Genomic DNA, 234,708 nt, shown 5'->3' with positions numbered 1-234,708 from the left:
TAATGCCGTGCAGCGTCAGTCTTTCGGATACTTCGAACGCCTCGGAATATTGAATGGATTTCGGTTCCAGTAGGAGAAAACGTCTCTTAACAAGTTCTCCACTAGGTCACGTCCGTTTTCTAGTGTTAATGTATTTTTCAATCTCTGACTGAAGAAGATGAACATTGTATTTCAAACATCTGGTTTAACTAAGTATAATTCTGGAAAGCTATACGAGAAATTTTGGGATATGATTACAAAGAATCCACAGGAAGGAAGTTAGATTAATTCAATGAGGTCAGCATGAGTGTTTTAAGGAAAAACTTTTCCAAATAAATTTAATGTTCTAATTGCTTAAAAACTTTTTTGTCGCTTATGAAAATTAACAAAATTTATTGTATCATTTGACATCAAATGTTACTTTCATAATCATGTTTAAATACCAATAAACTGTGATTTTGAATGCGATGGATTAGGATCACAATTCAGGCAAAATACACTTCGTCCACTCAATTCAAGGAAGTATTTTGTTTTGATCGAATTTCGAGTCCTGCCCAAATTTAAATATCCATATATCGCATATGGATGAGAATGCATTTCAATGATTTGGTGTGTACTTAAGTAACCGTTCCAGATTGCTTGACTTGGTGGATATCAAGCAGTTCCATGTTCCGAAAAATTTAAATACGATGCGGAAAATATATTCAAATTCCAACGACCTCTGCATTGAAACAAGTTTGGACTATTTGGACTAAATAAATTATATTAACTCGCCTTTTTGCTTCTGGATAGATAGTATTTAACACTAGGTCTTGGAAAATTTAGGCAGGATCACCTATTTTGGGCACTTGCTGCTATAACTCAGTCAATTCCAAACCGATTGACTTGAATTGTTGCACATAGCTAGATACTATGCGTATCTGATCGTGTCTCAAAAATCAAGTCAAATTGACTGAGTCATAGACACAAGTGCCCAAAATAGGTGATCCTGTCCAAATGGCTCCAGACCCTATGCCGCTGGAACTTATAAAGCAATTTTACAATCGTGGAGGACATTATTGAGGCTCTAATTAAGATTGGAAATATTTTACTACATGACAAATTCAATTAATTTCAAAAAAGTGTCTTCAATGGTAATACCCCAACATACACATTCTGTATTGTGAAACTAACTAGAATGTGATGAAAACAACAGTGCTTGTACGATTACTACTCGGATTACTAATAGTAAATGGAGAATGTTCTCATTTTTGGCTTGCATTTTTTTAGGGTTGTATTGTTTTGAACAGTCGTGAACTTAAACCATGTTTTCTGCGCAATGCCAGTATCAATTCATTGTATTGAAATAGGTTTGTTTTATTCATTAAAGTTATCAATTTTACCACCTTGGTGTGGCAAGGAGGTTCTTCGAAACATTAAGTGAATATAGACAACCCACGAAAACACTGGACACGTTTTTTTTTTGTACTGATCGTAAAATATAAATGTATTAGATTTTATTTTTATTTTTACACAGGCTTACCACGTTAGTAATTTGAAAAATCGACCGGATTTTCTTCTGGAAAATTAGAATTCAATTATTAAGATCATAAGGGTAGCATTTCGAAGTCAAATCAAAGTAAAATAGTTATTTTGTTACGATTAGATAAGGATAGGGGCTTGCTTTTTGTGATTCAATTAAGAGAAAACTTCAAGGATTTGTATTATATAAGTCATATTTGATTCTTCCCGGATGAGTATCAATGAAATGTAATGTCGTAATAGACTAAAATTTTGACTAGTTATTTATCAAAGTTACTTCTCAGATCTGTGAAAATTTCAGCGGTGCACAAAATTTCACATTTCAAAGATATTGCATTTCAAAAGTGTTTATGATGATTTCTAAAGCTCGTGTCAAACCTTCAAAAATGAATAAAATTCAAACTCATTTCAAAAAGTTTCCAGGGGGGCTCCAACAGATTTGAAAATGACATTTTTCTACATTTTCCATGCGCTTTTATGCCCTACTAATGGGGTCTCTGATCACGGCAAAAGTTTTTTTTTTGTCGAACAGTGTTATAGTACTGCTGAATGGTCAGAAGAGTCCTCTTGACATTTTTAACGATATCGTTCATATACACTTGTTTTATTTCCATTTCTATTGATATCACTCTTCAGTTGCTCCGTTAAAGTTCAGATTATCGATATTTATCTGAATTTCACAGAAATTTAGCTTTACCGAAGTTCGGTGAGGTAAGTTTTCTTATTGAAGTTTGGTATTTTTTGGTGACTTTTAGTGTTTCTTTTTTATATATATTTAAACTGCTGAAACTGAGAAAATGCTAACTGCAAGTAACAACTTGAACTTTTTTTTACCAAAACACAAATAAAATCTAAAATTTTACCCTAATCTTAAAATTCCGATTGAAAACTCATAGTTTTAGAATCAATTTCACTAGGCAGACAGAAGTTTCAATATTAAATATACTCCAGATAAAACTTACAATACAAAATGTTGAATACAACTAAGGAGAAACCGAAATTCTAGAAATAACTCTTCTAGAAATGAATTCTTCAGGAAGTATTTGAAAATTGAAAATGGCTAATAATATTATTCGACATAAGTTAATAAAAAGTTCGCGACCCACCGAAAATCAGCCCGCGACCCACCAGTGGGTCGCGACCCACAGTTTGAGGAACGCTGCCTTAAGGAGCTCTAAACAGCATGGCTGATGGGAAGGACGAGATCCCGGTCGAACTTCTTAAGTACAGAAGGGAGCAGCTATCAGGGATGGGATCATTCATTAGCAAAGAATTACATTCACTTGCTACTATCTCAGTTCAGAAGCATGCTGTCAAAAAATAATGTATGGATGAATTTAACCTTGTAGTTTTATCTGAAAGTTTGCCGAATGACATTAGGGTCGCACACGCATACCAAAATCATGAGCGATCTGTGAAGGCAACTCTCCACGTCGTGAATGTAAATTACATTCACGACGTGGAGAGTTGCGTTTGCTGCCTTGTGTTGACTTAATTATTGATGCTACGCTAGTACATTGTTCTACAAAGTTTTAGGTAAAACAAAAATGAAATGTGTTTCATACACTGATTTTTGCTACGATGTTTCTGAAGCGAGTTAACAGCAAGTGAATGTAACTGATTGCAAATGTATGATCCCATCCTTGGCAGCTATATCAATCAATCCACAAGATTATTGTAAAGATTTGGGAGGATGAAGAATTGCCTACCAGCTGGTTGGATGGCCTCATTTGCCCAATCTACAAGAAAGGGTATAGACTAGAATGTGCCAATTACAGAGCGATTACCCTTTTGAATTCGGCATATAAGATACTGTGGCGTGTCCTGTTAACAAACTGCCCAAGTAACACATATGTTATATAAAAGTTACTTACTATATTGACGACGACTGTTTTGAAGACTTTCGAATAGTTTTGGCGTTTCAGTCTTTTCGGGGTCAAAAACAACTAAATGTTTTCTTCTTCCAACGTTTCGATCCAATAAGGATCGAAACGTTGGAAGAAGAAAACATTTAGTTGTTTTTGACCCCGAAAAGACTGAAACGCCAAAACTATTCGGAAATATAAAAGTTACGACAGCGCAAGTTTTGGTTGTATATAAGTTTATTTTACATTATTTCAACACAATGTTAGAATTACGTAAAATAAACTTCTATACAACCAAAACTTGCACTGTCGTTACTCTATTATAACATGTGTGTTGCTTGGGTGAGATCTTTTGAGGAGTCCATCGTCAGCAAATACCAGGCTGGTTTTCGTGAGGGGCGATCAACGACGGATTAAATGTTTAACCTGCGGATGATCCTAGATAAATTTTGGGAATATAATGTACACTGGGAAAAAATCTTCATTCCTTCTATGTGTCCGGGACATGGATTTTTGCAATGGGGGTAAACAAATGTTTTCCATTAGTGCGACTCATACTTTTGATGAGGCACCATACAGCAGCGACTCATACAATTTAGAGCACATACTATTCATGTGCTAATTTGCCTGCGTAATCGGGTATTGGTTGCATATACTTTGGATGTGGTTTGACACATGGATATTTGCCATTAAGTATGAGGCAATTTTTCTGAGTGTAGATTAACCATCTGTTCATTGATTTTAGCAGCGAAAAGTAATGAGCTTTGGCAAGTAATGTCAGAATAGGTTTTCCGGTGAAAATAATAAGGCTGATACGGGCAACGCTAGACAGCATAGCATACCGTACACACAGTGCTGCAATTTTTCGACAGGCCTTTATGATAGCGATATTTTGCTTTTTTCATTTTCTCCGTTTTGGTTTTCCTGTCAAAGTTGCTTTCCGATCAGCAACACGGGAGCGAAATGAAATAGGTACTCACACTCGCACGCAGCGTGCTGAAAGCGAGAGCTGACAGGGCTAAATTTCCATTCAATTTTCTGTAGTTGAATGTTTTCACCCGTGCTAACGTATAGGGCACTCATTCTCACAAGCCAGCGCTTGAGACGAATGGCCTTTCAGCATGAGTGGTGTGTGGATGATTGGGAATTGATCGTGTTGGGTCGCTCACGAATGGAGCTCTCGGACTCTGTCAGTTCTCACATCGAGGAACTGAAAACGACCGCCGCAGTCATTCATTTTCAGCTGAAAAACAGGCACTGAGACAGATATTTTGCAAGACTGCGTACACATCCTGGGGTGGCTGTTAATAGAGATGTTAAATGCGCCATAAAAGTTGCCTGGGACTTGACAAGCCTTTAACTGAACGACCTCTTTGTTTTACACCTGGCCAGGTCCTTACAATCAGCGGGGATGGGGAGGAAATGTTGATTAGATATCTACTCAGAATATGTCCAAGAACTTGGGCCACTTCATAGATATCTGGAGTTGGAAGTTGGATGGGTTTTTATGGGATGCTTTCCTTGTTGAAAAAGTGTATGGCAAATGGTTATAAATTGGATTTAATTTACCTGGTTATCGCTGAAAGAGTAAACATTAGTAGTACATAGATACGATAATTTAACCTTTATAATACAATAAGATAATTGAATTCAACTGAATACTTTAAAATACAGTTGATTTTTGTGAGAAATAGGTCCGCAGCTTCCGAGTGAGAGCTCCTCAGTCAATCGTACGATTGTCAGCCACGTCTGTTGGGCCCGGTGTACAGCCAAAAACAGAGCGCCATGCGACCAGAACTGCATTCCGTACTGATATTATACGAATCAAAATAAAATCTACTTTCGCGACTACTTTTACCCGCAGTCAGAGATACGCGCGAGACAGTCGCCTAAGAAAACAGATCTGTTTTCAAATTTTCCATCATAGCGCTCTTTGATATTTTTTTAAAAAAAAGGTCGCCACATGGCCGGGTGATATGATGACTGCTACGACTGCACGTGGCATTTGCATTGCGATTAAATTTTGTCCATCATTGAAAACCTTGGAAAGTAGTCGCCATAATTGTGTTTTTCTTGCAACGCACAATAATACGATCACCCAATACTACGACGCAAAACTGAGATCGACCGATATATGATAATCGAAACAACAAGCACTTACATACTACCTAGCATACTATACGACCCAATACACACGCGAAACAACGACGACTGGTGCAATGCAATCGTTGTGGGCTGGGCAATCTTTTCTACTAGTATGCGAACAGCATACTCGTAGAGACACTCGCGATACAACGGCTAACACCCTCAGAAACATGCAACTTCTATTCAAATATGGGGCTGTCCATAAACCACGTGGTCATTAGGGGGGGGGGGTCGGTCAATGACCATTTTGTATGGACTAATAAAATTTTTTGTATGGACTAATGACCACGCGGGGGGGGGGGGGTTGAAAAGTCCAAAAAAAATGACCACGTGGTTTATGGACAGCCCCTATCTGTAATCCGGTTGGCGTAGGGCCAGCCGAATCGCGAAAAATTTCACACGAAAAAATGCTGTCAAACGCAAAAAAAAACACTTCCACTCGCGGTCACAGTCTACTTCGACCTCCGGCTGATACGCGCAACGCCAGATGGAACAAAATTAAGTACCGGGTAGAAACAAAGGTAGGCTTAGTGCTGAGGTAGTAATTGATGGGGATGTGTTTGAAGTTGTTGAAGAATTTGTTTATCTTGGGCCTTTTGTGACATGTGACAATAACGTTTTCCGTGGAGTGAAAAGGCGTATTGCAGCTGCGAAATGAACCTTTTACGGATTGCATAACCAGCTTAGGACCCATAACTTGCAAACGCAAACGAAATTCGCTCTATATAAGACGCTGTTTCTTCCGGTTTCCCCCTACGGTTAACTACGCCTCTTACAACCAACTGCGCCAAATCTAGTAAAACGCCAGTAAAGGGCAATATGTACAGGGGATGGCCAAAATGTTTGGGATAGGCAACTTTTTTTTCTCTCACAAAAAAGTTAAACATGTTATAACTTTTCATAGAGCGAATCAAAAAATTTCAAATTTTGACTGTTAGTCAACCTGTTATATGTGCATCATTGGTATAAATTTGGGCTCGATTGATTAATATTTCGCAAAGTTAGAACCGTTCTGATAAAACACCTTTTTTCAGACAACTCATTTTTGAGCTGTCATATCTCGGAAACCAGTAAACCGAATTTTATGAAATTTTGAACGTACACTAACAATATGTAAATGCTTCACAAACTTTTAAAACATAGGTACTTTTTAAACGTTGAAAAAAGTTATCATGGATTGACACTTTTTGGACTTTTCTCGAAAAAATGTATTTTTTTACATCAGTGTCAATAAATGTTAGTGTTGATATCCAAAGATTTCCCACTTCTGTTCTCAAATTATCTCTAATCAGATATATTAGAGCCTATTTAGATTGAAGGAAGAACATATTTAATGATTTTTGTGTGGTATTGTAAATTTTACTTATTTTCCTCTATATGGGTAAAAATTTCAACCCGATATAACTTAATTCGCCGTGAGAAAATATTACATTTTATAACGTCGTATTAAGTATCAATATATTGCTGATGAACGTTAAAAAATTCATTCAATTCGGTTCACTGGTTTCCGTGATATGACAGTTCAAAAAGTAGTTGTCAAAAAAAATAGTGTTTTACGCGAACGGTTCTAACTTCGCGAAAAATTAATCAATTTGTACCAATGATGCACACATAAAAGGTTGACAAACAGTCAAAATTTGAGATTTTTTGATGCACTCTATGAAAAGTTACAGCATGTTGAATTTTATGTGGGAGAAAAAAAGTTGCCTATCCCAAACATTTTGGCCATCCCCTGTATCATTGTACCCCTGCTTGTGTCGCATGACACAGTTGGTCGTTAAAGCGTGCGACCGCGCCGAGCTCTCGACGCATAGGGTCTGTGACCATTTGAGCAGGAGGACCTATTTGGGGCACTTGCTGCTATAACTATAATTTTTATCTAATTGACTTCAATTTTTGTTCATGGCTAGATATTGCATGTATCTTATCGTGTCCCAAAAATCAAGTCAATCTGTTAAAAGTTGACTGATTTATAGCAGCAAGTGCCCAAAATAGGTTTTCCTGCTGAAATGGTCCAGGACCCTACTAGCTAAAAAGACACCAGCAAAAACAAACTGCTTGATGGCTAGGTATACGGAGTGCGAGAGTAAGTCTTGGCTTCATAAAAACAATTTGTTCTCACTTGTAGTTAGTGGGCACAAACGCGAGTGTGGAGTGGATTAGCATCTAAGCCGAAAGAGAGATGGGTTTGTGAAAAAGGAGTGCTCACGGTGTAGCTTCGAGGTCAGTTTGGCTTTCTATTTTGCAGTGTCTTTACCTGTTCTGTGGCGTAGTTAGTTAAAGCGCCAGTCTAGCAAATACGGAGTCGTGGGTTCAAATCCCACCAGAACGCGATGTTTTTCCAAGTTTTATCTCTCAATTTGTCAATTAGAAACATTTCGTGCCTTATAATTACAAATTTTTGCAGTATGTTTTAGACTCGCCAGCAAATCTGGTAAAATGTCAGTAAAGGACAATATGTATCAATGGACATTTTTCACCACAAATCATTTTTTTTTCTTGAAATAGGTTAAAATCACGAATTTTTGCTTATAAGAAATTTCTTCATACAAAATACGATTCAAATTTGTTACAAATCGAAAAAATCAGTTGGTATACAATCATAAATATATGAGAACTGACTGACCTCAGATAACTTTTTTTTTAAATTTCATCGCGAAATTTTGAATTCTGGTACATAGTGCCGTAGAAGCATGACGTAGGAACTTGTGATGACCCGAGCTGTGTTGAACGCTCCTTGTCGTTTCACCTTCTTCTTCTTCTCCTTCTTCTTCTTCTTCTTTATGGCTCTACGTCCTCACTGGGACTTGGCCTGCTTCGCTTCAACTTAGTATTCTTTTGAGCACTTCCACAGTTATTAATCGAAGGGCTTTCTTTGCCTGCCATTGCATGAATTTGTACATTGTGAGGCAAGTACAATGATACTCTATGCCCAAGGAGTCGAGAAAATTTTCCCAACCGGAACGGGAATCGAACCCGCCGTCTCCGGATTGGCGATCCTTAGCCTTAACCAGTAGGCTAACTGGAGACCCGTTTCACCATATTGCAGCCCAAAATAGTCAAACGATTCCAACTGTTTCTTCTCATTTTTATTTTTCATTGATTTTCAGAACAATATTCAAATTCTACATTACAATTTCCAATGACAAAACCATACGTATTTTTTATACCTTCAACTATACTTAAGTTACAGCGAAATTAAAAAATCAAAAAATTAAGAAAAAAAAATACTTGCTTTAAGTATCATACATTATTGATCGATTTCTCTACGTCAATTTTCCCTTCGTATTGTTCCGGGAAATACCACCAGTATTTGCATGATCTCTCGGTGTGTTTCGGGAAAGGATGACAACAAATATGCCGTCTAAGTTATTGACCAAATAGAAAACCGATGAAGAGGATTCGATCATTGTAGATACGCCAGTATGATACTAAGCGTGGGATTTGAAACTTATTAAATGTTATTCTAGACGGTCTGAAAATTCACATAGCCAAGAAAAACTGAGTTTTTTTTTATTTTTAACCACTTAACCTAATTTACAGCTCTTTTGTCCACTAGGGCACTACGTGAGCAATTTCAGTTGGCTGCGGCATTTCCACTTTTTGTACAATGCCTAAATACATTCGACTATTTTTCTATATCGAACTGATTGAATAAAAACAGTTAAACAGTATAATAATCTCGAATAACAAGCTTCCATAGGTTTTTCTAATTTTATTTATTTTTTTTATTTTCTTAATTTGCTGTTACTTAAGTATGGTTGGACGTAGGAAAAATACATGCATCGTTTTTTCACTGGAACTTGTAAGTAGATCATGTTTTTTTATATCAAAAATCACAAAAATCCCAAAAACTGTAGTCTTTTAGTTGTTATAAAATTGGAGTCTCCAGTTTGCCTAGTGGTTAAGGTTATGGATCGCCAAACCAGAGACGGCGAATCCGATTCCCGTTCCAGTCGGGAAAATTTTTTTCGGTTTTTTTTTACGCGGGGGATACGTACCGCATAAAAAAACTCAGTTCAAAATTCGAAAAACCTCGTAAAAAAGTCTCACCATTTCTCGAAAAATCATGAAAAAATAAGACGATGATTTTTTTGTATGGAGTTTTCATTTACACGGCCGCGTAAATGAAAACCGCGTAAAAAAAGACCTGACTGTATAATTGTACTTGCCTCACAATATACAAATTCATGCAATGGCAGGCAAAGAAAGTTTTTCAGTTCGTAACTGTGGAAGTGATCAAAGAACACTAAGGTGAAGAGAGACAGACCAAGTTTCAATGAGAACGTCGAGCCAGAAAGAAAAAAAGTACTATAAAACGATGAAAATAAAAATTTGAGAAATCTCATTTCATTTGACTATCATTTACCGATATAAAGAATGATCTGAAACAGCTTCAGTTTCAATACCGTGAACCGGGGTCAAATTATTCTTCGGGTCTAAAAAGAAAAGGATAAAAGATCAGTCGTTTAATCGATAGATAAAGCATACTTTAAATATTTTCTTCACAAATATCGTATAGTATGTATCAGATTCCAACAGTACAATACTTGCAAGGACACTATTTAAAGTATGCTTTATCTAACGGAAAATCGTCTAATCAATTTTGATCCGAAGATCAATTTACGGTTACGGTTTACGGCTTGGTTTACGGTACCCGCAATTATTAAAATCTTACTGTTTTCAAAGAGATATTCCACTGCGTATAAAGCATTTCCATTCGTTTTCGCTCCATAACATATGCTTAGCTCTTTCGAATGATCTTATTTTTTTCGACAAAACGATGATTGGTAATTTTTCGGCCATGTTCTCCATCCAAACCAGCTGCATTAATGTTTGTTGCGGAGCTTTTGGATGAGTAAGAGAAACATGAATAAGCAACTCAGATGTACAAATTTGTCAACAGAGGCATATACCCTATGGAGGAGGGACAACATGTTCTGTAAACACATAACATGTCTTCCACACTGTTTGCTTGTAGCATTTGAAGACCAGTTCAAAGCAGCACAAGTTATGCTAATTTAAGGCAACTATGCATCCGCACTGTCCTAATAAGCCAATACCATACACGGACCGTAATGTAGACGGATCAACAATACTGTTCGAATTGTATCTCGAATGGATGGTTAAGCACGTCTTATGGTTATCGTTCATGTGGGTGCTTACCCAGTCAACACACGATCGCATATGATGTTGAATAGGATGCTAAAGTCAAGGCGATATACACACACTTTACACGCGGAAATGGAAGCAGATACGCATATGGCCTCCACTTTAGCATCCTATTCAACATCATATATGACTTTGTGTTACATAGTTGGGTATGCAAGGTAGCAAACAGTAAATGCTTCATACGGTCTTAAGTACGGCTTATTCATGTGCCAAGTGGTTACCTAGGTTTTCTCGAGTTCTGAACCACGCTCAGGAGTGACTGTTTGTTTATTTAAAAACAATGTCAACATTTTCATTCCGCATGGGTATTAATATTTACGCAATATCAAAGGTCGCCGTGGGAGTTGAAACCTCCTTATCAAACGATTTCAAAATAAAAATAAGTTGACTCACCATGCACCATAGACTGCCTACTACCAAGTCTGGGGTCATAAAAATCAATTTACGCCAGACATGTGGAATTAACATCCAATCCTCTAGCCGACCGTTACCATCGACAGTTCCCCTGTGCCATAACATCCAGTTCATAACCAGCACCAGTAGATATCGAAGCTTATCGTTATGATACCGTCATAATTATGGTAATCATACGAGTCCTAGTCCGATGTTATGTGATATCTAAGAATTCTCGGGACTTTCCCTTGAATTGCAACATTATGGCACAGGGTGTAAACGTTTTAAATTTTCACTATACAGCAGGACCATCCGACGCTGATTGTTGCTAATAGCGAATTTTGATCTACGTTGCACTGTTTTTTAAATAAACGTAAAATCAATCGTTAAACACCAAATTTCAAGATGATGCTGTATAGCTGAGGCATCATGTTCTGTAATGCAGCAAATATGAAAGTATTTATGAACAGGGTCAGGAAAAATATTGAAAAATGCTTTGAAAAACAGTTGTGATTACTTAAAATTTACCTCACTTGTTATTATAAAAGAACAATTAAGAGGCCCCACAAATCTCCTCTTTTTCAGAGTGTCGAACATTAACGACCAGTCTAGTTCATTCCAGATTCTCCGGCAATCGCATGCATTCACATGGATTGCTCCTGTCAAAGTCAATCCAACCTAATGAAATCTTATCGGGCCGTGAGCCATTGATGGATTTATGGACCACCTGTCCCGAAAAGTACGCCAGATAATGATAAAGCAAAATCAAACACCATGTTCCCGATAATTATCGGATCGGAACCGACCGATTGTTATATTTATATAGTTCTTTGTCGTCTTATAATGTTAACGGAAACACTCATCGCACACAAGCATGCAGAACGGTAATATCTGGTTGTCTATCTCTACAGTATAGTACGAATTGCACCGGGACGGGCGGCCCTCTAATGAATACAGGTCGGCAGATTCACCTTGAAGAATACGTTCAGCTCGATCAGACTGGACACAGTCAGGAACGCTATGTACATCGACGTACACGTCAAGCCGACCTTCCAGTCGAGCTTGAACTTATTGGACCAGAAGGCAATGTATAGCCCACAGAGTGTCGATAGCAGGGATATCGCCGAGTAGGTTAGACCAGTGGAGTTTAACGCGACCTGCAAATTTAGGTATCGAGGTTAGATGAGATATAAGATTAGCCTAGCTCATTCACTTACCCAATTGTTGCCTGGAACCGCTGGGAATGCCAGAGCCTTAATTAGCCATGGCAACCCCAGACAGAGTAGAATATCGAAGGTGTTCGACCCGATGGAGTTACTGATGCCCATTTCACCATGACCCTGGTTGGTGACAATAATACTGGAAACCGCTTCCGGGACACTCGTACCGGCGGCCAGGAACGTTAGACCCATCACAGAATCGGGAATATCCATGGTGTCACCTGTGGAAGAATTGGAGGTACAGTTGTTCCCTCAATTTTTGCAAACAGATAATCAACAACCAGCTTACCTACAACGGTGATAAGGAAGGCTACAAAGTAGGATGTTATGCCAATCCAGAAGATGCACACGAAGAATGTTACCAAGCGCAACTTAGGATACCGACGGCAGTCGGGAATGGTAGCCCACAAGAAGAACGTAATCGGCCAACGACAGATGTAGGCAAAGGTGTTTTCATCCCGTCGATTCCACGGAGTTGATGCTAGTTCTGCGCGAAAAAAATCACAGAGAATGATAATCCGGTACACGTGCATCTCTACGCTGAATACTCACCGAAATCTTGGAAGCTGTCTTCGCTGGCTTCACTGTCGCATGTGTGCCCATTGTGGCCGTTCTGGCTTCCCTTGGACGCTCCGTTGTTGTGTCCGTTCGACAGGAGGGGCGCAATTTCCGTCACTTCGGTGTATGGGCGGACGCAGGACTTTCGGCGGAACGTTCGGGACATGAAGCGGTTAATACTGTCGTTGCAAATCATTGCTGAAAATAAAAAAAAAATAACAGATCATTACGGTACAATTTAGTTTCAGTACTCAACGAACCCTTAATATAAAGAAGGACGGATGGAAGTTGGAGGGAAAAAAGGCATTGCAGAGAGTTTCTGAGGATTTTCCACGGGTTTTGGAGGCGCTAACGGAAACAAATCTCCGAAGAAGTTCCAAAACATATCCAGAAAGAATTTCTATATGAATCTCGGAAAGAATACCTAATAATACCGTAAGGTGTCCCGGTAGAAATGTCTAAAAGAGTTTCGGAAGAAATCAATAAAAAAAATATCTAAATGAATCTTGGAAGAAATCTCTTGAAGGAATCCGGTTAAAATAAATGATGAAATCTCGGAAGGTATCAATGAAGGAATTCAGGGAGGAACTCCAGAAGGAAGCCCAGAAGAAATTCCGGAAAGAATTCCGGGAGAAATACCTTCAAGAACCCTCGGCGGAAACCCAGGAAGCACTCTGGAGGAATCCCTGATGCTATCGCGGTAACAATCCGAAAGAGAATCCCGGAAGAAATCCCACAAAAATCACGGGAAGAATTGATGAAGGAGTCCCTGATGGAATATCAGAATATTTCCCTGAAGGAATCCTGGATAACAATGAATAAATTTCTAGAGGAATCCCCACGAAATTCCAGAAAAAAGTCACGAAGAAGTCCTTAACAAAATCCAGGAGTAATCTCTAAAGCACTTGAAGGAGAAATCCCTTGAGGAAACCCGGAATCAACCAATGAAGGAATCCCGAAAAGAATCCCGAAAAGGATCCCGAGGGAAATCATTGAAGCAATCGCGGGGAAAATACCGAAAGAAATCCCTGAAAAATCCTGGGAGAAATCCAGGAAAGAATCCTTAAAGGAATCCCAAGAAGAGTCCTTGATGGGAACCCTGGAGATATTTTTACAAAAATCCCTCTAAAGGAATCCCGTGATCAATCAATGAAAGATCCCTCGTAGGATCCTTGAAAGAATTCTGGTAGAACCCCTGGATGAATCCTGGGAGAAATTCCTGATACAATCCTTAAAAGAATACTTGAAGGGACCCCATAAGAAATCCTGAGTGGAATACCGGGAGGTATTCGAAAAAAAAAAATGCAAGATGAAATCTGGAAGAAAACCAAGCATGAATCTTCGGAGAACTATTGGGAGGATATGCTGAATGTATTCACAAATACACTGCACTGGAACCTCTTTTTATGCTTAATTAAGTTGAGATTACAATGAGGAAACATAGTTCGCGAGAACAGGTCTTGCTGCTGAGCGTTTGAGATGGGGCCAAGGGGGCTTCCCAGAAGATTCGAGAGAGTTCAAAAAAGAGAGTTGCAAGCTGCTTCAGGGGCATTTAAGGGGGTTGTTTCGGGGATTTCATGAGCTTCATGAGGGCGTTCCGTCAAGTTTTGTTGGCGTATTAATGGGAATACGGGGATTTCAGAGGCGTCAATACATAAGAGTTCCTGGGATGTTCCAAGGAACTTTAAGGGCGATTTAGAAGGGGTATCATGAGCCTTGAAAAGGTATTATTGTGTGCGTTCAAGATGCAAACGGGGCCCAAAAACGCGGAAACACTGTGTCACCAAAGGCAATTTAGCAACCTTAGTCAATGTCACCGCCAATCTAAGATTCAAAAGCTCCAGCTGACATCGGGTTACTTGATAGAACATCTTATCGCATTTGGTGTTCCCGCATTTGTTATTTGCTTTTTGAATGCACACAGCATTACAAGGGGTTTCAGGAGCGTTTCATTACAAGGCATTTCAGAGGCAGTTTAGAAGCATTTCTCTCGGGGGGGAAGGGGTGGTTTTCAGGAAGGTTTTCGGAGATTTCTAAAGGCGTTCCAAGGGGTTTCAGGGGCATTTTTAATTAACATGACTTCAATGAAGTTTCAATGGGATTACGGAGGTTTCAGGAGCGTTTCGACGTTTTTCAGGTTAGGGTCGTATCATGCGGGGTTTCAGGAACACCCTTAAATCGAAGAGGTTTTCAGAGGCATTTCAAATACGAAGATTTAAAAGGCATATCAATGAGATTATGGATGTTCCAGGGGTATTTCAAGGCACTTCATGGGCGTTTCAAAGGATTTAGAGGGTTTTTGTGAAGGTGTCTTTAAAAATCCTCTTAAAATATCCTGAAATGCTTCTAAAATCCCCCTCAAAAACCGCCTAAAACGTCGTCGTAACGCCTCCGTAACGCATCTGCAACCTACTGACAAACCTCTAAAATCTCCTGAAATGTTTCCAAAATCCTCCTAAAACTCCCTCGGACCCCATATAACGCACCTGAGGCCCTCCATAGCCACCGAAAACGGCTCCGTAACGCTTAGAAACCCGCTGAATATCCTCTGAATGTGTCTAAAACTTCATCGGACTCTATGTAGCGCATCTGGGACCATCCAAAACACCCATAAACGTCTTTGTAACGCCTCTGTAACGCTTTTGTAAACTGGGTATTTGGGTATTTCTTTCAGGCTTCCTTCATTGGTTCTTATCGGTTTTCTTTTTGAAATTTATTACAGTATTCATACGGGATTCCTCCCCAGATTCTTTTAACCCTTTAATACCCTTACTTACCTTACCGGTCAGGCTAAGGCCGGGGTGGCCTCTGCTGTACATAGGAGCCGCCTCCATTCCACTCGGTCCATGGATGTTTGTCTCCAGTTCCGCACTCTGCGTAGGGTCCGCAGATCGTCCTCCACTTGGTCGACCCACCTAGCTCGCTGCGCTCCACGTCTTCTTGTACCGGTCGGATGACTCTCGAGAACCATTTTAGTCGGGTTGCTATCCGACATCCTGATGACGTGACCCGCCCACCGTAGCCTCCCGATTTTCGCGGTATGGACGATGGTTGGTTCTCTCAGCAGCTGATGCAGCTCGTGGTTCATTCGCCTTCTCCAAGTCCCGTCTTCCATCTGCACTCCGCCGTAGATGGTACGCAACACCTTCCGTTCGAAAACTCCAAGGGCGCGTTGGTCCTCTGCACGTAGGGTCCATGTTTCGTGCCCATAGAGGACGACCGGTCTAATCAACGTTTTGTAGATGGTTAACTTCGTGTTACGGCGAACTTTATTCGATCGTAGAGTTCTGCGGAGTCCAAAGTAGGCACGATTTCCTGCCACAATGCGCCTCTGAATTTCTCTGCTGGTGTCGTTGTCGTCGGTCACCAGTGAGCCCAAGTACACGAATTCTTCAACCGCCTCGATTTCATCACCGTCGATATGAATTCGGGGTGGCGGGCGCGGTGATTCCTCCCTGGAGCCCTTCGCCATCATGTACTTTGTCTTCGACACATTAATGACTAATCCGATTCGCCTGGCTTCACTCTTTAGTCGGATGTACGTTTCCGCCATCGTCTCAAATTTACGAGCAATAATATCAATATCGTCGGCGAAACCAAGCAGCTGAACGGACTTCGTGAAAATCGTCCCACTCGTGTTTATCCCCGCTCTTCTTATTACACCCTCCAAAGCAATGTTGAACAGCAAGCACGAAAGACCATCACCTTGCCGTAGCCCTCTGCGAGATTCGAAGGGACTCGAGAGTGTCCCTGATACTCGAACTACGCACATCACTCGATCCATCGTCGCCTTGATCAACCGTATCAGTTTATCCGGGAATCCGTATTCGTGCATAATCTGCCATAGCTGTTCTCGATCGATTGTATCATACGCCGATTTGAAATCGATGAACAAGTGATGTGTGGGCACGTTGTATTCGCGGCATTTCTGCAACACCTGGCGGATGGCGAACATCTGGTCCGTTGTAGCGCGTTCACCCATAAATCCAGCCTGATATTGCCCCACGAACTCTCTTGCAATCGGTGATAGACGGCGGCATAAAATTTGAGAGAGTATTTTGTAGGCAGCGCTCAGTAGTGTGATCGCGCGGTAGTTCCCGCAATCCAACTTGTCGCCCTTTTTGTAGATGGGACACACGATACCTTCCATCCATTCCTCCGGTAATACTTCCTCCTCCCAAATCTTGGTAATGACCCAGTGTAGTGCTCTCACCAGTGTTTCTCCACCGTATTTTAGAAGCTCGCTTGGTAGTTGATCTGCTCCAGCGGCTTTGTTGTTTTTCAACCGGCCAACCTCCTCCTCAATCTCTTGAAGGTCAGGGGCCGGAAGTCTTTCGTCGTGTGCACGTACTCCTAGATCTGTTACCACGCCACCTTCGGTACTTGCAACGTCGCCATTGAGGTGCTCATCGTAATGCTGCCGCCACCTCTCGACCACCTCACGCTCGCTCGTGAGAATATTCCCGTGATTATCTCGGCACATGTCGGCTTGTGGCACAAAGCCTCTGCGCGAGCGGTTCAGCTTCTCGTAGAACTTTCGTGTTTCCTTAGCGCGGTACAGCTCTTCCATCGCTTCGCGATCTCGTTCTTCCTGCTGGCGCTTCTTCATCCGGAAGACTGAGTTCTGCCTGTTCCGCGCCTGTTTGTAACGTGCCTCATTCGCTCTCGTACGGTGTTGCAGCATTCTCGCCCATGCTGCATTCTTCTCGTTTTTCAACTGTTCACATTCGCCGTCGTACCAGTCGTTTCTGTGATTCGGAGTCGCGAAACCTAGTGCTGTAGCCGAGGTACTACCTATGGCGGATCGGATGTCCCTCCAGCCATCTTCAAGTGTAGCTGCGCCAAGCTGCTCTTCCGTTGGTAGGACCACTGCTAACTGCTGCGCGTAGTCTTGAGCCACTTCTACGTTACGAAGTTGCTCGATGTTGAGCCGCGGCGTTCGACTTCGACGCGTGGTGATAACTGTCGAAAGTTTTGAGCGCATGCATACAGCGACTAAGTAGTGATCCGAATCTATATTCGCACTGCGGTATGTGCGGACGTTGGTTATATCTGAGAAGAATTTACCGTCGATTAGAACGTGGTCGATTTGGTTTTCTGTTTGATGGTCGGGTGATCTCCAGGTGGCTTTGTGGATATCTTTGCGGGGGAAGAAGGTGCTTCGGACTACCATACCACGGGAGGCTGCAAAGTTTACGCATCGCTGGCCGTTATCATTCGATACGGCGTGCAGGCTGTTTCGCCCGATTACCGGTCTGTACATTTCCTCCCTTCCTACCTGCGCGTTCATGTCGCCGACAACGATTTTCACGTCACGCGGCGAGCAACCATCGTATGTTTGCTCTAACTGCGCGTAGAACGCTTCTTTCTCGTCATCGGGTCTCCCTTCGTGTGGGCAGTGGACGTTGATGATGCTGTAGTTGAAGAAACGGCCCTTAACTCTCAACATGCACATCCTTGCGTTGATCGGCTGCCACCCGATCACACGTTGTCGCATCTTGCCCAACACTATAAATCCTGTTCCCAGTTCATTGGTGGTGCCACAGCTTTGGTAGAAGGTAGCCGCTCGATGCCCGCTTTTCCACACTTTCTGTCCAGTCCAACAAAGTTCCTGCAACGCCACGATGTCGAAGTTGCGGGGATGTAGTTCGTCGTAGATTATCCTGTCACATCCTGCGAAACCTAGTGACTTGCAATTCCATGTTCCAAGTTTCCAATCGTAGTCCTTATTTCGTCGCGTGGGTCTTTGTCGATTGTATCGAGTCGTATTTTCTCCTATGTTATTCGCAATGGGGGTTTTTACGGGTGGCTTATTGGGCCTACGCCAACACTCCTGTCTCGCCGGAGGGCCATCGTGCCAGTTCTGTTTAACGTCCCAACCAACACTGGGACGACCACGCTGATGGGGCTACCACCTTGGATCTAGCTGGGCGTGGTGCAGCGTTTCTTACTCAGCCGCTGGATGCCAGAACAGACGCTGTTTGAGCCGCACCTCCTTGGTGAACAGACACTCGGATCGTACCTCCTCAATCTAGCTGAAGTCAGAAGGACAACAGTGCCCAGGCTGCACTACCAGCTAAGCACACAACTCTTAGCTGGCGGTCTTTGTCATCGCTTGACCCGTGGAAGCATGAGGTAGGAACTTGTGAGGACCCTTTAATACCCAACCCTGCCTTTAGACGGGTATAGTCTGATCATTTTTATATTCTTTCTTTCTTGGGTAATTGAAACTTTTATATTTTTGGCTGATATTTCTGATACTTCTGTACATCTCAAAATGGTTTTTGGTTGCTTTTGAAGCATATTTACCTTTTTTTTTTAAATCATTGAAAAAATATTGTTTTGGTACCGTAAAACGGGGTAACTTTGATAGTTTTTCAGCAAATTTTCTTAATATTATACCAAGTAAGAGTATTTCCCCTAGTTTTATATTTTTAAAACAAGTACTGGGGTATCAGTTATCAATTGCAATTGAAAGGTCCGACAATTTTAATTATATCAGGTGGCTTTAAATTTTTCATATGCGCGAGAATCACATTTTCATTTTGGGGTAACTTTGATAGTGCCCTGAAAAACACATCAAATCCTAAAATTTCATCACAGCTTGCAATCTTAGAAGAATGAACATGATGAAAGAAGCAATGTGGAGCATATTGGATTGATTTTTTACGATAAAATATGATTTTTTCACAAAATTCATTTTATAGAAATGAGTTTGTTAAGTACTGACTGAAAAATACAGTGAGTTTAGCTATCAAAAATCATGATCTTTGTAAAAATACATTTTTTACGGTACACTAACATATGATTACATGCTATTCATGGTGAATTCTCTTTTTCTGGATTGTTTCTGAATGTTTTATAAACAAATTTCGAACAAAGTTTGATTAATTACATGAAATTACAAGGGCATTGCATACTTTTAGGCGTTTATTGATGTATGGAGGTTCATGCCCTAATTTACAAAAAAGATTCCAGTTTTTAAAAACGCACTTTGTTAAGAGATTCAAGGACAGATTTGGAATCTACTACGATGGATCTACCGAGAATAAAAGGCCATTCATTGAAAAAATAGTTGAAACAAAGTCATACAGTAGATTGTTTGAAGGGGTTGACAAATGACAAAAATATCAATAATTTTTATTTTTGGCCCAAAAATTTAAATATAAACTCGGTTTCCATGAAAATACGTTTAAGATGGACTTTCATATGTATAGTTTTGATCTACGTTTGCCGTTTTCTTAACTGATTGAAGGAATCATAGTTATGAGATAAACTATACCATACCTGTCGCAATATCAAAGTTACCCGCGTTATCAAAGATACCCCATTTTACGGTAATCTTTTAGATGGCATTGATTCTTTTGTATTAATAGCAACAATCAACAAATTTTGGATTTTTCTTTTTCCTTTTATCATAGAGGCGTACCTCAAGAGTACGTACCCTCGATAGTACGTATACATTATCGAGGCACATAAAAATTTAGTAATTTTTTGATTTTCAAAAATTAGTTCGGATCTACACCCGAACCTACCTCGTAACGTGGGTAGTTCACCTTAGAATGGTGCGTTGCGGTGTAAGATCTACCAAATCAAATTTTGATCTTGATATTTACCGTATTTTTAAATATTCCAAGATCAAAGTTTGATGCTCTTTTCCTTGTGTTTTGTAGTATTTGTGTTTCAATGTACTGCTAATTAACATTTTATTTCAGCAGGATTCAGGTAAATGTATCGTACGATATAAATAAAATTTTAAAAATATGTAACTGTGGCGAGCGTATCACTAATATGTAGCTTATTTGACGTACGATGTTAATATTATTTTATATTTCAGATTATCAACCGAAGAATCTAGTAATTCAACCAAATGCCAACAAGATGACGAGGACACCAGGATGAATTAGGCAGACAACTGATTTGAAGCAGTCTAACAATGGTGTAACTGAACGTTAACCAAGCGTATACTTTGGAGATTACCCTTCCACAAACAACACCCAATTCCCGTGACACCTAGGCCTGAGAGATCGTAGAGTTGTCTACATTTTTCATAGGTGTCCAAAACTAAGCATCATTTTCCATTCCTCAGCAGTCGCAAGGACGTGGCCAGGACAGTGCTCGACCATTGGAGGATTGCGTCAGTCTTGTCTAAGAGTTAAAGATAAGTCCCAAATCTTTGTGCGTTGGTTCGGACGAGAAGGAGGCAACCCTCATAACAGCGGTCTAGGACTGTACCACCTACGAATTTGTGCGACTCGCTCAATGCTAATGCTAATGCTAATTAGTTCGGATCTACACCCGAACCTCCATTTAGGTAACGAGTTGGGACTGCCTAAATAGGTATTTCACCGAAATGGATTCAGTTCATTACCTAAATGGATTTCAAGGTTGCAAAGAAGTTTGAGATGGGCAAGTGGCTTGCAGATGCAAAGAGGAGGAGGAGTTCAAGGCTTTCAGATGTGAGGATGGTCAGAAGGATTTCAAGAGAGTTTTAAGGGGGGGTTCAGAGGCGTTTCAGGGTGTTTCAGGAGGTTTCAGAGGGCTTTTAGGGGGAACCAGAGGCCCTAAGATGAATTTCACGTAGGTTTTAAAGGGGTTTTAGAGGCGTTCCAAAGCGTTCCAAGGCGTTTCATGGCGTTTTAATGCATTTCAGGGCGTTTCAGGAGGATTAAGGAGTCTTAAGGGGGCTTCAGAGGCTCGCAGGTGAATTTCATGGATGTTTCATAGGGGTTTCATAGGCGTTTCAAGGCGTTTCAAAGCGTTTCAAGATGGTTAAGGGGACCTCAGAGGCTCAGAGGTTTCATGGGTGTTTTGGAGGCGTTTCAAGGCGTTTCGATGCGGTTCAGGACATTTCAGGAGGTTTCAGAGGGGTTTCAGGAGGTTCAGAGGCTCTCAGGTAAATTTCATGAAGATTTTATGGGGCCTCTAGAACGGCGCTTCAAAGCGTTTCAAGGCATCTCAATGGTCTTCAGAGCGATTTCAGGGGAATATAGGAGCTTATTTAAGTTTTCCTCTATTGCGTAAATCTCTTAGAGACAACCAAATACGTTAGTAGTTCCGATGACCTTGACTCAAAAAAGTTCTTGGAGATCCTCATACTGACAATGAACTCACCACTTGATAGCACATAGCTGCATGTGTTTTAAAATAATTCAATAAGACCTAGAATGTGTCAGTTGAATCAACGTTAAATAAAGAAATAAAGAAATGAAGAAATATAGAAATAAAGAAATAAAGAAATAGAGAAATAAACAAATAAACAAATAAAGAAATAAAGAAGTTCCCTCTGGGATTCTTCCAGGAGTTTTTCCTGATATTCCTGAAGAGGTTTCATCTAGGACTCCTTCAGGTGTTATTTCTGGAGCTCCTCTAAGAACTCTTTCCGGGATTGATTTTGAGATTGCTTTCAAGATTCCTTCAGAAATTTGTTACGAGATTTCTCCAGGAATTCATCATGTGATTCCTCAGGGGGCTATTTCTGAGATTTTTCCAGGGGTTTCTTCTGTGATTCCTATAGACTGTTTCAGAAATTATAAATACACTTTGTTTATTAAATAAAATGAACTGTTCTAATGATTTTTACTAACTTCTTTCAGAATATAGCATATTGTACTCCATATTGTTGTATTTCCTTTCAATTGTCTTGATATTTTGAAGAACGGTCGAGTTCTCTAACAATTAACTTCATTCTCCAAATTAGAATTTGCACAAAGGTTTTTTGAATGTTTCAATATTATTTATCACTAAACACCAAAAATTATCTAAATTTTTATCACATTCGCTTCCTTAACAAGTTTTCTAAGGAATGCCTTGATGTAAATCCTTGAAAAGTCGATAAAGGCATTTCCACAACATTTTTTCTGAGATCATGTTTCTTATTTTTTAAGGTTTTCTACGGAATATAAGAACTACCACACAGTTTCTAAGCTTTCCTGAACGCATTTAATTGAAACAAATTTATTTTTTCAGCTCATTCGATCCTCCAGATGGCAAAGTTTGTTATGCCATAAAAACGAATGCAACAAACAATGATTAAGTCATTCGTTTACTCAGCGTTAGTTGCTACTGGTGTTGTTGAGAAATTTGAAACAAAAACTTTTGCATTGAGAAGGTTCGTAATGATGGTTCTTGATCACATATTCCAGTGAAAATTACCCTTACCAATTGAGAAACATCTTTTCTTATCGATACAGTAATTTTTATTATGTTTGGAAATTAAATATTTTATTTGTGAGATTTTTTTCTTTTCTACTATGCTACAGTTTTTGACCACTTTGTGCAACTTAACATTTTAATCATCTAGTTTACAGAGCCCTGTTTTTGAACTGTTAAAAGAAACATCAACAAAATTGGTATTATTTACTTCGTTCGTATGTTTGCTATAAGAGCTAGAAGAAACTTTTTCGGATATTGTGCTCAAATTGAAATGGCAGTCAATCTTTAGTGTATTTATAATTTCTGAAACAGGATCTCTTTAAGAGAATCTTTTGTAACTTCTCAAAGAAATCCTTCTGAAATGCTTCCAGGATTTTCAGGAATTTATAGTTTCTTCATGAATTTCATCCTAGAATTTCGTTCCGGGATTCCTCCATAAATTAGTTCTTTCTAAGGTTCATAAAGTCAATTTCCTTGGGTTTTTTTTTTCAAAATATCACGGCAATAAATATTGCAGAAGAAAATATATCTAAGATGCTTCTTAACAAGATATAACTGATCTAGTGGGGTCTCCAGTTAGCCTAGTGGTTAAGGCTATAGATCGCCAATCCGGAGATGGCGGGTTAAATTCCCGTTCCGGTCGGGAAAATTTTCTCGACTCCCTGGGCATAGTGCATCATTGTGCTTGCCTCAAAATATACAAATTCATGCAATGGCAGGCAAAAAAAGCCCTTCAAATAATAATTGTGGAAGTGCTCAGGTTGAAACAAGGCAGGCCAAGTCCCAGTGGGGACGGGGACGTCGAGTCATAAAGAAGAAGAAGAAGAACTGATCTAGTTTGATTTCATTAAATCTAGATCAGTTTAAATGATGATAAAAGATAACTCTAATAAAATCAATATAACTTCCTTGAGACGAGATGCTTATATGAAGCATACCCACTACCCAACGCACTTAAAGATTTTTCCAAGAAAGATGTAATCATAAACAAGCAAAATAAAGTAATTAATAAACGAACCCTTACGCCATATGTTGTTTTCTAGTAATTCTGACGTTCCAGAAATACAGGGGATACTCAAAATAACTGGGACAGGTAAAATTTTCACTTTTCAAAAAATGTTCAACTCGCTGTAACTTTTCGAAAAGGGCATCAAATATTCTCAAAATTTTACTGTAATTTCATCAACTAGTTGTGTATCAGTGGTCAAAATTTTGAAAAGATCGGGCTATTCTACACGAAGTTATAAAGGTTCTAGAAAAAGGTATAATTATCCGATAGCCAACTTTGAGTTGTTATATCTCCAGATTCAATGAACCGAATGCAATGAAATTTTGATCATTTATGACTAATATAATGAGCTATAAAAAACTTTTCACAAAACTTGAAATTCTTTACACGATAGAAAATTATAACGATTAGATAATTTTTCAAATATAACACCAATTTATCCAAAACTTCATCATCGTTTCAAAATTTGAGATAGTAATTATAGTTCATTTAAATTCCCTCTAATTGACTTGAATGTATTTATGTTTCAAAAGAAAGCAACGAAATAGCCGCCAATCAATTGAAAAAGTAATGGGATGCGTATGAAAAAAAGATAAATTTACTAAAAAAACATAGAATAAATGAAATCGCTATAACTTTTTTTCTTAATAATAATTTTAAATTAAGTCAACTGCTTTACAAAGTTCATTATATTAGTCATAAATGATCAAAATTTCATTGCATTCGGTTCATTGAATCCGGAGATATAACAGCTCAAAGTTGACTTTCGGAAAATCATACCTTTTTTTAGAATCTTTATAATCTTGTGTATAATGGCCCGATCTTTTCCAAATTTTGACCACTGATACACAACTAGTTGATGAACTTACAGTAAAAATTTCAGAATATTTGATGCCCTTTTCGAAAAGTTACAGCGAGTTGAACATTTTTTGAAAAGTGAAAATTCTACCTGTCCCAGTTATTTTGAGTATCCCCTGTACTTCTTGATTTAAAAGTGATATTTTAAATAAAAAATTTTAATTCGATAGTACGGACACCAAACGAAGCGGTGGTGTACGAACTATCAAGGTATGCCTGTACTGGCTAATGTCAATGTTATGTTTTTCTTAGTAACTAATTCGGTTACAATAGTGCATCCAGCAAACCACACAGCGCCTTCACGTTTGTGGCCCTATGGTATCCAACGACCACCAAGCAAGCATAATTGCACCATCAATAAAAGATGTTTATGCCAACTTTTCAGAAACTTTCTAAACGCATGTGATAAGTGTCTCAAAACCAACTTTATTTATTATGCAAACAATTGTCATCGTGTCTTACATAGCAACAATCGTTTCTGTGAATACCGGGCAACTCACTGGAACAATCCGTTCCCAGCCATCTTAGAAAACTGCAGTAGAATCACTTGGCATAATACGGAACCTCACGGTGACGGCGACTTGCTCCGCCAACAGTCCACTCGTCAATGAGGCAGCATCACACTGACGACGACCCCGTCATGGTGCTGGCTGTCACTGATGCTTGCTAGGGGAAATACACGCATGGGAAATGCTACTCAGCTTTGTTCATACCCCACATTCTCCCTCTTCTCCGAAAAAAAAAGTTTTCTTACTAGCAGGCTTGTTATTTTTACGCTCAATCCCTCAATTTCGTTCTCTTCATCCTTATGGCACCAATGCAACAAGATATACTTCAAGATACAAGAATTAAGACGAATGGCCAAATTTACTTTATTGTTTAGTAAACGCACTTTTGTTAATATCGAACCTATATCATTTGATTGATAGCTTGCAATGCTAACCGATCATCTATGGGGTTTTGCCGAGCTCCAATAAAAATTACTACAACACACGCAGTTGGGTGATGCGTCTTCTCTCCTTCAAGCGCACGTCTCGTTATGTAGCCGGCCCTGTTTTTCTCTCACTCAAATCAATCGTTATTCACGATTGCGAAAAAAAAACAAGAGATTAACGAATTTGAGATTTATCAGACTAAAGATTCCGTATATCATACAACTCCACTTTCAATGCTTCAATGTGATGGTACAGATGGACCATATATAACACACAAATGTCCTTCATTATACGAAAATAGATTCTACAAAACGAGTTCGAAAGAGGTTCTACAACATATTTTCAGTAGATGTTTTCATTGCGTACTTCGAATTTTAAACTGTTTTACGATATGCAATTTTTATGGGCGGTTTTCATTACACGTCCCTGCATTTTCCTCACGCACAGCTTTCGGCAGTTATCATGCAACGCCATTTCCTTAGACGGGTTTCTTTACACATCGCTGCATTTTCTTTATGCAGAATAATTTTCAGCGGTTATCCAAAAAATGCCGTTTCCTTGGACGGTTTTCATTGCACGTCCCTGCATTTTCCTTATGCAGAAAAATTGTCGGCGGTTATCCAACAACGCCTTTACCTTGGACGGTTTTCACTACACGTCCCTGCATTTTCTTTATGCAGAATAATTTTCGGCGGTTATCCAAAAATGCCGTTTCCTTGGACGGTTTTCATTGCACGTCTCTGCATTTTCCTTATGCAGAAAAATTGTCGGCGGTTATCCAACAACGCCTTTACCTTGGACGGTTTTCACTACACGTCCCTGCATTTTCTTTATGCAGAATAACTTTCGGCGGTTATCTAAAAATGCCGTTTCTTTGGACGGTTTTCATTACACGTCCCTGCATTTTCCTTATGCAGAAAAATTTTCGGCGGTTCGACACGCCATTAATTTGCCCAACCAAAAACCCGAGCAAAAAACCAACCCAACCAACCAATGCCGCGAGTATTTTACGGCAACATTCACAATAGTAAAACACCTCTACCATCATGCACATCAACCTGTTTGCATTTACCGTTCAACCGAGCGACAACACGAGCATGTACGATCCGAGGAATCAACGAAAGCGCGACCATCCATGCCGAGCAAGAACATGAAGAAACATGCATGCAATCATCGACCGACCACCTATCCACAGCGTGCTACCAGTCGACAACAAAAATCAACCACGTCACCACGCCTTTGTTCATATGTTTGTGCTAGAACCAAGGCTAAAACAGAACGCGGTTGGAAAAACAAAAACTTTCCGCGCTCTAGCTTTCGTCAGGAACCGCAGAATTGCAACACCCACTTCACTGTGTTTGCAGCACCACCACACACTTCACACACCAAAACGATTTGTTTTCTTTCACTGTTTTTATGCCAAGTGATTCTACCTATTTTATGATTAACTTGTTATTGATTATGATGCACTCCTGGCAGGATCGCCAATGTGAATACCGGGCAACTCACTGGAACAATCCGTTCCCAGCCATCTTAGCAAACTGCAGTAGAATCACTTGGCATAATACGGAACCTCACGGTGACGGTGACTTGCTCCGCCAACAGTCCACTCGTCAATGAGGCAGCATCACACTGACGACGACCCCGTCATGGTGCTGGCTGTCACTGATGCTTGCTAGGGGAAATACACGCATGGGAAATGCTACTCAGCTTTGTTCATACCCCACAGTTTCCATTGCATAGATTTGATTTTCGAAAATCCATACCAATCCTCCATATCAAAAAGCACAACAGAGATAAAATTTTGCAAGAAAAAAAGTGGAACTGCGGTCGCACGCCAAGTTCATTGTCACCTGGCAATTTCCGAAAGCAGCTATCAAAATGCCCCCTTGCTGTACCCGACTACAATGTAAACCACAGCAAACGAACCATTTTGGACTAGACATTATAATTCATTCAAAGTGTGAAGTATGAACTCATTCCGAAATAATAAATTAATAAACCGTCTACTGCACACGTCCTGACTCGGGACAATATTTGCACAAAATGCAAGTTGGCTGATAACGATAGCATGCAGCGGGCATTTGTCCCACCATCATCATTACAGAATGGCCGCCATCTGGCCGTGATAACGTTACAATGCATTGTCCATCAGGGGAAGGAATTTCACCGGTTTATTACTTCGCAAAGCTTGAGGCGTGGTATTTCATTGTGCAAACCGGGCGCATTTCTCGGAGACACACAAATACCGGGAATAGTTGGAAACGTGACCGGAAGCTAAAGCCCACCGTAAATTCCATCGCTTTGATTGGAGCAGATCCGGTTTGATTCTAGGAGGCCGTTACGAGTACCGCACGTGGATTACGAGGAAGCTTACCTGTGATATATAAGACGTAGGCTGACACCAGTATTGTGGCTTCGTACCACATTACTTTGCCATCGCTGAGGACGGTAATCAGTCCGATGACGGCCATGCCGTACATCATCGAGTCTCGTGTGACGGGCCACCATCGTAGTTGAACGACCTAGAACAGAAGAAAAATGAAAATTTGATAAATGATGTAAATTGAGGATTTCATTTCCGGTAAATCAGGGCAAATTGGGGTACAATGGACAGCTGTTTGTACCATTCCGAGAGTGATTCTAGTGTTATTCGATAAACAGTATTTGTATAGGGTAAGTGTTCCAAATATGGCTATAGTACCAATTATTCGCCATAGTTGATTTTCATTCTTTTTCGATGTAAATCAACAAGAACAATTTTATGAACAACGGATTACATAGCATAGCATAGCATAGCATAGCATGAATACTTGCACAAATCTTGGATGGAGTTGCAAAGTTGAATATTTCCATTGACATTGCTGATGTCGCTACTATCTACAATGTCATAGATTCACTCAGCTCCACACACCTGGCCAAGTCCTTGCAAGCATTTATAAATCCCTTCATCAACTTAGAAAGAGCCCAGAACTGAAGCATCTTCCAATAGATGAAAGGATGTTGAAAATAGCGAATTTTCAACTTATATGCAGTTATAAAGTAAATATACTGAAGTAGAATTATTTATAAATAAATAATATTGGAAAGATCTCACCAATTGTTGTGGGGTTTTTGTGGTTCAATGTCGATCATCTCATTGTCTTGATTGATGTTCTACTCTGTAAAGAACAACACAATACTCCGCAAAGAACAACACAATACTGAACACTTAACACCCGCGCATCTATTGTTTTGATTTTCATTCGAGACAATAGCGAACGCGATCGATTATGCTGCCATACTCACCCCTACAGGAGTGATGCATGCACAGCCAAGAAAAACACAATCAATTTTATGAACAACGGATTACGTTCACAAAAGATGGTTGCACTCATTTTTGGACTGGAAGTTCCCTTAATGATAACACAACATTTTGTTTTAGGATATTCTCTAACAATTATTGAAATGTCAAAGACATCAAAAAATCTTTTTTAAAATAAAAGCTTTCTAGGACATTCCAAAGCTATAGTAAGAAATTTCCTTCAAAAATTGTCTAAAATTGATTCCATGGATTTAGCGAAAAAATATTTCGCTTGTTTTACGGCTCTTTCAGTCTATATTAAGCAGCTAAAACGCCTTTCGCATCTACTGTCCTACGTTTCGGTGTGTATTTCACAAACGTAGGACAGTAGATGCGAAAGGCGTTTTAGCTGCTTAATATAGACTGAAAGAGCCGTAAAACAAGCGAAATACTCGTCAATACAGTCGTTAGCAGTCAGTCAAATTTAGCAAAAAAAAATACCATGAATGTATTTATATTTCACCAAAATATTGTTAACGATAATCCATACTTTTCTGGTATTGCATTGAATGCGTTGGAATACTTGTTATCAGGTATCAGTAGGTCAGCTCCAGAGGCACGTTCTCCTCCATTTGGGAAATTTGTGCCATCGCCATGAACACGAGCCTATTCATCATTTACCTAACGGAGAAGAGAAGGCAAAAAGGGCAGGACAGGGGAAAGGACAGGTAAGAGAATAGGATCGTCATACACGCATAAGCGTACCACAATGGGTTCAAACAGCGCCCTGAAAAGGGCACTGTGATACCGCATAAAGCGTAAAGAGAGCCTATAACTCTTTACCACAGCGGATCAAGAACAACAGAACGTCCTGAAGATTAAGGGTTCTGAAGTCAGTTTCACTTAATAAGTGTTTACCGAGTACTCGGAAACGCAGTTGCGCCAAAACTGGACTTAAATGATACGAAGTTCCTTAATCGGGTTCACAGCTATCACATGCAAATGAATCAGCTTGCTGAACCTGTTCGACCTGCGATCAGTGTAACATACGATGCCGTCTGAAATACGTCTCTCCAGATATCCAGATGTCCGCTCTTCCCGGGATGGTAATTTGTGGAAAATGGCCTACATGGAAAATTACAAGTTATTGTAAGATCACTTGGAGCAAGGACAACTTTGTCCCAATTCACCAAAAGTGGAAACTACGAGGTGTGTGTTGAACTACAGTTTACAGAAGTTTCCTCTAATAAACCGAGTACCCATAGACGGTAAGTGCAAGAAAGTGCTTCTTGTTTGAGATGAATGTGTAGTGGAGCAACGTCAAAGAGAGCTTCAAGCGCTGTCGTGGGAGTTGAAGAGAACGCTGCAGACATCGCCATTAAGCACATCCTTGAGAGATGGCCTAACTTTGATTGGACCGTTCTCACTTCGCCTTTTAACCACACAAGACATCCATAAGACAATATTGGACGAACAACAGTCGTTTAAATCCATTTGATATACTTGGATTTAAGACTCCAAGTTGTACCAAAGGTTCGCCGGCATTGCCCGAAGGCCATACAAGCTTTCTTGATTCTGAACTCAACATAAGGTGTCCAGGAAAACGTGGAATCAAGAATAACTCCAACGTACTTCACCTGTTCAGTCACATCGATTTCAGAATCAAAGAGACGCAAAGGTCGAACGATATCACGGTTTCGCCTTTCCGTAAAAAAGAACAATAGATGTTTAACTCGGATTTACCGATAGGCCATATTGGCGACACCAACCCTCAACTACCTGAAGGGCGTTTTGCATCAGGTCGAAAAGGGTGCTGATGCACATACCAACTAACAATGCTAGGTAGTCGTCGGCAAAACCATAAGTAGGAAAACCACTATTATTGAGTTGCCTCAATAGCGTATCTGCTACGAGATTCCACAAAAGTGGTGATAAAACTCCCCCTTGGGGGCATCCACAAACACTCAATTTCCTAATCGCCGCTTGACGCAATGTCGCGAACAGATGTCGGTTTTTGAGCATTTGGTGAATCCAATTGGAAATCATTGGAGGTATACTGTTGAGGCTCCGCAGTGCCTCAAACGGGGATTTTCTTTCCGCAGAAAGAAAACACAGGTTTATACTTGAAAACACTTTATTCACTTTCACTTCTTACACTTTACTTGGCGTTGTTCAAGCCACGCCAACGCTTGTAAGTATACTTCACTTAGCACTTCACTTAACACTTGACCGTTAGCCGGGTCAGAATGATACTATTTCGCTGTTCGGTGGTGGAGCTCTCCTTATATAGCACCCAGGAGTGCATCTAGAACGTTCTATTAGATTCTCGAATAAAACATTCTAGACCATTCCACAAATCTGGCTGCACTGTCTGAAGGAAGCCTCTCACCGGTCGCTCACGAGCGGCATGCACAAGCTCGTCCAACTGGGTGCCGCCGCGATGACGCGCGCTCGCACACAGCTGTCATCATCAATCATCATCGCAATCATCGTTGGTGGTGAGTGGTCCCGCGCTGTCGCCGTGTTTACATTTGTGGGAGCTGGAGTGACGCTGTTCATTCTAATAGGGGAAAGAGGGGCACATTTTCCACCGGAGCGCTCGATGGGCGCGAACATACTGCCCCCGGGCTGGAAGCATTCCTGTTGATGCAACGGCATTGGATGCCGGTTGGCTTCTCTGCAATCGAGTTGAAGCGGTGGTCGACTCGTCGGAATGTTTCCCTGTTGTCTTCGTCGTGGCGGTTGGTGGCGACACTTGGTGGGCACTTTCACACAAGATATCTCCATCAGTTTGGATAATCCAGCGTGTCCTTCCTTGGATGGGCTGAGTTGCTCGACAATCATCTCAGAGCAAACTTCCGCACTGATAAACTCGCCCACCAGAGCAGGCGTCGAAGCATTCGCAGAAGTCCTTGGTGGTGGTTTCGATGGCTTGGTGTGCCACTTCTTCGTGGCCTGCAGTCTTTGAAGGTCATGGAACCTTCCCTTCTCGCTGTTACTGTCAAAAACCGTGACACGTACAGCAGTGTCCAGAGCCAGCATCACGCTGACTACTGTAACAGTTCCACACTCCATGGTCTCTGAGCCCTTGGGAAACACCACTGGCTTTACCGATGTCTTCACATACGACGGCTTAAAGGGCTCCACCTGAGCGGATTCCACTTGGTGGAAAACTAGGTCGAGGACTGTCACAGGTGAGAGCTCTTCGTGTGACAGCAGACGCGGTTCGTCCAGAACGATCTCCCATTGAGTTACAGCTGTTGCACCACACAATGGCTTTACGTGAGACAACTCATCCTGAGCGATCCCCACGTGCCTCGGGTTCTCTGCAGTGGAATCTGGCAGATCATCACTGCACAGCTTGCAATAATCCTTGTAAGCGGACTCGGGTTCCACGGCGGATGTCGCAGTGCGCAGAGGGTATTCTACGCAGAACAAATCAGAGAGCTCCTCCTGAGCGGCCTCTGACTCTTCCGTGCTTGCCGTGGACTCGATTGTACATGAGGCGAGGTTCGTCAGCTCCAGTACGGACGATCTAGTCTGCATTCTCTGGGGGAAGTCGGATTCTTCAACGAAAGTTGCAGTGTGAACGGGCTGTTCCACACTGGACGGACCAGAGAGCTTCTCCTGAGCAAGCTCTGGGCACTTCACGGCTGCCACTGTCACTGGCCTTATGCTGGACTCCACATGACGTAGCTGCTGCTCGATACTGGTTGGCTTGGAATGCTCCTTCTGAGCGGATTCCAGATGCTCAACGGATCTCGTAGAACGGACGATTGGATGTGGTTCCACACTTGATTGCCAGGAGTACTTCTTCTGAGAGTGCTCCGAGCGGTGCTGATGATCAACTTCATGCAGTAGACCAGGAGCTGCTGATCCATCAGATTCAGCGGTGTCACTTGGTAAACCGGAGTGCTCCCCCCGAGCAGACTCCGACTGGTGATGGTTTCGGACACTTACCGGCTTGCAGTGCTCCTTCTGAGCATTCTTCGGTTGGTGATATGATCGCACTCTCTGAGTCGATGGCACTACCCTGGGCGCGTCGGAGAGCTCCTCGCGACCACACTGCGATTGGTGGCGAATCATCAATCTTCCTGAAGTTCTCCAATCCTTGCTGACCGATGGGATTACCTGGACGGGGATCGCAGTGGCACTCGATAGCTGCACACAGGACTGGCTGGATAGCTTCGTCGGTGTGAACTCTGTCCGGAAGGAAGTCCGCTTCCAATCCGCGCCTTGTCGATCTTCAGTGCTTGGCACGTCACATCTCGTTGTGTGACGCGGTTCCTTCGTACAGGACGACCTATCGTGTTCTCTGTGAACGTTGTTCGGTTGGTCCTTGGACGTCTCAGAGTTTGCCGGCGGCTCTAGACTGGATGAGTCGTAGAGTTCTTCTGAGACGGACTTCAACTGATGCCGATTATGGAGGCTAGCTCGGCACTTTCTCGGTTGCGGCATGGCTGGTTTCTGGGTAGGTGTCACAGTGTGATTAGCTGGCGTCACACTGGACCGATTTGAACACTCTCCTTGGGCGGATTCCACGTTGCTGACGTTCGTCGCAACGTGATGCGACGGTACCACGTGGGACTTGTCAGATTGCTCCTTTTGAGCAGGTTCTGACCACTGCCTGCTTTGGAAGCTTTCCAAACCAAGGCGCTCACTCTTGCTGAGTTCGTACTCACCAGCCAAGCTCGCGGATAGCTGCTCTACCCTTAGCAGCGCTTCGGTGTGCAGCCGGTAGAAGTCCATCTCCAGGTCACCCTGATCCTCGAACTCCGATGCTGGGATGCGATCCAAGATCTCCTGGTGCAGCTTGGCGTACTCCTGGTAGTACGTGCCTAGCTTCTTCTCGTACACCCGCAGGAGCGATGATCTTATCTTCGACGGGTCGTGCTCTGCCTCCACCAGGTTTCCCAAAATGTGCCGGGTCTTCCGCGAGACCTGTTCACGGAGATGGATGAGCAGCTGTATCTCATGCATGGCGGGTGCTTCAAATTCCGGTGTGTGGTGTCTCATCTTCACTTGTACGGACGGTGGTTGGTCGATAAGTCCTTTTTTCGGTGCTCACACAAGAATTTACCGACGGTGCCGATCTCCTTTGACCGGCGGAAATCCTCGACTGGTCACCTCGTTGACCAGGGGAACGACTTTGTTAGGACCGAACACCTCACTGATCGGCGGACGATCTTGTCCTTGGTGACTAGCACGGGCTGTCCTGCTTCCACTGATACCACCTTGATCAGCAGAAGGCTTTTACGGTACCGATAGCAAGGCTCGCTGATCGGTATAAAATTGTCTCCTTGGTTGTCTTGCCGGCGGCAAGAATGACACATCCAGTGCCGATCGTCCACTGACCGGCGGTAATTCCTCTCGCCCGTTGACCAGGGAAGCACTTCTTCTGGGGCCGATGACCTCGTTGATCAGCAGGAAATCTTCTCGTTGGTGACGTCTTTACCGGCGGCAAAGATGTCACCTTTGATGCTCGTCGTACACTGACCGACAGGATTCCTCTTCGATGCGCTGGTGTCCTCACCGGCGGTAAGGACCGTTGATACCGATCTCTCGTTGACCGGTACGAAACTCCTCGGCTGGTCTCCTCGATGACCAGCTGGACGCCTTGCTAGGACCGACCGACTCGTCGATCGGGGGGATTCCTACGACGGGATAGTGTCTTTGCCGGCGGCAAAGCAGTCACCGTTGGTGCCGATCGTCCACAGACCGGCAGGGATTCCTCGACTGGTCGCCTCGTTGACCAGGGGAACAACTCGCTGGTGCCGATCTCCTCGCTGACCAGCGTAAAATCCTCCAGGGGAAAGGATCTCGGTTCCACTGATCTTTCCTCGACCAGCAGATATCTTCGTTGGGACCGACCGACTCGTCGATCGGTAGAAATCCTTCGATGGATGGTGTCTTTGCCGGCGGCAAAGATGTCACCGTTGGTGCCGATCGTCTACAGACCGGCAGGGATTCCTCGACTGGTCGCCTCGATGACCAGCAGGACGCTTCGGCGGTGAACCGGGGACTGTAGGCCGGTTCCACTCCACAGGTACGGTATCCGGTTCGGACGGACCAAATGTTGAGGCTCCGCAGTGCCTCAAACGGGGATTTTCTTTCCGCAGAAAGAAAACACAGGTTTATACTTGAAAACACTTTATTCACTTTCACTTCTTACACTTTACTTGGCGTTGTTCAAGCCACGCCAACGCTTGTAAGTATACTTCACTTAGCACTTCACTTAACACTTGACCGTTAGCCGGGTCAGAATGATACTATTTCGCTGTTCGGTGGTGGAGCTCTCCTTATATAGCACCCAGGAGTGCATCTAGAACGTTCTATTAGATTCTCGAATAAAACATTCTAGACCATTCCACAAATCTGGCTGCACTGTCTGAAGGAAGCCTCTCACCGGTCGCTCACGAGCGGCATGCACAAGCTCGTCCAACTGGGTGCCGCCGCGATGACGCGCGCTCGCACACAGCTGTCATCATCAATCATCATCGCAATCATCGTTGGTGGTGAGTGGTCCCGCGCTGTCGCCGTGTTTACATTTGTGGGAGCTGGAGTGACGCTGTTCATTCTAATAGGGGAAAGAGGGGCACATTTTCCACCGGAGCGCTCGATGGGCGCGAACATATACCATGACCCCGTGCGGCTTCCAATATGGCATCAAAAGGCACCTTGCTTGTCAAAGGAACCCTCGATATCTAAGAAAACACACCAGCAGGATTGCTTTTCAGCGAATGCCTTCTCGATATCATAAACAACTTTGTGTAAAAGAGTCACAGTGGACTTTCCAGATTGGTAAGCATGTTGGTTCACACGAAGAGGCACATTGGCCAGATGAACATCACGGATGTGATGATCGACAATGCGTTCTAAGCATTTCAGAAGAAAAGAGGTCAAACTGACTTCATATGACGCACGACCCGCACGGTACAAACATTACAGTTATATCCCGCCAGGATTTGGGAATATACCCTGTAGCAAAACTGCAAACAAGTAGTTGTTTCAAAACATGTTTGAAATAATCAAATCCCTTCTGAAGCAAAGTAGGATAAATCCCTTCCGCCTCAGGAGATTTGAAAGGAGCAAAGCTATTTAGTGCCCATTCAATTGATTCTAGAGTTATAATACTCCAAACCGAAGCTAAAATATCATACCTACAAGGAAATACATCAGGTTCATCCGAAGATGTAATATCCACACATCCGGGGAAGTACGTACTGAATAAACATTCCAAAAATTCCTCATCAGAGGAAGTGAAATCAGGTATCAGAAGGCCGGCTCCAGAGGCACGTTATCCTCCATTTGGGACATTTGTGCCATCGCCATACATATAAGCCAATTTCATCATTTACCTGAGGGAATGGGACAAGAGATGGAATAGGATTAGGAAAGGGAAAGGTGATGAAATAGGAAGGGGTGCCCTTGAAGAGGGAATGAACGCATAAGCGCAATGAGAGCTCATAGCCCATACCACAACGGGTTTAATCAGTGCCCTGAAAAAGGACATTATAAAACGCATAAGCGTAAAGAGAGCCTATAGCTCATTAGAGGTAGCTTGTGACGTCATGCCTCTTTCAATATGACATTGAAAGGCACGTCATCGAAAGCATCCTCAATATTCAAGAAATCACCCAAGCAAAAACTACGTTTGAGCGAGTACTTTCTTGAAAACGTATACAACTTTGTGTAAAAGAGTCACTGTGGACATCCCAAATTTGGAAGCATGTGAGTTCACATGAAAAGGCATGTCAGCCAGACGAACATCACAGATGTGTTAATCGACAATGCGTTTCTAGCATTTCAGAAAGAACGAGGTAACCAGATGAATCTGGAATTCATTCCTTCTTTATACAACGCACGCACCCTTCCGGGATAAAACTATAAAGTAATTTCAAGCCATGAAAATACCCAATAGCAAACTGCAAGAGTTCAAAACATGTTTGAAATACTCAAATCCCTTTGAAGAAATATAGGACAAACCCCCATTTGCACCTGGAGATTTGAAGTAAGCAGAGCTTTTTAGGGCCCACTAAGTCGATTGTATAGCTATAATTCTCAAGCGGAGCTAGAGATTCGTAACTGTACAAAAGAATTGTTTATCCGAAGATATTTTGAACTTGAACAGATCAGAGTTCCATTCAGGAATACCTCTTACGGTCCGCACAGACCGCAGAGGACAAGCTTCTTTCAAAGCCATAGTTATGGTATACCACAATGGAGGGCGTTGTAGGTACAAAACCACAATGAAACTCTCTTGGAGTAGCTATGGAAGCGAATTATCCATAAAATGTGGTCGCAACCAATTAGTACAGGTTCCCTACCCAAGAAACAGAACTAGCTGAATAACAGTTTCTTAAGCTAAAGTTTGCTTAAAAGTAGTTTGTTCCTCTCTTGTACAGCAAATATGTTTGTTGGGTAGTTTGTTGAGCAGGATCACCTGAATACGCAAATTTTGCGAAGGCACACTAAAAAGTGCAAAGAAGGTCAAATGGAGACTCCTCATCTGACACATGCCAATCAGTTAACTCATGAGTTGGGTTAGGTGCAATTCTATGTTAAGTTATCCATGAACTGTACTACCTAAGTAATCCATCCAGCTGAAGCATCTCAAATTAATGTTTGAGCTACTGCAGATGATGTAATCATCGTAGCAATACCGCCAAATACTTGCTTGAAGGCATGCATAAGGAAATGTTGAAACATACTGTCAACGTTATTCTAAGATATAGCATGCTCGAGGCACGACACTTCATTTATAATGAAACAAGCAAACTGGGTTCACAAGGTAACCTATACAGAAGTTACCCTACGAAAATGAACTTTTCGAAGTAGAGCCACTTGGGCTACGCACGCTTCTTACGCTGAAAATTGATCTGAGGTTTCCTAGCCGTAGCCACTACCCAAACTAGACAGGATTACACTCTTCACAATCACAGCACAAAAAGGAAACATCAACGACAAACCAAATCGGTGTCAATTGAAAAACGCCAATGGCGAAAACGCATTAAGCGAAACCATAAAGGTAGTTATGTTAGCTAATGTACAACATTTGAAAAATCCTGCCCTGATTTAGCCTCAAATTTGAGACTTAAGAAGGGCAACTGATCTCGGAGAAACACAAGGTCCACTGCACTATTGCTCCGGTTAGTGCAGTAACTCCGTTTTTGGTTAGGTTTTTATTAGACCCCCAACCATTCATTCCTTGGCACGGTAAGCATAAAGCCGCATAACACCATGAATTAGGTTTCACCCGTTTAGTGGACTCTTATCACTGGATCAGGCGGTCCATAGTGTTATTCTTAGCCAATTGAGACAACCGCTACCGACACTACACAGCTTTCTAGGCTGATCGGGAAAAGAAGTTAACATTGATGGTTAACTTCCAAATGAGCCCGAACAGCCCGAAAAACAAAAAAGGTCAAACTGATAGGTCTGAAACTCTTTGCTTCTTCATACGACGCACTTTACAGTAATATCCCGCCAGGATTTGGGAATATACCCTGTACCAAAACTGCAAACAAGTAGTTGTTTCAAAACATGTTTGAAATGATCCAATCCCTTCTGAAGCAAAATAGGATAAATACCATCTGCCCTAGGAGATTTGAAAGGAGCAAAGCTATTAAATGCCCATTCAATCGATGCTAAAATTATGATACTCCGAGCCGAAGCTAAGGAATCATAACTACAAGAAAATACATCAGGTTCATCCGAAGTGTAATATCCACACATCCGGAGAAGTGTGTAATAAATAAACATTCCAAAATATCCTCATCAACCATTCGGCAAACGAAGTTCGTTCACTTGAAGATCCTTAGATTTTGCAAGGATTTTGTTTAACCGACTGGCTTCACTCAAACTAAAAACATTTGTACAAAAGTTTTTCCAGCTGGATCGTTCAGCAGACCGAAGAGCTTTCTGGTAGGTCTTGCGAGCCGACCTGAAAACCTCCGATCCAATCGAACGTGTTCTGTTCCAACTCTTTCCATATTGTTTCCTGAGCATAGCCAGATCAGGGTTCCACCAAGGGGTTCCTCTTGTGGTCTTCACAGACCGCAGAGGGCAAGCTTTCTCAGAAGCTTCCATGATGAAGGTCGTTGTAGTATCAACGGCATCATCTAAATCACTTGGAGTGTCAATGGATGGTGAGTTTCCATGAAATTGGGCTGCAACCAAATCAGTAAAAAGATCCCAGTTTGTTGACTGGGGGTTCCTGAAACGCAATATTTGCGAAGTAACACTTAAATGTTCAAAAAAGATGTAGCGATGGTCAGATAAAGATTCATCATCTGACACATGCCAATTGGTCAGCTCGTGACTAATTCTGCTCGAGCAAAGCGTTATGTTTAACACTTCTTCTCTAGCAGATACCATGAAAGTTGGGTGGTTCCCTATGTTAAGTAATCCAAAATTTGTACTACTTAAGTATTCCATCAAACTGGAGCCTCTCAAATTAATGTCTGAGCTGCCCCAGATGATATGGTGAACATTACCATCACTGCCAACAATTAGCGGAAGGCCTTTTGAAGTGCAGTGTGCAATGACTTGCTTGAAAGCATCCGTAGGGGATGGTTCATCATGCGATAAATAAACCTAACCATAAACGTATTTCCTGTTGAGATTTCCAACAGATACATCGATTGTGATAGCACATACATCTCTAGGGGTTAGTTCAGAGATGAGTGTAGCAACGATTGCGTTGTTGACAAGTACACATGCTCGAGGCATGGCACGCAAGTTTGCCGTTTCATTTTTACTGAAAGTAGCATTTACCGGGTTCACAAGGTTTCCTAGATAGAAATTCCCCTTACGGAAGTAAGGTTCTTGGACCAAGGCCACTTGGGCTGAACCATTTTGCATAAGTCTGCAAAGATTGATTGTTGCTGGAGATTGATTTGAGCTATCCTAACCGTAGACACTACCCAAATTAGGCAAGATTAAACACTGAACAATCACAGGACAAAAAAGAACAGCAACAATAAAGCCAGATCGGTATCGATTTGAGTGCGCCAAAGGCAAGGATGCACAGATTACACTGTGTAAAACGCATAATGCGAAACCATATAGGTGAAAATTTAAACTAATTTATAAAATCTTCATAATCCCGCCCTTATTCAGCCTCAAGTATGAGATTGAAGAAGGGCAGCTGATTGTCTCGGAGAAACACAAGGTCCACCGCGCTATTACTCCGGTTAGAACAGTAAGTACAAATACTGTGGCGGGTGCCCTGATACTCCACAGGCACCGTATGCGATTAGGTTTTTGTAAGACCCCCCTAACCATTCATTCCTAGGCACGGTAAGCGTAAAGCCGCATAACACCATGAATTAGGGGTCACCTGATTAGTGGAATTCTACCACTGGAACAGGCGGTCCGTAGTGCTATTCTTAGCCAGTTGAACCAACCGCTACCGACACTACACAGCTATCTAGGGTGATCGGGAAAAGAAGTTAATATTGGTGATCAACTTCATACGGGTGTCCTATGTGCATGGCAAATATGTATTATCTGTATTAAAAGAGGTTTGAGTGGACTCCCTGTCTGACGAAGGGGGAAAACACGCCACGACCGGCGATATCCACCTTCTCTATAGTATACTCACAATGTTCACATATTCGAAGACCGGTAGAGTACAGTGCTTAATTCCCCAGTGATGATCAATTGACGTGAATGATCAATCATCTAAATGCGTGGATGCATTTGGCATAAAAAGATCTAAGACATACGACCATTTACGCTTGTAGATCTGAGACTAAGAGCGTTTTTTTTCAGGAAATTCTTTGATATATCCTGAAGACCGGTAAGGTTCAAGCACAGTTATATTCTACAAGTATATACGAGTACTCTGCCGTGAATCGCATATCAGTCCCATCTTTTCTGGGTTTCCTATGCAAATGGGACATATATGCGATTCACGGCAGTACTGTATTAAGAAATTTTAGATTGATAATAAAGGCTCTTATTTCGAGGATTTTATGGGATAGCCGATAGAGCTCAGTACTCAAAAAGTTCATGCAATATTCTTTGTATTAATATATAAAGTAATAATTTTCCTTCACGTATAAATATTACCCTAGATTGATGTATCATCATACTATACTGCCCCCACTCGCATGACAGTCCCATCTTTGCTGTGTTTCCTGGGAGGCAGTATAGGGGTAAACCAGACGCTTAAAAGTTTTCATGATTTGTTAAAGTTGATCTAAAGTTTAGCTATTATCTCAAATATTTTGTAGAGATTTTGAATAAAAGTATTATTGGTGCTGTCTATAAACTACGTCGACCACATTTTGGAAACTTCATCCACCTTGCTCCTTTTTAGTCTACGTAGTGTATGGAAGAGCCCTTACAGAATAATTGTTATATTTTTGAAATAATCTGCCCATCATCAAACTTCTCCTATGTGCTTTCACTCACCTGTCCTCCGAATAATCCACAAACAGCTGGAACAGCAAGTATGTTGAACACAGCCGAGCCAACCACAGCTCCCACTCCAATATCGCCCTTTGTGACAAAGGTTCCCACGCAGTTGATGAACAGCTCAGGACTTGATGAGGCTGCTGCCATAAACGTTGCACCCGCAATATCTTCCTTCACCTGCAGCTCTGAAAGTTATGGGTGCGATATAAAAGATGAACGGAAATGTTAGACTTCTAAGAGTCTCAAATGTCCTACTTTTGCACATCAACTCGATTGCCGGCACGAAATAGTCATCGCATACTATGGCCAACAACCAGAAGCAGTAGCATGCGATCAGCAGATGCACCGTAATCCATCCGTGTTTCCGGTCTTCACGGGTAAATCCATCCGATGGAAACTCGAAGATTGCAGCAGGAGTACAATTTCTTTCGTGAAGTACACTTGCTTCTGTTGTCTCCTCTAGTGGGAATTCGGTATAATTTTCCGGTTCCACCACAATCGGTTCAAACACTTCCACCTGATCTTGCAAAATTTGCAGAATGTGTCGTCTGGGACGGGACTTTGTTGCTACGCTTTCGCCATTGAATGGGCCGAAAAATGCGTTGAGCACCGAAATAGAACCTAAGCTTAGCACAAACAACACTCGCACAATGAACGCAATCTTCGCTCTACGACTTTTGATTCCACAGAACGTCCCAGGTTTTACCATCTCCAGGAAAATTACTTCTTCTCAGTGCTCACTACTAAGGCCTCACACGAAACACCGTTCACCGCGCGCTGTTGTTTGGGACACTTCTCCAACCGTCAAGGATCCCGGTCTAAAAGAAAGTTGATTTTCATAGTCCTCTTGACTTTTATAGCACCTCTCGTGTCTTCTACTACCGACAAACCGTGTTGAACTAGCTGACTCAATGATGGTGGTAATGGTGCGCACATACAGCAGCCAACCTGCAGATGCACTTTATCTCAGGAGAAATAAGAATCTTGTCACCCAACTCAAAGTCGTAAATAACGATGCATGAAGAGCGCGCCTACACATCAGCAGCACCGAAACCAGCCGCGCCAGAGATAACGTTCACTAGAGGTGCACGGCACAGATCATCCACTAACAACTAGGTACTCATGCGTCGCATTTCTACTGTCAAAATATTTACTAATCATTGTATACTCTCTAAGCGCACGTACAGCTCATTTGACTCATCCTGATTGAGCCCCCTCCTAAGTCCTGCCTAACTGCTATAATTCCTCGAAAACAACTCGAAAAAATTCCATACCAACCATTCTCGTAAAGACAATGAACCGCGCCGTACATGTCACTCAAGCTGCCCGCACCTTTCTTCCACCTTCGACCGAACCGGAGCCAGCTCCGTAAACAGAAGCTGATAATCCCATGTCCATCCGTCTGTTGTTTCTATATTTGTTGAACTTCACGAAAGCCCCGGCAAAGTGTACCACAGACGCAAAGAATACCTGGTTCCTTATTGGTGGCACAGATAGCCAGAGTGTTATACACACCTTCGTCGGCCAACACGGATACACAAGGAGTTCAAGTTCCGGGAGTGTGTTGAGGCCGTCAAAACGTACAAACCTCAGTACGATAATCAGTTGGCATAGTAATTTGCAGATGCTGTCACGATGATCTGTAAACGGTCGTTGTATGATAACGCTACCCCCGATAGCTACAATGTTGTTCTAGATGGGTAGGTAGTGATCGAATGGCGCGCTCACTCGTGCCTGGACCAACGAAAGAGATGGTGCTCGCGATACTGCCTAACCTACTGAAGGTGGTGGCGGTGAGAACCGATGTCCGCAAACAAAAGCCGACAAAAATAAAAGTGTGATAATAATCAATGACGAACCATATGTACAGTTAGTAAACAAATCGATTCTCACTTTTTTGGCTTCTTCTTCGGGGATGTTCAATGCTGGATCGCCGTTCAATTTTATATACCTAAATATGTACATATGCTGAATCGAATGCATAAATATAACACAAAAACGACTTTTCCAATAGTTGGCAGTAAAATTGAACAAATTGATTTGTTCTGATCTAAAGTAATGATTCAAACTTTCAGGAGCTTTAATTTCCATGTTTTTATTTTTCTTCCGTCATTTGGTGATTTGGTTGAAAATGTCTGTTTCAAACTTCCGATTTTAATGCAAAACTGTTTCATATTGAGGGCATTTGATGAGGCTAGAGTAACAAAATAACTAGTTACGACTGTAAAATATTTTCGAAGTTAATGCCTTCTCGGCATTTTCTGCGATTTTAAACGTGAAATCGAAAACAGTTTGGTGTAAATGCTATGCCAGTGCGTGTTGGCATCAACAACCAAGCTTCTCCATTTGTCTCTCTATCTCCTTGGAAGGTAGGTAACAAATCATCATACAATCTTGCGAGCAAGCAAGGAATGTTAGAAATTAATGAATCATACTGTTGAAAATGCTTTGACATCCATGTGCTCGATGAACAAATTGAGATTTGAATTATGTAAAGAATGAAGTAAATCAATTAAATTAAAAATGTGAGGGAATTTTGTGCATAAATTTAGTCAGGGCTCAAATGAGGGAATCTTGTTCGCAGGAATAGGTCTTGCTTCTGGTCATTTGAGATAGGACAACCAGGATCTCGTCGATTACGATGAGGAACAGTAGCGGTGATAGTACCTATACATCCTTGCCTTACTCCAGCAACGACCCGGATGGGATCGGATCGGACAAAACACCATTGTCCAGTACTCTGCACGAAAATGCTCTGTACTGTGCTTCAATGAGGCCGATGATTTTGAGGTGTAATCAAAGCCGATTGGAGTTTCATGCAGCTACCGGTGAAAACCAGGCGAATACATGTGTTTCACATTTCTAACTTCTGGTTTCGTTTTGCTCCCATTTTGGTTATGAGTGCCATGTCTTTGTAACAAGTGCTCTCGGAACCTCGACACGATAGCAACATTCTGTCTTCGGCAAAGTTGTTCAGAACAACAACCACTTCCTGGTTCCGAATTTCCCCACCACGTGACGCTAGTGTATATATTGACTTCCGGTACGACTTTGGTGGGATATAGCCCGAGATTGAAGCCAGACAGGAAGGTACGATCTTCGTTGTTCAGGACTACGAGTACTTCCAGGTCATGAGAAGCATAGTTTTAAATTTCACAACCACGTGGCGCTAGCGTACAGAGTGATTTCCGGCACGACTTTTGTGGGCTATAGCGTAAGATTTAAGCCAGATAGAAAGGTGCGATCTTCGGCAAAGTTGTTCAGAGCTACGAGTCCTTCTAGGCTATGAAGAGCATAGTTTTAAATTTCACCACCACGTGGCGCTAGTGTAGATGTTTACTACCGGTATGACTTTGGTGGGATATAGCATGAGATTGAAGCCAGATAGAAAGGTACGATCTTCGGCAAAGTTGTTCAGGACTACGAGCACTTCCAGATCATGAAGAACATAGTTCCAAATTTCACCACCACGTGGCGCTAGTGAACATAGCTACTTCCGGTACGACTTTGGTGGGATATAGCACGAGATTGAAGTCGGATAGAAAGGTACGAAGGGGGTGGAAGCTTAGGTAAAATATTATCTTCTGGGCGCCCATTAAAAACTCCACCCCCGGCGAAGACTAGTGCTTGAGCCTAGCTATTTAGCACTGTAGTTGGAGGAAATGCCAATGCCGAACCCGTAGCTTCCGGGAAGGTAAGCCCAGCTCCCTGGGTTAGTGGGTTGGTGTCAGGCCCTGCGAGCAAGCCGTAAAAAAGGCTAGCACCGGAAAATCAACAAGAGAAGAATGCGAACCGATACCAATGGCGACGACCACAGCGATGAAAAAAGACTTGCGATTGAAAGCTCGGTACGTGGAACTGCAGATCTCTCAACTTCATCGGGAGCACCCGCATACTCGCCGATATACTGAAGGACCGCGGGTTCGGAATCGTAGTGTTGCAGGAGGTGTGTTGGATAGGATCTATGGTGCGAACGTTTAGAGGTAATCATACTATTTACCAGAGCTGCGGTAACACACGCGAGCTGGGAACAGCTCATGCATGGTGATATGCAGAGGCGCGTAATCGGTTGGTGGCCGATCGACGGAAGAATGTGCAGGTTAAGGATCAAGGGCCGATTCTTCAACTTCAGCATAACAAACGTGGACAGCCCAAACTCCGGAAGTACTGATGATGACAAGGACGCATTTTACGCGAAGCTCAAACGCGAGTACGATCGCTGCCTAAGCCACGACGTCAAGATCATCATAGGAGATTTGAACGCTCTGGTAGGCCAGGAGGAGGAATTCAGACCGACGATTGGTAACCCAGCCAGCAATTTGGTTGCTATATCGAAATTGCAACTGAAATAGTCACACATATATAGCACCAAAGAAATCGTATTCAATGCACGAAACAGGCATATACATACTAAAGTGGAAGCCATATCGAAACATATATACGGTTACTGCGATTCCATCCAACATAATTTACGATTTCTCGAAAAATTTCTACGCCGATTTTATCCATCTAAATATACGATAATGCATGATCTTATTACGATTGAGAGTACCAATATACGACTCAAGATTTTCAAATAAAAAAAACAATTGATGTTCAGTGGAAATCGAACATAGGTCCTTTGATTGAGAACTGCGCGTTATCTCTATTGGCTATATTGCCAAGTTGAAAACAGAAAGTTCAAAGTGAATGGCATGAAACGAATAAAAAATAGCATGATACGTTGCGAGACTTGTGCTGCGAGCGTTGTTGTTGTGCATTGAGTGGCACCAATAGTGGTGCCGTGCAAGAGACCCGAAATTCACATCGTTGTTGGAATCTATACATCACTTAAGTCATCTGCTAGTATGAAAACCTATATATTTGGTTGAAATTATTGCTACCATGGTTGGAATGTGTAAACAACAACAGAAATACAAATTTGTGATGAATACCATTTTTTCTTTTTTTCCATCATACAAATATGTAAACAAAACCATTAACGATTTCCGAGATTAAGATTCGACTATTTAAAGTGCAGTAACAATCATATGCGACTGTAAACATGAATATACGAATTCTACAATTTCATTCACTTCGTATACGACGCAAGTGTGACGCAAACGATCAATATACAACATTGTTATAGTTGTATACGATTTCACCGATTTTCATCATACCTTTAGGTAGCAAGCTCGATTTAGCAGATTCATATACGATGTGAAGCGACGATTTCCACGATTCAAAGAAATCATATATACAATGCTAGCGAACTTGCAGCTTGACACTAAGAATGTATGTTTTTTTTTCACGATTCTATCCGATTCTGTGCGATCCTACCGATAGTATCTCGCACCTTTTATGATCGGAGACGATTATATGAAACAAAATCGCAATTGAAATTTAATTTGGCATGAAATGCGATTTACCGCAATCATTGTCAACAAATATACATATTATTATACAATTCTGATTCAATATATGAAAATATACGATTTTTTCCACACAATGATTAACGATATGTGGTTGGCTGGGAAGTTCAGCGCAGCAGGCGAACGAAAACGGCCTACGACTCATTGATTTCGCCGCCTCCAAAAATATGGCCATACATAGCACCTTTTTCCAACACAGCCTTATCGTTACACCTGGAGATCACCACAGCAGACGGAATCTCAAATCGACCACGTTCTGATTGACGGACGGCACTTCTCAACATTATCGACGTCAGGACCTATCGTGGCGTCAACATCGACTCCGATCACTATCTGGTGATGGTCAAACTGCGCCCAAAACTCTCCGTCATCAACAATGTACGGTACCGGCGACCGCCACGGTACAACCTAGAGCGACTGAAGCAACCGGATGTCGCCTCAGCATACGCGCAGAATCTCGAAGTCGCGTTGCCAGACGAGGGCGAGCTCGATGAGGCCCCTCTAGAGGACTGCTGGAGTACAGTGAAAGCAGCCATCAACGACGCAGCAGAGAGCATCATCGGGTACGTGGAACGATATCGACGGAACGAATGGTTCGACGAAGAGTGCAGAACGGTTTTGGAGGAGAAGAACGCAGCGAGGGCGGTAATACTGCAGCAAAGGACTCGACAGAACGTGGAACGTTACGAACAGAAGCGGAAACAACAGACCCGCCTCTTTCGGGAGAAAAAGCGCCGCCTGGAAGAAGCGGGGTGTGAAGAAATGGAACTGCTGTGCCGTTCCCAAGAGACACGGAAGTTCTATCAGAAGCTCAACGCATCTCGCAACGGCTTCGTGCCGCGAGCCGAAATATGCAGGGATAAAGACGGAGGCATCTTGACGGACGGACGTGAGGTGATCGAAAGATGGAAGCAGCACTTCGATCAGCACCTGAACGGCGTGGAGAACGTAGGCACGGGAGCCCACGGCAACGGAAGAAACGACGACGCCAGTGCAGCGGAGGACGGAAATGAACCAACTCCCACGCTGAGGGAGGTTAAGGATGCCATTCACCAGCTCAAACCCAACAAAGCAGCTGGTAAGGGTGGTATCGCAGCTGAACTCATCAATATGGGCCCAGAAAAGTTGGCCACCTGTCTGCATCGGCTGATAGTCAGGATCTGGGAAACCGAACAGCTACCGGAGGAGTGGAAGGAAGGGGTAATCTGCCCATTCACAAGAAAGGCGACTATTTGGAATGTGAGAACTTCAGGCTGATCACTATTTTGAATGCTGCCTGCAAAGTGCCATCCAAGATCATTCGTCCGTCGTCTGTCACCTAAAACAAATGAGTTCGTGGGAAGTTATCAAGCCGGCTTCATCGACGGCCGGTCGACAACGGACCAGATCTTTACCGTAAGGCAAATCCTCCAGAAATGCCGTGAATACCAGGTGCCAACGCATCACCTGTTCATCGACTTCAAAGCGGCATACGACAGTATTGACCGCGCAGAGCTATGGAGAATCATGGACGAAAACGGCTTTCCTGGGAAGCTGACTAGACTGATTAAAGCAACGATGGACGGTGTGCAAAACTGCGTAAGGGTTTCGGGTGAGCTATCCAGTTCATTCACATCTCGCCGGGGACTGCGACAAGGTAACGGACTCTCATGCCTACTCTTCAACATCGCTCTGGAAGGTGTGATGCGACGAGCCGGGCTCAACAGCCGGGGAACGATTTTCACAAAATCCGGTCAATTTGTGTGCTTTGCGGACGACATGGACATTATAGCTAGAACATTTGGAACGGTGGCAGAGCTGTACACCCGCCTGAAACGCGAAGCAGCAAAGGTCGGACTGGTGGTGAATGCCTCAAAAACAAAGTACATGCTGGCAGGCGGAACCGAACACGACCGGATCCGTCTGGGTAGTAACGTTACGATAGATGGGGATACTTTCAAGGTGGTGGAGGAATTCGTCTACCTCGGATCCTTACTGATGGCTGACAACAACGTGAGCCGTGAAATTCGGAGGCGCATCATCAGCGGAAGTTGGGCCTACTACGGGCTCCAGAACAAACTGCGGTCGAAAAAGATTCACCCACGCACCAAATGAACCATGTATAAAACGCTAATAAGACCGGTGATCCTCTACGGGCACGAGACATGGACCATTGGGGACTACGAAGCAAATAACCACAGTTGATCATGTGCGTGAAGCGCCGATTTTTTAACATGGGGAAGCATAGGAAGTCAACTTTAAAATGCTTCTAAAAAATTCAAAACATTATTTAATTAAAAACGGATTGATGTACGGGATAAGAATCTTCGTTTTCTACACAATCCGTACCTAATCTGGGAAAAAACTTTTTAATCAAAATTATATGCTAACACGTTTGCTAATTGAATTTCTCATCGCGTACACCAACCCGCTTTTAATTAAGTATTGTTTTGAATTTTTTAGAAGCATTTGAAAACTTCCCCATGCTAAAAAATCGGTCCTTCACGCATACAGTAAACTTTTTCCAGGTGGCAGTAGCGTACCTTCGAACTCTCGAATGCTCGAGGAGGACCTGCGAGCACTCGGGGTTTTCGAGCGACGCGTGCTAAGGACGATCTTCGGCGGTGTGTAGGGGAGCAGTGTGTGGCGGAGAAGGATGAACCACGAGCTCGCTGCACTTTACGGCGAACCCAGCATCCAGAAGGTGGCCAAAGCCGGAAGGATACGGTGGGCAGGGCATGTTGCAAGAATGCCGGACAACAACCCTGCAAAGCTGGTGTTTGCAACTGATCCGGTTGGCACAAGAAGGCGTGTAGCGCAGAGAGCACGATGGGCGTACCAGGTGGAACGTGACTTGGCGAGCATTGGGCGCGACCGAGGATGGAGAGCGGCAGCCACAAGCCGAGTATTGTGGCATACCAATGAGAGTATATTACAGGTGGGGAAGAAGAAGAGATGGCTATGTATTAGTAAGCAAAGAAAAATGTAAACACAAATAGTGACGTCACTATTTGACACGCGTTCTTATGGGAGCTCGCTTTGCTTGTAGTAGTGACATGTTTTGCACCAGACACGGATCTCACGCACACGAAGTATCGTCTTCCCCACCTCTATTAGACTCTCATTGGTGGCATACTATTGTTGATTATGTGCTGTCTTAATGATGTTGAACAAATAAATGTATGTATGTATGTATGTATGTTTTACTAGAACTCCTCACGGACACCCTTCAGGGATCCCTCCAGAGGATCCAACCAGTGCTTGAATTTGAGTGAATATGAATGGTACGATCAGTCATCAGCGCCAACCATCACTACGAACGAACACGCACAGGGAGCAAAGAGAAACCAAACCAACCACGACCACTATTCCTCATCGATCGGTTGACTGGTGAAGCATACTGACTGGAAACCATTAATTCTCGCTTGCTGCGGTGAGTCTGAAGATGCGTAAATGATTCAGTGGATTTATTTTTTGCTCAAAACTTGTAAAAATAATCAATTTATCCATAAGAGAATGATGGACGTGACTATTATGATAGATTTATTAATTCGAGTTTATATCATTTGAGGGGCCAAGAATCAAAGGGGTGTAAGTGACCATTTTGTCGATTTTGAGCTGAGCATATCATAAAATTCTTCAGATTTCAAGCTTTCAGGAACTTTTTTAAGATTGTTTCTACGATGATTGGAAAAATTACAATAAATCAGAGAAAATTGGGTTAATTTTGAAGCTCCATACATTTTGTATGGGATAAAAAATTGGTAAAAAAAAACTTTAAACCTCGTTTACTCGAAAGTGAGTTTTTGTCACTTACACCCCTTTGCTTCTGACCCCCTCATTTGCACTGTAATAACGAGATAAAAATCAAGTATATTCATTGCCGTATACACCGGCGATTCAGAGAGCCACACGGCGCTGAATCGTCGTCCCTCACTCTCACTCATATTTTTATTGCTCCCGCTCTCACTTGTTTCTGAAGCATGTTAGCCAATTAAGGCTTATTGCTACCGCTTTGGGTTGAAAAACGCCAGTCAAAGAAGAGCTAATTTTGATTCGTCTAAGGTAAAACGCTTCAATTTTCAAGCGCTGGTTCCAACTGAATTTCTTCCAGTAAGGGAATTGCTTCTGGAATTTCTCCAGGGTATCCTAGGACGAAAATGGCTTTATTGGGAAGCTGACTAGACTGATCAAAGCAATAAAATACGATGTGAAAAACTGCGTAAGGGTCTTGGTTGAATTACCCAGCTCATTCGAATCTTGCCGGGGACTGCGACAAGTGGCGGACACTCATGCCCACTCTTCAACTCCGCTCTGGAAGGTGTAATGCGACAGCCAAGGTATGATTTTCTCAATATCCGGTCAATTTGTGTGCTTTGCGGACGTCATGGCGTAAGGATGTTTTCGATCACTTGGCAACCGTTTGACTCATTTGTCCACAACTCAGTTCAGAAGCATAATATTGAAATGTGGTGGTGGGCAAACTTGTAGATTAGTGTTTTTCCTTTAATTATCATCAAGGACGCCATATTCTAACTCTTACGTATACGCTGTGAAAGCGCTAGTACCACCTACTCATACTAAACGATCGAAAAATGCGATTGTTTAGTATGGGTCGGTGGTACTAACAGTTTTACGCCGTAACCCAGTCAACCAGTAATCGTATATAATATTGAATAAGATGTTAAAGTGGAGGCAATATGCGTACATTTTACATGCGCCTAAATGGAGGCGTGTACGCATATGGCCTCCACATTATCATCTTATGCAACATCATATACGATTACTGGTTGTCTGGGAAATATTAGAGTTAGAATATTGCGTCCTTGATGATAATTGTAGGAAAAACAATAATCTACAAGTTTGCCGAACAGCACATTTCAATATTATGCCTCTGAACTGAGTTGTAGACATATGAGTCAAATGCTTGCAAGGTGATCGAAAACATCCTTGGTCATGGGCATTGTCGCCAGAGCTTTACATCCACATGAAACGTAAAACAGCAAAGGTCGGACTCGGAATGAATAAGTCAAAAATAAAGAGTATGCTGATAGGCAGAACAGAACAGAACCGGATCCGTCGTGGTGGAAAAATTCGTCTACCACGGATCCTTACTAACGGCTGACCACAATGCTAGTTGTGAATTTCGATGGCGCATCATCAGTAGAAGTCCTGTCTTCATACTACAGCCTGTTAGCTGCGGTCTAAAGAGATTCATCCCCGCACCAAATGTACAATACGCTTACTTATTGTTCGGATTAGAACAATCGGAAAAAAAACCTCCTTGAAGCAGTTTGTTGGTAACGCGCTCAAAGCTAGAAGAAATATATTCGTGTACATAAATGCGTATAATTAAGATAATTTGCTTACAATTTTAGTTTAATCCTTCAGAGAAATAATCCCCACAAATGATTTGGCAACCCTGGCATAGCCAATCTTGCTCCGAATATGTGCCCTTATGTTTCGACCTAGTTCATAGAGCAGTTCAGTTAATATAGTTTTTGGTATCATCCTAGTCTAGTCTAGTCTAGTCTACACATACACAGCCATTCATTGAAAGAATCCTGGAAAATGGTAGAATCGACTACTTCTACAATTTTTCTTGTCATTATTAATGTTTGCAGTACATCGGAAATGCATTACAAACATTAAAGCGGCCAGGCCTACTGTGCAGTGTTATTGATATTACGATAAAGCTATTGAGGGGGACATCTCGTACCAACCACTCAGCTTTTTATTAAGCAAAACACGTGAAATCGATGGGGGTGACGATGCTAAGAAGGTTAATGTCACCCCTTGGTCCTATGCTTCCTGGGATGGAACACAGGTATTTACTCTGTATCCTGGCCCTTATACCTAGGCTTAAGCGCCTTTACTCGCTCTCTGAAATGAAACAAAATAAAGATTTCTGGCGGTGGGGGTTAGTGACTTTACGAAAAATGATTTTAATGGTTATTGAACACCTCCGCAAGAGTAAAAAATAGAATGTAGTCTGAAACGATCTCACCAAATTATACGCTGCAGTCTCTCAGTAATCATGAAAACTCCTCCTATGCGCTCTAACATTATCCGAAAGGTTTCCCACGCGAGGTCGCATCTTTCATCGTTGGAAAATACTTGCTGCCCTTCCGCTACATTCCCGAAAGTCCCCCACAAGAACGCATCTAGATTCATCGCGTTTTCTTATTCATCTTTTCTGAAACTGCGACAGGAACGTCGCACGATTTTCCTCACTGGCTGCTCTTCGTTCTTTTGCAGTTCATCCTATCTGTAGAAAAGGCACCGAATGCAGCACTTCACTTATATTTTTCTTGCCCTCTTTTCGGTGGCATCCGACGAACGCTCAAAGAACTTTCGTATAAATTTCACCACCTCTCAAAATGTTACTTTTTCCAACCACAACGCACTCGCCGCGGCCGCGGCCGTACTATCCGCCAAAATATTGCACAAAGCTCAACAACACACACGATACAGCCACATTCAATACGAGCGAGGTAGCACTCGAAATACCGCTGTAATCAAACAAATCTCGAAGAAACAATTCTCACTAAGGAAAACTAACACAATAAGGGATTCGCAAGAGATGAACTTAAACAAGCGGAAAACTTTCCGGATTACGTAATACCGAACGATCCACCAGCGGAATTTTTTTTTTTCGGGAACGCGAAGAAAAACGTGACAAGCGATTGAAAACACAACCGATCGCGGTGATGCCTACTACGATCTCCTTAATATAGTTTTTGGTGTCATCCTTACAATAAACTTACAAATGCAACGATATTACAGTGAACAAAATCGTCACATACGATGTAAGTCGGCGTACAAATAAAGGTCTTATAATGCGGATCCTATAACCTACGAAATCGAGTTAATGGTTATTCATTTACTCCGCAACAAGCTTTTCCAACATACAAATTCAATAGTTTAATGTTTAGTTTCCACTCATTTCAATTAACTTCAAATTTGCCGCATACTCTAATTATAATTCACGTATAAATCACTTGAGAAAGAAATCATATTCACGCCATCACCTAATCGACCATAAGGATGTCTTTTTCATTGTATTCCACAGTATGTTCAATTATAAATGTCCACTTGACTATGACATCAGCTACCTATTGTGCTATAGCATATATATAGTTAGATATACCTAACTGTGCTAACATTTAAACGAGGGGTTTGATGCAGTGGTCTCACAGTGGTTCGAACACGGATTACTTATTATGGTAACTTTACTTGCAGAGCTCATGGTGCTTGAATCTCGGAAGCGATAGACGCGTAGAGTTGAAAGAGCTTTGGAACGTTGGGAAATGATTTCGGATATTATTAAAAACAGTTCCGTACAGTAATACAAAATTACATAAACTTTTATTCATCCTATCAACTACCATAGACTCATTTGAAGACACGCAAATATGTACAATAGAGAGGAAGAAATGGTTTGTTACTTATAATAGGTTTCAAAAACGTTTTCTGTTTCAAATTGTTCTTTGTTACATAGTGAGTAGCTAGAAATCCAGCAATCTCACCTGACTTCGTACATGTAAAAGAGAATATTCGAGATTCTAGCCACCATCATCAATATCATTATAATGCGCTCTTCGTGACAAGTACATGTAACAACCAATAGTGCTTGCATCCTAGTACGGTAGGTCTTAGTTTTTTTTTTATTATGCTCTATTTTTTGTCTTATCTTGGTTTCGGTGCTGAGTTTTCACTTGGCATTAAGTCAAATACAGCTAATATTTGGTTCATTTGTAAACTTTTCTTTCAATCGTTCATTGAAATATATCTCTTCGCGGATGCTTTGCTCCGCCCTAAAATTTTACTTGTCTTCTTCTTTATCAACACACACTCACTCCTTAACTGTAATCAGCGGGGCGTCGTCCAATTACGAGTTGCACCAACAGTATCAATATCAACAATAACAACATCAACAAAACCGAATGATTACCCCCGACCGAGTTTGTCACGCGACTACCATGTGACACCAGCAGGTTGAAAATCAATTCGAAGTGGGCACCACCCAGCGCCAGATTTGCAGATAAAAAAAACCGTTTATTTTATCGACACAACTCACAAAGCTCCCTGCAACTCACTCACCGCACACAAGTCGGGAGATTCACTGGGAAGAATACGTTCAACTCAATCAAACTTGCCAGAATCAAAAAGACTGCGTACATAATGAGGCACGCGTACCCAACTCTTCGATCTAGCCTAAACTTATTCAACCAGAAGGCAATATACAGCATCAGTAACGTCGACAGCAGCGAGATGGCCGAGTACTCCAGCCCAGCTGAGTTGATTCCTACCCAGTGATGACCCTTTTCAATAGGCGAGAAGGCTGCCTTTATGAACCATGGCAATCCGAGGCACAGCAAAATGTCGAAAGTGTTGGATCCAATTGAGTTACTGATTCCCATCGAACCATAACCTGAGAACAAAGAAGATATTGTAAGAACCCAACGAAATAAAAGATCACTTATCAAACAATCCCTGTCAATGTGGTCTTTATGAGTTTACCTTGCTTTGCGACGATTACGCTGGACACGGCCTCCGGCACGCTGGTACCTGCTGCCAAAAATGTGATCCCCATCACCGAATCGGGTATCTTAAGCGTATCCCCTGGAAAACAAATAAGGCATGGAATCACTAGGAAATTCAATTTCTACTGTCCTTATCAGCCGTGTATGATTAGCCATGACCGTGGATTAAGTCGCAATTTTCGATAAACGGGTTTCGCTACACAGTCTGCGCTGCGGTCATCTTGGTATCGTAAAACAAAAGTTCGGTATCAGTTCAATTCAATTTGCTGAGCAAAGTTCGTGGTGTGACGTAGTTGGTTGGATATAATCAGCGATACGATATGCAGGTGATGCGATGAAAACGCTTTGGTGCCTTGGGAAAGGAAGATTCTCAGATAATTGTTACAACTATATGAAATAATTTAAGTCAAATAGAAAAATCAAATTGAAACCGGAGCTGGGAGTGGTCAGAACCTTTCTCACTACACATAATTCAGTGAGCATCCTCATGGCGACGTTGCAAGCACCGAAGATGGTGTGGTAACAGATCTAGGAGTATGTGCGCAGGACGAAAGATTTCCAGCCCCTAACCTCCAAGAGATTGAGGAGGATGTTGGCCGATTGAAAAACAACAGTCGCTGGAGCAGATCAACTACCAAGCGAGTCACTAAAATACGGTGGAGAAGCACTGGCAAGAGCACTACACTGTGTCGTTACCAAGATTTGGGACGAGGAAGTATTACCGGAGGAATGGATGGAAGGTATCGTGTGTCCCATCTACAAAAAGGGCGACAACTATCGCGCGATCACAATACTAAGCGCTACCTATAAGATACTCTCTCAAATTTTATGCCGCCGTCTATCACCGATTGCAAGAGAGTTCGTAGGGCAATATCAGGCTGAATTCATGTGTGAACGCACTACAACGGGCCAGATGTTCGCCATCCGCCAGGTGTTGCAGAAATTCCGCAAATACAACGTGCCCACAAATCACTTGTTCATAGATTGCAAATCGGCGCATGATACAATCCATCAAGACCAGCTATGGCAGATTAAGTACGAATACGGATTCCCGGAAAAACTGATACGATTGATCAAGGCGACGATGGATCGAGTGCTGTGCGAAGTTCGAGTATCAGGGACATTACAGCAAGGTAATGATATAGGGAATCGCGCCACTTGGGCGGTGGTTCTATATTCGTCTGTTTTCCACTATAACTCAGTCAAATTTAAACCAATTGGCACAACTTTTGGAATGTGGTGAGATAGGTATAGTATCTACCCGTGTACAACATTTCAAGTCAATTGGTTCAAAATTGACTGAGTTATAGTGGCAAACAGACGAATATAGAACCACCGCCCAAGTGGCGCGATACCCTATCGTGCTTGCTATTCAACATTGCTTTAGAGGATATTATAAGGAGAGCGAGGATAAACGCGAGTGGAAAGATTTTCACGAAGTCCGTTCAGCTGCTTGGTTTCGCTGATGATATGGATATCGAAGCTCGGAAATTTGAGACGATGGCGAAAACGTACATCCGGCTGAAGAATGAAGCCTGCCGAATCAGATTAGTCATTAATGTGTCGAAGTCAAAGTGCATGATGGCAAAAGGCTCCAGAGAAGAATCACCGCGCTGGCCACTCCGAATTTCTATCGACGGTGATGATATCAAGGCGGTTGAAGAATTCGTGTACTTGGGCTCACTGGTAGTCACCGACAACGACAACAGCAGAGAAATTCAGAGACGCATTGTGACAGGAAATCGAGCTTAGTTTTGACTCCGCAGAACTCTACGATCGAACAAAGTTTGCCGTAACACGAAGTTAACTATCTACTAAACGCTGATTAGACCGGTAGCCCTCTATGGGCACGAAGCATTGACTCTACGTGCAGAGGACCAACGCGCCCTTGAAGTTTTCGAACAGAAGGTGTTGCGTACCATCTACGGCGGAGTGCAGATGGAAGACGGGACTTGGAGAAGGCGAATGAACCACGAGTTGCAGAGAGAACCAACCATCGTCCATACCGCGAAAATCGGGAGGCTACGGTGGGCGGATCACGTCATCAGGATGTCGGATAGCAACTTGACCAAAATGGTTCTTGAGAGTCATCCACCCGGTACAAGAAGACGTGGTGCGCAGTTAGGTGGTTCGATCAAGTTGAGGATGGACCGAGTAGACTATTGACGACTCCTACGTACAGCAGAGGACACTCAGGCCTAAGTCCAACCAATAAGGTAAGTAAATCATTTTCGAGTTATAATATTTTGAAGAGCCCCTTTCAGTAAGGAAACAAAGATATGCGAAGCAAAAGTAAATGATTAACGATGTCCAGTGCATGAAAAAAATCTCTTTTAAATTGAAAAAAAATATCAAGTCAAACATAGCGTATTTTTTCGTGTTTTGGGCTGGGAATTCTCTATACGGATGCAAAAATGAGCAGTAGGCAAAGACAACTCTCAGCTGCTATTACAATGAAAGCTGTTACAATGTGTAGAACTGCGAGAGTGCCCATAAAGCAGAAAAGGTAAGTTTACGAATGAAAATATTCAAGAGCTTGCATTGTAGTACAGTTTTATTTATTTTCAATGAACAATATGTACAAATACACTCACATTAAATGAAACCCCTGTATAACGAACCTCTGATATCACTAAATGAACATAACGGTTGCACGTTCTCAATGCGAACACTTGGAGCAGAGTTGCAGAGATTTTTGCAGATGTCTCGCACTGCCATCATTGGCCGTATTCTTTTAAAAGCCACCAGCTGACGATTATCCGGTCCGGCCGTATACAACTTGTTGCGATGCTCTGCCGTATTTCCGAAGAAGTCAATATATTCGTCGATTGGAACCAGTTCATTAAATGCGTAGCTTTCCAAAAGCAGTCGAAACGGTAGATTTCCTTGCGCCAGCTCCGGTTGCAATCCCAAACGTCCATACAGGTTGTGGTATATGATCTTCGCTTCGTTGGTTACCTTCACTGCATCCTCGTAGGAATTCAGCATCAGGAGATAAAATGCGTAGTCCTCCAATGTCTCTGCATATATTCTGCTTGTCGATCCAAACTTATGCCATGCCCAACTCACTGCTTGAGTGATCATTAGCTTCGCCTGGACCGGTCTTCTCTTAGCCAGACAGCTTTTGCTTAGTTGACGAAATATTCCAACGATTGTCTCGTAACAGGAAGCTCCATCATCCAGTTGTTCCAGCGCCCGTAGTCCTTGATGGTAGCTGTCGGTGAACTGGCATGTTTCGAAGTATCCTACTGCTAGAGAACAGTACACGTTTGCTAGAAAACTTTTTGGAATCAACAATTCCTTGGCTACAAGCCTACGAATTTCCCTTATAGCGAGGGACGCCTTTTCTTCCCGGTTTGATTTAGACAAGGCTACAACCAAAACTTTCAACACCCGTAACATCTTTAAAGGGCGTCGTTGAGCTTGAGTCTTGGCATGGTTGAGCAGTATGATTGCTTCAGCATGCCATCCTGATTCCATTAAGAATGTTGCTACATTCAATAAAGAGTGGAATCCCAGCAGATGCTCGTTCGGACATTGTCTGTGTAGGTTGAAGGTATCACGCATCTTTTTCACCATCGTCCAAACGAAGTCCTTTGTATACTTTTCCAGCCATTGCAAGTAGATCGTCAGCTTGATTTTGGCCGCCGGCTCGTCTCGTAGAATTTCGCAAAAAACTTTCGGATCAGACAACAGCTGGCGCTGATGCTGAAGAAATTCCCGATCGTGACACATCCTGTCCAACTGGTCAACAATGGCTAGAGCCTGGGGCTGATTTTTTGCATCCGCTGCAACGCTTCCTTTCGATCCTGGTGACCCAGAACTGTGCTGTTTTGAGTTACTCGAAGAAATTTCCATTGTATGAATGGCTGTTTTTTTAACGACGATATGAAGCAAACAACTGGCTTTACGTATGTTAAACTACTGATACTGTTCGGTCACTGCTTTGAGCTTATTATATGATTTAGGCTAATTTTCAGATGTGTACCTAGGTCACTAAAAGACGTTGAACAGTGGTAAACGTGATTTATATAGCTAGGCAATAGGTACCTACGAACGGAGCATCTGCTTATTTTTATACCTGATAACAGCACTTTTGAACTTGCTAAGATGATGACCATTTTTAGTGCAGATGTATACCCTGATTCCAAATACGCGATGGAAAAATTCCGTAGGGCACACATTCCCTGAATACTAGGTTCCAACGCAACAGGGTATTGATCGATTTCAAGGCAGCCACCGAGCTATAGAAAATGATGGACAATGCGAGGATGACCGGTATACACAACTGTGTAAGGGTTTCGCTTTTATCCGGATTCCGGATCAATAAATGGCGCGCCCAATGCACAATGGTCCGAATTCACGCTTTAGCTACCCCTCAATTTGAAAGTAGTAGGTCAAATTTTTAAGAATATTATCGATCTGATTTCCTAGCAAAAAACACAGCATGTACCCCTTAGAATCAAATTCTAAATTTTAAGCTTTACAAAAACGTGTACGAGAAACTTATAGATACAGTGTATCAAACAATTATCCGCACAGCATTTTTTTTGTCAAAATAATTTTGATTCAAATGTTTATTACTATTTTATACGTCAATCAAATCAGCATTGAAATTTTGAACAATCATGAATCATATATTAATGCTCCATTGGTAAAATTTTGAGCGAGATCGAATAAGTTTTCTGGAAGTTATAGAACTTTTGATATGTAAACCTTATAAGATTTTTGAACACATTTTTTGAACATTATATCTCAATATGTACTCGATGAAACTTTTTGATTTTTTTTGCGTTACAAATTAAACCTAAGGCTTTTATATGCAGCTATGTTTGAGGTTTTATATTCACTACAAAAAATATGAAAAAATTGCTTATGTAGTTATTTAAAAAATTACCATATTTTGCACATATAATCTGCCAAACGTTTTCCACCATAAAAGTGCATTGACTGAATGAAAAATACATAGGACCTACTCTTCATATATAGAGTAGGTCCTGTATACAAATATTACATTAGGAGAGTTTAAAAAAGTTGAAAACACTTGGCACTTTTATTGATCAAAATATGATAAATTTCCAAATAATACTCTGAACATATACAGATTTTTCAATTTTTTTTAGTGAATATAAAACCTCAAATGAAGCTGCATATGAAAGCCTTAGGTATAAGCTATATCACAAAAAAGATTGAGAAAGTTTCATCGACTACATATTCAGATATAATGTGTTAAAAATGTGTTCAAAAATCTTATAAGTTTCACTAAAAGCTCTATAACTTTCAGAAAACTTATTCGATCCCGCTCAAAATTTTACCAATTGATCTTCAATATATGGTTTATGATTGGTCAAAATCTCAGCTTTTTTGAATGACGTATAAAAAAGCTATAAATATTTGAATGAAAAATTATTTTGACCCAAAAATTGTTGTACGGACAATTGTTTGATACACTGTATGGTAAAAACCTATTTTTTTTCGAAGATAGTTTGACTGTATCTTTAAAATTATATGATTTAAATGTAGTTTATCATATTTTTAACGGGATTTGTTAGTCGATTTATTTCAATTTTGAATATAAATGTCATTTATGCACCAAATTTAACTTTATATATGACCTTCCGAATGCCGCTTACAGATAAGCATTTCAAGACATCGTTGTTTTTAAGTCAAAATTGCCTACAACATTTGAATGACAAGACCTAGCAACATGAAATGTTCAGAACAAATATGCTCTCATTACTTGCTCTTTATATGCTCCAAAGCTCAAATCTTCAAAAACAAAATCACATAATAATGTTATTGTAAAAAAATAAAGTTTTTGAAAGGATCACTTTAAGTCAAAACTTAAAATTAATTAACTACAGTCGAGTCTTTTACTAAACGAATTCCTATTGAACGGACTCTTATTAAACGAACTCCTACTAGACAGGGGTGAGCGTTATAGGAGACTAAGAGCTTATGGGATTTTGGCTGTGGCCTATTATCTTGGGTGTGTTCTTAAGAGTTAGCGCAATACTTTCTTCGGCAAAGTTTTAGGGCTTGATAAGATCTACCATTTAGAACTTTGGTTCATATGATTAGTTGGCAACTTGGCCGCTAGAGGGACCATTAACAGTTTGATGCTAAATTGCAATTTTCAGCCAAAAACATTGATATTTGCCAAAGTTACAGCAGGATCAACATGACGGATTTTGAGAGAAAAATTCAGCTCGGCTTTTTTTGCTACTGAGTGTAGGTTTATTGCGGAAATCATAAAAGTAAACTTGCTTTCGTTCGATAACTAAATGTTTAATAGCTCATATTTACTGCACATTTTACAAGGAGTCTGAATATGCAAAAACATGTGAGTTTTAAGAGTTATTGTGGAAAATCTGACCAACATGTGTCACGGTAGAATGTGTCAAAGAATCACAAACAATGAAAAGTGATAAACTTCATTCGAAATGAGGGTAAAACAAAAAAAACAATATAATTTCATATCAATATACAAACTAAAAGCTTTAAACACAAATTTCGAGCATTACTACCAGCATGAAAGACAGGTAAAAGTTGAAATACATTTATTAATCGGTAGAAAAGATTCTTAGAAACGCCATAACCTACCTGGTATCACTGTTCTCTATCTACCGATCGACTAGGTACATATTTGAATGCATTTTTTAATTATATTTAAGCAAGAAGAATTGACTTCAGCAGTATCAGTCGTTCGTTTCATATTTTCGGAATATAGTCGAAAACCCAATTCAAAAATGTATCGTTCATCAAAAATTCAGTCAAACTACTCGTGTAGTAGCAGCTCGTCGTCATCCCAGGATACTCATCACAGAGGAGAGTGCAACTTGGACATATCGCAAGGAAGCTTAGCCGTAAAATTGCAGAACCATCCAATTTCATTCATGGTGAGCGTTCTCGATGAGACCTGCAACAAACCGGATCAGATCAAACTACAGCGGCACCTGTTGTCTAATCCATTCAACGTTTGCAAAATTCTTCGAGAGGATCCCAGTGCCAACGTCAAGCTAACTACCTATTTCCAATGGTTGGAAAAATCAACCAAAAACTTCGTTTGGACAATGGTGGTCAACATCAGTAACATCGTCAACCAATGCAGTGATTTGCATGACGAGCACCTGCTAGGATTCCGTTCTTTGCTCAACCTGGGAACCTTCTTGATGGAATCAGGATGGCATGCCGAAGCAATCGTACTGCTCAACATCGCCAAGGTTCAAACCCATGGATACCCGATGAAGATGCTGCAAGTTATGAAGATAATGGTTCTAGCTTTAGCGCTATCCAATCGGGAAGAAGCTGTATCCATCGCCTTAGAGGAACTTCACACTCTGATAGGAATGACAGCAGCGTCGATCCCAACAGATTTATTGGCAGGGGCACACTGTTCTCTAGCAGTCAGCAACTTCGAAATATGTGAGTTCGACTACAGCTACCAACAAGAATTTCTGGCGCTACAACTGTTGGAAGATGAAGTTTGCTCTTTCGAGACGATCATCGGAACGTTCCGCCAACTAGGCAAAAGCTGCCTGGTCGAGAGAAGCCCGCGCCAAGCGAAGCTTTTAATAACCCAAGCAGTGAGTTGGGCATGCTACAAGTTTGGATCAACCAGCAGAATATATGCAGAGACGCTAGAGGACTACGCATTTTATCTCCTGATGCTGAATGCCTACGATGATGCAGTGAAAGTAACCAATGAAGCGATGAAAATATACCACAACCTGTATGGACGTTTGGGCAGGGTTGCAAAAAAATGAAAGCATGCAACGAATGTGAGTTTTTGTTTTTGTCTTTTCACCACACCGCTTCTGACGTAAAAGTCTCTTTCCTTCACGGAGGCGGGTGAGAAGAGAATAAAAATTCTCTCGTCACTCACATCGTGGCGACGGCGAGATTCAATAACAACATTTTCCCTGTCATTGGCACTCAAAAGAGAAAATTCACCACGCTTGCTTATGGGCCAGTCGCATTCATGCGGCCGTTGTTGACATGAAGCATCCATCAGCGCAGAGCGTGTGTTGATGATGGTGGAGTCATTACGTCCACAAAGTAGTTGAGTTTTTCTGTGTTCACTTTCAAGTATCTCACAGTGGAGCTGAAAATGAATGCCTAAAGCATTCAGTTCAGCAAAATGTCATTCAATTGAATTTGATTTTTTCAACCCTGCGTTTGGGTCTGCAACCGGAGCTGGCGCAAGGGAATCTACCATTTCGACTGTTCTTAGAAAGCCACGCATTCAACGATCTAGGGCCCATCGACGAATATATTGATTTCCTAGGTAGCCATGAAGATGATCGACAGAAGTTGGAAATTACTAGATCAGATGATCAACAGCTAGTGGCTCTTGAAAGAATACGGCCCATGATGGCAGTACGGGACATTTGCCAAGGGCTATGTCACGATTGTCTAAGTATTGGCATTGAGAGCGTGAAGTTAACAGTCTCTGATGTTAGAAATCTATTTTTCCAATATTATGAATAATATGTGTTTGTATTTGCTTATTTTGTATATAGTACTTGCGACAGTAATAAAAACAATCATTCATAATTAAAACAAAAACTTTTGTTTCCTTTTAAACACAAATTAACGCAAGCACAACGTCCAAATTTCTATTTTTTGCAAACTTGAATTGGTTTTAATTGGCTGACACATCTATTAATGGGAGAGACGAACCAGCCAGGGGCTGAAAGTCTCTTTAATAAAGACAAATCAATCAATCAATCTATTAATTGCATTTTAATTTCAGTTCATTATATTGAGGTTTAATACAAAACATGTACAGGAACTGTTCGATAAACCGTTCAAATAAAATTATACAAATAATAGCGTAACATAATTTCTATAACCATAACATGGATTATTAAACCAAATCAATGGGAGGTAGGAAAAATCTCTGCTCTTCTGAAAAAAAAATCACGGAAATCAACGGAACCTGAGAATAATTGTACATTAAAAATCGTCATCTCATTAACTTACCTACGAGTACAAAAATGCTGTTGTTAGGTATAAAAATCAGCACCTATTACCTAGCTATACAAATCACGTTTATGACTGTTCTTCGTCTTTCTGTGACCTAGGTACATATTCGAATACCAGTGCATATCATATATAAGCTCAGTAGTGACCGAAGCAGTCTCAGTTGTTGACTTCATATCGACGAAAACTCATCCATACAATGGATAATTCTTCGAATAACTCGAACCATAGCGGCTCTGGGTCACCAGGATCAAAAGAAAGTGTTATAGCGGATTCGCAAAACCAGCCGCAGACTCTAGCCATTGTTGACCAGTTGGACAGGATGTGCCATGATCCGGAATTTCTTCAGCTTCAAAGCCGTCTGGTATCTGATCCGAAAATCTTCTGCGAAATACTTCGAGACGAGCCGGCGGCCAAAGTCAAGCTGACGATCTACTTGCAATGGCTGGAAAAGTCTACAAAGAACTTCGTTTGGACCATGGTGGAAAATATGCTTGATACCTTCATGTTACACAGAGAAGTTCCCAATGAACATCTGCTGGGATTCCGCTCTGTATTGAATGTAGCAACATTTTTATTGGAATCAGGATGGCATGCCGAAGCAATCGTACTGCTCAACTACGCCAAGGCTGAAGCCGAACGACGCCCGTTGATGATGTTGCGGGTTTTGAAGGTTTTGGTTCTAGCCTTGTCTAAATCAAACCGGAAAAACGAGGCGTCCATCGCCATGAAGGAAATTCACTCTCTTGTAGGCATGGAAATATCGATCCCAAAAGAATTTCAAACAAAGGTGTACTGTTCTTTAGCAGTGAGTTTGTTCGAAACGGGTAAGTTCAACGACAGTTACCACCAAGGAGTACGTGCGCTAAATTTGCTGGAAGATGAAGCTTTTTGTTACGAGACGACCATCGGAATATTCCGTCAACTAGGCAAAAGCTGTCTGGCTAAGCGAAGACCGACGCAGGCGAAGCTACTGATCACCCAAGCAGTGAGTTGGGCATGGCACAAGTTTGGATCGGCGAGCAGGGTATACGCAGAGACGTTAGAGGACTACGCATTTTATCTCCTGATGCTGAATGCCTACGGGGACGCAGTGAAATTAACCAACGAAGCGATGAAAATATACTACAACCTGTATGGCCGTTTGGGGTTGCAGCCGGAGTTTGCGCAAGGAAATCTACCGTTTCGACTGTTTTTGGAAAGCTACACATTTAACGAACTGGGGCCAATAGACGGATACATTGATTTCTTTGGGAAAAATGCAAATAATCGACAGGAGTTGCAAATAACCGGAACGGATGATCGTCACCTGGTGGCGTTCGAAAGAATAAGGCCAATGATGGTAGTGCGCGACATCTGCAAGGATCTCTGTTATTCTGTTCCTAATGTTGCCATTGAGAACGTGCAACCACAATGCACAGTTATTGATGTCAGATATTCGTTTTGGTGCAGGGTAAAGACGTCCGAGTCACAAGAACTTTATGACATTTTTTCTCATGACATAACGTCCACACCTGCAGATGCGTCACAAGGTCTAAGGAAAGAAGGCACTTAGAATGTTTGACTCATCCAATCTTTTGGGCGTTATTTCCCATAAAACACGTTATTAGGACTGGGACATTATGGGTCCGTTATGACCCATTTATTATAATGACAATAAAGAAAAACTATAAAATGCTCATTCACGAAAATATTCTTTATGCAATTCAGTATCATAATTTACATTTTATATAACTCATTTTGGTATCATAATGGCCGATTTTTTCGATTTGGCCCATTATACAACTGCAATGAGTTGCATAATGAAAAACAGTTGTATAAAGTTCATAATGCAACTCATTTGAGTTGCATTATGAACATTATGCAACTTAAATGGGTTGCATTATGAAGAAATCATTGCATAAAATTTTGTATGGAACTCGTTGCAAAACTGGATTTTTTCAGCACTTTTCTTATTTATCCAACTCGGCAAGCCTCGTTGGATAAATGTACGACTCGTGCTGAAAAAATCAACTTTTTGCAACTCGTTACATAAATAACTATTTATACACCGAGCCCAATAAGTTCTCATACAAAATCAAATTGAATTCATTTCACATCTGTAATTAGGATTTTCAAAGCAAATATATTTACTGGAAGGCTATGCAATACTGATCAAATACAGCATATGTTTTGGAATTATCTGTCCTTTATTCTTCTCTGCTTATCGCTTATGTGTCGCAAGTCCATTTCATCGAGTTATGATTTCAAGTTGAAACAAATTAGGTTCCTGTCCTATCCATTGCTAGTATCAACTATGATGATAAGAGAAAACATATACAGCAGTACTGCTGAAGTGCAACTTCATGTTATTTTGTACAAATGAGAACAAAAATTAAACAAACGAGATTTGTTGTGTTAAAGCATGGCTGCATCCTATCTTGTTGATTCACAATACTATCACTTCGTAAACATGCTTGTACATTTATTATGATAAATATTGTCCAAAATTAACGTTTTATGATGTTTATTTTTATTTATTATTTATTTATTATTTATTTAAGTTCATCGGACCTTAAGGTCTACATAAACTGTTAAAATACATAAAACACACATTTACTTAACTTAATCTTAAACATAAACAACACTTGTCACGTTACAGTACTTACAGTACACAACCAATCTAATATTAAAGTAAACCAGATCGTCGAATTCTGTTTGCAAAACGATTGGACGGCTCGTCAAACTCGAACAGATCTTCCACAATGCTAAATGTCCGAATACATGCGGCGATGGGCTCATTGTAGCCATACAAGGTTCTGTGGAATCTGTGCACAAGCAGGGTTGAGTATCGCAGCTCTCTACTAGGAATCCGGAAGTTGATCATCGCTCGCAGCTCTGGAGAATCAATTTCCCCATTAATAAGTTTTGCGATAAACACAGCCTGCTGAATTTTTCGCCGACGTTCTAGTGTGTCCAAACCAAGCAATTGACATCTCGCCGGATATGGCGGTAGGTTAACTGGATCTCGCCATGGCAAACTTCGCAACGCCATTCGAACAAAACGTTTCTGAACTCTTTCTATCCGCAAACACCATGAAACCTCATGCAGAAACCATACAATAGAGGCATTTTCAAGAATTGGACGTACAAGCGAGCAATATAACGTCTTGAGACAATGTGGGTCGTTAAAATCTTTGGCAATTTTGAGGATAAAGCCAAAACGTTGCGTGGCTTTTGAAACAATCATGGATCGTTGGCAATCGAACGCTAGTTTTGCATCTAGTTGGACGCCCAAATCACAAATTTCAGCAGTTCTTTTCAGAATAGTTCCATTAATATTATAGCCAAACAAAACTGGACTATCGAGGCGATTAAACGAGATTACGTGACACTTTGCTACGCTGATGCCTAATTTATTTTTATGGCACCAATCAACAAACAGTTGAAGTCGATTTTGCAGACGCAAACAATCATCAACAGATCGCACCTCAAGAAACAGTTTGAAGTCATCAGCATAAACTAGCTTACAACCGTCATCAAAAAGCAACGAGACGTCATTAAAAAACAAAACAAACAATAATGGCCCTAGATTACTTCCTTGTGGAACTCCTGATTTGTTTGAGAAGGGTGACGAAATAATGTTGTTAAGCCTCACACGTAGAATTCGTTCTGTAAGGTATGAACTCAGCCATGTAACCAGTCTCAAGGAAAACCCAAGTCGAGAAAGTTTATAGAGGAGGATCTGCTGATCAATTTTATCAAATGCGGCTTTCAAATCTGTATATACAACATCCACTTGTGCTTTGGCTTCCATGGAAGCTAAGCATTTGGAAGTGAAATTCAACAAGTTTGATGTCACGGAACTTCCTGGCATGAAACCATGCTGGTCAAAGGAAATATAATTCTTTGCACGATCTAACATAGCTCCACTTACGATTATCTCAAAAATCTTCGAAGATGCGGATAAACTTGTTATTCCACGGTAGTTTGCAACATTACGTTGGTCACCATTTTTGAATATTGGGCACATAAATGATTGCTTCCATAAATTAGGAAACTTCGCCTGCTCAAACGATCGATTAAAAATAACGCTCAATGGCTCAGCCAAAACATGGATGCAACGGCGAAGGACGACTGAAGGAACACCATCCATTTTTAATATAACTGTCATTTGCAAAGGAATCAGCCTAAGTAGAGCTTACTTGAGTTTTTTGCCTTTCTCGTATACCAAAGTGTACTGGAAGGCTAAATATTCACTCAAAAAACGAGTTTTCGATAGAAGGCTCGGAGAGTCAAGTCACATAAGGAGTGTATCGGAAAGTAGTTGAAAATGTTCAGGATAGTCTATCTCGAAGCTGGGTTGGTCTTTTCATTTCGGTTCTTCTATGAAATCTTCACAATATAGTAAAGTTTAGAACAGCTAGGAAAAAAATTGAAAATGTTTGGTATTTTTGAAAATATGGTCAAATGAATACACCTCACAAAATAAAAATCTGCACAAAATGCAATTTTGTTAAAAATTTTCAACATTTCAAAAATCTGTAGCGTTTTATTCGCTACATTGTATTGTACGATAAAAAAAATCTGAAAATATTGATGCTTGTTAATAGTTATGTACACATAACAAATCATTCAACACCGACTTTCAAAATTCATATTTGCGATAGATAAATCTCCTATATCTACAAAATGGTCCACTCCAAAAACGTCTATTTTTTTGTCAAACTTTGAAGTTCTGCTTTTAATATCTTAAAAGGTTATAAAATTCTATTTTTTGCTCTAACTAACTCGTCCATAAACCTAAAAAAAACCCTATTTAAAAAATGCGAAATTTTCATTTTATGTATTTTTTATTTGCGTAAACATGATTTGGAGGAGCATAGAAAAAGGGGTTCGTCAAAAATAGCCTTTTTCATTTTTAAGAATTGCGCTTAAATGCAATGGAGATTTTTCTTGAAATAAACAATTTGCCTATATCATGAGGATTCTGGAGCTTATTATATTTGCACAAAAAAGTTAACAATTTTCGAACATTATTGAACTTTTTTTCGCAATTTCAATTTTTTAGATGGTGTGCAAAAATTTAAAAACACGTGTTCAGTAATCTAGGCTAAAAACCCAGTTAAAAGAACATTTTTAGAAAATCAAAAAAATCCATTTATTTTTTTCAAGGATTTATACAGTATCTCCAAAAATAAAATTACTTAAAAGTTGTATTTAACTGTTTTTGAGGCTATTGTAAACATTTTCAACTACTTTACGATACACTCCTTATATTCATCAACTCAGGTCGACGAATAGAGATGATGTCTGTATGTGTGTATGTATGTCTGTGCGCAAAAAAATTCACTCACTTTTAATGCACTTCCCGTTGGCCGGATTACGGATTATAGCTTTAATCGAACCGGAATTGTACCGCAAGGAGTTCCGGAGTTATGGCCATTTTAGAGATCCGGACCGCAGCACCGGCGAACTGGTAATATATAAAACTGAGCCAAATTCTATCATGCGACATTTGTAAATTTTAGCATGGTTGCCGAATGCGGAAATGCAGAAATCATCAATGTAAACCACAAAACCACGATGTTGGCCAAAAAACCAAGATGGCGGCCCACAACTAGAAGAGGCGGCTGTTTTAAGGAATTTAAGGCTCTAAAACCACGCAATTTGGGTATACTTGGAATGAAGAAGGTGTCCGGAGTCCAAAAATGGGAACCAGAATATTCAATATGGCGGCCAAAATCCAAGATGGTGGCCCAAAATTAAAAATGGAGGTTGTTTTATGGTGTTTTAGACTCTTAAGCCATGCAATATGGGTATATTTTTCAATCTATATTAGCCTCCAAAACAACTGTGCAAAATTTGGGAGCTATTGGTTGCGCATTATGATTGAAATTTGTACGGAAGCTAGTATGGGAAAACGTGCTTTTTGCATTTTACTCATAAGTTGAATTCTTTTGTCCAATACCATGTAACTAATGACGTTAAAGTATAACTACGTTACGTTAAATATGCCGAAAAACTTTGCCAAAGACCGCAAAGTGATCCGCCGCTTGTGAAACAAGTTATTTGCCTTATAGCTTAGGCCAAAAATTGAGATTTTACTATTGATGTTATTCCTTTGCATGTTAAATGTTAAGCACGACCGGGCAATCTGTATGTTATAACTTTTTTCACAAGTGTTCACTTTGCGGTCTTCGGCAAAGTTTTTCGGCATATCCTAGACTATACTTTAACGTCATTAGTTACATCGCTTTAGACGAAAAATTTCAATTTATGAGAAAAATGCAAAAAAAGCACGTTATTCCATATCAAATTTTATACATATTTCAATCGCAATGCGGAATACGGGGAAGCAACCAATCGCTCACAAATTTTGCACAGTTGCTTTGAAAATTTATCGAAAAATCTTTATTCCGAAAAATCGACTTTGTTGACCCAGTCCAATGGGTATATTTGGTATAGAGAAGATGTCCGGAGTCCAAAAATGGCAGCCCAAAATCCAAGATGGGTGCCCAAAATTCGAGATGGCAGCTAAATCCATGCAATATGGGTTTTTAATATTCCAAAACCATTCAATATATTTGACATAGAGCAGATGTCCGGAGTACAAAAATGGCGACCACAATATACAAGATGTCCATGCAACAAAGGTATATTTGGTATGATCAAGAGGCCAGATATGGAGACCAGAATATTCAAGCTAGCGGTTCAAAACCAATAATGACAGCCCACAATTCGAGATGGCATCTATTTTATGGAGTTTTGAGCTCAAAACCATGCAATGTGGGTATATTTGGTAGAGAAAATATGTCCGGAGTTCAAAAATGGCGAAAAAAAAACTTTATCATTCCGCGCGTCGTTTCATATAGACAAATTTTTGGTGCCTGTGATAAAAGTTAAAAAATATCAACGAAAAAAGGAACCAGTTAACACACATGATTTCTTGTTTGAACAGGTTTTTTTGTCAAATCGACAAAAGTGCGATAGGAGAAAGACAAAATGATCGGGATATGAAAATTGTTTACTTTTCAAAAAATGGTCAAAAAGCTGTAAACATTTTGAAAAGTGCATCGAAAAATCTATTTTTTACAAATAACTTATACTATTTGTTGTTAAAATGATTAATAAAAAACACAAATTTACATTACAGATTACCTGAACTTTTATTATCAAAAAAAAAATTCAACACACAGATACAGCACAAAGTTTCATATATAAAAACACACTTTATATGAAATCAATGAAAAACAGCCATCTGACATCACTTACTGAATACAGCGGTTGCACGTTCTCAATGCAAACATTGGGAACAGAATTACAGAGTCCTTTGCAGATGTCTCGTACTGCCATCATTGGGCGTATTCTTTCGATAGCCACCAGCTGACGATCATCTGGTCCGGTAATTTCCAGTTGCCGTCGATTATCTGCATGATTTCCCAAGAAATCAATGTATCCATCGATTGGCCCCAAATCGTTGAATTCGTGGCTTTCCAAAAACAGCCGAAATGGTAGATTCCCTTGCGCTAGCTCCGGTTGCAACCCCAAACGTCCATACAGATTGTGGTATATGCTTTTTGCTTCGTTGGTTATCTTCACTGCTTCCTCGTAGGCATTCAGCATCAGGAGATAAAATGCGTAGTCCTCCAACGTCTCTGCGTATATTCTGCTCGTCGGTCCACACCTATGCCAAGCCCAACTCACTGCTTGGGTGATCAGTAGTTTCGCCTGTGTCGATCTTCTCTTAGCCAGACAGCTTTTGCCTAGTTGGCGGAACGTTTCGATGATCGCCTCGAAAGAGCAAACTCCATCTCCCAACAGTTGTAGTGCTCGCAGTCCTTGTTGATAGCTTGCGTTGAACTCACATGTTTCGTAGTAACTGGCTGCCAGGGAACAGTGTATCTCTGCCTTTAATCCTTGTGGCATCGATATTGTTGATAAACCAACGAGAGTGTGAACTTCCGATATGACGATAAACGCTGCATCTTCCCGGTTGGATAGCGCTAAGGCTAGAACCATTACCTTCAGCACCTGCAACATCATCAACGGGCGTCCTTCGGCTTGATTTTTGGCGAGGTTAAGTAGTATGACTGATTCAGCACGCCATCCCGATTCCATCAAAAATGTTCCTAAATTCAGTATGGAGCGAAATCCCAGCAGATGTTCGTACGGCCAATCACTACGCTGGCTAACGGAATAACGTACATTTTCCACCATGGTCCAAACAAAGTTTTTTGTAGATTTCTCTAGCCACTGCAAGTAGATCGTCAGCTTCCTTTTGGCTCCGGGCTCGTCTCGAAGAATTTTGCAAACGTTGAATGGATTGGACAACAGATGGCGTTGGTGCTGTACAAAACCCGGATCATGGCACATCTCGTCCAAGACGTTAGCCATGAATGGAATCGGCTGTATCTGCAAATCCGCTGCGATAGTTCCTTTTGGTACTTTGTAGTCAGAGGTGTGGACATCTTGGGATGACCCAGAGCTGCTATGATTTGAGTTACTCGACGGATATTCCATATTAATAACTGATATTATGCACTGTTAATCAACGATACGAAGGAAACGACTGATACTACTTTGATCTATTCTATGAGCTTAAATAGGATATACGCTGGTATTCAAATATGTACCTGAGCCCATGAAAAATGTAGTACACTGCTGTGGCAAATTTCATAGGTATGATTTGCGCGGCTACCTAGTTATGTACCTTATAAGCATCGTGTTTTGACATATACCTGGGTTGAGAAATTTCATTCTGGTAGCAAAACTCGTTGAATTTAATTAACTCTACTAGTTTGAAGATTCAGTTGCAACTATTATATTGTATTTTTGTAAACATATTGATAAATGAGAACGACTGGGATAAGCAAAATTACTTGAAATTCAACACCGAATTTGGCATAAGAACCCTTTAAAAACTTATCCGTTAAAACTAAATGGGTTTGGTGTCAATAGGTTAATGTCAACACTCACAATATGTAGTGTTGTTTAAAACAAAAAATGATCACTGATCACATTAATTCGGAATCACTTTTTGTTTGGAGAACAACCTTCTTAGGGGCGATTTCTTCACCCTGGCTTAAGCGTTAAGCCAGGTTTAACTGTATGGGTAAGCCTGGCTTACCGATTAAGCCGAGGTGAAGAAATCGGCCCATAACCTTAAACTTCTTCGTGCATTACCTTGCGACGTTCTAGTGCACGTTTAGGGGTCATAATGACCTCAGTATGCGACGAAGGTTAACAATATTAAAATTAATAGAAAGCAAATTCTTTTAAAGACAACATTGTCATGGAAAAGATGATGACTTCTATTTATTTTGCATAACATCAGCTAATTGGATGTTGAATCAGCTACTGGTGCCAATAGTCAAAAATAGTTCCGATCAAAATTACGATGGTTCGAATGAAGATTTAAAATCACGTTGGCGAATTATCGAATTTATTGAGCAAATGTAAAGCGAATACAAGCTTTTGTCATTTCGCCGAAGGAAAAACTTGTGGATTTCATGTTTATAAGGTTTCAAACTGTAATTATGTCCATGAGGCAGAAAAAAATCACTTTGATTACCGTTAATGGTGTGATGGTTAAAGCACGTGACTGACACGCCGAGGACCTGGGGTCAAATCCCACTCTCGAAAAACTCACCAAATGTAAGTTCCATCGTAAGGGAAGTAAAACCTAGGTCCCGAGATGCACAGCACCAGGTTAAAAACTCGTTAATAAAGATACAAAAAAAAAACATTCAAAACTTATACTTTTCGGAAATCCTAGATTAAGTATAACAAGTCCTATCGCCTGCAGCCCTGCCCGGTCTCCGTTCCTATCCTGTCTTTCCCTAGATCAACTGTCGATGACTATGTGTCGAAGTCCTATTCTGTCACTGTTCATCAAGCCAACTGCATGCCTGGTCCAGTATCAGATGCTGTCGATCCGGCGGTCATCTATGGGTTACTTGACGGAAATAAAGTCCTCTCCAGTTGCTGGTCGTCAAGCTTTGCCGTTCTATCCGGCCTCGAATCCTGTCTATCTTGTGTTCGACGAGTCTGCCGACCGCCAGGTTTACGATACTTATAAGTTGCCGCCGGGTCGACAGCGACGGAGACCAGAGCTGATGGAACATGAACACTGACTTGTAGTTTTTATGATGGGTAAAATGCATAGTATATCATGACAAATTTTAGTAAATTCAAAAATTCAGTATTAAAAACTTACCTTCTATCATTTGCCGGGTGACCCCCAAGCTTTTTGGCTATGTGCAATTTTGAGACACCCTAATAGGCGATACATACAACCAAATAGTAGTACTTCGAATATTCAGATTAAGAGTTTAGAATACATGTTTCGAACATTACTACCTACCAACATAAAAATCCGTAAGTCATGTATAAGTTAAAACACATTCATAAATAGGTACGAAAGATTCTTCATATCTTCGCCAAACCTACCTACAAGTACCACTGTTCTCTATCTACCGTTCGACTAGGTATATATTTGAATGCATTTTAGAATTATATTTAAACAGGAAGAATTGACCCAAGCAGTATCAGTCGTTCTATTCATATTGTCTGAAAATAGTCAAAACCCCAATTTTGAAAATGGATCATTCATCAGACTTTCAGTCGAACTACTCGTGTAGTAGCAGCTCGTCGTCATCCCAGGATACTCATCACAGAGGAGAGTGCAACTTAAACATATCACAAGGAAGTTTAGCCGTAAAATTGCAGAACCATCCAATTTCATTCATGGTGAACGTTCTGGATGAGACCTGCAACGAACCGGATCAGATCGAACTACAGCGGCACCTGTTGTCTAATCCATTCAACGTTTGCAAAATTCTTCGAGAGGATCCCAGTGCCAGTGTCAAGTTAACAACATATTTCCAATGGCTGGAAAAATCATTCAAAAACTTCGTTTGGACCATGGTGGTCAATATTAGTAACATCGTCAACCAGTGCAATGGTTTGCCGAACGGACACCTGCTAGGATTCCGTTCTTTGCTCAACCTAGGAACCTTTCTGATGGAATCGGGATGGCATGCCGAAGCCATCATCCTGCTCAACATCGCCAAGACTCAAACCCAAGGATACCCGATGAAGATGTTACAAGTTTTGAAGGCAATTGTTCTAGCTTTAGCGTTATCTAATCGGGAAGAAGCTACATCCATCGCCATAGCGGAACTACACACTTTTGTAGAAATGACAACAGCGTCGATCCCAACAGGTTTAATGGCAGAGGTGCATTATTCTCTAGCAGTGAGTTCTTTCGAAACATGTCAGTTCAACGACAGCTACCAACAAGGAATACTGGCGCTATATCTGTTGGAGGATGGAGTTTGCTCGTTCGAGACGATCATCGGAACGTTTCGCCAACTAGGCAAAAATTGCCTAGCCCTGAAAAGACCGTACCAAGCGAAGCTTTTGATCACCCAGGCAGTGAGTTGGGCATGGCACAAGTTTGGATCGACGAGCAGAATATACGCAGAGACGTTGGAGGACTACGCATTTTATCTCCTGATGCTGAATGCCTACCAGGATGCAGTGAAAGTAACCAACGAAGCGATGAACATCTACTACGATATGTACGGACGTTTGGGCTTGCAACCGGAGCTGGCCCAAGGGAATCTATCATTTCGACTGTTCTTGGAAAGCCACGCATTCAACGATCTAGGGCCCATCGATGAATATATTGATTTCCTGGGTAGTCCTGCAGAAGATCGACAGAAGTTGGAAATTACTAGATCAGATGATCGACAGCTAGTGGCTCTTGAAAGAATACGGCCAATGATGGTAATACGGGACGTATGTCATGGACTATGTCACGACTTGTCATATGTTGGCATTGAGAGCGTGCAACCGCAATTGACAGTCCATGATGTTAGAAATCTATTTTTCCAATGTTTTGAATCATATGTGTTTGTGTCTTGCTGTACGACGTGAATGGCTTGTTTTGTATATAGTATTTATGATAGTAATAAATGAAAATCTAAAATTGAAAAATATGAACTTTTGTTTTCTTTCAAACACTAACTAGCGTAGGCTAGTTAATTGTGGAAGTGCTCAATGACCACTAAGCTCCTGTGGAAACATAAAACCAGACAGAAGAAGAATATTACGTCTGAAATTTCACCGCAAGACAAAATACAAAAGCATCAGAAAAATAATGAACAAAACTAGACACAAAGGATGAAAATTTCAGAAAAAAGTAGCTTTCCAAAAATGGTTATGAGGGAACTTTTTTTTATATTCATCTAAATCCACCAAAAGAGAAATTTGTGACATGGAATCTTAAGGCGAAACTGGAAGCATTTCCTCATTTTTTTAGTTCCAGGACTCCAAAAATTATGAAATTTTTGATTTCGACTAATTTTTGGGCGGAGAATCCGATTATGAAATAATCTGGATACCCCTAAGGAACCCAATTGTCCATTATGCCAAATGTTAGCGAACATTTGGCATAATGGACAATTGGCATAATAAAGAAGGGTGCATTCCGAATATGCCAAATGTCTTTATGCCAAGTGACGTTATACCAAACGACCTTATGCCAAATGTCCCGCTCCCGGTTAAATGGCAGCTTTTTTTTCTGAAATTTTCATCCTTTGTGTCTAGTTTTGTTCATTATTTTTCTGATGCTTTCTATTTTGTCTTGCGGTGAAACTTCAGACGTAATAATCTTCTTTTGTCTGGTTTTATGTTTCCACAGGAGCTTAGTGGTCTTCGAGCACTTCCACAGTTAATATTTTCAGTACTTTCTCGTATGAATATTTATATTGTTTGGTAAGTACAATGATACGCTATGCTCTGGGATTGGGTTTCAGTTCGATGTTCAGTTGTGAAAAATCTCGCCATATCATGATAAACCCATCCAATTTACTCATGAACGTAAACCTTCAAATTTCTGAGTAATCTGAAATAACTTTTTTCACTTTTTAACTCGTTGAACGAAAAGTGATGAAATTTTGATCATCAAATGGGGACTGCTATCAACAATTATGATAGTAATCATTTGGAGTGTTACAATAAAATATACAACGCGTATGGATTAGACATGAGCAACTCACTCGCGAATCGACTCGAAGAATCGATTCGCGAAACCGAGGGAGTGAACCATGATTCTTTTCAAAAGAGTTACGATTCACTGAAGTGCATTACAAGTCCAACAATTTGCCGATAAGAGTTGACTGACTGCGCACTTTCATAATAATTAGACGCAGAACATCGCAATCTTTGCCAATAAATCATTTATTTGTTAGTTTGTGTGGCTGGCTCTCATCAGTGATTCGGTTCTTTAGTGAAAGGAACTTAAATCTGTCTATCTAGCATTTCATCATGTCATGCTAAGACCAAGTCCGTACCAAGAGAGCGGATTTTCTCGAAGTCCGTACCAAGAGAAAGGATTCGGCTCGAAAAAACGACATTTTTCATCAAATTCCGGAAATGAGTTACTGAGTCGATCAAAAGAGTCGACTCTTTTTGAGAGTGAATCGGGAGCGATTCGCTCTCAAAATTGAATTCGTTTTCCCATCTCTAGTATGGATTCTAAGTGATTATTGTTTTACAAAAGATAACGAAAATGTGTAAAATTGATGGTCGCGAAGAGGTTTAACAGTCGACTTGTTTTTATCCTATCGATGATATCCATATCGATGGCAAAGCACACAAATTGATCGGATTTCGTGACCATTCGCTGTCTCGAGATCATGGGCTTATGTAAAGGTGATATCCGATTGTTTCAGAAAGTGACCAATATATCGGGTCAACAAACAATTCAGACGTTATGCCTAAGCTAGTTGGTGTTTGAAAGAAAACAAAAGTTCATATTTTTCAATTTTAGATTTTCATTTATTACTATCATAAATACTATATACAAAACAAGCCATTCACGTCGTACAGCAAGACACAAACACATATTATTCAAAACATTGGAAAAATAGATTTCTAACATCATGGACTGTCAATTGCGGTTTCACGCTCTCAATGCCAACATATGACAAGTCGTGACATAGTCCATGACATACGTCCCGTATTACCATCATTGGCCGTATTCTTTCAAGAGCCACCAGCTGTCGATCATCTGATCTAGTAATTTCCAACTTCTGTCGATCTTCTGCAGGACTACCCAGGAAATCAATATATTCATCGATGGGCCCTAGATCGTTGAATGCGTGGCTTTCCAAGAACAGTCGAAATGATAGATTCCCTTGGGCCAGCTCCGGTTGCAAGCCCAAACGTCCGTACATATCGTAGTAGATGTTCATCGCTTCGTTGGTTACTTTCACTGCATCCTGGTAGGCATTCAGCATCAGGAGATAAAATGCGTAGTCCTCCAACGTCTCTGCGTATATTCTGCTCGTCGATCCAAACTTGTGCCATGCCCAACTCACTGCTTGGGTGATCAAAAGCTTCGCTTGGTACGGTCTTTTCAGGGCTAGGCAATTTTTGCCTAGTTGGCGAAACGTTCCGATGATCGTCTCGAACGAGCAAACTCCATCCTCCAACAGATATAGTGCCAGTATTCCTTGTTGGTAGCTGTCGTTGAACTGACATGTTTCGAAAGAACTCACTGCTAGAGAATAATGCACCTCTGCCATTAAACCTGTTGGGATCGACGCTGTTGCATTTCTACAAAAGTGTGTAGTTCCGCTATGGCGATGGATGTAGTTTCTTCCCGATTAGATAACGCTAAAGCTAGAACAATTGCCTTCAAAACTTGTAACATCTTCATCGGGTATCCTTGGGTTTGAGTCTTGGCGATGTTGAGCAGGATGATTGCTTCGGCATGCCATCTCGATTCCATCAGAAAGGTTCCTAGGTTGAGCAAAGAACGGAATCCTAGCAGGTGTCCGTTCGGCAAACCATTGCACTGGTTGACGATGTTACTGATATTGACCACCATTGTCCAAACAAAGTTTTTGTTTGATTTTTCCAGCCATTGGAAATCCCTTATCCCTTATCTGTAGAGCCTTTGAGCCACTGCTTCCATTATGTAGGAATATTGTGGCATGACCCATGTTTGCTTTAGTGCTTATCAAATATCCTGTCACAATTGAGATGCGATGGACATTGGTTGATGTAGCACTTGATCCCAACTAGGCTCAACTCGTTTTATGAAGTCGATTACCCTGTTCGGATTAAATTGCCAAATTTCCAAGGGCTCTAATAACCCTTTCCCTAATATTGACGACCTTAAATTATATAGTACTCCACATTTGCATAGAATGTGTTCAGCAGTTTCGTTTTCCGTTTGACAAAAACGACATTCAGAAGATTGAATTTTACCAATCTTATTTAAGTGATATCTGCTTGTGCCCAGTCATCAGACCGGTTATTACCCTAAGATATTTTTTGTTCAGATTTAATATGGCCTTGGCTTTTGCTGCACTGGGTCTTATAAATCTTTTAGCTTGTCTACAAGTATCCGTGGCATTCCAATTAGATTCTACCATAGAGCCCCGTAACGTGGGTAGATCACCTTATAATGGTGCGTTACGGTGTAAGATCTACCATAACAAATTCTGATCTTGTAATTTTTTAGCTTTGTCAATTTAAATGCAAAAAAAAAATTCCAAGATCATAATTTGTTCTACTTTTTTTTTTTTGTATTATGTTTTTTTTATTGCTAATAAACCATTTGTTTCAGGAGGATTCAGGTAATTTTTGTCTATGTAAAGAGAGATTTATTTTCGAAAATTATGTAACTGTTGTGAGCCTATCACCTTTTAATACTATTTTCTATTTCAGATGTACAAGCGGGCAACCCTGCAGTCGGGACGACGAAACATCCTTCTTATTTTTTTAAGGGTCAAGATCGCCATATCATTCGGTGGCGGGTAGACCACGTTATCCGCGTCGTTTTTCTTCGAGCCGAGTGTCGTAATGTCGCGGGTGTGGACGCGTTTTTTTTTTTTTTTTTTTAGAAAAATTTATTTTTTTTTTCGGATTGCCAACCATGGTTTTTTTTTACTCGTTTCACGCGATCTTGTTTTATTTATTTTTTTTAGATAAATTGAGATGTTTTTTGTTGTTGTGTAACGCGATTTTTTAAATTTTTTTTTTCTTTTATTTTGTTATTTTTCGAGTCACCAATTTTTTTTCCTTGCGTTTTAAACATTTATTGCAAAGTTCCGATGACCCTGGAGGGATCGGTTCTGCTTGTTCCTCTCACTGAGCCGAAACATACTTGTTTATACAATAAATAGGAAAAATATCTTTTGATTTTATTTTCTTCAACTCGTTTTACGTTTTTTTTAATAAATTGAGATGTTTTTTTTTCGTTGTTTTCGCGTTTTTTTTTATATAATTGAGTTTTTTTTCCGGATCGCCAAATTTGTTTTTTTTTTCACGCGTTTCAAACATTTACTGTGATGTTCCGATGACCCTGGAGGGATCGGTTCTGCTTGGGCCTCTTACTGAGCAGGAACATAATTATTTAAACAATAAATAGAAAAAAATCTCTTTTGATTGCCGGCTTTCAAAAGATTAAATTTTAACCAACTAAACAACCAATGCCGTGGGTCCATCGCCAGCTTTTCAGGCGAATCCTTGACCTACATAATACATCTCCCAACCACCCACTCCGTAGTACTTATGGGAGTGTCACTGAGTCGGAGGCCTCTTATATAAGTGCTACATCAACATTTCCTTCCCCTATCCCAAGTTACGGTAAAGATGGGCGTGGCCGGGAATAATGACATTTGTGCTTTTGGTATTCTTGTATAAGATTGGAGCGAAGTTAACTCCCCAGCCTTGTTCCGAAAAGCAATCCATGCAAGATTAGCAGAAGGTACATGAATGTTGTTAGTATCCAATCTACGAAGTATACCGTAACTACGCTAACGCTATTCCAATTAGATTCTACCATAGACATTTCCCAGGTTTTAAGTTTCATTCTAAGAGTACACTCCGGAACTCCACAAAATGGTTCAGGACCAACAAAACACGATGCTGCACCGTGTCTTGCTAATTTGTCGGCTTTTTCATTTCCTTGAATTCAGTGTGTGGATTTTTATCGCGAACCACTGAATGGTCCATGCTCAGCAAGTGATACATTCGCGAATGTAACATTTCATGAACCAACATGATCGGGAACGCTCCCCGAAATGCTGTTCATTCTCTTGCCCGGTTCGATACGAGAGCGCAATCAAGAGAGAAGATGCTCGATGACGCTAATGAAAGCGATGCATTCGGTAAGAATATTTTATTGCCATAATTATTTTTTTATTGTGACTACACAACCTGCAACGTCATGAATACAGTTAAATTAAATAGTATTTCACGTTTTTAAAGCGAAAACGCATTAAATACTGATGAAAATAACGATTATTCACAGAGGCCCCAAGCCAACGATGAGCGATCATCGGTAAGTGTTACACTTAGCGATGCCCGCTCATCGCCGCAGCTTGTTTATATCGGAGTATCCTCTTTGTGTTCCTTCGTGAACCATGCGACTCGACGAGAGAACATACACCGCTTGGTAATTGAAACAGAACCAACAGAAGGGAAGAAAAACTGCCGAGTGGTTCACTGATCACTTTTTCGTCCAAACACTGCTTGAATTCCACAATGACCAGGAACCCAATATAGTATAACCTCGTTCCTAATGGCCAATTGCTTCAGAGAAAGAATGCATTCCCACACCAGCTTAGATTGGCACGTGAATGCCTTTAGCGCATTTAGAGCAGCTTGACTATCTGAGAAGATACAGATTTTGGCAAACCTGTAGTTTCTCTTGAGGCATGTATAAGCACACTCCAAAATTGCTTGAATTTCTGCTTGAAACACAGTGGGACTGTATCCCATTGGTATAGCTTTATTGATGTCAGGGCCTACAATTCCAGCCCCTGTATTTTCACCCATTTTGGAACCGTCAGTATAAAATACAATAGAACCTGGACGTAAACTTGGCCCACCAGAATCCCAAACATAGCGGCTTGGTTTCACCACTTTAAAGGGAACATCATAGTTGGTCTTCGTAATCATCCAATCTTCCACTGTTTTTATACTTGAGTTCAGATCGAAGTCTAATGATCTTCAGATGACCCACAAGATCCCCGTCCATTGTTTTGTTGAAACGAATAAATTGCAGGGCACTTTTTGCCGCTTGCATTTGCACAAATTGATGCAATGGTAGTAGATTGAGAAGGGCATCTAAAGCAGCTGATGGTGTACTTTTCATTGCCCCTGTTATTGATATGCAAGCAAGCCTTTGAAGCTTGCTTAATTTCCTTTGAGCGGTTACCTCATTTGTTTTGGGCCACCAGACAAGTGAAGCATATGTTATTTTCGGCCGGACTATTGCTGAATAAATCCAGTATACCATATTTGGTCGAAGTCCCCAGGTTTTACCTAGGGCTTTACTGCAGACCCAAAGAGCATTTGTACCCTTTGTAATAACCTTGTTCAGATGAGAATTCCAGTTCAGTTTCTTGTCCAAAGTAACGCCAAGATGTTTGACTTCTTCTGAGAAGTGAATTCGAACTCCGTCTAAATAAGGCTGCATAAGACTTAATTTCTTCCTTCTAGTGAAAGGAACTATAGTGGTTTTTGAGGGGTTTACGTTTAAGCCCTCTTTCCTACACCATTCTAGCGTAATATTGAGCGCAAATTGTAGCCGATTAGAGATCGTGGCATCGAATTTCCCACGTACAATAATGGTCACATCAAATGCATATCCAATGATCTCAAAACCTTGATCAGCTAGCTTTTTAAGGAGTTCGTCTACTACCAAAGACCATAGCAAGGGCGATAATACTCCGCCTTGAGGACAGCCCTTCATAGATCTAACAGATAGTTGCGCACCTCCAAGATCAGCAGAAATCTCCCGATCTTTCAGCATAGCCATTATCCATTCTATTATGCATTCATCCAAGCCTCTAGCTTCCAATGCTGAACGCATTGAGCTGTAGGATGCATTATCAAATGCTCCTTCGATATCGAGAAAGGCAGCCACGGCAATTTCCTTGGCTTGAAGCGATTTCTCAATTTTATTTACTAGCGACTGAAGCGCTGTTATTGTAGATTTACCTGCTTGATACGCAAATTGAAATTTGCTAAGAGGTATCTCTACTAAGCTGGTTGACTTGATAAAGTCATCCAATACCTTTTCCATTGTTTTCAATAGAACTGAGGAAAGGCTTATCGGTCTGAAAGCTTTTGGAGTTGTTTTATCCCTTTTGCCAGCTTTCGGAATAAACACAACTCGAACCTTCCTCCATGCTTTAGGTATGTAGCCCAGAGTGACGCTAGCCTTGAACATTTCAGTTATAAGCGAACAAAGCACTTCTTTACCTTGTTGAAGTAGCGCTGGGAAGATTTCATCTTTCCCAGCTGATTTGAAAGGTTGAAAAGAACTCAATGCCCATTCGACCCTAGATCACGTGAAGATTTTACAAGCTTTTTGATAGGCATTTGTCGACCATACATGTCTTGCCATTGGAAATAGGTTGTCAGCTTTACACTGGCACTGGGATCCTCTCGAAGAATTTTGCAAACGTTGAGTGGATTAGACAACAGGTGCCGCTGTAGTTCGATCTGATCCGGTTCGTTGCAGGTCTCATCCAGTACGTTCACCATGAATGAAATTGGATGGTTCTGCAATTTTACGGCTAAACTTCCTTGCGATATGTCCAAGTTGCACTCTCCTCTGTGATAAGTATCCTGGGATGACGACGAGCTGCTACTACACGAGTAGTTCGACTGAAAGTCTAATGAATGATCCATTTTCAAAATTGAGGTTTTGACTATTTTCAGACAATATGAATAGAACGACTGATAATGCTGGGGTCAATTCTTCCTGTTTAAATATAATTCCAAAATGCATTCAAATATATACCTAATCGAACGGTAGATAGAGAACAGTGGTACTTGTAGGTAGGTTTGGCGAAAATATGAAGAATCTTTCGTACCTATTTATGAATGAGTTTTAACTTATACATGACTTACGAGTTTTTATGTTGGTAGGTAGTAATGTTCGAAACATGTATTCTAAACTCTTAATCTGAATATTCGAAGCACTACTATTTGGTTGTATGTATCGCCCATTGGGGTGTTCCAAAATTGCACATAGTCAAAAAGCTTGGAAGCTCACCCGGCAAATGATAGCAGGTAAGTTTTTAATACTAAATTTTGGAATTTACTAAAATTTGTCATATTTTGATGTACTATGCATCATTGAAACTACAAGTCAGTGTTCAAGTTCCATCAGCTCTGGTCTCCGTCGCTGTCGACCCGGCGGCTACTTATAAGTATCGTAAACCTGGCGGTCGGCAGACTCGTCGAACACAAGATAGACAGGGTTCGAGGCCGGATAGAACGGCAATGCTTGACGACCAGCAACTGGAGAGGACTTTATTTCCGTCAAGTAACCCATAGATGACCGCCGGATCGACAGCATCTGATACTGGACCGGGCATGCAGTTGGCTTGATGAACAGTGACAGAATAGGACTTCGACACATCGTCATCGACAGTTTATCTAGGGAAAGACAGGATAGGAACGGAGACCGGGCAGGGCAGCAGGCGATAGGACTTGTTACACTTAACTGAGGCTTTCCGAAAAGTAGAAGTTTTGAATGATTTTTTTGTATCTTTATTAACGAGTTTTTAACCTGGTGCTGTGCATCTCGGGACCTAGGTTTTACTTCCCTTACGATGGAACTTACATTTGGTGAGACAGTCACGTGCTTTAACCATCACACCATTAACGGTAATCAAAGTGTTTTTTTCTGCTTCATAGATATAATTACAGTTTGAAATCTTATAAACATGAAATCCACAGGTTTTTCCTTCGGCGACATGACAAAAGCTTGTATTTGCTTTACATTTCTTTAATAAATTCGATAATTCGCCAACGTGATTTTTAATCTTTATTCGAATCATCGTAATTTTGATCGGAACTATTTTTGACTATTGGCGCCAGTAGCTGATTCAACATCCAATTAGCTGATGTTATGCAAAATAAATAGAAATCATCACCTTTTCCATGACAATATTGTCTATAAAAGAATTTGCTTTCTATTAATTTTGATATTATCAACCTTCGTCGCGTACTGGGGTCATTATGGCCCCTAAACGTGCACTAGAACGTCGCAAGATAATGCACGAAGAAGTTTAAGGTTAAGAAGGTTGTTTCCCAAACAAAAAGTGATTCCGAATTGATGTGATCAGTGATCATTTTTTGTTTTAAACAACACTACATATTGTGAGTGTTGACCTTAACCTATTGACACCAAACCCATTTAGTTTTAACGGATAAGTTTTTGAACGTTCTTATGCCAAATTCGGTGCTGAATTTCAAGTAATTTTGCTTATCCCAGTCGTTCTCATTTATCAATATGTTTACAGAAACTAGTAGAGTTAATTAAATTCATCGAGTTTTGCTACCAGAATGAAATTTCTCAACCCAGGTATATGTCAAAACACGATGCTTATAAGGTATATAAGTAGGTAGCCGCGCAAATCATACCTATGAAATTTGCCACAGCAGTGTACTACATTTTTCATGGGCTCAGGTACATATTTGAATACCAGCGTATATCCTATTTAAGCTCATAGAAGAGATCAAAACAGTATCAGTCGTTTCCTTCATATCGTTGATAAACAGTGCATAATATCAGTTATTAATATGGAATATCCGTCGAGTAACTCAAATCATAGCAGCTCTGGGTCATCCCAAGATGTCCACACCTCTGACTACAAAGTACCAAAAGGAACTATCGCAGCGGATTTGCAGATACAGCCGATTCCATTCATGGCTAACGTCTTGGACGAGATGTGCCATGATCCGGGTTTTGTACAGCACCAACGCCATCTGTTGTCCAATCCATTCAACGTTTGCAAAATTCTTCGAGACGAGCCCGGAGCCAAAAGGAAGCTGACGATCTACTTGCAGTGGCTAGAGAAATCTACAAAAAACTTTGTTTGGACCATGGTGGAAAATGTACGTTATTCCGTTAGCCAGCGTAGTGATTGGCCGTACGAACATCTGCTGGGATTTCGCTCCATACTGAATTTAGGAACATTTTTGATGGAATCGGGATGGCGTGCTGAATCAGTCATACTACTTAACCTCGCCAAAAATCAAGCCGAAGGACGCCCATTGATGATGTTGCAGGTGCTGAAGGTAATGGTTCTTGCATTAGCGCTATCCAACCGGGAAGATGCAGCGTTTATCGTCATATCGGAAGTTCACACTCTCGTTGGTTTATCAACAATATCGATCCCACAAGGATTAAAGGCAGAGATACACTGTTCTCTGGCAGTCAGTTACTACGAAACATGTGAGTTCAACGCAAGCTATCAACAAGGACTGCGAGCGCTACAACTGTTGGGAGATGGAGTTTGCTCTTTCGAGGCGATCATCGAAACGTTCCGCCAACTAGGCAAAAGTTGTCTGGCTAAGAGAAGATCGACGCAGGCGAAGCTACTGATCACCCAAGCAGTGAGTTGGGCTTGGCATAGGTGTGGACCGACGAGCAGAATATACGCAGAGACGTTGGAGGACTACGCATTTTATCTCCTGATGCTGAATGCTTACGAGGAAGCAGTGAAGGTAACCAACGAAGCAAAAAGCATATACCACAATCTGTATGGACGTTTGGGGTTGCAACCGGAGCTAGCGCAAGGGAATCTACCATTTCGGCTGTTTTTGGAAAGCCACGAATTCAACGATTTGGGGCCAATCGATGGATACATTGATTTCTTGGGAAATCATGCAGATAATCGACGGCAGCTGGAAATCACCGGATCAGATGATCGTCAGCTGGTGGCTCTCGAAAGAATACGGCCAATGATGGCAGTACGTGATATATGCAAAGGTCTCTGTGATTATGTTCCAAATGTTTGCATTGATAACGTGCAACCGATATATTCATTAAGTGATGTAAGATGGCTGTTTTTCATTGATTTCATATAAATTGTGTTTGTATATATGAAACTTTGTGTTGTATCTGTTGTGTATTGAATATAAACGATGATAATAAAAGATAAAAATATGTAATATAAATTGTTTTTTTTTTTTTATTTGAATAACAAATAGCATAAGTTATTTGGAAGAAATGATGCTTCATTTCAGTGAATAGGAGTACACTTGAATTTTAAATGAGACAACTAACCAGCCAAATGTTTGCTCAAGCTTTAGAAATAAGTCCAGGTGAAGGTTGTGTGAGAGTGGGAAGCGTTCGAGAAGTTGCGATCAAAGAAGCTAAAAATAGATTTCTAGGAAAGTAGAAATCCGCACAGGTAGGAGAGAGTAAAATGAGAGTTTTGATAATGTGAAGTGAATATCCGAGTAGAAATATAAGCCGAGTAGAATAAAAGTTATTAGAAGTTTTGGTGTTTCTCTAAATGTTTGCAAGTTATTATATTAGTTCAAGTGTCATGTTATTGATACACTGATTGTAGGATAGTTTTCACGTTTCGTTCTTTAGTTGTTGTAGTCTGCTTGGGCTACTGATGCCTCCCTTTCTGTCCAGAAGCGTGTAGCTAATTGTGGTCGAGACGGACTTGGCCTGTGATGAGACCAGTCGTCCACGTGCCTTCAGTATCGGTAGGAAGTCGCGTTTCCGGCTATTATTTGAGTCGGTCAGGCAATGCTATTGCGAGCAACTTTGCCGAAAACACCTTTTATGTAGCTCCTAGTTTGAACTTGGTAGGTCAATTTAAAGTTTTGACTTAGAGTGGTCCCTCCAAAAACGGGGTTTTCACAATAATTTTTTGTTTGATTTTTTTTTTCGAAGATGTAATTTTGAAGTTTTTCTTTGAGAATTCCCCTCTGCTATGGCTGTTCTTTTGAAGTTATAGTTATTGCAATGAAAGCTATAGGATAAAATCTACTTCTTCATATGCGCTTATTTCCGTCAACCCAGAGCGGGACATTTGGTATATAGCCATTTGGCATAAAGACATTTGGCATGATAGACATTTTGCATAATCGAAATAAACCCTTCTTTATTATGCCAAATGATCGTTATGCCAAGTGACCCCAGTCAACCAGTGGTCGTATAAGTTGTTAAAGTGGAGGCGATATGCATACATTTTACATGCGCCTAAATGGAGACATGCACGCATGTGGCCTCCACTTTATCATCTTATGCAATATATTATACGATTACTGGGTTGTCTGGGACGTTATGTCAAATGACTTTATGCCAAATGACATAGACCCCATTTAACCGCGTGTAAAGTGTACGCATATCCCCTTCCTTCTAACATCCTATTCAACAGCATATGCGATCCTGTGTTGACTAGGCTGTCCATTTAACCCAGTTATCTACCTAACCCCCACATTCTCTACCACCTATGGGATTGAAATTGTAGAAAGTACCTGAGTCGAGTCAAGTACAAGACATTGAGGACGACCTTACAGTTGAGGTCGAAATACGTATCTGTCAAAGGATGCAAATTCTTAGAAAGTACCTGTTAAATTACTACCGCTATTCTGATGACAATAGTTTGTTGGTAGAAAACCGCTTTTACATGGGTTTTTCATATGATTTGCTAAGTAAACATTCCATTCGATCACATACAAAGATGCTTTCCATATAATAGGTAGGTATGTCATAATTGCATATTAGGCCGGAACAAATCTCATTTTCTTCTTTTGTCACTTTGCTCGTTAACTCGTCAAGGGAGGGGATAATAAATAATAAATGTATTTGATGAAAAATTACCCAAACAATTAGGCAAAATCGTAAAACTCATCGGATTTGTTAAGAAATTTTCTCGACATTTCTAATTTCAGTTCATTTTTTTTTTTTAATTTTTGAATAATTTATTTGTGTCCCCCCTCAAAATGTCGAATTCCGACCAAAATTTTCCGGGGGGGGGTTTGACATTAGAGAAAATCGAAATTTGTGTCAGCCTTACTGGAATCAAGGATAAAAGCGGAATACCAAAACTGCAAGCGAGGTAAATAATAAATGTAGGGGGATTAGGGGCATAATGGACACCCGGGGCGAAATGGACCCCCCTGTTTTTGCCGAAACCGTTGATTTTTATGTAAAATTTTTAATGCATAAGTGTAAAGGAACAAGTCATTGTTCTTTTTTCCAAAAGTACCATTTATATTCCTTTAAAATAACCAAAATATCATAGAAATTGAGGCATGTTTTTCATATGGTGGTTTTCTTATAATTTTGAAGCAGCAGCTAATAAGGTATTACGAGTGTTTGAGTGTGTCCACCATACAAACAAGTGAATTGTAAGCTTATCTACATGTATAAGCAGATTTAGCAATGGATGAAGTATTATATTTTTGATCATACGGTACATCTAACGATTCCCCCAATCATGCATCGAAAAAAAAATTCCACAAAATCTAATGAACCAAAGTTTATTTTTTTACAATATTTTGTGTCCCAATGTTCAAACAATTTTGTCAAAAATCAATTTAAAACGACATAAAACCGAATTTGGCGAAAATTTTAGTGAAATTTTCAAGCTATGTGCTACAGGTCGGACTCGATTTTCCGGGATTCGATTATCCGGAATTTTAGACTCGATTATCCGGAGTACCTAAATTGCGATATTTTTTTATTTATTATAATTTTTCCATATGTTTCTTCATGAATTCCTACAAAATTTCTTGCATGGATTTATTCAGAAATTCTTCCAGATGTTCCTCAAAATTCTGCAGGTTGATCATGGATTTCTCTTGGGATTTCCCACAAGATTTTTAATAATTACAGTGATTTCTCTAATGATTCATTAAGGGACTCCTCTAGGGCTTCCTGCAGTAATTATTTGAGTGAATTTTATAAGTGTACCCTCTAGCAAGATTGTGATATGATTGTGCTTTTGAGGTATTGGCATCATCACTCCCAGTATCTTGTGTGTCATAGACGCACGGAAGAGGTTGTTTCTGAATTAGAACACTTTGAAATTTAACGCCAAATTTTGTTGGCTAAACGGGCTCGTTTAGAAGTTAATCATCAATGTTAACTTCTTTTCCCGATCAGCCTAGATAGCTGTGTAGTGTCGGTAACGGTTGTCTCAATCGGCTAAGAATAACACTAAGGACCATCTGTTCCGGGAGTAAAAGTCCACCAAACAGGGAACCCCAATCCAAGGTGTCAGGCGACCCGTGCTGATGGATGAATGGTTGAGGGGGTTTAAAATATGCTCGATCTTTAACGGAGCCCGTAACGTAGGTAGATCGCCTTATGTGTTGCGTTACGGTTCAAGATCTACCAAACCGAACCCTAGTGACATCCGGTTTGTCAAGTTGGAGTAACGCGTATTACCAAAACGTACCGAAGCATTCATGGTACAAAGTCCTTGTTACTGGTGACAGTTTCTAAAATTGCATTTATTCTGCCTTACTGATAGTTAAAGAATCGGACTTTGACCACCCGAGACTACCCTTGACGTTAGGAAAACAAACATGCTTTACGTATCTAACTGCGTACTAAACTGTTGTTCTGGTAATTCAAGGACTCACGTGCATTCTTAAAGCCTGTATCCGCAATAATCGGGACACAGAAATACAGCTGTAAATATGTGATAGATACAATAAAATTACTCAAATTTGGCCTAATAACATCTTAAGATATGCTCATTTCACCGCCAAAATTTCATGTGAATCGGTGCAGTACTTTTTGTTGTAGCAATGAAAGAGTAGAATGTGCTCCATTGAATTTTGTACGGCCCCTAGTTTTGCTTGCCAGCGCTGCAACTTATGAATTTGGCAAAGGAAATGGCTGAAATTTTGAAGACAAACCCCTCAATCTACATTCGTTACATAGGCAAAATTTCAAAAAAATCGATGCACTATCAACCATTTTATAGTCAAAACATGTATTGGGACTGAACGTGATTTTAGCCCCTCAGACAGCAATTAGTCAGCACCCTTTATTGTTTCGATTGCACTATTGAAAGTACTATACCAATAATCATCAAATTTTGCAGACATAAAAAAACACATAATCAACTACCTTCTGTGAAAATTTCACGAAAATTGGCAGAGAAATTCAAAAATTATGAATAGGCAAACATCGCATATGAAAACCCCGAAAAATTTTCACTAACACTTACCTCTATCAACACCAGTAGCTTTCAAACCAATTGATAAAAGTTGATGAAATTTTGCTAGAAAGTGTCTCTATAAATATCATAACTGCTAATGAAATTTCATAATTATCGTCACAGAACTATGAACTGTAGCGTAAAAGAACCATCTACCATGCGAATGAAAATTGGTCATGATTGTACAAAATGCTTAAAAGCACGTCTGTTTGTTTTTCATCCACAGATAAAAGTAATGCACCGATTTTCATGATATTTGGCACAAATAATAAACATACACCAACGAGTTCTCAGTCAATTATTTGACCAATTTTACCGATTCACTACAGAGCTACAGCCGTACTTCTGTGTCCCGATTATTGCGGATACAGGCTTTATTGTAGAACACATTCTCTAATTTGACAGAGTTTTGCAACTAGCCTAAAGTCCCGGGGTTTTCTTTATTGTCCTGGGACTAAACTAAAAGCAAGACATGGATGGGGCTAGAGTTCCGATGCATGGATAAATATCAGTACCACCGTTTTGTTTTTCTCAGAATTCAAATAGATTGTGTTTGATTAGGGGCGCTCTTTCACTGGGATTTAAATCTCTATGATAACGGTACCTTTTCATCGCATTCGATTTCTTGCACCTCTGGGATAACAAAACAGGAACTGTACAGAAATCGATGTTTCATTGCCTCTCAATGACAATGAAGTAGTACGACATGCACTAAATACCAAGGATACGGGCAGTGTTGGTAAAATCACACTCAAAGCAGACTCATGAACCGCTCCTGCGTGAGCAAACTCGTGTGCGATTCTGAATCATTTCACGCGCGAGATTTTCATGCAAAATCTCGCTCTCACGAGTCAAGCGCCAAAATCTCATTCGCTTGTAAAACGAATCCAAATCAATTTGAACAGCATTCAATGTTATTATACGCTAGATTTGCTTTTTTTCTATCATATAATCCTAAAAACTTTGATGTAAATAAGGCATCGTACACAAATTACGTAACGCTATAGGGGGAGGGGGGGAGTCTAGCTTAGCGTTACGAGCCATACATAATATTTTTGGTTTTCATACAAAAAGCGTTACAAGGGGGAGGGGGGGGTCTGAAATCGCCGATTTTAGCGTTACGTAATTTGTGTACCATGCCTAATAAGAACACCAAGAAATAAAGCAATGAGTGAAATCGCGAGTCAACTTGTGCATGATTTTTGCAGCGGTGAGTTTGGTGAGTCAAGAATTGCGCATGAAGCAACTCAACCATGAGATTTGAGAATTTGAGTTTTTACCAACACTGGATACGGGTAATGCCACAAAAGATCTAAATACTGGCCGCAGTGGCTCACCCGAACAGAAAAAAAAACGCCAAATTTTTCATACAACAACATTATTCACCTCATTTTTCATTTTTTTTATCTCGTCCCTCGACACTCTCTCCAATTTTCATAAGCCACTCCCCTTTCCCTCAACCATACCTCCTTTACTGTTTTTGCTTTGTTTTACGAACCCAAAACTTTGTTTTTTGAGTCCAAAAAAGTACCCCGATTTCATCAACCTACAGTACTATTAAGACTTTACTGTATACAGCATGCTAAGGGAACGCCCATAAATTACGTCACGATTTAAGAGGGGTGGGGGATTCAGCAAATTGTGATGATCCATAAAACAGAGGTCTTATACAAAAAGTGTGTCTAGGGGAAAAGGGATTTTTTGAGTGACGTGATTTATGGACGTTCCCTTATTCGAATTTCTGGCTACGCGACTGCTTCATGAAAATAAAATAACAAAATCATATATTTCCATACATTTTTGAATTTTGTTTTTATTTTTTTATATGTGATTCGATTGCAAAATGGTCATTGGCAGAGGAAGCTCTCAGTTAATAACTGTGGAAGTGCTCATAGAACACTAAGCTGAGAAGCAGGCTTTGTCCCAGTGAGGACGTTACGCCAAGAAGAGGAGGAGAGGAGAGGATGTGATTCGATTATCCGGAGTGAAATAAAAATCAATACTCCGGATAATCGAGCCCGACCTGTATAGAAAAACAATTGCTACTGCTAAATCCCGTAAATGTCTCCCGACAAAATGAGTTGATTTTAGGCATGTTCTGTTATCGTTAGGGTGTTTTAAAACTTTGTATAAAAAATTACAGAAATTAACTTATTGGATATAATTACGCTTCCCAAGTAGCACTTGTAACATAGGAAATATTTTAGAAAAATATTAAAGATTGCATAGCCGTTTCACTTCAGACTAATGGTAACAATTCTGTTTTTGCAGTACACATTCTGGTTGCTCAGACATCGCAATGCAACCTTAATCTTGCAGAAGCTACATTAATGTCACACAGTGGCTTTAGTGAAACCTGCTCTTGAACTGTCAAATTCAAAAAGTTGCATTCTTGACATCATCCTGTTACATTGAAACTAAAAACCAAAACAAATGACCAGACCAGTTGCTGCGAAGTCAATGTTTGGTTACCATGTATCATGTAACCGAAAGCCGTTTCCAAATGACGACAGTGTAACTTTTTGTTGTTACATATGAGACGCACAAAAACGTTCGATTACTTGATCACAAATGTGCAACTTACCAGTTACTAACAGGTTGAGTTCAACACTGCAGGGCGAAAGTATTAAGTAATCAGATATGTTTGTATGCTAAAACTTAACAGATACGATGTTTAGAACTTATTATTTTAAAGAAGCTCACGGAAAATCCGAACTACCTTTATTTTTGGGTGCATTTTACCAAAAAAATGAGTATATCGAAAAGTAGTTTCCCAAAAAAAAACAAATAGATATGCATCGACCCAAGGGGGGGATCATGAGGAGAACTCAAGTATGACGATTCCGTGAATTAAAAAAATGCTTTCTAGCTTTTAGTTGGGAATTCTGTATGAAGTAATGTTTGATGTGAATATTAATATCTTCAGACATCCAACCGGCAATGTAGGTTCTACGGTAGAACTTCTACCCAATAATCACAATGGCGATTAGTTGTACCAGTTACAAAAAACTGACATAATATATCTTTCAATTATGACTGTGGAGTTCTAAGCGAACAGAATAGAAAAGAAAACTTATCAGAAGTAATAAATTAATTGGCCTAACAAGCCTAGTACCCTTTTTCCGGTTCAAAAATCGTACAACGAATCAGTGCGATGTGCAAATGTTTATGCTAAAATTGTTGAATTTTGCAAGCGCACGAGTTTTTCGATAGTAAAATTGACAATTTCACCAGAAAAATACAATTGCCAGTCAATTTTATGACGGTGTCCCGATGAAACACATTTCCATTTTACTAGAAAGATACTTATTTCCAATCGCCATTGCCATGTTTATCATTTTCCATAATTGTTATGACGAAACAAGCAATGTAACTTTGAGTTTATTTTTCTATTGCAGTGCAAATAAACTATATTACACATTGGTTACCATCTAAGCTCTTATGCGACGAACGACATATGTTGCACAGGCTCCACCTCCTGCGCTTTTTCGGTGACATAGCTGTAGAAATCGACGTTGCAGTCTTTTAAAATCGATTTTTGAATTTGTCGCGTAGAAATTACCGTGATTTAGTTGTAACGAAGTGTGCTGCTTGGGTTGAAAAACAAAGCATATTATTAATCGTTCTTGTGAGAGAATCTACTATTATATATAATATAATATAATACTATTATATATGAATATATTAAAACAAATAATTTCAAGCTGCATGTTTCTCTGGTTCTGGGATGTCAAATTCATCTGTAAAAATGTTATTTAAATTGAATTCTATTGATTCTTTATTAGGAATATTACTTGAAACGAGTCTTTTAACATCATTGACTCGTGAAATCAGTCGTGGTATTTGCTTCACAGCATTGTGTACGGTAATATAACTGCCGGAACCCAAACAATGAAAAGAGTTTATAGCTCATTCAATATGACGATAATACAAACATTAGGTTCAACTTAATCATGTTATACCAATAATCAAACCAAGCGTATTGAAAACATGTTTCGTGCAATACTTCCAGCATGAAAATTCTTCAGTCAGGTATAATTTAAAATACCTACATTCATTAGGGGTAGGAAATATTAATCTTTTATAAACGCCAAACCTACCTACCTAACTAACTTTCATTCGAATAGGTACATATTTGAATGCACTGTTGAATTATATTTAAACAAGAAGAATTGACCCCAGAAGTATCAGTTGTTTTTTGAATATTGTCGGAAAATAGTCGAAACGCAGATTTAAAACATGGATCTTTCACCAGACCATCAATCAAGCAACTCGTATAGTAGCAGCTCGTCATCATCCCAGGATGTTCATCACAGAGGAGAGTGCAACTTGGACATATCGCAAGGAAGCTTAGCCGTGAAATTGCAGAACCATCCAATTTCATTCATGGTGAACGTTTTGGATGAGACCTGCAACGAACCGGATCGGATCGAACTACAGCGGCACCTGTTGTCTAATCCATTCAACGTTTGCAAAATTCTTCGAGAGGATCCCAGTGCCAGTGTGAAGCTGACAACTTATTTCCAATGGCTGGAAAAATCAATCAAAAACTTCGTTTGGACAATGGTGGTCAATATCAGTAACATCGTCAACCAGTGCAATGGTTTGCCGAACGAGCACCTGCTAGGATTCCGTTCTTTGCTCAACTTAGGAACCTTCCTGGTGGAATCAGGATGGCATGCCGAGGCAATCGTACTGCTCAACATTGCCAAGGCTCAAACCTTTGGATACCCGATGAAGATGCTGCAAGTTTTAAAGGTTATGGTTCTCGCTTTAGCGCTATCCAACCGGGAAGAAGCTGCATCGTTCGCCATAGAGGAACTTCACACTTTTGTAGGAATGACAGCAGCGTCGATCCCAACTGGTTTAATGGTAGAGTTGCACTGTTCTCTAGCAGTGAGCTACTTTGAAACATGTCAGTTCCACGACAGCTGCGAACAGGGATTACTGGCACTACAACTGCTGGAAGATGAAGTTTGCTCGTTCGAGACGATCATCGGAACATTCCGCCAACTAGGCAAAAGTTGCCTGGCCATGAAAAGATCGTACCAAGCGAAACTTTTGATCACCCAAGCAATGAGTTGGGCATGGCACAAGTTTGGATCGACGAGCAGGATATACGCAGAGACGTTGGAGGACTACGCATTTTATCTCCTGATGCTGAATGCCTACCAGGATGCAGTGAAAGTAACCAACGAAGCGATGAACATATACTACGATCTGTACGGACGTTTGGGCTTGCAACCGGAGCTGGCCCAAGGGAATCTACCGTTCCGACTGTTTTTGGAAAGCTACGCATTCAACGATCTAGGGCCCATCGATGAATATATTGATTTTCTGGGTAGTCCTGAAGCTGATCTACAGAAGTTCGAAATTACTGGATCAGATGATCGACAGCTGGTGGCTCTTGAAAGAATACGGCCAATGATGGTAATACGGGACGTATGTCATGGACTATGTCACGATTTGTCATATGTTGGCATTGAAAGCGTGCAACCACAATTGACAGTCCATGATGTTAGAAATCTATTTTCCCAATGTTTTGAATAATATGTGTTTGGGTCTTGCTGTACGACGTGAATGGTTTGTTTTGTATATAGTATTAATGATAGTAATAAATAAAAATCTAAAATTGAAAAATATGAACTTTTGTTTTCTCTCAAACACCAACTAGCGTAGGCATAACGTCCGAATTATTTATTGTCGGAACATCATAAACTCGTAAATAATTATTCTTGCATTTTGTACAATTATTGGATATATTGGTCGCTCTCTGAAGCAATTGGACATTACCTCTGCATAAGCCCATAATTTCGAGGCAGCGAATGGTCACGAAACCCGGTGTTTTGCCGTCGATATGGATATCATCGATAGGATAAAAACAAGTCAACTGTTGAACTTTTCCCTCTTCGCGACTATTTATTTTACACATTTTCGTATCTTTTTTCGAATGCGTATTGAAAAACTAAAATTATACGCGTTGTGTTTTTTATTGTGACACTCCAAATGATTACTATCATAGCTTTTGATAGCAGATTTCTCATAGAGTAGTCCCCATTTGAAGATCATAATTTCATCACTTTTCGTTCAACGAGTTAAAAAATAAAAAAAGTTATTTCAGATTGTTCAGAAATTTGAAGTTGTATGTTCATGAATAAATTGGATAGGTTTATCATGATGTGGCAAGATTTTTCACAACTGAACATCGAACTGAATCCCAATCCCAGAGCGTATCATTGTACTTGCCAAACAATACACACATTCATACGGGAAAGTACTGCAAATATTATACGACCCAACATTTTTTTACCTCAAGAGTGTGCCTTTGACAGATTTTAGGCCGCTGAATCCGAATCCGGGCTCAGATTTGCTCCAGCACGTCACAATATTGAGCTATACCTCAATTTAAAGGGTAAAATAAGCGATTTTTGGCTTTTTCTATTGCAAGCCATTAAACATGGAAATATTTTTTTGACATCGAAGGGTAAATTGGTCAATGAAAATTTAAATTAACGACTCATGCAAAATATTTCGTTTAACCAAATCAAATTTGAAGGATTTAAGCATTTTATGTTAGTAAGTAAACTTGCATGCATCTGTTGGAGGGTGACTTGTAGATATGGGAAATATCGTACCAAACATAAATCGTTCAAAACTATCAAATTCAATTTTGAGGCAAACCAATAGTTACTTTTTGTTTCGCTGTGTTAATTGTGGAAGTGCTCAATGATCAATAAGCTCCTGAGGAAACATATAACCAGACAGAAGAAGAATATGACGTTTTAAATTTCACCGCAATACGAAATACGAAAGTATCTGGAAAATAATAAACAATAATAGACACAAAAGATGAAAATCTCAGAAAAAAGTAGCTTTTTAGAAAATGGTAATGAGGGATCTTTAACGAGAAAGATATTCACAAGTGCAAGCCCATTTGTGCACACTTAAAAAATATTCGCGGGCTCGGCTTTCCGCGCACAGCCGACTACTCAGTAAACTCAAAAACTGATATCTCAGTTAAAACTGCATCTGTTAGCTGATTCTCAGCAAAACAGTTGCCGAACCTCAGTAATGAACTGTCAAAGTTGCTGAGATCTCGGTTATATTGTTGTTTGCCGAGCGCTCGGCTGTGCGGATCTCGGCGAAAGTTTGAGAAAATGCTGAGATCCCGGCATTTCAAATTAAGTGTGTGATCTGTAAAGATTTAGTCTGATTTGGTGATCAGCCACGTAAGCTGCAGATCTTCAGTAGTAACATTATTATTGGATAGTGTTTATCATCGATGAAAATACCCCAATTTACCAAAACATTCATATTCGTCTAATTCCGCCACAAGAGAGATATGTGACATGGAATCTTAAGCAAACTGTTAGAAAGGCTCAATACACTGCGCAAATGATTAAATTATAGAACAAACATGTACTTAAGGAGAAACATCAGAGGATACAAATATGGGTACCACAACGGCCGACCCATGTTGTCAAGAGCACCAATCTTGAAAATTTGTAAACAAATGCACACAATTTGGAAAAGCTGACCCTTTTTTTGCAAGTGAGCAAAGGCAGGATAAACAAGCGCGGCTTGGTTCAATGCCTCGTTCGTCAGATTTGTGCCTCTTAAGTTTGTATGCTAAATGCAATGGGATTTCTTAAATTAATTGGGATTGTGCAACTTTCAAATAATAAAGAGGACAAGTACGACGGCATTCTTGTTTAGATACAGGTGGCTTGTACGCACGGACTTTAAGCGGGCAGCACAATGTTGTGCTAAGGACAGATAAAAAAAAAAACAACTTGACCAGTTGTATACAAAATTTGAAGTGTTTAAATTGAAAGTTCAGCCAAAGTATAATGATTCACGCTATGACATAATCTGCAATCGTTAAAAAAAATTCTAAACACAATAGGGTCTTGTACCATTTGGGCAGGTGTGCCTATTTTGGGCACTTTCCGCTATAACTAAGTCAATTTAAAACCGATTGATTTCAGTTTTTGTATATAGTGAGGTACTGTACGTGCCTAGCTTTATACAAAAATTCAAATCAATCCGTTTGAAATTGACTTAGTTATAGAGGTAAGTGCCCAAAATAGGTACACTTGCCCAAATGGTACAAGACCCTAATTGCAGGCAAACAACACTTTCCCAGCCAACATGATGTAGAATAGGATGCTAAAGTGGAGGTAATATACAGGGGATAGACAAAATGATCGGGACAGGCAAAACTTTTACTTTTCAAAAAAATTTCAAATTGCTGTAACTTTTCGAAAAGTTCATCAAATATTTTCAAATTCTCACTGTAAGATGATCAACTAGTTGTGTATCAGTGGTCCAATTTTAGAAATGATCAGGCTATTCTGCACGAAGTTATTAAGATTCTAGAAAAAGTTATTATTATCCTATAGCCAACTTTGAGCTGTTATATCTCCGGATTCAATGAACCGAAGGCAATGAAATTTTGACCATTTATGACTTATATAATGAGCTCTGAAAAACGTTCGATACAATTTGAAATTTTAAATAAGCGAAAAAGTTATAGCGATTTGATTTATTTTATGATTTTTTAGTAAATTGGTCTATTTTTAATATGCATCTTATTACTTTTTTAATTTTTTGCCGGCTATGTTTATATTTTTCTTCAGAACATATTTATATTCAACTCATTTAGAGGGAATTTGAATGAACTATAAATAGTATCTTGAATTTTGAAACGATATGAAATTTTGGATAGTTTTGTGTTTAAAAAAAAAAAAAATAATCTAATCGTTATAATTTTCTTTGGCGTTGAGAATTCTATGTTTAGTCAAAGGTTTTTCAGGGCTTATTATATAAGTCATATTTGGTCAAAATTTCATTACATTCGGTTCATTGAATCCGGAGATATAACAGCTTAAAGTTGGCTATCGGATAATTATACATTTTTCTAAAATCTTTATAACTTTGTGCAGATCAGCCCGATCTTTCCCAAAATTGAACCACTGATACACAATTAGTTGATCATTTTACAGTAAAAATTTGAGAATATTTTATGCACTTTTCGAAAAGTTACATCAATTTGAAAATTTTTTGAGAAGTGAAAATTTCGCCTGTCCCGATCATTTTGTCTATCCCCTGTATGAACATGTTGACATTTAACCGCGTGTATAGTGTACCCATATCGCCTCCATTGCAGCTTCCTTTTCAACAGCATATGCGATCCTGTGTTGACTGGGCTATTCATATACTCCATATGTCCACCTAACCCCCACATCCCTTGCTACCTGTGGAATTGCAATTGTAGAAAGTACCTTTTACATTACTGATAGATGCTACCGCTATTCTGAAGACAGTGGTTTGTTGGTAGGGAACCGCTATTGCATGGGTTCTTTCATTTGATTAGCTAGATAAACTTTCCATTTGATCACCTACAAAGATGCTTTCCATACAATAGGTAGGTATGTCATATTTGCAGATTACTAGAAACAATAATAAAAGCAGAATAGTACCTACAGGAAAAAATGAACGAGTTTTATACAAGAACTGCACTGCCCATAACTGCATAATTGTAACATTCGCATTTTTTGCTGGTTTTGAGTTAATATCGGGAATCATCATCAAATCACAAGTACTTCCGATTACCTGAATAAAAATTTCAAGTTTCAAAAATAGACTGGCTTTGAAGCGTGTTATCAATCATAATCAGGTCCAATTTTTTTTTCTAACTATTCGTCTAGCATATAAGATGTGCTGTAGAAAAATTTATTACAAAACGATTGATTACGAATTTATGAGAAGTTTTTAAAATTTAGGTTCATTTTCATATTGTTGAAAGTTGAATCTTTGGGCACCATTTTCTCCAATGCCTACTTTTGTCGAATGTTACTCTTATGCGATTATGGGCAGTGCAAGCAAGGTAAATTTTATTATCATTAGCCTTAATAACGAGACTGATTTTAGGGTGAGGTAAATAATAAGTGTATACGGCATATCTAACGATTCCCCCAATCATGAAATTAAATGAATCAAGCTTCATCGAAATGAAGCTCTACAAAATCAAATGAACCAAAATTGATTTTTTTTTACAATATTTTGTATCCCGTTTTTTTAGAAACAATTTTGTCAAAAATCAATTTAAAACGACATAATACCGACTTTGGCGAAAATTTTAGTGAAGTTTTCAAGCTATGTACTATAGGGAGCTTCCATCAATGGCTAGCTTTTTAAGCGATTTTTAGCACCTCCCTCCCTCTCGTAGCATTTCCTAGTTCCTTCTAAGACTCCTCCAAAAGTTCCTTTTGAGATTCTGAGATTTTGAGATTGAGTTTTTTTTTCTAACGTTGTTCTAGGACTAAGTGGTTTCCTTCAAGAGTTCTTTTAAGGTTTCTTCTCCTCTCCTCCACCAGGAGTTTCTTCGGACATCTCTCTAGAAATTTCAACCAAAGTTTCTTTTGAGATCCCATAAGAACTTCCAGGAGTTCCTTCTGAGTTTCCTTTAGGAATTCCTTCCGGAATTCACTCAGAGATTTCTGCAGGAGTTCCTTATGTCATTCTTTCAAAACCCCTCAAGGAGCTGTTTCTAAGATTCCTTCAGGAGATCATTTTCGAATTCCTACAGGAATTCTTTCCTGGACTATTCTAAGAGTACCTTCTGGGATTCATCCAGGATTTTTTTCTCGGGACCCCACCAGGAACTTCTTCCGGCATCCCTCCATTCAATTTTACAAAGATTCCTCCAGGATGTCTGCGAATTCCGCGAGGATTTTCTATCTCAGATTTCACCAGGAGTGCTCTCTGGATATCTCCCGGAAGTTTTTTTTTTCTGGATTCCTTCAGAAATTCCTTCCGGGATTTTTTCAAAAACTTCTTCCGTGTTTTCTTCAGAAATTGAAACAAGATTTCCCCAGGAGTTCCCTCTAAGACTCTACAAATAGCTCATTCTGCGATTCTTCCAGGGGTTTATTCAAGATTTCTCAAAAAGTTCTGTCTAGCATTGCTCCTGGGGCTTCTCACGGGGTTTAGCCAGCAGTTCCTTTTGGAATTCATCTAGAAGTTCCTTCAGGGATTTTTTTCTGAAGATTTGTGTTCTGGGATTCTCAGAAGGAATTCCTATGGACATAAGGAATTTCTGCAAAAATCCTGGAAGGAGTTCCTAAAGGATTCCAATGAGGGGGTTTGAAAAAAAATATTCAACCCAATTTTATCAGATCCCAGCTAATAACCGCATAGGACTCCCATCATAAACCCTCTCAAATCTCGTAAATGTCTCCTGTAAAATGAGTTGATTTAAGGCATTTTCTGTTATCGATAGGGTGTTATTAAAACTTTGTATATTATTCTACAGAAATTTACTTTTTGGATGCTTCTCAGATTCTGGGATGTCATACTCAGCTGTAAAAATATTATTTAAAATGAATTTTATTGATTCTTTATTAGGAATGTTATTTGAAAGAAATGAGTCTTCAACATCATTGACTCGTAAAATCAGTCGTGGTATTTGCTTCGCAGCATTGTGTACGGTAATATAATTGCCGGAACCTCAACACTTAAAAGAGATACAAACTTCATTCAATATGACGATAATACAAACATTAGGTTCAACTTCATAATGTTATATCAATATTCAAACTAAGCGCATTGAAAACATGTTTCGAGCAATACTACCAGCATGAACATCCTTGAGTCAGGTATAATTTAAAATACCTACATTCATTAGGGGTAGGAAATATTCCTCTTTAATAAACGCCAAACCTACCTACCAAACTGTCTTCCATTCGAATAGGTACATATTTGATTGCAGTTTTGAATTATATTTAAGCAAGAATAATTGACCCCAGCAGTATCAGTTGTTCTTTGCATATTGTCGGAAAGTAGTCGAAACGCAGATTTAAAACATGGATCTTTCACCAGGCCATCAATCAAGCAACTCGTATAGTAGCAGCTCGTCATCATCCCAGGATGTTCATCACAGAGGAGAGTGCAACTTGGACATATCGCAAGGAAGCTTAGCCGTAAAATTGCAGAACCATCCAATTTCATTCATGGTGAAAGTTTTGGATGAGACCTGCAACGAACCGGATCGGATCGAACTACAGCGGCACTTGTTGTCTAATCCATTCAACGTTTGCAAAATTCTTCGAGAGGATCCCAATGCCAGTGTGAAGCTGACAACCTATTTCCAATGGCTGGAAAAATCGATCAAAAACTTCGTTTGGACCATGGTGGTCAATATCAGTAACATCGTCAACCAGTGCAATGGTTTGCCGAACGAGCACCTGCTAGGATTCCGTTCTTTGCTCAACTTAGGAACCTTCCTGGTGGAATCAGGATGGCATGCCGAAGCAATCGTACTGCTCAACATCGCCAAGGCTCAAACCTTTGGATACCCGATGAAGGTGCTGCAAGTTTTAAAGGTGATGGTTCTCGCTTTAGCGCTATCCAACCGGGAAGAAGCTGCATCCTTCGCCATTGAGGAACTTCACACTTTTGTAGGAATGACAGCAGCATCGATCCCAACAGGTTTAATGGTAGAGTTGCACTGTTCTCTAGCAGTGAGCTACTTCGAAACATGTCAGTTCCACGACAGCTGCGAACAAGGATTACTGGCGCTACAACTGCTGGAAGATGAAGTTTGCTCGTTCGAGACGATCATCGGAACGTTTCGCCAACTAGGCAAAAGCTGCCTGGGCATGAAAAGATCGTACCAAGCGAAGCTTTTGATCACCCAAGCAGTGAGTTGGGCATGGCACAAGTTTGGATCGACGAGTAGAATATACGCAGAGACGTTGGAGGACTACGCATTTTATCTCCTGATGCTGAATGCCTACCAGGATGCAGTGAAAGTAACCAACGAAGCAATGAACATATACTACAATCTGTATGGACGTTTGGGCTTGCAACCGGAGCTGGCCCAAGGGAATCTACCGTTCCGACTGTTTTTGGAAAGCTACGCATTCAACGATCTAGGGCCCATCGATGAATATATTGATTTCCTGGGTAGTCCTGAAGCTGATCTACAGAAGTTGGAAATTACTGGATCAGATGATCGACAACTGGTGGCTCTTGAAAGAATACGGCCAATGATGGTAATACGGGACGAATGTCATGGACTATGTCACGATTTGTCAAATGTTGGCATTGAGAGCGTGCAACCGCAATTGACAGTCCATGATGTTAGAAATCTATTTTCCCAATGTTTTGAATAACATGTGTTTGTGTCTTGTAGTACAATGTGAATGACATGATTTGTATATAGTATTTACGAGGATAATAAAACATAAATTCAATAATGTATAAAATTTGATTCTTTTTTTTCAAACTCCAATTAGCGTGGACATAACGTCCGAATTGTTTACCGTCTAGAACTTCATAACATCGTGTAAATCATAATTCTCGCATTTTGTAGATCTCTCTGCACTTGGAAACTTCAATAGTATGTAACAATCCATAACGGAAAAGCCATGAAAACAAGCATCGCTGCCATTGGTACAAGCTAGATGTTCTTGAACTTCAATATTTAAGGAATGGATGGATTTCGTGAATGTCACTGTTGAAGAGCTTTCAATGAAAACCGATCCCGGGATCCGAAATCAACATTGCGTAAATCCGGAATACTTATAGATGCAAGAAGTTCAATGCCTTTTTACTACTATTGAATTTAGTACTCACCGATAATCGTAATCATCCACGCCACCACATACGACAGCGATCCGATCCAAACGATGCACATGATGAACGTCAGCGGGAACCATTTCTTGTAGCGTGGCTTCGCGCAGTTCGGAATCGTGAAAACAAACAGCAAATAGATGGGCCACGTAATGATCCACGAGAACTGCCGCAGTTTGCTCTGGCCCGAGGGATACTTGAACAGCTGGAATTCTTCGTCCTTATCATCGGCACCGTCAGCGGACTCTGCTCCGGTTGCCCCGTTTCCTAACGTCCCTGCGACCTCCTTCTCCTGGTGATCGCCATTCAACGAGTGCTTCATCGATTCCGCACTCGCCGACGAAACTGGCGGTGTCGAGGGACTCGGTGGTGGAGGCGGCTGGTCATCGTCGTCCAGGCTGGCTGTGCCGTTCATACTTCCGGCACTGTGCCGCCGTTTGATTTGCTGCTGCTTATGCTGTCCCTGTTGTTGCTGTTGATCATTGATGAGTACGGTGGCAGCCGCTAGGGCCACTACCGGTGTTGGTACTGCACCACCACTGGCACTGATCGCCTTAATTTGCATCTCCAGATTTGATGACGTCAATTCGGTGCTACTCGCGTCGATGTGAGTAACATTCTTCAAATTACCATTCTGCTGGAAGTGGCTTATTCGCAGCGGAAGATGTGCATCAATTGCTTCTGCGGGACGAAAGGAAAGAGTCAGAAAACGAACGCTGTGCGGTGGCTATATGATGCACATTAAGGTCAATGCAAATTGATTAGTACAAGACTCGAGCCATGCACAGCAGTTAGGGAAATGTGAGATCAGTTTGTCATGACGTGTAAACTTCGTTGTCAGCGTCAATAAGGTTAAGACCAACGTCTATTTCAATTGTCTGTGAAATGCTTAAAAATAACTTCGTCTGGCTCGTCTATAATCAATTCCATATGACGCTGGACGAATTACGGAGACATCAGTAAATAAGATGAATAAACAAACAGGAAGGACCTAGGCTAGAAGAAGTTGATCATTCCTTGAGGCATCAAAAGATACCGCACAGAAGCAAACACTCCACGAGGGAGCTAATGATTATGGGAAGAAAAAGCTAGTTCCTGGGGGATGTTGGAACAATCATGGATAACCAGATACCAGATAATAACTAATTAATCTAGGAATGGTTTTAGAACGTGAGGATTCTTAGGGGAAGCCGTCAGTGTCTGGAAAATAGCGAAAGTCTTTAAAATAAGTTGAAACTAAACAGGCTTAATATAGCTTGTGAATCCCAGAGAAATAGGGGATCTTCGGAGGTAGTCCGAGAAGACGCAGCTGCGTCAAAAAGGTAAGTTTAACCTCGTAAGAAAACTGATGTTACCAAAACTGGACCAGAAGGAAATACTTAAGGATGTGCTTTAAAACTCCCATAAAGTTTCTTCGGAAATTTCCCTGAAGACGCTTTTTTTAGGAATTAAGTACTCCAAGAGTTCTTTAGAAAACTTCTACGAGAAGGTATTCAAGATATTTTTCAGGAGTTCCTTGGGAATTCCTGCAGAAGTTCCTCCAGGATCTCCCCGGGAATTGCTGCAGTTCCTCGGGAATTTTTCCAAGAGATTTTTTCAGGAGTTCTTCGGGAATTCCTCAAGAAGATCTTCAAGATTTTCTCAGGAGCTTCTCGGGAATTTCCTCAGGAGTTCTCCAGAAATTTCTCCAGATAGGAGCACCTCTGGAATTCCTTCAATAGCTAACCAAGAATTACTACAGGAGTTCCCAGTAAAATACTCCAAGAGTTACCCGTAAATTCCTCAAGGAGTTCCCTGAAAACTCCTCAAGAATTTCCCCGGGAATTTCTGCACGAGATTTTCGGAAATTTCTTCAGACTTCCTCGCAAATTGTTCAAGGAGTTCTTCGGGATTTCTCCAGAAGTTCCTTGGGAATTCGTCAAGTTCCTCAGGAATTCCTTAAGAAGTCCCTCGGAAATTTCTACAGGAGTTTCTCGGAATTTACTTCTGAAGTTCACTGGGAATTGCTGCAGAAGTTTCTCGTTAATTTCTTAGGGAGTTCCTCGCGAATTCCTCCAGGAGTTCCTCAGGCATTCAGTTGTTCTTGTTCTTCGGAAATTTCTTCAGGAACTTCTCAGGAATTCCACCAGGAAATATCCCGAAATATTATCGGATTTCCTCTAAAATTCCTCCAGTAGTTCCTCGAGAATTCCACCAAGAGTACTCCGTGAATTTCTTCAGGTGTGTCCCGTGAATTACTCCAAAAGTTCCCTGGAAATTTTCAATGAGTTCTACCAGAAGTTCTTCGAGGTTTCTTCCGGCAGCTCCTCGGAAATTTCTCCAGGCCGTACTAGGAAATTCCTCCTGGAGCTTTCAGAGAAATATTGCAGGTAATCCCAGGAAATTCCTTCAGAAGCTCACCAGATATTGCTGCTGCTGCAGTTACTCGAAAATTTCTCCAAGAGTTCCTCGGGAATTCCTCCAGAAGATCTTCGAGATTTTTTTTTTTCAAAAGTTCCTGGAAAGTTTCTCCAGGAGTTCCTCAGAAATACCTCCTGGAGATCTCTGGGAATCCATCCAGGAGTTACTACGAAATTTTTCCAGAAATTCCTCCCATCTTTGGAAATTTCTGCAAGAGTTCACCGGAAATTCCTTCAGGAGTTCACCGGGAATTGCTACAACAGTTTCCCGAAAATGTCTTCAGGAGTTCCTTGAGGATTCCTCCAGCAGTTTTTTTTTCTGGTATTCTTCCAGAAGTTGCCTTAAGAAATTTCTTCTAGGGTTCCTTACGAGACTCCAAGAGGTCCTTTTGGGATTTCTCCACGATTTCTTTCCATGGTTTCTCCAAGCATTATTTCCAGGATTAATATAAACATTCCTTCCAGCTAGATTACCTAAGGAATTCCATGGAGAAATTTCAGAAATTCCTCGGATTCCTTAACCTAAGCTATTAGTTATTAGTTATTCGTTATTAGTTATTAGTTATTAGTTATTAGTTATTAGTTATTAGTTATTAGTTATTAGTTATTAGTTATTCGTTATTAGTTATTAGTTATTAGTTATTAGTTATTAGTTATTAGTTATTAGTTATTAGTTATTAGTTATTAGTTATTAGTTATTAGTTATTAGTTATTAGTTATTAGTTATTAGTTATTAGTTATTAGTTATTAGTTATTAGTTATTAGTTATTAGTTATTAGTTATTAGTTATTAGTTATTAGTTATTAGTTATTAGTTATTAGTTATTAGTTATTAGTTATTAGTTATTAGTTATTAGTTATTAGTTATTAGTTATTAGTTATTAGTTATTAGTTATTAGTTATTAGTTATTAGTTATTAGTTATTAGTTATTAGTTATTAGTTATTAGTTATTATTTATTAGTTATTAGTTATTAGTTATTAGTTATTAGTTATTAGTTATTAGTTATTAGTTATTAGTTATTAGTTATTAGTTATTAGTTATTAGTTATTAGTTATTAGTTATTAGTTATTAGTTATTAGTTATTAGTTATTAGTTATTAGTTATTAGTTATTAGTTATTAGTTATTAGTTATTAGTTATTAGTTATTAGTTATTAGTTATTAGTTATTAGTTATTAGTTATTAGTTATTAGTTATTAGTTATTAGTTATTAGTTATTAGTTATTAGTTATTAGTTATTAGTTATTAGTTATTAGTTATTAGTTATTAGTTATTAGTTATTAGTTATTAGTTATTAGTTATTAGTTATTAGTTATTAGTTATTAGTTATTAGTTATTAGTTATTAGTTATTAGTTATTAGTTATTAGTTATTAGTTATTAGTTATTAGTTATTAGTTATTAGTTATTAGTTATTAGTTATTAGTTATTAGTTATTAGTTATTAGTTATTAGTTATTAGTTATTAGTTATTAGTTATTAGTTATTAGTTATTAGTTATTAGTTATTAGTTATTGGCAATGTTTTGTAAGTTATCACCTATTTTTTTTGAATGACTTAATGTGCATCATGAACCCATTTACCTTGTTCTTTACTGGACACCGATTTTAAACTACTTGATGCATCTTGTGATCTGCGAGTGCGTGCGTGCTTTAACCCATCTGTGTGCAAACACAAAAAAAGTAAAAATAAAACTTTTATTGTTATATCAAGATTAAACACAAAACATTGATTAAAAGATTGACCTCCAACCCGATTGTATCCACTCTTACGAATCAATTAGACAACACAGCATGATTCTTCCCATTTCCCCATTATTCCCACAGAGAGAGAGAAAAAAAAAAACAGGAAAATATGGAAAAACTGTAACTAACCTCTGGCACATTTCTGAAACGCCTTGTCGTAGTACATCACGGCAATGTACACGATGTAGAGCAGCACCAGTATCAGTGCCTCATACCATTCGACCCGTTCGTCGTGGATGATGCAAATCAGTATTGCCACCGTGATGCCGTAGGCAAGGCAGTCTCTCGTCAGCGGCCACCAATCGAGTGGAACTACCTGGAACAAAAATGCAAACGCAAACATACACAAGTGAGGCCGGCCGGAGAAAAATCAAGGTAGGAGACTGATGGAATCAGTTCCTTCATTTCGATTAATGCCTACCATTCCAGCACCGATCCCACAGCAGGCGGCCACCGCCAGGATATTGAATACCGCTGACCCCACTATGGTGCCAACGCCGATGTCGCCCTCGGTGATGAACGTTCCAATCACGTTGACGAACAGCTCGGGTGCCGACGTCGCCGCAGCCATAAACGTCGCTCCCGCCACATCGTTTGACATATTTAACGCTTGGGAATATAACGATATCAACTCAAATTAGCACTGCAAATTTGTCACAATTATATATTTTTTTCGTTGACAGGTCAAGCGCATTGAACGCCAACGCCTGCATGACTCAACGAATTAAACTGGCTACTTATCAACCGTGCAGCCCCCATCAAAACAGCTCAGCGGCTCGGACATATGACTCACCGTGGCATATTTTTTCGACGGCAGGTACAAAATACTTATCACATACTACAGCCAAAGCTACAAATAAATATAAACTAGCAAGTGCGTGTAACACTATGGCCCCGTTCTGTCTCTGATGCACTGTGAACAGGTCTGGCGGGAAGTCCTCTATCGCAGGTGGAGTACAGTTCAGCCCTGTGGAAAACAAGAGAACGCTTTAGGAGAAAAGACGGAAATAAGTCAGCTGCAATCAGCGATAGCCGAAACGATTCGTGTATCAACGGGCAAATGAATCTCATCAGATTCCGCGCACGACGACGATACTTTCGTCTGAGATTCAAGAGTTGGTCACTATACCGTGGGACTGTACTACGCGTTGAGGTCATGTGGGAGTAGATAATCCAATTTGAATAACCGCGCCAACCAAGCCCATTGCTGCTACCCGCGTACTCTGAAGGATAGAGTACCTACTCTCCAGTTTCTTGGGTTTGCACTAATTAAAGCAATGTATGCTGCGCAACGGTTCATACAACTTCATTGAGCGGCGTCTCACTACTTATAATTGAGACGAATTAACAACAATTAGTGCTACATTCTGTGGGACATAAGAAAGTTTTTATTGCCGTTGAATTTATTTCCATTGGTAATGCATCTTTGTATACCAACTCTATTTGTCAGAAGTATTTATTATTTTTTATCTTAGACTATGTATTTGGAAGATACCATCAGTTGGGTTGACATTAGGCCTGGGCGTGACTTTGGACCCAAAACCCAAAAAGATGATTTGCTCAAAAATTTACCATTAACCTAAATGATTACCATTTTTTTTCTCCCCTGTTGGGGAAATTAAGCCACTGCGTCAGAAGTTAAAAGGATATGATATGATGATGAAGATTCCCAAGAAGGGGGATCTGTCTGTGTGTTACTATGTATTGTTCTCGATGTTCTCTGCAATGTTTTTCTAAATCGGGTACACGAGAAAATAGACACGATTCTCCAGCGAAAAATAGGCAGGATTCCGTGTCGGATGTATGAACCAAATTGTTACGCTCCGTATAATCCCGGAGCAGATCAACGAATTCCATACTTACCGGTCAGACTAAGGCCTGAGTGTCCTCTGCTGTGCGTAGGAGTCGTCTCCATTTTACTCGGTACATGGCTGTGCGTCTCCAGTTGCGCACTCTGCGAAGGGTCCGCCAACCGATCCTCCACTTGATCGACCCACCTCACTCCGAATGGATGACTCGCGAGAAGTTTAGTTGACATCCGACGTCCTGATAACGTGACCCGCCCACCGTAGCCTCCCGATTTCGCGGTGTAGATTTGGTTGGCCATGCTTCGTGCTCATAGAGGACTACCGGTCTAATCAGCGTTTTGTAGATACTTAACTTCATCGGATAATTGTTTCCGCCGCCATCATCGTCTCAAATTTGTGAGCTATAATATCAATATCATCAGCTAAACCAAGCAGCTGAACGGATTTCGTAAAAATCGTTCCACTCGTATTTATCCCCGCTCTCCTTATTACACCCTCTAAAACAATGTTGAACAGCAAGCACGATAAACCATCACCTTGTCGTAACCCTCTTGCGAGACTCGAAGGGACTCGAGAGTGTCCCTGATACTCGAACTACGCACATCACTCGATCCATCGTCGCTTTGTTGTCGCTCAGGCTTGTCCGCACTGAGCGCATGAAAATTCTGCTCTTTTAATTTACACCACCAAAACCATCGTATTTATGTAATCTTCTTATCTTACCTGATAGAAGGATGTTTGAATATCCGAAATGTCATTTTGAACTGTCAAAAAATCGCACCGCAGTGCCACACTGTGTGCGCAATGAGATTTTCACCCGGGTGAATTCACCCCAGTGAATTTCTCTTTGCACGCTCAGTGCAGCACTGCGGTGCGATTTTTTGACAGTTCGAAATGGCATTTAGGATATTCAAACATCCTTCTATCAGGTAAGATAGGAAGATTGCATAAATACAATGGTCTTGGTGGTGTAAATCAAAAGAGCAGAATTTTTATGCGCTCAGTGCGGACAAGCCTGTCAGTCGTATCAGTTTTTCCGGGAACCCGTATTCGTGCATAATCTGCCATAGCTGGTCTCGATCGATTGTATCATACGCCGATTTGAAATCGATGAACAAGTGATGTACAGATGGGCACGTTGTATTCGCGGCATTTCTGCAACGCCTGGCGGATGGCGAACATCTGGTCCGTTGTAGCGCGTTCACCCATAAATCCAGCCTGATATTGCCCCACGAACTCTCTTGCAATCGGTGATAGACGGCGGCATAAAATTTGAGAGAGTATCTTGTAGGCAGCGCGATAGTTCCCGCAATCCAACTTGTCGCCCTTTTTGTAAATGGGATACACGATACCTTCCATCCATTCCTCGGGTAATACTTCCTCCTCCCAAATAACTCAGTGTAGTGCTCTCACCAGTGCTTCTCCACCGTATTTTAGAAGCTCGCTTGATAGTTGATCTGCTCCAGCGGCTTTGTTGTTTTTTTTTCAACCGGCCAACCTCCTCCGCAATCTCTTAGAGGTTAGGGGTCGGAAGTCTTTCGTCCTGCGCACGTACTCTTAGATCTCTTACCACTCCAACTTCGGTGCTTACAACGTCTCCATATAGGTGCTGAACGAAATGCTGCCGCCACCTCTCGACCACTTCACGCTAGCTCGTAAGAAGATTCCTGTGATTGTCTCGGCACATGTCAGCTTGTGACACAATGGGTCTGCGCGAGCAGTTCAGCTTCTCGTAGCTTCCGTGTGTCCTTAAAAAAAGACGCGGACACCGTCTTCAGCCAGAGGCTGCACAGACTGAATGAAACTTAAACATTAGACAAGGGACACACGGAGCATGCACCAGTGGATACGGAGAAGAAACTATTCTCACGAAAAGTTTCATCACCCGGAGCGGGAATCGAACCCTCACCCCATAGCATGGTGCGATTAGTAGGTTGGTGACCCTAACCGCACGGCTACGAGGCTCCTTAGCGCGGTACAGCTCTTCCATCGCTTCGCGATCTCGTTCTTCCTGCTGGCGCTTCTTCATCCGGAAGACTGAGTTCTGCCTGTTCCGCGCCTGTTTGTAACGTGCCTCATTCGCTCTCGTACGGTGTTGCAGCATTCTCGCCCATGCTGCATTCTTCTCGTTTTTCAACTGTTCACATTCGCCGTCGTACCAGTCGTTTCTGTGATTCGGAGTCGCGAAGCCTAGTGCTGTAGCCGAGGTACTACCTATGGCGGATCGGATGTCCCTCCAGCCATCTTCAAGTGTAGCTGCGCCAAGCTGCTCTTCCGTTGGTAGGGCCACTGCTAACTGCTGCGCGTAGTCTTGAGCCACTTCTACGTTACGAAGTTGCTCGATGTTGAGCCGCGGCGTTCGACTTCGACGCGTGGTGATAACTGTCGAAAGTTTTGAGCGCATGCATACAGCGACTAAGTAGTGTTCCGAATCTATATTCGCACTGCGGTATGTGCGGACATTGGTTATAAATATCCGAGAAGAATTTACCTAACCGACGGGGTCGATTTGGTTTTCTGTTTGATGGTCGGGTGATCTCCAGGTGGCTTTGTGGATATCTTTGTGGGAAAAGAAGGTGCTTTGGACTACCATACCACGGGAGGCTGCAAAGTTTACGCATCGCTGACCGTTATCATTCGATACGGCGTGCAGGCTGTTTTGCTCAATTACCGGTCTGTACATTTCCTCCCTTCCTACCTGCGCGTTCATGTCGCCGTTAACGATTTTCACGTCACGCGGCGAGCAACCATCGTATGTTTGCTCTAACTGCGCGTAGAACGCTTCTTTCTCGTCATCAGGTCTCCCTTTGTGTAAGCAGTGGACGTTGATGATGCTGTAGTTGAAGAAACGGCCCTTAACTCTTAACATGCACCTGCTTACGTTGATCGGCTGCCACCCGATCACATGTTGTAGCATCTTGCCCAACACTATAAATCCTGTTCCCAGCTCATTGGTGGTGCCATAGCTTTGGTAGAAGGTAGCCGCTCGATGCCCGCTTCTCCACACTTTCTGTCCAGTTCAACAAAGTTCCTGCAACGCCACGTTATCGATGCGGGGATGTAATTCGTCGTAGATTTTTTTTTATCTGTATTAACGAGATTTTTAGCCCTGAGCTAGTTCATCTCGGGACCCACGCTTTACTTCCCTTCCGAAGGAAGAACTCACATTTTGCGAGTTTGTCGGGAGTGGGATTCGATCCCAGGTCCTCGGCGTGATAGTCAAGTATTCTAACCATCACACCAGGTCCGCTCCTCGTCGTAGATTATCCTGTCACATCCTGCGAAACCTAGTGACTTGCAATTCCATGTTCCAAGTTTCCAATCGTAGTCCTTATTTCGTCGCATGGGTCTTTGCCGATTGTATCGAGTCGTATTTTCTCCTATGTCATTCGCAATGGGGATTTTCACGGGTGGCTTATTGGACCTACGCCAACACTCCTGTCTCACCGGAGGGCCATCGTGCCAGTTCTGTTTAACGTCCCAACCAACACTGGGACGACCACGCTGATGGGGCTACCAGCTTGGATCTAGCTGGGCGTGGTGAAGCGTTTCTTACTCAGCCGCTGGATGCCAGAACAGACGCTGTTTGAGCCGCACCTTCTTGGTGAACAGACGCTCGGGTCGTACCTCCTCAATCTAGCTGAAGTCAGAAGGATAACAGTGCCCAGGCTGCACTACCAGCTAAGCACACAACTCTGGCGGTCTTTGTCATCGTTTGACCCGTGGAAGCATGAGGTAGGAACTTGTGAGGACCAGAGCTATGTTGACGCTCTCCTTATCGAGTCACCGTTTTGCAGCCCTCACGTTCATGATGCTGTAGTTGACGAAACGGCCCTTAACTATCAACTGTCGCAGCTTGCCCAACACTATAAATCCTGTTCTCAGTTCATTGGTGGTGCCATAGCATTGGTAGAAGGTAGCCGCTCGATGCCCGCTTTTCCAGTCCAACAAAGTTCCTGCAATGCCACGACGTCGAAGTTGCGGGAATGTAATTCGTCGATAGATTATCCTGTCACATCCTGCGAAGCTAAGTGACTTGCAATTCCATGTTCCGAGTTTCCAAACGTAGTCCTTATTTCATCGCGTGGGTCTTTGCCGATTATATCGAGTCGTATTTTCTCCTATGTTATTCGTAATGGAAATTTTTACGGGTGACTTATTGGGCCTGCGCCAGCACTCATGTCTAATCGGAGGGCCATTGTGCCAGTTCTGTTTAACGTCCCAACCAACACTGGAACGATCACGCTGATGGGGCTACCATCTTGGTAGCCGCACCTCCTTTTTGAACAGACTCTCGGGACGTACCTCCTCAATCTAGCTGAAGTTGGAAGGAGAACCATGCACAGGCTGCACTACCAGCTAAGCACACAATTCTTAGCTGGCAAGACCGCCAGCTCCGAGATATAAGCAAAGATCAGAAAAATCTTCATGGTATCCTCGAGGATCATGCATCTCACTAAAACTGCCTTCAGGAGTTCTCTACCACCAGAAAAAAATATGAAATTCGTATGAAACTTTTCTTTGTTTAGACTCAAAACTCCGCGAATAAATTCGATCAAGCCAGAAAAAAACTCTTTTCCTTACAAAATTTCGGCAAAAAATAATCTCAAATGTTCGTTGATCCGGAATTCCCTTTTCAATTAACTACTCCTCAATCTTGTACCGACTTTTCGAACCCTTTAAGCAGAATACCCGCTTTGAATGAGTGTAATCCGTTTTGTACCTTTTCATTCCACCCTATTTTGCTTAACATTTGACTGATACGCGTATTTGGACTACTTCTGGATTTTTTTTTTTGATTTTCAGATTCCCAAGGAATTCTTTGCAATATTCCTGTAGTAATATTTTTATCAAAAATTGAGCTTGAGTTTGAGCTTGATTGACCGCCGTAGATGCTACTCCAGTATCGCCAGACCAGCTACACTCACACAAGGAACCAATGAGATATCTACCACGTCAAGTTGCAGGTCGTTTGGCAATCGTTTGTCCTCTGCGTCAGCACAAATTCATGCGGATGTCGGAGTGTTCGTGGGACTTGGTTGGCAGAAGGTACACACATTGGTGCGTGGATACCAGGGTGAGGTAATAGAATTGTGTGTTTTTATTATTATGAAGATGTGGCACAGTTCGTTTGATTGCATAGCTTGTATGCGTTATCTAATAGACTTAAGACACTGTGCTGTGAAAGTTTGGAAGGAAGGAAAACGGCTTTTTTAAGCCGTTTCTGTTCTAGCGATGGCTATGGACATGTGAATATACATGAGTAGTATATCGTCCCCTTAATGCTAGAACTAGGTAACTGGTTTTGCGAAATCGCGAGCGATTTGTTTACAGTTGAACGTTCACCACAATAAACAAAAGTTTGCCGATTGAAACTACAAAAACACATAATGATTCTTCTTTTAGGACCAACAAAGTGTTTGTTTTATAGCAGGATTAGTTTTACCAGCCATTTTTATCCGTACTTTCCAAAACGAGTTACCTAGTTCTAGCATTAAGGGGCGACTTATACTTGTATGTGAGTAAACAAACTTTTGTTTACGTTGCCTGTGAGATTTACCACAACAAGGTAAACAAAAAGTGGACAAAAACCGTCAAACGTACTTTCCAAAACGAGTTACCTAGTTCTAGCATTAAGGGGGCGATATGTAGAGAGGCGGATGAAAGTATAGAGAAAGATACAAAGTAGGGGAAAGGGACGGGCCAGGGATTGAATCCAGGACCTTCTGCATATGAACCAGAAGCAATAGCCACTAGACCACCAATCCAGTCTCCCGTCTGTAATAATATTTTTATCAAAAATCTCCATAAACTGCAACAAGTTGCCCAATTTCAATCATAAGTTAATCCTCCTATTTTTGCCCTGGTGTTTAAGATGAAACATCAAAAAATTCCACTGCAATTTTGCATACAAACTTTAGAGGCACAAATCTGACAAACGAAGCATCGAACCAAGCCGCACTTGTTTATCCTGACTTTGCTCTCTTGCAAAAAGAGGCAGCTTTGCAAGATGGGCCAACTAGTGGTCTTAGCCAGTCGTCAAGGCAAGTTCAAGAAAAAAAAAAGAGGTAGCTTTTCCAAATCGAGAGCATTTGTTTACAAATTTTCACGATTGATGGTCTTAAAAACGTGAGTAGGGGACCAAGTCGGCCATTGTGGCAGCCATATTTGTATTCTCTGATGATTCTTCTTGATGAATTCTCTATAAGTTGGTTTTGTAAGTTCAGGTGCCTTGTTTAATGTTGTCAAATATACTCGAAGCACAACTTTCAAAGCCCACGTGGATATCCTTGGGTGCTGTAGAACCACGTGCTACATTTACGGCCACTGAGAAGCATACAATTGAACGATTATCCACTTCATATCCGACTGTACCACTGGCGCCCGAAATTGTAGCCCACTTCATCATTGGTGGTGGGTGACCTTACTTATCTGCCACCACCACGCCATATACATTGTAGTTCGCGACAGGCGGGCCTCACGAAATAAATTAGCATGTTGTCAACGGAGCCATTCATTCTACGCTGGAAGATCATAAATCGGATGCATACCCAAAGATAAGCGTAGCCACGAGTTAGATGCGAGAGCTCTCGTCGGGAAAGAAAAAAAATCGCATTCCCCTCTCGAGCTCCTTCATTTGAAATGCACACTTCCTCCCGTATACTGTCAGTGATGCTAATTATTATTAAACACTGTTTATAAAACAAACAATCGTCGGCGATGTCGTGCGACACAATTTGATTTTATCTGGCGAAATCTTTTACACACGCGGCCTTTGTAGGTTTTCCCGTAGGCCAGTTACCCGAGGATGGTTGTTGGTAGGTCCACGACGGCACATATTGATATGTAAAGCGTTGCAAACTCTTTATGAAGCAAGGTAGATGCGGGAGGGTGCGCGTAGAATTGAGAAACAACTGAAATTTATTGGAGAAGGAAGGAAGTGTCGGATGTTCGTTATCATTTTTCTTCGCAATTGTGGTTTATATTTGAATAACGTGTCGCTTATGAAGTTTGACTCAAATGCGTCTAATTACGATTTGGTGCTATTTGTACTACAATGTAGTGCTGGGAATGCAAAGATCTGTTAACTGATTGTTTTTGATTATAATATGTGAGAGTGATATGATTGTGTTGTACTTTAGAATAAGTTATTTAATAAGATCATATAAGATCAGTTGAATTATCAAATAAATAAATAAACTGTATCTAGCTTCTTAGAAAGTATTGTAATTTGAATATGCGTCGTTTCTATAGATTACCGATTTGAAATTTACTTCTAGACTGCAAATCGTCAAAAAGATTCAAGGTACACCAGGGTGCCACGGCGGCGCTCAGTTTGGGAAGCTCTGAAGTGCACCACATGCTTTTTAGCAAAAAAAAAAAGAACTAACTCTTATAATTCAAAAATTCGAAATTTCAAGAACTTTTCTAAACTTTTTTATTCAGAATATTTACTGTTAGTTTTCCGGTCTCCAAGATGTCTCAAACTTTTCAGATGACATTTTTCACTAACCGTAGTACTACTTGGCATATCTATTGGAGCTTGAAAAGTTTGTATTGAAATTCTAGCAGAATTTTAAAATATTTCTATAGTTTTGTGATACCTAAACTAAAAAAAAAATGCACCAGTTTTAGTATTTTTTGGTGAAAATGTAAGAAATGTTTTAGTTTTAGATGTATGTACTCAAGCTTCTGTTTAATTTGTTGAGTTATTAGTGACCCCACAATTTATGAATCGGCAAAATGACCACAGTTTATGGATCACTCATTTGATCAACACGGTGATTCATAAATAGTGTACATAATTAAGGTTATTCATCGGTGTGGGGTCACTGTACGATTAAAGTTAAATGGCTTTGAAATCTCAAGAATGTATATAGAATTTTTATCATTTTTGTTTCAAAAATAACACTTTGGAAAAAAATCCTTGCGATTCCAGAAAAAACATACTATTTTTTTACGATTTCGTATTTAAATGTTTGATCTGAAAGCTAACTAAGATTGATTGAAATACGTTGTAAAAATGTGTTGGAGCACCGGGACGTTTTTGAAAATTTCAAATAGCGTCGCGGTAGCTAAAACTGGGTGTCCACAAAAATTCTAATTAGAAATTCTCGCATTTTTGCCGACTTTTTCCCGTATCACTATGCAATTTCCCGATATTTTCCCCTGGGTTTGTAGAGCTTCCAAAAATACGCAATAATTTGAAGCTGTTTGAAAAGAAGGTTTAAAAAAGTGTAATTTAGTTTCACACGAAATAATTCCATGATAATCTGATGGATGGATTTCAGGTTGTGTACAAAAGTAACAACACGTTGAAAGACCTGTTATGCAACTTGAAAGACAAGGTCCCAGCGGAGGAAAAATCTGGGATCTACCAAATACCGTGTCAGAGCTGCCCTGCGGTGTACATTGGACAAACTCGGAGGAAATTCAAAATTCGCCTTCGTGAGCATAAACACGCAGTCGAAAATGAACGAACCAATGAATCCAGTGTAGCAGTACACACCACACATTTGGACCATGCTGTGGATTGGGAGAACGCTAAGTTGGTGAAGAACGTTAGAAAAGCTGCAAAACTAAACGCCTGGGAATCTATGTACATCGCCACAGCTGATCGCCCTCTCATGAACGAAGACGATCCTCCAATACAATCCCCCCTCTTCAACTTGACTAAGCTGAGAATTCAGTGAAACAACAACAACTTCGACGAGTACTGTGCGCAGTACGATTGTATTTAGTGCTCCATGTAATCAGTCGGACATCGTCCTGTCGATGGGCAACGTCGAGCCCGAAACCGGTCGACTTAAAAGGTAAATTTAAATCCTTTTAATTTGTTGCAAGAACTATAAGTGTTGTGTCCTGTCTCGCGTCGCATCTTATGTGTATTGTTGTGTGGTTTAAAAAAAACTACTAAGTAAGAAACCCCAGTCGTGAAAGGTATAATCTAATTCCTGTCAAAAGCAAGTTTCGAAAAGAATTTCCTTTGGATCATCAAAAAGAGTTTTATGCAGTAAATAAAAATGAATTCCACTATATGGAGAATTTTTTGAAGTAATTCGTTCAAACTTTTCTGAAGAAATTCACTGTAAAAAGCAAAACAAAACTTAAATAGAATGAGCAGCAAGCAGCTGCGTTTATGCTAAAGTGTTGGTAGAGGCGCTTTTCTGATAAATGTGGTAAACGTTATGACAGTGTAAACCAGTGCTGAAAAATTCATTTCGTCATATCTGAATTCAATCACCTACAGCTCATTTTAGAAGCTGAACCTGAGAATATGGTGTATGAAAAACTTGTGCGGCTGGACCAATTCTGCAAGAAAGTCACGTAAAAACTGCTATTTTTCGAATATTTAAGGTAAATGTCACGGACTACCTTCGAAAAATGCCAAATGATATTCACCGTGAATATCATTGGGATTTTTCGAAGTTAGTTCGTGACATTTACCTTGAATATTCGAAAAATAGCAGTTTTTCCGTGACTTTCTCGCAGAACTAGTCTAGCTGCACAAGTTTTTCATATACCATATTCTCTGGTTCAGCTTCTAAAATTAGCTGTAGGTGATTGAATTTAGATGGGGCGAAATGAATTTTTCAACACTGGTGTAAACAAGCAGAAAAGTTTGCGCTACGGAATCATAGATGGCGCTCGCGTTCCATGTATTTTTCACATATACAGCGGCGCCACCCGGCAGCTATCCACTCGAAACATCATGCACAACACGGGTGGAAAATGCCAGTCAGGAAAAATGAGGTAAACGGCTTGAAATTTGTATGGTGGTGCAATAAATTCTCTATTACTGCAAAGAATCCGGAAGAAACGCATAGGGAGAATGATTTTGTATCTAATTTGCAACTTTTTACCCCAGGGTACAAATCGCTGCGATGCGGAACAAGTGCAAGCCAGCGATTTGTCCATACAAGAAAAATAATTTTACCTCAAATGTGGTGGTGCCATCTCTGAGAAAAACAAGCTTTGATTTCCTCCTATTGGAAAATTTCGAGCAAAATATTAGAAATAACTGTTATTGAACATGTATATTATAAATTCTTTGAAAACAAAAAAAAAAGATTTCCGGACTCCTGAACTGTTTTGATATTATCGGGAATTGTCATTAGACATTCTTACATTAATAATTATATTTTATTGAAGACACTTTACCAGATGTGTTGATATTTATGTCCAATCATTGCACGAAGTAATTATAAAATTCCTATTGAAGTGCTGGAAAATTGTAAATTGGTAAAATTGTACGGGAGGAAAATTTGGTGAAAAATTTTAAGCCTTATTTACTCGAAACTGAGGTTTTGTTTGAATTGTTTAAATGTAAAATAAACTATAGAATTCTGAGGAGAATTTTCAAAGGTCTTTTAATAGATTCTGTCAGGTAAGCTTTGTGGGCTTTAAAGAGAAATTTCTAAAAATATTCCCCGTAAGCTACAGAAATTTTTAGTAAATCTGATGACTTCAGAAACTGGCTTGAACTGTTGTTGTCTGTTAGATCCATGGAAAGAATTTCTAGAAAAAGGCTTGATAAATGTCTGACGAGATTCCTTTAGCAGTCTTTTTTGGACAGAATGATTAAAATAACATCAAGTGAAACTTCGTAAAAACTCCGAAAAAAAAATTTAAGCGGATTTCCTAAAATGATTCTAGGCAGAATTTCAGACCGAAATACAGCACGAATTTATGATCTTTTTTTTTACATGTCATAGATTTTTTGTCTTTATTTTTATCTGAATTCTCAACGGAAGACGTGAACAAATTTTGAAAAGTGCTTGACAAATTTGTGTAGGTACTTTGTCAAACAATTTCTGAATATTTTTCTGGAGCCACCCAATCGAAATGGTCTTTCAAAATTTCTGATATTTTTTTTATTATTCTACTCAAAATTTATGTCAAACTCCTTTTCAGGAGGAATTGTAAATAAAACTTACAAAAAATGTAAATGAGAAAAAATCTTACCAGAACCTATAAAAAATGAAATGTTGAATTTTCTAGAGGTATTTTTGGGAATTCATTTTTTTTAAAGCTGTTTTAGGAATTCCAAAAATTGTTTTCAAAAATGCCTTTGGAATGTTGTTGAAAAGTCCCCATGAATACCATTAACCCTTCCGTTACCAAACCCCCTAACAAGAGTGCGAAAAAACACTCTTTTCGCTATAACTTTTTTGTTTTTCAATATTTTTCAACCAATTTTGACAAAAGAAGCGGATATCCTTCTAGTTTAGGGATTTTCCTGGGATTTTAGGAATGGCCACCTGGTTCCGCCAAGCATTCCTTATGGGATTTCACAAGAGAATTCTCTAGTAATACCTACTACAGTCCGGATTCGCTGGTTGGGTCACGACTGCGCCCCGATTAGCGAATAGTGTTCGTTCGTTGGGGCAACTGACAACTGATCAAAATGCTCTAGACACACGCAAGTGACGAGAAATACGTCACGGAACACTCACATACTTGCGTAAACGTTCTGTATACAGGAGCTGTGATGCGACGGCGATCAGACGTCAAACTCGTTTTGACATCTATTTTGACATTGACAGTGCTTTTTAGTTGGGTTTTGCCCCAACCAGTGAACATTCAACCATAGAGACAGCCCATCTAACGAGCTCTCAACGAACGAATCGTCACTGTAGTCTTTAGAAAAATCACTATAAGTATCACCAGAGGCATTTCTGGAAGTATTCTAGGAAGACTACTCGAAAGAAACCCAGCAAGAATGTCAAGAGAAATCCATAGAGGTTTTCCTGCAGGTATCACAATAAAGCTTTCTGGAGGAGTCATAGAGGGTATTCCTGAAATAAACACAGCGGGAATCGCTTGTTGAATCCCAGCTGGAGCTCCAGGAGGGATTCCATGGGAAATTTTCGGAGAAATCCCAGGACAAAGTTTCTGGAGTAATTACTCGAGGAAACTTCTGGATGAAACGTAGAAAGATTGCCATGAATCATTCCAAGAGTTTTTTTAAGGAATCCCAGGAGAAACTATAAGAAGAAAACCTAGAAGAATTAGGTATTACAGTAAAAACTTCTGGATGATTCCTGGGAAAAATGGCTGAAAGAACTTTGACGCTTTGACGAATCCAGCTGGAACTCTTTCAGGAAAGCCAAGAGGAGCTCCTGGAGGATTGCGATGAGAAATTTTTGGGGGAATCCTGGAAAATAATCTAAGCTTTTCCAGAAGTCCTTCTATTGATTGCTCCAGGAACGTCTTCAGAGATTTTATTCAGGAATTCCAGCTGGGATCTCTTAAGCAGTTGCAACTGTGGTTCTGCCAACAAATCCTCCTAGGACTCCTCCAAAAGTTCTTGTCTTCATTAGTACCTTCAGAAGTTCTTCTAGAATTTCTCTATTAATTTCTTGTGGGGTTTATTCAAGAATATTTGCTGGGATTATTTAAGGCAATATTTTGAACATTCTGCAAAAAGTTCCTCCGGCGATTCTTCTAGGAATTCATTTAGAGATTTTATCGCGGGATTCCTTCACTAATTTCTCATAGGATTCCTTCAGGAGCTCCTCGTGACCTTCCTCCAGAAATTTCAGGCTGGAATTTATCAACAAACTCTTCCTGCGGTTCTTCCAAATATTCTTGCTAGGACTCCTCCAGAAATTCTAACTGTGAAACTTCAAATTATGTTAGGGATTCTTCTAGAGCTTTCTCATGGCTTTTTTGCTGGGATCCTGCCTGGCAATCCTCCTGGAATTTTTGCCGTAATTTCTTCGGTTGTTCTTCCAGAGATTTCGCCAACGAATCATCCAGGAATTCCTCCAGAGATTTTATCCAAAGACTTTTCCAGAAGTTCCTCATGAAATACCTGCAGAAACTCCTCATGACCTTCTTCCAAAGATTTCTCAACCAACTTCCAACAATTCCTGTCTCAGAAATTTCAACTATGATACCTCCAGGAGCTCTTCTAGTGATTCCTATAGGATTTTATCCTGGCATTCTTGCTGGATTACTTCCGGGAAATCTTCGTGAGATTTTTTCAGCATTTCCTCCTGTGATTTTTTCAGGGCGTTCTCTATGAGTTCCTCCAGAATACCTCTACCGGGTCTTCCAAGGACTTCTCTAGATGTCCAGATATTTTTTCTAGGAATTGTTCTTTGGATTTCTTCAGGAATTCTTGATGAGGTTTCTTTAGAAAGTCCTGCATACCCAAGTAACAATCAGCATGCCTTGAAGTTTTATGTGGTAGTTTGTTACTTTGAACCTTTGGCGTTCCATAAAACTATCATATAACTTCTGCTATAAACATCTTCAGTTAAAGACTTGCAAGTAGACATGAATTGGTTTTATCACTTATTATATACCATTTCAATAAAACTTGCATTTGCGGTTGATGTCGGACAGATTTTTTTTGTAAACAAATACACAAAACTGTGAGGCAATGCATAAAACCAACAAAAGATTTCGTGGCCGTAACATAAATCAAAAAATGCTGTGATAAACCGCTATGACTACCTCAGGAGGGTTAGCCCGCTGTGTTGAAAAAACCTTTTTTGCACCCAATTCCACCGAGTAAATTAAATGCATTTAACTTTCAAATTATGCATAGTTTGTGTGGCGCACTCAGTTCTTGTCATTATCACAGTCACATTCACTACAAATTTTCCGTAGCATGTCTCCTGACACGTATTAAATAGGAAAACAAATCTGAATTCCATATCTGCATCTTCCCAATTGTTGGCTGGATAAACAAACAAGCATAAATTATTCTGATGATCGAACATTGAGAGGGAAAAATAATCAAAACAATTATTTGACAAGTCAGAAGGATTTTGGGATTAAGAGAGATTTTTCCTAAGATTCTTCCTGAAGTTCCTCCGGAGATTCCTCCAGATATTTTTATCCAAGAAATTTTATCCAAAGATTCCCTCATAAATTTCTCAAGGGATTCCCTGAGGAGCTCCTATTGGCCTTCCTGAAAGAGTTCCTGCTGGATTCCTCAAACCAATGCTTTTTTCCAACAATTATACCCAGGACTCATCCAGAAATTATTACAGTAATACCTCTCGGATATCATCTAGGGTTTCTTCTTATAATTTCACCTGAGGTTCCTTCGAAAACTTTTGAGATGATTCAAGGCAATCTTTCTACGATTCTTCCAGAAGTTTCTTTGACGATTCATATTATGATTATTTTAGGAATGCCTGCTAGGACTCCTCCAGAAAGTTTTACTGCATGAAAATCTCTATAGATTTCTCTTGGCATTCTTGCTGGGATACTTTCAGGAATGCCTCTGGTGATACTTATGGTGATTATTCTAAAGACTAGTATGTATTACTAGAGAATTCTCTTGTGAAATCCCATATGGAATGCTTGAAGGAATCCTAAAAAATGTTCTTTGAATATATACCAAAAGGAATGCCTAGAGAAATCCTTGGAATAATATTTAGAAGTATTCTGGAGAAATCCAAGAAAGTCTCTGAAGGAATTGCAGGCAATCGATTCTTGGAGGTAGGCCGAAACGAGTTCTTGGAGGAATCTAGTTTGACTCGATTAAATTTTCATTTGTGTCAAACAGATGTTTACTCATGAGTTCATTCCTTGTCAAATAGTTGATCATGTGTGCTCAAAGCCTTAGACCCACCGTTATTTCCCTCTTTTCCTAACTACTGAAAAATGATCCGCCATTTACACATAAGAAGTTGAATTTAATTTATATAACCAAAGTTTGTTATTCATAAATCGGTGAACATGCCAAATAAGGTTCTTACATTTCGTTGCCATACAGCAGAACGGCAAAACTATTTTTCTGGAACACCCCATTCTGACGATTTGCTTCTGTTTACATGTCCACCGTAACTTCCAGGTGCGTTGCTTTCCGCAAATTCGTAACGGCGCAGCTCAATAAAAAAAAATCGCGATTATCTCAATTTGATTGCGCGGGTGTGTAGCCGTATTGAATTAGTCTTTGTGATGGATGAGCCCAATGCAGTAGGGCATTATGTCATCTAAATGATTATTTGTTTACCATGGTGGGTTCAATTCATGGAAATTACTATCAAGAGAAGATCAATCAAAGTAGAAAAACGCTACTATGCAAACTATGAGCTAATACATAAGCTTGTGGCGATTTTTTTTTTGGTTCTTGGTTCTGGTCGTGTTACACGAGTTGAACACAATTGAATGGTACAGAATCAGCTCACGTGACACCTGTTTTACAACCTTTTGTTGTTCGATTCAATTCATATAATAGTATTGCCAATTTTCAAAAACAACGTCGGATGTTTTTGTACATTTTTCCGTTGTAATATGAGATAAGGATGGGAAAATGAACATATATAGAGTTCAACATATGCCGGAGAAGAATTTGAATCACCAATAGCAAATATCTACTCAGAGCAACATTTTCGCAAAGCTCAACGGGAATACATACACTCGTCCATTAGTACATATGTGCCAACCACGGTGCAAACACCAACTATGAGAATGCCACTTTAATTCAATTAAACCCATATTCCAACCAATAAAAATATGACTTGAGCAAAAGAAACGAAGCGCACATATGATCTGCGCTGGACAAAGTGACTGACTGACTGACTGACTAACTGACTTGTTGAGTTTTTTTTTTGCTGTGCGCAAAATATGCGCCAAATCAGCTGTGGAAATGTTTCAATACACGAGCTGGAAAGATACAGTATCGGACAATAAAAATGCACCAAAACCGTTTTCCCATACAAACTAGTCAACTTTAGATTGCCATATCTCGGTTAGTTCTCAATCGATTGTTTTCAGCATTTCTGTGACGAGCTACAAAACATTTCAATTTTTAAAAACTTTTGAAAAAGTTTGGTGATGACTGTTGATACAAAAATTACAGATACATAGGTTGAATTTTGACAATATAAATTTACCAAGACAAAAAATGATACAGGAAAAAATGGTCATGTCATATCATTATGGTGTATTCGGCCAATATGTTTCGTGTGTGATGACGAATAAATTTGCTGAAGAGAACAACATGATTTGACTTCAGCATTTTTTGCTTTAAAATGTTTAGTCTTGGTGCATTTCTATTGCCAAAACTGCTGAAAACAATCGGTTGAGAAATAACTGCAATCTAAAAATAGTTATTTTGTATGGGAAAATGGCTTTGCTGCATTTTTATTGCCCGATACTGTAGCTGTATTTGGTGTGTGACATATAGACCAAAGCGAATGAATTTAAAAATATCTTAGAAAATCAACCTATATTGCATATAAAAATATCCGAAAACATGTCTGGCTACTTAAGGTGACAATCAAAAAAAGAATATTGAAAATAGGTTGGGCCAAAAGAAATTATTGTAACAGCTTAACCCTTCGGAGCCGGAGGGGTCAATATGACCACGACGATGAACCCGACAATAAGAAACGTGATCGAGGCCAGCTAGGTTGCGGCAACGAAAACAAAACAGTCCGGCTCCAAATGATTAATATCATTTCCAATATCATGGTCAAATTCCAGAAACACTAGGGATAGGTATTCATCATCAATTTACTGATTTATCGACCGTATTAACCCGTTTAACGCCAATGTAGGTCCTCAACATCTGATCATTTTCTCAAGTTCTATTGCAGCACAACTTCTACGCTAGAGTAAAGTGGGGCAAAAGTTCGAATGAGGCAAGAGTTTCTTTTTAAGTTTTTGAGCTCAATTCAAATTAATTCTTTCGGGTGTCAAGGTTGTTCGAAGCCTTTTTGAAAAAGAGTTTTTCACTTAAAAAATTATGAAAATTGATCAATATTTCGAAAAGTTATGGCAAAATGTTGGTTTTTGATCACAAAATTATAATTTACGATGATCCTTCCAACGCATGGATTGGAATTGTAATGAAATCGAATTCGGTCTTTTATTTTGGGGCGTTACTAGGTATATTTTGAAGATGCTTTAGCATGTATAAGTTTTTTGTAAAAAAGATTTGGAAATCATATTTTACACATAGTGGGGCAAAAGTTCGAATTGTGGGGCAAGAGCAGTGTTGGTAAAATCACACTCAAAGCAGACTCATGAACCACTCCTGCGTGAGCAAACTCGCGCGCGATTCTGAATCGTTTTCTCACGTGCGAGATTTTCATGCAAAATCTCGCTCTCACGAGTCAAGCGCCGAAATCTCGTTCTGCAAAATATACATATTATATCCAAAAATTATGGAATTAGTGAGAAAGTTCGATCAAAGTTGAAAAAAATGTTGTTTTATCTGAATTTTGCGGAAAACTACTAATTTTTGGTGTGATGATGATTAACCTGGGCTTGTTAGGGGAATATCTGTAAATAAAAAGAAAATCGCGTTAAGTACTGTTCCTTTGCATTCCACTAAGAATTTGCATCCTTTGACAGATACGTATTTTGACCTCAACTGTAAGGAGTCGAGTCAAGTACAAGACACTGAAGACCTTACAGTTGAGGTCGAAATACATATCTGTCAAGGATGCAAATTCTTAGTGGAATTCAAAGGAACAGTACTTAACGCGATTTTCTTTTTATTTAATTTTTGGTGTAATGAATTTAACCCTGATTTGGGTAAAATCCAGACCGAACTTTAAAGTGTATTCCAGTTTCAACATCAAATACCGTAATCCGGGGTCAAATTGATCACTTTAAAACAACTTTTGCGGATAACATCAGTGCCAATTCAAATATTGCCAAAAGAATTTCTGTAAAACCATTACCCTGTGGATCTCCATGGAACCATGTGACAGAATTTTGTTCAACAAATTTAAACTTTAAGTTAAATAACTTCAGATATCAAAATATTGGAAGTGTCACTTTGGGGCGAAATTGATCAGTATACAATTAAGCATCGGTTGGGAAGGAAAATTTCCTTCTCTGCTTAATTTTGCCCTTCTAAAACCGAATAACGCGTTTAAAATCTTACAACTAGTGAATTTAATACTTTAAATGCAAAATTAAATATTGAAATTTCCCCTTAAACGCCTAAAGGTAGGCAATTTAATTTAAAATAAGTGATTTCTATCACAATAAATGACTATTTCATCATAAAATGAACTTTTTTATAACTTTTTCATGCTCTGATTAGCTACATAACTTCCTAACCAAGGTTCCACAAAAATGTTAAAACAGAGAATTCACGGGAAGACCTATTAGAAATCGATTTTTTAGTAGCAATGATTTCAGCTAAATGAGAAATACATTACAAATTTCTTAAAAAATAAGGCAAAACTAACTTTTTTCTAAAAAAAATTAAAGTCTACACTCAGCTCTAGACAGCTACGGACCAGATGACGTAAAAAGTTTAAGATCATTACGACGCTTAAGAGTTCCTAGTATGGAATTACAATGTAGTATTGCTTTTTTCACTGAAAATTTTCCTTGCTTCGCTGAACAACATGACGTTTTCTTCCAGCGAAGGCTTACGCGATACAGAAAATCGCTGAATTTCACACTAACACTGCAGAAAATCTGTCAACAATAACTCAATACACATGCATTTTCAGCGAAAAGATCTATTTGCATGACAACAATCCACTCCCATGACTACCGGGTGGCCGCCGTCAAATATCAGGATTGCCAACTGTCCGGCGACTGCTGTCAGTTTTCTTTGTCGCCGAATCTGGCGCTGGGTCTTCGGCGCGGAAACTCAAAGGTGGGAATAAAATTTTGGGGTTTGCGCGCAATACCCGAATGATCAATTTCACCCCGCTGATCAATTTGACCCCGGATTACGGTACTAATTAGTTTCAGGTATTTCTATTACCAAAGTGTCGAAATAGTGTGCTACGGTTAGCGAAATTCCACAAACACTAGATTTGAACTTTTGCCCCAGTCAGTGGTGGGGCAAGAGTTCGAATAATACGCACACATACAAAAAGCGTTGTAACCAGTGTCCCGAAGCATCAGCATACAAGTCACAAAAAAGCTGATAAACACCAAACTTGTATCACCCTGTCTCTGCGGTTTCTGATTCGCTCTCTCTACAGTCGCTAACACCAGAAAAGACAGAATCCCATCATAGTCACCCGGTCACCCTCACTGAACGAAACCCCCCGCCCAAGATCGACTGAGAGGCGATACGATCACGCCCCTTAACGACATTCGATTGGAAACCGTATGGTCCACCGACCGAATGATGTCATCTTAAAACCGGATGACAGCGATATGAAAATAGAATGTCGACCATATGGTCGAGCAACTTTGTTTTTTAGCGATTGATAACAATAATGTCACCGCTATCTTTTTCAAAAAGTTATGACCTTAGTGGCCAGGGTACCCTTGCGGGCACCCTTTTCCAAAAATATGACATGTCCAGGATAGGACATGCAATGCAAAATCGTCAATGTCCCGCGTGTCACGATCAAGGAACTTGTTACGCTATCGATGAATAAATTCGGTGCATCTGTGTGGCCTTCGCTCTGCAACTAATATTCATTCACATAGCGTGCGTCGACTCATACACGAATAAGATGATCGTCATCCGCTTTTTGGGATGATTGCCGTATGACTGATTCGTCATTCGAAAACACGATTTTGGTAATTTGGACTGGATGGTCGGACAAATCAGTCGATTTCGGGATGGGGTTTTCGTTCAGTGCTTGTTTTGCTATACAATCATCCTGACTTGGATACGGCTCATGTGAGTGTCATGACCAAGGTTGTTAATCGATAAATTATCGTTATCGGCGATAAAGTTAACGTCTGTTATCGTTTATCGTCGATAACGATAACGTCTTCAGGCGGAGACGTCATCGGCGATACAGTTAACTGTGGAAATTATCGACTCGATAACGTCTCCGAAAAATTTTCTTCGCGATCTGAACTGTTGTTGATGCCGTCACTAGGGTAACTAGATTTATCGCAAAATTATCGAAGGTACGTTGATCTTCGCGTTGATTTATCGTTTGGTTATCGTCATCGAAAGATTATCGAGCAACCTTTATCGTTATCGAGTTTGCGTTGAGTTAACTGGCGATAATTTATCGGTTAACAACCTTGGTCATGACTCTCTCCGTCGCCTCAAGCAGATGCACGCGCAACAGCATGTAAAACTATGCTTGTGTATTATTACAAGCACGGTACTACGTCATAAATCCTATTCGTTTTGCATAGCTCAGTTTAAACGCACACATTGAGCGCACCACGCAGTTCGCCCTGGCTACGGCAAACGCTCTCACTTCGCCCGTTATGCATCGTTGCTCAGAGAGATTGATTCTCTAGCAACCCGCCTGAAGCATACTCAGCAACTGCTCTCGCTGCAAAGCTGCGAAGGGTGGAACCCACAACATGTTTGTCATTCTAGGCATGACATGCTATCTGGTTCGTATCACTTTGGGAAGGGTGACTCCAGAAAGCGGTTCAAGTGATTGTCTCGTGATGGTCGCGATTATTCGCAAGACTGGTTGTAACTCAAAAATGAAAAGATATTTGGCGTAACTTTGTTCAGCAAAATTTTAAATCATGGATGGTAGAATCACCACACGGAGTTCATTTATTTTCATTTGCTTCGGTTTTTTGAGAAACATTGAATTTTCAACTAGGGTCGAACTTTTGCCCCACCTTACTCTATCGTTCCGTATGATACAATACAGCTCTAAACAAGTGAGAGAGATGATATCCACTCAAAAAGAATAGAAAATGGACTTATAAATTAGCACAGAAATCTAACCCGATAAACGCCTAAAAATATGCATGACCCATATAATTTCGTGTAGTTTCAACTGCAGTGTAAAATATTTCTCATATTGACTTTTCAAAAACAAATCAAAAAAGAGTGCTCACTATGCGTAGCATAATGAACGATAAGATACTGTACCTAGAAGTTAAGTTTTACACAGTAAATGATTTCTGATAAAGTAACTGAAATTTTCATTCAGTACCCTACAAACCCACTTTACGTAGTCATCATGCGTAAACATTTAAGGAAAATTCCATGTTTTAAAAAGAAAATCGGGTTAAGTACTGTTTCTTTTAATTCCACTAAGAATTTGCATTCTCTGACAGATACGTATTTTGACCTCGAACGTAAGGTCGTCCTCAGTGTCTCGTACTTACAGATATTCTACGAACACGTCCAAGTTGATCATCATTCCATGTTTTGATATAAAATTTCAACCAGATATACAGGGGATAGACAATATGATCGAGACAGGCGAAATTTTCTAGCTGTTACTTTTCGAAAAGTGCATCAAACATTTTCAAATTTTCACTGTAAGTTCATTAACTAGTTATGTATCAGTGGACAAAATTTGGAAAAGATCGGGCTATTCTTCACGAGGTTATAAATATTCTAGAAAAAGGTTATCTGATAGCCAACTTTGAGCTGTTATATCTCCGGATTCAATGAACCGAATGCAATGAAATTTTGACCATTTATGACTTATATAATGAGCTCTGAAAAACGTTTGTAAGGCCAAGGAATCTGACTAGAGCACTTGAAAGAAACCTTTCAAGATTTTCCAAAGCAATCCCGGGTGGATTTTCAGAAGGAATTCTAGGAGGCATATCTGGTAGAATTCTGAGAGGAATCTCAGCTGAAAGCTTGGTAGGATTCCCTGCAGAAATCCCGGAAGGAAGTGCAGGTATCAGCTATCAGAAGGCCGGCTCCCGCGAGGAATGCCTGAAAAACTTCCGAGAAGCCAGCTAGGATCCCGGTTCGTATACCTAAAAAAAAACTCCACTAGGATATTTCGACAGACCTCTTTGAAAGTATACTAGGATTAATCTGTGAAGCAATTCCAGAAGAAACCCATAAAAAAATGCTAGCTAGAATTCTGAAAGAATCCTTTCTGGATTTTCTAAAGCAATTCCAGCAGAAATTCCTGAAGGAATCGCGTAAAGAGTATCTGATGGAATCCTTAGAGGGATCATGACAGGAATATCAGCTGGAAGCTGAGCAAGAATTCCTGCAAGAACCATAGAAGATGTACCGGAAGGGATTGTTAAATAAGTCCCAGAAAAAAAGCCCGGGAAGATTTTTTTTCAAAAAATCTAGGAACGCCGAAAAAAAAACTCGGCAAAAATCTTTGTATTTTGATTTCTTTGGAAGAATTCCACCACGAATCCCTAAAGGAATGTGATAAGAATAACTAAAAGAATCCTTTCAGGATTTTTCAAAGCAACTCCTGCCAGGAGCAATCCCTACAACAATTCCGGAAGCAAATGTCTGAAGGAATCCTGGGAAGATTCTCGAGAGGAATGCCTGAAGAAACCCGGAAGGCATTTCCGAAAGTATCTCGAGAAAATCTCAACCCTTTCTAATATCTTCTCACTTCTTCACCCTATTTTCTAACCTCTACCTTACTCTCTACTCTGTCCTCTATCCCAAACCTCAACTCTATTATCTGCCCTTCCTTACCATAACCACTGCCTTTGCTCCACCGTTTACCCTACCCGCTACCCTACCATCTACCCTGCCTGACCCTCTACCCTTTTACTCATGAATCCCTCGATAGATACCCATTAGCGTGGTTCAAAAAATCGTTTTTGCTCCACACCGCTTATTCGATTCGTAACCAGATTCCAAGCCTTCTCCCAAAAATTAAACTGATTTGGTCGAAAATTGAGAGTGCGCAAGCCCTTTAAAGTTTGTATGGGAATTACTATGGGAAAAGGACGTTTTTCAATCAATTGACCGTAGCATTTCTCCAAGTGCCCTAGAGTGTTAGTTGACCCTTGGTGGTTCTAGGGTACTCTGTCAGCTACATTTTTGCCGAAGACCACATTGAAATCGGACGCCTCATTAATTAGTTATTGATTTTTGTCCAGAATGAAAATCTTTGATCATGATGGTTACATTATTCGATGGGCATCACTGCAATTTGCCTTGTGAAACATAGTAGCCATGATTTATGAGTGCTATCTTTGGCGCCATGTGCAGCAATGTTGCCTGCTGGGAAGTTGAACGATCACTGTTAATGTTTCGCCAGTTGGATGAAAATCGATAATTAATTAATGAGACGTCCGATTTGAATGTGGTCTTCGGCAAAGTTGTAGGTGATAGAGTAGCCTAGGAGTACCAAGGGTCAACTAACACTCTAAGGCACCTGGGGAAATGCTACAGTCAATTAAATGAAAAACGTCCTTTTCCCATAGTAATTCACATACAAACTTTGAAAGGCTTGTGCACTCTCAGTTTTCAACCAAATCAGCTCAATTTTTGGGAGAAGGCTTAGATTCTGGTTACGAATCGAAAAAGCGGTGTGGAGCAAAAACGATTTTTTAAACCACGCTAATACCCATATTGCATAATATTATAGCTCAAACTATCATCCTGTGGCCGCCGTCTTGGATTCAAAATGGCGTCGAATAACGATTTTTGACTTCTATACATCAAGCCCGATCGAAAGATACCCATATTGCATGGTATTATATCTCAAACTACCATTCCGTGGTCGCCATCTTGGATATAATCCACCATCTTGGATTTCAAAATGGCGTCAAATTTCGATTTTTGACTTCTACTAATCGAGCCCGATCGATACAAATCCATATTGCATGCTATTGTAGCTCAACCTACCATTCCATGGCCGCCATCTGGGATCTTGTCTGCCACCTTGGATTTCAACACGGCGTCAAATATTGTCAATTTCTTGATTTTGCTTTGGCTGACCAAGCCATGTGGGAAATTACACTGTTGAAAATGCTTTGACATCCATGTGCACAACAGAACATGTGCTCGATGAACAAATTGAGATTTGAAATTATGAAAAGAAATCCACGTACTCCGGTGAGACTCGAACTCACGACTCCCAATTCGCTAGACGGGCGCTTCTATTCCTTCAAGCTACGGAGTCACTCGACTATCTCCGTCGCCAGCAGGCCTAGAACTGAACTCGATTCCACAATCGCACATGGTTATCTTCTTTTCACAATCCAAACCCCCTTCGGATGGGATTAGATGAACATCTAACACATTGTCTGTTGTGCACATGTATGTCAAAGCGGGAGAGGAAGTTATTTTTAATTGTCGAGAGCTTCGGGCACTGCCTTCCAATCACTTATTGGTATGGCAATTAGTGTGCAGTCGGACTCTCGACGGGTCGGTCCTCGGCCGACCGAATACGGTAAGGGTGACCGTAGCACCTTACAAATGTCAATTTCTTGATTTTGCTTTGGCTGACCAAGCCATGTGGGAAATTACACTGTTGAAAATGCTTTGACATCCATGTGCACAACAGAACATGTGCTCGATGAACAAATTGAGATTTGAAATTATGAAAAGAAATCCACGTACTCCGGTGAGACTCGAACTCACGACTCCCAATTCGCTAGACGGGCGCTTCTATTCCTTCAAGCTACGGAGTCACTCGACTATCTCCGTCGCCAGCAGGCCTAGAACTGAACTCGATTCCACAATCGCACATGGTTATCTTCTTTTCACAATCCAAACCCCCTTCGGATGGGATTAGATGAATATCTAACACATTGTCTGTTGTGCACATGTATGTCAAAGCGGGAGAGGAAGTTATTTTTAATTGTCGAGAGCTTCGGGCACTGCCTTCCAATCACTTATTGGTATGGCAATTAGTGTGCAGTCGGACTCTCGACGGGTCGGTCCTCGGCCGACCGAATACGATAAGGGTGACCGTAGCACCTTACAAATGTCAATTTCTTGATTTTGCTTTGGCTGACCAAGCCATGTGGGAAATTACACTGTTGAAAATGCTTTGACATCCATGTGCACAACAGAACATGTGCTCGATGAACAAATTGAGATTTGAAATTATCAAAAGAAATCCACGTACTCCGGTGAGACTCGAACTCACGACTCCCAATTCGCTAGACGGGCGCTTCTATTCCTTCAAGCTACGGAGTCACTCGACTATCTCCGTCGCCAGCAGGCCTAGAACTGAACTCGATTCCACAATCGCACATGGTTATCTTCTTTTCACAATCCAAACCCCCTTCGGATGGGATTAGATGAACATCTAACACATTGTCTGTTGTGCACATGTATGTCAAAGCGGGAGAGGAAGTTATTTTTAATTGTCGAGAGCTTCGGGCACTGCCTTCCAATCACTTATTGGTATGGCAATTAGTGTGCAGTCGGACTCTCGACGGGTCGGTCCTCGGCCGACCGAATACGGTAAGGGTGTCAAAGCATTTTCAACAGTGTAATTTCCCACATGGCTTGGTCAGCCAAAGCAAAATCAAGAAATTGACATTTGTAAGGTGCTACGGTCACCCTTACCGTATTCGGTCGGCCGAGGACCGACCCGTCGAGAGTCCGACTGCACACTAATTGCCATACCAATAAGTGATTGGAAGGCAGTGCCCGAAGCTCTCGACAATTAAAAATAACTTCCTCTCCCGCTTTGACATACATGTGCACAACAGACAATGTGTTAGATGTTCATCTAATCCCATCCGAAGGGGGTTTGGATTGTGAAAAGAAGATAACCATGTGCGATTGTGGAATCGAGTTCAGTTCTAGGCCTGCTGGCGACGGAGATAGTCGAGTGACTCCGTAGCTTGAAGGAATAGAAGCGCCCGTCTAGCGAATTGGGAGTCGTGAGTTCGAGTCTCACCGGAGTACGTGGATTTCTTTTCATAATTTCAAATCTCAATTTGTTCATCGAGCACATGTTCTGTTGTGCACATGGATGTCAAAGCATTTTCAACAGTGTAATTTCCCACATGGCTTGGTCAGCCAAAGCAAAATCAAGAAATTGACATTTGTAAGGTGCTACGGTCACCCTTACCGTATTCGGTCGGCCGAGGACCGACCCGTCGAGAGTCCGACTGCACACTAATTGCCATACCAATAAGTGATTGGAAGGCAGTGCCCGAAGCTCTCGACAATTAAAAATAACTTCCTCTCCCGCTTTGACATACATGTGCACAACAGACAATGTGTTAGATGTTCATCTAATCCCATCCGAAGGGGGTTTGGATTGTGAAAAGAAGATAACCATGTGCGATTGTGGAATCGAGTTCAGTTCTAGGCCTGCTGGCGACGGAGATAGTCGAGTGACTCCGTAGCTTGAAGGAATAGAAGCGCCCGTCTAGCGAATTGGGAGTCGTGAGTTCGAGTCTCACCGGAGTACGTGGATTTCTTTTCATAATTTCAAATCTCAATTTGTTCATCGAGCACATGTTCTGTTGTGCACATGGATGTCAAAGCATTTTCAACAGTGTAATTTCCCACATGGCTTGGTCAGCCAAAGCAAAATCAAGAAATTGACATTTGTAAGGTGCTACGGTCACCCTTACCGTATTCGGTCGGCCGAGGACCGACCCGTCGAGAGTCCGACTGCACACTAATTGCCATACCAATAAGTGATTGGAAGGCAGTGCCCGAAGCTCTCGACAATTAAAAATAACTTCCTCTCCCGCTTTGACATACATGTGCACAACAGACAATGTGTTAGATGTTCATCTAATCCCATCCGAAGGGGGTTTGGATTGTGAAAAGAAGATAACCATGTGCGATTGTGGAATCGAGTTCAGTTCTAGGCCTGCTGGCGACGGAGATAGTCGAGTGACTCCGTAGCTTGAAGGAATAGAAGCGCCCGTCTAGCGAATTGGGAGTCGTGAGTTCGAGTCTCACCGGAGTACGTGGATTTCTTTTCATAATTTCAAATCTCAATTTGTTCATCGAGCACATGTTCTGTTGTGCACATGGATGTCAAAGCATTTTCAACAGTGTAATTTCCCACATGGCTTGGTCAGCCAAAGCAAAATCAAGAAATTGACATTTGTAAGGTGCTACGGTCACCCTTACCGTATTCGGTCGGCCGAGGACCGACCCGTCGAGAGTCCGACTGCACACTAATTGCCATACCAATAAGTGATTGGAAGGCAGTGCCCGAAGCTCTCGACAATTAAAAATAACTTCCTCTCCCGCTTTGACATACATGTGCACAACAGACAATGTGTTAGATGTTCATCTAATCCCATCCGAAGGGGGTTTGGATTGTGAAAAGAAGATAACCATGTGCGATTGTGGAATCGAGTTCAGTTCTAGGCCTGCTGGCGACGGAGATAGTCGAGTGACTCCGTAGCTTGAAGGAATAGAAGCGCCCGTCTAGCGAATTGGGAGTCGTGAGTTCGAGTCTCACCGGAGTACGTGGATTTCTTTTCATAATTTCAAATCTCAATTTGTTCATCGAGCACATGTTCTGTTGTGCACATGGATGTCAAAGCATTTTCAACAGTGTCAAATATTGATTTTTACTCATCAATCCCGATCGATAGATACCCATACTGCATGATGGTATTACAGCTAAAACTACCATTCCGTGGCCGCCATCTTGGATATGGTCCGCCATCTTGGATTTCAAAATGGCGTCAAGTATCGATTTTTGACTTCTACTATCGTTTACGCCACCTAGTGAACCAGTCACAAACTATGTTGTCTACTATGAACAAGGTATGGATATGGAGAACATCTCCTTTGAAGAAAGTATTCTTGTGGAGCCTCGTAGCCGTGCGGTTAGGGTCACCAAGCTTATAATCGCACCATGCTATGGGATGAGGGTTCGATTCCCGCTTCGGGCGTTGAAACTTTTCGTGAGAATAGTTTCTTCCCCGTTTCCACTGGTGCATGCTCCGTTTTCCGTTGTCTCATGTTAAGTTTAAAAACAGTCTATACAGCCGAAAGCTGAAGACGTTGTCCGTGTCTTTTTAGAAATTCAGCCTAATTCTGTAGATATTCACATCAAAAGGACGCTGGGTGTTCGGGGCATCTGTCCTATAGATAGAACGCTGGGCGAATATAAGTTAAATTCAAATTAATCATTTTATGGCTTTATCGGTCATTTTCAGGTCGTACGGAAGAAGTTTCGCGCATTCGATGTATGGCTATAGAAAAAAGTGAGCTTCTCATGAGGAAAACGCAAAAAAAAATGTTTCCCCATGTAAAATCCCATACAAACTTCAAACGCAATGCACATGTAGACATAACCAATCGTGCCCAAATTTTGCACAGTTAATTGGATCCTGAAATGGGACCTAAAAAGCTTTGATCTGATGGGATGCCATCAAATTTTCCAATTTTCCATATAACGGATAACCCACTCTATTATATGTATATGTTGAGGTGCGTGAAAATAAGGGAAAGATAGAATTTTTGTAAAATTATGTAGACATACCTTCTGCTCAAATATGAACGTGACTTTATGACTAAAATGGTCCGCGGGTGACATACCGTCAAAAAAAATCTTAGGTTTATAGGACTGGTCGCGAAGTTTTTTTTATGGCGCTTTGAACCACTTAACCCTCTAATACCCAAATTTTTGATATTGATCTAAATATCATTTTTCGTCATCTAAAATCGATTCAAACATGTTTTGGAAGATGATTCTTTTTAATTTCCAATTTCGTGAATTTCAGTTTTTGATTTTTCTAATTTTTATTTTTGAACATCCCCACACTTTTATATTTTTCCTGGAAGCCTATTTAGGGTACGGATTCTTTGGAATGAAAACATTTTGAGATTTTATGATTATTGTTGAAATATTTTTATTTTAAATTTTTTTCACATAAAATTTTATTTTCTGTGTAATTTCAAGAAAAATAATTTTAGAGTGTATTCCATCCCCTTAAACTATTAAACAATGATAGAAAGGTTTGGAAAAAAATTAAAATATGTTAATTGTAGCGATTCAATACAAAATAAACAAGGACTTCTAAAAGGTGACCAAAACATCATTTTTTCAATGATTTTTAAAAAATGTAAATACGCTTTAAAATACACCAAAAACCATTTTGAGATATACAAAACAGTCCTAAATATCAGCCAAAAATATAAAAGTTTTGATTTCCCACGAACCAAAAATTACAAAAATGCTCAAACTTTACCCCGTCTAAAGGCGGGGTTGGGTATTAGAGGGTTAAGGTGAAACATCAAGAAATCCCATTGCAATTTTGCATACAAACTGACGAATCTGACGAACGAACATCCAACCAAGCCGCACTAGTTTATCCCGACGTTGCCCACTTGCAAAAAGAGGCAGCTTTTACAAATTGAGAGCATTTGTTTACGAATTTTCAAGATTGGTGCTCTTGAAAACGTGAGTAGGGGACCAAGTCGGCCATTGTGGCAGCCATGTTTGTGTTCTCTGAAGTTTCTCCTTAACCTGATTTACAGCTCTTTTATCCACAAGGGTACTGCGTGAGTGCTTCCAATTGGCAGCTGCACTTACACTATGAACAGCGCCTTAATGTATTCTATTCTAATTCTACTATTTCGAACTGGTTGCCTTTGCGCTGCTGTCAGTTTTCTACCTTGTCCATGGTAGAATGATGAGCAAGAGGAAGTTGATGTTTGGCTCTTCTTTTCATTTCCAGTCCCATTGGGGGTCCATTATGAGTTGCCGTTAGCCAATCCGGGACCGTTAGAGCATATGCTCAGAAGAGGGTCAGGTGTCAGCCGCTCTCGGGGGGAAGAGCAACGAAAAATTGCAAGTGCCGACTCTGGGATCGAACCCATGACCATCCGCTTATGAAGTGAATGTGTAGCCACTACACCACAGACCTTGGCGTATGTTATTCCAACAGATTAGTGGTTCGGGTTAATTAAACTTGTGGCAGAAAGTATATTGGGAATCTGCTCTATCACGTGCACGTATGTTTGGGTGATATAAGTCAAGCAAGGAAGGTCATACATCAGTTAAAAGTCTCATGATCTTCGTCCAGCAAAATCAACAAATGAAGAAATCATCAAAAATGCCATGGTGTGGTGCACATGGAATTCCTTCCAGAAGGTCAACGTGACATTACTCTTTAATCTAATCTAATGAAGGTCAACATGTCAATACTGAACATAATTTGGGCGTTTTGAAGCATTTGCGTGAGAACATTCGTCTCAAAGTAAGAATTGTGCGACAACAAGTTATGGTTTTTGCCCAAAATGGTTTTTGGACCAAAAACAACGTTTACATTGTTCCTCAAGCGCCGTATTCACCTTTTATGGCATCATGCGACTTAAGCCTCTTTTCCAAACTCAAATTGCCGTTTCGTGGTAAACTTGTTCATACGAAGAAAGAGCGCAATGTGATACCAAAAGAGGCGTATGAAAAGTGGTAACTATAAGGAATGGAAAAAAGTTGGCATATGTGTATTAGCGTGGGTCATAAAGGCCGTTTTTTCAGATCAAGGTTTTTTTTAAATTCCATTTCGGGTCTTGAGTGTCTGTACAAAATTTGAGCGCGATCAGTTATATCTACACTTTGCGCATCGCGATTGAAATTTGTATGGGATTTTATATGGGTAAACTTACTTTTTTGCATTTTCCTTATAAAAGAATAAAATTATTTTAAAAGTACACAGAAAGAAATCATGAAAATTAAACAGCACGTAAGTTAAGCATCGACTGAAAATTATAGCAGAAGCTACAAAATTACAGCCATTTACCGAGAGATTATACTGTCCGCTCAGTAATCAGCCAATCATGCGTACTGTTTACATTTTTTGAGACATATCCGCTAGAAATTTACATGCAGTAACGTAAACGAGGACAGCTACGCTCAGTCGTCTGCCTCGCTGCGGAGATTGCTCTCTCGCTCTCTGTGGCCGAAGCGGTACAACAGTTTGTTCCTTTATGGTGGAAGATGTTTATCTTTGATTGCTCTCTCTTCAGCTTGGTGAGACAGCCTAGATGGGTTAGGCGTGAACTCTCACTCGGAAGATCTGAGTTCGATTCTCGTATAAAGATTTTTTTAAGTTTCTCTGAAAAGTCGATGCTCAATTAACACTTTACTCTCAGCAATCAGCAGTGTAATTTTAAGATCACACATAAATTTCTATCGAACACGATGGAGGTCAATTTGTTACATTCAGTTCGTCATAAATTTACAGATTTTGTTCGTACTGTGTATGTAACCGATTATGTAAACACAGAGAACAGTCATCCAAGTGCAATCTGAATTTTGTGTAAGGAATATTTCATCGGCAACACAAGTGGCAACATCGGGGCACTGCAATCGGTTAATTTCACATTCTAATTTAATTCACCACTTGAAATGTTTCAATTCACCACTGACTGTGGCAGTGGTGTGGTGTTTCGCGGCGTTAGTGTTTTCACCGTGTATTGGTTTCCAACCTTACTCAAGTGAGGATTAAAATTCTTACGCAACTTTCTGAGAAATTTGTTCAAGCCTACACACTTAATTCAGATTGCAGGGATATCAGCATTTTTCCATTCTTTTGCCGAGATTTGCACAGCCGAGTAATCAGCAAAAACAATTTTGCTGAGATCTCAGCAATTTTGACAGTTCATTGCTGAGCTTCGGCAATCGTTTTGCTGAGAGTCAGCTAACAAATGTCACTTTTTGCTGGGATATCAGCTGATAGTTTTACTGAGCTGTGCGCGTTTTTGCCGAGCCCGCAAATCTGTTTTGAGTGTGTAGATGTCTGCTCTCTGCGGTATAGCCTCAGATGTCCTGAAAAACTTTGCCTAAGACTGTAAAGCGTCCCGAGTCTTGTGACAAAAGTTATAACCTAATGATCGTCTGAGTGTGCTTAATATTTGACATGTAAAGGTATAACATCAATAATAAAATCTCAATTTTCAGCCTGAATTGCCAAGAGTGTATCCTTTTTCACCTGCATCGGATCGCTTTTCGGTCTTCGACAAAGTTTTTCGACACATCCTGGGCTATACTTTTACTACAGATAAACAGACGTAACTCTTAGATGGAATTCATCAAAAACTTTTGCCCGGTGTCATTTTCATGAGCACACTGCCACCTGTTAGTAGAACCGCACGCGACACTGTCGGCCATGATGGATTTCAATTCGACGTTTTGCTGACACACGCACACTACTACAAAAATTGCCTGTAATTTTCGTTTGCATCATTCAGCAACGTGTACACTGGCAAACGTCAAAGCGATCGAACACTAGCGCATCTGGTGGAACGATCGCGCAAATCAAATGAAATTTGAATTGATCGTTAAATGCATGTGCCAAGCCGTTTTGAAGAGTGTTACGTCTGTTTGTCTGGGCTTTTACATTAGCGGTGATATGGTATAGGACAATTATGAGCAACTTTCAAGAATAATATGGAAAAGTATGTTTTCCCATGCAAAATCCCATACAAACTTCAATCGCGATGCGCAAAATGAAGGCTAAACCCTAGGCTAAACCAATCATACCTAAATTTTGCACAGATGTTTAGTACCTCAAAGGGCATCTAAAAAACTTTGATCTGATTGAATCTGATCAATTTTAAATTTTCCCATACAACGTTGACCCACCCTAATGTATATCGCTTCCGAATGAGATTATTTTGACAGAGATAAAATAAATATTGAACAATAATTAACCGTTTGTGTTTTTTTAACGAGTCTCGTTCATATTTGAGCAGAAGGTATTTAAAAAAAATCTTTTTCAACGTCATGCATAGAACAATATTTAATGTGTAAAATCAGCTTGAGAACATGAAAAAAATAGTACTAATTACCAATTTCTGTAAAACGTGTTTTTCTTTAAAGAGGCTGGCCGTGACATTGATTACAGTCCAACGGTTCAACTGATAGCGCAAACCCAAAACAATAACATTACTAGAGGACCTTGTGGTGTCCTCGGACGATTGGAATTTTAGAGATGGGAAAACTGATTCCATTTTCAGAGTAAACCGCCTCCGATTCACTCTCAAAAAAGGGTCGACTCTTTTGATCGATTTCCTGATTGAACTCATTTCCGGGATTTGAAGAGAATAGTTTAATTTATTTATTTAGTAGTTTTCGATGTGAACCATCTCCCTTTCGTACATTTCTGCAGAGTTTTAGAGAAAATCCGCTTGCATGGTACGGAAACGACTAAGCAATCACTAATTAGACATACAAATGAACATCAGTGAACCGTAACTCTTTTGAAAAGAATCATGGTTCACTCACCCGGGAATCGCGAATCGATTCGCGAGTGAGTTACCCATGTCAGAATAACGATTTTTCTCAAAAAAAAAGTCACTTTTTTTCAGCCAAAACAATTATTAAAAAAATCCTAACACTGATATGAAATTTTTATGAAAAATATTGATTATTCAAGACACGACACATAAATAGCGAACATTCAAGAAATGGTTAAAATCGGTTAAGAACTGATTCCGCAATCGTAGTCCCCGCGTTGACATTTTGGGAAAACACTATTCCGGGATAATCACGTTTAAAGTTTCAAACTGTCCAAATAAATAGGCGCAACACATTTGGAACCTAAACTGAACAAACAAACCGAAGTAAGATATTTCATGTGTGTTGCAAAGCACATTTAATGCAAACTGACTGTATTGTCACTTGTGAGGAATATGAAAGCTGCGCCTCCATGAATCATGTCAAACACGAGGTAATTTGTGATTCCTATGAAACAAGCCGCAACTTTACGAAATTTGGAGTTTAAATGCAACTCATCAACTGACAAGACGGAAGTTGCATGTGCTTTTAGAGTAACTCGTTTAGACAAAAGCATAGAAAGTCACATTTTGGTTGATATTGCAGGTGCTGCTTGGGTATCAGGTATCAGGTATCAGAAGGCCGGCTCCAGAGACACGTTATCCTCCATTAGGGACATTTGTGCCATCGCCAAAATAACAGCCTATTTCATCATCTACCTGAGGGAAGAGGAAGGAAAAAGGATTTGAATGGGGATAGGGACAGGTAGGGAAATAGGAAAAATACCCTGGAACAGGGTACTAACGCACAAGCGTACCACAATGGGTTCAAACAGCGCCCTGAAAAGGGCACTGTAATAACGCATAAAGCGAAAGAGAGCCTATAGCTCTTTACCACAGCGGGCTAAGAACAACAGAATATCCTGAAGATTCAGGTTTCTGAAGTCAGTTTCACTTAATAAGTGTTTACCGAATACTCGGAAACGCAGTTGCGCGAAAACTGGACAGTTACATATCAAATGATACGAAGTTCCATAATCGGATTCACAGCTATCACAGGCAAATGAATCAGCTTGCTGAATATTCGCCATGTGATAGCTGAGTCGGCAGTGCCCAGTCAATGCTTTGACCAGCATGCTGCAATTCTGCTTAGACAGATTAGTTAGATACTTCGCCACCCGTAGAGATGGCTCAGCACTATACAATTTGGTTTGACGACATGACTCCAAACTATTCCAATATTGTCTGTGTTGAGTGACAGCCCAGGTGTGAATCTGAAGCTTAATCCAACACTTCAATATCGGAATAGCTGGCTCAGGGCCAATGAAGTCATGTGATGCTCCAGAGCGAGCTAACTCATCAGCCAATTCATTTCCAGCGATGGAAGAATGACCAGGTACCCATACAAGATGAACAGCGTTTGCTGAATTCAGCTCCTCGATTTGAGTTCGACAAGCGATAACTATCTTCGACCTGGAGTTGGCCGAAGCAAGTGCTTTAATAGCAGCCTGGCTATCTGAACAGAAGTATATTACTTTGCCCATTACGTGCTGCTGAAGTGCTGATTGCACTCCGCACATAAGAGCGAAGATTTCGGCCTGAAAAACGGTGCAGTGTCTACCAAGTGAGTAAGACTGATACAGCCTTAGCTCACTAGAATAAACACCAGCACCTGCTCGACCTTCGAGAAGGGAGCCATCAGTAAAACATACGGTGCCGTCTGAAATACTTCTTTCCAGATAACCAGATGTCCACTCTTCCCGGGAAGGGAATTTTGTGGAAAATGTCCTATATGGAAAATTACAAGCAATTGTAAGATCACTTGGAGCAAGGACAATTTTGTCCCAATTCACCAAAAGTGGAAACAACGAGGTGTATGTTGATGTGCGGTTCACAGGAGTTTCCTCTAGTTGACCGAGTACCCGTAGCCGGTAAGTGCAAGAAAGGGCTTCTTGTTTGAGATGAATGTGTAGTGGGGCAACGTCAAAGAGAACTTCTAGCGCTGCCGTAGGAGTTGAAGAGAACGCTCCAGACATCGCCATTAAGCACATCCTTTGGAGATGACCTAATTTTGATTGGACCGTTCTCACTTCACCCTTTTGCCACCACACAAGACATCCATAAGCCAATATTGGCCGAACCACAGTTGTGTAAATCCATTTGATATACTTGGGTTTTAGACCCCAAGTTGTACCAAAAGTACGCCGGCATTGCCCGAAGGCCATATAAGCTTTCTTGATTCTGAACTCAATGTGAGGTGTCCAGGAAAGCTTGGAATCAAGAATTACTCCAACGTACTTTACCTGTTCAGTCACATCGATTTCAGAATCAAAGAGACGCAAAGGTCGAACACCATTACGGTTTCGCCTTTCCGTGAAAAGAACAATAGATGTTTTACTCGGATTAACCGAAAGGCCATATTGGCGACACCAACCCTCAACTACCTGGAGGGCGTTTTGCATCAGGTCGAAAAGGGTGCTGATGCACATACCAACTAACAATGTTAGGTAGTCGTCGGCAAAACCATGAGTAGGAAAACCGCTATTATTGAGTTGCCTCAATAGCGTATCTGCTACGAGATTCCACAAAAGCGGTGATAAGACTCGGGGGCATCCACAAACAATCAATTAATTAATATATTTAGCTTGAAAGAGATTTTTACCTATATCTTTAAATTATCTATTAATCCCTGCTAGACGCAATGTCGAGAAGAGATATCGGTTTTTGAGCATTTGGTGAATCCAATTGGAAATCATTGGAGATATACCATGACTCCGTGCGGCTTCCAATATGGCATCGAAAGGCACGTTGTCAAAGGCACCCTCGATATCTAAGAAAACAGCCAAACAAGATTGCTTTTGAGCGAATGCTTTCTCGATATCGTAAACAACCTTGTGTAAAAGAGTCACAGTGGACTTACCAGATTGGTAGGCATGTTGGTTCACATGAAGAGGCACGTTGGCCAGATGAACATCACGGATGTGATGATCCACAATGCGTTCTAAGCATTTCAGAAGAAAAGAGGTCAAACTGATAGGTCTGAAACTCTTTGCTTCATCATACGACCACGACCCACTTTCGGAATAAACTTTAAAGTAATATCCCTCCAGGATTTGGGAATATACCCTGTAGCAAAACTGCAAACAAGTAGTTTTTTCAAAACATGTTTGAAATAATCAAATCCCTTCTGAAGCAAAATAGGATGAATCCCATCTGCCTCAGGAGATTTGAAAGGAGCAAAGCTATTAAGAGCCCACTCAATCGATTCTATAGTTACGATACTCCGAGCCGAAGCTAAAGAATCATAACTACAAGAAAAGACATCAGGATCATCCGAAGATGTAATATCCACACATCCAGGGAAGTATGTGCTGAATAAGCATTCCAGAACTTCCTCATCAGAGGAAGTCAGATCGCCATATGGCAAACGAAGTTCGTTCACCCGGAAATCCTTAGATTTCGCAAGGATTTTGTTTAACCGACTGACTTCACTCAAGCTGGAAACATTTGTACAAAGGTTTTTCCAGCCGGATCGTTCAGCAGACCGGAGAGCTTTCCTGTAGGCCTTCCCAAGTAACAATTCAAAATCATTAATAAGCATGTCAGTTGATTAAATGTGCTACAAAGGCGCCGACAGTTGTACAAGAGTTTATATTGAACAAAATGGCGAATAAATGTTTCATGCAGTGGAAACTGCACGTTAGTTAAACATATTTCTGCTCATTGAATAACCAATTGTATAAATGTTTAAAAACAGTTGCTTAAGTATTCACATCATCTGTCCAATAGTGCTCTAATAATGATAGAATACAAGCTGCTTCCAACGTATTAGATGCCGTTATTCCACATAAGATCTTTAATGGAACAAGTAGCCTATTTAAAGTTTAACAACTTTTGCTTGATAATTTTATTCAACTACACTGATATAGCGTAACAACAAGATATTACCATGTTTCTTTAATACAAATGTTACACTTTTATTCAAGCAATGTTGATTAGCTGTGGTACTGTGTCACTAAATTATCGTTGTTCGCCCTGCCCCTTTTTGTAAACACGATTGCTGATCAGGAGCCTAAAAAGAGCAACCGCGGCTACAAGCTTGAAGACCAAACAAACTTCTTGCAGCAGCTCTAAATATCACACTTTTCACACTTTTAAAAACATTCTGACTTACCTTTTACACTACACGCTCCAACGGCAGCAAAGTCGGTAACAAAAACACCAGAAAAAGCAGCTAAAGTAGATCCTGGGCGGCTCCTCTGTTTGGTATTGCCAATCTACTCTATCCACTTTGTTGCCACCGGTCAATCCGGGCTTATCTTCCTTATGTCCATATCTTATAGCTGCCTGGAGATATACACAAGTTTTACACATTCTCCTCCCGACACAAAACAGGAGCAGTGAAAATAAATAAAGTTCACTTAATTGGACGTTCAAATAAAAAATAAGTTCGAAGCGATACCAATCTTACAACACAACACCGTGAATTACTGACACACTGACAGACTAGCAAAATAATTAGCATGCATGCCTTATGATTAAACGTTACAGTTACAATTATTCAAACATTGATCAACTTCAATGTTTATGAAGACAATTAGTTGAATAAAATATGTAAGCAATGTTTAAGCAGCATATGTACGGTAATGTATTCAACTCAGGAATTGAATATTTATATACTGCTTTAAATCTGCCGATTCATGTAATTCGGATTGAAGCAGAGCGGATGCAGACGAGTGTGAACCCAAAGATCCAGAGTTCGAGTCTTTCCATTGATGTGATTTGTCCCATAAAATGTAATAAAATAAAGATGTTGGGGGTACATAATCAGAGAGAGCTATTCCAGACACAAATGCAGAAATGTTGAAAGTTAAATTATTTTCTCATTTTATTGTTACTTTATGTAACATGCTGTTGAAGTAACGTTTAAGAATCGTTTTTGTAGCAATTATAAAATCATATCTATAAATAGAAATAAATTTCGTAAGTTGTATCACGGCTCCAGCATGTTTTGATTGTATTATGGTGGAATAAATATCGAAGAAAGCTTGTTATTATGCGCTATGCTGCTAGTGCACAATAACGGTTTCAAAAACCATTCTTAAATGATTAAACAAATAGCGTCGTACAACATTGTTTAATAAACGTTGAAGTAAAGTTTATGATGTTTGTGTAAATTGCTGATGATTCTAACGTTGAACAAGAGTTTCACAACCGATGTACGATCATTGGATAAACATTCATTTCATCGTGCTTATAGAACGGTTGACGTTGAATAGATTCTCATTTTTGGGCGAACAAGAGTTGAAGAACAGTTTTATTTCAAAATTATTCAAATATAATACGACTTCCAGTTTAATAACGTTGCTTTGAGAAACATTTCTTAAAGCAAAAATTGTTTCTTGGGTTACGAGCTGACCTGAAAGCCTCCGAACCAGCCGAACGTCGTCTGTTCCAACTCTTTCTACATTGTTTCCTGAGTTTCGCCAGATCAGAGTTCCACCAAGGGGTTCCTCTTGTGATCTTCACAGACCGTAGAGGGCATGCTTCTTCAAAAGCTTCCATGATGAAGGTCGTTGTAGTATCAACGGCATCATCTAAATCACTTGGAGTGTCAATGGATGGTGAATATCCATGAAATTTGGCTGCAACTAAATCAGTATAAAGATCCCAGTTTGTTGACCGAGGATTCCTGAAACGCAATGTTCGCGAAGTAACATTCACATGTTCAAAAAAGATATAGCGATGGTGAGATAAAGATTCTTCATCTGACACATGCCAATTGGTCAGCTCGTGACTAATTCTGCTAGAGCAAAGCGTTATATCTAACACTTCCTCTCTACCAGATACCATGAAGGTTGGGCGGTTGCCTATGTTAAGTAATGCAAGATCTGTACTACTTAAGTACTCCATCAAACTGGAGCCTCTCAAGTTAATGTCTGAGCTGCCCCAGATGATATGGTGAGCATTAGCATCACTGCCAATAATTAGCGGAAGGCCTTTTGAAGTGCAGTATGCGATGACTTGTTTGAAAGCATCCGTAGGGGATGGTTCATCATGCGGTAAATACACAGAACAATAGACGTATTTCCTGTTGAGGTTTCCAACAGATACATCAATTGTGATAGCACATACATCTCTGGTGGTTAGTTCAGAGATGAGTGTAGCAACTATTGCGTTGTTGACAAGCACACAGGCTCGAGGCATGACACGCGAGTTTGCCATTTCATGTTTACTGAAAGTGGCAAACACCGGGTTCATAAGGTTTCCTAGATAGAAATTAAGGTTCTTGTACCAAGGCCACTTGGGCTGTACCATTTTGCATAAGTCTGCAAAGATTGATCGTTGCTGTTCTTTTATGCTGAAGATTGATCTGAGCTATCCTAACCGTAGCCACTACCCAAACTAGGTAAGATTAAACTCTTCGCAACAACAGCACAACAAAGAACAGCAACAATAAAACCAAATCGGTGTCGATTGGAAAACGCCAAAGGCGAGGATACACAGAATACACTGTGTAAATCGCATAATGCGAAACCATATAGGTGAAAATTTAATCTAATTAACAACATCTTCATAATCCCGCCCTTATTTAGCCTCAAGTGAGACTAAAGAAGGGCAGCTGATTGTCTGGCAGAAACACAAGGTCCACTGCACCATTGCTCCGGTTAGCGCAGTAAGGGCTACATACTGTGGAGGGCGCCCTGGTACTCCACAGGCTCCGTTTGCGGTTAGGTTTTTATTAGACCCCCCTAGCCATTCATTCCTAAGCACGGTAAGCATAAAGCCGCATCACACCATGAATTAGGGGTCACCTGTTGGTGGATTCTTACCACCGGAACAGGCGGTCCGTAGTGTTATTCTTAGCCAATTGAGACAATCGCTACCGACACTACACAGCTATCTAGGCTGATCGAGAAAAGAAGTTAATATTGATGATCAACTTCATACGGACTCGAACAGCCAGCAATCTGAACAAACAAATCGAAGTAAGATATGTCATGTGTGATGCATAGCACATTTAATGCAAGCTGACTGTATTGTCACTTGTGAGGAATATGAAAGCTGCGCCTCCATGAATCATGTCAAACACGAGGTAATTTGTGATTCCTATGAAACAAGCCGCAACTTTACGAAATTTGGAGTTTAAATGCAACTCAACTGACGGAAGTTGCATGTGCTTTTAGAGTAACTCATTTAGACCAAAGCATAGAAAGCCACATTTTGGCTGATTTTGCAGGTGCTGTTTGGGTAAAATTTAGGCGCTGTACAAATAAAAATAAAAAAATACAAGGAAAAAGTAAAAAAAAACTAATAGCAATCATTTTAGCCGAACTTAATTTTTTTTTCGACCATTGTGCATGAGCAGCATAAGCATAAACAACAAAGCGTCTCAATTTGTTTCTCCAACTTCTTAGAATCAACAAACAAGCAAGAAAAATCGGAGATAGTAGTGCCTTATTATATTTTTGTAATAATGGCGTTCAACGGGTATTGGTAGGGCCCAAAAATGTTGACTGTATGTGATCTAGTCAACCCACTGACAGGCATTGTTGTCAACATCTCTTTTGTTAGAACGGCCCCAAAATGTGTTGATCATACGAAATTGGGCCCGTAATATCTCTACTGTCACTCCATGCTATAGGTATATGCGTGTCAATGGCGTGGATCTAGTAGAGTAGGATAACACATTGACTGTCCTGCGTAGGGCTTGCCCTACTGATCTTATTCACTGCGGGTATTTCACTAGTATTTTCCAAATATTCCAGCAGTGAGCTGTTCCTAAGATTATATCAGTAGCTCCCTTCTTCTTTTCTTGGCATAACGTCCCCACTGAGACAAAACCTGTTTCTCAGCATTGTATGCCATTATGTATGTGTATATCGTGTGAAAGGCAAGTTACGAAAAGTTCCTGGACCGACCGGGACTCGAACCCGTCACGCTCAGCACTTTTTCATTTCATTCTACATGATGCCACAAACTCAAGCCCAATTTCAAGCCAAATCCATTAACATTCCGGTAGACTAAATAAATTTGCTGGCCCAAATACGTTACAAAAATAAACAAACACACAATCGAAACATTCTAATGTGGGCCAACATATCGATTGAGAAATAAAAGAAATGAAATCTAATCATAATGTGTAATTGACTCTGATGATCGGCGCTCTCAATATAGTCAAAGTCACAGAGCATTATTAGGTGACATGCTGTTCGAAGTACACACACTCATCAAACATGTTCCGCGCATGTGACTTTCTTCCACAATCTCATTCCGTTCCGATGCATCATATGCGGAGATGCGCGTTTGCAACTGCTGGCTTCGGCTATTAGTTGATCTCTCCCACATGCGAACAAAACAATGACCGACAAGATCGTATCAATACACATTCGACTCGTGCCACCTCCCCTTCAGTAAACCTTTGGTAGCTGCTATCCGACCGTAATGTAACGTTTATTTCTACCTATGTAAGACAAAACGGGCACTTCTCAGATACCGGCGATACTCGGGGTCATTCGAGATATAGGAATATGGGTGACAATCTCGTGACTTGATCCCTCTGCGATGGCTGGTGAGTTTCCACGAAAATCCACATTCTTACGGTCAGAGGCTATGCCACTATCAGTTCCCAGAGAGTACTTCAAGTACTCCAGCTAATGTTTGTACAATTATACGCTTAAGCGTTCATGTCAGAATATTTGATCTAGTCAATTTCTTGATTAGCGAGATTTCTATTTGCAGTGCAATGCCGGCGCTTACCGCTCGTTTGAGCACATGTGTAGCTAGTTGTGTGCCGGAAAAGTGTTGATCATCGCCCCCGTAGGTATATGACGGTGATAGAGTGCGCTAATGATGATGTTATTAACGTTGGCGATTAATAGTGTGATTTCAGTTCGCATTTCAACAGGAAGATACATTTCATTCTTTATTGTAAGTTACACGCAAAGATTGCAACGAAATGATATCGAGAAGGCTTCAAGAACAATATCAAGCTCAACATGACAGATATCCATGGCATTTTTGTGATTTATTTTGACTAACGTTACATCACCCCAAGTAGCACACTTATCACAGAAGAGTTACGACGGCGCATGTTTTTGTTGCGCAAAAATCACTGTGACATATTTCTAGCAAGTTGTTAGAAGTAAGTCACCACAATTGCTTCTGTGCAACAAAAACCTACGCTAAATCGATTGTGTGATATTTGCCAGAAAACCATTCGCCAGAATGCCATTTGCCAGAAAGACATATCCCAAAAGCAACACACAGGGTTACAAAGCAGTGGCGGCAGCGTATGTAAGGTAGCATTGGACAAATCTGGCTGAGACATCGATTTTTGTGAATCAAATCGAATCGGATCAGCAGAATCGATTCACTAATTTAATCGAATCCTTTGAATCGATATTTTCACATCGATTCGATATGTTAAATTATAACAAAACTATAAAATAATTGGTTTGCTGCATGTAGTAAGTTCATTGTATGTTTTATTTGTATAAATAAATTCAATATCATAATTTGAGATTGCACATCGAACATTTCGCGGCCTTGACTCTGATTTGAAAATGGATATAACGTTGGGATAGTGCATTCTGAAAAAAATATACTCATTTTGAATCGGATGAAAAATCTTGAGATTCCCCAGAACTCTGAGAAGTTTTTCCATAAAGTACTGGGATAAATTGCCGCACGCTGCTGAGAGAAATTCCCCCCAGAATCTTTAAAGAGACTTTTTCAGAGTGATGAAAATATTTTTTTGCAACTTCTCATCGTAATAGGCCATTTTACCTCACGCAAATCTGCCAGGAAAAGGCCTACTTTCCCACACCAAATTAACAGTGCTGTAATGGTTCATTACAGCACTGATTTGCGTTGCGTAATGAACCATTACAGCACTGTTTACAGTTTTGATCAACTTCTCGATGCTTTCTGGACGCAGGTTTGAAAAATTGTGATGACTGTACTGTATAACCTGCTATGATCAGACTTCCTTAATCATGACTATGAAACAGTTTTGTTAAAAACTATCCTCAAGTGGTAATATATGAAGTTGCAAAAAACGTTGTACGCAACTCGGTGCAGAACTCGATTTTAACAGCACTCGTCGTAATTATCCAACTCGGCAAGCCTCGTTGGATAAATGTACGACTCGTGCTGTAAAAATCTTCATCCTGCACCTTGTTGCGTTAACTACTATAACCAGAATCCTGAGTGATAATCCTAGAAAAGAAAGCAAGACTCTTCGGGTATCTGTTCGGGTATGAGTTCTCTCTGAACTATATTAAGGGTTTTCCTGGAATCCTGAAAGATATTACTCCATAACTATCAGACGGATGGTCTCAGAGTCCGAGAGTAATTCTTCCAGAATCCTGTGATAGATTATCTCAGAATCCTAAGAGAAGTTTTCCCTTGGGATTCTTCCAAAATGTTCCAGAATTCCATGAGGGATTATCCCAGAATCCTGAGAGGAAATCCAGGAGCGGTTCTTCCACATTCTTGAGATAAATTCATCTAGAATACTGAGAGAGATTCTCACACAAAACAGAAGCTCAAAAAATGACCCAGAATCCTGAAAAGGGTAGCCTTGAACCTCAAAAAGGATTACTTAAGAATCCTGATAATGGTTCTCTCAAATTACTGAGCGGGATTGCCAAAGAAACCTGAGATAAACGCTTACAGAATTCTGGAAGATAGGATTCTCTCAGAATCCTGAGAAGAATTCCTCCAGAATCCTTTCAAGTAAGGGTTTTACCCTAAAATCCTGGGTGAAATCCCTTAGAATGTTGAGGATAATTCTGCCAGAAAAGTAATCTCGACCATAAGAAGGATTTCTCCAGAATTTTTAGAAAGATTCACTCCTGAGAGAGATTGCCCAAGAAACTTGAGATATACAGGTATAATTCGATTTAAGCCGTTACAAATATTTATTTCTCTTTTTGTCCCACCACTCTTTGGTTGGTCGAGGGGGGATAAAAATAATAAAGCATTTATTCTGAAAAATATTAAAAACTCATCGGAACAATTGATAATGTATTTTCTTGCTAAAAATTATAAGCTAAGTTTAACGTTTTTCAAAGTTGATTATATTCATAATTGATCAAAATTAGTTTTCATTCGATTCTTTGAATTTGAAGATACACCGTGTCCAAAAAGTTCTCATATAAAATACAAATTTAGAAAATATAACTTTATTTCACATATGTGATTCATATTTTCAAAATGAATGCATGTATTGAAGGGCCACATAATACTGATTAAATAAAGCATACGGTTGAGAATAACGTTATTTTCTATTTGTTTTTATGAGCCTAGCAGTACATTTCCGTTTTCTGAAATCCGTTTGCTCCGGCACGCAAGAAAAATGTTCGACAAGTTTTTCATTCTACGGTAGCTAAATAGAGTCCATAAAATTAAATTTTGAATTTTTATCCCAAGTATTGTACCAAATTAATAAACTAAGGTTTAAACAATACAATTTATTATCACTAAAAATAATATGGTAATAAATTTGCAAGTAATCTCAACTTGAGGTTGATTTCCTTGAAAATGACCGTTATATCAAATATAAACATAAAACGTAAATGTTCTAGGTTAGGGAATTCGGCTTATCAGTCCTTTTTTCTCTAGAACGATATCGGCTTTCGATTTGTCCCTACGTTTCGATAACAGTTGTTACCACTCTCAGGGGAAAATCAGTGGAATCGTTCTTTGTTTAGAGGCTTTGTTGAGCATTTGTCTCTGGGGTTTTTGGTAGTTATACATGCGTACTTATTGCTATGTTATTCCGGTAAAATTCGGTATTTTTTAGCACTTTTAATGTTAGATAGTTTTTGCACTATTTTGGTTCGGACTGTACTTTTATGGTTCAGAACCATAAAAGTACAGTCCAAACCAAAATAGTGCAAAAACTATCCAATATTAAAAGCGCTATAAAACAAACCGAATTTTACCAAAAAACATAGCAATAAGTACCCCAGTCAACACACAATCGCATATGATGTTGGATAGGATGCATAAGTGGAGGCGATTTACGCATACTTAACAAGCGGGTAAATGGAAGCAGGTACGCATATGGCCTCCACTTTAGCATCCTATTCAACATCATATAAGATTTTGTGTTAGCTGGGACGCAACTACCAAAAACCCCATAAACAAATGCTCAGCAAAGCCTCCAAACAAAGAACGATTACACTAATTTTCCCCTGAGGATGGTAACAACCGTTACCGAAACGTAGGGACGAATCGAAAACCGATTTCGTTCTAGAGAAAAAAGGACTGATAAGCCGAATTCCCTAACCTAGAACATAGATCCAACAATCGAACTCATCCATAAAACGTAAATGTTAGACGAAATTTACCACAATAGGGATACAAGCATGTTTTAAAAATGAGAATGGTGTGAATCAGCAAGAAAAAATGCAGCCATGCTTCTTTAACACAACAAATCTCATTGAAACAGGTAAATGGACATTTTTGTTGAAGTTACGTTTTATGTTGTACAAACTGAAACGGTTTCGTACTTCACCAACACAGAATCTCATAGTTTTTCTCTTCTGGGTATACAGTAAGGATCCGATTTTGTCAGCCCCATTTCACGACAAACTTTTTGCTCTCGTTATCTTACAGTGAAACTTAAAACAATTAGTTCATGTTTACCATCAAACTGCAGCTTAAATGTAAAACATAGAGCGATACAAAGTTTGAAAAACTGTCCAGATTTTAAAGAAGAGCAAAACATTTGTTCTGAAAGGGGGCTGACAAAATCGGGTCACTAATGTAGTTGCCACTAGCAAAGATGAGCACAGGAACCTAATTTGTTTCAAGTTGAACTCGTTAAAATGAGACGAAGTACCAATGAAATGGCATGCGCGCCAGCTGAAATGGATTTGCGACACATAAGCGATCAGCAGAGAACATATATGCTGTATTTGGTCAGTGTTAGAAGGCCTTTCAATTAATAAATTTACTTTGAAAATCCTAATTATAGATGTGAAATGAATTCCATTTGTTTTTGTATGAGGACACGGTATATAACAGTTTAGAAATGACTATCAGTTGATTATGCATTTCACCAGGATCGCGCTAACCTAATGTTGGATAGCCTAATCTTGCCCAAATTTGGACCATATATAAAATACTAATATATCAAAAAAGTGAAAATTTGAGAAAGGGAAAATAATCCCCTGTGTTAGTAAAATCAACTCAGCGTTTACATATTGTGTCTTATGCAGTCCATGCATTCTACTAACTGAACAAAAAGCTTGAAGAGACAATCAGTAGATGGCTAAAATCAAATAACGAATAACGCAGTGCATATATGTATTTTGAACCACCCTAATGAGGTTGATTCATATTACTTGTTCAAACGAGTTTCGGTCAGCTTCAACGGGTTTGTTTCTGATTTAATAAACTTAGATTAGATCAATCAGTTTTGCCATATTATAACTTATAACATTCAAAAGCTGGCATTTACACTTGGTTTAATAATATGGGTCATCCGATCCAGCGAGCTTTACAAAATGGGTCGCCGCAGCCAGACTAAAGTTCGAGACCCTCCGCTCCAGAGATGATTGCCCCGTTGAAGAATGCCGCTGAATTGTTAAACATTTAACGAAATTAATTGAGTCTTATTGTTGATGAATTCAGCGCTTATTTATCGAATAAATAACTTATTATGGTCCGCCTGGCCTCCATCCACTCCAGCAGAGCGAGCACTTTGCGCAAAACTCGCGCGCGCGTATATATTTTATTGTGCCGTGACGACGACGACGACGGAAGGTGTATTGTACATGTTCGACACGGAAAGTGGAGGGACCTGGTATTCGATGCGCGAGAGTTTTATGTGTAAAGTAAGTACACAAAAGACCGCGCGATCATTGCGGCTTCCCGCGAGCCAAATATCACACGTTGTTTCCTCAACGCGGCGGCGGGCCACCTACATCCCAATCGAGCACGTTATCATCGGGTTATGGTAATACATATATTCTAGTACACCGGCTCGGAGATCGCTCTGATGTTGTGCTACTACCGTATGCGGTATTTGCTGTACTCTTCTCGGTCTTTTCAATGATGAAGCATCACAGATGATACAGTTTTCGTTTGATGAAGGCACTTTGCATATTGGACAGCACTGGTCACTCCTTTGGTCAATTTGTGAGCACATCCTATTTGGAGACACGAATATCAACCGCACAAGGGCCCTACTACTACAGTCACAACGCAGCAACAAGTTGAGCCACTTTATTCTTTAATCTTCTCATCTTCCAAATTAAGTGAAACGTTCTCGTCTATGATAATCAATTAGTGTGTTACGCCAAACTGTAGATCTTGAACCTTCAAACTCAACCACATTTTGGATACACGATAAGCAATTGTTCAACACCTTCTTCCCAGATATCCATGAGTTCACTCCAAATCAACTCCACATGACACTCAACGCATATTTGAACACACAATTAAGTCTTCCCTGAATAGTGCAAATCTATAACTTATCATCCAGCTATCAACTATCAAAAAACAAAATCTTAGTACCATTAGTTAGTCGTTCTAGGCCCCACTCCGAGTCGCCCATGTTGATCAAATCACTGTTCAAAACCAACTGAGGCGCGTCGATCCCAATTGGCTCCTATGTATAGACTTTTTGCGCTCCTCAAACACCAACGGACCACGACAGACGACGGCGGCGGTTATGGTGGCGGCGACGAGGGGCACACAAGGAACACCACACGGGTCACTAGTCGCAAGAAACCGAACCGGAGAGATGCTGAACGCACGAAGGACCAAACCGATCTGGAGTAAGTTCAATCGAGCGCATCTCTAAGGTACCTCACCGACCGACCGACCGACCGACCAACCAGGCCAACCGCGCTATAGTACACCACAACTTAGTACATATTAGAAATTGCCATTCAATGTCGATGGACGACGCAAGCAGCTCTCATCTTTTCTCAGTGGCCGCTCTCCGCGTGTTTGTGATTGGAGTCATGACAATGTGTATAAAGTTGCACATCTGAATGGAAGGTGCTGCCGGGGGATGCGAATTAGGCCGGTTCAGGGCAGCATAAAATCGGAATGTATGAATCCGGCAGCGCCCTGTTTGAGATGGGGACACTGCACAATGTACATGGGCATACTTAGTAGCATCATATCAAATTATATTACACGACCAAGCCTAGACGCATATGGAGACGCATGGTTGCTAGAATTTCTTCTAATATGAATGAGCAACAGTGCGTCAAATTGTCGTGCAATAAATATCATAGTGAAAATGATAGGGGAATACAATATTTTACGAACTACGACAGTAGTTCGCAAATTATACACCCTCATTGTTTTTACTCCTGTCTGACGTTTACTTACTACCACTACTTATTTAGCTTCTTGTGAAACACATTGTGATTAGCATTGGGTAATTTTTTTATGATGATGATTTAAATGATCAGCTGATCTAAATCATCTCATAAAATGAACTGCATTTGTAGCATCATAATATGATTATATACCGTAAAACGGGTAACATTGATCAGTTGGGTAACTATGATCAACTTGACCGTCCTAGTGAAACGATCCAACAAACCTTTAAATCAGTTTCTGCTCACGATTTGTGCTTCATAATCTGCTAATTCAAAGACGAAAATAATAACTGAGTTTCATAAACGTATAACGTATTGGCGTAGATAGGGGGGGTTCTAGGGGTGTCTGGAACAAATCTGGCACCCCTTAGAATTTTTCCTTGACAGTCACCTAAAATTTAAAACTGTTCACAATAATTCAAATATTTTTAATGGTACATTTGAACAAAACTTAATCACGCCCGGAAAAACTTATATGCCTGAACAATCAACAGACTTCTCCATGGATACCTCCAGTAACACCTCTATCTATTCATACCGTGATTTCTCTAGGCTTCCTCTATGGATTCCTCAAGATATTTCTTCAAAAAACTTCCCTTAGAATTCTCCAGGCAGTCCAAATAGGGTGGCCCACACTTATATGAAAAACAAAAATTTCGAAAAATACCAAGTCTTACCTCCTAAATCAGTTGTTTTGGACTCCCAGAAGCTACGTTCAAAATTTGAGCAAAATTGGTTAAGCCTAAGGGGGCGCTCAAAACGCTTGAAGTTTGTATGGGAAAACTTGGCCGAATGTATGCAGAAATTTTAAGTTTTCGAATTTTGCCGCTAGGTGGCGCTGTAAGCGACAATAATTAAACCCTTTGGTATTATTGTAGGTGACTATATGCCAAACAACTTTGTCGAAGACCGCGAAGTGATCCGACGGCTGTGAAAAAAGTTATACCCTACACACTAAAAAAATCTCAATTTTAAGGGTGACTTAAATGAAGAACAGACGTAATCTACCATGCCATAAACTAAAAATTGACTGAATTTTGAGTTACTTTTGATGCGATCGTTACAACGTACATGCTCAAATGAATATTGTGTCATTATGAGAAAAATGCGCTCAGTTAAAAGTATTGACGTTCAATATTCTGTGATATGTAACTTAAATTTACACGATCCACGACACAATCACGGTGCATGCGCTGACGAAACGTCAAACTAGATTATCAACTTGTGTGGCTCGCGAACGGCCTGTCTATTTGTTTACATTGATTTTGGAGTTAAGTTTGTACACATTATTGTGTGTTTAAGTTCCTGGTGACCATTTACCGTTATCCTACATTGTGGAAAACAACCAGTAGCGCGCGCTGTAGCAAAGGAATCGATTGAATTGGAAGAACATCAAGTGCTAGACGCTGTACCCCGATTTCATGCAGTCGAGAAGTCGATATTCATCCCCAGCTGCCTTTACAATAAAAACGGTACAGTGAATATGATAAATAAATTGCTATGAATTTAAGTAAAACGAAGTCTTTTCTGATTCTGCCGGTAAATTAAGAAACTGGGTGGGATGTGAATTTCGTGCGGGTGAAATGTTTGTATGGATTGGGAGTAAAAAAAATATCGGGTTCAAGTTTGAGGTTATGTCGACGATAAAAGCGGTGCTGTAAAATTACTGTGTCGCATAGTTTTCGCCTCGTGTAAAAATAAAGTCTAACTTATTTTTGCGTCATTTTTCTCGCTGCTATATGTCGGCGTTAAATGACACAATATTACACGATTTTTTCGAAGTGTGTAGGCAAAGTGAGGCAAAGTATTAAGATTCCATTATTGATATTATTCCTTTACATGTATTGGAAAAATAAAAATAAAGTTCATCCTCACGTTTCCTAGGGTATAACTTTTTTCATAGACGTTGGATCACTTTGCGGTCTTCGACAAAGTCACCTACAATAATACCAAAGGGTTTGATTATTGAAAGCTTACAGCGACACCTAGTGGCAAAATTCGAAAACTTAAAATTTCTGCATACATTTGGCCAAGTTTTCCCATACAAACTTCAAGCGTTTTGAGCGCCCCCTTAGGCTCAATCGATTTTGCTCAAATTTTGAACATAGATTCTGGGAGTCCAAAACAACTGATTGAGAAGGTAAGACTTGGCATTTTTCGAAATTTTTGTTTTTCACATAAGTGTGGGCCACCTTAAATACATACTAGAATTTTTTGCACAGATTGGTCCAGCAATTTCTCCTAGGATTTCTTTGGAAATTCTTATTTTGATTCTTCTAGGGATTCCTTTAAAAATGTCTATTGGGATTTCTTCAGGAATTCCTGTTTGTATTATTCAAGACAATCTTCCTGGGATTCTTTCAGAAGTTCCTCCGGTGATTCTTCCAGGAATTCCTTCAGAGATTTTATTCAGAGATACTTCCAGAAATTTCTCATGGAATTCTTCCAGGAGCTTATATTGGTCTTCCTCTGGGAATTGTGGCTAGGATTCCTCAAGCAACTCCAGCAATTTCACTTAGAACTCCTCCAAAAATTCTCACTGTGGTACCTTCAGGTATTCTACTAGGGAAGTTGTTCCAAAAATTCTTATTGAAAATCTCCCTGGGATTTTTCTAAAAATCCCTTCGATGATTCTTCCAGAGATTTCAGAGGATTTTCCAAAAATTCCACAGGGGATTTCTCCAAAAACTTCTATTGACCTTCCTCCATGAATTCCAGCTGGGATTCTTCAAGCGATTCTCATTAGGACTCCTTCAGAAATACTTCTAGGGATTTCCCCTGGCATACTTACTTGCTGCAATACTTTCGGGAAATCTTTCTGAGATTCCCATAGAATCCAGAAATTCCTTCTGCAATTCCATCAGGGATTCCTCCAGTATACTTCTACCAATTTTTTCCAGGAGAACTGTAGGTATTCCTCCAGGAATTTGTTAGAGGAACTTCTCTTAGGATACCCGGGCATTCCTGATTCTAGGATATCTGTAGAAATTATTTCTATGATACCTGCTGGAGTTCTAGGAATTCCTCCAGATATTCCAGCTAGGATTACTCAAGCAATTCCTGCGGTTATTCCAGCTATTCTTCCTCCAGAAACTCAAACTGTGGTACTTCAGAAATTATGCTACGGATTCTTCTAGAGTTTTCTCCTGGCTTTTTCTGGGATCTTTCCAGGCAAACTTCCTGGAATTCTTGCAGGAAATCCTTTGATTGTTCTACCACGGATTTCTCCAAGGACTCATCCAGGAATTCCTTCAGAGATTTTAACCAAAGATTCCTCCAGAAATTCCTCATGGAATTCCTGCAGAAACTCCTTCTGGCCTTCCTCCAAGTAAACCTCAAACACCTTCTCCTGCGGTTCTTCCATCAATTTCTCTAGAAATTCTTACTATGATATGGCCAGAAATCCTTCTAGTGATTCCTATACAAATTTATTCTAGCATTGTGGCTGAAAGTCTTCCGGGAAATCTTCCTGAAATTCCTTCAGAAATCCCTCTTGCGATTCCTTCAGGGCCTTCGCAATAGATTTTCCAGAATAGCTCTACCAGTTCTTGCAGGAACTTCTCTAGGTATTCCAAGGATTTTATCTTTGGATCCCCCCCGGCATTCTGATGGAGATTCTCTAGAAATTCCTGTATAAGGTCCTCCAGCAATTCCTCCTAGGATTTCTGCTGAGATTTCCACAATGATACATCCCAGAATCCTACTATTAATACCTCCTGATATTTTTTCAGTGATTTCTTCAGAAACTCTCCGGTGATTCCACCAGGAATGTTTATCCAAGATATTTTATCCAAGGATTCTTTCATAAATTTTCTCATGGGATTCCTCCAGGAACTCCTCTTTGTATTCATGCAAGAATTTCAGCTGGATTTCTCAAACTATTTCAGCAATTCCTCCTAGGACTCCTCCAGAAATTCTTACTGTAATACCTCCAGGAATTCTTCTAGGGATTCTTCTAAGAATTTCTCCAAGGGTTTATTGAAAAACTTGCTGGGATTATTCAAGGCAAACTTCCTATGAGCCTTGCTTCCGGTGTATCATCCTGGAAATCCTGGAGGATTTCATTTCTGGGATATCTCCAAATATTTATCATTGTTTCAGCAATGCCTCCTATGTCTACTCCTGAAATTTTTACTACGATACCTGCAGGAATTCCTCTAGGGATTTCTCCTTCCATTCTTGCTAGTGCGGAGTATTACTTACGAAACTTCTCTTGCCCTACTTTCCCTAAACAAGTTCGGGAACAGTAGGGATTTCAAGAGAAATGCTAGGGGGTATTACTAGAGAAATCTCCAGTGAAATCCTATAGGAAGGTACGAGAAAAACTTGTAATTTATTAGAAAGCACAGAATGTTGCTAATTGACAAATTGTGAGATAAATAAAAAAAATGCGTTCTGGTGAGATTTGAACTCACGACTCCGTATTCGCTAGACCGCAGTATGGCGATTTCTTTGAGGGCATGGTTGTTTTTTTTTTTTTAATTTCTGCGGTCGTTTAATTGGAATTTAATCAGCAATTTCTTTGAATTTTTTTCTAGAATTTCAATGGCTATTCCTCTGAAATTATTTCAGCAATTTCTTTTTCAGTTATTTTGCAAATTTTTCGGGCATTTTTTTTCTAGAATTTCAATGGCTATTCCTCTGAAGTTATTTCAGCAAATTCTTTTCAAATTATTTTGCAAATTTCTCAGGCAATTTTATCGTTATTACTTTTGTTATTTTTATTATTTAATTATAGCTATATATGTATATATATATTGCTTCCGAAAATGGCTGAATTGGAAATTCAGAAATTCTAAACTGGGCTTGTTTAAAGAAAATCCTATGAAATTCACGAAAAACTTTCTGACAAATTCCCAAAGAAATTGTCGGATAATTCTCCATTACATTTGCCCTAGAACTTTCAATGTAGTTGCCAAAAGAATTCATATAAGAATTACTAGTGGAATTACTGAATAAAATTTTAAGGCAATCCAATTTCTTTAAGGTCAAATCCAATCTCAGAATAAATTGCTGGAAAATATTCTATAAAAATTTCCACAAACATTTACAAAACAATTTTCAAAGAAATTCCTAAACAATTTCCCGAAATCATAAAAGGATTTTCTGAATAAAATTTAGAAACAAATCTAAAAGTAATTGCCGTAGTATCACCATGACAGAATTTTTAAAGAACCGTCAAAGTTTTTTTTTCAAATAAATTCTCTAAGGAAATCTTTGAGAAATTTGCCGAATCAATTTCCAAAGGAATTACCGAAGAAGTTCCCAAATTTATAAACGAAGTTTTCAAAATTTCCAAAGGAATTGCTGATGAAATTCTCAAATAAATTTTCAACGCTAGTAACATCGGAATTGCCGAAGGTTATTTCAATCGGAATTGCTGCAGGAATTCCTTACATAATTACTGAAGATAGTCTAAAGAATTTTCATTAAAATTATAAAAGCGATTAATAAACGAAGGAGTTTTTGAAGGAATTGGCGAAGGAATAGTATAGATAATGAAAAAATCGACGAAAATTCCAAAAAAAAGTAGAATGACTTGCCGATGACATTCCCAAAACAATTGTGAGGAAGTTCCCAGAGTCATTGTGGAATGAATAACAAAATAAAAGAATTCCCAAAAGAATTGCCTGAAGAGTAATTGGAGAAATCTAAGAACAAATATAAATTGAATTGTTGACATTAACAAAACAATGCTTGAAAGACTACTAAAAAATTGGCGAAGCAACTTCCGAGAAAACATTTTTGCCAATGAAGTAAAAAAGCCAAATAAACTCCTAATGGAAGTGCCGAAGAAATTTCCAAAGTAATTTTCGATGAAAGTTTGTCAGTATAAAATTCCAAACGTTTTACCAAAAAAAATCTTAAAGAAATTGCCGAAGGAGATCCAAAGATATTACCGAAGATATTTGCTTAATCCAAAGCAATTGCTGGGAGATTTGCAAAAGAAGACTTAATTGAAATAAATTGCAAAACAATTTTCAAATAAATTACCAGGAATATTCCCTGAGGTTTTACCAAAAGAATGTTTTGCCAAAAACTCAAATGTCTTGTATTATACGTACAAACCAGACACGACTATTTGAAATGTACGAAGCTGAAATTTTGACTGATTAATACAATGTTGCTTTTACGTAAGTCAAATTTTGAGCTTTATACACAATTCCTTTCAACAAATATATTATCAATTCATTCGAAATCTTAATTTGGTGTGAGCACCAGAATCCCGAAGAGAAAAATCGAAGTTCGCTCGCACCAAATTCCGGGTTTCAGTCGTGTATATGCAATTTTAAGTTAAGTATTTATAACTCTTTCAATTGTTCTTGAAAACTATTTTAAATACAAGTTACACACAGATTTGTGGATATTTTATGGCTTCAGAGATTTACACTTGCTCTGAAAATGTATTCTTTCGGACCTGATTATTTTCAATCCACTAAACAAAAGGCTTGTCTCGATGATTGTTAGGTTCAAACTGAAAATACAAATTCCATGTATTATACGCAATCAAGTAATCAAGTTTTCAAACCCCTCACATGGCGGGGAAAGTGTTAAATTTGTACAACGGTGCGGATTAAAAAAAAAAGTGTTCTTTAAAATATAGCGCCAGGCACCAAATTTTTCACTCACTCACGCGAGTAACGATCTATCACATAGTGATATTATCCGGATAAAGCGCTGTTTGCAGTTCAGAAGGAATTTATCTGCATCTTGATGCATGGGAAATTCCTTGCCTTAATCGCCCAAGAAACCGTTTTTCTTCGATCGCAGTACGCAGTTGCGAAGAAATGACAATTCAAATAGCAACCACAGTAGATAATTTCTGCCAGGAATCGGTCAAGAAGTTTCTTGAGCGATTTCTTTTGAACTCGAAACTAGGCTTAAGGACAAACGTCATAAAATCCCGCTTTAACATTGCATCAGAACTTCAGACGCACAAATCTCAAGAAGCAAGCTTCAAACAACAGTGCATTTTATTATTCTGTTCTTGCTCACTTGTAATAAGCTTAAAATAAAAATCTCATGTGCGCTGGTTTTGTTTACGAAGAGATTTGTGCCCTCGAAATCGTGAGTAGGTGTCGAAGTCGGCCATTTTGGGACTCTAACAAGTCTGTCCTTAAAGCAGCCTGCGATATTTTCCTTGCACCCATAGACGATTGAAAAGGCGCTCACTCCGATTCCTTTGCATGATAAAAGTATGCACTCAGAAATAAAAAAGGTCATTTATGACTATTTTTCATGCAAAATGCAGGTTCGACTGGGTTCATGCATAAAATGACTAAGGCGCGAAAAGTTCTAGCTGAACTAAAATCAGTTTAGTTTTATAATGACTACTTTTTAGATTTTTCCAACTACTTTCTAGTATTAAAAAACTTTCATGATTGACTTGTTTTAAAGCTAGAACTTATTTTATAAGTTAAAGACACCGTATTTTGAGATTATTTATTCTTAAAAACTACAAATTACATTATCTCTCTATAATATTGTCACGAAATATGGTGGCCAGGTGCAGCTAAAGATGATTGACCACGGTTGCGCCAGCCGGTCGAGGAAAGCAAGAAGGAAAACGTAGCACCGTGCATTTCAAACGGATATTGGGTCTGGAGCGTTGTCCGTGGCGATCTCAATCTGTTGGCTTTATTCTGAGATGAATATAAAATATAGTTATTTACTAAAATTGATAAAAAATGTTGAACATTTACTTACTTTTTCAACAGTTTCTTTTACACAACAAAACTTCGAAAGTTGGTGGGCCGGGTATAAGTTCTAAAACATATTTATTACTGGAAACTTAACGCAAGTTATTCATTACGTGGCTGAAATTCAGTTGCTCGATGCATAATTTTCAGCATTTGATATGCATAAATAGAATTTAGTTAGCAAATGTATAAAATAAAGTCATTCAGTGACTTTCCCAGTTTCTGAGTGTTTCTCTCCAACTAGTGCTCGTTCGCTCTCGCAGGAGAAAAGGGTTGCTTAGTCTGCACGAATCTACGTTTTCACCCGGTTGACGTCTGAGCGGTGCCGTGTTATCTAGATGGCCTTGAAAATAAGTAGATTTTTTGTAAACACGGTACCACTAAACGTCAAATAATTAATCACGTGCATTGGTGGAGACGTTATGTGGCTCGCGGACGAAGTGAAAATTTGGATGCTTTGTTGTTTATCCGTGAGTTGTGCATGGAGAGAAAGAGAATTATCGTGAGCGCTGGAGTGAGAGACTTTTATTTTTCATCCCATGCAGTGAATTAACATGATCACGGAGGCGGATAAATCCGGGGATTTTGATCGCGTGAGTGAAAAATTGGATGCCTGTATAGCGCATTCAAATTTGCGGGCTATTTTTTCTGCTACGCAGTATATCATTATTTCATGAAAGAAATTGAGGATGGTTCGGTATTTCCTTTAACGAAAAAGAAGCAAAACAACCTGGAAGCCACTGAAACTGGCACCCCCAAGGCACCCCCTAGAAAAAATCCTAGATACGCCAATGCGTATAACATATACATATACATTAATTTGTTTCAAGACAGGCCCCCCTTGGTTTGCAGCTACTGCTCTCCATCCACGATCACACTCATAGCTCTCTAGCCAGCTTTGCAGAGTTGTTGTCTGTCGTTCTTGCCACATGCCCTGTCCACCGTATCCTTCCTTTGGCTTTGGCAATCTTCTGGAGGCCGGGTTCGCCGTAGCGAGCTCGTGGTTCATCATTCGTCAACTGCATACCGTCGAAGATTGGCCTTGGTGCGCATCACTCTAAAACTCCGAGTGCTTGCAGGTCCTTGCGTGTCCATAGAGGATCGCGCGTTTTGAACACGGTATATTTGATGCGCGGGGAATCTTTTTAGACTGCAGTTTCTTCAAGAGTCCATAAGTAGGTTGAAGATTCCCAGAGTCAGGTCGGTAGAAATCACGGTTGAAATTTCCAGAAGAAGAAATATTTGAAGGAACTCTTGGATGAATCCCAGAGGCAAATCCTGGTCAGGTCAATCTTAGAAAATCTTGGAGGAATCCCAATAGGAACTCTGGAAGGTAGCCGTAAAAGAACTCCTGAGGAGTTTCTGGAATCCAAAAAATACTCCAAGAAACTTCTTTCTTCTGCAAACCTGAGCGTCTGTTCTCCAGGAGGAGCGGCTAACAACAGCTTCTGATCCCATGTTGGGGGCGGCAGATCTACGTCCGAGTGCCAGGGAAGGACTGCCGATCTCTCAATTTCACAGGAAGCACTCGCATACTCGCCGATCTACTGAAGGAGCGCGGATTCGGCATCGTAGCGCTGCAGGAGGTGTGTTGGACATAATCCATCCAACAACGACTCCAGCAGATAAATTCAGAAACGCATTGTGGCAGGAAATCCAGGTTACTTTGGGCTCCGCAAAAATCACGGGCACGAAACATGGATCTTACGTGCAGAGGACCAACGGAAGGTGTTGCGTACCATCTACGGCGGAGTGCAGATAGAAGACAAAACTTTGAGAAAGCGACTGAACCACGAGCTACATTAGCTGCTGAGAGAACCAACCATCGTCAACATCGCGAAAATCGGGAGGCTACGGTCGGTGGGCGGGTTATGTCACCAGGATGTCGGATAGAAGCCCGACTAAAATGGTTCTCGAGAGTCATCCGACCGGTACAAAAAGATGTGGTGCACAGCGAGCTAGGGGGCTGTCCATAAACCACGTGGTCATTTTTTTGGGACTTTTCAACCCCCCCCCCCGTGGTCATTCGGTCATACAAAATTTTTTATTTGTCCATACAAAATGATCATTGGCTGAACCCCCCCCCCCCCCCCCTCCCTCATGACCACGTGGTTTATGGACAGCCCCTAGGTGGATCGATCAAGTGGAGGACGATTTGCGGACCCTTCGCAGAGTGCGGAACTGGAGACGCACAGCCATGGACCGAGTTGAATGGAGACGACTCCTACGTACAGCAAAGGACACTCAGGCCTAAGTCTGACCGGTTACATCAAGTATGATGCGAAGGTTTATAGGTCTTTTTTTTCTTCTAAACCATAGGGGGATCTGCAAACAGACACCCTAATGTCATGGATAGGGTAGTGTGGGGCTGAGGCCGGCTTCTACTACAATAGTAAAAGCCAAGACTACTCTCTCCTCGTACCCACTCAACACATTCCTATGGTCGCCAAACCCTACGCACATACCCTACGTCTCTCCGGAACCACCAAGAAGGTATTGCTTCAGAGAGGGACTAGTGCACATCGCACCCTCAAGGTTAGCTGCGTAGCCTGCAGCAACGAACATCGATGATTCGCTTTGGATAGTCCATCACGGAGACCCTTTTCCAACCGCGGGCTCGGATCCAATCCAGTAAACCGACGCCACGACAGCAACGCTACCACGGCCACTTAATCGCTGTAAGGGTCGATCTCGACCGCAGGGCACCGGTATGACCTACGAAGCCGACTCCGAATCCCTGGACCACCTCTTATACCGCATCTGAACTAGCCATTCTCCGAGTCCACGCGCCACCTCTTCTGTAGCTCCCAGACGATATGGGCATTGGCGGAGCCAGCTTTTTCTTTTTTCTTACTCTCTAGTCTAGTCTAGTCTAGTCTACACATTTTTCTTTTTTCTTACTCTCTCTCATAAACATGCAAGCGAAAGAGTGTGATGAAAGAGGGGGCAAGCTGCCTCCTCTTCCATTTTTCTCTCTCTCGTGTATGTTTAGGAGAGTGAGTAAGATAAAAGAAAATGCTGGCTCCGCCAATGGATATGGGTGATAGTCGTTGAAACGGCGTTCCAGCCAAACTCATCCATACACATGCTCTGGACCCTACACTCCTCCGGAGTTGTGTCCTCTCCGCATGTGGCAAGCATACGGTCATGCATTATTGTGCGAAAACGCGGGCACACGAACAAAACGTGTTTCGCCGTTTCCTCTAAGCCGTTGCTCACTGGACATTCGAAAGAATCCGCATGCCCGAAACGGTGTAGATAATGTCAAAAGCAACCATGGCCTGAAATGACCTGTGTCAGGTGGAATGTTACTTCCCCATGGCGCCTATTAGTCCAACTATCTCCCCTCGGTATCAATCTATGGCTCCACCTTCCTTTGGTGGAACTGTCTCATGCGCGCTGCCATTTGATCATAGAGGCCATCCTGGCAATCCTGCGTATGCCTCTTGTGCCGCGCATTTCGTAGCAATCCATGTCCTCACTGATAAGGATGCCGATAGGCACCATACCAGTAATCACGCAGAGAGCGTCGTGTGACACGGTACGGTACGCGCTCGTAGCCCTCAGTCTCATAAGCCTGTAAGTACTTTCCAGCTTCCGTCGGTAGCATTCAGTACTTAGCGCGGTACCCCACGCCGGGCCGCCATACCTAAGTATGGACGTAGCAACACTAGCCAGAAGCTTGCGCTTATTGGCGTACACCGCTGAGCTATTGGACATCATCCGGGACAGTGCCGCAATAGCTGTGGAGGCTCTTTTACAGGCATCATCGACGTGGCTACCGAAGGTAAGCTTGTCGTCGATCATCACGCCCAAGTGTTTGACAGAGCGCTTAGACATGATAGTGCACTCTCCTACACTGATCTCCGTCTGCTGCGCCGATTGCAACCGTCACCTCTGTCTTGTGGTGAGCCAGCTCCAGTTTCTTGGACCGCATCCACGCCTCCACAACCTTGATCGAGTGGATGGCAGTCAACTTTACCTCCTCGATCGTTTCACCGTAGACTTCGAGCGTAATATCGTCGGCAAATCCGACAATCACCACTCCCACTGGGTACTCTAACCTCAACACCTCGTCGTACATGACATTCCATAACACCGGACCCAGGATGGAACCTTGCGGGACTCCTGAGGTTATGTGAAAGCACTTCCGACCCACCTCCGTGTCGTAAACTAGTACGCGATTCTGGAAGTAGCTTCCGAGAATCTTGTACAAGTACTCCGGTATCCCCAGACGCAAGAGCGCATCGGCAATAGCAGCCCAACTGGCGCTATTAAATGCATTCCTTACATCCAGAATCACTACCCCGCAGAAGCGAATTCCCCTCCTCTTAGGCTCGAGTGTTTTCTCGGCTGTTTTTGTAACCGACAAGATAGCGTCTACGGTGGACCTCCCCTTCCGGAAGCCATACTGGTTGCTCGAGAGACCATTTACGCCCTCAGTGAACCTCAACATTCTATTGAGGATGATCTTTTCGAGCACCTTCCCCGCCGTGTCAATCAAGCATATTGGTCTATATGCCGACGGGTCTCCGGGTGGTTTCCCCGCCTTTGGCAATAGTACCAGGCTCTGCCTCTTCCAAGCTTCTGGGAAAACTCCCTCGTCCAGGCATTTCTGCATAGCAGACCTGAACATCTCGGGAGCTTCTGCAATAGCTACTTTTAAGGCCAGGTTCGGAACTCCGTCCGGACCTGGGGCCTTACCTACGCTAAGGGACTTAGCTATCCCCGCAAGTTCCACATCGGTGACCCTTTCCTCATCGCCAGCCCCAGTCCCCGGCTGTCCTACGAAAGGAGGCCAAGGACTAGGATCATGACGCGGAAAAAGTCCTCCAATGATCCCCTCCAAAATCTCTGGAGATTGCTCTGTAGGAGCCATCACACCTCTCGACTTGGCGATAACGATCCTGTAGGCGTCACCCCACGGGTTCGTATTGGCACTCTGACGGAGACCCTCAAAGCAGGCCTTTTTGCTTGCTCTTATCTCGGTCTTAAGCGCGGCTTTTGCAGCGGCGAACACCACCCGCCGTTCGTTTCGCTCTTTCTCTGATCGTGCTCGCTGCATCCGCCGCCTAGCCCGTAGGCAGGCGCGGCGCAGGTCCGCAATCGCGTCGGTCCACCAGTAAGCCGGTGGCCTCCCATTTCTAGGGTGGACTAGCCTAGGCATGGTCGCATCACACGCACGTGAGAGCACCGCTACCAGCTCGTCGCCGTCTAAACCGATTAAGTTTCGCTCACGGCGGAACGCTTCCCTAAATACCTCTTCGTCGAAGTATGATGTCTTTTACCTACGAGGGCTTGGCCTTGGCCTAGCCGCCTCTTCTTCTATCCGCTGTCTGCTGTTGTTGTAGTCGATACTGTAGCGAACCGCCAGGTGGTCGCTGTGAGTGTAGCCATCATCTACTCTCCAGTTCGAACTACTTGTTAGGCCAGGACTACAAAGGTCACGTCAATAATTGACTCCGCTCCGTTTTGACTATAGGTACTCTTGGTACCGACGTTAGCCAAGTCGACATCTAAGATGGCCAGTGTTTCTAGCAGGATCTGACCCCGCTGGTTCGTCAAACGGCTTCCCCATTCCACAGCCCAGGCATTGAAGTCACCCGCTATTACCACCGGCCTTCGCCCTGTTAGCACGGTCGTTAGGCGGTCCAGCATTTGCGTGAACCGCTCGATCGGCCACCGCGGAGGCGCATAACAGCTACAGAAGAAGACCCCGTTTACTTTGGCGACCACGAAGCCCTCATAGGTAGTAGACACCAACTCCTGCACGGGGTATTTACCCGTCGTCCATATCGCCGCCATTTTCCTGGTCCCATCCGAGGCCCAGTTGCCGTTGCAGGTGGGTACTCGGTATGGGTCCGAAATGATGACGATATCCGTCTCCCACTCAGAAACCGCCTGACAAAGCAGTTGCTGAGCCGCATCACAGTGGTTCAGGTTCAGCTGCGTTACCTGCACTGTGATTTGTTGATCACTGCGGCTTTCTTGAAGGCCGGGCACCTTGGACCACCCGTTGGATGTCTGTTGTTCGAGGATTTCCCGGTACAGATCATACAGATGGGTGGACTCGTGCAGCTTTGGGCCTTACGACCTTCAGCGCCGCATCGCCGACACAGTTTGCGCCTGTCAGGGCCTTTACAGTCCCACGACTTGTGTCCTGGTTCCAGACACCTAAAGCAAACCTCTGGTGGCTCGTGGAATGTCAAAGGACATACGCACCAGCACACCTTTATCCGCCCTACTTTAACGGACTTTTTAACGTCCGTGTCCCTGCTGGCCCCTTCCGCAGCCTGACGGCTGTGGCGGCCACCTGAACATCGCACTGTTGCCGCAGTGCCGTGACGAGCTCTCCCGCTTCGGTGATCTCGTCTAGGTCTTTGACCTTCAGAGTCGCCTCATGCGTAAGAGCCCTCACCTCCACTCCATCACCAAGAACCTCTTCTGCCAGCCTCTTGTAGGCGGCGCCCTTGTGATCCTTCTCGCGCTTAAGCTCCAGGATCATTTCGCCCGTACGAGTACGTTTGATACTGCGTACGTCGGCTCTAAGACCCTCAAGCTTGGCGTCGCACCTCATCGCCTTCAAGACGTCCGAGTATTTCGACTGTTCAGTCTTGATGACGAGCGCGTCACCTTTCTCGCGCTTGGCACGTACCCCGTACGCAGAGCCGTTTTGAAAAACGGAAGAGGAATACAGCGCGAATGGTAAGGCTGCAACAAGGAACCCAGCAGAACGTGGAACGTTACAAATAGAAACAGAAACAGCAGATGTGCCTCTTTCGGGAGAAAAAGCGCCGCGTGGAAGCAGCAAATGACGCGAATGGCGTGGAAAATGTGGGTACGGGTGACCAAGGGAACGGAGGAAACGACGTAGCGCAGCAGAGGACTGAAATGATCCAACTCCCACGCTTAAGGAAGTTAATGATGCCATTCGCCAGCTCCAACCCAACAAAGCAGCTTGTAAGGATGTTATCGCAGCTGTACTCATCAAGACGAGTCCAGAAAAGAGGGCCTCTTGTCTGCACTGATTGATAGTCCTGATTTGAGAAACCGAATAGCTGCAAAGTGCTATCCCAGATCATCTTCCGTCGTCTGTCACTCATGTGATGTTATCAACGAGGTTATCAAGCACGGCCGGCATCCATGATCCACAACGGAAAAAAAATCGAAATGATCGGCTGGGAACGACACAGTTGACGTTTACAAACAATCGGTGTTTGTGTATAATTTTCACGCTAGTTACCGAATGATCATAACGTACTAGATTTTTTAATTTTTAACTCGTCAAGAAATTAAACGGAAAGTGACCGCAATTGAAATATTAAATATATTTATCTAAATTAATGACAATATTACATATTATTTAGGAAGTGATCAGCCCCGTGTTATCAAGCCAGCTTCATCGACGGCCAGTCGCCAACGGATCACATTTTCATGGTACGGTAGATTCTTCAGAAAAGCATCATCTGTTCATCGACTTCAAAACGGTGTACGACAGTATCGACCGCACAGAGCTATTGAAAATCATGTACGAAAACGGCTTTCTTGAGAAGCTGACCAGACTTATCAAAGCAACGATGGACGGTATGCAAAAAAGCGTAAGGGTTTAGGATGAATTATCCAGTTCATTCGAATCTCGCCGAGAACTGCGACAAGGTGATGGCCCCTAATGCCTACTCTTCAACATCGCTCAGGAAGGTGTAAGGCGACGAGTCGGGCTCAACAGCCGGGGTACGATTTTCATAAAATCCGGTCAATTTGTGTGCTTTGCGGACGACATTTGGAACATTTGGAACGGTGGCAGAACTGTACACCCGCCTGAAACGCGAAGCAGCAAAGGTCGGACTGTTGGTGAATGCGCCCAAAACAAAGTACATGGTGGTAGGAGGAACCAAACACGACCGGGTCGTTCTACGTAGTAATGTGACAATAGACAGGGACACCTTCGTGGTGGTGGTGGAGGAATTCGTTTACCTCGGATCTTAACTGACGGCTGACAACAATGCTAACCGTGAAATACGAAGGCACATCATCAGTGGAAATCGTGCCTAATGTGGGCTCCAGAAGAAGCTGCGGTCTAAAAAGATTCACCCACGCACCAAGTGCACCATGTACAAAACGCCAATAAGGCCGGTGGTCCTCTACGGACACGAGACATGGACCATGCTCGAGGAGGAACCTAGCATTCAGAAGGTTGCCAAAGCCGGAAGGATACGGTGGACAGGGCATGTTAGAGGAATGTAAGACAGCAACCCTGCGAAATCGCGAACACCAGACTGATCCGGTTGGTACAAGAAGGCGTGGAGTGCAGAGAGCACGATGGGCGGACCAGGTGGAGCGTGACTTGGCGAGTATTGAGCGTGACCGAGGATGAAGAGTGGCAGTAATGAACCATGTATTAGGGTGAAATATTGTTGAGTCAGTTTTATCTTATATTTGATAAAATACTAAATAAATGAAAATAAAATGGACAGCCGAAAAACGAGTCCATCGCAGAAAGAAAAAAAACATCAGGAAAGTGTGATTGTTCAGGTGTAATAAGGTGTAATGGCATGTGAAGAAAAACAGCACCTTCTCGGGTCATGTGCAATGACCGTGATGGCAACTTGCTGACAGAGAAAACAACAGGAATTCTTGTGGAGTTTCAATTAAATTTGATTGATATTCTAAGGCAGTCATTCACAAACTTCTTTACGCGTGTAATTCATATGGGGCTGGCTGGTCCCTAGTGGGCATAGTTTGAGAAAGGTGTTAAGGTATGGGGTTCTAAATTTAGAAATATTTGATGTATCTTCTTACCAAGTTTTATCCTACAACAAATTCAGGCACAATTTTTAAATGAACTTCTGAAGAATTTTCACATAAAAATAATTTTAGCAATAAATCGTATTGAGATCAAGACAAAATAAAATTAGAGTGTGTCAAGCACGCAGCCTTTTTGCAAGCTTTCAAAACATAAATTATGTTTTCCGTGTGGTTTGTTTTGATAGTAACTATTAAAGTGTCTGGTATGTTATACTCCAGACTCGTTAGTAACTATTTATTCAACAGTTGTTTATCAATTATTATTAACAAACAATAAAACACAATTTTAGATTTTGCTCAAGTGATTAATAATAATTATTATTTCAATATTTACTAAAAGTTACTGAAGTTGTTAATATATAATGCATACAATGATACATCTTATTGGATAGCAAACCTTGCTTGTATTACATACCTCCTTCAGAATGATAGCTCAACTGTTTCTCGAAATGTTTGTAAAATGTTACAATCAATAGTTACACCGTCAGGTTCACGTTTGTATGATAATAAATTACAAATAAAACTACAACTACATGGCTTCACAACCGGACACAAATGTTGCCGCCCTTTGTCGCATCTGCATCCGCGACGTAAGTGATGTACCAGCCGCAAATATTTTCGAGTCCTCTAGTAAAGATCCCAGCATCTACAGTAAGCTTAGCATAATCTGTTCCGAGGTGTTTGCCTCTGAGCCCGAGCCGAAACCATTAGCCCAGGAGGAACAAGCGAAAGAAAAAGGTCTACCGGTGACCGTGTGCCCAGAATGCAAATCCAAAATCGATCAGGCTTTTGACCTTCACGAGCTGTGCATCGAGAGCGACCGGAAGCTCTGGGAAATGCTGACGGACCCTGTCGGTGTAGTAATCAAGCAGGAATTGGGCGATGTGATTCTGCCTGAGAAAATTCAGCAACTGCCCGAAGTGTTCACAGAATGTCTTAGTGAGCTAACGCTGAATGTACAGCATGGAGCTACTAAAGAAGGCACTAAAAAGTGTAAGGCCAAAGCGAAAGGGCGACGGCAGTTCCGATGCGAAAAATGTACGGCCACGACAGATCGGGCGTTTGGACTGTATAAACACATGAGGCTTAAACATCCCAAAGAAGCCCTTGTATGCCATTATAGAAAGTGCCATCAGGTTTTCTTCGACGAGGTCAAGTTCCAAGAACATAGGAATACCCACACTGTCGTCAAGCCGAACGAGCCTCAACCGTGTCCAAACTGTGGAAAGTTATTCAAATCGCTAGATGGTATCAAAGCACACGCGGATCAATGCGCAGGAAACACTCCTTTTCTGTGTACCGAATGTGGCAAAGCTTATTCCTATGCGGCCAGCTTGCGCCAGCATCTTATGCGACACAAGGAAAAATCGTTCGAATGTGATCAGTGTCCTGTGAAGTTTCATACGAATATCAGCCTGAAGAAACACATGCTAACGCACACGAAGGAACGAAAATTTAGCTGCGACACTTGCGGATCTCGGTTTACGATGAAGCACACGCTGCTGAAGCATATTCAGTTGCATACGGGTTAGTGCAGAAGCCTTTACTTTGATTTTCTAACAACTAATTTTTACTGTTTCAGGTGTTCGACCTTATCCTTGTGATTTATGCAGTTTGAGGTGAGTATTTATTCTAGGAAAAAAGAAATTTACTTTAGCCAGAGTGTATACTGTTTTAAATTAATAGAAAAAAAGCACCCGGGAATTATGTGGGAATTTCATTTTAGTCAGAATAACCTGGAATTTCTGTGGTAATCAAAGATGGTATATGTATTTGATTAAGATGTTTTTTACTATTCATTGGTTTTGCCAAGATTTTACTATTTCACTATTTTACGTTATTGTTTGATGATTTTTACTACTATGTAACACTTTCTCACATTCTTCCAGATTCACAAACTCGGGCCATTTACAGCGGCACATGCGTACTCACACAGGAGAAAAACCGTACAAATGTCCTCACTGTGATCGTGCCTTCGCTCAAACCGGCGATCTGGCCAAACACAGCAAGACCCACTTCGGGGCAAATCCATACAAGTGTGACCAGTGCGATGAGGCATTCCGTTTGATGACTGACTTACGGAATCACTACCGACTGCACTATCAAGCGAGCGATAAGGAAAAACCAGATCGCCCAAAAACGTTCGATTTTACTATTGTTAGCACATTGAAAAGGCGTGCTGAACAAGAGAAGCACTCAGGAATTCGAAAAGTAGACCAACTGCTTGATAAACGAAGAGAGGTTGAAATGGTGCAAACAATTCTTGCGGATTTGTCGGAATTTCCGACGTCGGTGGAAAATAAACAGTGATATAGCCTGACACAGAACTGTAAGTAATATAATCCGAAATCCAATTATTTCAGTTGTCATACCACATACATAGTAAGGTCTGGAGGAAAGTGCGTTGCTGATTGACATCGAAACAATATGTTGCTGCAGATGCCGCCTGAAATATTTCTCGCCAGATATGGAAAATGTCCTATATGGAAAACTACAAGCAATTGTAAGACCATTTGGAGCAAGGACAACTTTGTCCCAATTCACCAAAAGTGGCAACAACAAGGCGTGTATTGATCTGTGGTCCACAGGAGTTTCCTTTAGTAGACCGAGTACCCGTAGACGGTAAGTACAAGAAACGGCTTCTTGTTTAAGATGAATTAATGGGGCAACGTCTAAGAGAACTTCGGTCGCTGCTGTGGGAGTTGAAGAGAACATCGACAGTGAATTTAGTCTACAAAGGAGTTTCCCATTTTCACACGGTAGCTTTCGGATCACATACGCTAGTTAGGTATTATTCATTTACATTATTATTATTATTATTATCATACGTTATTCTCCATTCCCATTGAAGCTATCCAGTGATCTGCTGGAATTGCTTGGTTCTCTCCAGACTGGATTTGTTCATTCGATGTTGTAACAACCTGTTGCTGACTTTTCCGATCCTTCTCCTGCTCAGCGCGCCTGTTCAATGTGCTAACGATGGTGAACCGCACCTCCTCTGGAAGATGATTTTGATTTTGGCTACCACCTGCTTCATAGTGCACCTTGTAGTGGTTCCTGAGATCAGACAATAGGCGGAACGCTGCATCACACATTTCACATTTGTATGGATTATCGCCAAAGTGGATTTTGCTGTGCTTAGCCAGATCGTTGGTTTGGGCAAAGGTACGATCGCAGTGGGTGCATTTGTATGGCTTTTCGCCGGTGTGAGTTCGAAAATGTCGACGCATACTATCAAGAGTCCTAAATCTACAAGTAAAAAAATGTATCGGTAATTTATTATGTCAAAAGACTTACTTAGTGCACTATGGTCCCAGAGCCGTATATGTCATGACAAAAGTGTTACCACCTAAGCCAATGTTTCCCAAACTTTTTGGATATACAGGTCGGACTTGATTATCCGGAGTTGCGTTCTGATTCTTCTCAAACAAATATCTGGAGAACGGAATGCTCTATAAAGCTGAAATTTTGACATTTTGTCAAGCCAACTTTGATTAGTAATCAGTCCAAATTTCAGCTTCTTAAAGCATTCCGTTTGAGAGATATTATTTTGCGAAGCGCCAGAACTCGACTCCGGATAATCGAGTCCGACCTGAATCGTATATCGTACTTTTGTAGATTCCGCTTCCAGATTTCATATTTTTATGTAGTGAAAAATAACCTAAGAATGTTATTGAAAAAAAAAACTTTCAGGCGTTACTTTAACATTTTATATCGCTTAAACCATAACAGTTAGAAGTAGGTATTGTTTCTTGGTCAACATTGTTTGAAATTAAGTGCTGTTTAAACCTGCAGGGCATTTCGTAGTTTTGTTTGGAATAACAATATCTTTTATGAACTTGAGAGCCATTTGTAACACAACTATTTAATAATATTGAAAAGACAATGTCCATAGTTTTGGAATTTTTCGACTGGAACTGGATGTTATTGCGTTCAAACGGTTATCTCAGTTTTACTGACGATTTATTTTATTCTACCCGACGTTCTGGCCATGCGTATTGGCCTTTTTCAAAGTAAAACTGTATTTGTTCAAAATATACATCAGTTATAAATGTATTAGTCTAGCCTAGTTTGTCTTGCATTGTCTTTTTTGTCCTTGTTACAATTTGCATTTGTGTTTGTCAATTTATCCGGGTCATTGCTACTGTAGAGAATATTGAAATTGACTTGCAATACAACATAAAACAAATATCACGAATTTCTTACTTTTGTACAATTTTAGGGTAATTTAAACGATAATTCTCATCAGAGTTTAGCTTACACATATAACGGCTGATTTAAAATGGTTCATAGATACTACATAAAAAAAATCCCGAGGGCACGTTATGACTAAAACTGATGGATTAGGTGAAATCAGGTTTGTCTTGCTAGATGCAGCTCTGGAAGACCATTGTGCAATAAATTTCATACCTCATTGGACATAGATCACAAGCATACGGTTTTTCACCTGGAATAATTAAAATGATTAAATATACATCCAGACAAAGAACGAAAACTGACAAACCTGTATGAGTCGTCATATGGTTCACCAAATTATTCTTATGAACAAATGCGGCTCCACACGTATCACAGTGAAAGTTTCTTATTTTCTCGTGCGTCAACATGTGACACTTCAGAGCTCCCTTCTGGCGAAACTTCGAAGGGCATCGGTCGCATGCGTAGGATTTCTCCTTGTGAAGCATCAGATGATTCTTCAGGCTGACGGCGTAGGAAAATGCTTTGCCACATTCCGTGCAAAGATACGGCTTTTGCCCGGTGCAACTTGTCAGGTGGACTCTGACTTCTCCGGGAGTTTTGAATAGTTTTTTGCAATTTGGACATTCACATTTCTTTGCCTGCGAATGGACTACAATGTGTTCGTCCAGCTTGGCTTGGTCATAGTAAACTCTGTTACACTTATGCCCTGAGACCTTGGAACAATGCAGCAACTCGTCGGGATGTTCCAGTTTCATGTGTCTCAACATCGCCCGGGCATTTATCTTAACTGCCGAACATTTCTTGCAACTTATCTTCCTGGATTTCTGACCCCCCTTTCTTACGCTAGTAGATTTTTGTTTCACTGATAATTTCTCCGATTCTTTCGGTGTTTCGCTGGGACATTCCACGGAATTTTCGGGCAACTGCTCACGGGTAGGTTCAGTCTGAATCTCATCCACAGGCTCCTCTTTAACTTTCTCCAACATTTGCATGATCTTCCGGTTATTGTCCAGACACAGTTGATGCAGCTCGTAGGCTTCATTTATTCTGGATTTGCATCTCAAGCAGACCCTGAGAGGCATTAGCTGCATTGTTCCATCAGCTAGGGATAGTCGTTGGTCAGGAGCAAACAACTCAGAACAGATTGCACTAAGTTTGGCGTGGATACTGAGGCAGTCCGGACTGGAGGGATAGAATATGTTTTCTGCCGGAACGTAGGTAATATCCCGGATGCAGACACGGCACAGATTCGCCGGGCTGGTTGGCGTTTGGTGCCCCATGTTACTACTTTTTTTATGTTAAATTAACAAACTTTTTCCACTTTTTCACTCGTCCATGGATCAACCACTGTTTTGTTTTGTCAAAACTTCAATATTTATTTACACGGAAAACTTACACGGAGAGACGAATCTACCCAAAAGTGAATCCTTTCCACCCAACTTCGGGGTTGGATGCGTGAAGCCAATTTTGAGTTGCTGGAAACGATGTTTAATGTTGGGTTGTTCCCGCTTGCTTCCATGTGAAAAAAAAATACCTAATTTTAAGTTTTATTCACCCAATCGAAATTTCGACTAGGTTGTATTGTTCGTGCAGTTGAAAATCGGAATTTTTGACACGCGAAAATCGATTTTTCTTCTAAACCATGTGTCGGACGTACGTCGGGTACAGTCTTGGGTACAGTGCGCTGGATAGAGGGCCATGTCCGCTGTCCAGCGCACTACGTCCGACATTAGGTTTTACGTATGGATTTTGAGAAAATTCGATTGTCGGGTGTGGGGAAACTTCGGGTTTCAACCGCGACGACAATATTCACTCAAATTTGAATACTGTGCTAGAAACTCAGTGTTGAGTTGACCGAGGAGTTGACGCACTCGAACTGCAAAAGTTGGGTTGTTTCTCTCTTCACTCGCTGACAACAATGGAAAGAGCGCATGAAAAGGGAGACGAAAAAGGACTCAAAATTTAAGTTTAAAAGTACCTAATTTTGAGTTTTCCAGTTTCTCTGTGTAGAAGTTACACTTTTTACAGTAAACTCACACTCAGTCAAATAAACTTATGATTTTCATAAGGCCTAACTTATGAAACGTCCTTTAAATACAGTGCCGCGTCGTTCGTTGGGAGCTCGTTAGATGGGCTGTCTCGTTGGTTGAATGTTAACTGGTTGGCGCAAAACCCCACTAAAAAGCACTGTCAGTGTCAAAATCGATGTCAAAACGAGTTTGATGTATGACCGCCGCTGCATCGCAGCTCCTATATACAAAACGTTTGTGCAAGTATGTGAGTGTTTCGTGATCGTATTTCTCGTCACTTGCGTGTGTCTAGAGTATTCTGATCAGTTGTCAGTTGCCCCAACGAACGAAACCGTTCGCTAATCGGGACGCAAACGTGACCCAACCAGCGAATCCAGACTGTAATTCATAATGATTATGATGAATTTCATGAGGTCGCTCTATGACGCAGAATCGTCTCGCAGCTTGGCTTTTATATATGTTTAGCCACCTGATATACTCAAGCGTCGCTAGCCGTGTGGGATCCCGACGTTCATGGATCGAATCCAGTTCCAGTCTCCATAATTTTAGATTTTTTTTTTTGCTCTTTTCATAAGTCTATCTTATGAAATTTGTCATAACAAGCACGATAAATTTTCATAAGATATTCTTATGACATCCATAATTTTTACTTATGGCAAAAAAAAACATAAGGTTTTTTGATGAATTTCGTTAGTTTTTTTTTTTCGCTGAGTGCATGACACATTAGTAATATTCACACAGACTTATTTAACCCCTTCAGGACGCGTGTCGTTGTAAAAAGTATTGTGGATTTACCGGCTACTTGTATTCTACCGGTCGCTTCTGTATGGCCTCCAAAGTAGTTGTTTTCTAAAAAGAGTAACTTAAAAATGAGATTAAACATTTTTATTGAATGCGCTATTCCTCGTTGCCATTAGCTACTCAATGACATTCATTTTTTGACAATAGTCCATTTTACGAGCTAATTTTATGAATGAATTTTGACAGGAGGTAGCGTCCAATAACCCGTAAAACCAATATCATCATCAACATTGTTGTAATTTCGTAAAATGGCTCATTAAGTTGATTTTAATATGAAAACGGCTACTTTGCAACGGCTACTTAAGTAACCGATGGAATACAAATAGCCGTTAAATCCACAATACAACACTACCAAAACCTCGCTTGTAGTAGTCACCCGCCATAAGCCGTATATTGTTCAACAAAATATTAGCTATTTGACATTTTGTAAACATAACAGTTAGAGTTCATTTATTGTTTGGAATACACAACATATTGTATTTTTCTATGCGGGTATACAGGACGAGCGCGGTGCAGTTTCGGTTGCTTGATGGCGCGTGTCCTGAGAGGTTAATAATTTGATTTATAAATAAATACTTAAAGCAAAATAAGTGGTTGGAAGGGTTTTAGCAATGTCTGGCGTTATAAAACTTGAGATTTGAATTTGAAAGAATTACACAAAATTTAATTTATTTGGGTTTTTAAATTAAGAAAAATGTATCGATTTTTTGATTTTATACGAAAGTGCACCTTTTTCTGAGCCACTATGATTTTTTTCAGACTTTTAGAACTTCATTTTGGCACCTAAAATAAATTTCAAAGAGATTTTTTGAAATCACCTTTTGACAGCTGGATAACTGTTTGACAGCTCCACCCAGTACAAAATGCGACGAGGGGTGATTCGACAAATCGCTCCCATACAAACTTCAAATTGATTTTTAAATAGGTTCCCGGGCACCAAAATTCATGAAAATTTGGATTTCGGCTCAGTTTGGCATGCAGATTCAGAATATGGAATTATCTCAACAACGCTAAAGAAGCCAATTTCTGGTTTTCCGAAAAAAAAAATCCGAATATCGATCATATGAATGTAAGAGATTGTTTTATGCCAGTGCAGTGAGGCGATGCTTGGTCGGTTTGGGCTGCGTCCTTTGCCCAGATGGTTAGTGCTCTCCGCAAGCATCCTTCAAGAGCGATGTCTGGTGCTAGCCAGCTGTCAGTCATTATCGATCCAACAGAAATAAACAAATCGAATTTCGGTGATTTTTCTTGTGAATTACCCGCTAAATTTCAGGTAATTAGGATCAAATTTACACATTCGTCAATCATTTTTGCATATTTATCCGTTTTTAGAACAGATCACCTGAATTTTCCACCCAATTGTACCGACCGAGTGTTTGGATTGCAACCGGCTGGCATCCCCATACAACATGAACAATTACAACTACAACTCATACCCGGATAACTACAATAACTACAATGATTCCGGATCTAATTCCGACTTTTCGAACGTCCCGTTCTACTTGATGTCGCAAAACGCTTCCATGGGTGGAGGCGGAGGAGGAGGAAACGATGGCAATGCACCGAACTACAACAATCGCAGCCAGTACAATTATTCCATGAACAGCTCGCAGTCATCAAACAGCTACTCGTCGAGCTCCTACGGGTACGGAGGCGGATCGCAAAATCAAGCGCAGTACCAGTACAGCGCCACTATGTCGTCGGACATGAGTTCGAGCCTCCCGTTCACCTATGCCGACAATGGCTCGGACAACAACAAACGAAAGAACCGCGGACAGCAACCGTGGGTCAAACGCGATTCCCTGAAGCGCCCTGCTCCGTACGCCGGGGCTCGTGGAATGAATCTTATGCAGAAAATGGGCTGGAACCCGGGCCAGGGACTCGGTCGGCGGGAAAATGGCGAACTGGAACCGTCGTTCCCCGACATCAAGATGGACAAGCGCGGTTTGGATGCCGGTAAAAAGCTAAGCGTACCGATTAACGTAAGATCTGAGGGTGGACGCAAGCTCCAGATGGCTACGATTAAGCTTGTCACGGAAGGCAAAAATCCGCTATCGATTCTGGAGGAGTACTGCAGCAAGAGGAAGTTGGAAGCACCTAAGTATGCGGCGGTCGTTGATGAAGGCCCGGTTCATGCCAAGAATTACGTGTTCAAAGTAACCGTGGACGGAGTGGATTATACGGCCGAGAAGGGCAGCAATGTTAAGAAATCGGCCCGGCTGGAAGCAGCCAAGAAGTGTTTGAAAGATTTGGGAGTTTTGACACAAGAATAAGTAATGCTAAAAGCATTTGCATTGGAAGTTTTGATTTTAATGTTTGATTCATGAATAATTTGTATCAAATTAATTGACATGTCTGCACTACTATTCGGTATTCTATAAATGGTAATAAACAAACCGAGACAACGATTTTTTATTTAACATTCACATTCCGAAGTGTACAATTTTTTTTTGTCTGTATTAACGAGATTTTTAGCCCTAGGCTAGTTCATCTCGAAGAGTACAATTAATAAAGACTTCTCTTTTCTGCCCCATTCTTTCGAAATTATGAAGATTGATACGTCGCACGGCATGTTTTGGTTGAAAACCAGAAGTGTCCCCAATCCCAATAAGGACAAAACCTGTGTCAAATGTTCCGGAGTGGCGCCATCAGTTGATAGAGACTTCAGTCATTTTTTTTTCTGGCTAATCCTCTCAAATCATGAAGATAGCTGTGCAACGCACGACGTCAAGATTATCATATGAGAATTTATACCGACGATTGGATTTAGTGCCCACCAGCCGAAGAACGAGAACGTCCTATGACTGATTGATTTTGCCGCCTCAAGAACTTGGCCATATGTAGCAACCACTTTCAGCACAGTTTTCCCGTTAAACCTGGAGATCATCACAGGAAAAGGAATCCCAAATCGACCACGTCCTGATCACGGAGCAACAACTAGCCAACTTGAGGGAAGTTAAGGATACTACATGATATCGGAGCTGAACTTATCAAGATGGGCGCGGACAAGTTGGCCACCTGCAATTTCAATAAAGACAAGGTTTCTTTCCCTACCCAAACTCAAATTGGTTAACTTTTTACAAGGTTATGGGCCCAGTAATAAACTGGAATAAAAACAGTTGGTTAAACTAAAGAAAGATTGATTCAATTCTTAACTGGTTGTGAAGGCTGAACCAGTATATCAGTGGTTATCTGAACAACGAGGAAAACTAGCACCGAGACAGAAGAACCAAGAGGACGAGAAGCAGCGGAACTCAGGATTTCAGCGATGGATACGGCCAGCAGCAGTGGACTGAGAAACGGTCGCTACGAAAGGGGAACTTTCAAACGAATCGTGCCAATGTACGGAGCCATCATCGTCGGAGCGTGGAAATGGCTCCGGAGCTTCTGCATACGTTGACGAGAACTCCGATCGAGGAAGTCTACTATGAACCCGTCGCCGGCGCTACTCCGAAAAAGGAGAACCAAAGGAAGGAGAAACTGTAGAAGTGGCTGGACGAAGACGTGGAAGCGCTGGACGAAATTATAATGCTAGTGAACAATGAAGTGTTGAACAAGCTGATTGGGCTGTCGTATGCTAAGGAAGCAATGGACGTGCTTGTAAAAAGCTACGAGAAAGCGGACACGGCGGCGATGGTAAGCATGCGGGAAAGGTTATTCTCGATCAAATACCGCTAACGAGCGCCATTCCTGAACGGTACAAGCAAGTCAAAGGAGCACTGCTTGTACTATCGAATCAAGACCTGTGCCAAAAGTCCACAACGGAAATAAAAAGGATGTTCCTTGATGCTGAAGCTGGGGTAGTGAAGAAGGTGGTTGGGAACGTTGCCCTCAAAGCAAAAAGGTGGACACGAGACCGGTCACTTCAAAAACAAACGTTCGCTAATCAAGGAGTTTACGAGGCGAAGGAGAAGCAAAAGTAAAAGGAACATGAGGAGAACAACAAGCGATCGTATGCGATGATGACGAAGGCGAATGAGGACAAGGAGAAAGATTCGTGGTGGACTCTGGAGCGAGCGATCACATGATCAACAACGAAGGTCACTTGGAGGACGTTAAGGAGCTGTCGGAGCCGATAACGATTTCAACGGCCAAGTCTGAAGAGAACCTTCGGGTTACGAAGGTGGGTAAGTTGAAGTTAAGGCCAGTGGTCGGAATGTGCAAAATAAAGAATCTTGAACTGTATGATATCATACAGTTGTGTGGAATTAACTCTACAGCAAAACGGAGTTAGCGAGAGAATGAACAGATCGTTGATGGAGAAAAGGCGAGCTATACTTCATGAAAGCGGTTTATCTAAAGATATGTGGGGAGAAGTCTTAGGGTAAATCGGGGTAATTTGGCCACCTTAAGGACAAACGTCTTGGAATCCCGCTTAAACAATGCATCAGAACTTCAGACGCACAAATCTCAAGAAACAAGCTTCAAACAACAGTGCATTCAATTATTCTGTTCTTGCTCATTGTAAATAACAAGCTTAAAATAAGAAGATCATATCCCTTTCGTGACGGAGCGCAAAAAAGTGAAATCTCCATACAAATGGCTCAACTTTGGCTCTCCAGAACTCTAAGGTTTCCCAACAAATCAACAATTATTTTACCTCATTTAAAAGAACTACTGTTTATCTTTCGATTTCTAGCTTTGACTACCTAGATAAATCGGAAATAAAAAATATGCGACAGATAAAACTTTTTCATGTTTTACGGTTTTTGTCCACTTTTTGTTTACCTTTTTGTGGTAAATCTCACAGGCAACGTAAACAAAAGTTTGTTTACACACAAACAAGTATAAGTAATGGCTGAACTACAGAAACAGTTTACATTAATGAAACAAAATCTAAACAGATGGAAAATATATGCAAAACTTTTACCGCTCAACAGCACAATTGTGCTGGTTCGTCACGAAAGGGATATGCGCTGGTTTTGTTTACGAAGAGATTTGTGCGCTCGAAATCATAAGTAGATACCGTGACCGGCCCTAATTCTGCGCAGTCCCTAATTCGGCGCACTTTCTTGTATATACAACAAAATCATGAACGCTAGTTCAATATTAGCTTCAAATATATTTTTTGAATATTGTTTCAATAGTAATAAAATAGTTTGTGAAGAAAAATGTTTCAAACTAACGACCATTATTTTGTAAAAAAATAAAATGGTGTTGCAAGTACTGGAAATTGCCTGAAATCTGTGTCCGTTAGCGAAGCTGCTAAAAAGTTGCCACATAAACTGAAGCATTTTGCGACATAAATAATGAAGATAATGTCTGCTTTTTCTTGTGCATCATGTACTGCTGTGTTCGAGGAATCAGAATCAACAAAAAACATTTGAGTTTTCTTCTTATTTTCTGAATCTTCTTGTTCTTCTTAGGTGCGCAGAATTAGGAACCGGTATTAAATGGTGGTCCTAATTCTGCGCAGACATTTCAACACTACGTTTTAAGGGCGGACGGGACGGTCGGGGAAATATCCGCCATTGCTCTGTTGCTACTAAGATGGTAATCTCAGATTCTACTTCATATTTTGCAACAAAAACCTATCACTGTGTATGCTCACTTGCAGTGCATATGCTGATTGTTTTTCAGCATCTTCAGTGCGATAGAACTCGAGATTACCATCTTCAAAATCGCGAGGCAAATTGTTAGAAAGAGAGGCAAGATAGGAAAAATAACACGGCGTCCCGTTTCACCTTAAACATATAAGTAATAAACAAACGTCATAAAAATGCCACCATAGTTTGTCATAACTAGGATATTCTGTTTCTAGCAATCCGGTGAATGTAATTACGTTTTAACAAGTTAGTTTAGAAACTTTAAGGGCTAATTTCTTCTTCTTCTTCTTCTTCTTGGCGTAACGTCCTCACTGGGACAAAGCCTGCTTCTCAGCTTAGTGTTCTATGAGCACTTCCACAGTTATTAACTGAGAGCTTCCTCTGCCAATGACCATTTTGCATGCGTATATCGTGTGGCAGGCACGAAGATACTCTATGCCCAAGGAAGTCAAGGAAATTTCCTTTACGAAAAGATCCTGGACCGACCGGGAATCGAACCCGTCACCCTCAGCATGGTCATGCTGAATACCCGTGCGTTTACCGCCTCGGCTATATGGGCTAATTTATGCTTCTTGAATTTTTGATCCGATAGTTCGAGTGGTTAGTCTCACTTGTTTTAAACATTTGCTATCAACCTCGGAGGAAAATTTATGCATTCATGCAAACATTCGTCAAATGCGACATACATATAATGCGAGTTTATATGGAATTTTCTTAAACAGAGGAATTTTCTTAAATTTTCTTAAACAGAGAAAACCCTGGAGTTTGACAAGAAAGAAGTCTCAGTTTGTAAACAAAGATTGTGCCACCTTGCCTTTATAAAAGCACTTTAAAGTAAATTTTACTAAAATTTAATGAGTGTACATATTATGCGGATAACTGAAAAGCTTTATATAGTAGTATTCGTTAATGCTACCAAATACTTTTGTGTATCATGATGGAAATTCACTTTGCTTAGTAATCAAAGTGGGTAGTATCAATGTTGGGTACATGCAAAGTTCCAATATGGTCGTAATGTCGTGTAAAAGTTGAAAATGAAGAATTCGGTTGAATATGATCTATGAATCATGTTCTCATTACAATGTGTTATCTTTTTAGAGTTTTTCCCATGTGCGCAGAATTAGGAACACTAGTGCGCAGAATAAGGAACATTCTAAAAAAGGGTGCGCAGAATTAGGAACAAAGACACACTTTAGAATTTCCATGATTTTACATAAAAATTTTGTGTTTTGTATAAGAATTATATTTTTCCCTTATTTGCAAAACTAATAACTATGCGCGGTCAAAATTTTAGCCAAATCGGTTCGATTTGGAATTTATGACAGCTGATTGAAATTGAAAAAGTCTTAGGTGCGCAGAATATGGGCCCTCCACGGTAGTCTAATTGCGTTTAAATGCCAAAAAATGATTTTTGAAAAAAGTTTTTGTGTCGATTTTTAACCGTCAGGGTAATATGAATATTTTCATTGACGAATTTATATCGCTTAATGCAATAGAAACTTAATATGTTTCGCTTGATATTGAATCATATACGACTACCCCTATATGCTGATTAACCGTTATGTGTACGATAATTTTTTGCTTTTTTCTACACCGTGCTTTTTAAATGGGCGCTGGGTACCCTGTCGGCCACATAAGGGTTAACCGATCGATGGAGATCGATCTCCAACAAAAGACAAAACGCTTTATGAAATGTGGTTGAAAGGACGACCCAATTTGAAGCATTTAAGAATCTTTGGATGTAAAGCTTTCAAACAAATTCCAAAAAAATACTTTCTCGTGCTGATACAATAACTGAAGTCCAACCCGGGGGTACAGGACTTGATTCTGCGAGTACGACACAAGAAGTATGATCAACAACCCGTGCGAGCGAATGCTGAAGAGAACTCAGTCTCCGAGGAAGTATGAAGACATGAAGATACTCGCTAATACAAGAAGATAACCAAAATCCTCGTTGGAGGAATCAGTTGGCGAAACTGATTACGAAAGTCAAGCTAATGAAGGTGACGATAATGTGGACGAGGATCAAACATTACGGCGTAGCAAGAGGTATAGGAAACCACCTCATTGGTATTCTGAATACCAATAGCCAAGAGGGCCATAATTCAAAATGATAATGTTCCACCAAATGTCAAGGATTTGAAGGAATTGGCAGACTGGGAAGAATGAAAAAAATTACCTCAAGAAAAGCTTGATGCATTGATTACTCAGTAAAGATACTTGGACAGTGGTTAGCTGTATTCCAAAAGGAGTAAAACCAATTTACTCAAAGTGAATTTTCTCATTGAAAGAGGATGAAACACCTGGGCCCTGTAGCATAGTCGGGCTAATAATATTAGCTACAAGTTACAAGTACTAATATTACAAGTGCTAATAATTTGTGTTGCATAAAGGATCAATTTTCCACTAATATTATTAACACTTGTAATATTAGTGACCATGAAAATACAAGTTGTTTTGTAAATAAAAAGAAAATCGCGTTAAGTACTGTTCCTTTGAATTCCACTAAGAATTTGCATCCTTTGACAGATACGTATTTCGACCTCAACTGTAAGGTCGTCTTCAGTGTCTTGTACTTGACTCGACTGAAGAGATCCATCGTTCTATACATCTTAGGTAAAAATAGGTAATAGGTAACTTAATCTAGGTAGTTTTTTTTTCGAGCATGCAAAAACTTATATCTATATTATCCTCCACCATAGAATAAGTAATAAAAAATTCCACCACCGAATAGGTAGGTACATTCTCCTCCAGCACAGGATAGGTAAACAAAGTTCATATATCACAGCTACATTATGAGACGCACGCCATACGAGAGTGCTTAGGGGGAAATAATTTGAAAAGCCACGAGCTTCCATTGCCTTGATCCTTATTCAACAGCGTGTTAGGTACCTGTTTGTATATCTGTAGACTCTCAGCAACGTCCAATTTCCAAGGTGAAGTTACATTTCGCAAAATCTGAATATCCTCTGTAGTTACAGGGTGACCCTCCTCAAAGACATGTTCAGCTAACAACTCTTACCCCTATTTCAGAATCTTTGAAGCGAGTATCAGTCCCCTTCGATCAACACATCACTAATAGTTTACGTTCTAGGCTCAGAAATTTCGGGATCGATTTAGTATTTTCTAGCAGAAGCAATCAGTTGAAGACTTCGTTAGGCTCTACAAAGGATCCGGTTAACACCCTTAACAAGGCTGGCGTTTACAAAATCAGTTGCTCCCATTGTAATAAGGTCTACGTTGGTCAAACAAAACGGTCTTTGGAGGTTAGATTCAGGTAACATACACTGAAAAAAATAACATAGTATTGGGAACTATCCAACCATTTTTGTTTTTACCATGCCACATTTTAGTTACCATTACCATGAATATTGTACCGAATACCAGCATCTGGGAATGACTACTATGCTTTTGCCAGCTTGATGAATTGTTGTATCGACTGCGTCTCAGACCGTGTTCACCAGCCGAACTTCTGCACTGAATCGGCCGAACTGGGAATATCCACACGCGAGTAACGGGACAACCTTTCACGTCCGTGGTCACCTACCAACTGACTCCCAGCACGAAAGCACCTCGGCATATAGCACAGAAGCTATTGTTTAATTGCATCTGACTGGATTAAATGTGACCTCCATGCAATAAAACAGAAAATATCGCCATTTGAAAATCGGTAACAATTTTTTTTAATTGATTCTAAACATATTTTTTCAGCATTTAGAAACATCCAAACTAACAAAACTTTACAAACTTTGCTGAAATAATGACATTTTAGTGTAAAAACACCAACTTTTCATAACTAACGCAGATGTGTTGGTGAGTCTCATTTTTGACATTTACGGGAATCTCTTACCTTGGTACATATTTATATACTTTGACCATGAACAGGCAACATTCAACTACCTAGATTAAGTTACTTATTATTTTTACCTAAGATGTATAGAACGTGTACCGTGTATGCACCAAACTTTGCGCAGTTAAGAAAAATCAAATTTCTAATCGTTATAAAAAATACAAATAAACAAATAATATCATGAACAACATGCTCATACGATAGACTGATGATCAGGCAGCAAATTTTTCACTCACTCACGCGAGTAACGATCTATCACACAGTGATATTATCCGGATAAAGCAGCCAGCGATATTTTCCTTGCACCCATAGGCGATTGAAAAGGCGCTCACTCCGGTTCCTTTGCGGGATAAAAGTATGCTCTCTCCAACTAGCGCTCGTTCGCTTTCGCAGGAGAAAAGGGTTGCTCAGTCTGCTCGAATCAACGTTTTCACCCGGTTGACGTCTGAGCGGTGCCGTGTTATCTAGATGGCCTTGAAAATGAGTAGATTTTTTGTAAACACGGTACCACTAAACGTCAAAAAATTAATCTCGTGCATCGGTGGAGACGTTATGTGGCTCGCGGACGGAGTGAAAATTTGGATGCTTCGTTGTTTATCCGTGAGCTGTGCATGGAGAGAAAGAGAATTGTCGTGAGCGCTGGAGTGAGAGACTTTTATTTTTCATCCCATGCAGTGAATAATCATGATCGCGGAGGCGGATAAATCCAGGGATTTTGATCGCGTGAGTGAAAAATTGGATGCCTGCTGATGATCCTTCTTTGAGTCTGCAATATTTAAAAAATCATAATATGAACCAAAAAATACTTAAAATAGAAAAACTATTTCATTGCCATGTTCCTAACTTTGCGCACAAAATCTTCGATTGTTCCTAACTTTGCGCATGGTGTGCCCAACTTTGCGCATGCTATGGATTGCTTGAAAAAGTCATCAAAAATACTATTATTTAATGTTTCCCCATTGAACTAAAGTTATTCAGGTAGTGTGCTCTTAACTGATCTTTGTTGAAATACTTTGTCCTACGAGACAGGGGCGACGGAGGCCTCCGGCAGTTCTTGAATTCGTCTGCGGTTCGTACCTACTAGGCACCTACCCTGTGAACAATCCAAAATTCATGAGGGGTTTTCCAGTGGGTAGAGATCAAACGTAAAAGCTTCCTGATAAATGGAGTGATCGTTACGGATAGGAACAATAAGGGATCATTTAAATATGACGTCCATCTTTGGTGGGAGGGGGGTGGGGTTGGAGTTGTCTGAAAAAGTGTGATATGCCATGTATTAGGTATAGGTACTATCGAAGACGGCTAATAACAAGACAGCCAGCTCCCACCCTGTAGCAGGCGACATGGGTGGAACGCCCTCAACGATTCACAGGAACATTAAAACATGAATGTGTGCGTGTACATGCTAATACGTACACGTAAATTGTAGTATCGCACGCACACTCATTCATGATGTTGTTCCCTGAAGTCGTTCGCGGCGCTAGTGTGCTTGTAGCTCCCAAAGTATATGGAGTAAGAGGGTAGATGTCTGTCTTGTTATTAGCCGTTTTCGGTACTATGAAGCGTGACGGGGTAACCCGGGGGAGTAGGGGGTTCTAAAATTCAAAAAAATGGTGGACGTCATATTTGAATCGTCCCTAACATTGACCGCCGGAAAAGTGAAATGAGAGACTGTTCACAAATCACGTAACATTGTAGACAGACCAAGAGTGCCTGCCGTAGTGCTACGGTTCATACAATTTTCTACTAATTTCCATACAAAATTTGCTACATGTTGGAGGCAGGCCTGAAATTGTCAATACAATTGTTACATAATATTTAAATGGTTCATAAGTCATGTACACGCTAACGCCGCTCAGCACTAAAGTGCATAATTTCCAGACTACACCAAAAATGTGTAACCCTTGCACATTTACAAAAACAGCTCCAGTGTCCGCAAAATCGTTAAATTCGCAAAAATTTTTGTACAGCAATCTAGCTAGGATTACTAGTGACCTTGGAATACAAAAAAAAATTAACATTCCACATCTAGACGAGTGTACGAGCTGTTTTTTGAGAATGTGTAACTGTCACACATTTTTGTGTGGTCTGGAAATTATGCACTTATGAGTAGGTCTTACACATTTTAGTGCTGAGCAGTTTTAGCGTGTATTCACGTTCATCATGCATTTACTGAAAGTGCGCAAAAATTAGGAACACAGTGCAAATATTGGTTCCAAACATTACGCACCACTATTTACTAATTAAATTGAAAAAAATATTACGAACTGTGATTGATATTACTAGAATATCACCTTTTTTGTCAATTAACTGCAAAATTAATCATCGTTGCACAGTTTTATCGAGGAAAATGTTTATTTTTAGTAGAGTTACTTCTTGGCAGCCGTGTTAAGGCGAGGCAAATTTTGACGTTTTTGTGTATTTTTTGTTTATTATTCAACATAAACAAAGATTTTATGGTAATATAATTTTCGTCAAATAATGTTTATGTTTACACAATGCTAGTGCAATGATTAAACTGGTGAAAATGTTGACATTTAGTTATTTTTTTAATTATTTTACAAGAATGCGCAAAGTTTGGACCTGCGCAAAGTTAGGTGCGCACACGGTAGAATGCGATGGATCTCTTCAGTCGAGTCAAGTACAAGACACTGAAGACGACCTTACAGTTGAGGTCGAAATACGTATCTGTCAAAGGATGCAAATTCTTAGTGGAATTCAAAGGAACAGTACTTAACGCGATTTTCTTTTTATTTACAGATATTCCCCTAACAAGCCCAGGTTAATCATCATCAAGTTGTTTTGGTTCATTTACTTGTCAAAATTCATCCGACAGTTCACTATTAATTTGAAATAGTAGTTGATGTTTGTTTATATTCGGCATTTTACGCGTAACATCCGGAAATAACTTCATTTATTCCGAAGTTTTGCATTCTCTATACAATAGATGAAGAAAAGCATGTGCTGTTTGGATAATTTTCGGCCGCTCTGACGAAATATTTTTCTACAAAGTATGGCACATCAAGTACCTAGATTTTTAGTAAAATGTCCCAAAGATTACTGGTTGAAAAACAATGTATAAAGATTTAGCAACATGTATTTCAGGCCAAACATGTCTAAAGGTCCTATCTGCAGAAGAGAGGCTCTCTTTGGTTTCCCTCTCTTTCGTTAATATCTCAGCTGTTTATTTGTATTATGATTGTCTCCTTGCATTGAACGATGGTCAAAACAATCGTCTTTTGATTTGTACTGCAAAAGTAGTTGAAAAGTGTACCATTACATTGCAATAATTGGAAGAGAAAGTGAACGAAGAGAGCCTCTCAAATGCAGATAGGACCTATTGAAATGTTTGGCCTGATTTTGCTTCTTGTTAAAATCCAAAGTGATCTGGGATGCAAAAATTGAGCTTTTACCTACTTTTATATGTCGCAACTCGATTCGAGTTAGTGTATGTATATTGTAGCTCTTGATTAGCTTAATGATGCGCAATACAAGCAATTGATTCAAATTTATTTCGCATCTGCAACTTTACCTGTGCTTATGCAGTGACCATAATATATAACTTTACCAAGAACCTCCAATCAAAGATGGGTATTGTAGAAACTTTGGATAACTTGAGAGACTCAGCAGAAATTATACTTTGGATACAAAATGTACATCAACGCAATTTTCTCTTCAATGAGTTTCGAATACATACTGCCAATCTTAATCGTCGAAAACTGGAATTAAGGTTGACATGTTAGATAAATAATATCTTTTGAGTTCATCAAAATGGTAAATCGATATAATATATTATATTCAAAACTAAATATGACTTCTGCGATACTTTAAATCTAACTTGTAAATTATTTTACAAGACCTTTGAGACTTGTAACCAAAAGTACAAGTCATAGCTAATATTTTATACCTACTTGTAGTTTGTTTATGCAACATACACTTGTAAATTCTACTAATAATATTAGTCCAACCGACTTGTAGTATTGGACTTGTAACTTGTACTTGTAGTATTTTTATGCAACAGAAAATTATAAGTTACAAGCTACAAGTCTAATATTATTAGTCAAATTTTCATTATGCTACAGGCCCCTGGACATAAAGTATCTCTTCATTCTGGTTCTCATCAAGCAATGCCAACTACAGTTTCAATTCATTCCAGATCAATTCACTTCAAAGACCAATTCAATTCAGATCAAAGCTTTTTTGGTTCCGTTTCGGGTCCTGAGTATCTGTGCAAAACGTGAGCACAATCGGTTGCGTCTACACTGTGCGCATTGCAATTGAAATTTGTATGGGATTTTGTATGGGAAAACATACTTTTTTACATTTTTGTCATAAGTTGAAAAAGTTTGTATGAATCTTTTTAACCGATACTGTGAGATGATAGCCTAGGGTGTTCTGAAAAACTTTGTTGAAGACTGTCAAGCAATCCGATGCTTGTGAAAATAGTTATAACCAACGAACTGCATGGTGGTGAAAGACTTCAGTTCCAAACAGCAACTTTAGCCGTGCAATAAGAAGGCGCACTTCGGGCGGGAAGTCAGGCCTACCATGGGCTGCAAAAGACCTGCGATCAAAAAATTCAATCCGCATCATATGTACCAAAACGCTGTTAAGACCTTACGGGTCTTAGGTTCTCTACGGACACGAGACGTGGACTATACTCGAGGACGACATGCAAGCACTTGAAGTGTTCGTGCGTCGGGTGCTCAGGAATATCTTTGGCGGTGTGTAGGAGTACGGTGTTTGGCGAAAAAGGAGAACCACGATCTCGGTGTACTCTACGGCAAATCTAGCATGCGGAAGGTGGCATAAGCTGGAAGGATATGCTGTGAGTATGCCTAACAACAATCCTGAAAAACTGATGTTCACATGAGATCCGGGAGACGTCTGGAAGACCTCGTAATTGTCCGATCGTTATTTCTTGAATTTTGCTCCTGATTTGACCTCACAAAATTGACATAAAAACTACCTATGGACATTTTTCTCACAAACTTGTGTGCCAGTTCATTTGCAACTAATCATTTTATTCCGATGCTCTCAAAAGCATGATAAATTCAGAAGATATAGAGAATCGCAACTTTTACGAACATTCATTCGAGCACAAACTTACCCTGTTCTTTACTGTGCCTTGGCCAAACGCTCGGAAACATCCTTCCAGTTGACGACATCCCAAATAGCATCGACGTAGTTCGGTCTCAGATTTTTGTATTGCAAATAGTACGCATGCTCCCAAACGTCGATTCCGAACAGCGGGACCAGGCCTGAGGAATTGTAAATGCGCTTAACACGATTGGCAAACAAATGTCGCGTTTCATCTTACCGGTAGTGGCCTCCAGAGGGTCCTGGTTCGGACAGGCAGCAACCTGCAGAGCTTTGGTCTTCTTGTTATAGCCCAACCAAGCCCAACCCGATCCCTGTACGGCCACAGCAGCCGCTTTCATTTCCTTCTTGAAGTTGTCCAATCCCTGCAAGTCGCGATCCAGCAGTTTCTTCAACTCGGCCGACGGATCCGACCGATCCGGCGAGAGATTCTTCCAGAAAATGGAATGGTTGATGTGGCCACCGCCGTTGAACTTGAGGGCACTACCCAGCTGAATGATCTTGGAAGCGTCATTCTTGGCGACGGCTTCCTTCAGCTGCTCCTCGGCGGCGTTCAGATTCGTAACGTAGGCATTGTGGTGCTTCTGGTGGTGAACCTGTAACGGATGTCATTTTGTGGATTTGAAGCAGAACAGCTACATATACCTAATTGATCGGGATCTAACCTCCATAATTTCGCGGCAGATGACCGGCTCCAGAGCGCCGAAGTCATACGGCAAATCCGGCAGAGTGTGCTTGTTGCGGCATCCCAGAACGGCCGCAACATTTCTGCAAATCCAATGTATACAAACATATCAATCATTTTGCAAGGGAAAGAGAGACTTATGAATAGTCTCGGCGTTTATGTAACCAATATTATTTCCGATAACAGATTATCAATCAGCAGTTCAATTCGGAAAACGAAAGTGCCGTACTTGCGAAAAAAGCTTACCTGGAAGATCCCAGAACAGCACTTCGAAGAGCCAACATTGTAAACTGCACAAAAAGTCACACAAACTGTAATAAAGAAAAGATTCACCGAGTAAAAATTGTATTTTTAGCAATCGAATTAGCAGCTGATGATGTACATACACCTGATTACAACAACGACGTTCCTCACCCTAATCCAAGCAAAAGATGCACAAGAAGATGGTGAGCACAGGCTATCGAAAACTGTCAAGGATCGGGGCATTGGGGCTAGCGGACTAGCCAACCGATGATCCTGTGGCTGCGTTCAACTTTAGATCTGTCATTTCATTCTGTTTTTCTCCGCTTTCTTCAGTCCAAAACAATTTTTTGTCCGTTTCGTGAGTGTTTACGTTTACAATCTACCATTTACACTAACCGTATAATAATCAGTCCAACCGAAAAGAAAACTACTTCCGGCAACCATCGCCCCAGCAGGCAATCGAAATGAACTTTAAAATACACACAGACGTATCGCGTCTGTGTCGTATTTGTTTGAAGGAAGCCAAAACCATGGAATACATCTACAAGTCTTCGGATCCGGGTCGCCCCAGTCTGCACCGAATGCTGAGTGCCGTATGCGCTCCGATTTTCGACAGCGAAGACGTTCACGAGCAGATAGCCCGGGAATCGTTCGGAATGCCCAAATCAGTGTGTCGCATTTGTAAGCTCAAGGTTGTGGCGGCATACGAACTCTACGAGGCATGCATCGAAGGCGATCGTAAACTGTGGGAGATGATTATCGTCCAAAAGGAACTCATAGGCGATGAAGGAGCAACAGATGAGCAGCCCAATACGACGGAAGCACAGAACGAAATGGGCAAAGGCGTGTCTACCATAGAGCTACCGGAAACTGCCAATGATGACAGCTCAGAGAAAGACCCTGCTTCGGCAAATACAGAGGAGTTCTACCGTAATAAAACCATTTTTACGTGTGATGTGTGCTCGGTCAATTTTATATCTAAAAAGCGCCTTCGAATACACATACTAGAATTTCATCCCGAGTCGGTAAAGCAATGCCAAGAGTGCGATGACATATTTGTCAGTGAAGTTCAAATGGAAGATCACAAGCTGTACCATCGAACCGGGAAGCGATTTTCCTGTGATGTTTGCAAAAAACGATTCAGTACCACCACGGGTCATCGTTTGCATGCTCGTAGTCACGTTAAATTCACTCCGTTCCAGTGCGATAAATGCGACAAAAGCTTTTCGACAATGGGCATCCTGAAATCGCACGTGATGCGGCATAACGGCCAGCGAGATGTTGCCTGTGAGATCTGTCCGTTGAGGTTCTACACCAAGGGATCGCTCAAGCTGCACATGATAACCCACACTAATGAGCAAAAATTTGCATGCGACATTTGCGATTCGCGATTCAAGAACCGGGACTCGTTAATAAAGCACACCCAGAAACACTCTGGTATGGAGTAATTTGAGACTTTATCTGGTAAACTTTAGTTTAACATAGCATTTCTTGTTTCAGGAGAGCGACCGCATCAATGTACCGAATGCACAATGAAGTAAGTAACTTGATAACGCAAGGACCGTTGTAATGCCGGAACAAACAAATTTTTATTCACTTTTAACGCAAAACTTCAAAATTTCAAATCTAATGGTCCAATGCTTTTTACATTTCTCGCGTTTAGGATCATACAGGCGTATCTACAATGATCGATTTCTCTTCGTCGATTTTCTCTTCTTATTATTCCGGAAAATACAACCAATATTCAGATGATCTCTCTGTGTATTTCGGTGAAGGACGATTAGGACTAGCGTCTAAAACAACAAAAACAATCAAAACTGATTTGCAGGCCAAGTTATTAGCCGAAGAAAATATCGATTAAGAGAAATCGATCATTGTAGATACGCCCGTATGATACTGAGCGCGAGATTTTACATTTACAAACTGAAGCAAGGAGAAATTTTTCAGTTCCATCATTTCCTGTGAAAATTTTTATCTCTGAGCATAAACCTTTACTAATGCTGCTTAGACTATCCCCACCAGTGCTTAGTAAGTCGGTGAGTAGTAGTGGAGTGCAAATCGATTTCATTTCTGATACCCACCCGTTTTCGCACTATGCGTACACATCATCGTTGGTAAAATACCACCTCATCTCCCCACCAGTTGTTGGTAGTAGTACTTCATATCTTCAACAAAATACAGAGAAGCAATAAATGACAACATCATTATTTTCCTCATATTCATATTCAATTGTACGAAAGTTCTAGAATGTTGATAATTAATTCCTCAAGTGTTTTGCTTATTTTTTTTAATCCCTGAGGAATTTTCTTGAGAATTCTTTGATGGAATTCCTGGAGGAATCCTTGAAGGATCCCTGAAGTAACGCTTCGAAGAATCTATGATAGAACTCCTTGAAGACACACACAATACGCGACGCGACACAAGACAACACTTATCGTTCTTACAATCGTCAAGAAAAGATTTAAAAAATTACCTTTTGTCGACCGGTTTCGGGCGAGATCTAGCCCATCTTCAGGACAATGTCCGACTGACTGCGTTGTGTTCGTACGTTGTTCGTATACGTCCAAAAGAAGAGAAATTTACTCTATCGTCAAGCCTGCCAGGTCGAAGAGACACGATGCGATGGGAGGATCATCCTCATTCATCAATTGCTTTTTCGACCCTGTGATGAACATGGACTTCCCATGCATTTGGTGCCCAAAAGCAAGCCGCCTTCCATTCTATGGCTCACCGGCTTTACAATATACCGTTGGACAGCGTAGAATTCAAAGAGGAACAAAATCGAATTTACGGTGCAGCCGAGGTCAATGGATACAACAGAACTTTCGTAGATAAAATTCTACAAAAACACAAACGCAAAAAACACCGTCAAAACATAACAACGCTGGAGCCAATCCCGGCGGAATTTCGGAAGGAATTGCCAAAGGAACTCCGGTAGGAATTCCCAGGGGTATTCCGAAAGGAATTCCTGGATGAATCTTCGAGGACATTCTTGGAAGAATCCCCGAGGGAATCCCAGAGAGAATTCCGGAAGGAATCTCCGAAGGAATTCCGGGAGAAATATCCGGAAAAAACCGGAAGGGATCCCCTTAGGAATTCCAAGAAGAATCCATGAGGGAATTCCTCGAAGGAATTCCTTGAGCATGTTCCGACGGAATTCCTGACTAAATTTCAAGAAAAATCCTTCAATGTTCTTCAGGAGGAACCCCAGACGAAACTCCTAACGGACGGATCTCTGTAGGTACTTCTGGAAGGTTCCCTGGTGAATTGTATAGAAAATATCTGAGGGAACTCCTGTAAGATTCTCCGAAGGCACTCCTATTGTAATCCAAGAATGAACTCCTAAAAGGTACCCTGAAAAAGTTCGTGGATGAATCTCAAGGAACACCTGCAGAAATTTGCCAAGCGATTTCTGGAGAAATCCCTGAAGGAATTACTGAAGAATTTTGGAGTGTCTTTTGGAGAAGCACTACGAGTATTTGGAGAAGCGGACAAGTGTTGATTGTAACCATGCAGTCAGCAAATTAGCTGATACTTTTTTAATTGAATGTCACCTATTTTTATTCTACTCGGGGCTTGCAATACTGCATTACCGAAGCCATTTGCCGGCTCCCGGTAAAATTTCAAAAAAGTTATATGAGTATTCAGGTATAGAGATTCACCGATCTTCGGTTTGATCCGACAATCGTATCTTGCGGCATTAAATTTTATCTTGAATATGTGCCCATTTGGGACAAACGCAATCTTAAATGCATGAGAGAACAACAGTTATAAAAATTATCAACGATAATCACTTTTTTATATTTTACTTGTAGAAAGCTGTCTTGTTTTTGTTTATTATTCTATTAAAATCGCGAAGAAAAAGTGATTCAAACCGCGATAGCAACGGTTGGGTATGGTTGCCAAATATATGAACCCACTGTGCACCGGACATGAAGGTTGTCATTTTCAAACCGATTTGGCAACGATTGGTGGGGTTCGTGCGTTATGAAGGAGGTTGCCAATTTGGGTTTACTCACGCATTGGTGGGCATCGTCTTTAGTAGCTGAAATTTGTTCTGATCGTAAAAATATTATGAAATCCTAATTTAATTGCCATTGGTAAGGTTGCACAACAAGTTCTATATGTTTCCTACATATCACACAAAAAACCGAGCAAAAACACCTTATATGTACCGTCAGTGTACCAGTGGCCGCTCATGACCCAATAGCCGCTCACTGTTGCAAAAATCAAGTTTTCACGCATAAATACCCCCTTTTCGTGGCTGATATTCTTGGACAATATAAATTAAATGAGAGCAAAGCCATTTTATGCAATATTTACCTAATAACATAAATTTTAAAAACAAAACAGTAGAATTTTTTGAGCGGCTAGGGTATTGGTTCCCTTATTAAGCAGGTGGCTCCCATTTTCATCCTACGAAAAACAAAGGATTGAAGCACTGTTTGTTTTGTTTCTTATTTTTGTATTTTTTGTTAGAAGTGAGCACCCATGATAACAAAAAGAACGGAATCAATCGGTGCCGTAATCGCTTGTTTTCGTATAGGATGAAATTGGGAGCATGAGATTACTGATGGCACACAAACCCTATTGGACCCAAAAAAGCTGTATGAAATTTTATGTGTTCCAATAACCGCTCACGCAAAAAAAAAATACGTGAAAATTGTAAAAACTGTCGATTTTATTACACAGTGTATTCAATCACTATTATACACTCCCGCAAATAATTGTAAAAACATAAGAGTTGCAAAAATAATTCACTTTTCCGCAAAAGTCTATTTAAAAGATGGCATACATTTGTCCGTGAGCGGAATTAGGACCCCTTTGGTCTCAGACAAATTGTAATAAAATCATATTTTTATGAAAAGTTCTACATAAGGCTTGCTTTGTATCTGATTGTACTTAGATTAAACTAACTTAAAATGCAAAAACATTACAAATTGGCTTCCCAGTCATTTAACAGATGATGTTTTTCTGCAAAACTGGCCTTAGATGAGCGGAATCTGGTACCCTGATGGTAGGTATTTCTCATAAAATAATTATTTGAAGTCTCTATCAAACTATCCTATAAATAACTAGCTGACCCGACGGGGCTAGCCACGTTAGCTAGGGAAAGATGGTTTTTAAAGTTCCAGTTACACTTTTTCACATAAACGTATATAGTAGAAAGGAGAGTTCCAGAGATTTCTACAATGTTCAGCTATTTCTGTAAAATTCTTTCTCCAAAATGCTTCTCTCTTGAACGTTTACTAATCTCCAGAAAGTTCTCGAAATTTAATGAATTTTGATGTTCCAGAACTGTTTAGAAGATTTATTTCATATTTTTCATGAACGCTCACGAACTCCCCGAACATTCTCGGCATTAAAAAATATGTTCCAGGAAATTCCAGAAGGTTCGTTTTCTAATTCTTTCTGCTGCTTTTAATGTTTCAGCAGCTTCTTGAAAGGCTGGCCTGATCTAGAACATACCCTGTTACGAACGCGAAGCGTGAGGTACATTTGAATCCACACAATTCGGAACGAATTCCTTTCCAACCATTTCCTACAACTAACCAAGCGAGCCGCATCATAAAACCCCAATCAAATTCGAACAATCATGACCTACCACAATATAATAGGGCCCGCGATTATAAACGTAGAGCAGAGCGGCAATGTTTATCAGCATAACGAAGCAAAAGCTATGCGGCTGAGGGACTCGACTGACTTTGAGCAGCATGATAAAATAAACAATCTGAAGCGACACCCGATGGAAACCATACCAATAGCCTAGCAGATCGGCAGCATTCTAAATGTAATCAAAATCCATCATTGAACTTGATCTTGAAAATTAGGCCAGCTGAGCATCGGGATCGTGCAAAATATGAATGGTAGATCTAATTCTGTACAAATACAATCAAATCTGGAGCTCGATTTGAATAGGTCGTATGTGCTTTTGTCGATATAAAATTCGATCAGTTTATTTTAGTCATTGTAGCAATATGGCAGATATTTTGCAAACTTTTAATGATGGAACAGAAAGCCTGTTTTGTGAGGATTCTGCTGTATGTATCAACTTTGCTCAATTTCAACGGTTTTCGCTATAATAAGCGAATTTAACTGATCGGTTTTTTAATCGACAAAAGCACATACGACCTATTCAAATCGAGCTCCAGAAATCATGTAGCTAGAGAGATTGCTCAAATTCAGGAAAATTCTCTCTTCGGAGAAGAAAATATTTCTCCTGTGAAAACACGAAAAAACCATGTACCCGCGAAAGATAATTCTAGAAATCTGGCCACTCATATATTCATGTTAAAACACGTACTGAAAGTGTAAATGTGTAGATCGTAACGAGAGCCGCTATTTCATCATCCTTTCAGGAAAGATCATGTGTAATTTTTGGTAGGCCCTGCGGCTATAAAAGAGGAAGATCAATAAAGACGACAGTCAGTTTTGTTTTTGGACTCCACACTGGATACCTCCCGGATAAGTATTTTGCTACTCGAATTCCTTTGATCCTGAACTTACACTTGCGAAGCTTAAATTATTCTGATCACTTGATTGGATAATTCAATCCTTCTAAAGTGTTGATATTTAGAATCGTGGAAGTCTATATCATTGGATCGGTCGAACTTTTTCTCACTCTGGTAAGCCAATGTTCCGAATGCGAGAAACGTTGGCATGAGTCTAGAAAAGGCCAGTTTGATTTTGATCCAAGTGTGGAGGCCAGTGTCTTAATTTATCAAATTACAGTCATCCCAGCCGACGCCCAGAGGCTCTTGCGTCTTAGATTTGTTTTTGTTTTGATTATCGCCTCGACAACCCCTGCGCCACTCTCTGAAGTTCAAGCGATGAAAAATTCATTACCTCGCTGGCTGCTGAATTTTTACCACGGACTGATATTCAAAGTCAGCATATTCAACTTCAATTGATATTTTCTGGTTTAAGCACGATTTAAAAGCAAAAAGTGCTGCTGGTGCATACTATTCACTTAAAGAAAGCATAATTACTAGAATTAGGGCAACATATCCACATTTGCGTGCCTTAAATAGCCTAAAATCACAAAAAGTCATTTCCAAATTAAAAAAATCATATTCATATTCACCGCGCTCGGACTGAAGATCAAAACAGAACTTCAGCTACAGTTGATTACACTACGAGGCGTCGCTCTCATTGTCTTGCTTTCTCTTTGTCATGTTCATTCTCTGTGTCATGTTGGTGGGAGACTGCATTCGTTTATTTGTGTGCGTTTTCGCACTGATTGAACATCATTGGGCTGATTTTTTTAGGCACTGGTAGAGGCACTTATTTCTCACTCTGGTACGCCAAGGTTCCGAATGCGAGTAACGTTGGCATGAGTCTAGAAAGGCCTAAGTGCTCTACACACGATTTTAGACGAGTCCCAAATCATTGAATCTATCGAACTTTTTCTCACTCTGGTAAGCTAGGGTTCCGAATGCGAGAACGTTGGCATGAGTCTAGAAAAGGCCAGTTCGATTTAGATTCAAGTGTGAAGGCATTTATTTCTCACTCTGGTACGCCAAGGTTCCGAATGCGAGTAACGTTGGCATGAGTCTAGAAAGGCCTAAATCCTATCACACACGATTTGGACGTTCGATTTTAACTATTCTCCTTCTTGAACCTCCTATCCTGAGTGAGTAGTATCGGTGTTCGAAAGTAACGCGTTCCGTCTAGTCTGTTGGTTGGCACGCACGGAATGTAATACCGTATCCCTTCGCAACGGTACCGTGAAACGATTGTGGGTTTCGTAATCCTGATCATCGTCGATTCATCATCGCGATAGCTGTGGACAGGAGTGCTGCTGGATTCAGTAAGTATTTGGTCTAGTCCCACCGCAAGAGGAACACCACACCCCGATCGTGCTGCCAATTGGAAGATTGCGCCCAGGTGCCAACGCTAACATACCCGTAGATTATTATTCTTCTTTTTTAAACATTCAATAATCTTCAGAAAGTTCTCGAAACTTTATGTAATTTGATGTTCCAGAACATTCCAAAAGGTTTTTTATTCTTTCTTGAACGATTATTAACTTCCAGAAAGTTTTCGAAATTTTTTTTTTTTTTTCATAGTGATTACGGCGGTAGCAACACTGTGCTTATGTTCTACACCGCACCCTTTCCCTACATTTGCTTCTAGGAGCCTCTATTTTTGTTTCAACACACAGAAGTACGTAGGCGTGCGTGGCCCAAGTCGACACTGTTTTGGCCTGCGTTGAACAAAAATAGTTTTAATAAAAGTTTCCCCTTTTTTTTTCTTTTTGTCAATTGGTTTTTTTGTAGTATGGTCTATGTATTTAGTTAGGTTCTTGTCAATTTGTCAGTTTTTCGAAGTAGATCTCCAAGGTAATAGTCAATTAAGTCATTCTGATCTGTTCTATCATAGCTTTAGTCTTTGCTTTATTGAGGTTTAGTTTTATTGGAAATATGTTGAATGTCATTATTAAAAAGAGACGTCTGGAACTGTGTCCTGCTGCTAGTTGTTCCGTCATGCACATACATCATGTCTTAATAATGCCTAGGAGATTAACGAAAACACGTGTGTTCGCGGTCAGATGTCCATTGCGTAGAAAGTCAAGGAAAATAGGTTTCTTTATCGTCAGTTGTTATGTAAGCCTCACTTGAAGCACTTCCCGTGAGAACCCTGTCATCTGTACACCAACTAATCCCTATCTTCGTACTCAGCTAAATAATGTACTGTCAACCGGCGAAAAGCTTACGGGTAAATATTAAAAAAATCATTTTCATTTTGCAGCATTTGGTGGGACAATGAGAGCGCAAGTCAGTCCAAAGCCGATGATAAGGAGGGGTAATGGCTGAATAGTCTTTGCTGACCACATAAACGCCATGGGATAGGAAAAGGGTATTTTGGTGAGGGATTAGGGTGTTGGTACAGACTTGACAATATCAATGCTATTCAGATGCAAAATAATTTTAAGGCTCAATAGTGAATCGCATACCTTCCAAAACCAAAAAAAAACAATAATCCTCAAAATGCCAAGCAAGTTATAGAAAGAAAAAAACGCCCGATTGTTTATTTTGTCAATTATAACAAACGGAAACTTCCAACTTTACCGACTCACCAGTCACCCGGAAAAAATGTTCCTTCAGTTCTGGAAAATATATTATCCCCAATTAAGCCCTTAATCGAATTGTCCGCGTGGTCTTGTAGTACTCCTGCTAGGTAAGAACCAGTCATTGCCATACATATTAAATGCTAGACATGACCCCATGGATAGCATTTGCATATGTAAAAGCTTTGCTGATGTGACTTTCCTATTAGGCAATTCTCTCATCTCATGTTTGTCTACAAAACCTTGTCAAGCTTAGAAAATTGAAGCTAATAAACAATACATTACAAGGTTCGAATTCCCATAGAATGAGATCATTCATTCGCACTACAACACCATAGGAGATAATGAATTGAAAGATAATGATATATAAAGAATTGCGGCCGAATCCGGCCCGCAAGGACATTTTTGCGGCCCGCGGCACGAATGAGTTATAAAATTTGGCCTTGAAAGGCCAATATTTTTGAGTATTTTTTTTCTTTTTCAAGTGAATTGTAATTAAAACTAATTGGATATTTTAGTGCGTATTTATGAATGTATAAATACTTAGTTTAATTTACAGATTGTGAGGAATCATCAGATAATGGTAATCTGAAAGTTGCTGTAAACTTTTGAGAACCCTTTGATAAGTGTAGAATTAGCTATAAGTTAAAATACACATTAAAAAAAAAAACAAAAAAAAAAAACCTTTGACACTGTAAAAAAATCAAACGAATCCGAATTTAATTCTACGAGAATTTGAAGATTCTATTTGTCGTAGTATCCAGTGTGGGATCCTACTTTATGAATGCCAACCAAACACGCTGGACGTGCAGTATGCCAGCGTGGTGTGCCTAGCGTAACATCCTAGGAGGGTTTATACTGAAATGATCTCCAAAATTGTACAAGAATGTATTCAGTAAGCACTGAAATTCCATTAGATACCGAAAAGTTTGAAATTCCATTAGAGGAATTCCACGGAGTCATGTCAGTCGATCCTGAGCGACCATTTCAAAAATATCTGAAACTTTGCACAGTTTTTCAATTTCATATAAATCGCCATTTTTTGATATTAAACCTTCATATTCACTCACGACTAACTTTTCAAAAGGGTGTATGCGAAAATAGTTCTAAAATATTCTAAAAGCTGTACAGCAAAAACGGATTGTTCGATTGTTATAAATTTTTCAGCAAAGTTAGATAACTAAATGATGATTCCTTAGAAAATATACACTGTAAAAAATTTCTTTTTCTACTTTGAAAAAATGATATTTGTCACAAAAACTCAAATATCTCAAAACCCTATCTTTTTACCAACTTCAATTTTTTAGGGGAAATGGCCCATTATATCAGCTATCTACCATAAAATTTTGGTGATGATAAACTGATAAACAAAAAAGTTATGACATTTCAAACATTTCACAATTTTTACATTTAGTAACAAAAAAAAATTTTTTTTCTGTGTAAATTATTTCGAGAATTATATTTTGATGCTGATTTTATTGTAAAGGCTACCGCCTGAATTAAACAAGTTGTTTTCATGATACTTTAGTTTGATTATTCGTAATTACTATAGTATCTATTTGAAACTTAGACGCGATCCAGTGTTGTGATCAAAAATATTGAGATTGTCATACTTTTTATTGTACGTGACTGGTGAAAAAATCCCTTGATAGTGTTGAAAAGCTGTTGATTATAAGAAAAATGGAATTGAATTTATTTTTAAGACAAAAGCTGTATAATAAAAGTTTTTTTATACGCGTATATACACCGCCCAATAAGGGGGGGGGGCGGTACAGTTGATCGTGGTGGAGAGTGGCAGTGACCACATCAAAGCGCCGCATTGGCCGCGACAAGCGCCGATGTTGACAGCGACGAAGGGCGCCGGTGGTGGAGACCGCCGAGAAGGGTGGCGTCGGCCGCGGTGAGGTTTGACGACGATGGGTGGTGACCAACGTGGCAGTGGTGTGCTCTAGCTTGAAACGTAGTTAGCCGTCGTGAAGAGCAGCACCATGAGGCTTCGGCCTCGATGACGAGCGGCGGTGGTAGCATAGGGGCTGTCCATAAACCACGTGGTCATGAGGGGGGGGGGGGGGGGTTCGGCCAATGACCATTTTGTATGGACGAAAAAAAAATTTTGTATGGACTAATGACCACGCGGGGGGGGGGGGGGGGGGGTGTATTGAAAAGTCCAAAAAAAATGACCACGTGGTTTATGGACAGCCCCATATGAAAACGGCGGGGGCCGCCGTGAAGCACAGTGGTGGCCGCAACGAGAATCGTCGACAAAGGGTTCTGGCCACCGGTGGGTTGGTCGTGGCTTGGATCGGCGTTGGTCGCCGCAAAGGGCAGCACAGCGCGGCTTCGGCCGCGATAATGGGCGATAATGGCGACTGATGAAAACTGCAGTGGCCGAACCGCGGATCAGCGACGAAAAATCTTGGTCACCGTCCACGCCGCGAGTTTTAGAGACGCGTGGTCCTGACCGGATAATTTAGAAAAACCGATCTTCGCAAATCGACGCGGAGAACGATCCGACCTCTCGGTCTAATGAACACCGACTGCCTCCTGTTCTTGATGCTCATCGTGCTCCTCCGCTCATTGCTCTTCATCCGCTTCGAAAACAAAACGCGAAGCTCTACCCGAGGATAGCTTCGGTATAACGCCCAAAATGCCCAAAACGCGACTTTTGCTCACACCGCATTTAAACTGAACGTTAAAATAAGTTTCGCGAGCTTTGTTACCGTTGAAGACGGTAACATTCCTCCTCTGCTCGGGTAAAAAAAAAGAAGACTTTGAAGAAGAATTCTTTTTTTTTTGTGTTCAAAGAAATCATCAACCTCGCAAATAACATAGCTATTCTCTGTTCTGAGTGGCCAAAATCATTCTTTTCTAGGTTTATATATAACAGCGCATTCCGAGTATAGATTACTAGTTGGTCAAAATTTCCAAGTCTGGATAACACCATTCTAGAATACTGGATATCTTCGGTGGAGCCTGTGTTGTAACTGATTATTTTGAAGTGTTCCACAACATTACATTTGTCTGCATTTCACATGGACGAAAAGGCATCGGAAGAGCTGACTACTCTGGTTGAAATGATGATTGAAACTGATATCTTCGGCGTCAACGAGACACTGAAGTATCGCCGGAAAAGAACCGACAACGAACTGATCGTTTCGATATCGGGGATATTCTCTCGCCATCTGATAAGATTAATGAGATCAAAATTCCATGCATAGGTGAACATCTCACTTAATTTTACCATTGGCTCATGATCCCGGAGCGAACAATAACGATCAACTCTATGCTCTTTTAACTTCGCATTGAGTCCGAGAGAGCGAAAAGCAAGTACTCATACTTGGAGTACTTGAGCATCGTACGATGCAATGAGAAATGAATCATTTCGACATCTCACTTCTCATTTAGCCTTGATATGTGTTGGTCCAGGGACCGCGCGCGGTAGTTTTGACTTTGGAGTAAAGGTGTTCCGTTTCATGGACGTCTCCACGGATTCACCTGTAATAATCTACAGCTTCCAAATGCGACAACTCTGTTTATCTGCTCTCAATAGCTAAGCTATGGGCCAAAGTGTCGATTCGCACAGCTAGCGTTTGAATTTTGCAATTATTAGTTCCCTATTTGCGGTCAATTATAGCTTTCTGCGTGATGAGCCTATTGTCAAAGGTCATCGAAAGGTCGTTTCCCGAAATTGTGGATAACAGACACTCTTTCTTTTAAGGAATTGGGTTATCTTATATACTATTTATTTTGGAAATTTAGCTATTTATGGTTTAATCTACAGAAACATCGTGCAAAAAAATATATCAGAAAAACATACTAATACAATCTTTTAAATACGAAAATATAAATTATATACGAATAAACTTTCTTCGTTATTCTCGAATTTCGTTCGAAACTGGAAAAGATAGAATCAGTTTTACTTAACACTTTGCGTTCAGTCACAACAAAATGCGAAAAAAAAACGGCATGCAATTTAAGACGGACAATTTTGTATCTCCGAACTGATAAAGATTAGCTTCTCTCACGAAGAAGATAATTAAGCACAGAATTTCTACACATAATCTATTGGAATAATGAACTAACGAAGATTTTTATCGAAATAAAGTTTTTAGAGGAAAGTAATAACAAAAAAACCACTAGCAAGCTTTCTTATCGGCATTCCGACACAATTGAAAAGTTGTTGAACAGTTTTCAAAAACAAAAATCCAAAACAAATCAAAACATCTGAAAAAATATACTCAAACACCGATCATCCATATTCGCTAACTCGCCGGTGAAAATAATACCGGTTTCACTCGTTTTGAGCTGTCAACACACAAACCTCAGCTAAAAGAAAGATCGCCACGGCCCAGAAAAGAGAATGTATTGATATTCTTTGAACTTGCCGGAAAAGAGAGGATCAATTTCGACGGCTTTGCTGCTCGAAAACTCCCCCAACGCTTTTCAAGAAAAGATATCCGAGAATATCTTTTCCTCCTAGGAACCTAAACTATTCCTTCTTTTTTTCGTTGGGCGCCAATGAAACCACTTATGACCCTGGGAGCTCCTGCTGGCCCTGAAGGAGCCAGCCTAAACCCCAAGCAGCTGGTCTTAGCCGCGGCCGCTTCCGGGGTGGGCACACAAGGCCTCTTTTGCTCCCAGGTCCCAGGGCGTTTGACGGAGGGAGAGCTTTCGGAAGGAAACAATACTTGAAACAATACACAGCAAAGGAAATACATTTACATACCTTTTCTTTTATTGTGCGACTACGGTGTGAGCAGATGGCGTATAGCGTGGATGAAACATTAGTCTACGTCGTGCTGAGGGGGGGGGTCTTGCTAGCCGGTCGTTCACCCCTGAAGAAACACCGCCCAATAAGGGGGGGGGGGCGGTACAGTTGATCGTGGTGGAGAGTGGCAGTGACCACATCAAAGCGCCGCATTGGCCGCGACAAGCGCCGATGTTGACAGCGACGAAGGGCGCCGGTGGTGGAGACCGCCGAGAAGGGTGGCGTCGGCCGCGGTGAGGTTTGACGACGATGGGTGGTGACCAACGTGGCAGTGGTGTGCTCTAGCTTGAAACGTAGTTAGCCGTCGTGAAGAGCAGCACCATGAGGCTTCGGCCTCGATGACGAGCGGCGGTGGTAGCATATGAAAACGGCGGGGGCCGCCGTGAAGCGCAGTGGTGGCCGCAACGAGAATCGTCGACAAAGGGTTCTGGCCACCGGTGGGTTGGTCGTGGCTTGGATCGGCGTTGGTCGCCGCAAAGGGCAGCACAGCGCGGCTTCGGCCGCGATAATGGGCGATAATGGCGACTGATGAAAACTGCAGTGGCCGAACCGCGGATCAGCGACGAAAAATCTTGGTCACCGTCCACGCCGCGAGTTTTAGAGACGCGTGGTCCTGACCGGATAATTTAGAAAAACCGATCTTCGCAAATCGACGCGGAGAACGATCCGACCTCTCGGTCTAATGAACACCGACTGCCTCCTGTTCTTGATGCTCATCGTGCTCCTCCGCTCATTGCTCTTCATCCGCTTCGAAAACAAAACGCGAAGCTCTACCCGAGGATAGCTTCGGTATAACGCCCAAAATGCCCAAAACGCGACTTTTGCTCACACCGCATTTAAACTGAACGTTAAAATAAGTTTCGCGAGCTTTGTTACCGTTGAAGACGGTAACATTCCTCCTCTGCTCGGGTAAAAAAAAAGAAGACTTTGAAGAAGAATTCTTTTTTTTTTGTGTTCAAAGAAATCATCAACCTCGCAAATAACATAGCTATTCTCTGTTCTGAGTGGCCAAAATCATTCTTTTCTAGGTTTATATATAACAGCGCATTCCGAGTATAGATTACTAGTTGGTCAAAATTTCCAAGTCTGGATAACACCATTCTAGAATACTGGATATCTTCGGTGGAGCCTGTGTTGTAACTGATTATTTTGAAGTGTTCCACAACATTACATTTGTCTGCATTTCACATGGACGAAAAGGCATCGGAAGAGCTGACTACTCTGGTTGAAATGATGATTGAAACTGATATCTTCGGCGTCAACGAGACACTGAAGTATCGCCGGAAAAGAACCGACAACGAACTGATCGTTTCGATATCGGGGATATTCTCTCGCCATCTGATAAGATTAATGAGATCAAAATTCCATGCATAGGTGAACATCTCACTTAATTTTACCATTGGCTCATGATCCCGGAGCGAACAATAACGATCAACTCTATGCTCTTTTAACTTCGCATTGAGTCCGAGAGAGCGAAAAGCAAGTACTCATACTTGGAGTACTTGAGCATCGTACGATGCAATGAGAAATGAATCATTTCGACATCTCACTTCTCATTTAGCCTTGATATGTGTTGGTCCAGGGACCGCGCGCGGTAGTTTTGACTTTGGAGTAAAGGTGTTCCGTTTCATGGACGTCTCCACGGATTCACCTGTAATAATCTACAGCTTCCAAATGCGACAACTCTGTTTATCTGCTCTCAATAGCTAAGCTATGGGCCAAAGTGTCGATTCGCACAGCTAGCGTTTGAATTTTGCAATTATTAGTTCCCTATTTGCGGTCAATTATAGGTTTCTGCGTGATGAGCCTATTGTCAAAGGTCATCGAAAGGTCGTTTCCCGAAATTGTGGATAACAGACACTCTTTCTTTTAAGGAATTGGGTTATCTTATATACTATTTATTTTGGAAATTTAGCTATTTATGGTTTAATCTACAGAAACATCGTGCAAAAAATTATATCAGAAAAACATACTAATACAATCTTTTAAATACGAAAATATAAATTATATACGAATAAACTTTCTTCGTTATTCTCGAATTTCGTTCGAAACTGGAAAAGATAGAATCAGTTTTACTTAACACTTTGCGTTCAGTCACAACAAAATGCGAAAAAAAAACGGCATGCAATTTAAGACGGACAATTTTGTATCTCCGAACTGATAAAGATTAGCTTCTCTCACGAAGAAGATAATTAAGCACAGAATTTCTACACATAATCTATTGGAATAATGAACTAACGAAGATTTTTATCGAAATAAAGTTTTTAGAGGAAAGTAATAACAAAAAAACCACTAGCAAGCTTTCTTATCGGCATTCCGACACAATTGAAAAGTTGTTGAACAGTTTTCAAAAACAAAAATCCAAAACAAATCAAAACATCTGAAAAAATATACTCAAACACCGATCATCCATATTCGCTAACTCGCCGGTGAAAATAATACCGGTTTCACTCGTTTTGAGCTGTCAACACACAAACCTCAGCTAAAAGAAAGATCGCCACGGCCCAGAAAAGAGAATGTATTGATATTCTTTGAACTTGCCGGAAAAGAGAGGATCAATTTCGACGGCTTTGCTGCTCGAAAACTCCCCCAACGCTTTTCAAGAAAAGATATCCGAGAATATCTTTTCCTCCTAGGAACCTAAACTATTCCTTCTTTTTTTCGTTGGGCGCCAATGAAACCACTTATGACCCTGGGAGCTCCTGCTGGCCCTGAAGGAGCCAGCCTAAACCCCAAGCAGCTGGTCTTAGCCGCGGCCGCTTCCGGGGTGGGCACACAAGGCCTCTTTTGCTCCCAGGTCCCAGGGCGTTTGACGGAGGGAGAGCTTTCGGAAGGAAACAATACTTGAAACAATACACAGCAAAGGAAATACATTTACATACCTTTTCTTTTATTGTGCGACTACGGTGTGAGCAGATGGCGTATAGCGTGGATGAAACATTAGTCTACGTCGTGCTGAGGGGGGGGGTCTTGCTAGCCGGTCGTTCACCCCTGAAGAAACACCGCCCAATAAGGGGGGGGGGCGGTACAGTTGATCGTGGTGGAGAGTGGCAGTGACCACATCAAAGCGCCGCATTGGCCGCGACAAGCGCCGATGTTGACAGCGACGAAGGGCGCCGGTGGTGGAGACCGCCGAGAAGGGTGGCGTCGGCCGCGGTGAGGTTTGACGACGATGGGTGGTGACCAACGTGGCAGTGGTGTGCTCTAGCTTGAAACGTAGTTAGCCGTCGTGAAGAGCAGCACCATGAGGCTTCGGCCTCGATGACGAGCGGCGGTGGTAGCATATGAAAACGGCGGGGGCCGCCGTGAAGCGCAGTGGTGGCCGCAACGAGAATCGTCGACAAAGGGTTCTGGCCACCGGTGGGTTGGTCGTGGCTTGGATCGGCGTTGGTCGCCGCAAAGGGCAGCACAGCGCGGCTTCGGCCGCGATAATGGGCGATAATGGCGACTGATGAAAACTGCAGTGGCCGAACCGCGGATCAGCGACGAAAAATCTTGGTCACCGTCCACGCCGCGAGTTTTAGAGACGCGTGGTCCTGACCGGATAATTTAGAAAAACCGATCTTCGCAAATCGACGCGGAGAACGATCCGACCTCTCGGTCTAATGAACACCGACTGCCTCCTGTTCTTGATGCTCATCGTGCTCCTCCGCTCATTGCTCTTCATCCGCTTCGAAAACAAAACGCGAAGCTCTACCCGAGGATAGCTTCGGTATAACGCCCAAAATGCCCAAAACGCGACTTTTGCTCACACCGCATTTAAACTGAACGTTAAAATAAGTTTCGCGAGCTTTGTTACCGTTGAAGACGGTAACAACGTCTAGTTTATCCGCAAAAAAAATCCCTCTTACACACTTATTTCTGAATTGCCTGTTCGGTACTTTTTTGACGAGATTATAACAGCAGTACGATCTCGGTAGTTTCGGTAATCGATTTTACTGAGGCTCAGTAAAACAACTGTCAAAATCGTATGGAAAAGGTAAACAATGCATCTCGTCAAAAAATTACCGAACTCGGTAATCAAAATTAAGTGTGTAGAGAACAGACTTTATGATCGGAAGAATGCGAGTAACTTCAACAACAACAAATGCATAAGAGGTACATACCACAGACAAACAGACGAAACGCCTAGAACAATTTTAGTGAAAATTCATCGCCCAGTTCACACTATCACCACCTGGTGGAAATGTTTCACGAAACACTGCGTTGTGCAATATCGTCATCAGAAGGCGCTAGTGTGAAACGTCAAACGCAAAGAAAAACGATGGGCGCTCTTCTTGTTATGAAAGCCACAACCAAGATTCAAAATGATCGTTGAAGGCGTGGTCAATGAAAATTTCGCCAGTGTTACGTTTGTTTGTCTGTATACATACCTGACAATGCTCACGAAAAAAACAAAAAAATACTACCGCTATGAATATTAAAAATTGTATAGTATTTTTTTTCTTCAGCCACCAACACCAAACAAGTAAGTTAAAATTAATAAGTGATTTTGTTTATTATAATCTAACGAACAAGATGAACAGTCGCTTTCTCAAAGGTCTTCAACTCAACGCTCTCTTGTAGACCGTTTGATGGAAAAAAATGTTCAAAAGAGTTACGAAATCTCACCGAAAGCACCATAGATAAACTGAAAGAGACTGGTTATGCCCAAATGTCCACATTGTGTACAAAATTACGCATTTGCACGTCCTGCCGTCTAGAATTTGACAAACGAGCCATCTGTATATCATTGGTAAAGCAGGGCGCAGGAAGTTCGAAAACGACAACAACTGAGAAATTGCCATCAGCGACATCTGTTTAAACAATTTAATTACGCCCCTTTTCAAAAATGCCCTGTAATATTCTTCAACATCTATACCCATTTCAATATTTTTAACGTTGCAAAACACGCTTTCAACATTCATCTTGAAGAAGAGGGAAAACACTTGTCCTCAAATGTAACAGCAAATTAATGAATAAACGACTAATGCGCGGAGGGCGTGATAAAATCGGAACATTACGGTACATAGTATATTATATTATATGTATATATAATATATAATAAAAACAACTTGTTTTACTCACGCAAGGCCATTAACAATAAAATCAGCATCAAACTTCAATTTCCGGCCGAAATAATTTACACTAAAAAAAATTATTACTAAATGTGAAAATTGTGAAATGTTTGAATTGTCATAACTTTTTTGTTTATTTTCATGGTAGATTGCTAATACAATGGACCGTTTTCTCTAAAAAATTACGTTGGTAAAAAGATAGGGTTTTGAGATATTTGAGTTTTTGTGACAAAAATGATATTTTTTAATGTTAAAAAAGATTTTTTTCACAGTGTATATTTTCTTAGGAATCGCCATTTAGCTATCTAACTTTGCTGAAAAATTCATAACAATCGAACAATCCGTTTTTGCTGTGCATATTTTTGAATATTTTTGAACCATTTTCACATACACCCTTTTGAAAAGTTAGTCGTGGCTCTAAATAAAAATTTAATATCGAAAAATGGCGATTTAGATGGAACTGAAAAACTGTGCAAAGTTTCAGTTCAATAGAAAATCATGAATTAAAAATTTTCCTTAATTTTGATGCTGTTGCTTGGAATCGCTCATTAAAGCTATGTTCATTTAGAATCCGGAATGACAAAATCACGTATATCTTAGGGATGGAATAACAAACATAAAAGGTGAAGCCCTCAAAACAAAGGTTATTTATTGTACTTTCATGGAAAAATATCATTGAAATTTTTTATTTTTATTTTTCACACATTTTCTTACTTTTCCAGTGTTGACCTCTCTAAAAATCTGCACAACGGTGGTAAATTTTAGCAGCAACCCCTTCCGCACGTTTGTTCAACAATCAGGTCATCTATGCAGTGTCCTGAGTGCCTTGACTAGTCTGACTAGGATTCCGAAGAAAAAATGCCATACTTTTTTTATTGCGAAATGAGGGGCAATTCAGTGAATTGGGAAAACGCGAAATTTGAGTGTTTTTTTCGTTGATAAACACTACCCATCTGTGACGATACCACTGAACGTCTCCGGCTGTCATGGCAGCTCATCAAAATAGGTAAAACCTCTACATATCCCTTGTGTGCGTTTTTGAAAAGCAGCACGCGATTCTTGAGGCTGTCATCCTTGTATAAATTGGTTCTCATCATCTTGTTGCGAAAAAACCATGCCCAGAGTTCGAACTTCTTGCCAAATCATTAAATTCAAAGCAGATTTATCAATGAACCCAAGCTTTTTTCTTCCGAGGACACTTCCTTATGCCATGGTTAACAACATCTGTGCACATAACACATAATGGTTTTGACGATATTAACATTTTTCGCGACTGTCGTACTGCCCATGATCGCATATCAGTCCCATCTTTGCTGGGTTTCCTATCATGTTTCCTATTCATATGGGACAATTATGCGATCATAGGCAGCGTACCTGACCACGCTAAATTTTCAACGTGTTTGTGCAAGATTTTTTTCCTCCTCTTGTCTTCAATCTGAAATGACTTTTCACTCGTTGCAAGGAAATCGATGAAATTTTCAGCATTTAAAGAGGATTAGTGTATGATCAGAGTGCTGCAAAAGAATGATGATTATGTTTATTGAGAGCGCCACTAGAAAATGTGACATGATTCCGGATTCTAAGTGAACATAGCTTTAGAACAGAATAGTTTTATCCTCATCTAAAGAATTATAATATTTCTTTTGGGTTGAAGCCATTATCTTGACTAGCATTGTGTTTCATTGTCGAATTTCAATTTCTGGCCCGTCAATTGGTATGGAGTATTAGCTGTGGCCCGCGGCCGTAAAAGGTACTATGTTCTAAAGCTATGTTCACTTAGAATCCGGAATCATGTCACATTTTCTAGTGGCGCTCTCAATAAACATAATCATCATTCTTTTGCAGCACTCTGATCATACACTAATCCTCTTTAAATGCTGAAAATTTCATCGATTTCCTTGCAACGAGTGAAAAGTTATTTCAGATTGAAGACAAGTGGAGGAAAAAAATCTTGCACAAACACGTTGAAAATTTAGCGTGGTCAGGTACGACAGTCGCGAAAAATGTTAATATCGTCAAAACCATTATGTGTTATGTGCACAGATGTTGTTAACCATGGCATAAGGAAGTGTCCTCGGAAGAAAAAAGCTTGGGTTCATTGATAAATCTGCTTTGAATTTGATGATTTGGCAAGAAGTTCGAACTCTGGGCATGGTTTTTTCGCAACAAGATGATGAGAACCAATTTATACAAGGATGACAGCCTCAAGAATCGCGTGCTGCTTTTCAAAAACGCACACAAGGGATATGTAGAGGTTTTACCTATTTTGATGAGCTGCCATGACAGCCGGAGACGTTCAGTGGTATCGTCACAGATGGGTAGTGTTTATCAACGAAAAAAACACTCAAATTTCGCGTTTTCCCAATTCACTGAATTGCCCCTCATTTCGCAATAAAAAAAAGTTTGGCAATTTTTCTTCGGAATCCTAGTCCGACTAGTCAAGGCACTCAGGACACTGCATAGATGACCTGATTGTTGAACAAACGTGCGGAAGGGGTTGCTGCTAAAATTTACCACCGTTGTGCAGATTTTTAGAGAGGTCAACACTAAAAAAGTAAGAAAATGTGTGAAAAATAAAAATAAAAAAATTTCAATGATATTTTTCCATGAAAGTACAATAAATAACCTTTGTTTTGAGGGCTTCACCTTTTATGTTTGTTATTCCATCCAGTGCTGAAAAATTCATTTCGTCATATCTAAATTCAATCACCTACAGCTCACTGTAAAAGCTGAACCTGAGAATATGGAATATGAAAAACTTGTGCGGCTAGACCAGTTGTGCAAGAAAGTCACGGAAAAACCGCAATTTTTCGAATATTTAAGGTAAATGTCACGGACTACTTTCGAAAAATGCCAATGATATTCACGATGAATATCATTTGGCATTTTTCGAAGGTAGTCCGTGACATTTACCTTAAAAATTCGAAAAATAGCGGTTTTTCCGTGACTTTCTTGCAGAGCTGGTCTAGCCGCACAAGTTTTTCATATACCATATTCTCAGGTTCAGCTTTTACAGTGAGCTGTAGGTGATTGAATTTAGATATGACGAAATGAATTTTTCAGCACTGTCCATCCCTAAGATATACGTGATTTTGTCATTCCGGATTCTAAATGAACATAGCTTTAATGGAATTTCAAACTTTTCGGTATCTAATGGAATTTCAGTGCTTACTGAATACATTCTTGTACAATTTTGGAGATCATTTCAGTATAAACCCTCCTAGGATGTTAGGCTAGGCACACCACGCTGGCTTACTGCACGTCCAGCGTGTTTGGTTGGCATTCATAAAGTAGGATCGCACGCTGGATACTACGACAAATAGAATCAGTGTCAAAGGGTTCTCAAAAGTTTACAGCAACTTTCAGATTACCATTATCTGATGATTCCTCACAATCTGTAAATTAAACTAAGTATTTATACATTCATAAATACGCACTAAAATATCCAATTAGTTTTAATTACAATTCACTTGAAAAAGAAAAAAATACTCAAAAATATTACTTGAAAGGCCAAATTTTATAACTTTTCTTCATTCGTGCCGCGGGCCGCAAAAATGTCCTTGCGGGCCGGATTCGTCCCGCGGGCCGTACGTAGGCCAGCCCTGGGGTAGATCGTAATCTCTTACCATGTTAAATCGGTGATAATAGATTTAACCTATAGTGGCCCCCAGACTTGTTTACATTTACACATTTGTTCAAATCGGCACCAACATTTCAAAAGGGCGTAACCGCATTTTGAAACAAACCCCTCTGTCACATCTGTGGATCGTATTTCAATGTCGCCATGCTAATCACCGCCAGTATAGGAAAGAAGAGTAATTTCTCTGTCTAGTAATGTTTGTGAATTTCGTGGGAAACTTAAAATATGACCCACAGATGTGAAAGAGTGGTTTGTTTCAAAATGCAGTTACGCCCTTTTGAAATGTTGGTGCCGAAATAATCGAATTATCGCTTTCCAGACTAGTTTTATCGCATGGAACTGATGTCTAGGGACTAGAGCCATGGTCTCCCGGTGCAAGATTACCGGTAGAAGCAGATTGGAGTGGGAAATTTGAGAATAATTGCCAGGGGTCCACTATTGGATAAAATACCCTAACCCAATTTCTCATTATTTGAGAAATCGAAATTATTGAGTTATTAACCCTTTATAAGGCCGTGAAAACTAGAAGAGTTGTCAATGCATACTATTATGGAAATGATTACATGATTACATGTACAAAACAATTTTTGTTTAAAAGAAACTCTCAAAAATCTAGGTGGCAATATAGTTGCCACTGCCCGTTTAGCCCAAAAACGAGCTTTTGAGGTGGCAATATAGTTGCCACTGTCCGTTTAGGCCACCAGCACTGGTGGCAATATTCTTGCCACTGCCCGTTTAGGGTACTTTTCTTCTTTTGATTGCGACAAAAAGCCGGAAAAGAGACTTTAGAGTGGATTAGGGCTTAACCCATAATATATTAGGGTCTGTCCATAAACTACGTAGACTCTTAGGGGGGGACGGGGGGGTCTGGCCAAAGTCTACGCTCCATATAAATTTCGAAAATTTTGTATGAACAAAAGTCTACGAGGGGGGAGGGGGGGGGGGGGGGGGGGTCTGAGATGGCCGAAAAAAAGTCTACGTAGTTTATGGACAGCGCCTTATAAACTATGTAGTTCAGCTCATGTCAACCCATAATTTGATTATTTCTTAAAATATTTACCAAATCTATAATTTTTCAATAAGTTTGAGCTAATTTTCTTCATGCGATCAAATTTAGCCATTTTTAAGACTACAAATGGCTCCCAAATTGTTGATAAAGCTTTGTTTAGTACCAAAAAACTACCAGACGTTGTTAGTAATCCCAATTTTATGTAAACCAAAAAAAAAGTTCGAAATAAATGGTTATAAAACAGAAAAAAATACAAACAGTAGGTGGCAATATAGTTGCCACTGCCTTATAAAGGGTTAACTGATGATCGACGTAGGAAATCATGGGATGAGATGGTCAGGAAGGAGGGAAAACGGCTATAAAGTTGTAGGAAACAATTAAAGCTAATTAACAGCCATGATGATAAGCTATCTACGAGATATTTGGCCATATGAATAAAGTTGAGCAAATACTCTATACTAAATCTACGTGAAGCCGTGGAGCAAATCTTTGTGAAACTTTGTCTATTTCAGCGCACTACCTAATATCGAAATATCATTGCCAAACTAGGCACATGACACAGGCGAAACAACAACGAAAATTTTCTCATTTGAAGAACAATCATGGGCATTAGATAAAGCTGGTAGGAAATCTCCAGGAATTTACAATATGTGTAGTCCTTGCCTTTGAAAAAGAAGAAACAGATAAACTTTATTTTTCCTTTTCCAACTTAGTAATAGGATCAATGATTGAAGTTAAATCCTCAAACAAAAAAATAACGTTTGGGCTCTTGAGGAGCAATTTAGTGACTCGACGTTATTTTTGCTATCTTTCCTCTACTTTTACCAAATTTGCCTCACGATTTCGAAGATGCAAATCGGCAACGATTTTCCAATCGGGCTTAACTGACATTATCGATTCTAGACGATTTAACTACCGTTCCGTTAGGTCTTACCAACTACTAAACATATTCTCCTTTCAACCTCTTTCAACAGATTCTTCACAACGAGCCAACTGAAATGCCACATCCGAACGCACACCGGAGAAAGACCGTACAAGTGCGCCTATTGTGATCGCGCGTTCAAGCAGTCGACCGATTTGCTGCGACACAGTCGCAATCATGTCGGAGACAAGCCCTACCAATGTGATATCTGTACCGATTCGTTCAGATTGGTAACCGAACTGCGGAACCACTACGCGGTGCACTTTAAACCGGGCGCCAAGGGGGCCGCCGAAATGATCGATAAGCTGAAAACGAAATACACCAGTAACGGCGTGAAGGAATATTTTTCCATTACGACTTTATTGAATAGGCGCTTCGAGCAGGAAAAAGTCGAGGAGGACATGGACACCGAGGAGGGGGGAAGTAGCAAACAAGCCGATACCGGAAATACTAACGAATATGATAGTGCGGATGCTGAAGAGAAAAATGAGGTTGAAATTGAATAAGGTAAGGAAGTTGAACTTCCGAGGAAATGGTAATTGTTACGTCTATGGACATTGCAGGCTTCAAATTTCGTGGACTGCAAGTAGTGTTATAAAGAATAAATTATTGAAAATTTTAACAGTTTTTTTTTAGTTTTGTTGTAGCGTTGCAGGTGTAGCGCTTCAGTTTTGTGCGACGTGACCAGCCTAATGTAATGGCAAGTAGGTCATAATGAGCAGCGTCAGCATTTTATCATAAAACCTGGTAACACTCACATCATTACACATGTTATAAGAATTTCAAGATACACAGTTTCTTTTATGTAGTACCTACTAAGCATTTTTCTATAGGATAAATCATACCAATTTCAATGAATTTTCTCGTATTCTCTAAGAAGTCATAATTCAATAGGGGGATTCACTTAACAGCGTAAACTGATTAAACTGATTAAACGTCGCGATCACCAAGGCAATCTTCAATTATTTCATTCGAAAAATCATGAAACATTTCAAATAAGCAGAAAATCATGGCTTACGCAGCAATTTAATCTGTTTAGTGAGTACCCCTAATATGTTGTCAATGATGATTAGCTTAGTTTATTAAGGAGTTGTGAAAACTTTACGCAATACCTGTTTCACATAGTGACATCACTTAGGCTTGGTAGGACAAATCACAAATCATTGCCACGTACGAGAGCCATCCGGCGAGAAGGAAGTTCAACACCGAAGACAGGTGGCTGAAAAGAAAGTCAAATATCACTTACCCTTTTACGACTGCAAAATGCCCAGCTGTTGTAGGCAAAACTTGGCCGCCGTTGCCTTGGCTTCCTTCTTCGTGTTGTTGGCAATGGCCGGTTGATACTCCAATCCGTTTACGATCACTTTGAACACGAAGTTCTTCGCATGTCCAGGGCCACTTTCGTGCACCAGATCGTACCGTGGAGGCATCCATTTTCGCTTGCTGCAGTACTCGCCCAGGATCGACACGGGATGCTTCCCATCGGTATTGATTTTTACGCTCATAAACCGCGCCCGTCGGCCACTGTGCTGCTGTTGGATTTGGAACTGCACCTGTCGCTGGTGATCTTCCGCGCTGGCCACCAGGCCACGTTTGTCTAGTTTGACATCTAGGAGAAGTGGCTCGAGCGAACCATTCTTCTCCTTACCGAGCCCTTCGCCGGGAACCCAGCCCATCTTCTGCAGAAGGTGCATTCCCATTCCGCCGGAAACCGGGGCGGTTTGTTTCATTGAGTCTCGTTTAGCCCACGGTTGGTATCCTTCGGCGAGCTCTCGGGGCGTTAAACACTGAACACCGGTAGATCCGCAGAACTGTCCTGGGGTAAATTTGGAGGATGCCCAGGCCGACATGTCCTTTTGGGTATTGTACAGCAATTTAATGGCTTCAGCGTCGGCCGGATTGTCTTGCAGTTTGCGCATGGCATTCAAACGATTGGATATGATGGTTGAAACATCTAGCTTGTTAGCTTCCGCATTGGTGGGAAATACAGTTGGAGCATCCGTGGAGGGACCTGGAGCTGGCATTATAGCCGGTATTGATGTATCAATGGCTGGCACAGCTGGTACCGGAACGGGTGGTACAACTGGAGCTGATGATGGACCAGGCTGTATCAATTCCGGAGGCAGAGCCTGCGGCCCCGGAGGTGGATTAACCGGTGTGTACGCTGGTTGTTGTTTCTCGGACGCTGCAACAAACGAAGCGGATGTTGGTGGGAATTTAGACACCGGTTTTTCGGGCCGGACGACTGCAACCGGTGCCGCGGGTTTTGGTTCCACAGGCATCCAATCACTTTCCATCTTTTTGTGTTGTGCACCAGAAGAAACTGGAAATTGCAGCATGAGAGCTTTCGATTGTTCCGCCGTTTTCGGCTGTAACGGAACCGAGTTTTTGATGTTCATCACAATCGGCCCAGGATCCTTGATCTGGAAGGGATGGTGGAATGCTTTCGATCCCCCTTCTGCATCGTGATCGCTATCGTCAGAGGAGACACTCGATAACTCGTTCAAATTTTCTTTGTCAGAAATCTTTTTACAATACTCAGTCAGCTCCTCGATACTCTTGCCGCTTGTTTTCATCTTCATAATTAACTTCTCTTTAGATTCTTTATCAAGCCCCTGAGCACCAGGAAGTGTCCCCTTCTTAAGCATCGATATCGCATTTTTCCTGGCAATTTCTAACAACTTCTGCTTGTCGAACTGCGGAGAACGTGATCTCGATTTGGATCTATGCCTTTGCCGATCCCGTTCCTCGCTTCTTCTCCTCTTCCGGTCTCTGTAGTGATCTTCCTCCTTATAACTAGCGTAGAATGAATTGTACTTCTTCTGATAGAAATCATAATACCGACCCTGCCGGTACGGTTCTTCATCCGACAACGAAAGTTCTGATTCCGAACGCCTTTTCCTCATTTCCTTCGAATCGGAACGGCCATTCCGCCTCTCCCTGTCTCTGTCCCGCATTCTTTCTCGTTCCTTTTCCTTCTCGCGTTCCTTTTCTTTCTCACGGGAAGCTGCCTCCTTGAATACAGCACTATCCTTCAGACTCTTGATTTGAATTTTGTTTCTCGATGATTTGAGATCCTCTTTCTCGCGTTCTTTTTCTCGGTTACGCTCCCTTTCGCGTTCACGTTCCCGCTCGCGATCGCGTTCCTTGTCGTAGATCGTTGCATCTCTGTAGGAACGATCTTCTTTTTCCTGCTTAATCCGTGGATAATAATCGTCACGTGAACTGGAATGAATTTTAAAGTTTAGTGAAAACTATCCATAAGCATATTCCTATAAATTACCCACCTGTAACGTTGCTGCTCATGGTGGTGGTGGTGATGGTGAGAATCCTTAGACACCCTAGAAGATTCCCGACTATCTCGCGAGCTGTACCAGTCGTCCTTGGGTTCCTTCTTGACCACCACGGATGACATTTCCGATTTTACCACCACTTTCTCCTCCTTTCGTTCCGTCTTTTCCTTATGTTTCTCCTTCGTCTTGCTCTTCTTGTGCTTTTCCTTTTCCTTTTCTTTGTCCTTATCCTTTTCCTTTTTGATCTTTTTTATTTTTCGTTTAATCTCCCCTTCCTCCTGGGTATCCGAAGCGGAAGAAGATCCCTTGTCGCTTCCGCCCTTTTTCTTCTTCTTGGACTTTTTCTTATGTTTCTTCTTCTTTTTCTTCTCCTCGCCATCGTCGTTGGAATCGTCATCGATTATTTCCGGCGGAGCAGCATTGAAAACCTTGAACAGTTCCGTCAATATCTCGTTGGATGATTTGAGCGGTTCTACCGATTTGACTTCCTTCTCATCCGATGGGTCCGACGAAGCAGTTGATGCCGCAGCCGCCGCTTTGGTCGTCGTCGTCGTTGCCGAAAATATGTTCGACAAGTTCAAATCGATGGACAGCTTATCTACGGTTTCCGACTTACTTGAATCTTCGTAGCTGGTTGTTTTCTCCTGTTTGATCTTGATGTTCAGCGGGAACATTTCCGCCGTAGTTGTCGCCGAACTTGTTGTGGAGGTGGAGGGAGGTTTCTCTTCTTTAGCGTCGGTGTCATTCATCTGCAATTAAATTCACGATTATTATAATGATTTGGCTTAAACACATTGAAAACTATTACTTTTAGCACAAAACAAGTATTTCTTGAACAATATTTCCATAAAATTTGTGAACTTCTTACGGCTTTTGCAGCATTTTTTCCAGAACTTCTCGGCTGTCAAAAATGTCAATCTGCGAAATTTGATGTTTGTTATGCTGTCAGAGCTACGTTTTATGCCAAATGTATGTGCCCAAAACTTTGCACTGAAAAAGAATTCGACACTGATTTTTTTCACGTGACATCCACAGATAAACAGACGTCTCACTCTATTCACTTCTCATCGTAACCCTTTTTAACGGTTAGTTCAAGTATTTTGTAGTTCGCAAATCACTCGGCCACGGCGCTCGCATCGTTTGTGCTCCTGTTTGACGTTTGCTCACTACCGCCACCTACTGAGTGGTTTGCATAACACAGCTTGTTTAGGATTGGGCGATTATGTTTCTGTGATGATGAATTTTAACGCAATTTGTTCCAAGTGATATGTCTGTTTGTCTGTGTGACATCCCTATAGGGCACTGCATGAAATTCTCCCCTTCTCTTTCACTCTTACAGAAATTTTGTAAACAACAAGGCCAAGAAATGTCAAAATCCCATACAAAACCAAAACAATGCAGTGCCCTATTCCCACCCAATAGGATTGGTTGCAGCCAACATCAATTGAGTTCCCCCATTGACAATGCATTTGGGTTCCCTAAACATTAATACGAGATGCGGGAATCTAAAACGTGACGTCATCGCACCCTGGTGGATTTTTTATTTTACAGTGAAGTGGCATCCCTATCCCACCAATGCAATACTCCATTGCACGGTGACGTCATCAAGGAACCGCTCTCTTTCTCTCCTACAGGAAATTAGAAAACAACAGAACCAACAACCACAGACAAACAGACGTAACACTTCGAACATTTTTCGATTCAAATCATAGTCACGGAAACATATTCGCCCAATGCTAAAAGGCCTATGTTTGGCCGACCACCAACTAGGTGGCGGTAGTGAGCAAACGTCAAACTCGAGCAAAAACGATGCGAGCGCCACGGTTGGGCAGTTGGCCAACTATCAAATTTTGAAAAAGACCGTTAAATCGGTGTACGATGTGAATTGTTGGAGTGTTACGTCTGTTTGTCTGTGCAACAACTGTCAAATTTGACAGGTCCTGTTGTTTTCAAACTCTCTAAAAGAGCGAGAGAGATAGAATTTCGTCGTTAGGTGGTCTATGTTTTCGTAACTAAAAATAGGTGTTTTAGTTTTCAGCAACTGAATTAGCGTAACGTTTGAAAAGGGCCTAGCTGCAAAATATGAACATTGGGCCTATCTGCAAAATGTAAACATTGAGAAAATCGCACAAGAAGGTTCCCTTCCAGAATGGTTGTTCCTGTTCCTATTTAAAAACCAGACTTTTCTCAGTGTTTTATTCCATCCATTGAAACACATGGAGGTCTGCTTCATGATTCTGGGCATTTTTTGGCACAAATTTTCCAAATGGAGGAGAACGTGCCTCTTGAGCCGACCTACTAATACCTGGGCATTATTTGCATCAAACTATAGCGAAACTCTCAAAAATATCGATATTTAACATACACGGCAGATAGGCCCTTTTTACAAATCTCAAAATCCAAGTCAAAATCAGTAAGGCCCTACAAGTTTGGCCCTTTTATGGATCCATTTTCAGTTAGGTCCTAGAAGTTGCGCCCTTTTATTGTGGAATGTTCAAGTTAGACCCTTCATTTTTTTAAAGTTCAGCTAATTTTTATTATATTGAATATATTTATAATATCGATATAGCGCATTTAGTTCACCACTGGACTATCGCACTAGTTTTCACGAATGCGAAAACGCTAATAAAAGTGCGCGATTGCATCAAATCAACTCGGTGTCTTCAGAGCACTTATTCACCATAGATTGAAGAGATAGTGCGCCGAAGACAGCAACCTGATTTGATGCAATCGCGCACTTTTATTAACGTTTTCGCACTTATGAAGTCGCAGTTCGCAGTCCAGTGGTGAACTAAATGCGGTATATAATACAAGGAATATTCCAAGGAATATCTATAGATATGGATAGGAATAGTCGAAAATCGGCTTGTTTACATTTTGCAGATAGGCCCTTCTCAAAAAGAAACACGACGGCACTTTGTGCCCATTTTTTGACGTCGGATGATGAAGGCAACTGGCAGCATAACAGACTGACAGCACAATGTTTGTGTTTTCCTTTCCTCGGCTTGTGATTGGGTGAAGAAAAGTGATAACAGAGAGCGGATGGACGGGGTGGGCCTTTGTCATCACTCAGATCGGATCCTGTCGGGCTGTGTGGGAGGTGCGGCGCGCGAAGGCAGGAAAAATCGAATTTTCCCAATAGTTTGCAAAGGACTGCATCGTTCTTTCGAAATCAGTGCGTAATCATTCAAAATCAGAATAATTTGAGACTCGTTTGTGGTGCAATTGAAAGCGGATAGCCTCTGGTGGGGAAGACTATTGATTGTGATAGTGTTGAGACATCGCAAGGACGATTTATTATCAAGTGCAAAATTTTTCAGATCTTCCCATTTCAAGGTGAGTAAGATGGCAATATGGTTTTTTATCTGTAATCGATCCTGACCAGATTCTGTAATTTAGGTACAAAGGCTTTCCTTAAGGCTATCTTGTCGATTTGCCTAAACAAAATCTTGCCTGAAGATAAGCTAAAAAATGCCTTTGTGTATTAGGTATGTGAGATCTGCTTGCATTGTATACACAAATCGATCGATCTCTTTCACAGTACCGTACAAAAGTATTACGTACTTCACCTCAAATTGGACTGCCACAATTGGGTTTTTAAATTTTGAAAAAATATTGATTTTTTTCTATTTTACACGAAAAAGCACCATTTTCTGAGTCACTATGATTTTTTTCAGATTTTTTCACCCAGGAACCTATTGAAAAATCAATGCAATACATGCTCTTTCATGTAGAATAATAAAAGCAATGAATTTTTCAAAAAATTTGACCTGTTTTAAAGTTTGTACACTGACAGGCTATCGTATAAATAAACTTATAAATTACAAAAAAAAAAAAAAATAAACCCAATGTTGTGCACTGCACACCCCTTCTCAGTGTGATTGGGAACTACACTGTAAGCAAAAGTAAGTGACCATAGTTGATACACGCAAAAAATGTTGCAGTTGAAAATACTATTTCAGGGGGTTAACTTGACAGCAATGTAGAAGATATGCTCTATTTTTATTTATTGAAATAGAAACCAAATGGTTTCTTATTAGCGTAATCCTTTGGCTTTGACTTATACGACTTTGCCATAGGAATATGCTAAATTAGTACATTTGATCCCTATTTCAATAACTAGAGCCTCTAACGCATATTGTGAGAAGCAAATTGGCACATAAACATTATTAATTTATTTAAAATAGCAAATTCACTTAGTCGAACAGCATTACATACTTTTTATGAGACAGAATCCGGATGGATTTGCAGTAGTGAGATGGTTAAGCAGTCTGAATCCTCGATCATATGACAGTGAACCTTGTACTTCTCGTTCCCGGAACATTTACCGCATAGCAATCCAGGCACTTGCTGACCTGGAGCGACTTCACCTCATCCGGATTGTCCGGGTATGCTGCACAATACAATTTGCTGCTGTAATGAATTCTAGCAACTTATTTCAACTCACTCAGACTACATGTAATATAAACTCACCTTCATGATTTTCCGCTGATAAAAAGTCTCGCTGCAAGATTTTTTTTTTGACTATTTAACACACAATTATTAAAGTAAGTGATACAAACAAACCGACAGCAACAAATCGGCAGACCACTTGTCAAAATGGCGAACGTCAAGTGCACAGTAAATTACCATGTTTGTGGTACAATCGAATACAAAATATGGTCAGCTGAAAATTGCCGGTGCAACACGCTTGAGACAACCATGGACATGGTAAAATAGGTCCCAAAAGTACAACGATAGTAAAACGCATAGTAAACGTTACTGCAAAAGCGGTACTTTCGTTGGAAAAATGCGTAGTACAATTAACTATATTATGTAGTCTATACCAGTATTACAATTTCTCAAAGAACATAGTATTTATCACTACATTTCGGTTAAGTTGACCAATTTGTTTGTCAATCTCAATGTGAAGAGCCATAGTAAATTTGACAACAACTTTGTAGTCATATTTACCGTAAGATTTCTTTCTGTGTAGGGATATCCGGATAAAAAATTACGATTCATTGTATGGTAAATATTATTAACATATTATTATTAGATTGTTAATCTTACGTTACATGAATTCAATAAAGCAAAATAAATAAATAAATAAATATGATAGGTTTTATTGTTCACAATAAAACACACAGTATATTGTAACTTTTTACAATAGAAACTAATCCCAAATAGTTCGTACAATAAGTAAACATTTGCTTTATTAGTGATTTGATTGCCTTTCAATAGTTCTTTAATAATTTAAAGATACTAAAAGTAAAAAATAAGTAAAGTTGTTTTTATACAGTTGGAAATGTGCCTGCAAAGTTCTCATGGACTTTGTTTTTATCAAAAAGAGTTTATTTCTCATTTACACTTAAAAATTATTCGTAACCAATAAGGTCGGAACAAATCTCATTTTCTTCTTTTGTCACTTTGCTCGTTGACTCGTCAAAAAGGGGGAGGGATGATAAATAATAAATTTATTTGATGAAAATTTACCCAAACAGTTAAACAAAATTGTCAAACTCATCGGATTTGTTAAGAAATTTTCTCGACGACTCTAATTGGCTTCTTTAGCGATGTTGAGATAATTCCATATTTTGAATCTGCATACCAGACTGAGCCGAAATCCAAATTTTCATGAATTTTGGTGCCCGAGAACCTATTTAAAAAACAATTTGAAGTTTGTATGGGAGCGATTTGTCGAATCACCCCTCGTCGCATTTTGTACTGGGCGGAGCTGTCAATCAGTTGCCCAGCTGTCAAAAGGTGATTTCGAAAAATCTCTTTGGAATTGATTTTAGGTACCAAAAAAAAGTTCTAAAAATCTGAAAAAAAATCATAGTGGCTCAGAAAAAGGTGCTCTTTCGTATAAAATTAAAAAAAATCAATAATGTTTTCATAATTTAAAAACCCAATTTCACTTTAAAGTTTTTTGAATAATATATTTGTGTCCACCCTCAAATTATCGAACTCCGATAAACATTTTCCGAGGGGGAAATGACATAGGAGAAAATCGGAATTTGTGTCAGCCTAAATAACAATAAATATTATTGTTGCTTGAATCATGTTATTCCATTCTGTATAATCAAATACAAAACACGGCGTGTGTATGGGAAAAGTTTATAACAAAAAAATAGGCATCGTCAAATTTTTCGCTATTCAAAAATAGAGGCTTTCAGCTTTCATTTGCAGGGTCCCTCAAAAAAATCCACCGAGGGATCCCGAACAACTTTTTCAGAATACTGTTTTTCCCCATACAAAATGCACGGTTCCAAATTAATCCCTATTTCTACTTAACAAACATACCCAATTTTTGTATGAAAAAGTTCCCCCGATGGAATATTTCGGTGTTGGTCTTGAATGAAAGCTGGTAGCGTCAACTTTCACGTAGCGTAAAAATTAGCGATGCCCATTTTTTTGTAATAAATTTGTTCTACCAGACACACCGTGAAAATCATTTATCATATTTTTTTAGTTTTTGTTTTAAATTTGAGTACAGTAGATACTCGATAAGTGCAACATTTGATTGATTTATTTTTATTATAGAGACTTTCAGCCCTTGGCTGGCAAGTGCTACATGTTTATGTTTCGGTTATCGAATGTTATTCGCTAACTGCAACGACTGACAAACGTCAAACCGTGTTGGCAGAGGAAGCTCTCAGTTAATAACTGAGGAAGTGCCGTAAACCGGGGTCAAATTGATCAGCGGAGTGAAATTGATCATTCGGGTACTATATTGTAATTCCATACTAGGAACTCTTAAGCGTCGTAATAATCTTAAACTTTTTAGGTCATCTAATTGGCTTCTTTAGCGGTGTTGAGATAATTCCATATTCAGAATCTGCATGCAAAACTGAGCCGAAATACAAATTTTCATGAATTTTGGTGCCCGGGAACCTATTTAAAAATCAGTTTGAAGTTTGTATGGCAGCGATTTGTCGAATCACCCCTCGTTGCATTTTGTACTGGGCGGAGCTGTCAAGCAGTTGGCCAGCTGTCAAAAGGTGATTTCGAAAAATCTCTTCGAAATCGATTTTAGGTATCAAAATGAAGTTCTAAAAATCTGAAAAAATCATGGTGGTTCAGAAAAATGTGCTCTTTCGTATAAAATCAAAAAATCATTACATTTTTCTTAATTGAAAACCCCAATTGGTAATGTCTAGAGATGAGTTGTTGTTGTTGTTGTTGTTTATTTAACTTACAATTTTGAAAGAGCCCTTTGAGTGATTTCCTTGCATTTCGAAATTGTTCTCAAAGAGGCATAAAACCTCTTTATCTTTTCAAAAAACAATAATTACAAAACAAAACTTAATACTAAAGGCTCATCCGGAATCGATCCATGTCAGAGCCGACAACATCCAAGGGACCACCAAATGTATGAAAATCAGGAATCAAATGCTTGAATGGCACCAGCGTAGCCGAGGCGAGAGGTTTCTGAAAATAAAAATAAAAAACCCAAATTAATCCAACTAGTGGTGATAGTGCCTTTCTCGACGTATTTCAAAAAAGACACAAGACCTCTAGGGCCCTTTTCAAATGTTGCTCCAGAAATGAGTCTTTGATTTGAACCACATCCATTTTTAACATGATTTCTTTGAAAAAAAAACGTCTAAATTATGAAACAAGTAGCTCATGCTAGAAATTTGAATACTTTGGGTGCCATTTCTCAAAATGTAAGGCGTCCAATGTATGCTATTTCAGCCAGAGTACAGTCTAAACATATTAGAAGCTATAAGAAAAAGTAATAGTAGTAAACGCTGTGATTTATGCAAGTGATACTATCAAATTTCACCAAAACAATACTTAAATACGTGATTTTTTGATAGTTTGCGGCATATTTTCTGTTAAAAACTTTGTTGTCGGGGCCCGTGGCGGATGGTCATGGATGCGGATGGTCATGGATTTGATTCCTAGCCCCGGCGCTTGCAATTTTTCGTCAGTTGCTCTTCCCCCGAGAGCGGCTGACACTGACCCTCTTCTGAGCCCCATGGCTCAAACGGACCCGGATACCTGGACATCGGCGAACTGCTACTCATAATGGACCCTCAATCGGACTGGAAAGGAACAAATGCCATCCATCATCATCCTTGTGCTCATCATTCTACCCTATACATGGTAGAAAAGTGGTAGAAAAGTGAAAGCAGCAGAAAAGGAACCAGTTCGATAAAGTTAAATAGCATACATTTAGGCGCTATACAAAATGTAAGTGCAGCAATCAATTGGGTTTTTAAATTAAGAAAAATGTATTGATTTTTTGGTTTTATACGAAAGACCAATTTTTTTTGAACCACCATGATTTTTTTCAGAATTTTAGAACTTCATTTTGGAACCTCAAATCGCTTTCGAAGAGATTTTTCGAAATCACCTTTTGACAGCTGGCCAACTGCTTGACAGCTTCACCCAGTACAAAATGCGACGAGGGGTGATTCGACAAATCGCTCCCATACAAACTTCAAACTGATTTTTAAATAGGTTCCCGGACAGCAAAATTCATGAAAATTTGGATTTCGGCTCAGTTTTGCATGCAGATTCTGAATATGGAATTATCTCAACACCGCTAAAGAAGCCAATTGAAATCGCTCACGTAGTGCCCTAGTGGACAAAAGAGCTGTAAATTAGGTTAAGTGATTAAGAATTAAAAAAAAAACCTTGTTTTTCGTATATTACCTGCACTCGTCGTGATACTTTTATTAGAATCTTTTGAAACACTTCCAATGAAAATAACTAAACAAATCTCAATTTAGAAAAAAATTATCGATGCAAGTCACCATACAAAATGATTTTGTTTTGGATTGGATTTACGCTGTCACGAAGCCGCTAAACATTGTGGAACTACTCGTAAATGAACAGTAGACGCTG

At 40.5% G+C, this 234,708-nt stretch overlaps 7 protein-coding genes across 11 annotated transcripts; 2 read left to right on the top strand and 5 right to left on the bottom strand.

The window, feature by feature from the left end:
- Window positions 1-11,852: 11,852 nt before the first annotated feature.
- Window positions 11,853-42,334, bottom strand: LOC115261816 (sodium/potassium/calcium exchanger 3). Its single transcript, XM_029863704.2, has 7 exons — window positions 41,772-42,334; window positions 41,514-41,701; window positions 28,188-28,335; window positions 12,848-13,051; window positions 12,585-12,782; window positions 12,293-12,516; window positions 11,853-12,232 (listed from the first exon to the last, which is right to left on the bottom strand). Exons 1-7 carry the CDS (start codon window positions 42,223-42,225, stop codon window positions 12,020-12,022), a joined length of 1,629 nt encoding a protein of 542 aa, XP_029719564.1. The 5' UTR covers window positions 42,226-42,334; the 3' UTR covers window positions 11,853-12,019.
- Window positions 42,335-54,247: 11,913 nt separating this feature from the next.
- LOC109417087 (sodium/potassium/calcium exchanger 5) lies at window positions 54,248-158,854 on the bottom strand. Of its 3 annotated transcripts, XM_029863705.2 has the most exons (8): window positions 158,334-158,853; window positions 110,014-110,187; window positions 109,642-109,829; window positions 109,350-109,536; window positions 109,059-109,136; window positions 105,084-105,761; window positions 55,430-55,531; window positions 54,248-55,340 (listed from the first exon to the last, which is right to left on the bottom strand). In XM_029863705.2, the coding sequence occupies exons 1-8, from the start codon at window positions 158,371-158,373 to the stop codon at window positions 55,006-55,008; spliced, it is 1,782 nt and encodes a 593-aa protein (XP_029719565.2). In that variant the 5' UTR covers window positions 158,374-158,853; the 3' UTR covers window positions 54,248-55,005. The 3 variants fall into 3 exon arrangements, with proteins under 3 accessions (XP_029719565.2, XP_029719566.2, XP_029719567.2); XM_029863706.2 differs by lacking the exon at window positions 109,059-109,136 and having other exon boundaries at window positions 158,334-158,854; XM_029863707.2 differs by lacking the exon at window positions 158,334-158,853 and having other exon boundaries at window positions 109,350-109,532; window positions 110,014-110,153.
- Window positions 158,855-175,890: 17,036 nt separating this feature from the next.
- On the top strand, window positions 175,891-223,199 carry LOC109414795 (uncharacterized). Its single transcript, XM_062857982.1, has 7 exons — window positions 175,891-177,186; window positions 177,242-177,278; window positions 177,549-177,951; window positions 184,061-184,925; window positions 198,511-199,548; window positions 199,612-199,648; window positions 222,630-223,199. The coding sequence occupies exons 1-7, from the start codon at window positions 176,193-176,195 to the stop codon at window positions 223,081-223,083; spliced, it is 3,828 nt and encodes a 1,275-aa protein (XP_062713966.1). The 5' UTR covers window positions 175,891-176,192; the 3' UTR covers window positions 223,084-223,199.
- On the bottom strand, window positions 178,439-181,310 carry LOC115261824 (zinc finger protein 501-like). Its single transcript, XM_029863725.2, has 3 exons — window positions 180,164-181,310; window positions 180,070-180,106; window positions 178,439-178,908 (listed from the first exon to the last, which is right to left on the bottom strand). Exons 1-3 carry the CDS (start codon window positions 181,134-181,136, stop codon window positions 178,482-178,484), a joined length of 1,437 nt encoding a protein of 478 aa, XP_029719585.2. The 5' UTR covers window positions 181,137-181,310; the 3' UTR covers window positions 178,439-178,481.
- Window positions 183,810-185,079, top strand: LOC109418650 (protein Son-like). 2 transcript variants are annotated; one of them, XM_019692869.3, is made up of 2 exons: window positions 183,810-183,960; window positions 184,020-185,078. In XM_019692869.3, the coding sequence occupies exon 2, from the start codon at window positions 184,097-184,099 to the stop codon at window positions 184,958-184,960; it is 864 nt and encodes a 287-aa protein (XP_019548414.2). In that variant the 5' UTR covers window positions 183,810-183,960; window positions 184,020-184,096; the 3' UTR covers window positions 184,961-185,078. The 2 variants fall into 2 exon arrangements, with proteins under 2 accessions (XP_019548414.2, XP_019548415.2); XM_019692870.3 differs by having other exon boundaries at window positions 183,818-183,960; window positions 184,025-185,079.
- LOC109414794 (superoxide dismutase [Mn], mitochondrial) lies at window positions 197,091-198,369 on the bottom strand. Of its 2 annotated transcripts, XM_019688628.3 has the most exons (5): window positions 198,257-198,369; window positions 198,115-198,179; window positions 197,849-197,951; window positions 197,404-197,779; window positions 197,091-197,344 (listed from the first exon to the last, which is right to left on the bottom strand). In XM_019688628.3, the coding sequence occupies exons 2-5, from the start codon at window positions 198,150-198,152 to the stop codon at window positions 197,202-197,204; spliced, it is 660 nt and encodes a 219-aa protein (XP_019544173.1). In that variant the 5' UTR covers window positions 198,153-198,179; window positions 198,257-198,369; the 3' UTR covers window positions 197,091-197,201. The 2 variants fall into 2 exon arrangements, with proteins under 2 accessions (XP_019544173.1, XP_062698193.1); XM_062842209.1 differs by lacking the exon at window positions 198,257-198,369 and having other exon boundaries at window positions 198,115-198,254.
- A 441-nt stretch (window positions 223,200-223,640) lies between the features above and the next one.
- On the bottom strand, window positions 223,641-226,799 carry LOC109418654 (protein Son). Its single transcript, XM_019692874.3, has 3 exons — window positions 226,679-226,799; window positions 225,865-226,619; window positions 223,641-225,802 (listed from the first exon to the last, which is right to left on the bottom strand). The coding sequence occupies exons 2-3, from the start codon at window positions 226,617-226,619 to the stop codon at window positions 223,828-223,830; spliced, it is 2,730 nt and encodes a 909-aa protein (XP_019548419.2). The 5' UTR covers window positions 226,679-226,799; the 3' UTR covers window positions 223,641-223,827.
- Window positions 226,800-234,708: the final 7,909 nt, after the last annotated feature.

The sequence above is a fragment of the Aedes albopictus genome, chromosome 3 (assembly GCF_035046485.1).
Source record: "Aedes albopictus strain Foshan chromosome 3, AalbF5, whole genome shotgun sequence".
Lineage (NCBI taxonomy): Eukaryota > Metazoa > Arthropoda > Insecta > Diptera > Culicidae > Aedes > Aedes albopictus.
This window is presented reverse-complemented; position numbering and strand designations above follow the sequence as displayed.

Bases quoted from the DNA above. Each gene is read 5' to 3' on its own strand.
- LOC115261816 (XM_029863704.2), bottom strand. From the start codon at position 42,225: ATGGTAAAACCTGGGACGTTCTGTGGAATCAAAAGTCGTAGAGCGAAG. The intron at 13,052-28,187 runs GTAAGCTTCCTC...TTTTATTTTCAG, and splicing joins CTACGTCTTATATATCACAG to CAATGATTTGCAACGACAGT. The intron at 12,233-12,292 runs GTAAGTGAATGA...CTAAATTTGCAG, and splicing joins CGGTTCCAGGCAACAATTGG to GTCGCGTTAAACTCCACTGG.
- LOC109417087 (XM_029863705.2), bottom strand. From the start codon at position 158,373: ATGGGCGACTCGGAGTGGGGCCTAGAACGACTAACTAATG. The intron at 109,830-110,013 runs GTGAGTCATATG...TATATTCCCAAG, and splicing joins CGTCGAAAAAATATGCCACG to CGTTAAATATGTCAAACGAT. The intron at 55,532-105,083 runs GTGAGTACTAAA...TTTGTTTTCCAG, and splicing joins GTGGATGATTACGATTATCG to GGGATACGCTTAAGATACCC.
- LOC109414795 (XM_062857982.1), top strand. From the start codon at position 176,193: ATGGCTTCACAACCGGACACAAATGTTGCCGCCCTTTGTCGCATCTGC. The intron at 177,952-184,060 runs GTGGAAAATAAA...GTACCGACCGAG, and splicing joins TGTCGGAATTTCCGACGTCG to TGTTTGGATTGCAACCGGCT. The intron at 184,926-198,510 runs GTTTGAAAGATT...TACACTAACCGT, and splicing joins GCTGGAAGCAGCCAAGAAGT to ATAATAATCAGTCCAACCGA.
- LOC115261824 (XM_029863725.2), bottom strand. From the start codon at position 181,136: ATGGGGCACCAAACGCCAACCAGCCCGGCGAATCTGTGCCGTGTCTGC. The intron at 180,107-180,163 runs GTTTGTCAGTTT...TAATTATTCCAG, and splicing joins CCATATGACGACTCATACAG to GTGAAAAACCGTATGCTTGT. The intron at 178,909-180,069 runs GTATGAAATTTA...TTTTACTTGTAG, and splicing joins TGTGATCTATGTCCAATGAG to ATTTAGGACTCTTGATAGTA.
- LOC109418650 (XM_019692870.3), top strand. From the start codon at position 184,097: ATGAACAATTACAACTACAACTCATACCCGGATAACTACAATAACTAC.
- LOC109414794 (XM_019688628.3), bottom strand. From the start codon at position 198,152: ATGTTGGCTCTTCGAAGTGCTGTTCTGGGATCTTCCAG. The intron at 197,952-198,114 runs GTAAGCTTTTTT...TTGGATTTGCAG, and splicing joins GCTGTTCTGGGATCTTCCAG to AAATGTTGCGGCCGTTCTGG. The intron at 197,345-197,403 runs GTAAGATGAAAC...ACAATTCCTCAG, and splicing joins CCCTCTGGAGGCCACTACCG to GCCTGGTCCCGCTGTTCGGA.
- LOC109418654 (XM_019692874.3), bottom strand. From the start codon at position 226,619: ATGAATGACACCGACGCTAAAGAAGAGAAACCTCCCTCCACCTCCACA. The intron at 225,803-225,864 runs GTGGGTAATTTA...AATTCATTCCAG, and splicing joins CATGAGCAGCAACGTTACAG to TTCACGTGACGATTATTATC.